This window comes from Homo sapiens, chromosome 13 (assembly GCF_000001405.40).
Source record: "Homo sapiens chromosome 13, GRCh38.p14 Primary Assembly".
Classification (NCBI taxonomy): domain Eukaryota; kingdom Metazoa; phylum Chordata; class Mammalia; order Primates; family Hominidae; genus Homo; species Homo sapiens.
Window position 1 is genome coordinate 82,822,454 of NC_000013.11, and position 288,358 is coordinate 83,110,811.

Below are 288,358 nucleotides of genomic sequence, written 5' to 3' on the forward strand. Positions count from 1 at the left end.
TGTTAGAAAAGTACTAAAAGTCATTCATCAAATCTTCAACAAAATAATTCCTTAGAAGTTAGTAAGATGGTGATAGACTATTTAGCTTCTTTATATGATAAGATTACCATAGGATTTACTGTCATTTTAGTTTACTCATTCAATTAGGGGCAACTTCTTTAAAGCAGCAATCAGGAAATAGCTATATATGACTATAGATCCACTAAGGTATATCCAGGAAATAAATACGTTAATTTTAAATTAAAAGTTAAATCACCATTCTTATAATACATGGTAATAATATTTAAGCCTTCTAGGCAGTACTTCTAAAACATTTATGAAACATTAAGTCTTTATTGTTGGATTGTGGGGAATCCTTGAAGAGACCACAGAAAAACAAATCAGCAAGCATTGTTCAACATTTACTACTAAGGTCCAGTCAGTAACACAGAAACATTAGATGTTTAAAAAGCGAGTATGTGGTATAAATAACAGGTTATACGGAAGATGGAAAAAGCAAAAAGAAAGGAAATAAGAGCGACCAAGAAATTACTGCAAGAAGCAATTATTATCCCTTGGGTTGATGGAATAGATTCAGAGGCCACACCCCCTCGCTGGCCCTGCTGCCTTCTGGCACAGGCTTCTCTGAGCCACCAACCCGCAGCTGCCCCGGCCACCAGCACCCCTGAGCAGCACCATGATAGATCAGGCCTTTGTGACATTGACCACAAACTATGCCTACACCAAAGGGGTGCCCCGGTCCGGGGCTCACCTCTAAAACAGCACAGGACCACCAGAAGCCTGGTCGTATTCACCACCCCGCAAGTCTCAAACTCCATGAGAAAAGTTTCAGCGACAGTCTTTGATGAAGTCATCATGGTAAATGTCTTGGACAGCAGCGATTCTGCTCATCTAACCGTAATGAAGGGGCCAGAGTTGGATGCCACGCTGGCAAAGCTCCACGCCTAGCCACTTACACAGTATTCAAAATGTGTATTCATGGATCACATTCATGATCAGATACTCTGATCCTAGCAAATATTGATGATCTTTTTGAGCGAGAAGAATTGTCAGCAGCACCAGACTAAGGGTGGCCTAACTGCTCCAATTCCGGAATCTTTGTTTATCAGCCTTCAGTTGAAACATATAATCAGCTGTTGCATCTTACTTCTGTGCAAGGTAGTTTTGACAGTGGAGACCAAGTCTTACTGAACACATTTTTTAAGCATCTGGGCAACAACAGATAATCAGAAAACACCTGCTGTTCATTTATAACCTAAGCAACATCACTATATACTCCTACCTCCCAGAATTTAAAGTGTTTGGTGCAAATGCCAAAGTTGTGCATTTCCTGGAAGGAGCCAAATCATGGAATTATAGTTATGATCCCAAAACAAAAAATGTCAAAAGCGAGTCCCATGATCCCAAAGTGACTTATCCAGCGTTTCTCATCCTGTGGTGGAGCATCTTTACCACCAATGTTTTACCTCTGCGTCAACAATTTGACCTTGTCAAAGACACCTGCTCATATGTAAATGTGGAAGATATCTCAGGAGGCATATCACATCTGTCCCTTGGGGAGATTCCAGCTATGGCACAGCCTTTTGTATCCTTGGAAGAACAGAAGAAGTGGTGGGAATAGGGCCAGGTTGATTATATGGGACCAGATTCCTTTGACATCAAGAGGACACGTGACACTTACCTCCAGTAGAAACACTGCCATTTCCTGTGGACATGTGTTCCTAATACTTAGTACCTAGAGCTCGGTTGAGAAAAGTCTGTTATGACTTTAAGAGGCTTTCACTAAAACTCATCAGAGGAGAGGTTTTCACAGGACAACAGGTGAGAACTGGGCAAAAGTTGTGAAGCAGCAATTCTGTTACATGGACAACGTTCCGCTTTTTAATCCTCTTTAGCGCATTTTAGAAATTCTCACTTTTACTGATTGTCAACATACACAATAAGGGAAACTCAATATTAAGCAGTTAAGGTGGCTATATCAGTTTTTAAAATCTGCAGACCCTGGTTCCAAATCAGTCACTACCTTCAGAAGAGGACATGGCATCTGTCCCTTCCTTGCTTGCTGGTTGTGTGTACCTTTCACTAGACCTGCATTTTAGAATTGCCCTGTGCTGCCAGAGTGAGTTGATTGTAATTCTGCTTTCAGGTAAAGAGAGCCTGTATTAACACTGCTGAGTGATCCATAAATGTATCAACAAATAGCATTAACCCACTTTATTTCCTGATCTTAGTGCCTGAAGATGTTCATCAGTTTTCTATATGCAATAAGGCAGCATGCTAAAATGCTGCAGTGGAACCCTGTATGAAAAACAAAGGCTTATTGCCATAAAAAGAGATTCAGAAATGGGTATTGAAAAGATCTGGAACATCTTAAGAAGAAAAACATGCAGAAAGAATTTAGGTTTTGAGAAGTAGGTGTGGCCCATCCACTGTGTGCACCTCAGAAAGTATATGAAGGCTGGTTTTAGGAGTAATGGAAGTAGCTGGAGGCGGGAACCACTGCTAGTGTGAAGTTCTGATGCTGAAGAGATGCTGACAGGATCTCTTCAATTTTGTACTTTGGCAAGTAATTTAATGTGTTTTTTAATTTAAACCAACATGTCAACATAACTTAGCAGAGGGAACAAATCTCCCTAAAATATTCAAATTAATATATGAACCCAAATACGTACTAAAAGATGTTGCCCCAATATCCTCAGTCATTTGAATTTATTGTTTGATCTAAACTTTTAAATAAATGATATTCTTGAAAATATTTTATTTATAGTGTGAAATAAATAGCTATTTCCAATTTTGAGGATGAAACATGTGGCTGAATGATTTAAGATAAATATATTTGTATCTCTAAAATAATATTAATATCTTGCGATTTTCATAAAATGAGATTTATTCTTCTCAGTTGTAGTTTATCTGCCCCAAACTTCCAAATCACCTGAAGGCTTTAAAAATATTTGAAACTATTAACTCATTATTATTTTTTTGAAATGCTCTTTATCATATTGATGACACTGTTCAGTACTGGTTCTCTTTTTGTCACTCTGGCACATTTGTTAGTCATTCTTTCCATCTCCTCTCATTCAATTAATTTTCTTAGCATCACAATGGTCAAGAAAAGCATAGGCTTTGGACTTCAATGTCCAAGTTGGAATTCATGCACGATCTCTTAGCCTGTCTCAACTCAGTTTCCTATTCATTAAAAAAATAATAATAACACTCACTTCATGTGATTATTGTAAGAGTACACAAGACCAAAATTGTAAAGCAATTAGAAACTGACTGGAACGTAGTAAATAACAATGCCAATACATGTTTGCTATCACTCTCAGCCTTTAAATGTTGGCGTATTACAGGACCATTCATAGACTTGTTTTTCTTCCATTTGTATGTACTACCAGAAATCCACCTCTAAGCACCTATGATTTCAATTGCTCTCTGTGTATTGAAAATTCCTCACATCTATATTTCCAATTTTATCTTGTCTTATGACTTCCAAAGTATTCCATTTCTTGCTCAAAATCTCTACATAAAACCAAGGATGTACATCACCAACTCACAATTTTTCCTTTAAATATACTCCTCTTCTGCTTTCTTTACATGGTATATCATTCACCAAGTTGGTTAAGCCAGACATATGTTGGCCATTTAGATTATTTTTTCTCCCTAACTCCTTATGGCTACTTAATCACACACCCTTCCCATTTTAAGTGCTAAAATTATGTTCTGTTTTATTTCTTGGTGCTCTGATTTTGTCCTAACTTATACAAGTTTTTCAAATAAGCAGCTGCAATACTCTGCATATTTAGACTTGCTCCCTTCTAACTAATCACACAAAGAGATCTTTGTAACATATTAATCTGCTGAAGTCATTTTCCTACATGAAACCCATCAACATCTTGCCAGACTCCTTCAAATAAAATTATGTTTCCATATATCTTGTAAATCACTGAATTTCCTCCCTCTTTCACACCATGCTTTAGTAATTACAAACATTTTAAAGTACTCAAGTGGACTATGGAAAATTGCATTTTCCAAAGAAGACAGTTACATATATGACTGGCTTTCCTGTGGCTGAGATGGACAGTTTCTGTTACATCTATCTGCATGTGAATGGGAGCCTGCACTTTCTCTAACCAGTAGAGCGCGGTAGAAATGATCCTAGATTTCTTCTAAGACTTAGTCATAAAAATAGAAGAGTTTCCACATCTCGCTCTCTGTCTCTCTATGTCTCTCCCTCTCTCTCTCTCCTGTCAGTCTTTCTGTCTCTCCCTCTCCCCATCACTATTTCCTCTATGTCTCTTTCTCCTCATCTCTAGCTCTAGCTCTAGCTCTATCAGAATGTTCACCTGTAGAAGGTAGAACCATGTTGTGAGGAAGCCCAAAAGAGTCCATGTAAAAAGAAAATAGAGTTTCCCACATAGAAAGGAACTGCAGTACAAAGTCACCAGCCAGCATCAACTGCCACACATGTAAGTCAAATATTTTTCTGACCCACACAATCTGAGTGTAGCAAATGGCGATTTATGCCATTAAATTTTGCTGTAATTTGTATGCAGGCATAATAACTGGAATAGGTGTCATTTCCTGTAGGAATTGGATCCCTGGAACATACTCCCCAGGAACATACTCCAATTTTTTAACCTCTCATATCATATCATTTTCTAACGTCATCAGTACCAGTATTTTTTATCAACATCTATTCATCTTCTTAATTTCAGTTTAAATAGTATCTGTTCCATACTTTTTCATCCCATAGATGAAAATAGTGTTTTTTTACTATTGCTTATTCCAATATACTCTGTTCTTCCTCTGTCAAAGTATGCTTCAAATTTAATATGATTCATTGTCTAACTTCATTAGAATTTAAGCTCAGCAATGGTAGAATATTCATCTGTCTTGCCATCATTATCCCTTCCTGTGCACAGTAGATATGCCAACTTGTGATAGGTGCTGAATCAGTATTTTCTGTATGAATACATGAATAATACATAGCAAAACTAATAATTATTATTATTAAACTTAAATAGCTTAATCAAATTGATAATTTCCACCAAGTCAATAGATTTGTAAATCTGGCAGACAATAAAAAAACTTTTGAAATATAAAATACTTGTAATTCCTGTAGTTTAATCTTTCAGTTGAAGATGGATTCTTAGATTTTGCTAAATTGAAAGAATATGTAGAGCTAAAATTGTGGACATAGAGAATATGTTCAATCATTTTGTATAAGAATTTGCCTGCAACAAGGTCTATGGTTTTAAAGAAAGTAAACAAGTAAATGCTAGAGAGGGTAGAGATATTAGAGAAGTATTGTAGGTATTAATGGCATTATTTTTAGCAATGGTTTTGTATAATTTGCAACATGCTTCCTGCCTTTATTTTTCTACAAATAAAGTTTCCAGTCCCCTTGGTCATTTGAACTAGATTTCTGTTTCCTGGCATTATTTGTATTATTGATTGATGTGATGCAATGATATTTGAGAAGAATTGCATAATATATGTAGATGGATATCAGAGTCACCTCCAAGATGCTTTGATAAACTTGGTTTAATATCTCTAATATATCTCAAGGTATTTTTGCATGTTGTTGGTAGGCTTATAAAATTATTACACAGGCTGATTTAAGCCATAAAACCAAGGAAAAAATGTATTTTTCACCATTTATGCTGTTTTCTAGATAAAATAATGCATGTTAAATATAATTGGTTATAAATCTACATGAAAGACAGGTAATATTAAAGTTACAGTCAATAATTAGAAAAATTATTTAGACTAGAAATAAACAAAACCTAGATATTATGTTTATGCCTACCTCTAAATACCTATATGTGCAGAGACTTGTTGAATAAATTATCTGGTCCTTAGATTGTATTAAGGAAGATGCACTAACACATATTTCAGGTTACTGTGACATAAAATGTAATTGAGATATTTATCTTTCCAAAAATTTTTTGGAGGACTGGTCTTAGGCAAATTTCTGACTTTCATCTATGCTGCCTTTTTACCCAGTTTTAATAGTTTAACTGCTCAGTTGTCAGTCATCTTTACTTATCTAGGAGCATTTGATTTGAACATTATATGTAATTATGGAATTCAAAGCATCAGCAAAACATTGGGAAACTTTGACATAAAGAGGAGAGGTAATTATCTCTTCCACCACTAGAATTACATATGTTCTAATTACCCTAACACAATGTCAGGGTGTCACCTGAACTAAAACTTAAATTCTCAACAATCAATCAAATAAACAAAAGCTGGATATTGTAGGTATGGATATAAATTTGGATGAAGATGGAGATGGAGATAGAGAGAGATATGAACTAGACCATGTATGTGATGCAGGATTTTTCTTTACCCCTTCACTGGACTCATGGCAGGGGTGTCCCCCCGACTTGGCCTGCCATGCTCAACTCCTTGTGGGGGGGAACACATGAGTGAGAGAGTGTGGTATCGAGCTGGCTGCTCTGGGCATCAACACAGGAGCAGACTCCACGTGGGGCCTTTGGGCAGACCAGATGTGTCACCTCCTGGGGAATGCAGCAGTGCCCAGGTGAGGGTGCCTGTGACCCCAAAGCCCCAGAGTGGGTGTTACAGTGCTCTTTTAGTTTCACCATCCATGGATGGTGGTGTGTTAGCAGCTCAGTTGGCCCCTTGCCTTGTAGCATGGGGTGGCTGCCCCCCACCAGTGAGGGCAAAGGGTTGGTGTGACAGACTTTCTGGGCACCTACAATCAGTGAGTCCCAAGCACTTGTCCGGCATTCAAAAATGAGGTCACATGGACAGCTGAAGACTGGTGAAGGCAGGGAATTTTATTGAGCAATGAAAACAGCTCTCAGCAGAGTGGGAAGCTGGAGAGGGGAGCTAGAGAGAGGACTGGAAGAGCAGTTTCTCTTTGCTGAAGTCAGGTTGTCTCTTCCCTGAAGTCAGGCTGTCTCTCTTCCCTGAAGTCAGGCCATCTCCTTCCCAAAGTCAGGACATCCCCTCTTCTACTGACTGAGTCTGGGGTCTTTATAGGCACAGGAAGGGGAGTGCATGCTGATTGGTTTGTGAGTATGCCAAAAAGGTTAAAGTGAAGACACCACTCAAAGGTGGGCGTGAAAGGGTAGAAAACCAAATAGTAAAGGGTAGGTATCTGTAAAATAGGTGAAGGGTGAGGAAGGCATGCCAAATAGGAAGACAAGTTCTCAGCCAAGTCTAAGAATTTAACTTGTAGCTTGGTTTGCAGGCTTTACACGGTCTTTGCCTTAGAGGTGGGATTTCACTGGGTACCCGCTGCTATCTTCCTAGGCATTTGTCTGCCTCCTGTTACTGTCATGTACATATGCAATTTTCCCTAAATTCTACTGCAAATAATCACTATAACATAAATTTAACATTTCTAAAGATAAATTTATTTTTTATTCTTTACAAGTCTTTTTCACCTCAAATCAATTTCTCAATCAATGGCATCACAGCATCATGAGAATCCTCTTGCCCAAGTACAAAATACGGAAATAACCTAATTTTACCTTTCTTACTTTTTCTTCGTTATCCATCAGTCAGAAAATACAGATAGCTGTAGGTGAGAATTATATGTCAAACCTGGCTATTTCATGCTATTCAAAAAGACACTATTATAGTTCCAATTCACTTAATTTTGTTTTCCATACTATTATAAAATGTTCTTACTGGAATCCTTGCATGCAGTCAGACCATCAATCTTCAGGCTTCCCTTGTTTTCTCTAGGAGGACTGATTACATTTCAAGATAACTCTTTGACCCATGGGAAATCACATATCATTACTAAGCTCTTTGTGTGCTGGGCTACCAAAGGTCCTCTCAGCCAAAATCCCCAAATCTAGCTTTCAGAATTCCTATGGTAGAAAGCAAGCATTCACACTCCATGTTTACCACTCCGAAATTCTTAGAGACAGTGCTTTGGACGTGCCCTCACATAAAATGCAAGTTTTTTTCTCTCTTGCAGTGATAGCAAACCTCTTCTTAATCACAGACCTGGTTTAAAGTTAATCAAATTGTACTGTATTAGAGACTTTTGTTAAATAAATTGATTTTTAGCTGCTCCTGTCAAACACACAAAAAAGTAACTATGTGAGATGATAGATATGTTAATCTGCTTCACTATAGTAATCTTTTTTTTTTTCTTTTAGAGAGACAGGATCTTGCTCTGTTGCCCAGGCTGGATTACAGTGGCAATCAGAGTTTACTGCAGCCTCAAACTCCTGGAATCAGATCTTTTCACTTCATTTTTTTTTTTCCATAGAGATGGGGTCTTGTTATGTTGCCCAGGCTGGTTGCAAATCCCTGGCCTCAGGTGATCCTCTCACCTTGGCCTCCCAAAGCACAGAGACTACAGGCATGAGCCACTGCACCTGGACACTGTAGTAATGATTTTACCACATATATGTACTCCATAACTTCATGTTGTAAATATCAAATATATACAAGAAAATTTATTTAAATAAGAAACCTGACCAAATTGCTCAGGAAGGGAAGGGTCATTTTATAACATTCCTTATTGTTCTGAACTGTGTATTATTTTTTCTTTGTCTAAGTAAACCTAGTTTGTATGGTGCCCCTCTCTGTGTGTCTGATATACAAGACTCTGAAAGATTTTTGCCTCCTTTTTGACAATTGAAGTACAGGTTTGAAGTACTGAAGTCAGGTTTGGAGCTCAAAATCATGAGATTATAGAAAATTGTAGGCACTATTATATAGATTATACTCAATATTGATATATTCTGTTGGTGCAAAAATAATTGCCGTTCTTGCCATTACTTTTAATGGTAAAATATCTAATGTTATATGAAATCAACAGTTATAGTTAAACTTTAATTAATATTTATGGATAGTCACAGATTTTGTAAAAGACTGTTATTTAAATGCATGTTCTCTTTTTATGAATTTCTATATAATGCCTTATAAATTGTGTAAATAAGCAATAAGTACATATGTGCATATTTTCCCAATTTTGTATTATCAGTACATATGATTAAAAAATTATCAACTTATTTTAAAATCAAACTTGATTTATTGTCTGTGGTTTAAATTTCCTACAAAATCACTTGAATTGTTTTTATGTCAATATGTTTGAATATATGTCCAAAGACACCTGGCCACTATAGTAGTAATTTTACCACATATAAATATTCCATAACTTCATGTCATAAACCTCAAATATACACAATAACATTTAAATAAGAAACCTGGCCAAATTGCTGAGGAGGGGAAGGGTAATTCTGCAACATTCCTGGTTGTTTTGAACCGTGTATCATTTTCCCTTTGTCTAAAGAAATAAAACCTAAACATAGAATACACACACAGAGGCATTCACAGCCACACATATGTGTTTGTCTGTATGTGCTTGTGCATATACTAATCTATGGGTATATAAAATGTTAAATGCATAACTGAGATTATTGGAAAGAAACTGGTGTGATCAATACGTTATGACTTTAGGTTATAAAGCAAGTAATCTATTCATCTCTGTTAAGTAACAGGAGATAAACATGAATCCCTCACCAGGTCAGGGCCTATATAAAAGATTTATGTGAAAACTAGCATCAAGTGATTTAATTTTAAAAAGTAAGTTTGTAGTTTTAACTTAATCACAACACTTAAAAATATATGAAGAAAAATGGACAAAATATAGAGGTGAAATATAATTATAGTTTGAGATATTTAAGCACTCTTTAGGGAACTGAAAGAAAAACAGACCCAAACTTAGTGAAAGCACTGAAACATTAGACAATACCATTAACAACTATGAGCTAATAGGCATGTGTAGAATCCCACTCCTACCACTGAATGATATACAGTCACTCCTCCATATCTGCAAGGGATTAGTTCACAGATATCTGCAAATATTGAAATATGCAATTGCTCAATTTCTACATATAAAATGGCATAGTACTTGCATACAATCTACAAAATCCTCCTGTATACTTTAAATCAACTCTTTATTTCTTATAATACCTAATATAATGTAAGTGATATTTAAATAATTGGTAGTTTTACTTGTGTTACATTTTATGGTTTTATAGTTTTTGTATTTTTTATTTTTTTCAAATATTTTCAATCTGCGGCTGGTTGAATCAGCAGATACAGAACGTCTATTGTACTTTCCTTTTAAGTATATAAAAAGGAGGTTACACTATACTAAGCCAGAAAACATATATCAACAACAAAAACAAAAGATTGAAATTTTTAAGGATGTGTTATTTGAACATATTTTAATTAAGCTAGATGTTGTCAGCAAACAAAATTTTCCTTATGTTTGGAAATTTGGTAGCATACTTCTAAGTAAACTATAGGTCAAAGTGAAAATAGAAACCAGCTAGATAAAGAATAGGAGAAAAAGGAAAGTAAAAGAACGAAATAAAAATAGAGAAAATGCAGAAAGAAAACAAATACAAAATTTGTGAAAAGACAAGACAGCATATTGTTAATAAATAAGTTGTAATCCCTGGGAAATTGCAGGATTCTTTGAGATAAAGTTGTATGGAAATAAGAGCTACGGATTGGGACTGGAAAAAAATAATTTAAAAAATTCTTACCATAACATGAAATTGTCTGATAAAGTATTCTTACCATGAGAGAAAGAATGAGTCTGTCAAATCTCATCCTGGATATTGATGCACAGATGCAGAAATCAAAGTGTGTATTGAGGAGGAAGAAAGGCTAACATGAGTGCTGAGAGGACACAAACAATCCAGAGTATTTGGCAAAGAAAGAATTTGTTAAAAGTTTTGGAAAAAGTAAGCAGATGTTCAGAGCAATACCTGCTGGGTGTAGGGGTAGAAGCAATGGCACTTCAAGAGTTGGATAAGTACTGATTATAAAGTCTAAATTTAACAAGCAGGCATAGCAATTTACATTTGGAGTATTAATGTGTCATGTGCAGATTACTTGAGAAATCAAGCTATTTATGCATATTTTCCCCACTGCCACCCTCATCTGTATATTAGATTATGGGCCCTCCATTTATCCTTGGGACATGTCTACAACCATATTTTTCTGTACTAAATTCAGATAATGTGCAATTCAGTGTGAGATAGTATAGCATGTTTTAAAATTGGTGAAAACTGGTAAGAGATCTGTAATAATGACCATTTGTCTAGCAGCTCCCTTCTACTCACACATGGAAAGTAAAACAGTTCTTTTAAGATAAAAGTGAGGAGTTTAAGTGAAAATGATTACGAGATAAGGAGCTAAAACTGTGAAGTTGCCCCTGACTTTTAAGCAAAGTCTTAAAGGAGAAAAGCTTGGGAAGCAGGGAATTCAGGAGATGGTCCTACATGAAGTTCTGGAATGTCTAAGAGACGGAGAGACTGTCTTATCACTTTCCAGCTGCAGCGTAACTGAGGCAATCCTCTAGATATATCTTATACCATTAGACTTGATGTACATTGGTAAATTCAGTCAAACAGTCTGAGACTTCAAAACCTAACTTGTGCAAAGAGCCAAGAGTGACATGGAAGTGAACTCAGCATGCGATAATGAAAACATACATAAGCCCAGCAAACTATGTATCAAAAAGAGGGGATATAAATTAAGAAGATGGCAGTCGGTGGAAACAAGCTATTTCTCAATGAATACAGCTATGAGAATGAGCTGTCTTGAGAATGATGTCACTTGTTAGAATCAGTGCCAAACATTTTTTTTTAAATGAAGCAAATGTTTGTGAAAGTGGATTATACAAACTGGGTCGGTCTTGTCATACTCAACTAAATCAGGTCAAGAGGCCAGGGAGAAAAGCACTCAGGGCACATAGCTCCAGCTGCAAGAATTAAATTTTCTACAAACCCCACTGCTGAAAAGGCCAGACATAATCCTAAGACCAATTTTACCTAGTAGTTGCTAAAATCACCTGACCTGACTGGTTTTACCTAAAGCTTCTCTACTGCCAATAAGCTTTTCTTTGAAACAATACTTAACATTTGTCTTTTTAAAAAAGCTCCCAATCTTCTTTGTTCTTCAGGCATCCTGAGTACCACCCTGTCTGTGTGTATGGCCCAAACTTCAATTCTTGCTTCCCAAACAAAACGTTTTGAAATCAGAGATTTGTCTATATTGTATTTGATTTTGGCATGTTCTAGAAAGAGGAAAAGCCATTCTAGCATTAAAATGGTTGGATTCTCATTAACAATATTTTCTCCAGTAGGCAATGGTACTCGAAGTTGCAAAGTATTAACTCATCAGAATAAGTAATAGAAGAAAGTCTAAAAGAATTTTGAATCTGACTGTAACTTATTTAATGAGTCTAAATCATTGAAAGCTTTTATTGGAATAGACAGAGGAAAAATGAGTGAATTAGATAAACTCGCCTGCACTAGAGAAGGGGCTCACAGTTAGAAGATAAATTGGTGAATTAAATTGCAGAACTAAAATGTCATTGCTTTTAACTCCAACAACTGAGCCTTAAACAACATAAAGAAAAACACCTGAGCCTTATACCGTATGTTTGTGTAATACAAATAAACACATTTTAATTACTTTTTCCCAAGAAAGATACTGCCTTCTAGTGATGGTGGATCACCTCCTGAGTTGTAGAATTCCTTAAAATTGGGAACAGAATTATTTTTCCACATTTATTGTTAAATTTATTGTTCAATTGAGAGCTCAAAAAAAATAGCCAAAAGAGAGTGAAATGGAATGGTTAGTTTTGAAAACGAGTGAGAGCTGGGGCAGTTGGGGGTTGTGGGAGAAGGAAGGGAGGTGGGAAGAGGAAGGAGTGGAATAGGAAGAAGAAATTTTAGCTGAATTAATAAAAAAAAATTTCAGCAGAAATAAAGACTTCAGTAAGCATAGTAAATTAAAAGCAATTCTAAAGTGATCTGGGAACTTAAATAAAGGAGTAAATGGAGACAGGATTTTGAAAATGCAAAGCACAAATGGAGCTTCACACCTAGGAAATTAGCCTATGTAATCATAGGCAGGCAAAATGTTTTCAATCTATTGACAAATAGGCTATAAAAATATTTCTTCTTCATAGGATTGGAGACGGAGAAATGGAGACAATGTCCTCACTCTCTTTGCCCCTGAAGAGTTATCCATAGGAACTGCTTCCCAGTTACTGTCCCTGAATTCAGGGGGCTTCCAAGTCAATGGTTAAAAAAACGGCCACTGGGCACAGTGGCTGTCAGTAGTCTTAGTGACTTAGGAGGCTGAGGCAGAAGGACTGCTTGAGGCCAGGAGTTCAAGCCCAGCCTGGACAATATAGCCAGACTCCATCTCTAAAAAAATAATTAGCCAGGCATAACAGCCCATGCCTGGAGTTCGAGGCTGCTGTGAGCTATGATTCTGCCACTGCCCTTCAGCCTGGGCAACAGACTGAAACCCTGTCTTTAAAAAAAAAAAAAAAAAAAAAAGAGGTAAATAATTCCAAAATTTCCAGTTGTTGCTAGAAAGAATTTTTATTGCTTCCTTGCAGCTTCCTCAATGAATCCAGAATAGTGGCATAAGTTTCAAATAATATGAGAAGCAAATGTAAAATGTTACAATTATGCTAAGGTAGGGTTTAGAGAAAATTCCAGAGAAAAGTTTCTCCAATCTAAATTCACAAGCATAGCAACATCATTATAGATCTATTTTGTTCATTACCTCTAGTTAGTATGGTTTTATTCTAAACAGATGGTAATTTATTAAAGTTTAATATCATATTTTTCAAAATATGCATATTGGGCTGTGAAATACAGACTTTGTGATATCTTTAAGATAATAACCTAAGAAATGCTTTAAAGTATCACTCCATAATTGACACCCAGATTTCAATAAAAATAGGAGTTTGAGGTTTTTCAGTATTTAGAAAAAAAGTTGTTTCTAAAATATATTGAATTGTGGTATTGGATCAATAGTCACTCTTTGGTACATAATCTGCACTGATATGAAAGATAATGAGTTTTTATGATAAGAGGAAGAAAGAGGACATAGTAAAATACCTGGCATATCGATTCAGTCAACACTTATTTAGAGAACTGGATATTTGCCAGGCATTGTGTTAGATATTACACATGAAATGGTGAATATGACAGAACTTTAAATATGATCAATGGGGGTTTAGTTAGATCCTGGTGCATATTTATTTAACGAGTGAATGAGTTCAAAGTATTCAATTTTGTTTCATGTCTGCAACACTAAAGTATTATGTTAGTTTTGCTAGCATCATCATTTATGTGAAGCTCAGTTGCTTCAGCTATGGATGAATAATATTTACCTCACACAGCAGACAAGAAGAGGATAGATAATGACATTGTATACGAAATGAAAGAGTATAAGTGTAATTAAGCACTCAGAAATGATTTTTCCATTGTTGTTTCTTGGAGTATTGGAAAATTGTTGCTAACTAATGGCCTTTTGTGAATCCATCCAACAGTACATCATTTGATGAAGTTTCACTCCAATTTTAATTTATTGTCATGCAAGCTACTCGATTGTTTTATTTATTAATGATCATGTAATCTATTATGTCTGAATATTGAGAGTTAGAATTGTGAAAAAATGGTAAAGTAGAAATTTGAATTATTCTACATTAATAGAATGTAATTTATATCTCTTAATGAAATGTATTACTTTATTTGCCAATACAGATAAGTTCAATGTAATGATAGTATCTATATTAAGTAATTTATGTGCAAATGTTGCCACAAATTCAGTGCAGAATATATAACATTATACTTAAAAATCATTAGTATATCAAGGCCAGATTTTCTTAAATGTTAAACAAATGCAGGATTATCTTTGTATTCTACCTATTTTCCAGTTTCTACATTATGCTTCACACAGCTACAACTCATTTAGTCCATTCTGTAGATTTATTTTCATCTTTGTCTCTAGAACACATTTTTATGCTGGCATGGCAAAACTTAAGGATATTTAATTTATTATTCTTTGTTACTTGCCACTATATAATTGTGTTAGTGCACTCATTTGGGTTTTGTGCCACAGTTTGGATAACTAATTTGCTGCTTACCCCCATGTGTATGAGACTTTGCCTTGGTAACTTGCCTCTTCTATTATTTTGACTAAGATAATGGCTCTACTTTGCTCCAGATAAACTCTTTTCTAGTATTTCGTTGAACTCCTTTCTAGTATTTTGTTGTCTGCTCTCAAACTTTAAGGTGGTAATAGCCTGATGATAACCATTTCCTCATCTGCTTTCCCATCTGAATTATTTCACAATGTTACCTTATGCAAAATATTCTGCAGCAGTTGCTCTCTTAGGTTTTCAGCAAACTTAAGTTCTTTGTGGTCTTTTTTGATCTACTATTGTATTAGTCCATTTTCACGCTGCTGATAAAGACATACCAGAGACTGGGCAATTTATAAAAGGAAGAGATTCAATTGGACTTACAATTCCAAATGGTTGGGGAAGCCTCACACTTATGGTGGAAGGCAAGCAGGAGCAAGTGATGTGTTACACGGATGGCAGCAGGCAAAGAGAGAGCTTGTGCAGGGAAACTCCCATTTTTCAAAACCATCAGATCTCTTGAGACTTATTCACTATCATGAGAACAGCACAGGAAAGACCTGTCCTATCTTTCAATTACCTCCCCACCGGGTCCCTCCCACAACATGTGGGAATTCAAGATGAGATTTGGGTGGGGACACAGTCAAATTATATAAACCATCATCTCATGTTCTGTAAGAAAACTAGACCCAATCACATACAATTGCTGATTTAAAATGCTGACAACAAACTGACCAGCTGATTTAAAATGCTGGCAACAAACTTGTTCCTGGTGTTTCCTCCCACACAAATTATGTTTCTAGCTTGACAGATAACTCTTTCTCTGATTCTCTGAAATTCTTCCTGTATATGCTTCTCTTCTCCTGTTATTTTTCTTCAGCCTTTCTAGACTTTGAATTTGATTGGTGTTAACTTGCCTGCCTCTTTGAGTAAGTACCTCAGGCAAAAATTCACAAATCCATTTAGGACTCTCAAAACACAACCCCTTAAAATTTACCTGTTGACTTGCTGCGTCCTGGTCAACACCAGAACCATTTAAGTTTGACAACTCAGACATCTACCAGAACTAATTTTTCTCAATTTTATCTGCTTTATTTTGCTTATTTAATTAGTCTAATTGGTTCAATTTATCTAAGTTACCAAATTTGTTGACATAAACTTTCTTGTAGTATTCTTTTTGTTATCCATTTAATGACCATGAAATTATTAGTCATGATATTTCTTTCATTTTTGATACTGGTAACGTTTTTCTCCATTTATTTATTGGTTATTCTAGACAGAGTTTTATTGAACTTTTCAGAGAACAAATTTTAGATTTCATTGATTTTCTCTATGGTTTTCTGATTTTAATTTCGTTGATTTTTGCTCTAATATTCATCTTTTCTTCTTCTTGCTTTAGACTCAAATTGTTCCTTTTCTTCTAGTTTCCTAAGGTAAAATCTTAGGTTATTGAATTTACAGATATCTTATTTTATGACATTTGCACTTAATGCAATAAATTTTCGTCTTGACAATGCTGCCATTGGATCTCACCAATTTGAATGTTTGTATTCATTGCATTTTTTTTTTTTTTTTTGAGATGGAGTCTTGCTCTGTTGCCCAGGCTGGAGTGCAGTGGCGCCATCTCAGCTCGCTGCAACCTCTGCCTCCCAGGTTCAAGTGATTCTTCTGCCTCACCCTTCCAAGTATCTGGTACTACAGGTACCCGCCACCATGCCCAGCTAATTTTTTTTTTTTTTTGTATTTTTAGTAGAGACGGGGTTTCACCATGTTGATCAGGCAGGTCTCAAACTCCTGACCTCAGCTGATCCACCTGCCTTGGTCTCCCAAAGTGCTGGGATTATAGGCATGAGCCACCATATCTGGCCCTTATATTAATTTTTATGTAGTTAAAATATTTTTAATTCTCACTGGTCTTCTTTTTTGACCAATGTGTTATTTAGAAGTCTATTAATTGTGAAATATTTGGTAATTTTCTGGCTACCTTTTTGGCATTTCTTTCTAGTTTAATTCCATTGTGATCTGTGAATATATTTGTTTTATCTCTATTCTCTTAAATTTATGTTGGATTTTACATCTTAGGATATGGTTTCATTTGGTGAATGTTCCATGTGACCTCAAGAAGAAGGTGCATTTTTCTGGCTGTTGGTTGCTGCATTTCTTATATGTCAAATAGCTCAAGTTCATTGACAGTGTTGTTCAGGTCAACTATATCTTTATTGATTTTCTGCCTGCTTGATTTGTCAATTACTGGAAGAGGAGTATTGAAGTCCCCTACTATCATAGTAGACTTGTCTGTTTCCTCCTTTTAGTTCGATCAGTCTTTAGTTTGACCTTATTGATGCTGTCTTGTTAGGTGCATACAAGTTGAGAATTTATTTTGAAAATTGATATATTTATCTTTATATAATATCTCTCTTTGTTCCTAATAATTTTCCTCCTTCTGAAGTCAGCTTTTTCTGAAATAAATTAGGTAATTTTGCTTTCTTTTGATGAGTATGAGCATGGTATACATTTCTTCATCCCTTTACAATTAATCTACTTGTGTCTTTATATTTAAAGTGTGTTTATAGTAGACAGTATAGTTAGGTTTATTATCATTATTCTTTCATACAACTTGTGTCTTTAATTTGGTATATTTACTTCATTCTCATTTAATACATTTACTTATGCAATTGGATTAATCTGTGTCACATTTATAGCTGTTTTCTATAGATTTATTTCCTCTATCTCCTGCCCCAACTCTTTTCTTGCCTTCTGTGGTTGTAGGTAAACATGTTTTTTATTCCTATCTCCTTTTTTTGTCAGTCAATTATGTTACCCTGAAAAAAATATTGATTGGTTTAGAGTTTCCAATACACAATTTAAAGTAGTCTATGACTCCCTTCAAATACACTATACTGCTTCAGGTGTAATGCAGGTACATTATAACAGAGTATTTAATGTCCCTCCCTTTCATCTCTATGACACTTTGGCCATTCAATTCAATTATACATGTATGACAATCACCTATAACATGTTTCTATTATTGATTTAAACAGTTGTATTTTAGACTAGTTAATAAGAAGAATAATAAAACATTTTGTTTTGCCTTCATTTATTCCTTTTATATCACTTTCCCTTGTTTACGTAAATGCATGTTTCTGACCTAAATCTCCTTCCACTGGCTGAAGAATTTCTTTTTTCTAGTGGACATCTGCATTCCTTGACTCATGAGCCCTTTCTTCTGTCTTCTTTGCCAGAAAAGGTGAATCTCTTTGACTCTCCTTCCATAGTCACATCTCATTCTCTGACTCTTACCTCAGCAGGGGAAGGTTCTCTGCTTTTAGGAACTCATGTATTTAAGTAGACCCACATAGATAGTTTCAATGCTTGTGGACATCTTTGAGTGTCTTTGCTATGATATTTTATACAGAAATGAAAATAGGAATCTAATGACATTGTAGTGATAACTTCTTGTTGCCTGAAAGTTTTATCACAGAAAAAAATGCAACATTTCTTAGAGGATATACAAAGAAGTGAAAAAAATATTTTCACAAAATATAAGATTATGTTTATCTAAGGTAACTTTAAGATCATTTGCCCATACATGTGAAATTTAAAAAGTGTTCTATAAATGATTTCTATACTATTTCAATTTCAGTATAGAAGACAAGGACTATAGCTAGATGGATGCCAGCTTAAGGAGGCAAGCGAGGCTTCCAGAAGTAATTTGGCTATTAAATACATACTTAAAAGTCAGATGATCTCATTTAGTGTGAGAAGTCAGACATACATAGTAGTTTGACAGTGGGCTGAGAGTGTTGGAAGGGTGAAAAAAAAAGAAAGATGTCTGTGGCAGAGGAAACAGAAAGTATGAATGGTTTGAGTTAGAAACAAAAACTTGGTAAATTATTAGAAAGAAGACCCATATGGCATGTGCAAGAGTGTCATAAGATAGGTCAGGATAATTCAACATTTAAGATTTTAAGATAAGGATAATGCAAAATCATTAAATATTTTTAAAAATGTTAAAACAGTTGTTAATTGAATGAGTCTTCACTGAAAAAAATAGGAGGATATAAAATAGCTTGTTATTTAAAAAATCATGTATAGAGTTGTATGGAGAATGGATTATAGAGATATAAAGAAAATGTTACTAAAAGAATTAGGAAGAAATTGCAATTGTCCAGATGAGAGATTATGTTAGAAAATAAAGATGTGGGACAAATGGAAATTTATATTGTGTTAAATATCTTAGAGTTATAATTAACAGAACTTGTTGCTTAGAGATGCTGAGAAAGGAAAAAGAGGTACCAATGTCTCTCGATTCTGACATAAGCAATTGTGTGATTTGTTATGCCAATTAATAATTTAAGGCTTGCATTACAATCATTTCTTTATTAACAAATATTTGTGGGCTGGGTGCAGTCACTCATGCCTATAATCTCAACACTTTGGGAGTCCGAGATGGGAGAATGATCACTTGAGGCCAGGACTTTGAGACAAGCCTGGGAAACATAGTGAGACCCTGTCTTTTAAAAAAAATACATAAATAAATTAAATAAAAAATATAGCTGAACGTAGTGGCACACTCCTGTAGTCTCAGCTACTCACAATGCTGAGGCAGGAAGATTGCCTGAGGCCCGGAGTTACAGTGAGCTATGCTAGCACTGCTGCACTCCAGCTTGGGCAACAGAGTGAGACACTCTCTTAAAAAATAAATCAATAAAAAGTAAAAACAAACAAACAAACAAACAAAAACCCACTTACAAATATTTACAGGCTGGGCACAGTGACTCCCGCCTGTAATCCAAGCACTTTGGGAGCCTGAAGTAAGAGGATTTCTTGAGGCCAAGAGTTTGAGACCAGCCTGGGCAACATAGTGAGACCTCATCTCTATGAAAATTGAAAATAGATAAAAAGTAAATTTAAAAAAATTATAAAGAGACTATTATGAGTGAAACATTGTGCTAATAATTAGTGTAACTTAGAGTTATCAGTGGGGTAGATAAATATCAATCAAGCAATCACAAAGCTTGCAAATGTGACAGGTTGCTTTGAAAACAGATAGTAAAAGACTTGGGTTGGGTTTAAAGAGTGAAAGAGTCTTCCAAGGGGAGGTAATATTTGGGTCAAGATGAGAGGATAAATTACAGTTAAATTGGGAAAGATTGTGCAGAAATAGCAGAAGTAAAACCATTTCAGTCATTGCAAGGGCCTGTGGGTACAAAAAACACATTCAAAGAAACTTGGCTGAGGGCAGGAGGAATAGAAAGCTGTAGGGCAGTGATAGAAGAGGTGATGCAAAGAGAGACAGAGGTCAAAAGATACAGGACCCTACATACTAGAGGTCAAAACTGGTCATAAGTCACAAAGAGACCATCATTTTTGACATAGGAATAGATTCATTCAGTTAGACGTTCATGAACTTGGAAATGTATCTATGACACTAATTATACAAGACTCTTATTTATAATGTCAAGCACTAGACAGATAATTTTCATAATTTGCTTAATTTCCTTTACTGTGACAAATTCATTTCTATGGATTTTTAAAACACAGATGTTATTGAAGTTATGCCTCAATGCAGAAAGAAAAATTGCCACTGGCAACATTTTGCATATTTAACTTAGGTATTTAGTTGATATGACATGTAGGTCAAAACTTTTGTTTCTTTGTTAGAAGCCTCCATTACAGGCTGATATGTATTATAAAATTTGCTATGTATGTAGGAGGGGTGCTCGGTAGAGCATTGTATTGCTTAACAAACTCTGGTTACCTTAAACAATAAATAATAGGAAAACTATTATCTATGCATTGTTTTGCTTAGCTTATATTGGAGTTAGGTTTTCTGGACTATTCCATATACTATTAAAGTGACTATTTAGGAAACTGAACATACTACATTCTAAGTTCATTGGGGTAAAACTCTATGCTGCATAGAAATATGAAAAGTTTAATTTCAAATTATAATTTATTTTTAGTACTTTGGGAGTTAACACATAAAAAGGAAAGTATTCCTTGCTTTAATTCTCACATATTAAAATATGTGTAAAGGTAATAATATTAAAGAAGAACGTTCCCAACATCATTTAAGCAAATTTTTATAGAATTCATAAAAAACCTTGCTATTATACTGTAGTACTGCTTTGTGAAAAGAAAAAATGTGGGAAAATTATATTCTTTGCGTTTGTATTTATGGGCTAACCTTATTTCAAGTTAATTTCATTTCAGCTATTATTAAAATATTGAAATACAAAACAACTAGACATTATATTCAAAATTTTTACAATGTTTATTTTGTGTTAATATATTACATAGAAAATGAGAGTCCAGTGATATCTAGAATTAAAAAGTAAAAGATAGAAAGGCAATATGATACAGTGAATATAAAAATATTCTTCTGTAAGACACATTTCTAAATCTACCTCTGCCATCACTTCTAACAATATGCTTTAACACCACACTTCCAGATCTGTCTCACTTACTGACTGTCCTTAAAAAATGTACCTCCTTGTACATTAAGATTTTTCCAGTTTTTAGTACAAAGAAATCCAATTATATTGATTGGAATTAATTTAAAAAGAAGAAATTTTTTAGTTTGCAGGATCAAAACATCCAGAAATATTACTAAACTTAGGCAAAGCTAAGTGAGTGGCTAAAAAAATAAAATTCTCACCAAGATCCTACTTTCTCAAAGCCTCAGTTTCCTGGTGGGTAAAAGAAACGGAGAACCATAACAGTAGAATCCACCTATACAATCATAATAAGGCTTACATAAATAATATGCTTCGGGAGTTGTCAAGAACATAAAAGTTCTGTATAATTACTTGCTATTTAGTAGTTACTTTAAATATATTACTTCATAATTTTACTTTATCTAAATAAATTTACCAAATGTTATCATTTGATATAGCATCAAAAACATGAAATACTTTGGAATACGTGTAATGAACTAGGAATTCATAATCAAAACTTTAATTTTTGACGGATTAAAATATTGAAAAACCCAATTAATGAAGCACCATGTTCATGAATTTGAAGACTAAGCATTTTTAAAATGTGTGTGCTCCTTAAATTTATTTTTAGATTTATTCAATCAAAATCCATCAGATTTATGTAAAAGAGAGTGAACTGAGTCTGACATCTGACCAACACAATTTTGTTAAGTAGATAAAATTGAATGTTTACACTAACTGATTTCCAGACATACTCTAAATCTACAAAATCAAACCAATGGGCTCTGGCATAAAGTATACATGCATAAACATGGAACAGAATAGACTGTACAGAAATTGATCCATCAGTTGATATATGGGAAACTGATTTTTGGCAAGCATATCATTCAAGTGTATGGGAAAGGATAGTCTTAAGAAAGCATACAGAAAAGAAAAATCATTACAACTGTTAGATTACACAACATGCAAATATATTAAAATGAATTACAGGTCTAAATCTAAAAACTAAAACAACATTTCCAGAAGAAAAAAAAAGAGAAAATATTCATTTCCTTAGGGTATTCTAAAGGCTTTTAGACAGAACACTGAAAAACCCACCAAAAAGGAGAAATAATAAATCTGATTTAAGTAACATTAAAACCTGGCCTTCAAAAGACTTTGTTAAGAAATAAGATAAATCACAGGGAGGGAAATATATGTATAATACAAATATATGACACATTTATAATATCCAGGCAATATTAAGAAATTTAAACTCAATCATAGGAAGACGACACAATTAGAAGAAGAAACTTCAAAAAAAGAGCAAACATGAATTCACAGTAAACTCATGGAAAGATTCTCAGATTCATTAGTAATAAAGGCTATGAAAAATGAAACTATAATTGTATACTACTGTACACCCATTAGAATGAGTAAAATATAAAAGACTGTTATTACCACGTTTTCATAATGTAGAGTCACTAGACTCTCAAACATTTCCTATGATATGCAAATCCACATGCAAATCCACAAAACCACTTATGAAAACAGATTGGCATTTTGTTACAAAATTAATTGCCTGCTTACCATATAAAATAACAAATCCTAGTATTTTACCTAATCTATTTCCTTATAAAGTCTAGAGACAAATAGTTACAGTGGCTTTATTCATAATTGCCAGAAACTGAAAAACAAACCAATAGCCCATATACATTTGAATAAACACTTTCATATAATTTCATAGCAAAATATTACTCAACAATAAAAAGAATGAAGCCCTTCTACCTTCTGCAAAATGAATGAATATTTTTTAAATGCCTAGTGGAAGAATCCAGACACAAAGAGTGCATACTATATTATTCAATTTATATGTAAGGTTTAGAGCAGACAAACCTACTTTATGGAGATATAAACCATATTAATGGTTGCCATGGTGATAGAGGAAAGCAGATTTATAAATAAATAAATGATGTCAAGGGAATTATCTGAGGTTATGCTTATGTACTACATCTTGAATATGGTGCTGGTTATACATGGTATATTTTATCAAAATTCAATGAACTATACACTAAAAGCATTTATATTTTATCATATAAAATTTATAGCGCAAAAGAGATGACTAAAATATTAAGTTCTAAGAAAACAAGTCAATTGAAAGTATCCATAATCTCATGCTCATTAACCATCAAATGTAACATGAAATAAGAAGGCTGACAATTCTATAAAAAGAAAATATATACAAAATAACAAGTTATTAAAAAAACACTCTTCAGAAAGAGAGCAACACATAATAATGGCCATAAAAATACACATAATAAAAAACGTAATAAGGTATCAGACTGGACATGGTGTCTCACACCTACAATCCCAGCTATGTGGGAGGCCGAGGCATAAGAATTGCTTGAACCCTGGGAGGCAGAGATCGTGCCAGTGCACTCCAGCCTGGGGTACAGGAGTGAAACCCTGTCTCAAAAAAAAAGAAAAAAAGAAAGAAAGAAAAAAAGAGAGAGAGAGAGAAGGAAGGAAAGAAGGAAGAAACAAAGGTAGGAAGGAAGGAAGGAAGGAAGGAAGGAAAAGAAGGGAAGGGAAAGGAAGGGAGGGAGGGAGGAAGGAAGGAAAGAAGGGAGAGAGGAAAGGAAGGAAGGGAGGGAGGAAGGGAGGGAGGGAGGGAGGGAAGGAAGTAAGAAAGGAAAGAAGGAAGAAAGGAAGGGAGAGAGGGAGGGAGGAAAGGAAAGGAAAGGAAGAGAGGGAGGCAGGAAGAAAGGGAGGGAGGAAGGAAGGGAGAGAGGAAAGGAAGGGAGGGAGGGAGGAAGGAAGGAATGAAGGAAGGAAGGAAGGGAGGAAAGGAAGGGAGGGAGGCGGGAAGGGAGGTAGGAAGGAAGGAAGGGAGGGGAGGAAAGGAAGGAAGGGAGAGAGGAAGGGAGGAGGAAGGGAGGGAGGCAGGAAGGAAGGGAGGGAGGGAGGAAGGAAGGAAGGAACGAAGGGGTGAGGAAAGGAAGGAAGAGAGGGAGGAAGGGAGGAAGAAAGGAAGGAAGGAAAGAAGGAAGGAATGAAGAGGGGAGGAAAGGAAGGAAGGGAGGGAGGAAGGGAGGAGGGAGGAAGGGAGGAGGGAGGAAGGGAGGAGGGAGGAAGGGAGGGAGGGAAGGAGGGAAGGAAGGAAGAAAGGAAGGAAGAAACAAAGGAAGGAAGGAAGGAAGGAAAGAAGGAAGGAAGGAAAGGAAAGGAAGGGAAAGGAAGGGAGGGAGGAGGGAGGAAGGGAGGGAGGGAAGGAAGGAAGGAGGGAAGGAAGGAAGGAAGGAATTGAGGAAATTATGTATATGTGTTTCAAGAATTATTTGTTTGCCTGTTAATGCTCAAGTAATCAATATAAATATTTGTTGTTGGTGTTTTTTAATAACTTGTACACATTTTAAAAGATGTTTGTTAATGTAGAAAGGATGATTTTATATATTCATCAATATGACAAAACTGTTTTATGTCATTTTAAGTATTTTAGCACTTCTTGCCCCTCTAGAAGTGCTGAGGCTTGTGCAGAGGTTGCAGTGAGCTGAGATCGTGCCAGTGCACTCCAGCCTGGGGTACAGGAGTGAAATTCTGTCTCAAAAAAAAAAAAAAAAAAAAAAAAAGAAAGAAACAAAGAAATAAAGAAAAAAGAGAGCATACGCTGCAAAACCTGAGCTCTGTCTCACCAAAATGATCTAGCTATAGCCACTGCTGCGTGCATTATTCCAGAAAAGACCAGTGCAGATAATTTATTAGAACACCATTTTGTGGGGGAGATTATCTAGTCACCTGGGGGAAGTTCTGTGGGGTGGTAGTAAATCATCCTTCCCAGAATGCACACTTATTTTGGACATGCATTTTTCTTCTTTCCCTTAAGTGCCTCGGGTGGAAAACAGCACCACCTGAAGGCTTACAAAATACCTGAACCATCGCCAAGTATTGTTCTTCAGACCATTTTATAGCAAAGGAGATACCAAAATAAACTGATAATGATGCATTTCATTGGTCATATACGGGTGTGTTTATCTAGAAGCAGGCAGTCTGATTGTGTTATAAAATGCTGTTAAACTGGCAAACATTCAGCTAAAATATGGAATGACATCTCTTAAATATGGGACATTGCCTCCAGGAATATGATGTGTAATGAAGCAAAAGCTGATATATGATGCTGTTTTCATTAGCTAAATACACAGGTCTGAGGATCAACACGTGAAAGTAGAAATCGGACTTTCCTCTTGCCATCAATAAAACATACCCCTTTTTGGACTAAACATCCCATATCTGCAAATCTAGACTTTGATACATTAGGGACCCACAGTGAAACACATTAAAGATCCCATTGTATTTAAGCCCTGAAAACGAGTTGGCCATTTTGGACAGTCATGAGAGTAAGCCAGCAAGCAATGAGAAAGTTACTATTTTGTGGCATTTGAGTTGTATTATACTGTGGTATTTGAACCTGATTATTGAAAAGATTTATATATGCTAGTAAACAGGTAGAGTATATGTGAACCTGGGGGATTAAATAGTGCTTAGTAGTCTGCACAAAATTACAGCTGTCAAAGAGAAATTCCATCAAACTAAGCCTAATGAGTGCAAAGCAACTAAAAATGCAGACCCTAAAGTTATGACAAAAGGACCAACATACCAGGCAAACAACCATGTTTACAGAAGGGCTGAATGAGAGTCAGGCAATTCTACCAGAGTTCATGAAAAAGTTAAGGATGTCATGTCTAGACTCCAAACCAACTGCATGAACTAAGAATGTGTCTTGATTCACAAAACTCTTGAAGACTTCTTAGGCCATTGTGACTGCATATAACTATGAAGAAGATTCTGTGACTATCTGGAGAACAATTAAGATAACTGATGTTCAATAATAGAGACCCAGTTTTGTAGTATTAGCAAGATACCTGATAGAAATATGCACAATTCTTTATGAAAAGATGTAAAATATTTGGCATAGATTTACACACCTTCCCAAATTTACTCAGCCTTGCTTGTTACCTAGTTTTTGCATGATTTCCAGTAAACAGCCCAGCCTGTCATTCCTGTCATCTAATTTCCCGGCACTGCCAGATAGCTTGACTTTCCTGATGCAACACATCTCTGATCTAACCAGACCCATGGACACTTTGGTTCAGCTACTGCTTCTGAACTTAGAGGTAGCTCTGTTCTGTTGGGTGTGGGATTTGGCTTCTGTAGTGGCTGCCCAGGTGCACAAGGTGCTAGAATGTGAAAGTGCTGGAATGTAAATTCCCTTTTCCTTTCTCACTCTGATGGACTGTGAGATTTCTTTATACATATATTCTGAATACTAGACTTATCAGCTACATGACTTGAAAATATTTTCCCTGTTCTGTAGGTTGTCTTTTTGCTTTTTGGATAACGTCTTTGATCGAAAAAGTATCTCATTGATGAACCCCAACTTTTCTATGCTTTGGTTGTTTTATTTGTGTTGTTGGTATCATATTTACAATTCATTGCCAAAAGCAATGGCATGCATATTTACTTCTATGTTTTCTCTAAGAATTTTCAGTTTTAGAACTTCCAGTACAACATTGAGTAGAGGTGGTGAAAGTGAGCATTCTTGTCTCATTTCTGACTGTTAGGGGAAAACTTTAAGTCTTTCACCATTAAATATGATATTAACTGTTGGCTTTTCAAAAATACTCTTTATCATTTGATAAATTGCCTTTATTCATAGTTTTCTGTTTTATCATGATAGTTTATTAGATGTTGTTAAGTACTTTTTCTGCATCAATTAAAAAAATCATGTGATCTTCTTTTTTCCGTCATTATACTAATGTGGTATTTTACATCGACTGTTTACTTATTTTTAACCACCCTTGCATTCTTGGTATCAATCTAACATAATCATGGTACACAACTATTTTTATATGTTGTTGGATTGAGATTCTAGTATTTCGTTCAAAAGTTTTGCATCTACAGTCACAGGGATATTAGTCTGTAGTTTCATTTTTCAATGAAATCTTTGTCTGGCTTGATAGCATGGTAAAACTGGCCACATGGCAAAAGTTAGAAAGTGCACCCTTCTGCTTGCCTGGGACCTGGATTTTCTTATCCATCAGAGCTCTCTATCCAGTTTCAACTACTTTTGGTGATTAAAAAATACACTTTTACTTTAACAACTTTATTTTACAATCTCTTTACTGAAGTGGTTTAAGCTCTGCTCTAAATAAATACAAGAATCATCAGTATATAATTACCATTTAAAATGCAACAGAATAAATCAATTAAGAACACAGTTTAGATGAAGAACAAAAGGAACAGAATAGGGCCTTAGGTTATTCCATGATTGGGAGTTAGAAGAAAATTAAAAGAGAAGTAATACATGCAATTTCCTGAGAGACAGAAAAAAGTTACAAAAATTGAGTGTTTTACTCTGTCAGTACTGATGGGAGATCAAGAAATGTAAGAACAGAAAAGTAAAAAATAAATTTGTCCAGAATGGTGGTTCTCAACAAAAGGCACCAGTCTCCCGGGACTATCTAAATATACAAGCAGTCTTTTGCACCTTTGTGGTGGTTGTACTCATTGTCATAATAGCTTGTGGTGTAAATGAAAATGGTGTTCACACTGAAATGTACTAAGTTAAATGTAGTTATTATCTCCTAATTTCTATTTAGAAATAGGAATGTCCCATGACTTTCCTGTTTAATAAAGTAGAAAAATATTATATCAATTTACATCAAAAATAAGATTTCATATAAGTGATTAACTGCTCTTTTCCATAGCCGTAGGGTGATCTGAAATCTATAGAAAAACTTTTATGAATTCAGCAGCATGGACTCATTAATTTTATACATTTTTGCTTATATACAATTCAAGAAAAGATATTGAATAAAAAAGTATCTATTAATTTTCATGTGGCCATATAAAATTAATTTAATTAGGAAATTATCCAAGAGACATTTGCTTCTATTATAACAATATTTAATTTGCTATGCTTTTAAAAAGTGACATCATCATCATCATCATCATAATCTTGACCACCATCTTGTGTAATCCATGGGCTTAATCATAAACAGTAGTTATAACAAAGGACAAAAGCAGGCTCTAGGTTGGGCACTATACTTAGCAATGGGTCTGGCCTCAATAAAGTCAATCATAAAATGTGAAGACTGTGACAAACTCAAGATCAATAGGGATAGCTGTAATACACTAAGAGATGCTATGTAATCATCCTAGAGATAGAAAGTGGTATAGCAGTTGTGATATAAATAGGGTTACTGCCATGGATTTTGGCCATTTTACTTACAACATGGCTTTTTATTAGTGGCATTTTATAGACCCCTCAATACACCACAGTTTATCTTCCTTATTTGTGAAGTAATGTTTGTGTATTCACTTACTCACTAAAATTTGTGAACCTCATATCTCTTTAAAAATATTTTAATAGATGGATAAAATTGTATGTTTTCTTCATGGACAACATGATATTTTGAAGTATGTATACATTGTGGAATGACTAACTCTAACATATGCATTACCCCACATAGTTATCATTTTTGGGGGAGAACATTTTGTATAATTGTCTTAGCATATTTTCTTTTTTAATTATTTTTTTTAAATTTTTTAGACAGTCTTTCTCTGTTGCCCAGACTGCAGTGCAATGGCATGATCTCAGCTCACTGCAACCTGCACCTCCCAGGGTCAAGTGATTCTCATGCCTCAGCCTCCCGAGTAGCTGGGATTACAGACATGCACCATCATGCCTGGATAATTTTTGTATTTTTAGTGGAGATGGAGTTTCACCATATTGGCCAGGCTGGTCTGGAACTCCTGACCTCAAGTGATCCACCTGCTTCAGCTCTCCAAAGTGCTGGGATTACAGACATGAGCCACCTCACCCATCCTGTCTTGGCATTTTTTTCAAGGCTTCAGTATGTTATTAACTATAGTCATCATATTGTGGAAAAGATTGCTTGAATTTATGTCTCTTATCTAACTGAAATTTTGTTCATTTCTCTTTTTTCAAATAGAGAAATTAGACTCTACAGGAAAGGGTTGTTTTTAGGACAAGGTTATAATCTATGTGAGTTATTTAAATATTTGTATGTATATATGTGTGTATATATTTCCTCTAGGAGCAAGAGTTTAGTATTTTTTATTTAAGTGTTTGTGGTAACTGTATAGAACATTATTATAGAACATTACTATTGTGAATAATGAGAATCAACTACCTTAGTTTCATGCATCTTTAGCAAATGAGTAACTGTTATATACAGGGGTGGCATATTTTGCAGAAGGATTCTGAGACTCAATAAAATTTGAAAAGATATTTAACATTAATGAATTAAGGTGTTATAGGGTAGAAAACAAATGGCCCTATGGAGACAATCAAATTAGAAAAAAATCAAACACAGTCGTAGCTTTTGGGAATAATGGATATGTGCTTCATTTTGATGGTGGAAATAATTTTATAGTTTTATACATATGCCAAAAACACAAAATTGTACACTTTAAATTATAGCTTAAGAAATCTGCTTTTACAATGTGTTCATAAATCAGGAATAAATGTAAAAGGACAAATGGCATGAATGGGGGCATTTTGGAAGCAATATAAAATTAATTTCAATTAGCTGGTTGAAAATATCAAGTAAAAATTATATCACTTATGATGATGAATCATTTTGCTTTGCTCTCATGTTTACATAAAGATCTATCTCTTTACTACTTAGGATGGAGCAATGCTCTGGTAGCATTTTTCGGTACCGCTCACCAATCTGCTCACCATAAAATCTTCACAAAAGACAAGTGATAAATACAGTTGGAGAAACTAATGAGAAAACAATATCAACTTGTCACATTTCTAAAAGGAGTATTTTTTTGAGATGGTCTACAATTTATAAATTGCTCTTCTCAACACCAAAGGCCACTGTTTCCTGCTGGATCATGAACGGTACTTGATGATGATGAAAACGAAGTGATTTTCCTATTCCTTTTTTGCCATCATGGAGTGGGGTAAGTTCAACAAGCCTCTCTTCTTCCTGAGGAAGACCCTTCAATTTTGAATCTTTTCAAGTATGAATTGCTAGGCAGTAAGTGTAATTTTGACCTCAATTCTAAATTTGCTAGGGATATGGAAGGCTATAACATTTTCTCCAATTTAGAACCCAACAAAGTAAAAATCCGTGAAGGCAATGAATATCACCCAGAGCCTCCAAGAACTGTGATCAGACAATGTTTCTTAGAATGTGAGAAGCAAGTAAGTGGGATAACTGCCAAGTTGGGTTAGACCATACAAGCCAAAATAGTGATCCTTTAAAAAACAGCAATAACAAACACATAGCTTATTTTTAATGACCCAATGAGGTTGCTTTTCTATTCTATCCCTTCATCCTGTCCTTGTTGATATAGCTATGATTTTTCATGAAAGTTCATTGTCAGTGGCTGTGTGCTGTAGAAGAAAGACCCTTTTTTAAGATCAAGATTGCAAAATAATTTGCTTAGGACAATGATGATTTTTCTGTTCCTTTGTTATTTTATTTTTCTCCCCACGTCAGTGACCCTTCTTGCTAAAAACCTGAAAGTATAATGGAAGAGTCCTAGAAAATTACTTATTTCTTTGCTGATAAAAAAGTAGAACTCACCAGGAATATCCTCTTCTCTTTCTTAGATATTTTCATATTTTCACATTTTCACTATGCCCAAAATATGCATGCTACCATATTAAAAACAGACTGGAAGGGCATTCTGAGGATTGCACAGCAAAGTGATAAAGAAAGAAGGTTGAAATGTTGCTGTTTTTCTAAGTTATCCAAACTTGGACTGACCCTATTTCCATAAAACTTGTTACTTGAATAAATGACTATCTTATTGGCAAGCTACTTTTTAGTTGTTTTTTAGTAAATTTTCAGCTTTACAGTCCTAACAGATATAATGATGTGTGGCTTAATATGCATAATGATGTACTGCTGTTTAAGTATCAGTAGCTGAACAATTGACATAATTATCATTAGCTGAAAAGTATTTGCTCTGCTTCTACACATGTATGGCAAATGCTGAGAAATAAAAAAGGGAATTAACTACATATGAGTGATGTGTAACTAAACCAGCATATAAGACATACAGACAAATGTGCAGAATTAGAAAATTTAAACATATCGGAAACTTCTTCAATAATACATTATCTGTAAAATATTATAGATTACTGGGTAACACGTCATAAGCCAGTTTCTTAAGGAATTATCCTAACCTGTGAAATATAATTGGATAAACAATAATTTGCATCCCCTTATTTGAAAAGACTTTAATATTTACAAAAATTATGCAAATTGTTTCATAAAGTTGCAGAAATATGGATGCTCCATATCTACAACTTTATACATCTAAAGCAAAATTTATTCATTATTTTATTTACTTTATATGTATAGCATTCCCAATGACTAATACATTCCTTTTGGGGGTATGAGAAATAACACTATGAGAACAACAAATGTGATTTTGCACGTATTTTTTCATTGACATTGGGAGGGCCTGGCAATTCTTGAACGTGCTGTGGGCATAGGGCAAAATCACAGAATATAAAGCTGTGATTTATATTCCAAAAAGGAAATTTATATTCTAAAAGAGAAAATTAAGGACAGGAAAGAAGGCCATCTTTCTGACTCAATAAGCTTATTTTTATATTAATTTTCTATTCATATTTGAATTAGGTACTGGCATTTATTCATTTCCTGGTATGTCCTAGCTGTTTATTTTTTAAACTCTCTGAATTTCTTGCAAATCAAATATTTGTTTCTATTTTAAAAGTAGGCAGACTTTTCTCCTACTTTTAAATTTTTATCATATTTGTATAAAAGTAATTAATATTTATAACCCAAATCACATACTTTTTATGAGGACCATTTTGATGATAACAACATTTGATACATTATATAATGTATTCTGCAGCGATATTTCTTAATTACTTAATTGGCTTTTGTGACCTCTAGTCTTAATCTGCATGCCTTTTGAATCTGACTCATAAATATTTTATGACACTCATTAACATTTAAGACTTTTTGCAATTATGGCTCTTAATAATTAATTTTCCTCTTTTTGTGTAGGGTTTTTTGTGAAGGGTTTTTTGTGATTTTTTTTGATCTGTTCATATAAGAGATGGGCTGCTAGTTGATATCCTTTTTAAAATTTAATTGAGAAAATTAAATTAGTACAACCTTGATTTTTATATTTTTCTAGTCCTATTACATTACTTATTAGAGCCAAAAAAGTTAGTAATTTGTCCAAACATGCAGAAAATTGCACACATCACACACATGCATGTACACACACACACATAAACTCTGCACCATTCTCTCCCAGGTAGTTCAAGACAACACTTCACCCCAGGCCATGTTCCCAGTTTCATAATTTGAACAGATTGGCATGCTTTTTCTTATAGAAGAAACATTATTCCCATTAAGCTTAATATTCATGTTTGTTTCCAACACCTTAAAAAGCTAGTCCTCCCATACCACCACGATGACAATGATTCCCATGCCCATATTACTGTGTTATTACTAATGTCATGGAATTCCCCCATCTTCACAGCTCTGTATAACATTACATTTACGGTTAGTAAAATTCCTCATGTCTTAAACCATTTCCATAATGTTCCTTTAAGTTTCTTCTTGTCTTTATCTAATGTTTAGATGAGATATTTAAAGTAAAATATAAAAGTGATATTTAAGAGATTAATCCTTGAGAAGATAAAAGATGACCAGGTTCCAGGATAAAGAAAGAATAGACTGTAATTTGATAAAGGTAGAAGCTTTAATAGAACAAAATATCCATTTAATAAATAAATATAAATGAATAAATATCAATTTAGTAGAAGGAAATTAGATAAAATATCCATGACAACACTGTAATAGAAATTTTTCAAGCAGAGAGTATTTTATCTCCCCCATTATCCATACCTTAGGTATGGTAGCCTAAAAGGAGAGCTCTCCTTTTCTCTATCCAGAACACTAGATTTCCTTCTCAATTTACAAGGTTGAGTTTCATCGAAGAGGACTCCATACTGTATGGCTATGGTATTACCATGCCTTCTCACTTTCAATTACTGAGTTTTCAATCACATCCCCTCACATTATGGAATTTACTATATGGATTAATGTCTTTACACACGTTAACTTGTGATATGTTTTACCATAGCATCTATTATCACCATTTTAGATGACTAATCAACAGATACATTTGCCAAATTCTTAACCCCAACTCATGAAAACATTTTCTTCCATTATTCTTCATTACCCCACATCACTGATTATTTCTTGAACATTTTATTACTGATTACAGAATTATATATGAAGTGCTGATTGAAACTACCACCCTTTTTGTGCCTAACATTTTCTATCTTTGCTTCTTACTCACTAATTTTTTTAATTATGTGGAAATTTCCAGTTCATTTTTTCTTTTTTTTAAATTATACTTTAAGTTATAGGGTACATGTGCACAACGTGCATGTTTGTTACATATGTATATATGTGCTGTGTTAGTTTGCTGCACCCATTAACTCATCATTTACATTAGATATACCTCCTAATGCTATCCCTCCGTGCTCCCCACACTCCGTGATAGGCCCCAGTGTGTGATGTTCCCTACCCTGTGTCCAAGTGTTCTCATTGTTCAATTCCCACCTATGAGTGAGAACATGCGGTATTTGGTTTTTTGTTCTTGTGATTTATATTCCTTTGGGTATATACCCAGTAATGGGATGGCTGGGTCAAATGGTATTTCTAGTTCTAGATCCTTGAGGAATCGCCACACTGTCTTCCACAATGGTTGAACTAGTTTACACTCCCACCATCAGTGTAAAAGTGTTCCTATTTCTCCACATCCTCTCCAGCACCTGTTGTTTCCTGACTTTTTAATGATCGCCATTCTAACTGCTGTGAGATGGTATCTCACTGTGGTTTTGATTTACATTTCTCTGATGGCCAGTGATGGTGAGCATTTTTTTCATGTGTCTGTTGGCTGCATAAATGTCTTCTTTTGAGAAGTGTCTGTTCATATTCTTCTCCCACTTTTTGATGGAGTTGTTTGATTTTTTTCTTGTAAATTTGTTTAAGTTCTTTGTAGATTCTGGATATTAGCCCTTTGTCAGATGGATAGATTGTAAAAATTTTCTCCCATTCTGTATGTTGCCTGTTCACTGTGATGGTAGTTTCTTTTGCTGTGCAGAAGCTCTTTAGTTTAATTAGATCGCATTTGTCAATTTTGGCTTTTGTTGCCATTGCTTTTGGTGTTTTAGTCATGAAGTCCTTGCCCATGCCTATGTTCTGAATGGTATTGCCTAGGTTTTCTACTAGGGTTTTTACGGTTTTAAGTCTAACAGTTAAGTCTTTAATCCATCTTGAATTAATTTTTGTATAAGGTGTAACGAAGGGATCCAGTTTCAGCTTTCTACACATGGCTAGCCAGTTTTCCCAGCACCATTTTTTAAATAGGGAATCCTTTCCCCATTTCTTGTTTTTGTCAGGTTTGTCAAATATCAGATGGTTGTAAATGTGTAGTATTATTTCCGAGGGCTCTGCTCTGTTCCATTGGTCTATATCTCTGTTTTGGTACCAGTACCATGCTGTTTTGGTTATTGTAGCCTTGTAGTATAGTTTTTTTCTATGCTAGAGCAAACCTTCTCTTTTTCAAATTAGATTCCACAGTTTGGCATAACAATGCCCTATGATCAATATAAAATAAATGCTCATCTATTTTATTCTAACATTCACTATCCATCTTGGAAAAAAGCCATAAAAGTTATAGCTAACCGGAAAAAAATAAAAAAAATCAAATAAAACAAAACAAGTTCATATTTTCACCTAAATAACTCAATATTGTGGTAGAAAAATCACCCAATATTAATTCATTTTTCCAAAGAACTGTGACCTCGAGCCTCAAATGTGCATCTGACACTGGCCAGCATTTCTACATTACCTCTCTTTAAGCACTCTGTCTCCATTTCCCTGACATTATACTCCCCTGTTTTTCTCTATTTCTCACTTGCTTCTTAATTTGCCTTATTTTTGTCTCCTCTTTTTCATTCTAGTTTCTAGAATTCTGGAGTAATTTGTAGTTATTTTCTGGGCCTCTGTTTTTTATATATATATATGTATATATATGTATATATATATAATATATATATATAATTTTAGTAACAATGAGTTAACATGTGAACCTAGAACTTTAACATCTGGATACACATACATACATGTGCCTGCACAAACCAAGCAAACACACACACACACATACACATACACACACACGTTTCCTAACATCCAAATTAACCTAATCAACTCTTTACTTGGCATCGACAGCTGTATTTCATGTGTTTGAGAATAAGCATTACTTTATACTGTAATTCTGCTAATTCTATTATCAGAAGATCTAGAGACATCTCAATAAATGTCAAGTTCCCAGAAACCCATTACATTTAAGGCCTGCTTAACTATCAGGTTCTTGACTACCTCTGGTTTTGGCTGCTGGTAATTTCCTTTATTTTATTCTGAATATATTAGTGTTCTTCACCTTGTTCATTATAGCAGAGCCACATTTTCTTCAGACACACCCAGCCTATCTTTTCTTTAGGTAGTTGCACCACCTATTTTGTTGTTGTTGTTGTTGTTGTTTTAGACTGAAAAGTTGTTCCCCAAGCACATCATAACCCACATACTTCAGCTGAGATAACTAAAGTTATTATTTCTCCATTCTGGTTATCTTCTACCTAACAATTTATTGCTATATTTATTTTAACTTTTCATTTATTTTTAAATGGTTTATTGCCTATTTCCATCCTTAGAACATATCTCTTGTGGATAGATTTGTAAACTAGAAAATATATCAACTTCACATGATTTTATTTTCTTTGTTAAACTACTATTTTAAAAATAAAATGGTACTTATATATAGATATATCTTCAGCTTCTGCATTTTAAAATTCAGCAGCTCCAAACTATTTCTCCTTAGGCTTACCCTGAGTTAGTCCCTGAGCTTCTGATAATCCTCAATGACTGAATAGAATCTCTACGTGCATTTTGGAAGGTATTCAGCAATGAGCGTGTTCAGATCATTACCAACTATATTACTACAAACTTTAAATATAATTTTCATCCATTGCCCTTGTTTCAGAATCAAATTAACATTTCACTTGGTAACCACTATTCTATTCTGTGTTTTTATGAGTTTGACTTTTTTCAGATTTCACAGATAAGTGAGATTATGTGGTATTTGTCTTTCTGTGCCTGGCTTATTTTACTTAACATAATATCCTCCAGGTTCATCTGTGCTGTCACAAATGATAGAAATTCCTTCTTCTTTAAGGCTGAATTATGGTTATCAGGAGTTGGGGGAGAGGAATGGGGACAGGTGGATCAAAGGAGACAACATTTTCGGTAAAAGAAATACATTAAGATCTATTTTATATGATAATTATTTTTAATAACAATGTATTAGATACCTGATACATTGCTTATAACAGGGCTTAATTATTCTCACCTTAAAAATGATAAGTACATGAGGTAATGGGGGTGTGAATTAGCCTGATTTAGTAATTCCACACTGTCTACATATAACAAAACATCAAGTTGTACACCACAAATATACATAATTTTTATTTATCAATTTAAAATAAATAAATTAAAATTATAGAAAAAATTTACTTTGACATCATTTAAAAAATTTTTCTGTTTCTCCTGAACCAACTAGGTACCATATTTTGCTGATATTAATGCCAAGATGTTTGCCATCTCTTTATTTCAGTTATTTCAGTGACTAAATATACTGTATCATCATTTGCTATCGTTCAACCATGCAATTATTAGGTTGGTGCAAAATAATTGAGATTTTTGCCACTACTTTTAATGGCCCAAACCGCAATTACTTTTGCACCAACCTAAATATAATAACTTTCTATTAATGATAGGTCAATTATATTCCCTTCACTTATTCACTTCTCCGTAAGTTATATACATTTTAATCAGAATTATTTGTATAATATAAAAATTTTATATGGTAATTTTTTATACTAACATTTTGTAACTTACTCATTCAGTTAAATGAAATAATCTCAGTAACTATACAATACTAAACAACCAATTCTTCCACACTCAATTTTCTTCCACCCAACACTGGGGATTATTATTTAGCAGATTTGATTTAGTGCCTGGGAATCATTATTCTAAATATTATCACAAGTGATTCCAATAATCTCACAGCTTTAGAAACAGCTGTTCTAGACAAGATCAATTCCTAAAACTCTTTAAATTGTCTCACTTTATTTCTGCACCAAGGCTACATTACAACAAGAATGGTTTTCTCATTTAAATCTGCATATTTTTCAAAACAATTCATATCATATTTTATTTAAAATGGCTTCTAAATAAAGCTCTCACTAAAAATCAGTCTCCATATTATCCATCTTTCCATTATCTGTTATGTATGTTTATGTCTTTGAGCTTATTATTTTATCAAACATTAGTTATAATTTATAGATATCCCATGTTTCTACATGAGGAATCATCTGCATGTTCGGAGCCACGTTTTCTCATTGCCATGAAAAAAGAAAAAGCTATGTTTTTATGCTGATTTTTTCATTACAACTTCTCCAATTTTATTTTACCCTTAACATTAGTTTAACATGTGATAACTATCCAATATATAACACCTGTCCTTGACATGGTTTCTTCTTTGTACCTCATGTACAGTATGCAATAAATACATTATGATTCGGTAATATCTTTCAGATTTGTCAAATAATATATTTCTGTAGAAGAATCACAATACTTTTATTGTTGCAATAATTAATTATACAATTGACCAACTAAAAGGTAAACATTATCGATTTGTATTTGAGATTAAAAGTCTAGAAAATTGGTTAGTCTGTTTCTCTAGAAGTGTCAAGAGTTTTGTTTCAAGAGGCAGAAAACAAAAAGAAATCTAATATTAGGGAAATGAATTCCCTTTTTTGTATTGAGTATATATATCTATATGAATTAATGCATATATTTTGCATTAACTTTGGTAGTAGTTATGAATTTCAAAATATTAACAGGATATGTAAATCAACAAAATGAATGCTTCAAAATAGCCCACATATTATTTAAAGGTAAATATAATTAATCATATTTAACTATTGGGTAGATATTAACTGATGCCATACTATATTAGTAAAATGAAATGATATTTTAACTATGTACATATTCACAAGCATGGTATAGAAAGTTAATTGAAATATTCCAGAAAACAATTTTACATAAATTAGAGCAGATATGATTATCTGCAAAAACATATATTGTCTTGTAGGCCAGAAAACAGCTAAAATTTTACTGTGTGCATTCCATTTGCCAGACATTAATCTACTAGAATCTTGTAACCAAAGCACCCAGATTTCTTTGCTTATCACATGCACTCTAGGGATCTATGTTATTGCACTCATTTACGTAGAAAGTTACATAGCAGTTATTTCACTATTTCTTAGTTAATTTTCATATTACTTCTAGGAATAGAATGAAGAGAGGTGAAAATATTATTATCTCAATTTCAAATGTTAAATATTATTTGTTATATAAAATGACAGTTTGTATGTAAAATAAAGCAAAATAATAAAAATTACTAAATAAAGTAAAACAACATAATTGCAATATTAACACCCTCAATGCTATACTATTTTGTAACTAGATATTGCTTTATACATTATGTATTTATAGGTATATTTTAGTATATACTAGAGATACAGCCATGAGTAACAACAAATATTTCCTAGCAATAAAATCCATCACGGTGTATTCTGAACACAATTTATTTTACCATCTTAGTGCCCAGGCAATGGACTCAAATTTCAGTCACCTTTATCCCTTCTTTATATTCCAATCCCTTTATTTTGCCCACATTCAGTAAGTGATCGAATACTACGAACTCTTCCCTCTTCTTTATTACATTTGTTTCATCTTCTACATATCCTCTTCCACTGTTTTATTACAAATCTTTACCACATTTCACTTGAATGATTTTATACAATCTTTTGTCCACAAGTCATGGGTTCTTAAGACTATGGATGTCATATGTTTAATATACTTGAGTTCTGATCATAGAAACGAGTTTCACTCATCAGTCGCTACCTCCTATTTATTATTATTATTATTATTATTTGAGACCTAGTCTTGCTCTGTTGCTCAGGCTGAAGTGCAGTGGCGTGATCTCGACTCACTGCACCCCCCATTTCCCAAGTTCAAGAGATTTTCCTGCCTCAGCCTCCGGAGTAGCTGGAATTACAAACGTGTGCCACCACACTCGACTAATTTTTATATTTTTAGTAGAGATGGGGATTCATCATGTTGGCACGGCTGGTCTCAAACTCCTGACGTCAAGTGATCTGCCTGTCTCCACCTCCCAAAGCCCAAGGTGCTGGGATTACAGGCGGGAGCCACCACACCCAGTCTCAACGTCACTAGCTCTTACTTGCTTGTTGAACACAGGCCAAGTGTTGGTCTGAAATGCAAGGCCTCTCCTGACTCTAAGCTACCTTTGCAGAAATATTGGTAATACTCTGATTTCCATTTTTTTGTTATTTGCCCCTTCCTCGTGTCTAATGCTTGAAATCCTAGACTCAATTCAAAGCTTAATTTGAATGTCTTTTCATGCTGTAAAATATTTCTGGTTGCCTTACACAAGACAGAATGTCATAAAATATTTGTAATCTCTCATTCACTGATCAGATTCTATGTTATTTTTCTGTGACCTGTTTTATATCTTCTACATAATTATACAAACACTGAAGGCTGAAACTGTTTCCAATTAGTTTTGTTGTTGTTTTTTGAGATGGAGCTTTTCTCTTGTTGCCCAGGTTGGAGTGCAATGGTGTTATCTCGGCTCACTGCAACCTCTGCCTCCTGGATTCAAGCGATTCTCCTGACTCAGCCTCCCTAGTAGCTGGAATTACAGGCACCTGCCACCATACCAGGAAAATTTTTGTATTTCTAGTAGAGACGGGGGTTTCACCATGTTGGCCAGGCTAGTCTCGAACTCCTGATCTTAGGTGATCTGTCTGCCTCGGCCTCCCAAAGTGCTGGAATTGCAAGCGTGAGCCACTGCGCCCGGCCACTTCCAATTAGTTTTTGCATTTGATAGAAAATGTGGTGCAATGCCTGATGTTAAGAAACGCAAAATAAGATATAGATAATCACTGTTCTGCAACCATCCAATAAGGCATTATGCTTCTCTCACCTATTTTTTTCTGGACAAAAGAATTTAGATTTCAAATGTTTTATTAACTTGGCTCCAATATCTCTCTTTGCCAAATACGTGATTTTTTTTTAATCCTTTGCGACCTTAGAAAAACAAAAGGGGTATTAAATGCTGTAATTTTCTCTCTCTCTCCTCTACTTGCAAACAATAATTTGGTTATGTAAATACATTTTCTTACAGCAAAATTAAATAATTAATAAAATAATATTTTTATGACTAAAATGAAGTTCTGTTATTGACTCCTATTCCCTTCTGTGACTGGTATTGGTAGGCCTTTAATTTCCCAATTATTGAGACTTTGTTAGCCAGTTTCTGCATACCAATTCAATGCCACTCTTGACATGTTACTGTTTATATAGTGTTTTCTGCTGTGTTGTCTGATTTTATACTTCATCTGCTTTAAGCTAGTGTGGTTATTCTTTGAAAAAGCAAAGTTTGTATGCTGAGTAGAGCAAGTTTTCGTCCTTTCTAATGACGCTTATTAAAGTTCAAGCTTTAAAGACCGAGTAAATCATCCTCTACTTCCCATACACTAGGTATGGTACATATGCCGTTATTATTGCACATGTTAATAGCTACATTTAAAAAGCTTCACAAACCATGACTTCTTAGAATTGTGTCTCAATTGGTTTACTTCAAAGAAATACCAAATGCCCCTTTTCTTATGAAGACCAGTATGTTATTTCTGTAGCTGTGAAGTAAAGTATTATATAAACCTTAATGGGTTTAGAGGTAAACAAAATGTTTTCTGATCATTGTTTCCTGGAAAACTCTGCCTCATTTCCCTAAAGCCCTACCTTGTAAAGCTGCTTGCTTTGTCTCACTTTCAAATGTCAACTCTCTAATGTACAGCTGAGGATTAAAAAAAAGTCACCTGTTTAAACACAGCATCAATTCCCTGGTGTATTTGACCGAGAAACAATTTCAGATAATCATATCAGTATCTAAATTCCACACAAATATTTTCAAATCTCAGTAGATTATGTGAAGTAAGAATACTTAAATACTTAAAGATCACTCTTAAGTGATCTTTAGTTCTTAACCAGTTATTACAAGGCGAAATAGAAGATTCAGGTCACTGAGATGACGGCAATCATTCTTGGTTGGTTACTGTTGTTAGTCACTTGGTGAATGTGTTACCAATTTGACACACCATCAATAATGAAGTCTACCTTCAAGGCAATCATTAAATTGCATCTACTTATTTTATTTAGAGTTCACTATTTAAAATAAAGTATTTGGTATTATACTATATCAAATGACGTAGTTTTCCTTTGGTAATTTATATATTCCTCTTATGGATATGACTTTCTTTTCTTATTGCAATCTTATGCACTGCTCTTAAATTTAATGTATTTAAACCTGTTTTTGTATCTTACAATATAACTAAAAGTCCCTATAATTTACTCAGACTTCCTCAAAGCACAATGATAATTCATTCCATATTATAACCCAACTCCCTTACATACAAATTTGTGAATAATCCAATTTACTACAAATTATTCATTTACTGTAAGAAATGTAGGATAATATTATTTGCACGGTACCATCAAGAAAGACTACTGCTAACTATTTAGCCTCAATTTAGCTGAATAGAAAACATAATAAATCAATCACATGCAATTTCATGTTTTACAAAAAACATCATAATGCATTTTTCAATAAAAAGGCAAAATGAAGAGCAGTCCAACCTCTTGAGAAGCAACTTTGTTTAATTTTGAAAGCAATTTGAAAAATCTCAGGTATGATCTATTTGGTTTGTATTAAACTTTTGTATTTATTTATTCAATGTTTAGGCAAACGTAGGAACTTATGGTTACAATAAAAATAATGAGCCTTATATACATATTTATTATAAAAATAATTTTTGAGAGGCTTCATTTGTACATTGATTTTAATAAGATTGCATAATGTTTCTTGATCAAGTTTTTTAAACATTTATTTCTTTGATTAGCATTGAAAACTTGAGATCTATTTATAATTTGTCTTTTATTTGCACTGATTTCAACATCCTAAACTTTATAAAGCTTGCTTAATATCAATATTCCAAATAAGACTCTTTCCCATTAGAATTTCATAGTACGTTGAAATTAAAAATAATAAAATTAATAATTATAGTAGCATCTTATACGTATCCTTCTACAGTTATCTAAAGGGACACAAGACATGAATTTTATATAGAAGTAATATTTAAACAACGTATCTGTCAAATTAGAGGGATAAAAATATAAGAAACGTCCAAAAGAACCTGTGGAATGAACAAAGGTATAAAAAAGTTCAGCCAGGCGCGGTGGCTCACGCCTGTAATCCCAGCACTTTGGGAGGCTGAGGGGGGCGAATCACAAGGTCAGGAGTTCGAGACCAGCCTGGCCAACATGGTGAAACCCCATCTCTATTGAAAATACAAAAATTAGCTGGGCATGGTGGCATACACCTGTAGTCCCAGCTACTCTGGAGGCTGAGGCAGGAGAATCGCTTGAACCCGGGAGGTGGAAGTTGCAGTGAGCCAAGATCTTGCCATTGCACTCCAGCCTGGGTGAAAGAGCAAGACCCTGTCTCAAAAAAAAAAAAAAAAAAAAGTTCATAGGAGATGGGAGGGGTTCTTTTTAAGTAATTCATGTGTCTGCAATGCAGAAATGAAAATAAGGATATATACATACCTATGCACATGCATAGGTATGTATGTATGTAAGTATATTTGTGTATGTATGTATTTATATTTTTCCACGAGTTAAAATGAAATAATGAGAGATAACAAGACATTTTCCCACTTGAATTTACAGTCTGCTCATAGGAGAATAGAATTTACACTGTAACAGCGGGCGCCTGTAGTCCCAGCTACTCGGGAGGCTGAGGCAGGAGAATGGCGTGAACCCGGGAGGCGGAGCTTGCAGTGAGCCGAGATCGCGCCACTGCACTCCAGCCTGGGCGACAGAGCGAGACTCCGTCTCAAAAAAAAAAAAAAAAAAAAAAAAAAAGAATTTACACTGTAACTAATGATAAGCCATTTGAGTTTTGTGCAGGGGAGCATTTTGATCAACTGAGTATTTAAAGAATAATCACGTTTTACATTGTAGAAAACGGCTTAAAGAAGGTTAAGTAGAGAAGGAAAGCAGAAAGACAGATATTGTTTGGGAAGTCTCAGTGAGAAAAAATGAGAGAATGTCCTGGTTCTGAAGAGAAGATTCAATTTTATTATAGACAGTAGACTCACAGAGTGTCAGACAATATTGTAGTGCAGTAAACTGACATATACACAGGAATTTGTTATGGAGAATTAACACTCAATCAACACCTCTTAGACAGCGAACTAAAGTTCCAGATAAAATCAATAATAATGTATTTTCCAAAAACCTTGGGAATAGGGATTTCTGTAATATATTAGCTTACAATAGTCAACAAATATTTATTATTCTTTAAAACTATTTTTCTAAAACTTTGGCTTCAATTAAATGTAGAAATTTAAATAAGTTAAATGGTACATTTAAATCTCAGTTCTGTTTTCTGCTTCATTTTCTTCTATTTATCTCAAGACTAGGTGCATATATTTAAAATTATATTTTTGATACATATAATTGTGCATTGAAACACATAGATGTATTAAAATTATTGCTAATCTAAAATTACTATTTGCTTAACAAAACAAAAATAGACTGTGTAAAAGAAAATATTTATTCCCTTTTCCACTCTCCTAATTACAGTTTGCTGTAATTACAGTTGCACACCTTTTCATATAATTCTCAGTGTTTTTACAAATAAAATCTTTCATACAATGAATTGATATTTACTTGGTGTATTTTCTATTGAATTGAAAAACATAAAATAGTTGAGAAAACAATCAAATTGTGTAAAACACTCATTCTCAATATTTCTGTTTACAATATATTATCACATATAAGCTATAATTCTTACTTTTCTTATGGTCTTCATATGATGCTCATTCTGTTTATAGCTGACAACTTCTTCCTTCTCACAAAAAGAAAGGCTTGATGTCATTTAAACATATCCATGCTGAAGTCGTCATGCCAGTTGAACTCAACTGAGCAGCCTCTAATCACGCTGGCCTCTCTGGTTCTCAAATGTTTTCAGGGACTTTATCCTTTCACAATGTCTTTTTTTTCTTAGTTTCTGAAACTCATTTTGACTTTCTTTTTTTTTTTTTTTTTTTTTTGCTCTTGTATGTTACTTAGCTCCTAGCTGGGTGCCAGATCATTATGGGTGCACACATGTATTTTTAATGCATGGCTGTAAATATCTATTAGTGTAGCTACATTAATACCTCGCATCTTCTAATGCTAGGCAAAATTGACTCTGGTGCTCAAGTCTCTTATGAAAATGGGTCTCATAGGAACTTGGTTTATTCTCTACAGGGAAGTTAAACAGTCCAGAAGAAACGATTATGTAATCAAAGCATTGCCTGTGGCTATTCTCTGTTCTTTTCATGCCTTTGATCTGCCAGTCATACACTGTGGTATATTTCTTTTCTTAAGCTAGACTTGAACTATTTTTTATTATTTCTTTTTTAAACATTTATTGTGCTCATCTTATTTTTTTTCAAACCAGGGTATATATGTACTAGAAGGGGTTAGTCAGATAACAAGTTTACGTGTTGTAAGCACAGAATGGCATTGGGAAAGTTCTCACCGCAATAGGTGAAAGATTGTTGAGTCTTTAAGGATGTAGCCACCATTTCTGTCTGAAAACTTGAAACATTGGGAAGGGGAAGTAAATAAAGATGTAGTCAATGCATACTAAGCTCTTCAACATAAGCTTTGCTTATACACACACACAGAGACACACGCAAATGTGTATAGATACATATTTACTTAATTATGCATTTGTATGTGGATGGGCATTCCTGTATGTACCCAAAACAAGTAGAAAGTGTATATCCTGTCTATGTTTATCATTTTAGAGTAATAATTTATTTGGCCTGGCATAATTTTGGTGTATCCAAATGAAGACAGCTTGGGACTACTCGTTTAAAGCTACAGCTGTGTATTTCTGGCTGCTTATTCAAAAAATTTTGTTCATCATGAAAGATGTATCTGCAGGGAAACACTTATCTTTTCAATTCCACACGTGTTTAAGCTCCTAAATTTTATTCTTTCCAGCAGAGATTTGCTGTCAAGCACATAACATGATGTTTGATCTTAACCTGTTAATTACTTACATCACACTTAGGGCACATTAGGCAAATAGCTCAATTTATGTAAATTTGGGGACTTGTGCTTTGAATGCATAGCAAAGAAATGGTGGTTCAGATCATTTTTAATGGCTATGTTAAAGGTGAAAGCAATAGTGAACTGGTATAGTTTAATATTAATAAACATGCATATTCACTGAAATTCATGTGGGAACAATTTTCCAGATTATTTATATATTCATTGATAGACATTTTAGAAAACCAAATTATTTCCCAAATCTTACAGGAGAGTATGTGTTATGAACATTTCTATTTTCCATTATTTTAATGTACATATAATAAAAAAGAGCTGCTACAGATACAATTGTTCTCTTTTTATAGTTAATTCTATCATAATATTTAAGCAAATGATTATTTCTGAAAAGTCTCAGTTGATATGCAGCTGATGTGAGTTATCTTCAACCGTAATGTTAAGAAGGCAAATAACATTACTTTCATGCTTGTGGTGAATTCATGTAATATTTGGGAAGGTGCAAAACAACCTTATTAGGTAAGATAAATTAGAATTTTTATTTATGCAGGCAAAGATCTACTTTGTGAAATATAGAAGATTATTTATTTTTATTTCAAGTCTTCTACCTTTTATTTGCTCTGTCTCCACTAATCCAACTGGTCAGTGTGCCAGTAGACTATCCAGTGGGAATAGTGTTAGCAAAGGTTTTTGACACAATATTAGCTTTAAATTAAAGATATCTGAAGTTTTACCATTTCACTTTCTGTGATATTTTGATAACATTAATAGCATTAACACACTTACCTTTCTTTCAAATTTGCTAAAAATAGGGGTTGATTGTATTCAAATTTTTTCTCCGAGACTATTCATCCTTCCAGACAAAGACTATTAAACATAACTTTCTCCTTAATCAAATTTTAGTAAGGCTCCTATAAGCTCTCTTCTCAAGTAGTCCTCAACCTTGCATTTCTTTTTCATCCTTGCAGAATTCACCTTTAGCAATAAGCCTGCTAAATCACTTTAGGGAGAATCCGTCCACTCTTAATATGAAGTCACTCTGGCCTGCCCTCAGCAAGAATCCCATTTGGTCAGTCTAGCAATAATTTCTCCTATCCTTGATGTCTCTTCTTAGTAATTTTCCATCCAACAACCAACCCCAATCTGCTCCTTGGCTATTAATCCCCACTTTCTCCAATTGTATTTAGAGTTGAGTCTAATCTCCCTCCCCTATAGTCATGGCACATATTGCAATATTTTTAAATAAAGCCTTTAGCATTTCAGCAAGTGTCAGAAATATTTTAACATTACTCATATTTTATTTAAGATTTCCGCATCTATATGTATATGTTGGACTAACATATACTAGATTTTTTTTTTCATTAAAAAACTCAGCATATTTGTTTTCATCTTTCTTAGAGAAGTTAATATGGTACTGGAATTTTTTCTTCTTTCCTAAGTTAAAGTAGCTAGCTTAATTCAAAAGAGAGTATGTATGTTTGTATATAACTGGTTTTGACAAATGCTCACATTTTTTAATGCTGTAGGTGAAATCATTTTTCTACATTTTATTTAAATGCCTGTCTTTAATGATTTTCTAAAACATTGTTAATTTTTTCTGTTTTTAAATATATTGGTGAGGATTATTTTGTCAGTTTTCTGTTGTTGTTGTCCTTTCCCTCTCAATGAATTCACTTTTTCTGTGCTTTCCACTTTATAAACTTCTTATTTGATGTTTATTATTTATTGTTATATTTGTTTTAGATATACTCTGTAGTTTTATTAGCAGCTTGATTGAATTTCTAGGCCTTCACTGTTCAATCTTTCTTATGTACATGGGAAAGCATTTAAAGCTAAACAATATTTATGTACTATTGATTTTCCATCTAAGTTTTGATAGTATGTTTGTTACCATTAATGTAATTTTAAGCATTTTATTATATTCATTGTGTTAACTTATTTTACTGATGAATAACTTTAAGTCACTTTTTATTATTTTCAAATGTTGGAGATAATTTAAATATGTATTTGCTACTTATTTCCAATTATATCTTGTGTCTTATGGACATACAAATACTAATGCGTGAAGTTATGGATGAATTCACTACCTTGATTTGATCCTTATACAACATGTACATATGTCAATATATCAAATTGCACCCTATAAATATATATAATTACAAAGTGTTCATTAAAAATATTAAAATTGGTTAGCATTCTGTACTAACTTTAAAGTAGTTACATAGAGTACTTTAAAAGTCAAGAGAAATTTTGGGTATAATTAACAGTATGAGCAAAATTATTGAGGTGAAAAAATTATGAACATAAAATACCAGAAATGATATAGACAAAAATGTCAAAAGTGAAAAAATAATAATCATTAATAGAATATTCATTTTCACTTTTTTTTCATTTTTTCCTTCTATCTTTTAAGTTCAGGAAATAACTTGTGCAGGTTTCTTACATGAGTACATTGCATGTGATAGGTGTTTGGTGTAGAAATCATTTTGTCACCCAGATAATAAGCATAGTACCTGATGGGTAGTTTTTCAGTCCTCACCCTCCTCCCATACTCCACCCTCAAGTAGGCCCAGGTGTCTATTGCTCCCTCCTCTGTCCATGTGTATTCAATATTCTGCTCCCACTTATAAGTGAGAATATGTGGCATTTGGTTATCTGTTCCTGTGTTAACTCACTAAGGATAATGGCCTCAAGTTCTATCCATGTTACTGCAAAGGACATTATCTCATTTTTTACAGTTGCATAGTATTCCACAGTGTGTGTGTATACACACATGCACACACAATCACACAACATTTTCTTTAACCAGTCTACCATTGATGGGCATTTCCATGTCTTTGTTACCATGAATAGTGCTATAATGAACATATGCATACATGTGTCTGCATGGTAGAAAAATTTATATTTTGGGAGGAATCTACCCAATAATAGCATTGCTGGGTTGAATAGTACTTCTGTTTTACATTCTTTGAGAAATCTCCAAACTGTTTTTTACAGTGGCTGAACTAATTTACACTCCCACCAGCAGTGTATAGGAATTCCCTTTTCTCCACATCCCTGCCGGCATCTATTATGCCTGACTTTTTAATATGGCCATTCTAACTGGTGTGAGATGGCATCTCACTGTGGTTTTCATTTGCTTTTCTCTAATGATTAGTGATGCTGAGTTTTTTTTCATATGCTTATTAGACGCATATGTCTTCTTTTAAAAGTGTCTGTTCATGTCCTTTGCCCACTTTTTAACGGGGCTGTTTGTTTTTTGCTTGTTCATTGTTTTAGTTCTTTATAGATTCTGGATATCAGACTTTTGTTGGATGAGTAGTTTGTAAATACTTTCTCCCATTTTGTAAATTGTCTGTTTACTTTGTTGATAGCTTATTTTATTGTGCAAAGCTCTTTAATTATGTCCCATTTGTGAATTTTTATTTTTACTGCAATTGCTTTTGGCATCTTTGTCACAAAATCTTTGCCAGAGCCTGTGTCTAGAATGGTATTTCCAATGTTTTCTTCTAGGGCTTTTATAGTTTTAGGTTTTTATGTTTAAGTCTTTAATCCATCATGAGTTGACTTTTTTATGTAATGTAAGGAAGGGGTCCAGTTTCAATCTTCCACATGTGGCTAGTTAGCCCAGAGTCATGTATTGAATAGAGAAATGATTGTAGGTGTGTCGCTCTATTTCTGGGCTCTCTATTCTTCTCAATTGGCTCTATTCTTCTCAATTGGTCTATATGCCTGTTTCTGTGCCAGTACCATGTTGTCTTGGTTATTGCAGCCTTGTAGTATAGTTTGAAGTCAGGTAATAAGATGCCTCCAGCTTTTTTTTTTTTTTTGGATCACTTTGGCTGCTAAGGCATGTTTTGGTTTCATATAAAATTTAGAATAGGTTTTTCTAATTCTGTGAAAAATGCCATTTGTGGTTTGATGGGAATAGCATTGGACATGTATGTTGCTTTGGGTAGTACGGTCATTTTAACAATATTGATTCTTTTTATTAATGAGCTTGGAATGTTTTTCCATTTGTTTGTATTATTTATGATTGCTTTCATTGGTGTTTTATAATTCTTATTGTAGATATCTTCCCCTCCCTAATTAGCTATATTCCTAAGTATTTGTGTGTATGTGTGTGTGTGTGTGTGTGAATTGTGAATGGGATTACATTCTTGATTGGGCTGCCAGGTTGGACTTTTTTTTCTAAGAGGGTCTTGCTTTGTTGAGTAGGTGGTAGTGAAGTGGCCCAATCTTGCCTCACTGGCAGCCTCAATTTCCCAGGCTCAAGCAATCAACCCACCTCAGCCCCAGAAGCAGCTAGGAACTACAGGTGCATGCCACTATGTTTGGCTAATTAAAAAAAAATAGAGGTGACGGTCTCAATATTGCCTAGACTAGTCTTGAGTTTCTGGCCTCAAGGGATCCTCCCTCCTTAGCCTCCCAAAGTGTTGGGATTACAGGTGTGAGCCACTGCACCCAGCCGAGATATTGTTGATGTGTAGAAATGCTACTAGTTTTTTTACAATAATTTTGTATGCTGACACTTTGCTGAAGGAGCCTTTGAGCAGAGACTATGGAGTATTCTAGGAATAAAATTATATCATCTGTGAAGAGAGATAGTTTGACTTCCTCTTTTCCTATTTGGGTGCCTTTATCTATTTCTGTTGCCTGATTGCTCTGACTAGGACTTCCAATGTTAGGCTGAATCGGAGTGTTGAGAGTAGGCATCCTTGTCTTGTTTCAGTTCTCAAGAGGAATGTTTCTACCTTTTGCCCATTCAGTATGATGTTGGCTATGAGTTTGTCATGGATGGTTCTTATTATTTTGAGGTATGTTTCTTTGATGCCTAGTGGGTTTAAGGTTTTTAATATGAGGAGATGTTGAATTTTGCCAAAAGTCTTATCTGTATCTATCGAAATAATCATGTCTTTTTGTTTATTAATTCTATTTATGTGATGAATCACATTTATTGATTTGCACATGTTGAACCAATAATGCATCCTAGGAATAAAACCTACTTGATCATGTCAAATTAACTTTTTTGATAGGCTGATGGATTGTTTGCTACTATTTTGTTGAGAAATTTTTTTCTATGTTCATCCGGAATATTGGCCTGAAGTTTTTTGTTGTTGTCGTGTCTCTGTCAGATTTTGCTATCAACCTTATAGCATCAGTTATGGAGTAGTTCCCTATTTTCAATTTTTGGAATAGTTTCAGCAGGATTGGTACCAGACTTTGTTATATGTCTTTTAAAATTCAAAATTTGGCTCTGAATCTGTCTGGTGCAGGGCTTCTTTTTTTATTATTATTACTGATTCAATTTTGGAACTTATTATTGGTTTGGTCAAGGTTTCCATTTCTTTATTGTTCAATCTTGGGAGGCTGGGTGTTTCTAGGAATTTATCCAGTTCTTCTAGGTTTTCTAGTTTTTGTGCATAGCAGTGTTTGTAATGGTTTCTGAGAGTTTTTATTTTTTTCCTGTGGAGTCAGTAGTAATGTTCCCTTTGTCATTTCTAATATTTTTTATTTGAATTTGGCCATTTTCCTGTGTTAGTCTAGCTAGTGTTCTATTAATCTCTTTTCTTCTTTCAAAAACCTAACTTTTTGTTTCATTACTCTTTTTCTATGTGTTTTTTTTTTTTGCACCTCAATTTTATTCAGTTCAGCTCTGATTCCTGTCATTTATTTTCTTCTGCTAGCTTTGGATTTGCTTTGCTTTTGTTTTTCTAGTTCCTCTAGGTGTAATATTTCATTATTAATTGGAGATCTTTCCTATTTTTTCATGAGGGAGTTTACTGCTATAAACTTTGCTCTTAACACTGCTTTAGCTGTGTACAAGAGATTCTGGTATGTTGTGTCTTTGTTGTTTTCATTAGTTTCAAATAATTTCTTGAATTTGCCTTAACTTCATTGCTTACCCAAAAGTCATTCAGTAGTAGTTGTTTAATTTCTATTTAACTGTATGGTTTTCAGAGATCTTCCTAGTATTGGTTTCTATTTTTTTGTGCTGTTATCCAAGACTGGTTGGTATGATTTTGGCTGTTTTGAGTTTGTTAATTGTTTTTATAGCTGAGCATGTGGTCTATTTTAAGGTATGTGCCACGTGCAGATGGCAAAAATGTATATTCTCTTGTTATTGGGTGGCATTTTCTGTGCATCTGCTAGGTCCATTTGCTCAAGTGTCAAGTTGAGATCCCTAATATCTTTGTTAGTTTTCTTTCCTCAATCATCTGTCTGATACTGTCAGTGGTATGTTAAATTCTCCCAGCATTATTGTGTGGTTATCTAAATCTCCTTATAGGTCCCTAAAAACATGTTTTATAAATCTGGGTTCTCCAGTGTTGGGTGCATGTTTACTTATGATAGTAAAGTCTTCTTGTTGAATTGAATCATTTATCATTATATAATTGCCTTCTTTGTCTTTTTTGATCTTTGTTGGTTTAAAGACTATTTTGTCTGAAACTAGAATGGCAACCTTGGCTCTGTTTAGTTTCCATTTGCTCAGTAAATTTTTATCCATTTGTTCGTTTTAAACCTATGTCATTACATGTACAGTAGATCTCTTGAAGACGAAATAGCATATAGTTGCATCTTTCTTCTTTATACAACTTTCTACTCTGTGCCTTCTAAGTGTAGTTTTTACTCTATTTACATTCAAGGTTAGTATTGATATGTGTGAATTTGATCCTATCATCATACTGATAAATGGTTTATATACAGACTTGATTGTGTAGTTGCTTATATTTCCAATGGTCTATGTAATTAATTGTGTTTTGTGGTGGCTGCTAGTAGTATTTTGTTTCCATGTTTAACATTCCTTTAAGGACACCTTGTAAAGTAGATCTGGTGGTAACAAATTCCGTTAGAATTTGCTTCTCTAAAAATGATCTTATTTCTCCTTTGCTTATGAAGCTTAATTTGGCTGGATATAAGATTCTTGACTGAAATTTCTTTTATTTAAGAATGCTGCATATACGCAGCCAATTTCTTCTGGCTTGTAGGGTTTCTGACAAAAGGTCTGCTGTTACCCTGATGGGGTTCCCCTTGTAGGTGGTCTGCCCCTTTTTTCCAGCTGCTTTTAATAGTTTTTCTTTTGTATTTACCTTGGAGAACATGATCACTATGTTTCTTGGAGATGGTTATTTTTTAGTTATACTTTTCTAGAAAATAGGTGCTTAACCAGAATGAGTATATATATATATAAATTCATATGTTTATATATATATATGGATTTATATTTTATGTTTATATATGTATGTGTATATATATATATATATATATATACGGATTCACTTATCACATTTAATAGTGAATATAGTAGCATTTTCTCAGTTACTAACTGGATAATGAATGAAACAGAAACTATGACATTTTACTCACTGAAATGGGACTCCATTCCACATAGAAAAAGTAGTTTTCATAAAGAATTAACCTAGATATTGAATGAAAACATTATTTACTAGAATGTAATTTAAAAATTTTCACACCCATGCATATAGGCTTGCCTTTTTTAAAGATTATCTGTGATTTGGAGTAGTGTAGCTTCATAAGCCAGAAAAAGCAATTATTGGTAGCAATTAGAATTGTAAGAAATCCTAAGCTCAAGCATTTTGCATTTGATTTTGTTGACAATGAGATAAAGGTAAATACACTGGCATTTTTTTTTTTCCGACACAGTAACACCTAGTAGTGGATTAACTCGTAAAACAAATCTTCAATAGTTAAATATTCCATTTGTAACATGTTCATCTAGCCAAGATTACTTTCTTAATTGCTGCTCATCATTAGAGTTGAGAAATTAATTTTCATCACAGGGAACATACAGAAGAAAAATTTACTATTTAGTTGGTAAGAAATTTTGCCAGTGCTATTTCATAGAAATAATTGTCTAAATAGAATACATTTAAAAGAAAAAGTGTCTGCATTCATAGATACACATCTATGCACACATACATGAAAGAGTTGCCAATAGAACTGTGCCATGTTCTATGTTTTGTGATTATAAAATGAAACTATACAAAAAGGCAGCTGGAATTTGCCAAATAGGCAGAGGCCACAGAGGTTCAATTGTGCATATACTGCTCCAGTTTTCCAGAATAGCATGACTATTCTTCTCTTTATCATAATCATGCACAACCAGAAAAATTACATTAATAAAAACAAATCATAATTGAAGATCTAAACTTCATTTCAGGATAATTTTGTTGAGATGTGTTACAGACAAAGGATGAGGCCATACTGGAAATAATTTAATTTTTTTAAAAATCCTATGTTTAAAAATATTATGGAATTACTGCAAGTGTTATCTTTTTCCCCTCTGTCTTTGGTCAACCCATTATAATTAATAAAGTATGAAAAGTATAGTTATGTTACTACAGATTTCTAAGAATTTTTTCTCTCCAGTTAACTTTAAAAGTTTGTTTTGGCTTAGAACAATTATAGGACCTACTGCTTAAAATGTTTTTTTTTTTTTGAAACGGAGTCTCGCTCTGTCACCCATGCTCGAGTGCAGTGGCGCCATCTCCACTCACTGCAAGCTCCGCTTCCTGGGTTCACGCCATTCTCCTGACTCAGCCTCCCGAGTAGCTGAGACTACAGGCGCCCACCACCACGCCCGGCTAATTTGTTTATATTTTTAGTAGAGACGGGGTTTTACCATGTTAGCCAGGTTGTTCTCAATCTCCTGACCTCGTGATCCACCCGCCTCGGCCTTCCAAAGTGCTGGGATTACAGGCATGAGCCACCGCGCCCGGCCGCTTAAAATGTTTTTAAAGTATAAAAAAGTGATGAATACAAAAGAAAGTTAAAAACTTTACTGGTAACCCTAGAGCTAGAATATATCCTCTAAATTTTAGTGTTTTGGAGGACATTTACATCCATGATCATAACTATTTAAAATAATATCTGTATTCCAGCTGTCGAGATTTGTTAATGCTAGCTGATATCCATTCTGAGACTACGCTTACATTTACTTCAGATAAATTATATTCTAAAAGTTAACATAGTTATGCCATTTGTATGCATACACATTGTGTTTTCTACTTAATTTTCTAGGCTAATTAACTTCTAATGTTAAATTTTAGATTGGTCCTATGTTTGAGGTTTGTGCCTGCCAACTAAGTTTATCTCAAGCTCACATAATGGGTTTCACTGGAATACATTATGCTATATTTATCATGAGGATAAATTATATTTTACCATCTCCCCCATATCGACAGGAGAGATTTCCATAGATTTCTAAAGACTAAAATCAGATAAAAATAAATATATTAATCATGATTCTACTCTGAAATTCAAAAGATCCTTGTGGGTCTGGAGTTTTTTAAGCACAACAAAGGACATTGATATATGATAAATTTATTTAGTAAGGAACAAGAAATAAGAATATATTTTACCCCAATTCTGTTTCAGGGAATACATAGTTTTTTGTTTTTTTCCCAATTTCTACTGTCTTAATAGAGTTAAAGCAATGTTTTGGACACACAATTGATTAGCTGAAATAATTAAAAATGCTAGAAAACAGTTTCTTCTCACTCTCAAAGGAATCGACTTAATTGATCCTTCTTAATTTGAAGGTTTTTCATGAGAAAAATATTCTAATTTATTTAGTGCTATTGAGAAAAAAAAATAGTGGCACAAATTTCTGCCTCAGGAGTTCATAGCCTATGTCCCAGTTAAAATAGATCATAATTTCTGATTTCTTTCTCAAGATGGATATAGAAAAAAATGAATTGGTGGTCAGTTGATTTTTTATTGATGCTATATCTGGTCAAACAAATTTATTACTCCTGGGAAGTTGAATTTATCTATTTGAACATGCAGAAAATGTCATATAGAAGGCTCACCTACTGGTAATACTTTAATTATAATCTACAGTGTCTTTCTTTAACTCCAGTTCCTATATATAAAACTGGATCTGCTTCAATTTTGTTTCTTTCCAAATAGTGACTAATCTCCTAAAACATTAGTTACACTGATATTAATGTATTAAAGTCATGATTCTAATTACTATTATCCCCAAATCTTCATCCTTCTTAGGGAAACAATATTTTGGAAGAATATTAGATAACATTTTGCAATTAGGTCAGCCATGACAATTAAACAAGCAATACGGTATGAGTTTTGGCTTTTATTTATAATGTATAAACAAACAGGTAGTTAGTTGTACATTAGTAATCTCCAAGTCTTATAATTAAAACAGAACTTTTGACAACCTAGCAGTGACACTGGTTAAGTTAGCAAATTCATAACAACCAGCAAATTTCACTCCAGTTCTTATCTCTCCATCTGAACTCCTAAAAGAACTGTATACTTAAAGTGCTTTTAAAATAGAACACATACACTTGTATTTCATAATGACTTTGGATTCTAGGAATTAATTCCTCCTCTAATATCAGGTTTTTCTTCTTTCCCCAATGTGCAGTCACCAAGTAAATAACAGTTTCTTTGGAGAATGGCTATGTAAATGATTTTCATGTACACTTGACTTAGCTGGCTCTCTTATTCACTTAATGAGTCTGGGCTGAGATCCAAAAACTGGGTGACTACCCTCAGCATCCTGTTAATTCATCTTTGCTTTTTTATTTATTTATTTATTTATTTTTTAGATGACACAACTTGAGCAGTACCCTTGCTGTGTGCCCTCCTATGCAACCTCCAGGGATACTATGTTCTGTTAAGTATCTCCATGACTCTCTGTGGGTCAAGGTCCCCAAACTCCCACCATTTGCTCTCTATGACCTTTTGATAATTGTATCTACCTATCTTCTGACAGTTAACTATTGCCATGATTTCTTCTTGAGGGAAGTCTTTTATGCCCTTTATTTTCAGTAGTAATAATTATGGAAATGCCTCTCCTAGGATCAGGCTTGTACTAGAGAGAAAAATTGATACTGAACATTTTAGTGCCTCTATCTGTGCCTCTATCACCAGCAAATATGGGTTGACCATGCAGAGGAAGGGTTTCTCATTGTTAAGAAAAGTAGGAGTGTATATTTATAACAGAAAGGATTGAGTCATTTCTATAGACTGAGAGCTTTTGGAAAAAAAATCTTCAGATTCAGGATTTTAAAGAACATCAACCCAAACATAATGTTGACCTTAGAATAGTAGATGTAGTTTTGTTGAGAATGTAACCGTCTTTGGAGCCCAGATATGAATATTGACTTCTTATCCTAGTACTCAGAATTCTCTATAATCATGCTGCAGGAGTTGAAGGCCAGTTTGGGTATGACCCAGGAAGCACTATGGTGTTCACACTTAACTTTCTTTTGCAAGTTGATACCCCTTAGCTTTTTGTTACCTTTATCTGGAATGTCTGGATGTTAGTAAGAGCCACACAATTCTATTACAATTATAATTTTGCCATATTTCTGTAATTACCCATATGTTATAATCTGTAATCCATTCCTGTTAACTATTAAAGCACTGCAAATCACCAGTGGTTACTGTTGTAGCAAATGGACCACCAGTATTTGCCAGCATAATTCTATTCTCCAGCTAACACTAGTAATTATGTTTTCATTGTCAGCCATGTAGAGGGGGATTCAGCAGTAAAACTTCATTTTATTATCGACTGCCTTTAACTACTTTTGTATTTATGCAGAAGAGAAGTTCTTCATGAAGAAATCTTTGAGATGGATATTCTAGCATGCATGTTTGTTAGGGACTATCCTCAAGATCAATGATTGTGGAAGAAAGGCAAGAAAGCAAAGCTGAAACGTAATGAAGGCCCAATTTTGGCCATAAATATCCCATAGGGAGCTCTCAAGCTAACATGTTCATTCAGAGGAAACACAAACAGAATAAAGAAGACCAGGTCTTTACACCCTACAGCAAGCAGCCATTGTATGCCAGCTACAAGGAGGAAAGATGTGTGATTTTTAAACAAGGCAGCATTCTGAAAGTAAGGCAATTCTGAAAAGGGCTAAAAGCCCTTAAGCATCTGGAACAATGGGTCCTCTATTGAAAGAGCAACAGGTCACTGCAACACAGTAATAAACTCTTATGTGCAATACTTGTAAACTAAGAATAATACAATATTGTGAAAAGTATTTAACAAGGATGTAAAGTGTTCAATGACATCTCAATGAAAATTGTAGTATAATTTTTTTGACAAGCTCCTTATGAAAAGTATACATTAATGCCAAGAACCAAGAATTGCCAATTCAATTTTAAAGAAGGAGAAGGAGGAGCACTAAATAAAAAGAAAATTTTAAAAATCTGGAAGATTTATACTGCTACAAAGGTAGATCTTTTGTAAAGCAATTATAATTAAGGTGGTATGAGATTGACAGGAACTCATGTATATTAGAAAACAGAACAGTACAGAGAATTCTGTAAGATAATAAAATGTTTATCAACTGCTTCTTAGCACAGATAACAGATGACACTGCAGTGCAGTAATGAAAAGGATACTCTTTTTTATAAATAATGATGTGTCAAATTGCCATTGAAGTAAGAACAATTATTATTTTTTAACTTCATATAATATAAAATTCAATTTCAGATGTACTCAAAGTCTACATGTAAAAAAAGGCAAAAGTAAAGCAATATTTTTTAAAAAGAAAACATAGTAAAATATTTTATCAATTTAAGTAGGAAAATACTTCAAAAGAATAGCAAAACCACTATCTTTAAGGAAAAAATAGATAAACTGAAGGATACTAAGGTGAAAAACATTTGTTCTTTTAATCAAAATAAGTGACCATGGTGAGTCTCATTATTTTAGAAGACTTATTTGCCAAGGTTGAGGACACACCTGGGAAAAAACATGGATCCACAGGAAAAATTGTGGTGCATGCTTTTTCCAAGAGGGCCTGGGGGCCTTGATATTAAAAGGTAAAAGGGTGGTGTATTAGCCTGTTCTTGCATTATTATAAAGAAATACAGAGACTGCATAATGTATAAAGAAAAGTGGTTTAATTGGCTCACACTTTTCAGGCTGTACAGGAAGCGTAGCAGCTTCTGCTTCTGGGGAGGCCTTAGGAGCTTCCAATCATGCCACAGGCAAAGAAGGAGTAGGAATAACATGCTTTTGCCCTGTTTCCCCACCCAAATCTCATTTCAAATTGTAGTCTTCACATATTGAGGGAAAGACCTTGTAGGAGGTGATTGATTCATGAGGGCAATTTTCCCCATGCTGTTCTCATGAAAATGAGGGATTTCTCATGAAATCTGACGGTTTAAAAGTGTTTGGCTCCCTCACTCTCTTTCCCCTGCTACCTTGTGAGGAAGGTGTTTGCTTCTCCTTTGCCTTCTGACATGATTGTTAAGTTTCCTGGGGCCTGCCCGCCCTGCAGAACCATGAGCCAATTAATGCTGTTTTCTTTATAAACTACCCAGTCGCTGGTATTTTTTAGTAATGCAAGAATGAGCTAATACATAAAATTGGTACCATGGATTGGGGCAATGCTATAAAGACATCTATAAATGTGGACGCAGCTTTGGGACTAGGTAACAGACAGAGTTTGGAAGAGTTTAGAGGGCTCAGAAGAAGACAGCAAGATGAGGGAAAGTTTGGAACTCCCTAGAGACTGGCTGAGTGGTTATGATCAAAATGCTGATAGTGATGTGGACAGCGAAGTCCAGGCTGAAGTTGTCTCAGATGAAGATGAGGAACTTATTGTGAAGTAGAATAAAGGTCACTTTTGTTGTGCTTTAGCAAAGAGAATGGTGGCATTTTTTGCCCCTGCCCTAGAGATCTGTGGAATCTTGAACTTGAGAGACATGATTTAGAGTATCTAGTGGAAGAAATTTCTAAGCAACAAAGCAGTCAAGAGGTAACTTGGTTTATTCCGAATGTGTTCAGTTATATGTGTTCTCAAAGAGATAGTTTGAAATTAGAACTTATGTTTAAAAGGGAAGCAGAGCATAAACGTTGGGTAAATTTGAGCCTGACCATGTGGTAGTAAAGAAAAACTCATTTTCTGTGGAAAAAGTTAAGCCAGCTGCAGAAATTTGCATAAGTAACAAGGAACCAAATGTTAATAGCCAAGACAATAGAGAAAATATCTTCGTGGCATTTCAGAGATCTTTCCAACAGCCCCTCCTATCATAGTCCCAGAGGCCTAGGAGGTAAAAATGGTTTTGTGGGCTGAAACCAGGGCCCCACTGCTATGTTCAGCCTCATGACTTAGGGCCCTGTGTCCCCGCTGCTCCAGCTGTGGCTAAAAGGGGCCAAAGTACAGCTTGGGCCATTGCTTTAGAGGCTGAAAGCCTCAAGCTTTGGTGGCTTCCACATGTTGTTGGGCATGTGGGTGTGCACAAGGCAAGAGTTGAGGTTTTGGAAACCTCTGCCTAAATTTCAGAGGATGTAGGGAAATACCTGGGTGTCAAGGAAGAAATCTGCTGCAGAGGTGGAGCCCTCATGCAGAACCTCTGTTAGGGCAGTGCAGAGGGAAATGTGAGATTGGAGACCCCACACAGAGTCTCCACTGGGGCACTGCCTAGTGGAACTGTGAGAAGAGGGCCACCATCCTCTAGAGCCAAGAAAAGTAGAGCCACCGACAGCTTGTACCATGTTCCTGGAAAAACCATAGGCACTCAACACTAGCCCATGAGAGCAGACAGAGGGGCTGTACCCTGCAGAGTCACAGAGATGCAGCTGCAAAAGGCCTTGGGAGCCTGCTCCTCCCCTTGCATCAGTGTGTTCTGGATGTGAGACATGGAGTCAAAGGAGATTATTTCATAGCTTTAAGATTTAATAACTGCCCCACCAGGTTTCAGACTTGGCCTTTGTTTTGGCCAATTTCTCCCATTTGAAAATGGGACTTTTTACCCAATGCCTGTGCACACACTGTGTCTTGGAACTAACTTGCTTTTGATTTTACAGGCTCATAGGTAAAAGGGCTTGTCTTGTCTCAGATGACACTTTGGAATTGGACTTTTGGGTTAATATTGGAATGAGTTAAGGCTTTAGGAGACTGTTGGGAAGGCGTGATTGGATTTGAAATGTGAATAGGTCATGAGATTTGGGAGGGGGCAGGGGCAGAATGATGATTTGGCTCTGTGTCCCCACCCAAATTTAATCTCAAATTGTAATCCCCGTGTGTTGAGGGAGGAACCTGGTGGGAGTTGATTGGATCATGGGGGTGGTTTTCACCTTGCTGTTCTCATGATAGTGAGGGATTTCTCACAAAATATGATGGTTTAAAAGTGTTCAGCTCATCCTCTTTGCTCTCTCTCTCTCTCCTGCCACCTGTGAAGAAGGTGCTTGCTTCTCCTTTGCCTTCTACCATGATAGTAAGTTTCCTGAGGCCTCCGCAGACATGTGGTGAGTCAATTAAACTTTTTTATATATAAATTACACAGTCACAGGTAATATCTTTATAGCAGTATGAAAACGGAATAATACAATGACTCTTCCATGGCAGGAGGAAGAAAAAGAGAAAGATGGGTGGGGGGGCACGGGCAACACAATTTTAGATGACCAGATTTTGTGAGAACTGACCCATTGTCATGAGGACAGTACCAAAAAAGATGGTAGTAAATCCTTCATAATAAACTCACCCCCATGACACCCCCCACCAGGCCATACCTCCAACATTGGGAATTACAATTTAACATGAGATTTGGGTAGGGACATATATCCAAACTATATAATTGCGCCCTTGGCCCCTCCCAAACCTTATATCCTTCTCACATTGCAAAATACAATAATGCCTTCTCAATAATTCCCAAAATCTTAACTTCTTCCAGCATTAATTCAAAAGTCCAAAGTCTGAAGTCTAATCTGAGACAAGGCTAGGCCCTTTCAACTCTGATCCTATAAAATCAAGTTAGTTATTTTCAAGACACAATGTAGGTATGTTATTGGGTAGATACTCCCATTTCAAAAGGGAAAAATCAGCCAAAACAAAGGGCTACAGGCCCCATGCAAGTTCAAAACCCAGGAGGACAGTCATTAAATTTTAAATCTCCAAAATTTTGAATTCAGTCCCACATCCAAGGCACACTGATATGGTAGGTGGTCTCCAAAGGTATTGGAAGGCTTCACCCCTGTGACTTTGCAAGGTTCATCCCTGTGGCTGATCTCATGGGCTGGTGTTAAGTACCCATAGCTTTTCTAGGTACAGGTTACAAGCTGTAAGTGGCTCCACCATTCTGGGGTCTGGTGGATGGTGGCCCCCTTCTCACAGCTGCCCTAGGCAGTGCTGCTGTGAGGATTCTGTATGAGGGCTCCAACCTCACATTTCCCCACTGCACTGCCTTAGTAGAGGTTCTCTGTGAGGGTTCTACCACTGAAACAGTTTTCTGGCTGGGAACCCAGGCTTTTTCAAACATTGTTTGAAATCTAGCTGGAGGCTCCCAAGCCTCAACTCTTACACTCTGGGCACCCACAAGTTTAACACCATGTGGAAGCCAGCAATGCTTATGGCTTGCAGCATCTGAAATGGCAGTCCAAGCTGTACTTGGGCCCCTTTGTGCCACAGCTGGAGCTGGGGTGGCTGCGATACAGGGAGCAGTGTCCCCAGGCTTTACAGGGTATTAGGTCCCTGCGCCTAATCTATGAAAACATTCAGTTGTCCTAGGCCTCTGGGTCTGTGATAGAAGGGACTGCTGCAAGGTCTTTGAAATGTCTTTGAGGCCTTTTCTCCATTGTTTTAGCTAGTAGCACTTGGTTCCTTTTTACTTATACAAATTTCTGAGTCTACTTGAATTCCTCCCCAGAAAATGGGCTTTTCCTTTCCACCACATGGCCAGGCACACTTTCCAAACTTTTACATTCGCTTCTTCTTTAAATATAAGTTCCAATTTTAATTCATTTATTTGCTTATGCAAACAATTAAGGGTTGTTAGAAACAGCCAGACTACATCTTAAATACTTTGCTGCTTAGACATTTCTTTCACCAGATACACTAAATCATCTCTCTCAAGTACAAAGTTCCCCACCTCAGGACAGGGGCACAATGCAGCCAAGTTCTTCATTAAAACATAAAAAAGCGACCTTTGCTTCAGTTCATAATAAGTTCCTCATTTCCATCTGAGACCTCCTCAGCCTGGCCTTCACTGGCCACATCACTATCAGCATTTTGGTCATAACCACTCAACCAGACTCTAGGAAGTTCCAAACTTTCCCTCATTTTTCTGTCTTCTTCTGATCCCTCTAAACTCTTCCAAACTCTGTTTGTTACCCTTTTCCAAAGCCACTTCCACATTTTTAGGTGTTTTTAGAGCAATGTCCCACTCCTTGGTAACAATTTTATGTATTAGTCTATTCTTGCATTTCTATAAAGAAATACCTGAGACTCGGTAATTTATAAAGAAAAGAGTTCTAATTGATTCATGGATCTGCAGGCTGTACAGGAAGCATAGTGGCTTTTGCTTTAGGGGAGGCCTCAGAAAGCTTCCAATCATGATGGAAGGCAAAGGGGGAGTAGAAATCTTGCATGACAGCAGCAGGAGGAAGGTGGAGAGAGGTGCTATACATTTAAATGACCAGATCTCACAAAAACTCATTCACTGTCGTGAAGACAGTACCAAGATGGTGTTGCTAAATCATTCATGAGAAACCCACCTCCATGATATAATTACCTCCCACCAGACCCTCCTTCCAACATTGGGAATTACAGTTTGACATGAGATTTGGGAGGGTATATATATTTAAACTATATCAGGTGGGTATTGGGAAAAAGGAAGAAATAAAAAATGAGTGTGGGTAGGTATGAGCAAGTGGTTCCATTCTTTTGAGTCTTTGATCAGTCTTTCACTGAATACACAATTTACATGTGAGACAGAGGTAGAGGAATAATCACTTATTCCTTCCTCTAGGTCAGTGAATCTGCATTTTTACATAGGGTAAAATAAACTTAGGACAGAGGAAACAATCAGATATGCGTTGGTCCTAAGTGAGCAGAGGAATTGCTTTCAGTTCCATCTTTCTTCCCATAACTGTGAGGATAAGCTTTCGATGTATATTGCCAGGGTGAAGTTCAATAGAACTGTTTTAGGGTAAAGATCTGGGAACCCACAAAAAATTTGTTTTAGGTAAATTGTAAGGTTTGTAACTGTTTATCTTTGTAGCTATCTTATTTAGAAACAAAACAGGAGGCAAGTTTGTGTGGCTTTTTCCTTTGGCTTAGTGAGTTTGGGGTCCCAAGATCTCTTTTCCATTCACAGTTCATAAATATGCACCATTAAGAAGATGAAATGTCACTCATAAGTCATAAAATAGAATAAATAAATTGATAGATGAGGACAACTACAAAACATATATTGATATACACATGTAAACACACCTGCAATGGAAAATATATGAAGAATATCTTATAATTAATAACAAACATCTACAATGATACATAAAAGAGGATCTAATGATGTTAAAAATTGTATTATTTTTTGAACTGGGTGCAGGTTACACTGGCATATTTTTGAATCAAGTAATTGAAATGAACACTTACAATTAGTACATTTTCTTATATGTATTCACTCATCAGTAAAAACAAATAACTGAACCAGTTTCTGTTTTCTTCAGCTTAACCCTGAATGAGAGTGATATCTGATATCAGAAGCAAAATAAATTGTGGAAGAATCTAAGTTATAAGTAGAAATAAAAAATCCACAAAATTAATAAAAATGGAAGGCATTATTTATAACACCTAGTGGATATAACATTTTAAGTATGTGAAGACCCTGGAAACTATGATACAGCATGATCAGCAGAGGAAGCCATAATCCTCCTGGAAACATAACTCTATTGACCTGGGAAGGACACCCCCAACCCCCGACAGCAGACACAGCAAGCCCTGCCCAACAAGAATCTGAGCTAAGACATACCTAACCCTACCCCACCTGATGGTCTTTCCCACCCACCCTAGTAGCTGAAGAGAAAAGTCACATTCTCTTGGGAGTCCTAGGGCCGCACCCACCACCAAATCCTCCCTATACTACTAGAGCTGATGCTCTCTTGAAAGCTCCACCTCCTGGCAGGAGGCCAACCAGCAGGAAACCATAATATCAACAATAATAATACAACTAAGGACCCTCACAGAGTCCGTTTCACTCCCGTGCCATCTCCACTGAAGCAGGTGTTGCTATCCATGGCCGAGAGACCAATAGATGGTTCACATCACAGGACTCCGTGCAGACATCCCCCCACTACACGCCTGGAACCCAGCAGTCCCGAAGGATGGCTAGATCCAGAAGAGAACTAACAATCACTACCATATGGCTCTCAGGAAGCCACATCCCTAGGCAAAGGGGGAGAGTATTACAAGGGAGCACCCCATGGGACAAAAGAAATTACTGAGAATTTAACCAAAGACATGAAAGCATATGTCAGTGCAAATGCTTGTACACTAAAATTATACAGGCCCTATTTGTAATATCCATAAAATTAAAAACAGGCTGGGCACAGTGGCTCATGCCTGCAATCCAGCATTTTGGGAAGCCAAGGTGGGCAGATCACCTAAGTAAGGTCAGGTATTCGAGACCAGCCTGGCCAACATGGCGAAACCCTATTTCTACTAAAAATAAAAAAATTCGCTGGATGTGGAGGTGCACGCCTATAATCCAGCTGCTCAGGAGGCTGAGGTATGAGAATTGTTTGAACCCGAGAGGCAGAGGTTGCGGTGAGCCAAGATCATGCCACTGCACCCCAGCCTGGGTGACAGAGTGAGACTCCGTCTCAAAAATATAAAATAAAATAAATAAATAATTGGAAACAGAGTGAAAGTTCATCAACAGGAAAATGGACATATTAATTGTAGTATATTCAGACTCTACAATTTAGAGAGAAATAAAATGTAGCTACTGATACATGAAACAACACAAAATAATCTCTATTTTCACTGAGTTAAAGAAGATCTCAAAAGTGTATAAGGAAATTGTTCAGTGTAATTGACGTACTAATTATATTTATTTTAATTTTACTTTCATGGTAATACAGATGTAAAAACTTGTTAAATTTTATATATGTGCAGTTTATTGAACATTATTTATACCTTAATTTTTTTAAAACTACTAGAGGCAAAAGTTTGTGTACGCAGCATTGCAAAAGTGAGACATCTACTTACCACCAACAGAAACCACATAACTCACACTTCAGTCATTTAGATAGAACTGATATTAAATAAGAAAATGACAAATTATCTCATAAAATTGAGCATGTTCTACTAATATGCAGCAGAAAAGGACATACGATTGGCTCAAAATACATAAAAATGTATTCACTTTTAAACATTGTAAGAAAAATGAAATTTATGAAAACTTTGTAATACTGTTTCACCTATCATTTTGTTATATTACGAAGTTTTATAACACTCTGTATTAATTGAGGGTTTAAGAAAATGGCCACTCTCCAACTAAAACAAACAATGTCAAAAGGACTTCCTATTCAATAAATGATTGAGATAACTGGCTAACCATATGGAGACGAGTGAGACTGGATCCTTATACTCACCATATACAAAAGCTGGTAAACTCCTCCTTATCCTCACCATATACAAAAATTAACTCGACATGAATTAAAGATTTAAATGTAAGATCTCAAACTACAAAAACCCTATACAAAAACCTAACAAATACCCTTCTCAACCTATTATTTGGCTGCCTCCACTGATGAAAACTCAATGACTGAGGAAGAGGGGTGGGATGAAATTTTTTACCCCTCTATCTTTCCAAGCATATAAATAAATTACTTATTAAAAATAATTTATGGTATATTTTATCTCAAACCAAAACAACAAAATATTTGCATTTCCTTTTTCTAGAATTAGAGCCACTGCACTCCAGCCTGGGCAACAAGAGCGAAACTCAGTCGCAAAAAAAAAAAAAAAAAAAAAAAGACACATCATGCACACATAAAAATGCATATATTTAAGCATCCAAAATTTTAGAACTTCTGTTATAATGTATTTGTGAAAGTAAAAGCATGAGCAACATTCTGGAGGAAAATATTTGTAATTCATACATTAGGTAACAAACTAGGACTCAAAATATATTTTAAAGTTCTACATATCAATTAAGAAATTAAAATTTTTTTATAAAAACTGAGCAGTTCACAAAGGAAAATTATGAGGTTAATAAAAATATGTGAGAAGTTCTTTATTTTTTAACTAAACAAATGTGAAATAATCAGAAATTAGAATAATTTTCATACACTGCTGGTTGATATGTAAAGTGTTATAATAGCTTGCAAACAAAGCCGATTAAAATCTAATGAAATTAAAATTTCAGACACCAGGAATCAATAACGACATGTGTTCATAGAGACATGGGTTATGAGAATATTCAACTCAGTACAGCTTTTTTGTTATATCAAAAAATGAAAACCATGGTAGTGTTCAATATAAAATAATTAATAATTAAAAATAAAGTAATAAAAAGAATTAAAAAGAGTATAATATGAACACCCTGTAGTATTCACAAATCTATGGTAGATAGAAAGATAAGCAGATAGACACATAAATAGATATAGATAGATAACAGATAGATAAGAGATAGATAATATACATATAGTATATAGATAGATATGACAGATGTCTATTTTCTAGACACAAATATAAATATACCAAAATTATATCTTACAAAACAATTTTGAATTTTTTAAAAGTTGGAATAATATCAATTTTATAATGTAAGGATGTGTTAAGGACAAAAGTGAAAAAAAAATCATGTCTCTATATATCAACAATTCAGAAGGATCCTTACCATAGTAATGGTTGCCACTGGGGAGGAAAAAGGAATAGTTAATTTTGTAATAATGTTTAAAAGGTTTTAAATTGTTTTTGTAAAAATACAAGAAACAAATGTAAAAAAAAAGTATGAAGAATGTATTTCCATTTAGTTTTGATTCGCTTTTTTAACATTACTAAAAATAAAAATGTGAGAAATCAAACATGAGCAAGCAACTCACCAGTGCAACCTTATTTTGGAGTAATGCAACACAGTACATCAGTTATTTGTACACACATCCTCCTACCTCCGTCTGTGTATTCCTTTGTAGCATTGATGATGATTGTGTATTCTCAACAACTGCCAAGTGTATGGTTCATGCAAATAATAATAGTTATTACTTATCAAACCTTTCCTTTGTACCAAGTGCTGTGCTAGTTCACATCTTGTATCTTACACAATTCCCACAACATTCCTGAAACCATTACCTTTATTTTTAGATCTAGAACTGACGTTAAGAAATCTGTTCTAACTTGATGAAAGCCATACAACTTGTAAATTAAAGGCTGGCATTTGTACTTAGATATTTTTGACACTCGGAACTTTGCATTATATTATTCAATAAATATTGGCTGAATAAACACAACATCTGAAATTACTCTGAAAAAAGAGGATGAATTTTTATTTAAGATATAGATCATTGAAATGGACAGTTACAAGTCTCATCTAGGTAGAGAACAAAGATAAATAATTTTCTACTCGACTTTACAGAGATAAATAATTTTCTACTTGACTTATAATGGTGGAGGAGGATTGCTCTATGGCTCCAATTACAAGATAAAAAATATTAGTCTATTATGCAGTAAAAATGGCAGATATTTCTGACTTTCATATTCACATCATCAAATGATGTTAAAGAACTATGAATAACATCGGAGATACATTATTTGCCTCTTGAAATTATGTGAAAAGCTAATTAATATAATACATCAATTTTATACACTTCTAAAAAATATCTTTTGGACAGGGGATTAATGCCCAAACTTGTAATCTTATAATAGACATATTCCCCTTTGAAAATGAATTTAAATCTTTTCCAGAAGTTAGATAAGATATAGTTAATATCTATGTGTTGTCATTTAATTCTAACATATATGTGATGGAAAAGAAATGGGGTAAGTAAGAAGAGAATTTTCTTCAGCCAATGTTATTGCTTAGTGTCTTTATGACCTCTGAGAGGTGGCTACAGTTATATGATTCACTGTAATATATACAAATCAGGGCATATAAAATGATTTTTAAAATTGGAAATAAGGACTAAGGACTGTTATAAATTACCTTGATATCTCCTATATTGACGAACATCTGGAAAAAAGACATATTTTTGTGACTAAAAGGTAAAAAAATTAGTGCATTGTGAAGTAGAAATGACAGTTATTTCTGACTTCCATCTTCATATCAACAAATTATATTACATTATATATATCAACAACTGAAACCACCCTATCTCTGGACACCAGCCAAAAACTAAACAGTTTGTCCACCATGGAAGCCGATATTGTGCAGAGCTGATGCAGCCAGCTAAACGTATTATTTTGTCATATAACTTTTTTCCTCAAGTTAGGCATTATTTGCTTGTATACAAAAGCAAGCATCTATTTAAGCATCGTTTGTATATATTTTACATGGATGTATTAATCTGACATTTCTGGGATTTTGACTTTATAATCAGTTGTGATTAGAGTAGCAGCTGATAGAAATACACTGTGTCTAACCAGGCAGGCTCCAGAGGATCCAAAGGCAGGAGGAGAACATGAGTGAGAAGAAGCTGGCATGTGAGTCACAAGTTAACAAAAGAAACATGAATATAAATATTTCATGTGTCATATAATCAATTTTTATCTTCTTCCCAAAATAAAAATGTGTTTAAACTACATTAAACAATACAAGAAAACAGAGTGCAAGCTTTTATTTTGTAGTATGTGTACAAGGCCACTTCATTTTAAAATGAGAAAAAGTCATTTTTTGCAGGAGTGTACACCTTCTTCAAAAGAGTTACCCACATTAATCTTTGGCAAATGGACTGATAATATCTTTAATTCCATGAATAATTACTTTATTAGCTTTTATGGCTCTAAAATGTACAGCATGTTTTTCAACTCATTTTATGTCTATCATCTTTTAACTATAAACTAAGATGTTGAGATATTTTACAAATACAATGTAGCCATAGTTTTAACGTCCAATTTTCTCATATGCTGCTTTAATTTATTTTTGTTGGAAACTTTAGCTAATAAATATCACAGCTTATTTACCTAAAGATGTTAGCAAGATAGCAATTAAAAGAAACTTTTTTCATCATTAGCCTACAGCAAAGTAATTATTACAAAACTTAAATGTAATATGGAGTTTGTCAGTACAATACTTGTATTTCAAAAATTTAGAGGATATTCGTCCAGTTTTAATTCCCCAGTATTCAAATAGCCAACTCATTTTGAGGAAGCCCACACTATAGTATCTTGATGGAATGCAATGTTGCAGGAGACACTATGAAAACTAACGAAAAGGCCGGAGCTGAGGCTTCGGGCCTGTAATCCCAGCACTTTGGGAGGCCAAAGAGGGCAGATTACCTGAGGTCAGGAGTTTGAGACCAGCCTGGCCAACATGGCAAAACCCCGTCTCTACTAAAAATACAAAAATTAGCTGGGCATGGTCCGTGGGCGCCTGTAATCCCAGCAGGAGAATCACTTCAACCCGGGGGTGGAGGTTGCAGTGAGCTGAGATCGCATCACTTCACTCCAGCCTGGGCGAAAGAGAAAGCTCGGTATCAAAAAAAAAAAAAAAAAAAAAAGTAAAGAAAAAATGAGTCTGTCTTTCTTCCTTGTCACTGGGAGCTTACATGTAAGCAACATGATATGGTCTAGTCATTCAGACAATCGTACCCAAGAAACCGAATCTTCAAGGTGCATTTAAAAATGCAGTAATAATTAGATGATGGTAATGACAATAAGGAGCATATGTCAGTGAATGAAAATGACTAGTGGATATAGCAATAGCAGAGGCAAACATATGATGCTGTTTCTGTGGACAATATCAATGGTGCTCCATGGTGCCTTGTATTAAATGCAAAGTAGCTGTACCAAATTAGTAAACTGTATGGCATTATCAGCAAGCCTCATAAGGGAATTAAATAATTTAATGGATACATATTTTTTTCTCACAAAATTAGTGGCTAGCAAACATGGTGATAGATTAGCAATTCATTTATATGCAGAAGAAGGTTTTTGGTTCATAGTCAAATTCCTGATGGGTCTTATCTAAGGAGATAATCAAATCTGGGGTGTGGTTTTTTTGTTTGTCTGTTTGTTTGTTGTGTGTGTGTGTAATATATGTATTTGAGAAAGGGTCTCCCTTCATTTCCCGGGCTAGAGTGCAGTGGTGTGATATCTCACTATGCCTCAAACTCTTTGGATCAAGCAATCCTCCTCCCTCAGCCTCCTGAGTAGCTAGGACTATAGGTGCATGCCAATGCACCAGCTTGCATTTGAATATATTAATAATTATTCTTGGTAATAATTTGGTAAGCAGTGTCTATCACTAACATTATATGATTTGTCCTACAGGAGACATTTTCAGAAAGCACAGTTCCATGAGTGATGCTTTTCTCAATTAACATAAAAACAGATTAGTGAGAAAGTGTAGAAGTTAGATGTGAAGATAGTAACAGTCTAGTTCAGTCCATTTCATTGTGAAATTTATTCTCCTCAAACCTGAAAATATTTAAAGGTTGTTTGTCGCAGTTTAGGCATATTCTCAATCTCAACAGTAACATCAATTAAATTATTCAGGTTTTAAATTAGTTGCTTAAGTTGTCTAGTAGCTTTTACAATTTTTTAAAAAAAATTAATTGACAATAATTGCATATATATATATTACAAAATGAGTCTTTTTAATAAAGATATTTCAACTGATATATTTATTCTTATTTATTAATTAGTTGCATTTATACAATTAAATTAAAAATAAAAAAACTACATATTAATTCTGTTTTCATGATTGCTTCACTCAAAAACAACTTTTTAATTACTTTTATAAGTACATTAAAAAAGTATTAAAGTATAAATTGCACGTAATCAAATGATGAGTTTCTCAAACGAATACACTCAGGTTTCAACTTCCTCAGTAAGTTTTATTTTTTCCCCAAGTTTATACCTATATCCCCAGTAGAAAACCACTGCTCTGAGCTCTGAATTCACCACCACAGCTTAGTTTTTAGTTTCCTGTAGTTTCCTCAGTTTTTGTTTCCTGTAGTTTTTAGTTTCCTGTATGTACGTAGTTTTGTACACTTTTACTAAACATAATTTATTTTGAGATTTTCTGATGTTGTGTATCAGTAGTTCCTGTTTTCTGAGGTATATTTACAATTGAAGAATAAACATAAAACAAGGTAATTAATTATACTCTTATTGATGAACATTTGGATTTTTTTCAGTTGCTTTTTCTTATGAAAAAAGATGATATAAATATTATTTTACTAGGATTTTTTGCTCTTATGTGTCTTAATAACTATTGGGGATACAATAAGCATGAAGTTTTTAGGTTATTGGGTAAATATAGAAGTTAGGCATATAAGAAAGTGCAAACCTATTTTCCAAAGTTTTAATAATTTATATTCTTATCTGCATATTTAAGAATAGAATTATATTACCTCCTTGCTAACGTGATATTTTTCATGTTTTAAATTGTACTCATTCTGGTGAGATTGACGTGATATAATATTTTGATTTTATTTTGCTTCTCCCTAATGATTAATGATGGTGAGTACCTTCTCCATCTCTTTTTTTAACAACATGCTCTGCCTTGCCATTTATTTAAATTTTTTTCGTATCTCTCAGTATTGTCTTTCATAATTGAAATTTAACAACTTTATTTTATTTAATATTTTCTAATTAACATATAATAGTTGTACATGTTTATGAGGTACACAGTGATGTTTCAATACATATAATATATAGTGATCAGATCAAGGTAATTCACATACCCGTCATTTCAAACATTTATCATTTTTTTGTGTGTGTCTTGGAAACAGTAACTACTCTTTTTTAGCTATTTGAAACTATACAATATACTGTTGTTAACTATATTCATCCTAACATGGCAAGTCAAAATCACGCTGAGGTATCATCTCACCCCTTTTAGGATGACTGTTATAAAAAAAAAAGCTGGTAAGGATGCAGAAAAAAGAGAATTCTTATACGCTGCTGATAGGGATGTAAACAAGTACAGCCACTGTGTGTAATAGAGTATGGATGTTCCAAATAAAAACAAAAACAAAAACCTACAAGTAAAATTAGCATTCAATTCAGTACCTTGATGAGCACCTTTTCTTCTGATTACTGGTAATTCATATATTTTAGCTATGTCTGATTACTGGTAATTCATATATTCATATATGTTTCAAGGGTATTGCTCAATTTTATTGTGTTGCCTTTTTAATATTGATTTGTAAAACTCTAAAAAATATTTTGCATAGAAGTTTTTTGTTAAATACATTGTGCAAATATTTTCCAGCCTGTGTCTTATCTTTTTCTTTTTCATTTTAATGTATAAGAGAACAAGGGTTTCATCTTGAAAACAATCCAGTTTTTATTTTTTTCCTAATCTCAGTGCTTTTTTGTTTTTATTAATTTATCTTTACTTACCCAAAATGAGTGAAAATATTCAATTTTTATTCCAGAATTTTTACAGTTTAGCTTAAAGTTTAGGTCTGTGATTTATCTCAAATTAATATTTTTTGTATGTCATGAGAAATGGGTCAAAGCTTTTTTTTTTCCCTTACAGATGTCCAGCTTTTCCAGGACCATTTGTTGAAAGGACTATTCTTTCCCCCCTGATTAACTTTGGTTTTTTAATGAAAATCAAATAACTATATATTTGTAAGTCATTTTTAGATGTTTTATGTATATACTTATACAAATGCCACACAATTTTGATTATTGTAAATTAACAGAAGGCCTGAAATCAGAGATATAAGTTTTATAACTTTTTTTAAGGAGCATTGTGGCTATTTTGTGACCTCCTTGTTTCCATATAATTTATAATAATGTCATAAGTTTCTCCACAGACATTTGAGAATTATGATTAAAATGGTATTCAATATTGAGGCTGATTTAGCAAGAATTGACATCTCAACAATGGTATGTCTACTCATTTACATCATCTGTCTTCAAGACTTCTCTGCAATTATTTCTACCAATAACATGAAAACATTTAAATATTGTTAATATGTATTCCTAACTAGTAATGTTATATTATATTTTGTATGTTAAATGTAAATTTCCAATTATTTATTTTTCGTATATAGAAATGCAATAGCATTTTGTATAGTTGACCTTTTATTTACTTTCATTGTTAAATTCCCTTAATAAAGTCTTGATTTTGGGAAGATTTCTTCAGGTATTTTACACACAAATTATGTCTTTAAAAAATGAAAACGCTGGTGTTTTATTGAGGATTTTTGCATAGATGTTCATCAGGGATATTGGCTTGAAGTTTTCCTTTTTTGTTGTGTCTCTTCCTGGTTTTGCTATAAGGCTGATGACGGGTCAATAGGTGCAGCAAACCCCCATGACACACGTATTCCTATGTAACAAACCTGCACGTACTGCACATGTATCCCATTTTTTTTTAGAAGAAATAAAGAAAAAATGAAAATGCCGTTTTAATTTTTACTTTGTGCTCCTTATGACATTTGTATTTTTTCTTGCCTTATTGTACTAACATATTAGGAGACACAGTAGAAATTCTAAACTTGTTCTTGCTTTTTAATTATCTTGTTTATTCAAATTTTAATATATATAGGGTTGTTCACATTTTCTATTCCTTTGCATTCATCTTTGTAAGTAGTGCCTTTCAATGGATTTGACCATCTCATCTAATTTGTAGGATGTATTGACATCACATTGTTTAGAGTACATTTGATGTCTTTTTAATGACTGTTAGATGTGTGTTTTATCTGCTTTTTCCAAATAAATGGGAATTTGCTTTATTATTACTAAAATATTATTATATTATTATTAAAATATTGGCTTTGATAATTTTCTCTATTTTTCTCCTTTTATTTTTATTGTATTCTCATTGTACATTTTTTCTCTATTTTGTGTTAAATTTGCTTCCCTTCTTATTGCTTAAACTGAAAGCCTAAACCATTGATTTTTAAACCTTTCTTATTTTTTAATGAAAGCAAATCAAGCTATACATTTTTTATAAGTAATACTGTAGTAATTGTTACATGTTGTGTTTTATTATTATTCTTTTTGGTATATTTTCTAATTTCTATCGCAATTCTTTTTAGCTCCTGATGTATATGAATGCATAATTTTATTTCATTATTTAGGAAATTTTTTGGCAAATTTATTCTGATTGGTTTATAGTTTAGTTAACTTTTAGTCAAAGAATATACTCAATATTTCAGTATAATTTATTTCTTTTAAGACTTGCTTTATGTCTCAGAATATTATCTATTTTCATCAATATTCTATATGAACTGGAAAATAACATGTATTCTACAGAAGTTTAATAAAGGATTCTAGAAATATGAATAAGATCAAGTTGGTTGGTAGAATTGTGCAAATGTTCTATGTCTTTACTTATTTTTGTGTTTTTAAAAAATATTTATTGTTTTTTATCGATTACTAAGAGAAGGGTATTCATTCCCTACTTATGATTGTGGACTTTATCTAAAAACTTTAGTTCTGCAAATTTTTGTTTTATGTGGCTTTAAGCTCTAATTTGGGGCGTGAATGTCTGTTATGCTGTTTTGATAAAATCCCCTTTAAATTTAAGAATATTCCCTTTTCCTATGATTTAATACTTTGTATTCTAAGTTTTGCATTGTCTGTTTTAGTATTTCTGTATTAGTTTTCTTTTGTTTAGAGTTAGCATATCTGTTTTTCCATTCTTTAACTTACAAAGTGTTTTACGTTTACAGGGCATCTATTATAAACAAACTATAGCTGTTCTCCAAGAGTAGACTGGGGAGAGCTCTCATGTAAACGTGAGTCTTAACCAGTGCTTTTTTTTTCTAATGTTATGCACTCTCCAGTTAGCAGAAGCTGTGGGTTAATCTCCAATGCCTTCAAACATGATTTCCCCTGTAGAGTTTATAACTTTTATATGCAAGATTGTTATGTCTAATGTAAGTTACTTTGCCATCAGCAGATCAGAAACTTTTTAGGTTTCTGATTTTGGGTATTGATATACTTCACTTGGTGTGTTAGTTGTCACTTTTTCCAAAGGAACACACGTAGAATACAAAGAATGAGGTGTGTGGTGAGTATATATGCAAACTTTCCACTTTTAATTATACTTTTTTCAAATAATTAATTATTTGCATTTAATTATTAAAATTACCAAGTAGCATTAATTATAAAAATTCTAGCAAGTAGCATGATATTTTCAGATCAAGTTCTCCATACATACCTAATATCTTACAAATGCATCTGCTAGTCCTAAAAAACTGGATTTAATATTTTCTCAAATAATAATGTTATATAAAATTTTCTCAAGAACTTGTGCAAAAATTTATATTTGCAAATAATATTAGATCAATATTATAGCTCAGATAAATGTTGCTGTAGCTCAGAAAAATATTATACTATTAACTATACTAATACATTGTAGCAGGACAAGCCTCAGACAAAACCCTTCAGACACTGGATTAAAGAAGGAAGAGGCTTTATTCAGCCAGGAGCGTTGGCAGACTAGCATCTCAAGAACCCAGCTCTCTGAAGAAAGAGTTCCTGGACCTTTTAAGGACTTACAACTCTAAGGGGTCCACGTGAAAGGGTCATGATAGATTGAGCATGCATGGGGTAGGTGACTAGACAGGGGTAGTGAGCAAGGCAAGTATTTCTCCATAGCATTGTCTGTGATCTATAGATAGCACAAGCAGTTAGGGTGGGGGTTAATCTTTAACCTACAGGCCTGGCCAGTGGCACCGATCAGTCTGTTATTTTTCAGTTTTTACTTCCTCCATTTCTATGGAGACAGGGGACAGCAGGAGAAATGGACTCTCTCCTCAATATAAAAGTCAATTACAGCCAACTTTAGAAAACAGTTTGGTAGTTCCTCAAAAAGGTAAAAGCAAAACTAATATATGACCCAAGTATAATTATGTATCAAAGAGAAATGAAAACTCATAAGTATGTATCTAAGAGAAATGAAAACATGTCCACACAGGGACATACATGTTCATAGCAGCTTTATTCATAATAGCCAAAAACTAGAATTGATCTAAATGCCCATCAACTGGTCGATGGATGGACACAGCATGGATGCTGATAGAAAGGCATACTATTTAACAATAAAAAGGAACAAACTGCTGCACATGCTACTTCATGGATAAATGTCATAAACATGTTAAATTAAAGAAGCCAGATGCCTAGACAAAGTACTGTATGGTTCATTTACATAAGACATTCAAAAGAGGAAAATTTATAGAAACAGAAAATAGATTAGTAGGTTACTAGGGCTGGGGGTGAGATTGGGGATTTATTGGTATGTGAGATCTTAATGGGGGAATAAGATTGCTTAAAAATCAGTTTATGTTAACGGTCCCACCACTCATTGTAGTTACTAAAATTCACTTGAAATGAGTTCATTGAAATGGGTGAATTTTATCATATGTGAAATATTTCTGAATAAAACTTTAATGAAAAAGTAAGTGGAATATAAAATAATGAAATAGCTATAGTAATCAAAATTAATTGGTTAATCAAAGATCTTAATAGAATATTGAAGGTTGAAAACTTTTGAAAAGGAAAATTTTGTACTTTGAAGTATAGCAGGACAAGCCTCAGACAAAACCCCTCAGACACCAAGTTAAAGAAGGAAGGGCTTTATTCGGCCAAGAGCTTTGGCAAGACTCACGTCTCCAACAACCAAGCTCTCCAAGTGAGCAATTCCTGTCCCTTTTAAGGGCTCACAACTCTAAGGGGATCCATGTGAGAGGGTCGTGATAGATTGAGCAAGCAGGGGGTATGTGACTGGGGGCTGCATGCACCGGTAATCAGAACAGAACAGAACAGAATAGGACAGGGATCTTCACAGTGCTTTTCTTATGCAAATAACCGATTAGGTAAGGGGTCGATCTTTAACTACTAGGCCCAGGGTGTGGTGGCAGACTGTCTGCTTGTGGATTTCATTTCTGCCTTTTAGTTTTTACTTCTTCTTTCTTTGGAGGCAGAAATTGGGCATAAGACAATAAGAGGGGTGGTCTCCTCCCTTAGAAGTAGGTCCGTTTGGACTTACCTATGTCTATTTTCTGATGAGCAAAATGTGTAATGCTAGAAAGTATGTGACCTTCTGAATGAGTATCGGAGTTAATCTAAAGTACATCCTACTCACCTGAAGGAATATATAAGAATTGCTAAGCCTATTGGGAAATTAAATAGCCTCATATAGTTTTCATCTTTTTTTTGTTCTCTTTTCATGCCAAATCTCTAATGGCAGTGCTAAAGAGCAATGAAATGGCCAAAGGCAGGAAGCCAGAGAGAAAAGGGAGAGAATGAAGAGCCAAATAAGCAACCTTTAAATAACTAAGAGTTGATTGATTGATTCCACCCATTTAGAAAATTATCTTAATGCCTCTGTTTGCTAAAATTTCCTGGTGGTCTTGCCAGATACTCTAAAATAGCTGTGATTTAAAACAATATGAGTTGTGTGTAAGTGCAGAAGATAGGGAGTCAGATAATTCTGATTTAAATGAAGCTGCATGAGTTCTGATCTTTGCCACCTTTCCCTGCTTTAGGTCCAATTCATATGTAAATATAGACTTAATGAACTCACACTTGTAACACACACAGTACCCAGTGCATTCTATTTTCTCAGTAAACAATAGTAGAATAAAGATAATTTTATATATAGTGGCAGTCCTCATTAATATTTAAGAAGACCATTTACAAGGATGTAGGAGTATGCCACATATACTGAAGGTCGATATTATGATAGAAAAGCAATTAATATCATTCATTCAAGAAACTATTCAATTTGGTGGCAGGCTCAGCAATTTGATTGGCCAATATGACTGATCTTTGCAGCCGGCATAATTGAATATGTTATTCTGTAAGACCAGGTATTTCATAATTTTCTTCTGTATAAATAATAAGATATATGAAAGAACACAGAATTAATAAATTAATGAATACAGCTAATAATAAAACAATAAACCCCTTCAGTAGAGAAAAGAAAGTCTAAATATACCTTTAGAATTGATTCTTCCTGTCTTACTAATCAAAGTTATTCATTAAGCAACTGTTTATCTTTCAAAGAGTCATTAGGCATCAGGCATAAGGTATACAAATGGATATGTAAATGAATTGGTAGAAAATACGATGTTTTCTTTGAAAAAGAAGTGTATAGGAAGCAAGGTGGGAGTAGAGGGGGAGTACAAAGTAACCTTAAGTGGATAAGCCAAACCTCCCTCCATGATGGGGGTCGTCAAGTCTTTTTTTCTGATAAAGGCCAGTTAGGAAATAATTCAAGCTTTACAGGCTGGAGAATATCTGTCAGAACTACTCAACTTTGCTTTTGTAGCTGTAGGGTAAGAAAGATGTATTTTCCTTACCCACTCTAGGCTTATGGCTGAGGCCCCTATAACAAGGAACAGCTTAACAAAGTAAAGACACACAAATGTACTTAATATAAGTTGTATGTGACATGGAAGCCTTCATAAGGAAAAGAAGACCCAAAGAAATAGTTAAACCTATGTGTTTTTTATGGTAGGTTTGATGAAGACTGGATAGATGTGGAGAAATATGATAGGCCCTTTGGCCTGTCATATTTCTGATAATAAATTGGAAAACTTAGTGAGGTCTGTTCAGATTCTTTTCTGTGACCTTTTGTCTTTGGGCATAAGGATATAAGGACGCTCCTTTTATCTTGCAATTGGGAAGGTACTTTTCATGTAAGGGTCTCCTGACCTGCTTTTGGGAATGTCAGAACACTCTTCAATTGTTCTACGGCCTGATACAGGGCATAGGTAGAGAAGAAAGGTGAGAGTTATCTTTCTGCCTCCGTGATTTTGCTGAAATTTCATCAGCATAAAATATTAAATATGCCACAGTGCTACATTTTGGGGTAACATGTTCTGAACTCCATTATAGAGATAACATAACCATAGGCAGAATGCTTTTTAAAAAAAAATATAAGAGCATTCTAATAATACAGTGTTATTTAAAAAAAAAAAAGTCTGATTTGTCCTAAGTGCCATATTTGTTCAGACCCTGCTCTAGGGAAAGCTACTTTAAGGGTAAACTAAATGTGTGATAGATAATTACAGTTAAAAAAATGATATGCTAAATAGTTTAAACTTGGCTCACATGTAAATATGTTCAAAGTTAATGAAGACATTTAAATTTAAGTACAAAAGAAAATATTTAGATTGAATTTCAGAAAGGCCACTCTTAATTTGGTGTCAGTTATCTATTGAAAATGTCAGTAAAAATATAGTTCAACAGAATTATAAAAGTCTGTGCATTTATGTTTAGAAACTCATAACTTTTACATTTAGCTTTCCTAATATTGTCAGTTGCTTCAATCCAATGAATAAATAATTTTGACTTTTACCTAGTAAAATCTTACAGTTTTTTTTGCTGTTATTTTTATTAGCCTTTTTCTCCAGGCTCAGTGAGCTGCAAATCTTCCCATCACACAGGTATTATCAGAGGTTTACCATGAAATTAATAATTATTGAAAGTACAAAAATTCTGATTCAGAATTTTAGAGGTTGAGTTGCACATAGTAATCTATGGTATTCAAAATTCTCTTGGACATTCCAAGTTTAAAAATACCTGAAGTTCAAGTATGGTGATTGTTTTTATTAAAATAAAAATTTCTGGATTTTTAAAAAGATTCTAGTTTTTAGAAGTTTCTAGATTTTTTTTAAACTAGTTTTCAAGGCAATTATTGACCCATGCACCTAATTAAACTCACTGTTGTAGTTAGGCAATATCTAATAAAGATTTAATCAGTATGTCTCAATTTATAAACAAAATACCATAATGTTCAATGAACATGTCATGATGAATCAAATAAATTTTTATACCAGATAACAGCCTTTTAACAGATAAAACTAAAACGAATTATGTGTCTCAATTTCTGTTTCCATCTAGGCCAGAACGAAGAACACCTTTACTCCATTCTGTAGTGGAAAGATGATAGCCTTGTCTTACTTTAGGTGATAATAAAGTACTCTAATTCAATATTACATGCTAATTATTCTGGAGTGATAATGAGCCACACCTTGCAAATTAGACATCATTGTAAGAGGGAAATTCCCCAGAGGAAGATTAAGTACTCAGAATAGTGTTTTCCTCCAAAAATATAATGAAAGCCACAAAAGTAAGCTTAAGTTTTCTGGAAGCCACATTTAAAAATTAGTAGGAAAAACAGAATATAATCAATATAAAATTAATAATGGGATATCCTCTTTCTTCTCATTCTAAATCCACCCTGGATTTAGAAGAGTTGGCATGAAAAAGTAGTAAAATATCTCATTAATCATATATTGATTATATGTTGAAATAACATTTTGAATGTATTGGGGCAAATAAAATACATTATTAAAATGTATATTCTTTTAACCATTAATACTTGTACTAGCTATATTGCATGTGTTAAATATTCACATGTGGTTACTGACTATTACATTGAACAACACAGGGTTAAAGCCCTACTGCACATCTATGAGGTAAATTAACTTGAGCAACTTGCACATCTATGTGTATGTCAAAGACTCATGTTCTTTTCTCTAAACTTGGCATAAAGATAGTAACTACTTCACTTAGTGTATATAAAGATAAATTATAATCTATATAAAATGTTTGCACTAAAAATGTTAGCTAATATTATAATTATTCTTGCTGATAAGGTCCAATTTACATACTATGATTCATACACAGAAGAAATAAAACTTTCATGACATTTTATGTGACCTTTACTTGATGTAATAGTTAATTCATGTGTCAACTCACCTGGGCTATGGTGCCCAATTGGTGATCAAATACCAGTTTAGATGTTGCCATGAAGGTGTTTTTTAGGTGTGATTAACCTTTAAATCAGTAGGCTTTGAGGAAAGCAGAATACCCTCTATAAATGGGTGGGTCTCATTCAATCAGTTGAAGGCCTTAATTAGGAGAAAAGCTTGAGGTTGCCTAAAATATAACTAATTCTGCTTCCAGAGTGAGTTCAGATTCAAGACCGCAACATTAATTCTTGCTGGAGTTTTCACAACACACACACACACACATTTCTATTAGTTCCATTTCTCTGGAGAACCTTGGCTAATACACTTTCCTTAATTCCCTTATCCCCAAAGTAATAACAGAGTATGCACTCAGGAGAGCATGCCATTATTAAATCAGGTTAACATGCTGTTTTCATTTAAACGGTCACTTTTTGTTGTATAATCATATACTTTATTTTCCAAACTGAGATATTTTTGAGATGAAAGTGTGCAATATTTACAATTACAATAAATTATATATAAACAGAGGCTAGCCCAAGAAACCCAAGAGTAACTGTTACTTTACCTTTAAGTAAGCTTAGCATTTTAAGTAGATATTTAGTCTTTCAATTTTGTTCTTATTTCCATTTTTTTCCCATCCCTTCATTCTCTCCAAGTTTGCAGGGATAGCTATCACTCTATGCCACGGTGATGGGTTTCTGGAAAATGTGCTGCCCTCATGTTGAGATGTTTCATTTACTCAACTCAGAACTTTCACCACTATTCTTGATGACTGCAATGCTGTGGGGGCTACAGGTGGTAAAATTGATGACCACTGCACTGAGCATGAACAATGCATGACAAAGGTTCTTGTGTGGGATGTCCATCCCCTGCTTATGGGATTAGTTCTACTATGTCAGCTCAATTTGTGGTATAAAAGCAAAAATTATACCTGAAAAAATTAAACAGGAAAGGAAGATTTATTCAAGCCTATTGTAGCATGGACAAAAGACTGTAACTCATTCTGAACTCAGCTCCACTGAAACAAAGGCAAAAAAGTTTATTAGTACTGGGGTGAGGTACTGGAAAAGTACTAGAGGATGTTGGGGGAAGGTTGATCCACAGGATATGTCAAGTACATTGATATGGCTTGGTTCTGTGTTCCCTCCCAAATCTCACCTCTAATTGTAATAATTCCCATGTGTTTGGGAGGGACTGGTGGGAGGTAATTAAATCCTGGAAGTGCGTTCTTATGATAGTGAGTAAATCTCATGAGATCTGATGGTTTTATAAAGGGGAGTTCCCCTGCACACGCCCTCTTGCTTGCCACCATATAAGATGTGACTTTTCTCCTCATTCACCTTCCACCATAATTGTTAGGCCTTTGCCCAGACATGTGGAACTGTGAGTCAATTAAAAGTCTTGTTTATAAATTACCCAATCTCTGGTATATCTTTATTGGCAGCATGAGAACAGACTAATACACACATTGAGTGATTCCTGAATTTGCAAATATGATTAGGTCATTTCATTTTCTAATTGGCACCCATCAAGTTGGGCTACTAACTTCCCACAGAGACTGGGAAATAGAGGCATTATTATATTCCTTGATAATTACCCTTGAAAAGGATGTCCCTGGTCTTTGAGAAAAACATCTTTTGGATTGTAAGACTGGCAGGAGAATTTTTATAAAGATTTACAACTCTAAGCGACAGAGAATTTGCAATTATACAGTTTCTAAATAGTGCTATAAGAACAGGGAGTTCAGAGGCTGATAATATGGATAAAATCTGTCTAATGTTTCATCAAGTTGAAAGTAAAACTTTGCAAGGAAGCCAATAATCCAAACACATCTAGCTGCAAACAGAGAGACACAGTACATTTCAGCACAATCCAAATATTGTTATCTTGGCACAATGTGGGAGAAACAACACTTTATACTAGTCACTAATTCAGAACATATTTTGCCTCCTGGAGATCCCAACACTACAAGGTGCCACTTAGTCTGCAGTGTAATTTACCATTTAAAAGACCATTTTAATATTCTATCAGGGTAGCTATTTCAGAATGATAGGGCATATGGTTCAACTGCAAAATCCATAAGAATAAGCCAAATTCCACTCTTCATTAATTTAAAATTATTTTCCTGGTCAGAAGAAGTGTTATGTGGTAGAACATGATGGTGAATACACTTAAGGTCACAGGTGGTGATATTAGAAGTATTTCATGCAGGAAATGTAAGCAGATGCAGATTAAGCATCCATTCCAGACAGAATAAGGCATGGCTCTATTGATAATGGAAGTTTTCAAATATATTTAATCTGTTTCTATATAACAGGCTCTGTGCTATTGATGTACAGTGCTATATCAAGGGCTCTTTGACTTTACTATAGGCAGGCTGGGGAAAAAGCAACAGCTAAAATCACCCTGTATGTTTCAGCCTAGATGTTTCTGATAGTTAGACTAACTTTTATAGCCATATCCTTGTTTCCATAGCCACACTTTTACTGAGAAAAACAGGGATTATTGGAGAGAGAGGCTGGCTGATATCCACACAAAGGATTATCTTGCCCAACTGATTATTAAAATATTTTTCTTCTGAAGATGCTCTTTAGTAAGCATTTTCAGGGTAAACAAGTATGTAACTCTTTGAGGCCATTCAAAGATGTTAATCCACACAATTCTTTCCACAGCCTCCTTGCCAGCACTTTTCTAATCAAATTTTTCTAAGGTCTTGGCCAACCATCCAAATCATTAGCCATTGTCTCTAAATCAGTGTAGATCCATATCTCAGTCTTCTGTTTTTCAGGCCAAATAACAGGCAGGTCTTCAGCCACTGAGGTGATTTCCACTCACTCCTGTACATAAGGTTTCCCATGAGTGGGGGATGAAATGTAACAGCTGTCCATTTTCTGTTGTTCGTAAATTATGTAGAACTATATTTATATTTAAAACAGCATCGAATTATTTTATTCCTCTGGTTGTCATAATCTCCTCAAGAGGTTACCAGTGTGGAGTGAGAAGCAGGAAACATGCATTCTTAACCACTTGTTTATGCAAATTACTTATCCCTTCAGAACATTTGTAAGCCATATTTAGTATGTGTGTATCATTTTCACTTGTTGATAGACTAGTGCTCTATATATCCAACCTGAAGGTGTAGAATATTAGAAAAACTCCTAGGACATATTGTGGCCCATGGTCTCATATTATGTTTCTATTATGGCTCAAAAGATGTTTTTGAAAGAGCTATCTTGTATTGGCTAAGGATGGCATATGTTTACTTCAAAACCCGAAAGGTCTATACTGGATTCACCCACAGTGACCTGCTAAAGGCTCCATATATAAAACTTATCTGACTCTTACATCTCAAGCACTATTGTGTCTCCTCAGTCATCTGGTCCAATTGTCAGAAAAGCGTATATGACATCACAGACATAATGCATATTGTTCTCTTGCTCTCGCATTCCACTCAAAACTGGAAGCCTTTCAGTGAGGTACGTATGGACCTTCAAAAACAAAAGTGTTTACTGGATAGTTTTCCTCTGTCTTAGTGGTGGGTAGTGCCAGACACAGCAGTGTGAATTTGTCCTCTTCTGATGCAATGTTTTAATATGCCACAGACTCCTCATACATGGAATTTGCATGGGGGTAGGAAGCTCCTACATTTTTTGAGATTTATTTTCCACTTTATGACACGTATGTGTCTTACTGTTACTGATGAGAGGTTCTTGTCTCTCAATGTAACAAAAGTTAACTTGAAATAAGGCAAAATTTTCCAGAGAGGTTTATTAAGACTTATACCCAGAAAGGCTGAACATTAAAGAGATAGCACAGGAAAACAAACAAACAAACAAAAACAAGACAACAACAACCAAAAAAACATTCTGCAGCTTATGCACTCCAGAGGGGAGTGTATTGCAGTGTCCTAAGGAGGGCAACATACATAATTCATGAAGCAGATGAGCATTATTATATGTGCTGAGTGGAGTGCAGAGTGCACAGGTAGAGAAATCATGCTAGCACTTACACTGCATGGTCAGAAAATGGCAGATAAGCCCCTCTCTGGGAAAGATTTTACTCTCATAATGAGGCTGGGATTAAAGATAAGCCATTCTTCTGGATTTGTGCAAACAGGGGCAAAAGGGTTAACTCCTCTGAGTTATATTTATGTTGGGATGTTGCTTATTTTAGTTTCCAAGGTCCTGAAATCAGTGGGTATGGCACTTTGAGTAAGATTCATGGTGCAAGGTCTGGATGGTCTGGCTGGGGTCTTTGCTGGCCACAGGTCCACCTCCACCCACCAGCTTGTAGTAAAGCTCTCCAGTGGGGAATAGAGGCCTAGTCCCATCCCTATTCTGTCTCATTACAAATAAGCAGAATAGCTTTCTACTTCTTGTACACCCACTCCAGTTAGCATAAGATGAATTTCATGGACTAGCACCATGCTCTGTGTGATTGAGAGGATATCAAACTCCTACAGAATATTCTATGAATGAGGACTAGACAGTAAATATAAGCCTGAAATAGGACAGTGAGATTTATACTTGGCCCTGCCAGTTAAACTGCTTTCAGTGGTCTTTGCTAACAAGTTCAATTTAGTAGCTACATATCATGCACCATTTTTGTTTGTTTGTTTGTTTGTTTTAATTTGTTTCAGTAAATCTGGAGCAACAGATTGGTTCCCTTACTTTACTAAATGTATGAAAATACATTTTGATCATCCACTTTCCATCTATTATTGGCTCTTTCTCACTGAAAGCATTTGAGCAGGTAAAGGTTTCTGAATGAATTAGGTGTGACTGGCTCATAGTTTATTTCTTCATTATGCTGGCTCAGTGCAGACAATTAGGAAGATCAAGACCCCTTAATCATTTGGGGATGAAAGCCAATATACTAGGAGAACTTTATATAGTTTTGGTCTATAGTTTACATAAGACTCGTTAATGCACTTAGGTACCCTCCTCCTCATGATCATCATCATTGTCACTTGGCATCAGATTATAAAGTGACTTCCTTCACATTCCAGTTCTGTGAAATGAATTTAGGTGTCACAACTTGTTATGGAGATAGAGGTTTTACAAGAATCATTAAGTAAAAAGCTCCAAACAGGGTCACATTCTGAGGTATTGGAAGTTAGGACTTCAACATATACATTTTGAGAGGGAAACAAGGCTACCCATAACAAACTGTGACACCTAAATTCATTTCACAGAACTGGACTGTGAAGGAAGGCACTGCTATGTTACAGACAAGAAAGTGCCTATCAAATATAGACACCTCTATTCTGGTTGTGGGCTCAGGAATCAGTTGCCATTGGGCTAACGCAATAGAAAATTCAAATCTCCTGTTTTGTGCTTGATTTGCAGAACTCAACTATACCTACAACTTTGGGGCTAAGGAGTCTCATACATATAGTGTTTTGCTTCTCAGTACTGGTGAAAAGAAAAGCATACCAGAAAGATACTAAAAAGAATACTGAGCAAGCCAAACCACAGAACTTGCTACAAAATGGTGTAGTGATTTGTGCATTTCCTGTTTAGTAAATGAAGAAGTCAGGACTAAAATGTTTAAAAAAAAAAAAAGAGTAAGGTAAATCTGCAAATTCTCTGATTTTGTGATTTTATATTTACATATTCTATTGCATAATACAAAATTGAGTGATTAATAAAAGGAAATATTCACAGGAAAATGATGAACAGATTAATGAAAATATTTTTTAAACCTAGAGTTTCACAGAGAAAACACCACACTTTAATAATTAACTAGAAGGCTGTGATTTTAATTATTGCATGTATTGATGCCTTGCTCGTCACCATTGTTTGGTATAATGGCAAGAAAATCTATCTGAAAAATAGACACTTCCGAGAGCCATAGTTACTTGTGCCAAACCCATCTCCACTTTCTCCATACTAATTTGCATTGTGAGAAGTTGAATAACTTCTTAGACCTTAAGACTTTCATATATAAAAGAAAAACTTATAGAAATTAAAAACTAAAAACTAGACAACTTTTAAAATTTCCCTACTTTGAATGAGCGTCAAAAATAATATTAGTACAAACTATAATATTGAAATTAATTTAAGCACTATAACTCCCTGGAAAAAAATCAATAATCCTAATAAAACTAGAATTTCTTAATATGCAATTTTTTTAATTTAATGCAGGATATGCTGTCTTTACTAATAAGAGGGTATTTGTATTTGATTTTAAAATTCACTTTCTTAACTAGGCAGTTAATACATACTGACAATATGTTATAAAGCTGTTGAAACACATCTCAATTTCTATGCAATTTGTATGGCATAAAATCATAGAAAAAGATATTTTATTTCCCAATAGAGGTTTCTGGTTTTTCACACTGAAATATAACTTTAAATGTAGAGAAACTTATTAGGCTGAGATAATTTGATGAAATTTCATATTTTTACACACATCTACGTATTATAATCTGACTCTATATTAATAAATTGTACTCAGGCTGTATATTTACTTATCAGTCATGCATATGCCAGAGGGGAGCACTTTGTGCATTTGCCAGCTCCCAGATGTTGCATTAGATACATATTCTACTCTCAGCTGACAAACTAGACTTAATACATGTATTTGGTGTCACTGAGTTTTAGTAATGCAAGTAAAATTTTGTTTCAGCTGATTTAGTTGCAAATAGCTAAATAGGTTAACCATCTGGATATCACAGACTCTAAATCAAGCCAGTGTTGACCCCTCAAAATATACCTATCTTGAGACTTCTTCTATTAAGCCATTCTGCAAAATTATCCTATTATCCTTTCAATTATCTTATTGTAATGTTTCTTTAATCGTCAATTAAAAGGGCAGGAAATATAAAATTAAATGAAACAACTCAATTCTAATGGGTTTTAAATATTTAAAGAGCTGTAGTAACTTGATTTATTTAAGTTATTGTTCTTTTGTTTGTGGATTTGTGAGTTATTAAGACATGCTTTAGCTCATTTAAATGACTTTTTGGCTGTGGGAATTTTAATTTAAGAAAACTTTTCATGTAAGTAGCAGTAATGCTTCTGAGTAAACTCAATGGATTTCAGATCATTTGTATGGTTTTAGAATCATGTTATTTTTAACAATAAAAAAATGATATGACAATATGTATTCTAATCTAACAAGAATGATAAAGTTTAATTTTATAGAAAATATCATTCTATAATATCTACAAAATTGGTAGTGGTGTGTGTATCTTTAAATCATTGATAGTATGCTCCTCCTTAATACAAACTAATGTAACATGTATACCTTAGCTATTAGGAAAATTACTTTCTCTTTTGTTGTAATATATATGGAATAATGGTAATTAAACACGCACAAATAAAGACATATTTTTATTTATGAGAAACAGCTCAAATTTTTCTGGCTCCATTTTCCGAAATGTTTCCTAAAATATTATGGCTGATCTTTTTAACTATTTATTTACATCAAGCTTAATACTTAAAAGTAAAATTCTAACCATTCCAATGTAAAGTCTTGACAAAAACTTTAAAATGTAGACTCAATTAATTGAGCATAAACCCTTTGTTTATGCTATTGAATATCATCATTCCAATGTGCTATATTATTTACCTAAGTAGAAATTTATATCAGTTCAGGATAGTGGTATTTTCTTACTGAGTGTCTCTTCATTTACTGTGAAGAATACCTGTGAGCTGTGCAGTACTCTACTACTATTGATAAAGCAATGAACAAAATAGATGACTTACTTGGTTTTACAGAGTAAAAGTAAGAGAATTCTATACCACAGATTGTGCAATGTAAATTTGCAGACATTTTTAACCTGTTTATTCACAAATTTAAGGATACCTTGAAGTAGCAATAGAATCACTAAACAGTAGTAAAAATAGAATATGCATGAGAACTTCAATTCTTTTCTGAAATAGATTTATGATAATAAGGGAAACAACTAGAGACTTTAAGCTGAGCAATTCTTTAACCTTGAATCTTGTTCTAGCTTATATTGTAGCATGCTATTATCATATTACAGTTTATCAACAAATGCAGCTGGATGGGTAAATAATATAAGAAGTTATTGAATAATGGAGAAATACATGGGTAGAGCAGTCTTGGTGCCTCTTCTAACTGATCATGCTGAAATGACAAGTATGTTTTTATATGTTTACAACCCACATACTATGCGCAAGTTTCATGACACTATCCTCAGAGTCTTTATACCGGGTTGTGTTGTATGGACGTGGCTAAGACTGGTGTCTCATGTTAAGTTTCCTGAAAATAGACATTGAGATGAGAATTTGAAGTCACGATATCAATTGGACAGTTTTCTTAGAATACCTCAACAATATTTCAACCATACCTCAATAAAAGTGAGAGGCATGAATATGCAATAGAAAAGGCTGAACTTTAATGCAGATACAAGAGAGTGGTCCGAGGATCCCGTACGGTGTTCTAAAGCGGAAATCTCCCTTCAAAGATGTTGCAAATAAAAACAAGGGGTTTATAAGAAGACAAAACCAAATACTGCACATTCTCACTCATAAGTGGGAGCTGAACAATGAGAACACATGGACACAGGGAGGGGAACATCACACACTGGGGCCTGTCACAGGGTTGGGGGGCAAGGGGAAAGAGAGCATTAGGAGAAATACCTAATGCATGCAGGGCTTAAAACCTAGATGATGGGTTGATAGGTGCAGCAAACCACCATGGCACATGCACATGTATGTAACAAACCTGCACGTTCTGCATATGAATCCTGGAACTTAAAATATAATTAAAAAAAGAAAAAAAGGGGGGTCAGGCCTTTCTACTCAAACATCCACAACATTCATCACAGAGTGTAGCTGAAGTTTGGATGGTATAACACCTTTATTCTGGAGACGATTTGAGGGGAGACAATCAGCATTGCACCATCAGCAGTTTTCCATCTGAGGTGGCTCAGTCTTGAAGAGGAAAATCAGTGAAGCAAACTATAATCTGTACTATACTATACTCCTCATCCTGCTCAGATACACTAATTTAATGTAAATGTATATGAAAGTTTACTTATTTCATAAGTTTATAACTTACGAAAATTTTCTCCAGCATTCTGGCAGGTCTCCCTTCTTAGGAAATACTAAAATATATTAGTAAGAGAAGATACAATCCCTGCCTCAGAATTTGGCTATGGGGTCAAAACTAAGCTCAAGTTTTCATCCTTATACTATAAGGTCTAGATTACCTCTTTTAATAAGTAGCACTTTTATAGGCTTTGGCAGCTTATCAGGTGGGGTGACTCTGCCACTAATCACTGATTTGTCTGTTTCTCTGGTCACCATGCACTTCATAGGACATAAATCACACATTTATATTTTTTCCATCAAAATTAGGCAAGATTATTTCAAGAGATGTACTAAAGGATTGCCAACATGACAAATATATTCTTAACTCCCCCAGGTTTGAAATAAACAACAAGCCGGGCGCGGTGGCTCACGCCTGTAATCTCAGCACTTTGGGAGGCCTAGGCGGGCAGATCACGAGGTCAGGAGATCAAGACCACGGTGAAACCCCATCTCTACTAAAAATACAAAAAATTAGCTGGGTGCGGTGGCGGGTGCCTGTAGTTCCAGCTACTCGGGAGGCTGAGGCAGGAGAATGGCGTGAACCTGGAAGGCGGAGCTTTCAGTGAGCCGAGATAGCACCACTGCACTCCAGCCTGGGCGACAGAGCGAGACTCCGTCTCAAATAATAATAATAATAAATAAATAAACAACAACAAAAAAGCTACAAACTTCCTAATGTGAAGTATGTAAAACTCCTGGCAGGTTGGTGACTAATTTTCTTGCCTCCAAAAAAAAAACAAAAACAAAAAAAAAACCACTCCCTATTACCAAGAGCGATTCATCCCAGGGATGCAATGATGGTATAACACATGGAAATTAGTAAATATAACATAGCAAATTCACAGAAAGGACAAAAACTATATGATTGTCTCTGCAATGCAGAAAAAGCATTTGACAAACTTCAAATATTCTTTCACGACAAAAACTCTGAAGAAATTAAACATGAAATGTGCATACCTCAACACAACAAAAGCCATATAAGACATTTCAACAGTTAACATGATACCAAATGAAAAAAAATTGAAATCTTTTCTCTAAAATCAGAAACAAGACAAGGATGCTACTTTCACCAATTCTATCCTTCACAGTACTGGATGTCAGTCTCAGCCAGAGTAATCATGCAAGAGAAAGAAATAAAAGGCACCTAAATACGAAAGGGGGAAGTCAAATTGTCCCTGTTTGCAGATGAAATAATTTTGTATTTAGAAAACCCTAAAGACTACCAAAAAACTATTAGAAATAATAAATGAATTTAATAAAGTGGCAGAATAAAACATTAACATATGAAAGTCAATAGGTTTTCTATATGCTAATAGTAAACTGTCTGAAAAAGAAATCAATAAAACCATCCCATTTAGAATAGCTCCAAAAAAAAATAGGATACCTGGAAATAAATATAACCCAGTAGGTAAAAGTTCTCTGCACTGAAACTGTAAAACACTGATGAAAAAAAAATTGAGGAGAGCACAAATAAGTGGAAAGATATCTCATGTTCATTACCTGGAAGAATTAATGTTACTAAAATGGGTAAACTACTCAAAGTGATCTACAGATTCAATGCAATCCCTATCAAAACAGTAATAACATTCTTTACAGAAAGAGAAAAAAATCCAAAAATTTATATGAAACCACAAATGACCCAAATAACCAACACAATCTTAAAAAAAAAAGCTGGAACCATTACACTACCTGACTTCAAAATACATGACAAAGCTGTAGTAACGAAATGGCATGATATTATCATAAAAACAGACACATGGACCAATTAAACAGAATAGAAAGTCAAGAAATAAATTCACCCACTTACAGCCCACGGATTTTTGACCAAGGTTCAGGAAACACACATTGAGAAAAGGACAGTCTCTTTAGTAAATGGTGTTGGGAAAATTGGATATTGAAATGCAAAATAATGAAACTAGACCCTTATCTTTCACCATATACAAAGATCAACTCAGAATGGATTAAAGACTTAAATGTAAGACCTGAAATTATAAAACTTCTAGAAGAAAACATAGGGTAAATGATTCACAACATTGGACTAGGCAAAGATTTTTTTGGATAAGACCTCAAAAGCATAGGCAACAAAAGCAAAAATAGACAAATGAGATTACCTCAAACTAAAAATCTTCTGCACAGCAAAAGAAATATCAACATAGTGAAGAGACAACCTATAGAATGAGAGAAAATATTTGCAAACAATACACCTGACAAAGTGTTAACATCCAGAAGCGAAAACAACTCAATACAAAAAAAAAATCTAAATTAGAATGGTCAAAAGGCCTTAATAAGCATTTTTCAAAAGGAGACATACAAATGACCAAGAGCTATATGAAAAAAATGCTCAACATCACCAATCATCAAGGAATTGCAAATCAAAACCACGATGAGATATCACTTCATTCCAGTTAGAATTGCTATTATCAAAAAGACCAAAAAAAATGTTGGTTAGGGTGTGGGAAAACTTGAACTTTTACACACTATTGGTGGGAATGTAAATTAGAACAGCCATTATGGAGAATAGTACGGAGGTTCCTCAAAAAACTTTTGAAAATTACCATATATAATGGCAATCCCTCTATAGTATATATCCAGGTGAAATGAAATTCGTATGTCAAAGAGATATCTGTACTCCTATGTTTACTGCAACACTATTCACAATAGCCAAGATATGGAATCATCCTAAGTGTCCAACAACAGATGAATGGACAAAGAAAATGTGGGATATATACACAATGGAATATTATTTTAAAAAATCATATTCTATTATTTGCAACAACATGGATAAACCTACAGAACATTATGTTAAGTGAAATAAGTCAGACACAGAAAGAAAAATATCAAATATTCTCACTCATATGCAGAATCTAAAAAAGTTGATCTTGTGGAAGTAGTGAATGAAACAATGGTTATCAGAGATTAAGGAGTGCAGGGAGAAGTGGGGCCTGGGGACAGAATGGTCAACAGTTACAAAGTTAGAAAGAAAGAATAAGTTCTGTTGTCTCATTGAACAATAAGGTGACTGTAGTCAACAATAAGGTAGTGTACATCTCAAAATAGGCAGCAGAGAGAATTTTGTATTTTCTTGCCACAAGGAAATGATGAATGTTGGAGGTGATCAATATGCTGATTACCCTGATTTGATTATACACAAAGTGCACATGTATCAAAATAATACATAGTACTCCATAAATATGTGAGATTATTACTTGTCAGTTGAAAACATAAAGAAAAAAAGGTTGAATGAGAGTCTTGCTATGCCTTCTAGCAGGAGCTTTCTACCACTAGATCTGTTGCAATTAGAGGTGAGTGGACAGATTAGTCCTTGGGAAAGATGCTAAACTGGGATATTTTTATTTCCACCCTTTATTTTTTGGACTTGCATTTTGTTGATAATGGAAATATGTACCACTACATAATGCATCGGTAAATGGTAGCTCACCCTTGAAGGTTTTCATCATCAAGTTGTTACCACACCTGTGCTTTAAAAAGTCTCCATGCGTTTCTAACATGAAACTACCAAAACTTTACTGATGCGGTGTTGTGTGATTATTCTGTGGACAATGGACTCCTACCCTAAATTTAGTTTAGACATCTGACCATATTGATGATGCCATATATACACATAATCTGAGATACAAAAAAGTTTAATATTTACATTATGTGACTTTCCAAGGAAAGCAGGGTGGCTCCTAGGCAGGTCTGAAGATCTTGAGAATCCAAGGAGACTTGCTTAAAGATTTTATGGTGATTACAGAGTAAGGTTCCAGTGACAATCCCCTGAACGTGGTTTTAATACTCACTGGCACCGAAGGAGAGAGCATTAAGGTTTTCTTATCAACTTGTTCAGATATGCAGCATAGGGAAGGGAAAGGTATGAAAATTAAAATCTATCAGCAGCCAAACATTAACAAATGGAGACAGACTCTTCATTACAGGTGGTGAGCTCCTGAATCTTCACAGATTCATATTTATCTCCCAGGCTCTGAAGAACACACATTTTAACAAGCTCTCCAATGTATTTGCCAATTATTGCTCATCTAATCAAGTTAACAAAATGTCATTCATGTTAAGATGATACTTTATGGAATATACATATTATGGGTATATGTCCCTTCAAACTGCAGTCATGCACTGCAAAATAGTTTTCCAATCAATGCAACACATATACTACATTGATCCCATAATATTATAATGCAGCTGATAAATTTTTATCACGAGGTGACATCAGAGCTATTGTAACACTGTAGTGCAATGCATTATTCATGTATCTGTGGAAATGCTGGTGTAAATAAACCTACTGTGCTTCCAGTCATATAAAAGTACAGCACATACATTTATGTACAGCAAATAATATTTGATAATGATAATAAACAACTATGGTACTGGTTTATATATTTATTTTACCATACTTTTAAATTACTATTTTCAACTTACACAAAAAAGTTAATTCTGATACGGTTGTAGGCAGGTCCTTCAGGAGGTACTCCAGAAGAAAGCTTTGTTAGCATAGGTGATGACAGCTCCATGTATGTTATTTCCCCTGAAGACCTTCCAGTAGGACACAACGTAAAGATGGAAGATAGTGATATTGACGATACTGCCCTATGTTGACCTAGGCTAATGTGTGTGTGCACTTGTGTCTTAGGTTTTAACAAAATATTTTAAAAGTTAATAAAAAGAAAAAACATATAAAACAAGAATACAAAGAAGGAAAATATTTTTGTACAGCTGTACAATGTGTTTGTGCTTTAAGATGTGTTTTTTTAAAGAGTCAAGAAGTTAAAAAATGACTTAGTTTATAAGGTTAAAAGTTATAGTAATCTAAAGTTAATGTATTGGTAAAGCAAATTTTTTTCATCAACTTAATTTAGCCTAAGTGTACGCGTTTTGAAAGTCTACAGTAGGGTTCAGTAATGTCCTAAGCCTTCACATTCACTCACCATTCAGTTGCTCAGTGATTTACCCAGAGAATATTCCAGTACTGCAAGCTCCATTCATGGTAAGTGCCCTATACAGGTGTAGCATTTTTCGTCTTTTACATAATATTTTTACTTTACCTTTTCTATGTGTAGATATACAAATATTTATTGTTGTGTTACAGTAGCCTATAGTATTTAGTACAGTAACATATTGCACAGGTCTGTAGCCTAGGAGCAATAGGCTATACCATATAGCCTAGGTGTATAGTAGGCAATACCATCTAGGTTAGCCTAAGTACACTCTATGAATATTGCACAATGATGGTAATGCTTAGAAACACATTTCTTAGAACTATCCCGCAATTAAGTGAAGCATGACTGTGTATTATGACTGAAGGCAGGACATTTAACATAGGTAGCCCTACAGTAGAACTGTAAATGTAAACTGTTAGCTGTCCCACTTAATGTTTAAATTGTCTTATCTTTATTCCTGATAGGGATGGAAAATAAGGCATTTGACAGATTACAAACAGCACACATTGTACCAGAGATCCTGTTAATGTGCTTTCTCAAATATAGCTTGCTGCACAACATTTGCACTTAAAGCTTCCCTTTGCTTGAGTCTGTGGTACTCTACTTTCATCATCTAGACAATGTATCAATTTTGGAAAAGTTACAGTGATGAATTACATGGAGAAATTAGGGTACTACTAACTGTTGATATTTTAGGTCATTAAAGTAGGTAATAATGTCTGTCATCTCTCTTGGATGTAATATTTTTATTTTACAATTTTATCGTATAACATTCATGATGGGGGAATCAGTTCAGAGCCTTCCAGTTGACTTTTCCCACTATTATAGACTTAACTCACTCTCCAAGGAAACAGTGCATGTTGTGTATGTGTGTGTGTCTCTGTGTGTGTGTGTTTGTGCGTGCAGAGCTGGGGACATGTTCTGTCAACTACCAAGAATGTAATTCTAATCATAGATTTCTCAGTTGGGAATAATAAGATCTGGTCTAGGAATTTATTTATTATCTGTTCTCATGATAGTCATACTTCTACAGTGATCATAATTAAATTTGGGGTGCAACAGGTCTCAAAATGTCTGGATATTCACCAATTACCAAAGTCAATGACTCTAGGTCACTTTGAGATTGATGCATGTTTCAGGTTTGTTCCTTTTGGAGTCTTAACTTTTCCTTTAATCAATAGATCCCTGGAAATAATGTAGACTGAAGTCCAGAATCTGGCGAAGATTGTCAGATTCAGCTTTGATTGTTCTTGATTCCCATGGATTGAGCATTCTTGATAGCTTCCAGTCTTCCTTGACCCTAAGAACATCATCTTTGATTAACGATCCCATAACTCTCTGAGGTTCAAGTCAAATTTGCTGCCACTCTGACTTTTGTCACGGATTTTATAATTGTATCCACCTTATTTAAGATGGTTAAGCATTGCTCCCTGTCCTCCATTACTGCAGAATCTTATTAGATACTTTGATGTAAAGAATCTTTTGTCTGTAATAGCATCTCCTACCACAAGCTCTAGTCTACAGAAGACAGTCACCATATGACACTTTAAATGGCATCAAGGTCACCCTCATCATATTTTTTATTGCCTTGATAAAAAGTGACTTTCAAGCCCTACCACAGAACATAGTGGACGGGTGTTTTTTGTTTGTTTGATTGATTTTAGTCCTTATATAGTACACCTACTCTAGCACATTCAATTTTCTGAGCTTTTTTTTTTCTCCTTTCACCACCTACTTAGTCATTCTAGATTTCTAATTTCCTAGTGTAGCCCATCACATTATCCAAAGTTCTAAAAGCTATTCTAACAGCAATTAACACCTTTCCTTGGGTTGCTTGTCAAGGTGCTAACTCTTGTACTGTGGGAGTATGCTCACATATGGATGAACGCTTTGTTATCAAACCTTCTGTTTTACTCCTCTTGATCAGTATGTCAAGATCCAGGCCCGTAATTCTCTTGTAGCATCTTCCGGGTATAGTTCCTTTCTTCTTTTAATAGGCATAATACTTTTCTTGGTAGGATGTTTTGTGACTAATCTTATTTATGGCTCAGGTTAGAAGAAAGGAAGGTGAGTATAGATAATGGATTTGGTGCCATCTTGCAAGGTCTTTGAATCATATTTAAGAAAGAGGGAATGCTACACTTTAACAGAGAAGCTTGGGATACTTTTATGGGCCCCGCAGATGCAGGAAAATCCGGAAATTAAAGCTTTTTGTGTGTGTGAATCACTCAGGAGTACCTGATCCCCAAGTCTCTGTGTATTACTCCTTCCAAATGAAGACTGGTCTTGAAAAAGCAGATTTGCCAGGTTGAAAATTCCACCATCTAACTAGTCCTGTTACCATTATAATTTAATTCTGTCTCCAATTTTCAACTTTTGCCATCCTCCAGAACAGGGATTTAGAGTTTTTATATATGTTCCCAAAATATACAGACTTTCACATGTAGCTTTATATTTCAGATGGATCTGCAGAATCTCCATTAAGTATGCAGTTCACATAAGTGTGGTTTTTTTCCTAAAGGAGATGAACCAAATTAATTAGATAGAATAGTTAAAAGTAGAATAAATTAGGGCCAAAGGCATATAATTTTTCCCCAACAATGGCAAAAATGTATGCAAACTAAATTTCAGAATATCATTAAATAAACAGACAACTTACAAAGAATACATACATATTATCTGCACTATATCATGTTTCTCAATAAGAGGTTGCATGTTAAAAAAAGTGAACCCAATCTTTTTAGAGTAGCATAGGAATCAAATCACACTGATCTCCAGAGAAAGCAAGTAATTTGAGAACATTTTATGGCTTTACAGTAAAAATACACAGATTTACATTTAAATAAATATTTTATAATTATTTTTAGTTATTACTATAAGTTTGTAGGCAAATTGTGAATAAAATTGATACTATTACTAATGTTACTAAGCTGAAATTAAATATTACCCGCTCAAAAATGTCAAATTATAATTAAATCTGACAGAATTTGAGAGAGGAAATGAAGATAAATAAATGGAGAGAGGGATAGAATAGCTAATGTGTTTGTTCTATGTATTGGGAATCCATGAAGCACAGTTTAAAATGAACAATCAGAAATTAATATTCAGAAGAATTTAAATTATTATTTGAATTTATTATTATTTAAACTATTATTAAAATTAAAATAACAGGCAGGGTGTGGTGGCTCACGCCTATAATCTCAGCACTTTGGGAGGACGAGGCGGGCGTATCACCTGAGGTCAGGAGTTTGAGACCAGCCTGGTCAACCTGGAGAAACCCCGTCTCTCCTAAAAATACAAAAATTAGCCAGGCATAGTGGTGCATGCCTATAATCCCAGCTACTTGGAGGCTGAGGCAGGAAGAATCGCTTGAACCTGGGAGGTGGAGGATGCAGTGAGCCGAGAATGCACCACTGCACTCCAGCCTAGGTGACAGAGAAAGGCTCCATTTCAAAGCATAAAAAAATAAATACATAAATAATGAAATTCAAATAACAAAAATCAGAAAAATAATTTACTATTAAAGGGATAGAAAGGAATTGTGTCAATTAAAAATCATCTTTGATAGTAAGCAATTCATCTTTTAAATAAAACAGTAAATTCCAACTGAACAATTAGCTGTAAAAACATATTTATTAGTTAAATAGGGCCGGGAGCAGTGGTTCATGCCTGTAATCCCAGCACTTTGGGAGGCCAACGTGGGAGAATCACGAGGTTAGGAGATTGAGACCATCCTAGCTAATACAGTGAAACCCCGTCTCTACTAAAAATTAGCCAGGCATGGTGGTACGTGCCTATAGTCCCAGCTACCCAGGAGGCTGAGGCAGGAGAATCTCTTGAACCTGGAAGGTGGCGGTTGCAGTGAGCCGAGATGGCACCGCTACACTCCAGCCTGGGTGATAGAGTGAGGCTCTGTCTCAAAACTTAATAATAATAATAATTAGTTAAATAGAGGAAACAACCATATTTAAAACACAATGTTAAAAAATTATTGTCCCTTAGAAGTAATACTGGAGATCTGCAATGCTTTTTTTATAATAACATATCTGTAGTAATTTTTATTATGTGGACACATTATTAAATAAAAGATAAAGGATTGCAATACCTATCAAAATTATAAAACTTGTCACAAATTTTAATACACAATAGAGAATTTGCCTTAAGGAAATTATTCAGTATAATACAAAAGGTCTATTGCATAAGAATTTTTACTGTAGAGTATGCACAATATTGAAATGTGGTAGAACTCAATAATGAAGAGATAATATGCACAACTATTAATATAACCAATTTTAAAGACAGAAGGAATCAATATCTATGGCTAAAGCTTATTATAAAAAATTATAATTGCATGTATCCTATTTCAATTATGTGCTTAGAAATAATTAGTCTAAGAAGAAAACGTGTTTTGTTGTTGTTCTTCTGTTTGTTTTGTGGGGTTTTTTGTGTTCCAAAACTTTCTATGAGTAACGGTTTTAAAGGAAAGAGACTTTTGACAGAATGATGTTGGGAAATATAATGAGGATGAGAATTTAAAAATTAAGCAGTGGAACCATGCTTGGGGCAATCTAATTTAGTTCAGAATTACATGGGAACAAGCAGAAAGGTGGAAAGACATGGTCCATGTTGCAGAATTTGGTCATAATGAAGAGCAGTCAAGCCACTAAGCTTCCTCAATGTTGTGTCAATCACCAAGTAAAGAAAGAATAAATACCCTCAGCTCTGAGACAAGCAGTGATTTCCTTAAGACCTTTCATGGTAAACTCGTGCTACAAATTCCTAAAAGCAACAGTGACTTCTACTTCTAGCTGATAATTAGGTGGCATTGATTCAGGATCTCTGGGGACCTGGTAAAGCATATGTTGAGCTAACCTACCTATGATTGCTGTCAACAGTTCCAACATCACTAGCAAGGGAAATTCACCAGTCCGTGGTGATCCTATGGTTATGTACTTGCAGTTGATCATGACTTGTGATATACCCTTTATTTTCTTATTGTTGCAATATAACAGAAAAATAACATTAAAAAGTGCAATAAAATGATAATCACAAAACTCACAGTAGAATACAAACATGAGAGCAGCAATGAGAGATATCAGATTATCACAAAAGAGGGACAATGGCTGGTGGTGAAACGCAATGAACCAAATTACCAACTTGCCTCCTCTACTTAATTTAGTTCATCTACTTTAGGGGAAAAAAAAAAAAAAGCACTTATGTGTCCCGCATACTTCATGGAGATTCTGCAGAGCTATCTGAAATACAAAGCCAAATGTGAGTCAGTTAGTATTTGGAGCATATATAAAGACTCTAATTCCCTACCCTGGAGGACAGCAAGAGTTGAAAATTAGAGCCAGAATTAAATTATAATGGTAATAGAGCTACTCAGATGGTGGAATTTTCAACCCTAGAAAATCTACTTTTTCAAGATCAGAATTTTCATTTGGAAGGAGTGAAGCACAGAGACTTGGGGATCAGGTACTCTTGAATGATCCATATACACAAAGAACTTTAATTTCCAGATTTCCCTGTATCTCTGGGGCCCATAAAAGTGTCCCAAGCTTCCCAGTTAAAGGGTACCATTCCCTCTTTTTTGAATATGATTCAAAGATCTTGAAAGAGCTTGTTGAGCTAACCCACCTACGATTGCTGTCAAAGGGTCCAATATCACTACTAGCAAGGGAAATTCACCAGACCATGGTGATTATATAGTTATGTACTTGCAGTTGATCATGAGCATCAGCTGAAAGTTGAAGTAAAGGCAGAAACATGGTCTCATTCTCTCACAGAAAGCAAAAGGGGATATTTGCCAGTATATACCTAAGTGCCGAAGCCAGTCTTTCCCCCACCCTTGCTACTATACAGAATCAAAGCAATTCCATTCCCACTCACCTCCAAAAAAAATCACCTCCAAGAAAACAGTTTCAAATATTTCACTTAGTTACCTTTTTCATAATTTTTAATATGTGTGACAGGGTAAAGACTGCCTTAGCATGCTTATCTTTAAAAGTATTGCTAACATTTATTTGTATTTTATTAAATTTAACTCCCTCTAACATCCCAGGATTTGATCAAACTGAAATGGTTTGCCTAAGTTTGAAGAAAAGACAAAATTGATAGGTTTTATCTGAAAACAGGAATGCATTTTATTAAGTGCAAAGGTGATAATTGTAACATCAATGAACAACACATTAACACAGAAACAAATAACCTTAAGGCTGAATAGAAAGGCATAGTATTTTCAATTCTTATAAAGTTTCTGTTTCAGAGATAGCCATAGGGATGCTTTAATATTCTTCCCAAACATGTACCTTTACCTCTGGGGGGTTCCTGCCTGGTTGGTGATAAAGGTGGCTTGATTCAAGAAGACTTGCAGTACTAATGGTTTTTATAAAATGCATCAACTGTTTAGAAGTCAAAACATAAAAGAGTAGCTTTACCTGTTCTTTGTAAAATAAGAAAAAACTAAAAGTTTATAGTCTATAAAGCAAATTTTCAAACAAAGAAACTTTTATGGCCCATAACGAATATCACTGTCAGTTTAAACCCTTTACTTTTCTTTCTCTAAATATTACTTTCATTAATTATCACCTAGAAACTACTCCAGGCATTTTTCACAGATCCTGTCTCTCCATCTGCTTTGGTTTTATCATCTGTCTGCTGGACACATGATAGATGAATAACACCCTACTACAATACTCTACCAATTATCAAATTATCAAAATTCTTAATTCTCTCATACAGTGAGGGATCTTTTTCTATATAATCTATTATCATGATATTCTCCTCCAAATACAAGACTTTCTCCTCCAAATACAGGTTCAACTTTTTTTCTCCCTTTTCATACCAAAATGCAATTTAAATGAGAAGTCTTTCACAAATCTGTGCTTTTACCTTGCTTTGTATGATAAACAACCTAAAACCAAGTGAAATTAAGAAACTATTTATTCTTCAAAATATGAATGAAATAAAATGTTGACGTCAAGACTGAAACACATTTATTTACAAAAAGCAACAACTCTGAAAATGATTATTTCAAGATGCTAGAGGTAGGAAGTCATGGCCACTATTTTTAAGATTAGGAAGTAAAAGTATAGCTTCACAAAAGATGGCCTCATAAGCATGATTCTGTAAGCTTATCAGCATCTTTCTATTTAGAAATACGCAGTGAATTATTTACCACAAATTGCCTGAAACATGTTACTTGACCATATTTAGCCAGAATTTAAAAGAAGAAACACTGTCAAAATAACCTATCCTTTCCCTAAGACAGAATGACAGATATGAGCGATCAAAGCAATACAATACACATAATCTATATCAACTTTAGAAAGGCTCCTGATGTTGTCCTGCCAACCATAACGTTAAACACCCTGGAAATATATGACCTTGACTCCAAAATTATTGAGAAGGCTGAACAACTGGTTGTTGGTTTTTAATGGATTATGTCAACTGAAGAGGAGAAATGAAAGATGTCTTTAGTGATTCCTTCTCGACTCAGTGATATTTATTGCTGCCATCCATAACCTAGATTGATACTTTCTTTTAGAAAAAAAAAAAAAGCGTCCTTGTTACTCACTTGGGAATCTGGGGACAGTTATTGTCCAATCTGCCATTTACCATTTATCTTTGTCTCTCATACCTCATTCAAACCACACATCTGTCATTCTTTTTCCTTTTATGGCCGTTCTCATTTCCTTATTTACCCTCTTTTAAAACTTAAGCAAAGCACACGAGGAAATATTGTTATTCAGTAACAATCTTTGAAGCACTACAATGTCACATTGTACAGCTTGCAAAATAATAGAAAAGCTAAATAAATAAAAGAATAAAAGAAAAGAAAAGCAATTAATTTTCAAAAATGTCTGTTCTTAAGAACTATATGGGTTCAGGGCCGGGCGCTGTGGCTCACGCCTGTAATCCCAACACTTTGGGAGGCCGAGGTGGGTGGATCACGAGGTCAGGAGACTGAGACCATCCTGGCTAACACAGTAAAACCCCGTCTCTACTAAAAATACAAAAAAAAATTAGCTGGGCGTGGTGGCGGGCGCCTGTAGTCCCAGCTACTCGGGAGGCTGAGGCAGGAGAATGGCGTGAACCCGGGAGGCGGAGCTTGCGGTGAGTCGAGATCGAGCCACCGCACTCCAGCCTGGGTGACACAGCGAGACTCCGTCTAAAAAAAAAAAAAAAACCCGTATGGATTCGTATTTACAACTCAGTTTTTTCAGACTCCTCCCCGGGAGATACTGATTCAATGCTTCTAAGTTGCGACCCGGGATTCCATGCTTCCCACTAGTACTCTGCAACTAGGCATGTTTGGGAAACACTGATTTAAGTAATGTACTCTAAAATGCCCATCAAGTTTCTAAATCAGGATGCAAGTAGAGATAGAATATATGATTAGCATTTGATTCATTACTGGTTTCTTTCACTGAAGTAGTTAAAATTCTATTTACAACATAATCTCCATCTGAGGTATGATGAGTAAAACAGATCTTTTACAGAATGATTACATATGAGCATCATCAAAACTCTTAATATATCATTCAAAGGATCAGAGTTGGTCAGATTTTGGTATAAAATAAAAGTTCAGTCCTAGATGTTATCTATCATAGATTTTTTTTTTTTTTTTTTTTGAAACGGAGTCTCACTCTGTCGTCCAGGCTGGAGTACAGTGGCGCGATCTCAGCTCACTGCAAGCTCCTGGGTTCACGCCATTCTCCTGCCTCAGCCTCCTGAGTAGCTGGGACTACAGGCGCCCGCCACCATGCCCGGCTAATTTTTTTGTATTTTTAGTAGAGACGGGGTTTCACCATGTTAGCCAGGATGGTCTCGATCTCCTGACCTCGTGATCCACCCCTCTCGGCCTCCCAAAGTGCTGGGATTACAGGCATGAGCCGCCGCTCCCGGCCTATCATAGATATTTTTGGCAAGTGAGAAAGGCTATTTCAATGTTACTAATAAAGTGTACACAGAGAAACTCTCAGTTCTGGGTAGAGTACTTCCAGTTAGCATCTTTATCTCTAGAGAATCTTCAACCCCATGTTAGACAATTCATTAATTTGGTTCTTTCACTTTTAATCTGAAAATGTAGTTCCTATTTAGCTTAAGAAGTAGAGGAAAGATAGATAACACGTTGTGCACACACATGAGGTATGAACCAGTAACAGAAAATGACACCTTGAGCTGAACACATGGTGTGAGATGGTGTCCAAATTTCTGCTCTAGCAAGAGTCTAATACTTAGGGGGATATGGGATACATAAACCTTATCCTCGTCTTCAAGTTGCACTTAGCTGGAATTATTCTCACCACTAGTGGACCATTCCTCCTTTCTACTTCTCTTACTTTTTTTTCTTTTCTTCCTCCACCAACTTTTGCTAGTAAGAATTGAATGTGAAAAACCTAATTATGTCTCTTATCTCCCCAAAATCTTCAGTGGAGAATGCAAATGGATAATACAAGTTACGGAGAAATTTATATACTATCTAATGTTACCATTTTATGTATTGTATAATTATCAGCTTGGCCACCAGATTTGTAAAAATGTATAAAAAACAATGTCTAAATTCATGTAGCTGATTTTTTCATTCCCTGCTAGGTATGGGTATGAGAAGTCTTCAGAGCTCAGGATGTCAAAAGAGAGCCTTTCATCTCCAATTGAGTATTTCTGCGTATACATTACTAGTAAGTTTGACATTTATTTTCTTGTCATTTGCTAATCAACTCTGTGATAGATCACATTCATATTGGAAGATCTCATTAAACAATGAAATCTGATGCTGATCAAATTATTAACGATTCCTTAAGATACTATGTTCATTCTTTGTTTCCTTTCTATAAATCTGTTTCTGTAGATATGATGTTAGCATAATCTCTAGAATTTCTGTCCACTTATCTTCATTAGATAAGTTACATGCCTAAGGAGGGTCCTTTTGAAAAGGTCTGAAATAGAACAAAGGTCTGATATTTTACCTTATTTTATTGTTATTACCTAATGGTTTCCAGAGGTCCTAAAGAAGTTAAGATTTTAGGAAAGTTGGGAGAATGTTCCCCATCAGCATCTTATTTTAGAGGTGCTGGCAAAATACAAAAGACTTCCTGGGCAGAGACATAGAATTATGTTACTCACAGCAAAGCAGCAGCATGGCCTCTATTACCTTTATTAGGGAAATAGGAATGAAAATTAAGAAGTAATACCAACATTTTACTTTAAGTATAAAAATTCTGTTTCAGCGTAAGTTATTTTCCTTTTTAATAATTAAGTGATGCTTTATCAATATTAAAGTACTGTTGTATCTTCTTATACTGGAGTACATGTTGACACATAAATTTAAAAAGTTGGTATACCTCAACTTTAATTGTGCTTGTTATGGGAAAGAGTCCTTTGGTGACGTTCAGGATGCTGAAGATCATAAGTTGCCAAACACCCTATAGAAGAAAGTTCCTCAAAATCATTGAAAACATACTTCACTTATACTGAAGTTATCAGAATTCCCTTTCATTTCAGGATAGCTGCTTCAGAGTGTAGAGGGCATTTTAATTTGGGATGCAATATTCTATTACTGACCGAAAACATTGGATGTATTGTGACCTAGATGAGAAATGTTTGAAATCTATTTGGGGAATTCATCACTGGCCACATTTTGGGCCAACAAAATCTTACAAATTTCCTCGTGCTTCTCTGGTTTGTCTATTACGTCCAGTGACAGAGACACTGAATGTTTTTACCTTCTCAAGATAAGTAATGCATTACTCTTTATATGATTTCATACAATTTTCTTAATAATTCCATGAGAAAAGTTACTGTTATCTTCATTGTTCATAAAAAGGCATCCCTTAGGAGAAATACATACTACAATATAGAGAGAATTACTATTATAACCCTATTATTTGTATGAGAATGGGAAATACGGGCTGATATCATGTAGACAAATCTTTCAAGCTAGGTATGTAGGTCACCGCTTTTCCCACTTTAAGAGCAATTGTGTAATGCTACTGCAAGAATTCTAAATACCATCCTAAAGTAGTTAAAGATATAAGAAGAAATATGTAGTTTTAACTTTAAGTACTAAACATCATAAAGGTACAGAAAATTGTAAAGACAGGAGAAAAAAATTATATGTTATATTTAAATGATATATTTATGTGTTACCTAAATCATTAATCAAATGTAATAGAATGACTAAGTATTTCTAATATTGAGACTTTACAGCATTTTATTTTGATGACAATTGATAACTCACGAAGTTGCAAAATGTATAACAAAAGATACATGTGACAGGAAGTAAAAACGCCTGGTTTCTATATGTAAATATTTCATGAACTTTCTGGATGCTAGTTTCTTCATCTGTTAAATAAAGAGATTGGATCAAATCATGCATAAGATATTTTTTGGATGAACACATTATGATTCTGTGTTTGATACATATGAAAACACTCTGAACCAAAATATTTATTTGAACAAATATTTTGAAATACTTGCTGCGCGCGGTGGCTCACGCCTGTAATCCAAGCACTTTGGGATGCCAAGACGGGCGGATCACAAGGTCAGGAGATCAAGAACATCCTGGCTAACACGGTGAAACCCCGTCTCTACTAAAAATACAAAAAATTAGCCCGGCATGGTGGCGGGCGCCTGTAGTCCCAGCTACTCGGGAGGCTGAGGCAGGAGATTAGCGTGAACCTGGGAGGCGGAGCTTGCAGTGAGCCTAGATCACGCCACTGCACTACAGCCTGGGCAACAGAGCAAGACTCCGTCTCAAAAAAAAAAAAAAGAAATGCTTGATGAAGATAAGGTCAGTAAGCTTACATGTAAATTGTCATCAATATTTTAAAAGATATTTTATATTTAGAAATTTTATTAATGTTAACTAATTAAAATACGTCTAGTGGTGGTATAATTTCTTTGTAAAACAGAACATTTCTTTGATGTATAATTAAATATTTAGCCCTGAATAGGTCTAATTTAAGCAAATGTTTTATAAAACTTTTGTACTCTAGTTCTAAAAGGCTATTAACATTTTACACATATAAAATGAAAACAATTACTAAATAGCTAATTTTGATTAGTTTCAGAGTTTAGTTAATGCTTATTTTAAAAATTTGTTACTTGCAAAATTAAGAAGTTCTAATTAAATGGAAAATTAAGATTACATTACTATGTACATTACATTCACAGAGAATGTCAATGTCATTTTAAGAACTATGTAGTTATTTAAATAAAAAACTGCTTACAACTTTATCATAATATGTTACTTCTTATTCACAGTGTATTAAAGCTATTATAAAACGTGACAAAGTGTATATGCCTTCTTTCTCACAATTTAAGCTTGTACCAAAGAGATGTAAAGAATTTTTAAAATATTGTACATATGAATTTAGTAATTTTGTTGCCTGAGCCTCATACCAAAGTTTCACTGATATTTCTCATTCTTTTGAACTCTGAATGTAATAAATTAAAGGTTAAAATACTGTAAATTTTTTTACCAATGAATCAACAATACTATTTTCATTACCTTGCCTATGTTGTCAACAGAAGTAACAAAGATGTGCATGTTTAAACATCGTAAATATATTTTAAACTAACATTACATTTAATTGAAAGGAAAAACACTACTATTATCAATTGTTATATTTAATAATTCTATGAAATATAATTAATATTAGATATGTTTATTCAAAGCAAATACTTTTCTCTTAGTTATTATTCTTTCCTTGTATCTAGCAAAATTCCTAAACAGTGGATGCTCAAAATATTTCTTGAGAAAATAACTGGATTAATCATTATTATTTTATCCTCATGATATAAAAGAGACCACTGTACCCATTAAAAAGGCACTTTGAGTGTTTCCATCAGTCTATGTTCCAAAATTAAAGACAACATTTATTAATCATTTATTAATCTTGATTCCTTAGCTTAATTCTTGGTCAATAGTTTTGTAGTCTTAGGGCAAAGGGTTATAGTTCAAAAAGTGAGTTACAAAATAACCAAATCATTGGCTATTTATACAAGCAAATTGCCACTCTTATAAAACCATGCTATTATTCTTCAAGGGAGGTTCTGAAAACATTGGAAAAAGCTTAGTGTGGAAACCTGACAGTCACTTAAATAAATATGACATGAAGGACCTGTGGATTTGTTTTTTCTGTTGAGATAATGTATGTAAAGTTTCTTTTCTTTTTTTTTTTTTTTTTGAGATGGAGTCTCGCACTGTCACCCAGGCTGGAGTGCAGTGGCTCCATCTCGGCTCACTGCAACCTCCGCCTCCCTGGTTCAAGTGATTCACCTGTCTCAGCCTCCCGAATAGCTGGAATTACAGGTGCCTCCCACCATGCCCAAATAATTTTTTTGTATTTTTAGTATAAATGGGGTTTCACTATTTTGGCCAGGCTGGTCTTGAACTCCTGACCTTGTGATCCACCCGCCTCGGCCTCCCACAATGCTGGGATTACAGGCGTGAGCCACCATGCCCAACCTAATGTATCTAAATTTTCTATCAAAGAACATACAATAAAAAGCAATATTAACCTGCAAGACCCTTAACAAAATGTGAAAGGAATCATTATTATGGAATTATTTAAAAATTATCAGAAAAATTGATGAAGAAAAAATCAATTAATTAAAAACATAGTCACAAATTAAATTACCTTGTTTTTTACTTCCTTTTTAGTTGGATGTGAATAAATCAAAGATACGTCTGGAAACTAATGAGAGTGACTTTGAAATTTGGTGGTATTCCAGGGAGGAATACTTTATTTGAATTTCATATAACAAGGCATTATTGAAAATAGTTGTGTTCAAACAAAACATAGTAATTTATAAATGTGACCAACAGATTCACTCTTCTTGGAATCACACTGATTAGAGGGTTACACATACACACACATACATGCAAAAATTATTTATTCCTTGGGAGCACCATTGTCCTTGTCTCTAAATTTCAGGTCCCACATTTTTGACATCAGTTACTGCAGCCAACTACCGACATAATCAATGTTTACACTTCTCAAAAGAGGTGCCAGATTTTATACTGTATAATTACTTTGATTATAAGATAGCCTACAGTTATCAAGCACATATATGTGCTTGATATGTTCTATGTTCTGACAATAAAGGTAATATATACTAGTGATCTTTAATGAAAAGTGCTTTCTTCTTTTTATTATATATTTTTTGAGTTATCGAGATAGTTCCCAATGTTTCCTCTTCACTGAAAAATGTGCTACTATCCACAGATACCCATGCCAATCATAATTATATGTCATATCCTAATTCATCTAGGCATAGTGAATCAGAACAGATGGACATATGACCACATCTGAAGCTGTAGGTCACTTGTAACTTGAATAAAAACTGAGATGGAGCAAACTCTTATCTCTAATGTTATCTTGCATGGCGAAAGCAAAGATTCTTAAGCTATGTATCATTCCTTTCAGCTAACCATGTGTATCGACAAGCAGATATGATGTGATGCATGACAGAAATTGTGTTTTCAAATTTTATAGATGATATGGTTTGGCTCTGTGTCCCCACCCAAATCTCATCTTGTAAAGCCCATAATTCTCATGTGTTGTGGGAGGGACCTGGCAGGAGATATTGAATCTGGGGGCGGTTCCTTCCCATGCTGTTCTCCTGTTGGTGAATGGGCCTCATGAGATCTGATGCCTTTACAAACTGGAGTTTCTCTGCATAAACTCTCTTTGCCTGCTGCCATCCACATGAGATGTGACTTGCTCATCCTTGCCTTCTGCCATGATTGTGAGGCCTCCCCAGCCATGTGGAACTGAGACCAATTAAACCTCTTTCTTTTGTAAATTGCCCAGTGCCTCTAGTATGTCTTTATCAGCAGCGTGAAAATGGACTAATAGAATAGATTAAAATCTATTTTGAAGATTTCAAATAATCTGTTTGTCATAGGTAGTTTTAGAAATTCAGAGAACTACTGGATTTTTGTTGGACCAGTATACAGTGGGGGAGTGATTTTTAAAAGTCAACTCACTTGGGTGAATTAGGAAAGTTATTAGAATTGAAAATATATAATGTATGTGGTCCATCATGTCTCAAATCACAAACTCTTATGCATTCAAGAACAAAGATTATTTTTTAATCCATACTTCCACCAAGATTCTTTCCCTTGTTCTCCTACCAACACCCACACCCTCTCATACTAACTCAGCCCGTAAAAGAGGGGCTACATAGATACAAATGGATTCATAGCTTTTCGTTATATATAATTGCCAGTATTATTGGAGGTGGTCTATGAATTAGAGGGTATAATGTGGCTTTATCCCTGAGTCTGTGAGAACAGAAAAGGTAAACTATTAGTTCATGCTCATAAATTAAGCAATTCTGGCAATAAGAATCAAATAGCAGGAATCAGTATTCTTGGATTTATCTGTGACAGGTAATAATAATAGCAATGAAACAACCCTGGGATCCTAACAGTAAATAAGGAAGACAACATTTAGAAGACGCTAAGTATCTTTAGAGGTAAACTTAATCTAAATGAAACATTTGGAGTTGCTTTAGTTTGAGAAAAAGTCTATCAAAGTTGACGAAACCAAAAATTATTGCTTATAATATCCTCTCAAGCTACTTTTCTAGACAGGGGGCAAAATAGTTGAGTTAGATGAGTTGCTTATCTATGGAAGTGATCATTTTAGTCAGAAATTTAAAGTCAATTTTTTAGTCAACACAGATGATGTATCTTTAAACATGAAAGCAAGGAATACACCCATGAAATTATAGTCACTTTTACACCCTCTGGTTCTGAAATATGTTATGTAGATAGTGCATTTATATACTCCTCAATTGTATTATTCAGCTAATATCTTCCATTAAAAGCAGAAAATCTAATGTAAACAGGAAAATACACATTTGTTAGGTGAAGGTTGATCTGCTAATATACAGGTGAAGACTGCATTTAAAACATATGCTTATGTCAAGTCGCTTTTTAGCAATTCGTATGGTTCCTGCTCAAATTGGCAATGTCCGTAACATGACCTAATTGGTACTTTAAATTTATATCCAACTTAATCCAACACGGGCATCTGTGCTAGCTTAAGCAGTATTATAAAATTATTTCTGGATTATATTTTCCCATGCCTGGTTTAAATCTAAGAACCATTATACCAGTGTTCTCTATACAACAGTAATTCTGATAAACTCTCAGCACCTAATAAATCCCACACAGTTATAGGATAAAATGGATCTTGCAAAAAAGATTCAAATAACAACAGCTGCAGACAAGCTGTGCATCTGGCACATTCTGGCTCTTGTTATAACCACACAGGGCAAGTGACAATTGCTTTCCTTAATCCTGTGATTGTGTTCTGTACAACTTGAATTATTTTTCATAAGTCATGGACCTCCTACAGGCATCTAAGTCACAAATTTTATCTTTCATTGCATTACATCATCGTATTGTAGCAGCATTCTATAGCAGTATAAACTTATATTTTATATTCACGTAATACTGATATGCACTTAATACCGATAGAAACTACTTGTAGCAGTAATAGGTTAAGGCAGGCAAATATGAATTATTTGAGGCATAACAGCCACTTTCAATTTTATAAGTGACAATTTTTTTTTGTTAGCATCAATTCAGCAAATATTCATCATGGCCTACCTACACTGTGTAAAAAAGAAACGTGTAATCCCAGTATTCACGGAGACAAAAATTATACACAAAATACTTGACTATGATTCAAACAGAAGTGTTAAAATATTTAGTGCAGATTTTAAGTTTTATAGGTCTTCTAAAATGACATGACTAAGGGTGTTTATAAGGTCAATTCACCCGCCTTATGGTGACATTCTCTTAGCCAGTAGCAATTATGGAGCTCTTACACTTTACCAGACACCAGACACTACAAATTAGCTCATTTAATTCTCCAAAAAAATTCTGTGAGTCATTTATTATTATTAAGCATCAGATCACAAGTGAAAACATATCTTGAGGAGCTTTAGTATGTCTCATATCATTTATTGCACTAAATGGCAGAGATAATTCAAACAGAGAAGAATTCCATGACTTCAGAGTTCATTTTCTTAAGCCTTTCACCATCCTTATTAACAAAGTGCTAATGTGCAGGGTATTATTATTTTTAAATTTCCTAATGTTAATAGACAAAATATCCTACATTCTAAGAATCTGAGTTAAAGTTTTCCATATTCAGTATGCAAAAAAATAACTTTTCTCAACTTTCAAATTCAGGGCAGTGAAACAAAACACCTATTTCAATTCCACCTACTTCTAAATGGAACTAAATATTTATTATCAGAGAGGAAATCTCTAGCTGTATGTAAATTGTGCCTTGAGATTCTCTTCTTAAAAATGTCTTATAAATCTCAACAAATGACATGAATTTTTAATCCTTTTTTGAGACTTTTTGGCAGGGTATACATATCTTGGCACTATAACGATTTTCAGTGTCTCTTTCTCCATCTCTTTTCTGTGGTGTCTCTCTTACTAAACTTAACACCACATCCATGTAGGAGTGAGTAGGCAGAATGGGAGGGATTAGAAAATAAATACAAAGGTAAACACAATTAGTTATTGACAGAATTATTCGTCTAAATTAGTCTAAAATATTGCCTAAATATTATATTTAAGGCAGCATTTTGGAGAGAAAAAATAGTAATTCTATGGGGACTGAGGAGTATAGGGAAAGAAAGAGACGGAGAATGGGGAGAGAGAGACACACATAGAAAGACAGAGATAGAGAGATTGAAAGAGAACAAGAGAGAATAGCAATATGTTGATTTCTGATGTAAATCTCTATAGCCTAAATCTTGGCATCTTTATAAGAAATGAGTTCTAGGAGTCTGGAGAGGCACATCTCTTAGGGAACAGATCAGAACCTTCACCCCTTGAAGAAGGGACTAATTCAAATGACACAGATCCTTTTGAAACTACTATTATACAAGTGGTTGCCATCTTCACCTTTAGTGGCCTAAGTAATCCACTATCACTACTACTAATATCTGCTTGTCATGTCATCCAGGTGGTTATATGGAAAACTTCTTTTAGCATTTCTGTGCCTCCATCAAGCAATATGGTCTCAATGAGGTGAAATCTTAATTAACAAAAAAACTCATTTACTTATTTTTATTTTTTATCTAATTAGTGCTCAATATGAGCTTGAATGTGCTCTCTTTCCCCCAGCTGAATACACAGGTTACTTGTTTTTTCACAAAGAGAAACTAGTCAAAGTTGGATATTTAAAAGAGCCCTTATTTGAAGGGCCAGGCTGCTTTTTCTTCCTGAAAAAAATTAACTTACTGAACTTTGATATTAGACAAATTATTAAGCGAATTCTACCTATACTTCTTCCCATTAACTGCACAAGGCATATCTAGGCAGAAAACAAATGCATGAGACTGAAAGGCAGCAAGTCTGTTGGAAGATTTTCTTTTTCTTTGTATTTTATCTGAGTTAACTGAGTGAGTCCAATAAAATTTTTCAGGCAATCATTTCTGAATTATTATCTGCTACTAACCGTACCCCAGGGACACATACACCAACAGAAATACAGGTGGCTGTGGAGCACTTCACTTAATTGGACAAATGTTATGTGCTAACATTAAGCTTTAGTATGACAAAGATTGTTTTGGCAATTCAGACAATATAAGACTTTTCACTAACAGGTAAGTAAATAACTGTCTGAATTACATTCCTCATGTTCTTTAGGATGGTTCCAGGCAAAGATGTGAATTAAAAGTCTGTCTTAGCAGTTTTCACCTCACCACCTATGAAATTCTTCTTGGGAGAAAAGACATGAAATGATTGTTAACAAATGAGCATGATTGGAAATCAGTGTGTTACTTCTTCAAATATATTGTTAACCTTGCTTGCAGTTATAAAATAAACGGCTGTGTTCATTTAAAATCTTTGTGCTTCAGAATCAGGTGCTTAAACATTTAGCTGGCATGGATGCCTTTCATCCGTTCTCTATGCCTCCAGCTTCTGCCTCTGCCTTGGCCATTCCACAGAATAACTGCTCAGCACATAAGGCAAAGGTGGGAAAGTGAGGGAATGCTGCAGAGATGTTAGAGAAAAGAGATAGGGAAGAAAGAAAAGGGTTAACTGGGCATTGCAGAACTCCTCCTGGGAAGGTAGATAACCTTAGCTATAGCCCTCCTGCATTCATCTTTCATTTGGGGAATATCACTGATGTTTAGATTTATGTTGTGTTCCTTGATTGACATATTGACCCTACTTTATTTCAGAGCATGTATAGTATGTTACTGCAATATGTAGTTCTTATTTTATACTTTTCTTTCTGAATTACAAATTATCATAACATTTACAAAGGCAGAATTTTTATGAAAAGATAAATAATATACACATTTTACTTTTCTGAAATCATAGGAGTATATAAATGTTTAATAAGTTTTATATCATCATGAGTAATTTATTGCAATATAAAATACAAACTGAAAAGTGTCAATTGAAACTAGATTTGAAAAACAAATATCAAAGGATCTAAGGTTGATCTATGGCCCATCTCTGACTAAAGGAGGAAAAAACCCTCTTACAATGCACCAGAGGTTTATATTTCACAAACTTTTTTAAAAGCTGAGATAACAAATAAAGTTCAACCAGAAAATGCAAAAATAATTAATTAATTTTGTTTTTTATAAGGAATCTAGGCCACTTTCACCACTCCTCCCCAACCCATCCCCAGACTAAATTTCTCATCCTGCACTGAATCACCTCCAAACATCACAGTGCTGAATAGCCCTTTTTATATTCATTAAATTGATAGGTTTTGGTGTCAGTCGTTTTTACTAGTTCCTTAGCCCCTGATAGAAAGAAAAAGTCGTGTTCAATATTTTATGACGATTGATGAGGATATCACTTCAACCTTAGTAATGATAGCAGCAGGAGGCAGACAAATTCCTAGGCAGAAAGGGGTGGGTTCCCAGTGAAACCTTCAAGCCAAAGGCAGTTTTAAACCCTGAAAACCATGGCCGAGTGCGGTGGCTCACGCCTGTAATACCAGCACTTTGGGAGGCTGAGGCAGGTGGATCACGAGGTCAGGAGATTGAGACCATCCTGGCTAACATGGTGAAACCCCGTCTCTACTAAAAATACAAAAAATTAGCCGGGCGTGGTGGCGGGGGCCTGCAGTTCCAGCTACTCAGGAGGCTGAGGCAGGAGAATGGCGTGAACCCAGGAGGCAGAGCTTGCAGTGAGCCGAGATCACGCCACTGCACTCCAGGCTGGGCGACAGAGCAAGACTCCGTCTCAAAAAAAAAAAAAAAAAAAAAAAAAAACCTGAAAACAAAATAGCCTGTTCACATACTTCCTTCATGCCTTTTAGCCAATCAAATGATGCTTTTTCCAGGCCTGCCAATGGACCAATCAGCATGCACGTTCCCGTTCTGAGCACGTAAAAACCTTGGACTCAGCCACAACTGGGGACTACCCGCCTTCTGGTAGGGGCTACCCACCTCAGATCCCCTCTCCACTGAGAGCTTTTCTATCACTCAATAAAACTCCTCTCCACCTTGCTACCTCTCTGGTTGTCTGCCTAACCTCATTCTTCTTGGATGCAAAACAAGAACATGGAACCTGAACAGTGGGTGTGAAAGGAGTTGTAATACTGCAGCCCTCTTGTCTTCCACCCACACTGGGTGGCCTCCTCACATAATGGGAGATGACAGTGGGGCCAGGCTAGCCCAGGAGCCACAGGCCAGAGCGAGGCAACAGGAACAAACAAGCTGGAACATACTCCCTTTCTCCAAAGTGTGTGGACAGGAGGGAATAAATGAGCTGTAACACAAATGAACCATAACACTTCCTGGGGGCCCAGACCTTGGGGGTCCCCGAGCCAGAGCTGTAGCATCCCCTTTGGGACTCCATGGTTTCTGGCATCTCTGAATTTTCAAGTGCTGTGGTGTTCCCCTTGTCCATATGCCATCGCCCACGGCGGAATCCGCTTAAGGTATGCATGGTCCAGCCACTGCCTTACATGGAGCTTGTGTCTGTGCTGGCACCTGGAATTTCCCTACCTACCCTCTGAGAAGCCAGCATGCCTGGCTGTGTGCTGTGGCTGAACCTCATGTGTGCTCACTCACACACCCCTTAATGCTCCATGCCCAGCTCGCATGTGATAGGCCTGAGATCTGGGCTGGTAGTGCAAGCTGAGCACAGCCTTCCAGGCCAAGTATGTAGAGCCAGCCCAGTGGTCTTAGAGCAAAAGTTGAGCAGAGACCCTGCTGGTAAAGTGGCACTGAAAGGATCCTGTCAGTAGGTATTAGTTAATCTACATTAAATAGCAGATAATATATTTTCTGAGTCTGATGAACAGTTAGTCAATGGAATCCGTGAATGAGAGCTACAGTAACTAGCAACAGCTTCGGCTGCGCTTTCTAGAAATAATACTACCACTGTGTTGATGACCTCCAGCTAGACTACTGGGTATGTACCAGTAGTCAGTAGACACAGTTGGATTTTTGTCATCTCAGAGAAGGATATCTCTCATGTGAGACATGAGTTAGGTGATTAGGCTTGTGTTAGGTGATTTTACAGAAGGTTCAGGGAGTAGAGCTTTGTTCTGGATGTGTTGCTGTCAAGAAACAGCTAATTCCTCCGTTAGTGTCTATATGAATCTTATCTAGAAGAAAGGCTTAATCTATAATTGATAAGAAAGCACGAGTTGTGCATATTAGTCAACGACAAATGAATAGTTGATCATTTGTATGGTGTACGTATAGACCTTGTCCTTTCTTCTCAAACAAGATTAAAGACTGAAATTTTTAAAAAATCTTGCCTTGGTATCAATTTATCTGATGTTGTTCTATGAGATTAATTATGTTCAATAAGAGAAACTCTTAGGCTAGATTTCGGTGCAAGGCCAGTTCCTTAGAACACTGAAGCTGAGCTGTGTTTCCCAGAATTTAGAATATGCTAATCTCTTCTTTAATAAATATTCTTATGAATTCCGTAAAATATTTTAAAGAAAATAAAATAATGAACCCCTTTGTGTTTGAATTATAAAGCAGAGTTTGAATTAACTTGGGCAAATTTTGTAGTTAGTAAGTGGCAGATCTTAAATTTTAAGCCTTATATTCTTACTCAAGAGCCACATAAATGTGTTTTTATCTGTCAATTGAAGCTGTTTAATACAATAGAGTGACAAGCCACATGGAACTATATGAATTTAAAATTGAATTAATTAAAATTAAAAACAATTTTGCTTAGAAGCAACAACACCTCAGTGACAATGAGCATACCTATTTTCTGTATTTTAAGCCTTAACACTGTTCTCCAATAAGAGAAACCAGAGCTTCTTGAATAAATAGCTGAGGCTAAGGCTGGTACAGGAAGTGTAGAAAGAAAACGACTGGGCTATGTCAAAGGGACACGTAATTCAACTGAAAGTTCCCCCAAGTCTGAAATTAGAAAAACGTTAGCAACAAAATAAACTAAACATTTTTGGATTATAACCCACAGTATAAAATAAATAACCATAGGTCTATACTGATACAAATAAACAATTAAATAAATGAATGGGGGATAATACACAAATCTACCATGCAGAAAAATTACAGATAATTTGTTTAGCTACTTCCCCCTCAAGGAAGTTGAGTGCAAATCCATATTTCTTAAGTGAGTGTTGTACATAGTGACAGTCTTCCAAAGAGTACTGTATCTAAATACAGGAAAAAAGAGTAATTTTCCATTGGTGAAATCTAACAAACACTGCCTCAGCCAGCTCATAATGTTTAACATGAACAATGCTAAGTCATGTTGATAGTAGGTACCCTTAATGTGTTGTGATGAGAATGGTATATTACCTCAGGGGTCTTTCTTTTCACAGTTCATAACCTCATTCAAATTTGTGTAAGCATCAGAAAAATCCTAATAGAGGAACATGCTATGAAATACCAGATTACCAGTACTCCTCAAACTGTTCAGGTAATCAGTCAAAAACAAGAAAAGTCTGAGAAACTGTCACAGCCAAGTGGAACGTAAGGAAACACAACAGTATAATGTGGTATCTTGTATAGAATTCTTGAACTAGCAAAAGACATTAGGTAAACAATTAGGAAACATGAATAAATTGTGAACTTAAGTTAATAATAATATAGTAGTATAACCTCATTAAATATAATAAATTTACCCTACCAAAGTGAGATGTTATTACTAAGGAAAACTGAGTGTAAGGTATATGAGAACTCTGAACTATCCTTACTTTTTCTTTCTGAAAGTCTACAACCATTTTAAAATAAAGTTTATTAAAAATTAAAATATTATTAGAACTCAGTTTCCCAATTATACTAGCCACAGTTCATGTGCTCAGAATCTACACAGAGCTTGAGACTACTCTATGGACTGCCCAGATATAAAACATGTGCTTTGTTACATAAAGCCCTGAGGGCAGATTATTTTTCAGTTTACTTCTTTCCTCCTTTCACTAATTTGACTTCTATATCAAAATTTATAATTCTAGATCTAGGGATAAAAATAGTAGAAGATATATACCTGATCTTCCTTTGTTCTTTCTACATTTCAGGCATTCACATTTATAAAATTCATTTAGAATTTTGAATATCTGCTCTTTTGCAGTCATTGTCTCAACAGTTTTAAAAAAGACATTTTATGTAAAACAAATATTATAAATAGACAACCCCCAAATCTGAATAAGTATCTTCCCATTGGTCTGTTAGGAATTTGGTAAGATACTATATTTTTCGAAAGGTTATGTAGCTAGCCTCTGGGAATTTTTATCACAGAACAGCAAATCTTCATCTAAAAATCTTCATTCTGACTACAATGGTGCTAATTATGTTTTTTATAGAAACATGTTTTCTATTTAAACTTAAAATATTGAATTATTTGTAACACAAACACAAATAGACATAATTATTTTTAATGTATACAATTTGGATGTCATGTACCTACTACAATTGAAACCCAGGGCTCACATTGTTTCTGAAAATATATATTTTTTGGAGGAAAAATTTTTTTCATCCTTAAGCTAGTAATAAAAACAAAGAAATAAAAAACGCAGAAGTTTATAGGTTTAATTTGTGTATTTATAAATCAGTATAAATCAGAAGAAATTTTTAGTTCATAATTAATTTAGTGAAAAACAAACAAAAATATTCATTCAATCTGTAGAAAACACAGCATCCTTGATTAAGGTATTATAGGTAAAAATAAGCTACTCTTTAAGACTATGACTCATTTCACACATGAAATTTTCCTTAGGAATAATTGTAACATTTATTTTGTTTCACAGAAGTTCACACAGTTACATGACAGCTTCCTAATAATTGAGAGTGTACACATGTGATGATATTCATGAAATTAGAGCAATGGATTCAAAAATTAAAGTAACTATTATTTTCTTATATTAAAAAAGACTTCTGAGTAAAATACTGGCTTGTAACTTATAAAGAGTATTATATCACCAAAATTTTACATGCAGGTATTTTATGTTGACTCTGGGGCTCCCATTTGCTGAAAAACATAAGATATTTATGGATTTTTTTAATACAAGATTGAGCTTAATTGGGTCTTTATTATGACACATACTAATATATGCCTGTCTGGTGAAATTTTGCAGCTTGCCTCATAATACCATGTATGAGATTTACTGACAAGGTTCCTAGGACAAAGCTTATATTAAAGCAAAAATTAAGCACATATAATTTAATCCAGTGACAATGCCATAGCCCTCACAGAAGAAACATTTTCACACAAAGTGACACATGCCACTCAAAAATATTCCAGCCTACCTCCCTAAACTAGTGAACAGATCCCAAAGAAGGGACTATAAATAAAATTAGAAAAAGCTGTTTTACTTCAGCTCTCTAAGATGCTGGTAGGATGAGGACTAGTTTTGATATTTCTCCAAGTAGATAATACATCACAAAAACTCAGGAAAATATATTATTTTTGGATTTCAAGATTCCAGTTCACTGCTAGTGGTATTCAGGGTTGCTGATGAAAAGTAGCAGTGTGTATGAGAGTTAAGGATGGCAAAAGATGGGGGAGAACCAATAGTGGCACCTGGTAGGCCTAGTGATGTAGGTGGTAATATGTTGTGGGGGCTTATATAAAACACACCCTGGGAAAATCTGAAAATATTTGAAGGAGTCTTTGAAATGGTAGAAAGCCCATAAATCAAATAAATATTACTCAATGTATTATTTTGTGTTCCTTCAAGGTGGTAAGATAAGCAAAAACTAGTATTACATAAACATAAGATAACATAGGATGGTTGTATTTTGAACCCAAATTTACTGAAGACATCTTATCACTTAGAATGCAATAGAGCTGATTTTATGGGCTTTTAACTTATAAACAGTTAATTTGTGATTAAACATGTATTTTTATTTTCACTACTTAACAATTTCCAAAAGGACAGAAGGATACAGTGTTCTGTAACTCTCAATACACTTTATGTTCTCCCCAGGAGGTTTGTTTTGCTACTCTTTGTATACACACTGAGGTAAAGATCAGTTACTTTGTTGTCAGTTCAATGAAATAAATATGAAATCAGCAGCAGGATCTAATGTTCTAAGTGGCCCCATTGTGCCTTTAGTTCAAAATGTTCTAATGAGATAAAATATATTCCACCTTTTCTTTTTGTTTAGTAAAAATATATGCCTTCCCTGTCAGAGCCTTGCAGAGGAAATGAAATCATTGACATAATGTACTGTGGCTCAACCTGACACCACAGTACTTAAAATTGTGTTTTTAGTTTTCTCTCTTACTTTGTATGACTTGAAAATTTTCATTCTCAATTTCCTGCACACATTGGGAGTGTGGAAAATAAAGATTGCTATAACACTGTGCTCATTTTCATTATCACAAGAGACAGTCAACTGTGTTTAAACGTCCCTTTCTACATTACATCCTTTACTGTCGAGGATCCCTACCATGCTTCAGGGTAACTTTTTCAGTGAGGGTAATCAAATAAAGCAGCAACTACTCTGCGGATGGAAATATGAGTATATAATCAAAAGATCAACAGTAGAATGATACAGACCTATTTTAGCAGGTGATTTATACATAGCAAATTGTTGTAGGTCTTTAAGAAGCAGATCTAAAAATTAATGTGGTTTTGTTTCCAATGGAGGGTGTCCAGATTCTTAGCGTTTTGAACAAAGTATTGGACAAGACACAAAGCAATGAAAGAAAAGCACAGATTTGTTGAAATGAAAGTTCACTCCACAGAGTCGTAGCACACTCAAGCAAGATGCTCAAGAGCACTGATTACAGAGTTTTCTGGGGTTTAAATATTCTGCAGAGGTTTCCCGTTGGTTACTTGTTTTAACTCTATATAAATGAAGGAGTGGCCAACAACCAGTCTGATTGGTTGCAGAAGATGACCAATCTGAGGCTGACGTGAAGTAACAGAGTTCCATCCTATGCAAACATCTGATTGGTTTTAAAAGGGGTCAAATCAGAGGCTAAAGTGAAGTTACAAAGTTACACATGAAGACTTGGCCCACGACCAGTCTGATTGGTTGTGGGAGGCGACCAAACAGAGGTACTTTCCATTTTTCCTCTGGCATGTAGTGCAGAGAGAGTAGCCTCTGATCCTTTTCTTACTTGGGTGTGAAGAGGTGGGGTTTTCCTTTTGATTCAGTTCTAGGAAGTCAGCACAAGTCAGTCTTAGGTTCCCTGCCTCCACACACTATTCTCATGCCTCAATTTCAGTAGCTGCCCCATAAACCCAAGATTTAAAAAAAAATTAACAAAAAAGTTAGCATTGATACTCAAGATATTTCCATGTGTGTCACTTGCTAAAATGTCCAAAGAACATGTGTTAAACATTTTTTTTTTTAAATTTAGAACCCTACTGAACTTCTTGTATTAAAAATTTTGCTACAGAAATTTCAAAATACAATTGGAAGCCTTAACAATAGACTAGACCAAGCAGAAGGAATAATCTCAGAGCTCAAAGACTAGTTCTTTAAATCAATTAAATCAGACAAAAAATAAAGAGAAAAAAGAATTTTTAAAAAATGAGCAAAAGCTCTATGAAATGTGGGATTACATAAAGTGAACAAACCTACAACTCATTGGCATTCCAGAGAGAGAAGGGAAAAGACATAGCAATTTCAAAAACATATTTGTGGATATAGTCCACAAAAAATTGTCCAATCTCAATAGAGAGGTCAAGATTCAAGAAATTTACAGAACCCCTGTGAGATACTCTACAAATGACCACCTCCAAGACACAAAGTTACCATAGTTACCACTCTTTCCAAGACCAATACAAAAGAAAAAAAAATCTTAAAGACAGGTAGAGAAAAAGGCCAGGACACACATGAAGAAAATCCCATCAGGCTACCATCAGAATTTTCAGCAGTAACCTTCCTTACAAGCCAGAAGGGATTGAAGGCCTATTTTCAGCATTCTTAAAGAAAAGTAGTTCCAACCAAGAATGTCAGATTCTGCCAAACTACATTTCATGAACAAAGAAGAAATAAAATCTTTTCCAGATGATAAAATGAGAGGAGAATTTGTTACCATTAGACCAGCCTTACAAAAGGTTTTTAGGAGAGTGCTAAACATGGAAATGAAAGAATGATTTCCACTACAAAAAAAGAAACACACTTAAATACATATTCTACAGACCCTATAAAGCAACTACACAATAGAGTCTACAAAACAACCAGCTAACAACATGATGACAGGATCAAAACTTAATATATTATTGTCAACCCCGAATATAATACCAACCTTAAATATAAATAGTCTAAACACCCTATTAAAAAGTCATAGAGTGACGAGTTGGATAGAAAAAGCAAGACTCAACTATCTGCTGTCTTTGAGACCAATCTCATATGTAACAACACCCCCAAGCATGAAGTAAAGGGATCCAGAAAGATCTGGTTTCCATTTCCATGCAAATGGAAAACAAAAAAGAGCAGAAGTCACTAATCTTATATCAGATAAAACAGACTTTAAATTAACAACAGTAAAAGAGGATCCAGTAAGCCATTATATAATAAAGAGTTTATAGTTCAACAAGAAGACTTAAATATCCGAAATATATGTATGCATCCAACATTGGAATGCTCGAATTCATAGAACAAGTACTTCTAGACCTACAAAAAGACATATAGCTCCACAATAACAGTGTGGGAATTCAATATCCCACTGAAAGCATTAGTTTATCAAGGCAAAAAACTAGCAGAGAAATTCTGGACCTAAACTCAATACTTTATTGGACCAAATGGACAGCTACAGAATACTCCACCCACAACCACAGAATATACATTTTTTTCAACTGCACATGGAAGATACACTAAGATCAACCACTTGCTCAGTCATAAAGAAAGTCTTAATAAATTAATAAAAGCAAAACCATATCAAGCCATACTATCAAAGACAGTAAAATGAAAGTAAAGATGAATACCAAGAAGGTCTGTCAAAACCACACTAGCACATGGAAAGTAAACAATTTACTCTTGAGTGACTTTTGAGTAAACAATAAAATTAAGGTAGAAATAAAAAAGTATTTGAAATTAATAAAAATACAGACACAATATACCAAAAATATCTGAGATGAGGCAAAAACTTTGAAATTTGGGGACATAATTCAGCTGAGATCTACTTAGCTAGAGCAAAAGCAGTTGGAACCAAAGACTGGTAAGACCATTAACTGATAATGTTGATGAATTGCTGGAAGCTTAGTGTGGACTAACATGATAGTGAGAAACTCTTGAAGGCTAAAGTACTGGGGGAGGGTAGGACATAATTTAATGGGCTTTATCTCTTGCAATTCACATTAATGAACTGAGAAAGATTCATGTATAGCTCTTGTCAACGAAGAGTCAAACTCTGTAAAATATTTGAAGAGATTCATTCTGAGCCAAAAATGAGTGACCATGGCTCATGACACAGCCCACAGGAGATCCTGAGAACATGTGCCCAAGGTAGTCAGGGTGCAGATTGGTTTTATATGTTTTTGAGAGACATGAGACATCAATCAAATACATTTAAGAAATACATTGGTTTGGGTCAAAAAGGCAGGACAGCTCAAAGCAGGGGCTTCCAAGCTAGAGGTAAATTTAAACATATTCTGGTTGACTATTAATTGAGTTTATCTGAAGACCAATAAACAAATACAAGCATGTTAAAGAGACATAGGAGCTAACCAGAGAAGCTCCCAGTGGTGTAAATTGGAATGATTTGAATTTAAAGATTATTAGATTATAACCCTAAATATAATGTAAAAATTCATGTGTCTGTGCTAATGTAAACAAATGATGGTATAAATAAGTAAATGGAGGGGTATAGACAAATATCCCAGGCAGAAGAAAGAATTCCAAACAATTTATGAGGTTACTTTGTCATTAATGACCTCGACATAAATCCTCATTCCTTGAGGTTTTTCAGTGTAGGAAAGAATGAGGAAGTAAAAAGACAAAACAAAATAAAAAAAGAGTAACTTATAGTAGAAAAATCTGATAAACACTACTTCAAGCCAGATATTTAAGGTTAACATTACCAGTGATGTTGATGTTACGTTCCCTTAACAACATGTAATGAGAATGGGAATTTATCTCTGCTGTCTTTTTTTTCAAAAACACATTACCCAAAGGCATTATGCTAAGTGTAATAAACTAGTCACAGAGAGACAAACACTGCATGATTCTGCTTACATAAAGTGTCTATTATAGTCAAACTCATAGAAGCAAACAACACAATAGCAGTTTCCAGGGGCTGGGAGATGGTAGAAATGGGGAGTTGTTGTCCAATGGGTATGAAGTTTCAGTTACGCTAGATGAATGTTAGTGCTAAATATCTGTTGTACAGCATAGTGGCTATAATTAACTGTGCAGTATTGTGCATTTCAAAATTTGTTAAGAGGGTAGATCTCATGTTAAGTTTTCCTATCACACACACAAAAAAGCAAACACACAAAGGGACTCAAGAAAACTTTAAGAGGTATGGAATGTATCTATTACCTTGATTATGATGATGATATCATGATCTTGTAATGTCCAAATGAATCATAATGTAAACATCAAATATGTGTGGTTCTTAATATATCAATTTTACCTCAATAAACTGTAAAGAAAGTAAACACACACACACACAATCTCAGTCTAACCATGAGAAAAAAAATAGACAAATGACAATTAAGGAACATTCTACAAAATGCCTTATCCATAATCTTCAAAATTCCCAAGGTCATCAAAAACAATAAGAAATGTAAGGGGATATGGCTACTAAATGTAACATGGAATCGAGGAAGAAAACTTTAAAAACATTTGTAAAAAGCATATTAGGGGAAAACAGGAAATTTTAATAAATCATGGGCTTTTGGTAATAACATATGATTGCTTCATTAATTGTAGCAATGTACCATCTTAATGTAAGATATAAATAATTGGGGAAAATGAATATGAGATATAAGAGAATTCTATGCTAAACTTGCATTTTTGTAACATTAGACCTGAAATTAAAAGTTTATTAAAATTAATAATCACACACAATATTAGAATTTTGAAAATTTTATACTTATGTGCAAACTTGGGGTTCATACTCTCTGTTACTTTAAATTCATACTCTCTGTTACTTTAAAAGGTCTTCTAGCCAAGCTAGGTTTATATTTCAATAAGTACAAAATCCACTGATGCTTAACACCCTAATCATTTGCATTATTACCTTTGCAATGTTTTCATTATGTCTACTGCACATGCCTCCTCACCCTGAAGAGCATGGTTTACTCATGGTAGATGACAGAAGCTCAAGAAGGCAACTATGCAAACACAGTAAAGCCTCTGCTTGTGTCATATTCTCCAATATTCCATTAGCCAAAGTAACTCACATTTGCAATCCCCAAGTCATTGTCAAAAAAAATACATTACCTATTCTAACAGGAGTCACTAAGTATGCTGAAGTATGACTTTTACAAAGACAGAGTGAGAACTTGGGACAAATAATCCAGTATATTATGGGTTCAAAAATGCAAGCTTATCTTATGCAGATAGTTTTTATTTAGTTCATCTAAAAAAATGGGTTCTGTGCATCATCTTTCCTAGTATCCTGAAAAGCAAACTATCCCTAGAGTAAAATATCTGGTTTGCCTAATAATTTGCTCAGTGATCTTGGGAAAGAACTCAACTTTCTGAGTATAAGCTTAGCATCTGAATCTAATTAATCAAAAAGGTCTCTCTTAAATCTATTTTTTAATTAGTAATTATTTCTCTGCCACAAGTAAATTGAATGTTTTTTGGTGTTCCATAAGAGTGTGTAAAAGCAAACACAAAAATGAGAAATGTGTGGACATAGTCTAATTTCTCAAAAAAACAGAGAAGATATGCAGGGCTATTTTATTTTTTGTTTTGTTTCTATTTTTTATTTTTGCATTTTGATAGCCTACTGTGTATTGTAATATTCATCTACAAGTAACAAAGCCTAATATATTTAAACATATTCTAATTACAGAATGTTAAACATATTTTATAGAATATTAAACTTATTCTATAATTCAAACCTTTTGCTAAGTCATATATGCCTGATATATCAAATTTATATTAAACAGTCACCTATTATTTTATTTTCTATTTATTAATTAGGGAGAAGTTTCTTTATTTTGGTGTAACCTAAATAGTGCACACAGATAGAAATATGGCTAAAGATTTTGTGTTAGTGTTCAATGATTTTCTATTATTTTCCCAAAAATAAAATTTTATGTAGCCTAAGACATAGATATTAATGTTAGTATGATTTTGTTTAATGTAATTGTATGCTGCAGAAGTGAAATAGACTATATGAGAAAAAAGTTTAAATTTGAAATGCCATGATATGACCCTGGGCAATTTTTACAGACTATGACTTAAAACAAACTTATTATCGGCATCATTTGTCGTTTCCTGTTTGAATTCTTCATTTTGATTGAACAAAGTTACTATCCGGTTTGGCAAGTTGGTAATACTTTTATCTCTACAGACTTTATTTTTGAATTTGAAAAAAAAATTCTTATTCCAGGGAAAAAAATAAGTTTTCTACTCAGAATTTTTGAAAAAGAAATGAAAATTGTATGCATTCCCAGTCAATATATTTTCCCAGTAACTTGCTTTAGGTGGGAGGCATGATTCAGTATTTCAGTTAGGTTCAAAGACAAATATGTCCATCTTACAATTGCATAATTTATTTGGATAATGTAGAGACATTTAATCAGATTAATTTATAGTGAAAGAATGATTGAATGACCTAACAAACTATAAGTTTACAAAACTTATAACACTGATTAAATGACAGACATAATTTTACTCTCCATTGTTCCCTGGTGTTTACTCATAAATATTTTAGACACATTGACGACACCAGCAAGACTGGTTGTTTTATCAGTTTTGAATGAACTAAAATCCCAAGTTTAGTAAAATATCTGCTTAGAAAACCAAGGCACTTAAAAATTATTTTACTTAATGTTTGTAACTTTCCTTCCTGCTTCCTGGTATTAATATTTAATCTGAGCTAAACTTTTATATAATCAAGTTTTATCTTTAACATTTCTTGCATACAGCAAGTGAGAAGATTGAAGATGCAGCCTCTTCTACAGCTTATCTTGTATCCCCACTAGTTTTGGTCTTTCCAAATGTTCACAAACACTCTTTTTTGGGGGGTTGGAGGGCCTCTATTTAGCTCTAATGTTGCTTTACTGTGATATAACCATATTTCTATATGAAGTTTGAGTGTACACTAACCATGAGCTTCCAAAAGGTTGAAAAATGAATTAAAAAACTAGTGCAGAAAGATTTATCTTCCTAAGAATGACTCCTTTGATCCCACCTTCACCATCTTCCACCACAATCAAATCTTCATTTCCTCTTACGTTGTTTGCTACATTACATTACAGATTATGTACAACTTCCATTTGTTTAATTTCAACATATGTATAATATGTAAAATAGTTTTTGTTTTTCAATTAATGTGTTTCTTTTGTGAAAATGGCGTATTTGGGGAAGGAATAAAATATAATTTTCCCATTATAATTAATATAATTATTATTTCTTAAGTTACTTACCAGATGTTCACTTAGCAGCAGGGTTTTTCAGGGGAAAAAAATATTCAAACTAAAGGCTAATGGCTATTTTTTTTTAAGTAGAAAATTTGACCAGTAATTGGAAAAGAGATTAAAAGCTTAAATTCTCAAATATTGAAAACCAGATAGTAAAATATTTTTGGATATTTTAACATATCTAATTCAAAAGGAATAACTTTTCGCTCTATCTACTGACTTGGAGAATTAAGAATCTGGAATAACACATAAATTCAATGAAATATTCATTTCATGAAATTATGAAGGGGCTAAAACATTGAACATCCTCTTCTAAAAAACTATTGAGATCAAAGACACTTCTAACATCTCCTCTGTTCTTAAACTCCTCAGAGCAAAAAACTGCAAACATTTTTAATAATATGCATCTGCAGTAAATTAATTGGAAAATATAACTTCAATACTTATTTATTGATTGATACATTTTATTTGTGTTCTACTACATTAGTATAATATTAACAAATTACAACAATTACCACTAAGATAAATCACAAAATGCTGTTTACAATTTGCATGTTGTTTTAACCCTTGTAATGAAATGAATTGAGTTGTATACCCCTGGCATTCTCTAAAGCCACCTTGGAAACTATTTCTTCAGGAGACACTGTTACCTGTAAAATTATGTGACTCATTTGTGCTTAAAGATGAAAAAAGTTTCTTGCAATCTTCTACTACATTATCTGTTTTCTTCTGAAACATTGCATTTATAAGTGCTGTGCTTTCTTTTTAACAATAAAAAGAATGTAGTTATTTGTAAGTTTGTCTATTAAAAATGAGAAACTATACTGCTTGCTTTTTATTCTAATGTCCTTTAAAAGGAAAAATGATGAGTTTTTAAGCAGGATGTTCAGTTAAATAATATTCTCAATATAAAGGAATATGGCAAATTAAACAAATATAATTATATAAATTTTTGAACTACAATAAATACTCTATTGAAACTTGAAATTTGATTATTCTGTGAACTAAATTAATTTATTATTCATTCATTATCATTAATTTACTGACTTCTAAAATTCTATATTTTAATGTTTTCAGTAAAAATATAGTACGCAGAATTTTATTTGAAATAAGAAAAATTCATTATGTTGTTGATAGAGAAAGAAAATTGTTTTATTCCCTAAAGTCCTATACCATTATATTTTCAATATATATTACACAGTTTTCAGAGCCTTGGGAAAAATTAATGCATTCCTAATTGTTTATTTGTCATATTGCATATTACAATAGTACCAAAAACAATTGATTTGAGTATTTAGGATCAAATATGTGTATTTTCATAAACTGTTTCAAATGTTTATATCTATATGAGTATTGCACTGTGTTTATTAAGAATGGTTGAGTTTGATGGAGGGGCCAAGATGGCCAAATAGAAACAGCTCTGGTCTGCAGCTTCCGGCAAGACCAACACAGAAGGTGAGTGATTTCTGCATTTCCAACTGAGGTACCCAGTTCATCTCACTGGGACTGGTTAGACAGTGGGTGCGACCCATGGAGACAGAGTAGAAGCAGGGTGGGGCATTGCTTCACCCAGGAAGTGCAAGGAGCCGGGAGGCCTCCCTCCCCCAGGCAACGGAAGTGGTAAGGGACTGTGCTACCCACTCCAGGGTACTGTGTTTTTCCCACGGATTTTTGCAATCTGCAGATCAGGAGATCTCCTCGTGAGCCTACACCACCAGGGCCCTGGGTTTCAAGCACAAAACTGGGTGGCTGTTTGGGCAGGCACTGAGATAGCTGCAGTTTTTTCATACCCCAGTGGCACCTGGAACCCCAACAAGCCAAGAGAAGCATCCACTCCCCTGGAAAGGGGCCTGAAGCCATGGATCCAAGTGGTCTCATTCAGCGGGTCCCACTCCCACGGAGCTCAGCAAACTAAGAACGTCCGGCTTGAAATTCTCACCACCAGCACAGCAGTCTGGAGTCAAGCTGGGATGATCGAGCATGGTGAAGTGAGGGGCATCCACCATTATTACTGAGGCTTTAGTAGGCGGTTTTCCCCTGACAATGCTAAAGAGACTGGGAGGTTTGGACTGGACGGAATTCACAAGAGTGTGACAAAGTGGCTATGGCCAGACTCCTTCTCTAGATTCCTTCTCACTGGGAAGGGCGTCTCTGAAGGAAATGCAGCAACCCCAGTCAGGGGCTAACAGATAAAATTCTCATCTCGTTGGGACAGAGCACTTGTTGGGGAGAAGTGGATGTGTCACAGCTTCAGCAGACTTAATCTTTCCTGCCTACTGGCTCTGAAGAGAGAAGCTGATCTGAAAAGGAGGATTCTTCCAGCATAGCACACCAGCTTTGCTAAGAGACAGACTACCTCCTCAAGTGGGTCCCTGAACCCCGTGCCTCCTGACTGGGAGGCACCTCCCAACAGGGGTCAACAGACACCTCATGCAGGAGAGCTCCAGCTAGCACTAGGCCAGTGCCCCTCTGGGATGCAGCTTCCAGAGGAAGGAACAGGCACCAATCTTTACTGTTCTGCAGCCTTTACTGGTGATACCCAGGCAAACAGGGTCTGGAGTGGACTTCTAGCAACTGCAGAAAACCTGCAAAAGAGAGACCTGACCATTAGAAGAAAAACTAACAAAGAGAAAGCAACAACAACATCACACAAAAAAAGACCCTCATACAAAAACCCCATGCGAAGGTCATCAGCCTCAAAGATCAAAGGTAGATAAATCCAGGAAGATGAGGGAAAACTAGTGCAAAAGTGCTGAAAATTCCAAAAGCCAGAATGTCTCTTCTCCTCGAAATGATAGCAACACCTCTCCAACACGGTTGCAAAACTGGATGGAGAATGAGATTGATGAATTTACAGAAGCAGGTTTATAAAATGGGATTATATCCTGGATAATATCCTGAAGGTGGGTAATAACAAACTCCTCTCAGCTAAAGGAGCATTTCCTAACCCAATGCAAGGAAGCTAAGAACCTTGATAAAAGGTTACAGGAACTGTTAAATAGAATAACCAGTTTACACAGGAACATAAATGACCTGATGAAGCTGAAAAACACAGCACAAGAACTTTGTGAAGCATACACAAGTATCAATAGCCAAATCGATCAAGTGGAAGAAAGGATATCAGAGATTGAAAATCACCTCAATGAAATAAGGTGTAAAGACAATATTAGAGAAATAAGAATAAAAAGGGATGAACAAAGCATCCAAGAAACATGGGACTATGTGAAAAAAAAAAAATCTAAGATTGATTGGTATACCTGAAAGTGACAGGGAGAATGGAACCAAGTTGGAAAACACACTTCAGGATATTATCCAGGAGAATTTCCTCAACCTAGCAAGACAGGCCAACATTCAAATTCAGGAAATACAGAGAACACCACTAAGTTACTCCATGAGAATATCAACCCCAAGACACATAATCATCAGATTCTCCCAGGTTGAAATGAAGGAAAAAATGTTAAGGGCAGCCAAAGAGAAAGGTCAGGTTGCCTACAAAGGGAAGCCAATGAGACTAACAGTGGATCTCTCTGCAGAAACCCTACAAGTCAAAGGGGCAGTGTGGGGGCGACAATAGTAAACATTCTTAAAGAAAATAATTTTCAACCCAGAATTTAATATCAAGGCAAACGAAGTTTCATAAGTGAAGAGAAATGAAATCCTTTCCAGACAAGAAAATGCTGAGAGATTTTGTCACCACCAGGCCTGTCTTGCAAGAGCTCCTGAAGGAAGCACTAAATATAGAAAGGAAAAATTGGTACCAGCCACTGCAAAATCACACCAAAATATAAAGACCAATGAAACTATAAAGAAACTGCATCAACTAATGTGAAAAATAATCAGCTAGCATCATAATGACAGGATCAAATTCACACATAACAATATTAACCTTACATGTAAATGGGCTAAATGCCCATTAAAAGACAGAGACTGGCAAACTGGATAAAGATCCAAGACCCATCAGTGTGCTGTATTCAGGAGACCCATCTCATGTGCAAAAACACACGTAGGCTCATAATAAAGGGATGGATGAATATTTACCAAGCAAATGGAAAGCAAAAATAAATCAGGGGTTGCAATCTTAGTCTCTGATTAAACAGACTTTAAAACAACAAAGATGAAGAAGGGCATTACATAATGGTAAAGGGAAAAATTCAACAAGTAGAGCTAACTATCCTAAATATATATGGACGCAATATAGGAGCTCCCAGATTCATAAAACAAGTTCTTAGAGACCTACAAAGAGACTTAGACTTCCACACAGTAATATTGGCAGACTTTAATACCCCACTGTCAATATTAGACAGATCAATGAGACAGAAAATTAACAAGAATATTCAGGACTTGAACTCAGCCCTGGATCAATTGGACCAAATAGATATCTACAGAACTCTTCACCCCAAATCAACAGAATATACATTCTTCTCAGTGCCACATGGCACTTATTCTAAAATTGACCACATAATTGAAGTAAAACCCTCCTCAGCAAACGCAAAGAACAGAAACCATAACAAACAGTCTGACAGACCACAGTGCAATGAAATTAGAACTCAGAATTAAGAAACTCACTCAAAACCACACAACTACATGAGAATCGAACAACCTGCTCCTGAATGACCCCTAGGTAAATAACAAAATTGAGGCAGAAATAACGAAGTTCTTTGAAACCAATGAGAACAAAGAGACAGTGTTCCAGAATCTCTGGGACACAGCTAAAGTAGTGTTAAGAGGGAAATTTAGAGCACTAAATGGCCACATGAGAAAGCTGGAAAGATCTCAAATTGACACCCTAACATCACAATTAAAAGAACTAGAGAAGCAAGAGCAAACAAATTCAAAAGGAGAAGAGAAGAAATAACAAAGATCAGAGCAGAACTGAAGGAGATAGAGACATGAACAACCCTTCAAAAAATAAATGAATACAGGAGCTGTTTTTTTTTAAATTGACAAAATAGACAGACTACTAACTAGACTAATAAAGAAGAAAAGAGAGAAGAATCAAATAGACAATAAAAAATGATAAATGGGATATGACCACTGATCCCACAGAAATACAAACTGCCATCAGAGAATATTATAAACACCTCTATGCAAATAAACTAGAAAATTTAGAAGAAATGGATAAATTCCTAGACACATACACCCTCCAAAGACTAAACCAGGAAGAAGTCAAATCCCTGAATAGACCAATAACAATTTATGAAATTGAGGCAGTAATTAATAGCCTACCAACCAAAAAAGCTGAGGACCAGATGGATTCTCAGCCGAATTCTACCAGATGTACTAAGAGGAGGTGGATTATTCCTTCTGAAATGATTCCAAACAACAGAAAAGGAAGGTCTCCTCTCTAACTCATTTTATGAGGCCAGCATCATCCTGACACCAAAACCTGGCAGAGACACAACAACAACAGAAAAACTTCAGGCCAATATCCCTGATGAACATCAGTGTGAAAATCCTCAATAAAATACTGGCAAACCAAATCCAGCAGTCGTCAAAAAGCTTATCCACCACAATCAAGCTGGCTTCATTCCTGGGATGCAAGGCTGGTTCAACATACACAAATCAATAAATGTAATACATCACATAAACAGAACCAATGACAAAAACCACATGATTATCTCAATAGATGCAGAAAAGGCCTTCGATAAAATTCAACATCCCTTCATACTAAAAATTTTCAATAAACTAGACATTGATGAAACATATCTCAAAATAATAAGAGCCATTTATGACAAACCCATAGCTAATGTCATATTTAATGGGCAAAGGCTGGAGGCATTCCCTTTGAAAACCAGCACAAGACAAGGATGACCTCTCTCACCACTCCTATTCAACATAGTATTGGACGTTCTGGCCAGGGAAATCAGGTAAAAGAAAGAAAGAAATAGTATTCAAATAGGAAGAGAGGAAGTCAAACTGTCTCTGTCTGCAGATGACATAATTCTATATTTAGAAAACCCCATTATCTCAGCCCAAAAACTCCTTAAGCTGATAAGCAACTTCAGCAATGTCTCAAGATACAAAATCAATGTGCAAAAATTACAAGCATTCCTATACACCAACAATAGACAAGCAGAGAGCCACATCATGAATGAACTCCCATTCACAATTTCTACTAAGAGAATTAAATACCTAGGAACACAGCTTACAAGGGATGTGAAGGAACTCTTCAATGAGAACTACAAACCACTGCTCAAGGAAATAAGAAAGGACACAAACAAAAGGAAAAGCATTTCATGCTCATGGATTGCCAAGACCAGCTCAGTCAGGGAGACCGTAACCCAGCGGTGCTAGAGGAATTAAAGACACACACACAGAAATATAGAGGTGTAGAGTGGGAAATCAGGGGTCTCACAGCCTTCAGAGCTGAAAGCCTCAAACAGAGATTTACCCACGTATTTATTAACAGCAAGCCAGTGATAAGCATTGTTTCTATAGATTATAGATTAACTGAAAGTATTCCTTACGGGAAACAAAGTGATAGGCCGAAATAAAGGGATGGGTCTGGCTAGTTATCTGCAGCAGGAGCATGTCCTTAAGGCACATGTCACTCGCGCTATTGTTTGTGGTTTAAGTATGCCTTTAAGCGGTTTTCCACCCTGGGTGGGCCAAGTGTTCCTTGCCCTTATTCTGGAAAACCCACAACCTTCCAGCATGGACATCATGGCCATCATGAACATGTCACAGTGCTGCAGAGATTTTGTTTATTGCCAGTTTTGGGGCAAATTTATAGCCAGATTTTGGGGGCCTATTCCCAACAATGGATAGGAAGAATCTATATTGTGAAAATGGCCATACTGCCCAAAGTAATTTATAGATTTAATGCTATTCCAATCAAGCTACCATTGACTTTCTTTGTAGAATTAGAAAAAACTACTTTAAATTTCATATAGAACCAAAAAAAAATATTGTATACCCAAGACAATCCTAAGCAAAAAGAACAAAGCTGGAAGCATCATACTACCTGACTTCAAACTGTACTACAAGCCTACAGTAACCAAAACAGCATGGTAGTCATACTGAAACAGATATATAGACCAATGGAACAGAACCCAGAGCTCCAAAATGACACCACACATCTGCAACCATCTGATCTTTGACAAACCTGACAAAAACAAGCAATGGAGAAAGGATTCCCAATGTAATAAATTGTTCTGGGAAAACTGGCTACCCGTATGCAGAAAACTGAACCTGGACCCCTTTCTTACACCTTATACAAAAATTAACTCAAGATGGATTAGAGATTCAAATGTAAAACCCAAAACCATAAAACTTCTAGAAGAAAACCTAGGCAATACTATTCAGGATGTAGGCATGGGCAAAGACTTCATGACTAAAACACCAAAAAGAATTGCAATAGAAGCCAAAATTGACAAATGGTATCTAACTAAAGTAAAGATCACAGCAAAGGAAATTAGCATCAGAGTGAACACGCAACCTACAGAATGGGAGAAAATTTTTGCAATTTACCCATCTGACAAAGGTCTAATATCCAGAATCTACAAGCAACTTAAACAAATTTACAAGAACAAAACAAACAACCCCATCAAAAAGTGGGCAAAGGATATGAACAGACACTTTTCAAAAAAGGAAATTTATGAGGCCAACAAATATATAAAAAAAGCCATCATCACTGATCATTAGAGAATTGCAAATCAAAACCACAATGAGATACCATCTCATAGCAGTTAGAATGCCAATTATGAAAAAGTCAGGAAACAATAAATGCTGATGAGGCAGTGGAGAAATAGGAACGCTTTTACACTGTTGGTGGGAGTGTAAATTAGTTCAACCATTGTGGAAGACAGTGTGGCAATTCCTCAAAGATCTATAACCAGAAATTCCATTTGATCCAGGAATCCCATTACTGGATATATACCCAAAGGATCATAAATCATTCTACTATAAAGACACATGAACACATATGTTTATTGCAGTACTATTTACAATAGCAAAGACTTGGAACCAACCCAATGTCCATCAATGATAGACTAGATAAATAAAATGTGGCACATATACACCATGGAGTACTATGAAGCCATAAAAAAGAATGAAATCATGTCCTTTGCAGGGACATGGATGAGGCTGAAAGCCACCATTCTCAGCAAGCTAACACAGGAACAGAAAACCAAACACTGCACTTCTCACTCATAAATGGGAGTTGAACAATGAGAACGCATGGACACAGGGAGGGGAACACCACACACTGGGGCCTGTCAGGGGCTGGGGGGCAAGGGGACGGAGAGCATTAGGACAAATACCTAATGCATGTGGGGCTTAAAACCTAGATAATGGGTTGATAGGTACAGCAAACCACCATGGCACATGTATACCTATGTAACAAACATGCACGTTCTGTACATGTATCCCAGAACTGAAGTAAAATTTAAAAAAATAGTGATTGAGTTTGACTATGTTTGAAATTATTTGACAGTTCAATTGTATCTATAACAATTGAAATATCTTTTATTCCTGTTTGAGCCAGTATTGACTTAACCTCTATTAAATATCTCTTCATATTGCTTCCATCCATTAAGGAATTTCAAAATGCCATTTTCTCTTCTGCTTTTTTTTTTTTGTATATTTTTCTTTTTCTTTTTTTTAATTATTATTATACTTTAAGTTTTAGGGTACATGTGCACAATGTGCAGGTTAGTTAAATGGTTAGTACATTTAACTAACCATTCAACCTGCATTTGGTGCAGGTTAGTACAACCAAAGTGATAGTTTAGAGTATCATATTCAGTATTCTTCTTCATTACATCTTCAGATGAAGACATTCTTTCTTATTTTAAAATTTTGAGATTCTGCTTTCAGATAGGTTGAGAAATAGTCTTATGAATTACAGTCCATGAACTCCAGAAGCAAAATATTTTCAAATAATTTATGGACTCATTAGTCTTAGCAACAACAATATCAATATCAACAACACACATGGGAAGGGAAGATGCTGGGTAGGGACAACTGAGCAAATTCCAGCAGTCAGCTCAGTATTGGGAGTCCAGTCTCCATTAATCCATTGATTTTTTTCTGTGTATCTGCTGTTTGCTTACTCTGGAGCTGATTAAGATAAAACAGTTGCCTTTTTAATGTTTGTGTTGGGTCACCAGAACTCGATTCATTAAGATATATCTGATGACACATTTGTTATGTTGTAATCAATTAAACAAGGGAAAAAACAAGGTCCAGACATGAGAATATGTTGGTATCTCTGAAGAGTCAGATCAAACTATTGCATGATAATGATACATTGATGTATACATAAAGAATAGTGGGACTCCTTGGAGCATGTGAAAATGTGAGAATTACCTAGAGCTTTTACGAATTAAGTTAGGCATTAATATTTTTTGGAAGACTATACAAGTTAGGACACACTATACTATTTGACCCTGTGTTACATATGAAAAAGAATTTTTAAGTAATCTAGTTTATAGTTTCTTAAATGTTGGCATTTAAAATATTTTAACAGTATCAAATAAAAATATTTTGAAGAACAAATATTTTATGTGCAAGCTTCTTTAAACAAATAATAAAATCTGTCCCAAATAAACAGAATTTATTATGAACAATATATAAGAAAGCAGAAAGGCATGAACTATCAACCTAATTGTAAAGTCAGAGCTGAACTTTCTTCAGGTATATATCCAATTTTTAACTTTTGAAAGTGATTGCATCTTGATTTGTCATAATAAGTACAGACTTTCTATTTTTGACTGGAATTATAGTAATTAAGCTATAATTAACTTGTGAAGATAATAGTGGCTAGAGTCATTTATTTATGAATAAAACATGAAAATTGGCTTCAAGATAAGGCAACATATTCTTCACACACAAGTTTTATTTAAACTCATTTATGTTTTTATTTGCAAATCAGCCCACCATAAATGGGGCCCCTACAACAAAAGGCTGTGGAATCTGGCTCAGTTGCAATATAGCATGCATCCTATTTGTGCTCTTTGCCTCTTCTTGCAAGCCTTCTTCGTTGCAGAGGCTTTAGCAATCTACTCTCATGTCTTCTGGAGTATCTGGATACCCCATGATGGCCATAAGGTGTCCACGGATTTTGATGCAAGAAAGTGCCCTGCTCAGCCTCATACTATATTACATTAGAGTGGTAATTACAGCTTTAGAGCTCAATATTCTTGTAGATTATCACTCCCCCCGTGCAAAATGTCTGAGCTGCTGTTCTGGAAGTGGGGGATAATAGAGGGGCCTACTTCTTTTGGAAGTGTCTCTTTTATTACATACGAGACACTAGATGGGATTGATAGACTGTTGTCTTCTTGGTTTTCCTCCTTTGAAATGGAACGTTTGCCCACTGAGTAAGGTGCTATGATAGCCTCCAGTGCCACAATATCCTTAGCCTGCCATACTTATGGTAGAACCTTAGCTTTACAAGTGGGAGCTGGGTAGAAGATGGGATACTACACCTCTTGGCTATACTCACCTATAATTGAGCCTCTGAAACACATAGCTGGGTGGGATGAGAAGTGCTAGCTGCCTGAGCCTCCCTTGGAGATACCATATCTTTCAATTGCAAGCTGGAAGAATCTCTGTGTTCCTGACTCTACCCACCCACAGTGGAATTTCAATCATGCTGTGTGAAGAGGCCAGAGAGAAGGAACAGATTTGGTTTAATGCCACTGTTTTATTTTACTGGCTTTAGAAGATATTTATAAAATAAAACCTTCTTTAGTTTCAGCATACCCTTAGATCAATTTCCAGAAATTTATTTGTTATCACATTTTAAAATATAATTTTCACGAATTATGTTTGTTTCTTCGGGGAGTAGTTCCCTGTAGCTCTTCACAAAGCATTTTAAAAGTGAAACTCTCCCATGTAAAGCTTTCATGATGATAAAATTATAATAAATACAACCATATGTGTTTCCGATAAAAAAATACACATGCAAAATTATGTACTTTAAAAGTATTTGGCACATATTAGTTGGTATAAAACCTACCTTTTTAATTATTATTTTATTTGGAAATTAAAATACTAATTTATTTCATAGTCCATTTAAATCCTTATTATTTGGTTATTTAACATATATTCAATTTTATATTCCTGATAAGTAACTGAAACACAGCAAAGTTAGAAAACATCCCTACATTCACAAATTATGTGAGTGGTGAAGGCAGGGGTGGTTGAAATTGCTTGTTCTCAGTTACTATGCTCCAATGAGTATCTAAATCATGCTAATGTAACTAAGACATAACCAAATAAATCAAATGTGTTTTTGCTCATCTCTAATAAACACCATTCTATTGTCTCAACCAGTTTGAGAGTACATCACTTGTGACAGGATTCACTTGAACCCACTAATGTGACGTGAAGATTATTTTAAGATGAAAACTTCTGAATAAACATCAGCTCTGAGGAAAAAAAAAACCCAGAAAACTCAAAATAACTAAGTTTAACTTCTTTTGCTGACTTAAGTAAATTTTCCCCAAATTAAAGCTACCATAAATGCCCTCTTTGGGAGGTTTACAGTCAGAAAGGAGAGAGAACATTTATACTTGGATGAGAAATTACACAGGCAAAGCCCTATGAAAACCTTTTGTAACTTCCTCTTGTTTCCCTGAACTTGTTTCTCATTAGTTTCCCACCATTTGTTTTCCCTTGAAGTCTCCCCTTCTTATAAGGATGATATATAAACCACTAACTCTAGCTGTTCAGTGAGCTGCTTGTTGGTGCACCTCCCACGTGCATGAGTAAACTTTGTCATTTCTTCTGTTTATCTATCTTTTGTCAGGTCATTTGCAGCCCCAACCACTAAATCTGATTTGGTAAAAGAAAATGTTTTTTTCCCTCCTATTTCCTGTTTTGAAAACGACATAGCTGCATCGCAGTGATCATTTTTCAATTTGGACTACCCAGCTAACATTTGATTAAAGTCTACTGGAAAACAATAGTTCAGGTGCTGAAACTAAGAGAAAAGTGACTTTAAGCAGAAACTGAACATTAGTCACAGATAGAATAGTATCCTGATTCTGCAAGTGCACTTAGAGATGGCTCAGGATGTGTGTGTGTTTCTTTTTAATACTAAGCATAAATATAAATCCAAGTGCTTAGACTAAAGAAAGGGCTAATGACACAAAGGGATGCAACACAGTGAAATAATGTTAAAAAATGTTGTTTGAATTAAAAAAAATCTAATTGATATGTAACCCAAGATATGACGTAGTATTTTAAAGTGTGGTAAGAGCATCTGAAACCTCATTGGAAAATTTGGGGAATATTGAAGCCTTCCCCATATTTCTGTGAATTTATAGGATCTGGCAGATTATGCGCTCTTAAACTAAATTCGTTGTTTTCTGATTTTCATGACATTTGTTTTATGTTGTCTATGATGTATACTCTGACAAAGTACTACTGATCTCTTTGTCTATTTTTCAAAACAGTCACAAAAATAACAATCAAGAGAGAACTCATTCCTGTAGCATAAATAAGGCTTTGGAATGACAGAAACATATATTGCAACATTACAAATAGCTTTAAAATGTATTAATATATGTATGCCTGTACAAAATATTTCTTGGAATGCTACTTGAGTGCAAAGTTGAGAACATTGTTACTGTGATGAATGGATGTGTTGACTACACTGTTCTGTATGTCAAAAAACTGTTTAAAGATATACATATAAGATATTAATAAGAGTGCTATTCGTACACAAAGTTGACATCAATGTTATTTTAAGAACGCATTCACCACACTATCATGATGAAAAACGTGTTTTTAAAGACACATGTGTAATTTAAAAAAACATTGTGCTGACGTTATCTAAAGAACCCCATTATCTCACATTTTTCAAAAGCCGTATCACTCTATCACCATATTACTCATCATTCTTTCATGAACTTGCTTTGTTTTCTTTTCCTTTCTATTTTTTTTATTTTTCAGTTTTATTAAGGTATAATTGACAAACTGGCTTTATTTTCTTCTTCCCGTTTCCATAGCAACAACCCCTACCCAATGAAAATAATACATGACTATCTTTAAATTATGCAAAGGATTTCAATGCCTTTATCATTATGCCTTCCTTTATTTAGCCCTTATGGTACATTAAGGTATTTTCCTAAACCAAAGCATAAAAATTTAGATGCTGTGTGTGTGTGTGTTTAGACTTTTAGGGTATATTTACATATGGCTAAAATAGTTCAGTGTTAAAGTAACTCTATGTATACAAATATTAAAGAATTGTTATGACCAATTCCTAGCTTATTGTATTATATCCAAGTTTATCTATGCATTCTACTTTTTCTCCTTTAGCATTTTAACAATTTCATAAAAAATAGAGTATAGCCCTAAGGTAAGTTACCATAGATCATTCTGTTTCTTGAGCTATAATGTCTTCTCAATTCTGTCTTTTCAAAACCAATCCCATCTTCCATATCATGTCAAAATACACATACTTATAAGTGAATTTTGCTTTGTGCAATAAAACCTTTTTTTTTTAACACCATTTAAGTCAAAAGAAAATATCTATGATGAAGAATCTTTACAGAGAATACTTTCTCTGGATCTAAAGATAGGATGATATTTTCTAAATCACCTTGCTTTGAACTGACAAGGAAATAGAAATCAAAAGCTTTGACACTCTAATCAATCAAATTGATTAATCTCTAATCAATTAATTGAAGATAGGTCTATAAGACTAATTTTTTTTTACTACATTCTTGATCTATATCACAAGTGGTGGACTATTCTTTTGTTACTCCCATTTGATTAAAAAAGGGTGGGCCTGGTGGTGGCTCATGCCTGTAATCTCAGCACTTTTGGAGGCCAAGGGAGGAGGATTACTTGAGGTCAGGAGTTCCAGACCAGCCTGGCGAATGTGATGAAACCCCCCATATACTAAAAATACAAAAATTAGTCAGGCATGGTGGCGGGCACCTGTAATCCCAGCTACTTGGGAGGCTGAGGCAGAAGGAGGTTGAGGGAGGTGGAGGTTGCAGTGAGTGGAGGGCACACCATTGCACTCCAGTCTGTGTGATAGAGTGAGATTCTGTGCCCCCCTGCCCCCCAAAAATAGGTGCTTAAAATATGAAATCATTTTTGCTAGGGTTGTCCTTAAGCTCCTGCAACAAAACTTGCAAAATTTAGATTTCAGAGTATGTTGGATTTATTAGCTTTGCTGTTTCCCTTCTTTTTACACAAGAAATAATTCTAGTTTTTCATGTTTGCATTCTTCACTTAAGTTAAAAATATTACACACACACACACAAAGACACATCTTACTTCTTAAAACCCCATATGTACTCTAAGAATATTTTGAGAAAGGAGAAATCAGTTCCACTTAATTTCATTCAATAACCAATGGTTAGTTATCAAATAGATAGAATAAGGGGGAAACTCTGTTTTCTTTGTGATTAAAACACAACATAAACTTAACCTCTTTATAAAATTGTATTAAAGTGAAATACTTTTCTACATTTAGTCATCTGAATTAAAACAAATTTTCTTGATAACAATGTTCTTCCGGTCAGCTATTGTCCCTTATTATGTGTCATATTCGTCATAAATGTAATGCAATGGCTCTTTAATTATATAAATTTAAAAGTCAAGACTGGAGCTGAAAGGGAAATCTAAAAATAAATTCCAAAAATTTAAGTGGTTTAATTTTGTGAGTTTTCTCTTAGTAAAGAGACTATCCCAAATATTAATAAAGATCTAACAAGTATAGTTTTAGATTTGTGTGTAATAGGGCTATCGTAAATTATTTGATAACTAACAGTACAGTTCCTTCTGAAATTCTGATAGCTTACAAATAGTTACCTATACATTTGACATAGTATAATGTGTTTTATTAACATTCTTCACAAGTAAAAGCTTAAATAATATTTTCATAAAAATGATATATTCTTTTATATTTTATACTTGAAAGGAATCATTATTTTCGACACCATTTTACTCTGCTAAGTGACCTACACAACATTTATGAAAACTAAAAATTATATGCTTTGATATCACTGTAACATAAGTGACTAAACTTTGTAGCTTGTATTTTTTGGGTAACACTTCAGGCAATATTTAAAAAATCTAATATTCTAAGGAAAATTCTGTGAGAATTCACACATTGGATTTATGGTGTGAGATCCACAGTTTTTATGAAATAATATAAGTAATATTTTCATTTAATCATAATATGCTAGAACAATGGCCTTTTCCATTTACTTTGAAAGCAATCAGATATAGTTATACAAACCAAGAACACGATAAAATAAAATCTGTGCTGTCTCCAACACTTCTCCAAAGACAAAATTTGCCCTTTAATTACTATTTCACAAATACTGAGACAGTACCACTTCAGTGTAATTAATAAGAAAAAATTCCTTTCTGAATAGCTGAATATTTTGAATGTTATGAGATGATAAATCATACTGATCAAAACACAGTTACATCTATATACACTAGGCTGTCATCGTTAAGAAACATAAGTTATGATAATAAGCATATATTTACATCTTCATCTTTTGAAACAAAGAGTGGAAAAGACTTTAAGTCCTCCTGTTGATTCTCTAAAATATTTAAACAGCAAAATGTTTTTTAATTGCTAGATATCTATCCTCTGATAGTCTACTTTGTTTATTTATTTTTATTTTTATTTTTTGAGACAGAGTCTCACTCTATGGTTCAGGCTGGAGTGCAGTGGCACAATCTCAGCTCACTGCAAACTCCTCCTGCCGGATTGAAGCTATTCTCCTGCCTCAGCCTCCCAAGTAACTGGGAGTACAGGTGTGGCCACCAGATCCTGCTAATTTTTGTATTTTTAGTAGAAGTGGGGTTTCACCATGTTGGCTAGGCTGGTCTCAAACTCCTGACCTCATGATCCACCCACTTCGGCCTCCCAAAGTGTTGGGATTACAGGCATGAGCCATAGTGCCCAGCCAATAGTCTACTATTTTATTTCCTTAACTTCATTATTTAAGCAGGTTAATTTAGGCTGAACTTGTATTTCTCATTGGTAGACCCACATACAGGTTTATTTCATTTGCTTTCATATATCTTCAATGTATTTACTTCCCATGGCCCCATCTTAAAAATAGAATATCTGAGGTATCATCTTAGGCCTATTGAATATAATTTGTACAGAAATGCTCTGATAATCTGAATTTTCAATGTGTATTCATCTTCTCTTTGTGCAGTGAATTAAAGCCAAGTTCAAAACTTCATCTGGAAAAAGAGAAAGAAGAAAGGAAGAAAAGGAGGAAGGAAGGAAGGAAAGAAGAAAGGGGAAGGAGAGGGAGGCATGGGATACAAAGGGAAGGAGGAACATGAGGGAAGATGGAAAAATAGAAGAGTAGATAAATCTAATAAGCCAACATTGAGAGGCAACTATTTATGAATCTCTCTGGTTTCTTGTCATTTTGCAGAAACATTGACTGCTTTTGTTCTAGACTGTCTTTTTAACGAAGTTTGTTTAGTAGTTAGGAAGACAAAGTGTCTAACCATGGAGTAGGCTGACTTACTACCCATTATAAAATATTAGTTTCCTAAATGAATGATTTCTTTCATATAATGTGTAAACAGTTACATTTACAGGCATCCATCTGGGTTCAGCTGGGTTGCTCTCAAGAGACTTAGTGGCAAAGGGGACTGAGGAAATACACGGATGCTCATGCTGCTTGCATTATCATAAAGCAATAAAATTCCATGTCTCTGAACCATGAGTCTCATGTGTGTTCTGCCAGCATCTATAAAACCGTAGCCACCTAAACTGTTAGCTTGCAAGTCGAATAAAATCACAAATCTTTCCCAGATCTTGACAATTTTAGCTATGAAGATGGAATACTGACATAGATAAACATTTATGAAAAAGGAAGAATATTGGCTCTTTGGGGGCTGATTAATGGGACTTGATGAAATTCCTTGGGAATTGGTCATGAACATGTCTAAAATGTTATGATCTACTGGGCAAGAAATTATCTTCTTTATTTCCTGTTAGTATGGACAACTCTGGAATGAGATTGTAGGATGTGTACTAGACAATCTTCTTTATTACATATTAATATGGGAGAATTTGGGCTGAGATTGCAGGATGTACACTGGACAACAATAGGTTCAAATACTGGTGGCAAAATTTTGTCCTAGTTGTTACTAACTCTTCCTGGTTTAGATCTTGTTAATGTGATAGTCAGCTTCAGGTCCACCCCTTTGTAACAACTAGTATTAATTTTCATCCTAGCTAGGCAGGCAGAAGGTTCCAACCCATTCCAGACAAGATTTATGTGTGTGTGTGTGTGTTTGTGTGTGTGTGTATGTGTGTGTGTATATGTGTGTGTGTATATGTGTGTGTGTGTATATATATATGTATATCCACATCATTGGATCACTGAGTGATAACTATGGGAATGTGTGTGGGAAGATATCCAGTGATATCTGTGGGTGTTTTTCATGAAAGATGCAGAAGCTAGGGCCAACTCCTACTGTTTTTAATAGAAGTACTATTAAAGTTATGGAAAGTAACTATCAAATCATGGTACAAACTGTCTGATGGGGATGACAAATCCTACAGCTAGTTAAATTGAAAGCCATTGCAAAACTTTTTGAAAACAATGAAATGGCATTTTGTTTTAAAGGAAGGCTAAAGTAGGAATGCCTGGCTAAGATATCATCAATGCCTTCCCTCCCCTGTACGTACTGGGGCTGGGGGTATTTCCTCAGTTCTTCCCCCTTCACTGCAACAAAATCAGCAGTCTATTTAAAAACTAAACAAATAAATAAAACCTTTATATCCAAATTATTTTTAAATGCAGTTGTTCGGAATTGAATAAGTCCTCCCAGAATTCATACATTGAAATGCTAACTTCTAATGCAATGGTTTTAGGAGGTGGAGTCTTTGGGGGCAATCATGAGGGTGGAGACCTTATGAATAAGATAGTGCCTTTGTAAAAGGGACCCCAATGGGCTCTCTTGCTCTCTCTCTGCTACATAAGGAGGATGCAAGAAATCTGCAGGCTGGTACCCAAGATAGGGCCATCACCAGAACCCAACCATGCTGGCATCCTGGTATCAAACTTCCAGCCTCCAAAACTTTGAGAAATAAATTTCTGTTTAAGCCACGAGTCTATAGTAGTTTGTTATAACAGTTCAAGTTGAATAAGACAGCAATTGAAAATGTTTATACTGTAGGTTCAAATGAAAAAAGACACAATCACTTGTAGAGAATATGCAGAGCATGAGCTCAAATACATTTAAATGCATTTGACCCAAAAATGGAAGAAAAATGTATTTTTAACTTTAATGTTTTTGTTTAGCTCTGAATTGTGAGATAATACCTGAAACATTTTCTTTTATTATTATTATTATTTTTTTTTTGAGACAGAGTCTCGCTCTGTCACCCAGGCTGGAGTGCAGTGGCATGATCTCGGCTCACTGCAACCTCTGCCTCCCGGATTCAAGCCATTTCCAGCTAATTTTTGTATTTTTAGTAGAGACGGGGTTTCACCATGTTGGCCAGGCTGGTCGCAAACTTCTGACCTAAAGTGATCCGTCTGCCTCGGCCCCACAAAGTGCTAGGATAACAGGCGTGAGCCACTGCACCCAGTCCTATTTTGTATAATTTTTAAAGTTATTCATTTAGTTCATTTTCTCAGAAAAAATTTTAATATTTAAGTTTATCATTTAGGTATGTTAAAGCTATTAATATTTTAAGTTGATTCATATATTCTGGCAAAATATTATCTTAATTTCCCTGAGGTTAGCTATTATGACTTGATAATTGTTTATTTTTCTTATCACATAACTTCACTTGTGTTTCATACACTATTTCAGGCCTATTATTTCCCTGGTTTGTCAGTACTGATGTATTTTCAAACTATTCTACAGCTGGATTGAGTTACAGAACCATGTTTTCTTTTCATATTTTTATGTTCTCTAAAAGAAAAATGAAATTAGATGGTCTAAGAAAATTTTATTGAATATGAAAAGATTATTAGAAAAAATTTTATTATTGTTGTATTAGGGATCTCTAGAGTGACAGAACTAATAGGAGATATATATATATATAATATATATGTGTTTATACATAGATAATACACATACATATATGTGTATAACTCCCAAATAATGTGTGTGTGTATATATATATATATAAACTCCCAAATATCTATATATACACACACATTATTTGGGATTTATACACATATATATTTGTATTATCTATATACACACACACACACACACACACACACACACACATATATATCTCCTATTAGTTCTGTCACTCTAGAGATCCCTAGAGTGTGTGTGTGTGTATATATATATCTGTGTGTGTGTGTATATATATGTGTGTGTATATATAGATAATACACATATATATGTGTATTTTTATATATATATATATATATGTATATATACACACACACACACACACACACACATAAATTTGGGAGTTTAAGTGTTAACTTACATGATCATAAGGTCCTAGGCTGACTACAAGCTGAGGAGCAAAGAGAGCCAGTCCCAGTCCCAAAACTGAAGAAGTTGAAGTCAAGTTTCAAGGGCAGGAAACATCCAGCATGGGAGAAAGATGAAGCCTGGGAGGCTAGACCAGTCTCTCCTTTTCATGTTTTTTCTGCCTGCTTTATATTTGCTGGCAGCTGATTAGATTGTGCCCACCAGATTAAGGGTGGATCTGCCTTCCCCAGCCCACTGACTCAAATGTTAATCTCTTTTGGCAACACCCTCACAGACACACCCAGGATCAATACTTTGTATCCTTCAATCCAATCACGTTGACACTCAGTGTTAACTATCACAAGTCTACCTCTTGTCAACCTGAACCCATATACGTCTCCTGAGATCATATATAATATTGAAATAAAGATAATAATAAAGTCATAATTATGCCCAACATAATATAACTGAATACAAGTGTACAACTGGAAACACACCAATCCCCAACTCAGATACTATTACATAAAGTTAATAATACATAAATGCTGAGGCAAAGTCAATAAATCTTATGTCACATGATAAGGGTAAAGGAAATAAAATTAAGACATTTTCTTATTACAGTTTATACATGCACGAATATGTTTTTAACAAAAGAAGGAGAAAACACTCATGACAGTTATAGTCCTGGTTTCTGCAACTGGTCACGTGGTTGTAGCTGGTATTGATGACTCCCCTTTTCTACTGCTCATTCTGTATTCCCTTTGCCTTCAGTAAGCACCTCAGCAGGTCATGTTTTCTTTCCTGGTGGAGTGACCCAAAACTTAATTCCTGAGGGGTCTGGGCCATTTGTAGTCTTGCCTGGATTGGGCTGTTGTAGTTTCCCTTTGACGTTAATCACAGGGCATGGTAATACTAAGAGACACCCCAATGGATCTCCTGTATTCTATGCATACTCTTCCTTACCTCCATTATGGAGTAGTAGACTGATTTCATCTTGATGGTGCAGGTTAATCACCCCAGCCAACACTGTAACTCCCTTCTTAGCCTGCTTACTTAAAGATAGGAGGAGCCCAAAGGGTCCAGGTGGCAATCTTAACTTCCAGTTTAATGGAATTGTTGTTGTGTCTCTTGATGGCATTCATCTGTCTGGAACTAAGACCTCTAGGCCAGCAGAACATAATGTCGGAGAAATAGGAAGCAAAAATTTTGCTACTGGATCACTAGGGGTGATGGTGAGTGGTGTCACTTCCACTTCCACCCTTTGATTCCTGGACCCATAAATCCTGGCTATGGGAGAAACAGTATCATATATTGGATGCTAATTCACAGCATATATGTCCTTCTGCAGAGCTTTGCCCCAGCCCTGCAAAGTATTGTTACAGAGTTGGCATAATTGTGACTTCAAAAGGCCATTCCACCATTCTATCAATCCACCTGCTTCAGGATCTTAGGGAACATGGTAAGACCAGTGAATTCCATGAGCACGAGCCCACTGCCACACTTCTTTAGCCATAAAATGAGTGCCTTGGTCAGAGGCAATGCTGTGTGGAATACCACGACCGTGGATAAGGCATTCTGTGAATCCACTGATGGTAGTCTTGGCAGAAGCATTTTGTGCAGGATACGCAAACCCATATTCGGAGTGTCTATTCCAGTGAGGACAAACCTCAGCCCTTTCCATAATGGAAGAGGTCCAATACAATCAATCTGCCACCAGGTAGCTGGCTGATCACCCCAAGGAATGCTGCCATATCAAGGGCTCAGTGTTCATCTCTGCTGCTAGCAAATTGGGCGCTCAGCAGTGGCCATAGCCAGGTCAGCCTTGGTGAGTGGAAGTCCATGTTGCTGAGCCCATGTGTAACCTCCATCCCTGCCACCATGGTCACTTTGTTCATGGGACCATTGGGCGATTACAGGGGTGGCTGGGGAAAGAGGCTGAGTGGTATCCACAGAACGGGTCATCCTATCCACTTGATTATTACAATCCTCCTCTGCTGAGGGTACCCACTGGTGAGCATTCACATGGGATACAAATATCTTCACAGTTTTTGACCACCAGAGATGTCCATCCACATACCCCTTCCCCAAATTTCTTTGTCACCAATTTTGCAATCATGTTTCTTCCAAGGCCCTGACCATCCAGCCAAAACATTGACTACAGCCTATGAATCAGTATATAATCACAAACCTAGCCATTTCTCCTTCCATGCAAAGTGCACAACCAGGTTCACTGCTTAAAGTTCTGCCCACTGAGAAGATTTCCCTTCCCCCCTGTTCTTCAGGGATTTTCCTTGAAAGGGGCTATAGTGCTGCAGCTGTCCACTTTCAGGTGGTGCCTGCATATCGTGGAGAACCGTCTGTGAACCAGGCCCTAGTCCTCTCTTTCTCTGTCAATTGATCATACAGAACTCCCCATGAGGCCATCGGTGCAGGCTGGGGAAGAGAAGGCAGGTGGCAGAAGTAGGGACCATGGGCATTTAAGCCACTTCATCAAGTAACTTACTTGTGTCTTCAGGAACTGCTCGAGCCTGCTCATATATATATACCACTTCCATATGATGATGGAATGCTACTGTGCACAACCCACTTTATGGCTAGATAGGTAAGAAAGCACCCAATTAATGACAGGAAGTTCAGGTTGCATGGTGACTTGATGACCCATAGTCAAATGTTCAGTTTCCACGAAAGCCCAGTAACAGGCCAAGAGCTGTCTCTCAAACTGGGGGTAGTTAATCTGAAGAAGATGGCAGGATCTTGCTCCAAAATCCTAGAGGTCTCCACTGTGATTCACCTGCGGAGGCCTGCCAAAAGCTCCAAACAGTAGACTGGACCTGTTGCAGAGCCTTCTCCTGTTCTGGACCCCACTCAAAACTCCCAGCCTTTCATGTTACTTGATAAATGGGCCAGAGTAACAAACATATCCAAATGAGGAATGTCTTGCCTCCAAAATCCAAACAGGCTCACTAGGCATTGTGCCTCTTTCTTGATTGTAGGAGGGGCCAAATGCAGCAATTTATCCTTCACCTTAGAAGGAATATTTCAACATGCCCCACACCACTAACACCCTAGAAATTTTACTGAGGTAGAAGGTCCCTGAATTTTAGTCAGATTAATTTCCTGTCCTCTGGCATGCAAATGTTTCACTGATAAGTCCAGTGTGTTTGCCACTTCCTGCTCACTGGATCCAATCAGCATAATGTCTTCAATGTAATGGACCAGTGTGATATCCTGTGGAAGCAAAAAGTGATCAAGTTCTCTCCGAATAAAACTATGACACAAAGCCGGAGAGTTGATATACCTCTGAGGTAGGACAGTAAAGGTATATTGCTGGCCTCGTCAGCTGAAGGCAAATTGCTTCTGGTGGGCCTTATGGACAGGAATGGAGAAAAAGGCATTTGCCAAGTCAATGGCTGCACACCAGACACCAGGGAACGTGTTAATTTGCTCAAACAATGAAACCACATCTGGTACAGCAGCTGCAATTGGAGTCACCATTTGGTTAAGCTTATGATAATACACTGTCATTCTCCAAGATCCATGTGTCTTCTGCACAGGCCAAATGGGAAAGTTGAACGGGGGTGTGGTGGGAATCACTACCCCTGTGTCTTTCAAGTCCTTGATGGTGGCACTAATCTCTACAATCTCTCCAAGGCTGTGACATTGTTTTTGATTTACTATTCTTCTATGTAGAGGCAGCTCTAATAGCTTCCATTTGGCCTTTCCCACCATAATAGCCCTCACCCTACCAGTCAGGGGGCCAATGTGGTGGTTCTGCCAGCTGCTAAGTATGCCTGTGCCAATTATGCATTCTGGCACTGGGGAAATGACTAAAGGATGAGTCCAGGGACCCACTGGACACACCGTAAGTCAAACCAGAGCTAAAATTCCGTAATTATCTGACTTCTGTAAGCTCCTACTTTAACTGGAGGATCACAGTGATGTTTTGGGTCCCCAGCAATCAATGTCATCTCACAGCCAGTGTCCAGTAGTTCCCGAAATGTCTGATCATTTCCCTTTCCGCAGTGCACAGTTACCCTGGTAACAGTTTGGAGGTCTCCTCGGGGAAGGATGGGAGAAAGATTCAATGCATAAATTGTTGGTAATGTAGTGGGGTCCTTCCTTAAGGGGACCCAACCTCCCCTTCATTCATAAATTTTTTTTTTTTTGAGTTGGAGTCTCTCTCTGTCACCCAGGCTGCAATGCTCATGCCTGTAATCCCAACACTTTAGGAGGTCAAGGCAGGTAGATCACCTGAGGTCAGGAGTTCAAGACCAGCGTGGTCAACATGGTGAAACCCCACCTCTACTAAAAAATGCAAAAATTATCTGGGTGTTGTGGCGCCCCTGTAATCCCAGCTACTCGGGAGGTTGACGTAGGAGAATTGCTTGAACCTGGGAAGTGGAGGCTTCAGTGAGCTGAGATCGCACCACTGCATTCATTGCTATTTATGATCCCATTATAGTTAATGGAATTCCTAGCAGCCTGATAGAGACTAGCTCATTCAACGTTCACCCCTCTCCCATTATTTATGAGTTCCCAAAGGGCTACTTTACCTGTGCCCACAAAATGGTCCATTAGCAGCAGTCTCCATGCAAGATCACTGCCCTTTCTCTGTACCTGCTGACCATCTGCCAAACTGGTGTCAAACATTTCAGTCACTTTCCACATCATGAAGATGCTAATGTTTACCTAATTACCAACAAACAACACTTTGAATCTGTATACTCTTATCTCGTGGATAGTACATTGCTGGGTTGATTTTGTAGGTGAAGTTTTTTTTTAACACATGAACTGTGAATTAGTAATACCTGCAATCACAAATCCATGTCTCAAAAAACCTTCTCACGTGGATTGCAGAAGATTCTGAGCCCTCGCTCATCTATTAATTTGGGAAATGAACTAAGTTAAGACCTGATGCTGATATTAATAGATCCCATACTATATGTGCCCCTTTTCTCTATTGTCCTCAAATCCTCTGTTTTGTGACTTAAAACACCCTGTTATCAGTATGAAATTACATTTTGCATGGATAACAATTGATACCAACTTAGGTGAAAATATAACATGAATAAAAGAGGTGGATTACCTGTTAATCTACTTCAAGTAATACGCTCAGCCTCCCATATTTTAGTAAAGAGCTTAAAGAGAATCTCGAAGTAGAACTCTACCGTGTTGATACTTTAACCTTACATTAAGAAATACTGGTTGAGGAAAAAATGAAAAAGAAAAAATAACTGGATGATCATTGTGGTTTGTAATTTTTGCTGTCATTGGAGTCAGAACCAGTGTTTCTTGAAAACAGGTGAGGAGAGATATGTACCTATATTTGTTTGTTTTCATTAGCCAAGTTATTCTCTTTTACCTTTTGTACAGAGCCATGTCTAACTTCAATATATAAAGACATATTCTATTTATAATGGTGTATAAAGGTAACTTAATTAGTTCATGTGGTTCTCAATCCAAAACCAATGATCTATTTCAAAAATAAAAACTGCCTGGTCCAAAATACTTTACGGATGATTTGAATGCAATTATTTTTCTCATGGTTCGCAACACAAGTATTCAGTATAAGTGAGAAATATTCAGTATAAGTGACTTTTCACAAGTATTCAGTATAAGTTAGTAGTAATTTTGCATTTCACTGCATTAAATGACAACTCAACTGTGTAAAAACCAGACGAGGGTGGAATTGCTCAACTGTAGGATTTCTCTTTCTCTCCATGGTAGCCAGTGAGGCTCTTTGAGGCCAGTTGTGAATATCAGCGCTGATTTTTGTAGTCATCAGTGCAGACGAATGCTTCTCACAATTTAATGTGCCCACATATCACTTGGGGATCTTGGTAAAATGCACATCAGATCACGTAGGTTTGTGTTGGTCCTAAGATTCTTCATTCATAATGAGCTCCCTAGTGACTAATATAGTGACTGATGTGGATCACACTTTGGTAAACAAGGGTCTACATTATTCAAATCAAATTTTCTTCATTTTATACAAATATATATTTTGAGCCAGTACCCATGCAGGCCACTGCATTACAATAGACTTTGTTTTATTTACCTTTGTAATATACCTGTCATTCCTCAAGAACGTAAGAACTGAGTATTAGGGTGAGACAGCTTGACATGAATTGTGCTAGCAACCATGAAAGAACACTCTTCATAATAGAAATCACCCTAGATAATTTCTGTAAGGAAGATTAATAATGGACTACAAAGAATATACTCTAATAATTATACACATTGATGATGTTCTGTGGGAATAACATAAGCACATATTTGTATTGATAATTTTCAAACAGAGAAAAATAATACATTAAATCAATATTAAATAATTCTTATTAATTTATGAATGTAGGAGATATGGTAGTGACACCTCTTGGTAATAAGTGGAGTAGCAAGATAAGTGCCTTTACCTTTGCATTTTATATATATATATATATGTGTATATATATATATACAACTATATATTAGGTTATATATTATACTACTAATACTAACACTACTGGTACTAATACTAATAATACTAACACTAGCATTAGTATTAGTAGTATAATATATAATCTAATATATATATGTACATATATAAAAGGCTAAGGTAACACTGGTATTAGTAGTATAATATATAATGTGTTTTACATATATATAAAATGCAAAGGAAATACTGTTATTAGTAATAGTATAATATATAGTATAATACTAGTATTAGTATTACTAGTATAATACATAATCTAATATGTATGTACTAATACTACTTATATATATTAAATATATATATACTATTATATATTAGTAGTATATATTCATTGCTTTTTAAATTAATAGTTAATAGCATCAGATTACTTATGTAGGCTCAGGTACATCAAGTATTTAAACTCATTTGTACTTATTTTCCTCTCATTAATAGATTATGGTAAACAGTTTCTTAGTATAAAATAACTAACTTGTTCCTTTTTATTTTTGTGTCACTAACACAACAAGTAATGGAAATTTATATATTGAGTAAAAAAAAGTAGTAATAGTAGTATTTTCATTGGGGTAAATTATGATTATTTTTTAAAAATTTCCTTAATTGAGTTATTTCTGCATAGCAACGGAAGGAAGAAACAGAATACCCATGTTGTTCTTAAAAGAAGACAATATTATAATACTTGGTAATATCTAGGGGCTTAATGCATCTTGCAATATGATATGTATATAGTTTCATATGCTGATTTATCACTTTAGTTAGGCAAAACTATACAAAAATTCATTAAAAATATTTTAGCATTTTTTAGAACATGAGTTGCAATTTTGCTTGGTATCAACATAGAAAAGGCAAGCTAATAGCAATATGGGAATGGTTAATGCCTGTACTTAATACATATTTGTTGAAATAGTGAATGACAAATAGTATGGCAAAATCATACCTTTGATATAAAATGATATGGGCAAATATAGGGTGGAATTGCTATACTTAATTAAAATATATATATAGCCAGCTGATTTTTTATGTAATAGCTTCTGTTTTGTAAACAAGTATCTTATTCTTCTTTTTAAAACTGTAGGAAACTGGTCTGCCACCTATGGTATAGAATTACAGAATCTTAAGGATTCTTTTTATGGTTTATAGCTCCCTTCTAACAATTTTGTAAGTGAATATTCTAAATGAATTTAATTTGACAACAGTGTCAAAGTTCCTGGTATATTATAAAACTGTCACATTAATCTTGCATTACCCCTTTGAAATAGTGAAAATGAAGTATTTTTGACATAAAACTTGACTTTTAGATACAGGAGATAATTGAAAGTATATTTTCCAAATAACAAAGAAGGTAGTGATATAAAAGTAATTATACTTTGTGTTGCTTAATTTTATGTGGCAACCTGACTGGGTCACTGGGTGCCCATATATTTGGTCTAACATTATTCTGGGTGTTTTTATGGGAGTGGTTTTGGATGAGCATAACAATTAAATAGGTAGACTGAGTAAAGCACATTGCTCTCCATAGTTGGCCTCATCCAATCAGTTGAAGGTCACAATACAACAAAAGACTGAAACTCCCCTAAGTTAGTCATGCACACTGCATAAAATAGCAAATGAACCTGAATTGTGAATAACCTGGGAAAAGTGGTTAAGATGTAAGGCAGAGAAGACAAGATGAAGAAAAAAATTATTAAAGAAGAGAAAGAGATGCCTTTATGAAAAGAAAGTGCTGGAAGGGTAATAATACATGAAAACGCTAGAATGCCCCTGAAGATAAGCAGACACAGACTGGGAGAAATGATGGGTTGTTTGGAAGTTGTTAACACATATCAATCCTACTCTTAATGTTCATAGAGTTAACACAATGAGGAATTGGCCATTGTATATCTCAGGGTATGATATAGTAATAAGCAATCTTAACATCTCATGACTTAGCACTACATAAGTTTATTTCCCATTCACACTATGAACCTGTCATATGAGCAGCATATTTAGATCATTATAGTTATTCTCAGATTCCAGCTGATAGTAGCTTTATTTTAGCATTTGCTTCCAAGATCACCTTAGCAGAAGGAAAAGATGTGATCATTTATTCTCAGGCTTTGTAAAACTACAGTGGAATTGATTCATGCCGCTTCAAACATTTCATTGAACAAAGCTGCTACTGTACTCTATTTTATACTCTATGCTATTCAAATCATTTGATAAATATGAGGAGAGCTAGCATTGGCCAGGATTGGTAACAAATTGGATGAGGCATAAAAGAAAAAGTAAGGAATCTTAGATGACTCCAAATTCTCTAGTTCAAATTGGATAGGTTGTTAAACTACAAGTGCAAAGAATTAGAGAAAAAGAGAACTAAAATACACAGACTTCAGCTTGTGTGAGAGAATCTATCAGGAATTATGTGTGTGTGTGTGTGTGTGTGTGTGTGGGTACACGTGTGTTGGGTATGTAGCAGCTTTTGTATCACAGAGTAAATGCTTGACTGACATTTAACTTACCACTCCTAATATTAATGTGCTTACAACATCACATGCCAGATTTGCATGTAGGAAATTATTCCCTCATAGATGAAACCCACCTGTCTTTTACTGCTTTGTGATACTGGAAATGGACCTTGTAAACATTTCTCTTTTGCCAGCTGACATAATATCAAGCTGGGTCAGTAAAGAGTGCTGGTCTGATTGGTTTCTCTGTCTTCTTTGCTCCTGCAGTGTGTGAAGACCAGTTCCTGGGAGATATCCAGTGAAGCTGACCTTCCAGATGGCTCTTCAGTGACCTAGCCCCAGACAATTACCTGGCATTTTGTTAGAACTACAACTGGCCTTCCTACAAGTTTTGCAAGCATCTTAGCAGGTAGTTTCTCAGCATGTTTCAGTTATACTTCCATGGGTGGCTTCCCAGGGAGTCCCACCAGCATGTCAGAAGGTGGCTTCATAATTAGTTTCAACAGCACCACAAAGGTGGCTTTTCAGTGGGTTCAATTGGAGACCAGCCAGAATCAGTGCATTCCTTCGGCATCCCAGTGGGAAGTTTTCTGCTTTTCAGTCCCTGTCTATTGTATGAATTATTTGTGATTTTCTGTAATTTATGATGCTTTGACATCTCAGGGTCTGGCTAACGCTAGAAATACTGTTCCTCTCGTGGTTAGCTAGTTCCTAGAGACAGTAATCAACTTGTCTGCCAGCACATCTTTTACATGCAAACCAAGAAATCCAAAGTCCATACCCCCAACCACCTCCTTTATTTAACTCTCACACACCAAATCAATATTGTGCCTGCTCTAAATTATTCCAGGGATAAGTATTAGACAACTGGGGATACCTATATAGCCGAGAGCTTACTGATATTGTTCAAGCCTACCAATTCTAAGGATTTACCATGCCTAGCCCATTCTTGAACTTGATTCTAAGGGTTTCAGACAAAGGACATTGGGATACAAACACTAAATTGGACTGAATTCATTAATACAGGCATAGTTACTACAGATTCTGGATATAATGTGGTAGGTAGATTGTGGACCTGGAGCTACATTTAACCATGGATTTTTTATTTAAGAAAAACTTGGAAAAAACAGTGTTTCATGAGAATTTATATGTTAGAGCTTCCCTGGTACGATGTGGAAGAGGGAATCCTGGGGCTTTAGTAGATAGGTATGTTGAAGTAGAATGAGCATGTGCAACATGTAGTCCCAATTTGTATGTTTAAGAGAAAGTCTAGCAGTCACCCCCTTTATTAAGGTAGTGAGAAATGTACTCATGAGGGAAACACCTGAATCCATGAAAAGCCCCGTGATTGCTTTCCTTTGTAGGTTATTTGTGACTATGGGAGATACTGCAACTGATTTGTTCTTTCTGATTTCAATATGGAAGATTGGATCCAGAGGTACCAGAGGCCAAGTCGTAGCACTTAACTGCCAAGACAAGGTTGATGTATTAATCATAAGGGGCAGCTCAAGGATGTACTGGTATGCATAAAGACTTACCCAGTAAGGAACTTTGGTCCTGCTTAATTAATTGATTATGGTATTCCTAAGATAGAAATAGATGGATGTCTTACTGGAATACAGCTTGATTAACATTAGAAAATAACAAAAACAATAGTTTCAATCTGGTAATAAAAACCCTGTTGCCACAGTAGAGAGTCACCATATCTTCTCTATTTCTAGATCTAAGATAATTCAAAGATCCAAAGTCTCTTGAATGAAAGCCTTCAAATCAGTTGACATAAATGACACAACAATTTGAGTACATAACCTTTGATGTAAAGAATTATTAATGAGGGATTGATGACACAAAATTTGGTAAGACTTAAAGAAAACTAAAAAGAGAGATAGATAGTACTATATTAGGTTGAAAGCTTGTTCCCTCCAAAACTGACATTGAAATTTCATTGCTATGTTAGTAGTTTTGAAGGGTGGGACCTTTAAGAGGTGACTAGGTTATGGGGGTTCTGCCTTCATGAATAGACTGATGCCACTATGAAAATGAACTAATGGGAGTGGTGGGTTCTGCCATGTGAGAAACAGTGTTTCTCCCTCCCAGAGGATGCAGCATTCAAGGTGTCATTTGTGGAACTAGAGACCAGGCCCTCACCAGACACCCAACCCTGCCTGCACTTTGATCTTGGACTTCTCAGCCTCCAGAACTGTGAGAAATACATTTGTTCTTTATAAATTGCCCAGTCACAGAAATTCTGTTATAGCAGCACAAAATTAACTAAGACAGATATAGGGAGATTAGATAGATAGATAGATAGATAGATAGATAGATGATAGATAGATGATAGATAGATAGATAGATAGATAGATAGATAGATAGATAGATAGATAGATAGATTTAAAAAAAGAAGATGTAAGAGGCAGCCATTAACAATAGAACTGTAACAGGTTGCTTAAAGAAGTGCTCCCCCTCCCTGCCACACCAACCAAAGGCTGAAGGGAGGTATTTCTGTGGCTTGCTGGATGTTGAAAATGTTAGGGATGTCTCTGAAAATATATTATCTCTGGTAACGGGGGAAGCCATTCACAGGGGTGATTGTCACCTTAGAATGCATTACAATGCCACCTATAAAAGAGCCAAAAGGGAACATTTGCAGGGAGGAAGGGGCCTCACTGGTGACATGCTACTGTGAAGCCATTGTAGGATGTCCTAAGGATACTACTAAAACTAAGTGCTTCAGAAACCAGGAACCAGAGAACTTACCCACTGCAGGAGCTGGAATTGGATGAAGCCATACCCTAAAGTAGTGTATCACTGACAAAACATCACCCAGAAAGGAGGCTAGCATGGGATTAATTGTGCTATGAAGGGCACTAGCACTGAAGAAAGCTTTGACCTAAAGGAGACTAGAGATTGAGGCACAATGGGTAGAAGAGGAAGAAACCCCTTTTTTACCTCCTCAAAAGCAGATGTGTAGTTCTAACAATTTTAGGAAAGAAGAAGATAAATATTTATTGTTTACCTTTGCTTCCTTCCTTGCTACCCTCTTCCTTCATGTATATAAAAGAGATACACACACACAAACACACACACAGACACACACACACACACACACACACACACACAGAGTGCAGCGGGGGAGAGAAGAGAAAATATGCACGGCTATTATGGTTATTATCTCTCTAATTGGTCACAATGTAGTAGCTGATATCTACAGCTTTCTTCTTCCACTATGCATTCTGTATATTCCCTGCATGTAGCCGGTACCTCAGCTGAAAGTTTTTGTCTTGTTTAGTAATGTAAAACTTGCGACGTAAAACTCTTATTGAGGGTCTAAGTTTACAACCATCTTTTTATTTATTTTAATTTAGTCATTATTTTGATTGTCACAGTTTTTCATTAACCTGTACTACTGTGTGCAGAAGTATTAAAAAGCACTTGGAGATTTTAGATTCAGTCCTCCTTGCCTTCACAGTGTAGCAGCAACAAAATATCTCCTTGGTAATTGGAATTAATAACTTCAGCTGGCAGAGTAACCCTTCTTTTCTGCCTGTTTGTTCAATGGCAAAAGGATTCCCAAATTGCCTAAAGGCAGTCTCATTCTACAATTGAATGAGTGTTGCATCTCCTAGTTGAAGCATCCATGCCTTAGGAACTAACACCTCTAAAAACAGGCAAAGCCCAAGGTTTCCAAGAGAGAATGCAAATATTCAGAGAAGATATTTAGAAATAAGAGTGAGCATAGTCTCCCTTACTTCCACTACTTGACTTCTGAACTCATGCATAGTGACTTCTGGGAAGACAAACAACTATAATGTCTTCTGATTAAAATAATTCGAGTCACATATTATATCCCTTTAGAATGTTATCTCCCAGTGGGTACCATTACTAAATCTTCAATAAACCATTTTATTTTTAAATTAACTCAGCCAATACTCATCCAAAAGTGTGCTGGGCTACATGTTATAAGAAGTTAATTTCATGAGCATGAACCAATCTCTGCTCTTCCTTTGCTGAGAAATGGGTTTCTTCATCAATGTTCTCATGAGGAATATCGTAAATGTGGGTAAGGTATTCTGGAGGATCATGAATGATGATGCTATGATCTGAATGTTTTTGTCCCTTTCCTCCAACCCCCAATTCATACTTTGAAATTCTAATCCACAATGTGACAATATTAGGCAGTGGAGCTTAGGAGAGGTACTTAGGTCACAAGAGCAGAGCGCTCATGAATGGACGTAGTGCCCTTTTAAAACAGACTCAAAGGAGTTAATTTACCATTTCTGCCATGTAAGGACACAGTAAGAAGGTGCTATATACAAACCAGGAAATGGGCCCTTATCAAGCATCACATCTGCCAGCAACTTGATTCTGAATTTCCCAGCCTCCGTAACTGTGAGAAATAAATTTCTGTTGTTTGTGAGCTACCTAGTCTATAGTACTTTGTAATAGCAGCCTGAACCAACTAAAAACAGGTGGTGTTGGTGAAGTATTATGTGGGAAGAAGGCAATTCATATCCCAAATATACCTATTTAAATAAGAGCAAATCTCTGCCCTTCCATGATGGAAGAGGTCCAATCTAATCAACAGCTATGAGGATATTTAGCCTACCAAGGCAATGATGTTAAATCTAGTCCTGACTGTTAGCCTTCATAATAAGGTATTAGGCACTCAGAATTATTGTTAGTCAAGTCAGCTTTACTAACAGAAATTTCAGTTGTTGAGTTAATGTGTAGCCTCTATTTTTACCACAATGATCATTTTGTTCATGGGCCTATTGAGATAGCATTGGATGGGCTTGGAAAAGAAGCCAACTAATATCCATAGAGCATTTTATTTTACCCACCTGATACTTTAGAATCTTATCTCCTGGGAATGTCCTTTGGTGGATACTCACACTGGAGCAAATATATTCACAGTTTGTGCCAATTCTAAAATGTCCATCCATATACTTTTACAGATTTCTATGTCACCAATCTTCCAATCCCATTTTTTCCAAAGTCCTGAACATTCAATCAAATCATTATCAACTTTTCATAAATAATGTAGATCTGTACTGTTGGCCTCTGTCATTCTAGACGTATTGGACAACTAAATGCACTGCTTCAAGTTCTGCCCACTGGGATAATTTTGTCTTTCCGTTATTCTTTAGGGACATTCTTGTGTGAGGCTGTAGTGCCACTGTTGTCCACTTTTGGGTGGTAACAGCATATCAGGTTAACATATATGTAAAGCAGCCATTTTGAGTGGGTTTCTTTTAGCCAATTAGTCATAAGGAACACCCCAGGGAACTGTAGCCATAAATTGTGGGAAAGGATCTAATACGATAGCAATCAGTGTTGAAAGCATCTGAGCCACTTGAACATGAAACTTACAGTAAGTTCTGGACCTGCCTAAGCTTGGTTATAATTATTTTTTGTTGTAATATATATTTTTATTTATATATGCTAACCAAGTTGTAGCAGATTCTACTTGGACAGCTTCCAAGTGAGTTTTGCAGTTGTTCTAGAATGAGGATATCCAGCAAGTTTCTATAGTACCCCCAGCGGAAGTTTCTCAGTGAGTTCCTCCTCTCACCTCAGTCAGCTTATCAGCAAGTGTTTTAACATCTACATAGACATTTGTTCTTTGCCAATCCTGACTTGCGACGTCATACACGATTTCTCTGCCATGCAGTAGAAGACAATCTCGTATACTATTGTCAGATCTAAATTTCAACCTTGGATTGGGGATCTTCCAAATTTGTTCTTTCCTTTGTACTCTGCCTCAGCAATAAAGGCAGTAATTTTTCTCAATATACACTACACTTGTTTTATGACTTCATTTTCCCTAATATTTAATCTGCTATTAACTAGTAAATAAATTTTAGATTAAAAATTTAATGTTCTAATCATTATGTGTTTTTTATTGTATGACTGGACCATGAATAATACATCATCTTCTCCCTTAAGGTTTTTTTCTCTAGAATCTCTTGGGACGTACCAATTTGTTATTAAATACAAAATATGTGGCAAGGACTGTTCCTAGTGTTTTGAGGAAATCTGTAATAATGCAAAATTATGCAGTTTCACTCCTTATTTAGCTTTAGGTATAGTGGAGGAGGAGAAGAAGAAAGAGGAGAAGAGAAAAATGAAGAGGAGGAAGAGAAACAACAACAAGGAGAAGGAGCAGAAGAAAAAAGAACAAGAACATTTAGAACACTAAGTAATAAGGGGAACTCCACTACCCTTTATAATAAAGAAATAATTCCCTAAGGTATTAACATTAATATTGAAGATATAATGCTTGCAAAACAAGTTAAAAGGAAGAGGAGAGTGATCTTAGCTGAGAAAATATTATTTGCCAAGATAATCAACATAAGCCAGAGAGAGAAGAAATGAATGAAAATAGTAGCAGATAGGTATGGAGAGAGAAAGCATGCTTGCAGGAGAGAGGAGTCTGTATAATGCACACAACTATTTGGATCACTGATAGATCATTTTAAATGTTGTATGGAGAATGAATTGAGTAAATGTGAATATGGGATTATAGATGTAACATTTTAAAAGAAAATATAAGGGTAATATTGTGGTACACGAGGCAAAGATGTGGGCCGGATATAGGGTGGAGCAGAGGAAATAAAGCATATTGGACAAATTCAAAATATAGCTTAGAATCAATTTGGAATTTAAGTTTTATTGAATATGAGAAGTGGCAAGAGATATATAAAAATGACTAAAATGATAAATATTCTGCAAAGGGTTTAATATTTAAAATTAAAAACAAACACACACAAAAGAGATATCCCAAAAGAAAAAGCATCTTATTAAGATAAAAGCTCTCTATCACCAAAAGAATTCAATCACTGTGTAAATAATTCAATCACAAACCAAATAACAATCAGCACAGATGAAGCAGAGAGTACTCAACTCTATAATGAATGGTTGTCAAATCTGAGTGATCATTGCAATCATCTTAAGGCACATTTAAAAAGGGGGATTCAGTCTTTACCCTCAACTACTGTCACAAACTCCAGGAGCTAGGAAGTTTGTGCTTTTATTTGTTCCAGGTGACTCCAATGATCAATGAAGTGTGACAAACACTAGATGATATTTAAGGTCCTATAGCAATCTGAAATTTTATGATCAAAGCAAACTAGTAAATTGTCTGCCATTAGAGTTTGTGTTAGAAAAAAAGCAGAATCCCTTAATAGGAAAGATAATGGAAAGCAAACATAATAATCATCTTATATCCTAATCATTTTAGAGGAGGTCTTTATAGCACACAAGAACATTTTGTGAGAAATTTTTCATATCTATTTAGTGGTAAATGTTGTCAGGTTTGTGTTTTTCTTGCTAGATATGCATGTACATGAAAGTATGCATATATATTAATGACAATAATACATTTTATTTATTTATTTATTCTCTATAAGCACTTGAATAAATGATGCTGTTTCTCAGAAAAAAAAAACTCCTTAACATCTGATCTAAGTAGTAAAAGATATATATTGTGTGATCTTTTGACTAGATTTTTGTTTCAGCTTGCCCCTATGAATTAATTTCTGTACTGTATCCAGAGTGGTAAGGTCATATAACTGCTCTATTAAAAGTCATTTTATAACTTTTTAGCTCATTGCAATTAAAAGCTGAATTCCTTATGATGACCTATAACATCTTTTATGATTGCCTCTAATCATGGCTCTGATCTTAACTTTTACCATATTCTCTTCATTATAGTGATAGTGTCATATTTGTTCTTCCTTGAACACACCAAGCAACTCAATCCTCAGATAATTTACACTTTTTTTTTTTTAATGCTGGGAACATTTGCTTTCTGGCAGCCACATGGCTCACTTCTCAATTTCTTCAACTTTCTTGTTAGCTTATTATTTTTTATTTAATGAAGGTCATCCATTACCATTTCTAACCATTCTATATAGGATATCAACCTCTATCATATTTATTACTGCCTATCTAACTCACCTTGTCTCTTTTTCTCTGTGATAGTTGGTGTGGTGGTAAGGTGTGTACGGAAGAGTGATACTCTGCAATCCTGTGATTAGGTCTCTGATTTAGTGAGCCTCTGGCTGTGATTTTCAAATGTCCTTCTCAGCTTTTCATTTTGTTTTCCATCTTTATGTGAAAATGAAGACTAGAAGGATCTGGAGTTGAGTTATTTTCCTTCCTCTACTCAATTAGGTTCTGATAAAACACATATTGACTAGATTTTGATAAAATTGTTTCTTCTGAGGGAAGCCCTTTGTTAAAGAGAAAAAATATACTGAGCAATTTCAAAATACCCGAAGCATGAGATTTTTCTCTGGTGTTCATCTTAGAAACCTGATGGGGTTCCTGGAACTAAAACTAGTGAGCCCTTGTGACTGGGTCACTGAGTATTTAATTCCCAAGCTAGTTCACAATGAGCCTTCAGCAATTTGCCCTCTCAGTTGAAGTATTCCTACAGCACTGATGCCATTGGCTGGTTTCTGCTTCTGGACATCTACTCTCAGTAAGCTGTGATTCTTCGTACTGGCCTTTCTCTTCAGTTTTCATGGCAATGGTTTGCCTGGTGACTCCAATTATTTCACAAACCTAAGAAGAGTTGTTGAATTTCAGTTTGTTCAGATTTTTTTCCAGTAGTGAATATAGGAGTATGGCTTCCCAACTCTTTACATATTGGACTGAAAATCAGAAAAAATCTCCTTTAAAAAAATAGTTTGCTTTCTGCCTTTTCCAACTACAGTTAAGCTCATGGGTGTTACAGATCTTTGTCTTCACTTTTTGCTGTTTTATTTCAAAACTGTGGCATAGCAGACACTTGACAAATATTTATTGAATGTATGCTGGCATGATTTTCTGGATCTTTCAAGAGGGAGGACCCTCGTCCTAGTGGTCATAGATATCATGAGTGGGCAGAATATACTAAAACTGAGACTAGTTCTCAGAGGGCTTCAGAAGCCACATAAACAATGCTATAATCAGGGTTTACCAGTCTCTCAAACACTGAGTTTACAGACTTCATCCCTTTATGTGATGCCTTGCCAGAGGCATGTCTAGAAAGCTAGTAAAATGCCAGACAAGGAAACTGTATTACTGTATTGGTATCTGAAATAAAAGCTATTATAAATTATTTCCTACTCAAAGAAAAGGAAAATCCTGTGAGTACAATGTTTTTCTAAGTCTGAAATTAGAGGATACCTGCCTAAATGAATGAGCTGTGTAAGTAAGATTCAAGGGTGTTGCTTAATTTTGTTATTATAATAGCGTCGCAGCAGCTGCATATCCTACTGTAGATCATTCTTGTCCAAGAGGTCATTGTTGTTGATTTGTCAATTTGGAGAAACTATGATGCACAAAAAATGCTTTTGTGTGCCTTATAGAAAATATGCATTTTACTTCCACACCTTTCCTAGATTTCAGAGTTCACTATCACCCAGCAACTTATGTGGAAAATTTCGATAAGAACTAGTGAATACTCTCTTTCATATTATAGAATAATATAACGTATGCACTGACTGGGGTCAAATACAAGGAGAGTTATCTGAGTGAAAGTTATTATTTGATTATCTTTCTAATGCATGTTCTTCAATAAATTCAGAAAACCATTCATAATATCTTTGCATGGAAACTAGTAATATGATTTTGACAGTCATCCATTTCCCTACCTAATGTAACTCTTCATACAATCTGGATACAGTGCTTATAATTCAAAATACATGACCTCAGCACATAAGTGAATAATGGAATTGGTTGCAGTATCTACTACCAGGTAGTCTACTGCCAGGGTACAAAATCACTTTCAGGCCACACAGTAACGGTGTTTAACCAATTTAAATTCCCTAGGATATATTTTAATGCATTTATTTTTTTTTGAGACAGAGTCTCACTCTGTTGCCCAGGCTGGAGTGCAGTGGTGCTATCTCAGCTCACTGGAAGCTCCTCCTCCCAGGTTTACGCCATTCTTCTGCCTCAGCCTCCCCAGTAGCTGGGACTACAGGTGCCTGCCACCACACCCGGTTAATTTTTTGTATTTTTAGTAGAGACGGGGTTTCATTGTGTTAGCCAGGATGGTCTCGATCTCCTGACCTCGTGATCCGCCTGCCTTGGCCTCCCCAAATGCTGGGATTGCAGGCGTCAGCTACCGCGCCTGGCCTTTAATGCATTTTTAAAAGATATTGTGTTACAAATTTCTGGCTCTCCAATATTTGACTCCATGCATTCAACTTTGCATGCCTTCTTTATTTTTTTGATTTGTGAAGCAGTTATTTCTTTTGGAATCCACTGTAAGGCAGATGTAATATTAGCTGTTGGGGAACAATAATTGAATACCTTCAAAGGCTCAGTTTGGTGGCAAAATATACAGACAAAGAGAGGATAGCCTCAAAAATAAATTCATTTCAAGGAAAACAAAAGGGAATTCAAACAAGAAGAAAACAGAGTAGGGCTTGTTTCATATAGAATTGGAGAAGACATCAGCCAAGTAAAAATTGAGAGCAACTATGTTCACTTAGAAAGAGCAGGATCTGTGGTCATGTAGCTGAAAACAATAGTAAGTTTAAATCATAGTGGTAGGGGAGAAGACTGGCTCTTGGTGGAGTTACAGGGTTGATCAGGGACAATGGATGCCAATGAAGATTCTTATAGGGATTTCTGTCTGATAACTCTGTTCTGAGCCATCTTTATTGACATAACATATTTAAACTAGACTATCCACTATAGTGTGAAATTTTGCAAGTTCCATTAATTAGGGTGAACTACAGTTCTACAAAATTTGTAGGTATAAATTTAATCCACATAAAAGTTTTGCAGTAATCCTCATTTACAATTTGGGCTGCAATCCAGATTTTTTTTTTTTTGATTCTGAAGTCTATGATCATTTTTCTACATTTCACTTTATGAAACAAGAATTACAAATAAAGTAGTGGATATGAATTATGAAAACATCCATAACTACATTTATCTAATAAGAATTGAGAAAGGAGAGAGTAGATACAAATAAACTTGGAAATAGAGGACAAATGTACTTAGAGAGGCTCTGTTTTCTGTACTCATAGCCTATAACCAATCCTTGGAAGGCCAAGATTAAGTCAGATAGAATCAGAGTGTACACGATTCACTAACCACATGACTTAGAGAATGCTACTTAACTTCTTTAAACAAAATTACTGGCCGGGAACAGTGCCACAAGCCTGTAATCCCAGCACTTTGGGAGGCCGAGGTGGGCAGATCACCTGAGGTCAGGAGTTCGAGACCAGCCTAATCAACATGGAAACCCCGACTCTACTAAAAATACCAAAATTAGCCGGGTGTCGTGGTGGGCACCTGTAATCCCAGCTGTTAGGGAGGCTGAGGCATGAGAGTCACTTGAACCCAGTAGGCAGAGGTTGCAGTGAGCCAAGATCATGCCACTGCACTCCAGCCTGGGCAACAGAGCAAGACCCTGTCTCAACAACAACAACAGCACAAATATAAACAAGATGAAGATAACAACAATAACTACTCGATAGGACAGTTGAGAGAATTATATCATTATTTTCTAACTTTTCACTTTCCTGCACACAGAGAACAGGATGGTATATTTATGTCCCAATAGGTTAAACACATGAGGCACTCTGGCTGCCTCAGGTTCCTGCCAGCCATCTCAAAGACTGAAATAATACTAATACAAAATATCTAGATATTTCTATGTCATTTGAATTGAGGAAACATTATTTAGATAAAGAATGCGTAAAGTACATTGCTAGAAACACAATAGATTGCCACTGAAATAGCTATCACAAAGGACTTATCTTTACGATGAAGTGGGTCAAAATTTTCTGCTCCAAGTTTGTATTTGGGATACCATAAAAGATATAGAGTAAAATGAAGAATTTCTCTCCCCTTTGAAAGATCACATCAAATCTCATATTTATTGAATTTAAGTTAGGGCAAACATGAACCTTTGATACATTTTATTTTCAGTGACAATCTAAGTCCCAATAATCCAGGCACGACCATGATACCTGCATTCATATTTGGGATGTGTGATCCTAAAACAACATTTTTTCTACAAGTGCTTGCATCTTATTTGTTCATTTGTCTCAAGTAATGATTTTTGTGATGAAACACACAGATCAGTAATATCTGCCTTTTCTCTTTTTCTCAAGCTTTTTAACATTTTTCTTCATATTTCTTTAAAAAAATTCTGTAGAATTTCAGAATTTCTCTGTATTTTCAAAGTTCCCATTTGCAATATAATTCGACACCCTCCATGCTTCCATCTGAAACCGTGTGTGTATATTTTCTTCAGTTTCTTTTTCTTTATAGAATGCTGAATGCTTTAAGCAGATTCCATGGTAACATATTTTTCTGAAACTTCTTGTTCTTCCTATTTAAGGAGTTATACCTTCCTTAGTAATTCGTGTCAATGCCTTTAAGTTAAATATTTATTCTCATGTGATATTAAATACGATTCTATGTTTCTCCCATATAAGATGTGAGTTGATTACGAGAGATACAATTGATATGAAAGATAAGGAAACTGGAGATCATGCAATCCGCTTTCCCTTAGATGACTAAATAATTACTGTTACACATAGCATTCATTCTTGAATAGATAACCTCTGAATTCGCACATGGCTTTCCAAATAAATTGGTCCACTGAACACAAGTTAGTGTCAATACTGTATTGTACGTATGCAATTCTCACAATAACCTTATATTGTTTGGGTTTATCTTAAATGTTACTTGTTTATTTATTTAGTATCATAAATTTAATATTATGTTTTCTGCAAAAAGACAAAGTATGCCGTTTTAAGATAGCATTACACAATTTATTATACCATTTATAAGTTACACATAATTTATCTTCAACTATAATAACTCATGTGCTCATGAATATCCTTTTTTTCTCATTAAGAATAAGAAATTCTTAATTCTTGACATTGTTATATCCTTATTTACCAATGGTGGCACAGTCTCTCATAGGCATTTGATAAAATGCTTTCATGAAATTCAAAAGCTTTTGTGGTATTAGCAATTTTATAGACACTTCATAATGTCAAGATTTTAAAAGAAAGTCCCCAATAGTCTATCTATTTATTTTTAAAAGAAGAAAAATTAAAATACAGTACATTTAAAATTTATTGCAAGGTAAACTTTCATTTTGGAGAAAATAGCTGAGCAAATAATCATATTTGTTTTAAAAATAAAGAAAAAGAAGACAAATGGAAAGTTAGTATGTGAGAACAGACATGTGCAAGAAAAGCTATTTTCTTTTTTAAAATCTAATTTGTTTGTCTTGAAGGTATTAGAAAACAGAAAACTCTACAAGTTAGAATTAGTGACTAAATGCCACTAGCTCTCTTACCCAGAAAATACCAAATATAAACATATTTCCTCTTTGTGATGCTATCATATCTGAATAATTTATGTAAGAAAATCTCTCTATAAAATGATTGTGCATGTGTTTTTCAAATTTTGTTTAACCTGAATGTTTACATATTTTCTTCACAAAGTGTACTTGCCTTAATGAAATAAAATAATTTGAAGTTTATAAAGATCCAGAAGCACTGAGTTTCTCTTTACAATTGTAATACAATCTTAAAATAAAAATATCAAATTTATTTGTTAATTTGACTATGTAGATATTGGCTATTTAGAATCCTGAAAGAATGGACTTTAGGAAGCATTTGTAAATGCTTTCTGAGTAGTTGATGTGCACATTTAGTTTTGCAGATATTCTTTGTTGACTGGACCATAGGTGACTACATCCTAACATCACTTAACATTGCTCTTTTCCTAGGTGATTTTTTTCACAGACCGTGTCACTTTACTAATAGATGCTTCAGAAGAAGTAAGTAAATGAAGAAAAACTGATGGACATTTTAAAGTAAGAATGTTTAGGAGTCATCATTACTTTATGTAAAAACTAACTTTTATTAACTATTAACAAATTTATTTACTAGAATATATATTCAAAAGGAGTTTAATATGAAAAACTAAAAATAATTTAAATATTTTTCTGTTATTTAAATAATGTAAATAATTTTTTGCACACATTTTCATGACATTGATCCATAAAAATTATTCTTACATTTTCAGAGCAAACAGTTACAAATATTTCAAAACATTAAAATACAAAATGAAGGAAAACTGTAACAATAAATGTTAACTATACAGAGAATAAATATTCATCAAGGGCCAATACGTTACTATTTTGGTAGTAACTATTCAGGAATGACTGCTATGAACTGAACAGTACTCTTCCCAAATTCGTAAGTTGAAGCCTTAACCTCCAGTGTGACTGTATTGGAGACAGAGGTTACAAAAGACTATGGCCTTATAAGAACAAAAAGATCTCTCTTTCTTTCTCTCCCTCTCCACACCAGGTGAGGACACAGTAAGAAGGCAGCCATCTGCAAGCCAGTGAGAGAGCCCTCACCACCCTGAACATGTGGAAACACCGATCTCAGGCTTTCAGCCTCCTGACTGTGAGAAAACAAATTTCTATTGTTTAAGCCATCCAGTCTGTAGTATTTTGTTTTGGAAACCTGAGCTGACTAATACAATGACCAATACATTATGTAAAGCAACATAATCTTTATAGAGAGCATAAATTAAAATTGTATGTAATATAAATATTACTTCCTTTAGATTGAATTTTTGTCATATGCTATAACATAGAAAAAGAAAAAAATCACATTTTTAGTAATTCCTGCATATTATATTTCAAATTTTATTTCAGTGATGGTAATTCTGAAACATATATGGAGATATATAAATATGTTTCTTGTTAGTATATAAAAAAAAGTTGCTATTTAGAATACTAATGATTTTGTCCTGAAAAATGAGGAAGCCCCTAGAGAGGAAACTGAATTTCTCTAAATAAGAAACCAGAAAATGTTAACCCCCAAGAAGGAAATTAAACAAGAAATCATTATGAAACTAACTTGAGAAGCCAAAAGAGAGATCAAGTAGTATTAGCAAAATGAATAGTGGATGTCTATGTGCTCTATAATGTGGCCAAGGAATTAGCTAAGCTTCTTTTTTGATTTAAAAATAGTGAGACTATAATATTAAGACAAGAAGAACCAGTCACAGAACTTGCTAATGTGGGTGCCATGGAGGACATGAGAAATTAGTGAAAAATAATGAAAAAGACTTGACTTTCAAAGTAGTTGGAATTTTGGATTTTATCTAAAATTATATTCATCTCCAAAATGCAGGAAATCCAAAATACCTCATAGGACATATGTAGATTATCCATTAAATATTCAAAATATATGTATTATTTGCATCCTATATAAAGACTGCCTTTGTTGCTGAGTATATAAAGCACACATGCTCACTCTCATGCACACAATCCTAAGGTTCTGACTGTAAAGAGAACCTATTTTGTCTCCCCATTTTGCCTTGATTAATTTATTTAACTTAAGAAGATGAGATAAATCACCTAAATGAATAAATGATATGGTTCTTTTCTATATTGATGAAAGGAATGGGAGAAGATTAATATGGAAGTGTGTTAGCTCATGTCTATCAGTAAGCAGAAAACTCTCATCTACATACCACCTTAATTGTTTCTCTATTGGAAAAGTTTGTGAAGCAAACACTAGTAAAAAAATCATATGAATATGAGCTAGGAGGCTAAGATTCAACTGGGGAGTAATGAATTCAATAACTAAATCATTAATATGTTCCACAAGTCATAAATTAACTAGTCAAAATTTCATAATCATAATGCCTTAAAGCTAACATTATAACAAAATTCTTAAGAATTCAGAGTATTTGTTTCAAAATAAAATCAATACAAAAAAATATAGATTTTACATTTACATAATGAGAATCCCATTTTAAAATCCAAGAAAACATCCATCAAGCACTAATTATAACTGCCTTTGATTGAAAAACTGCACATTTGTTAAACGCATTTAAGCTGACATCATACCACAATAGCAAAAAGCGTTGTGGTTGCGTGAACGATTCTCTTCCTATAGATAGCAATTAGAAAATATTAATACAACATACAACATAAAAATAATTATTTAAATACACTGTAAAGTGTATAAATAAGGCATAATCAGGATCTTCTGGCAAAATTGTTAAATCCACATAGTGGAATACTTTAAGATACACCTCACATTAATGTACAGAACAACCAGACAAAAAACATAATATAGAAGATATGAATGACAGTGTCAACCATCATAACCATAGCATTTGTAGAATGCTATAGATAACAACTGCAGGACAAACATTATTTCAATCATATATGGAATGTTCACCAAGACTGACCACATATTGATCCATAGAACGAGTTCCAATAAAATAAAATAAAAAATCTCTTTAAAATTATGTTCCCTGATTACAGAATAATTAAATGAGAAATAAAAAAATACAAGTAGTAATGCTCCAAATATTAAACAACTCATTTTTAAACAGCCACTATGTCAACACAAAAATCAAAAGGGAATTATAAAATACGTTAATGAAATGATAATAAAAATAGTATACCAAAATGTATGTGAAGCTGCTAAAGATGTGTATAAAAGAGCATTTTCTATGTTAAATGCAAATATAAGACAAAAAGAAATGTCTGAAATCAATGATGTAAGCCTTCAAACACAAGAAACTAGAAAAAAAAACAGCAAATAAAAAATAGAGTGTGTGGAAGGAAGGGTGTAATAAAAATAAAGAGAACAAGTCAACAGAAGTCTGAATTTCAGATTAACTGTTTTTTTGTCTAAGTATGTCATAAATATTCTATAGGACATAATTACACATGTAAAAAAAATTGAAATTTTGAGTTTCATCTAAAATTGTATTTATCTTCAAAAATAAGAAATCCCAAATATCATAAAGGACACATGTATGCATTAAACGTTCAAACTATATGTATATTCTTTATCTGAATTAAACTTTAAACAGGTTTCTGTATTTTTCCTTTGCTAAATCTGATGACCGTTTAAGATAAAAATGAATAACACTAAAAGTTTGTTACTTGAAAAGTCCATAAAATTGATAAAACTTATTTTTAATTGATCAAGAAAAAAGGAGGCAAGGGACAAATCATTTTATTAGCAATTATAGAAAAGGCACCACTTAAGATTTTTTAGACACTATAATGATAGAAAGGTAACATTATAAACAACTTAATGCCAATTACATAAAATACAGGAATAACATAGAAATTGTAAGTTGCTGAAACTGACAAAAGAAAATATAGGCAATCTGACACAAAATAATATTTACTGTATGATTTCATTCATATAAAGTTCTAGAAAATACAAACAAAATTACATAGTGATAAAGCATATTCATATGGCTAAGGGTTTGGAAATTGACTGCAAATGCGCATGAGCAAATTTTTTCTGGAAGATCAAAATATTTCTCATTGTGATCATGGTGCAATTTTCATGAGACATCTTTGAAAACTCACCAAATGGGTCAAGTTTACTACATATAAGTTATGCTTTAATAATTTTATTAGAAATTTAATGAATAAAAAATGATTGTGGATTGGCTTGAGTGTTTATTCAGAGCTTTAGGCAGTTTAATCATTTGTTAAAAACAACTAAGTAACGAACTATTTAATTCTACAAATTTACATATGAAAAAGCAGATTGAAATAAATTAAAATTCAAGAGAAAAAAGAAGGAATTATTAAAGAAAATATTAAATAATGTGGTTGATAATGCAATTTGCACAATTTGATTGTCCAACTGTAAACAGAACACAGAAAATACGGTAATACAAAAATCTAAGAAAATTATCTGAGGAATTATCACCAGAAAATGAAAATGTCTATAACACTGTAAAATGTAGAACTCCCAATTTTTGAGCATTATATGATTCATAAAGGAAGGAAACTTCTCGATTCATCTGATGAATTTATGTCAATTCCCAAATCTGATGAAACACAAGAGACAACCAAATATCTTTGTATTCAAATAAATAGTGCATGAATTGCCATTTTCTTGGAAATTCACATTTGTGACCCGGTATCTCACAATTTAATGTAATAATTTTAAATATATATGTTTAATTTAATATCCATTGAAACTGATGTACCCTTATATATCTAAATATTTAAAACATTATAATTTAAATCAAATCAATCTTATAGATGTAATGCTGCTAAATAATTTCCATTCCATAAAATTTAGCAACCTATAAAATAATCATATACCATAATTATTTTTTCTAAAATCTATTCCATCACATTGAAAACTAAAAGAAGAAATCTTGTGATCATCCCAATGTATGATATAAATAAATTACCTAATCAATTTAAAATATATATTCTTGGAAAAGTAGAATTATAAAAACAAATTACTAAGAAGATAAAATAAATATGAAATAAAATGCCTACATTATATTTAATAATACAATTAAGATAATTTTACTAGACAGAAACACAGAATGAGAGATGAAGTATCAATAATACTATGTAGATTTGTTATACATGCCTTTTGCAACATGTAAAAATATAATAAATAAAATATCTCCAATTGCAATAGCATAGACACACATTTTTGATTAATATAAATAAGTGCCATGGAAACCAATAAAACCATCAAAATACATTTTAAGAGTTTATTATGATTACCAAATACAAATTCTATCAGTAGTTGCTCTTACATATAATATCAATTTCTCATTAGAATTGCAATAAAAATTGTCCAAAATTCACTAAAACATAAAATATAAAATGTCTAGGTTTAAAATTTGCATAAAATGTGGTTTCTTATAAAAGAAATTATGAAATATTATAATATTAAAGAACTAAAAATATAGACCTGATAATTATATACACAATGTTCCTAGATCAGAACACTCAATAATGTAAAGTTAATATTCTAGTAATTAACTATGTTTTATTAACATTTAATTTCCCTGCCAAAAAGCTATGTTGACATACTAACTTCAATTCTCTTAGATAAGGTTGTACTAGAGTAGGGTAAGACCTTGCTCTAATATGACTGGGTAGCCTTAAAAAAAGATGGCCATATGAGACAGACATGCAGAGGGAATACTCTGTGACTAGGAAGCAGAGATTGGAGTTATGCAGCTACAAATCAAGAATGCAAAGATTGGCAGCAAACCATCAGAAGTTAGGAAGAAGCAAAGAAGTATTTCTCTAAAGGTTTGAGAGGAGTATGGACCTGCAGACATCTTCATTTCAGACTTCTAGCGTCCAGAACTGTGAGACAATATATTTCTATTAGCTTTAGCATTCCGGCTTGTGATACTTTGTTGTGGCCACCCTAGAAAACTAATACAGTATTTGTGGCTGTGTTATATATAATGGCAAAATATTTGAAACTACTTACATATCAAAGAATAAGAAATATTGTAAATATTTATCTTTATGTATATCATAGAAACTTGACTTTAAAATTTTAGTATCAAGAATATGTAATAAATTTCAATTACTTGTAAGTGAAACAATTGCATGACAACAATTCTAATATTTTTTCAACATATTCAGTTTTACATTTGTAGGGATTTGTTTGTTTCAACTACATTAGTAATAAATTATCAAGCTTTTTTTCTCTGACCCCTGATTTCAGCTTTGCCATTTTTCCTCTGTCACTTAAGGTATCTATAATTGTTTTCATATTTTTTGTGATATCAAAACTCAAAGCTTTCCATTTCTATCATGATTGTCCAAACTTGTGGCTTTAGGGACTTGGAGTTTGGAGAGCAAAATAATCCATTCCTTTTCTCCTTGTCTGTCCCTATGTTTAAAAGTAAATTTTCTCAGTAGCAAATTGAAAACAGTAACTGGAAAAAGGGTAGCCCTCTCCCACATCACTCTTCTGGGTGGCAATTTCTCTGTTAATGGCTGCTTAGCCAGGCACTGCTGTTTTAGGGGGTATAAGTGTGAGTACTTAACAGAGTCCTCGGTGGCCTTGGTGCTGCCTGGTTCCATGAAGTGAAAATTCCATCACTTTGAACCTCTGACTCAAATTATTCATTAACTGCTAAGGTTTACTGAAAATGTCGGTAGCCTCTTTGATAGAGTAACTGTAGAACTTCTCAGGTCTTGTATATGGATATGTGTATACATGTATATGTATATAGATGTGTGTATATATGTGTATGTATATATGTATATTGTATGTATATGCATAAGCATATATGTATATAAATAAGCTTTATTTATTTTAATTTTTGCTGCTCAGATAGCCAGGGGACTATTTTATTCATTCACTGTCATTCTTTCAAGACTGAAAATGATCCCTTTTCACCTTGTAGACATTCTCAAGCTTACTGAGATTTCTGTGGAGCATTTCTCTTTAGTTGGTTATGTTGTGTGGGTTGGAAGGAGCATGCTGTATATACCATTCCCTTCTCTATGGCATATAGAGGGAACAATTTCATACCACAGCTACTAATCTTCTTCCAGGTAGAAAATTCTGATGTTTCTGTGACCTGCTTCCTAAGTTAAAAGTGGGGTCAAGAGGTGGTAATTCATCCTCTTCTGGCAATCCAAGTGCTCTTACAACTTACATAATACATGTACATACCTGTACATCCTTATGTGACTATAGTAAACAACACTTAATATGCATAAGGTCATGGAGTCATAAGTCTTTGAACAACTGAGTAGTGCATTGTGGTTGTATTAGTCCATTTTCATACTCCTATGAAGAAATGCCTGAGATTGGGTAATTTATAAAGAAAGAGAGGTTTAATGTAGTCACAGTTTCACGTTTCTGGGGAGGCCTCACAATCACGGTGGAAGGTGAGGAAGGAGCAAATGCATGTCTTACATGGCAGAAAGCAAGAGAGTGTGTGCAGGGGAACTGCTTTAATAAAACCATTAGATCTCAAGACATATTCACTATCACAAGAACAGAACAAGAAAAACCCACCTCCATAATTCAATTACCTCCCACCATGTCCCTCCCAAGACACATGAGGATTATGGGAGCTACAGTTAAAGATGAGATTTGGGTGGGGACACAGCCAAACCATATCAGCGGTGTTATTGTTTTGCTTATATTTTTTAATATTTCCTTTCACACTCTGAATTTTGAAAATTCCATATAAGTTTTATGCAATATGTTTAGAATCAGAAAAATATCTATTATTAAATATATAAATTCTTAACATATTATTCTCCAATATAATAGTTATTTTATTTTTAAAATTTCATACAAATACATATAATATTTTGGTGTCTTATGCCCACTAGTTTCACCAAAAGACATATAGATTCAGTGGTTTAATGCACAAGGTATAATTTACTTTGCAGATAAAAATTAAGGTATACAAAGGAAAGTTTATAATTCAGTGATAGATTAAAGCTTAGTGAAATGTTTTGTATCCACATCATATTAAACTATTTTCTACTCCATGACTGAAAAGTAAAAATGTGTTTTGTAAACAAACATAGTAATTTCAGTTGCTTAAGGTATCAAAGATTTTCAGAAACTGTATAATATACTTAAATTCAAATTAAAAAAAAAAAGAGAATGCTAGAAGATTAGCCACAGTGGCAGAATATGATATTATCCCAAGATCTAATTTCAGATTATGCATCAACATTGTATCAAATTCTATATTACTTGTTCTCTTACTATGAATAATTAAACATACAGCACTGATGAAAACAGTATCCAACCATTATAATGTCACAACTCACGGCACGGATTATTCAGATTTACTATTCAAGACATTGACATTGACTTTCCTTCTTCTTTATTTATTTATTTATGTATGTATGTATTTATTTATTTATTTATTTATTTTGAGCCAGGGTCTTGCCTTGCTCTGTCACCCAGGCGGGAGTGCAGTGGTGTGGTCTTGATTCACGGCAACCTCCGCCTCCTGGATTCAAGCAATTCTCCTGCCTCAGCCTCATGAGTAGCTGGGATTACAGGCGCACATCACCACGTCCAGGTAATTTTTTTGTATTTTTAGTAGAGACTGGGTTTCACCATGTTGGCCGGGCTGGTCTCGAACTCCTGACCTCAGGTGATCTGCCCACCTCGACCTCCCAAAGTGCTGGGATTACAGGCATGGGCCACCATGCCCGACCCTTTTTTAGTAATTTTTTTTCCCCTACCAATTTCTTCTGCTGCGTTATTTCCCTCAGCTGAATTTCAAAGTATTCCCTTCCTTTCTCGTGTTTTTAAAATGTCACCTACACTTATAATAAGTAGAATGTGAGCAATAATGTTAGTTGAATTCTGAGAACCAATGAAAAGATGGACATAAATCTGAAAATCCAGTAGAATATATCATGTTTAATAGTCAATAGTTTTCTTTTTGTCTTAACAACATAGGCTTTATGTCAAACTTAAATACATTGTGGGCTTCGTGAAAATAATTTCAACTTTGTTCCACTGGTAACCTCAATATTTAAAAATGTTTAAATAAAAGAATCCCTTCTTTATATGCATATGTATAAAGTTCTCACTTGTTTGTAATTATGATTGTTATTTCTTTTGGAAGAAATAATATCTGTAAAATGTATAAGGAAATAAATAGTGAATATTAATAAATAAAACATACAGATATCGGATCATAAGAATATATTAAGGGAACTAGCATCATAAAATATGAAAAAAATTGCCAAGTTCGTCTTTAATACAAAATTGTAAATGTCATTGATTTCTTCTTTTTCAAAAGTGGATAATGGTATCCAAGTATATAATTCTATTACTAGGGAAAATACATTGAGAAAAATATTGAGAAGCTTATTTTTCATAAAGCTAATTTAAGAAGGATAAGCCTGATTATCATAAACAAATAAGAGGAGGTAAATTTCTCCACATAATCATATAAAATGAAACATGAATTCCTGGAGCATCTATGAAGAAAGGAAATGAAGCGCCCACAAATGTTTGGAAGGGAAAAAAGGGGGAATTTAGGCAGAAGTCAAGATATTTAAAAGTAGAAGGAAATACCGACGTCATCTTTGTTACAGACTCAAACATTAAATGACTATAAGTAAGTAGCAAAGTATACAGGCAGTAAAACAGAAGAATAATAATACTGAAATTTCAATGCATGCATTCCGAGAAAAAATTTAATATATGTAAAAAAGAAAACAGAATAAAAACTATAAATATTTATGCATATATGTATATAGACACATGCACACACACACACACACATATCTTTCAATCTCTTAGTACAGTACAATGTTCCAGAAACATTCGTTTGATAATAGCCTGTTTCGCTCGGAAAATGTTAATTTGGCTGTTATTCAGATTGCCCTTCTCAAGGACAATTGGTTCGTGTATATTTAATTTGAAAGAGTACCATTGAGATTCACGACTAAAGCTTCTCTTTCTGAAATACCATTAAAGTATTTTCAATATTTCTAATCAATATTAGCCAAGAGAGAACTGGACACCATCCATCATTTAGCAAATGCAGCAGGACAATTTGGATTGCTGCTTAAGTACCCGTTGTCCAGATTACACAGACAACAATGTTACTACACTGAGAAATAACGCTTCCAAAATTACAGTTCAGAATTGGTTATATTTCAAGATTACTTCTTCAATATTAAATTGAGAGAAGTTATGTTAAAAGTCAGTTTTATTCAGAGTCATTTGCTCCTTTGTCATTTTCCATAATATGCTAAACATAACGTCATATTGGCCTTACCCAGTGTCTAACAAGGCACTCTCCCAGATGCGTATTTGAATAGCCTTTCCTGCTTGCAGTTTGAGTATTAAGTGTTACTTGTTATGGTTTAGAAAGCTTTTCTCACTCGCAAATACCCTTTCCTTTCCTCAGTGGATAATATGTTATTATTTTCCTTCAATCAGATATTAAATGTTAGTGTGAAGCCAAAAAATTGAGTGATTAACTTTCATCATAAATTAAGGTAACTTTTAACATTAAATTGTACATATCAACTGAAAAACAGATCCAATAAATTCTAATAACAACGCTGTCCCCACAAGTCTGCCTTAGATAATTTGTTCTCAGAAGTGGCTCTGGAAATTATATTTGTTTGCCTAAGCTTTTCTAGCTCTATTGTAAATTGTCTTTTCTATTTTATTATTTATATTGGAAATACTTTTGATTTAGTTCATAATCTTCCTGCAGAAGATACAATGTATATTTGTGCTTCTTCATACATTATACATGACAATAAGCAAAATTTACAGCAGTGTAAGCAAAAGAATAGTTAGCTTTACTGCAAAGTACAAAATTCAGCCAATTCAGCAAAAGCTTTGAAAGTCTAGTGGAAATATTTTCACAGTCTGCATATGTGTTAAAACAAGCCCTTCAAATATGTATGTGTATGTGTGTGTATATATATATTTATATGTGTATATATACATTTGTATATATGTGTATATATATACATTTTTTTCTTCAGAGAAAACTGAATCTTTTAATAAATTGAAAGTGGCAAGTACAAACACAAGGTGCCCTCTGTTTACAGTAACCATATTTAGTATGGTAGCTCCAAGTCTAAGTTCTTCCATGGGATTTGTTTAAAAGAAGACAATACTAATTTTAAATTTCCACATAAGGGTTGAAGCTATTTCAGTTGGGTATATAGCTTTCATACAGAGAAGGTGTTGAAAAACAGGAGTCTGACCAAGACGTTCTGTAGTTCCCCTCAGCTCAACTAAACTTTAGATAGCTTTTTCCCTGACTATAGACCTCTGACCTCTTGGCTTAGTCCATTTGAGCTGCTGTAACAAAATATATTAAACTGGGTAACTTATAAACAACAAACATTGCACACAGCTCTGGAACCAGAAAGTCCAAAATCAAAGTATTGGCAGACTCATTGTTTGGCGAGGGCTTGCTCGCTGCTTCAAAGATGGTGCCTTCTTGCTGTGTCCTCACATGGCAGAAAGAGAGGAAGAAACTACGATGCTTTCCTCAAATGTTTTTATATGGTTGACCCTATTCATGAGGGTGTAACCCTCACAAATTAATCATTTCCCAAAAGTCTCCACCTCTAAATACTATCACATTGGTTATTAGGTTTTAATATGTGAATTTGGCAGGGACACATACATTTAGATCACAGCACCTCCCTTCTCATAGATTACTTCAGAAAGTTGCAATTATATCATTGTCTCTCCTCTTTTGAGAAGTAAATCTTCTCTCAGCTTCTTTCCAGTTGTGTAAACCGACGGATGTCTTTCTCAAGGACCTGGGACTCATCACTTTGAAATGTTATCATAAAGAAATAGTAGCATTCCAACTTGTCAATCTTGATTGAAGTGTCAGAACCTAACTTAGATAAGCACCAGCTAGCAAACATAGATGGACTAAGCACAATAACGAACCTTCCTTTCCCCTAACATGCCCTAATACTTTCCCACTAATCCACCAGCATTTAAAATTCCTTCTGTCTTTTGTTCAGGGGAGTTGAATTCAATTTCTCTACCCTACTTCTACAATCTTTTACTCCTTTGCAATAATCTTAGACAAATGTCATCTTTGCCTGTTTAACTTCATTCAGTGTAATTTTCTTTACCAAGTCTTTGTCTAAAACCACTATATAGAATAATCTCTGGAGAGTCTGTTTCTACAAAACCTTAACTTCATAGTCTGACTATATTTGAGCGTGGTAATTTGGGGCTTTTCAAATTGCCTGAGAACTTGCTAATAGTTAGAAGTTTATTTATTTTTATGTATGTATTTTATTTTCAGGAGCTGTAGCCAGTCATCCCTTAGTTTTTATTCTCTAGCCAAAAAAAAAAAAAAAAAAATAGACATCTGCAGAAGAAAGTCACCACTTGTATTCTGATACATCAGTCTACATGTGACAATTGTCCTAGGTTTCTTCCTTGACTAGTATATGACAATTTTCCTGGGTTTCTCCCTTGACAAGTATATGACAAGGGCTAGAGTTTGGATCTTCTTCATGTGGGCCCATCAGATGTCTTTGGTCCTCCCTGTACTTAAAAAGAGAAGGTTTCTCTAACAAAATGTAACTTTTAATACAGTTTCAGATCTTACACTTGATTTTTTTCATCGTTTTGTTTGAAAATTCTCGTCATTTTTTTTCAGCTTTATTGAAGTTTAACAAAAATCGTACATGTTTAAGATGTACAATATGATGAGTTGATATGCATACACATTATGAAATTATTATAATAATCAAGCTAATTAACACACCCATGAACTCACATGATTACCATTTGTGTGCATGTGTGTATGTGTGTGTATGCATGGTAAGAATAACTAAAAGCTACCATCTTAGCAAATTTCCAGTGTAAAATTTCCATGGTGTACATTATATCTTCAAGACTTTTTCATCTTACAACTGAAAGTGTGTGTCCTCATTCGCACTTGTTAGGGGTAATGTATCCCAATGAGCACTTTCTGTACATTTCTGAAATTATTCTCTGAAAAATGTACCCATACATAGATACTTGAATGTCTATTTAAATTTCAGATGGTTGATGAAACTCTTTGCTGTGAGGTGCATATTATTTAATACCATTCTACTCCCAACAGCAACTTCTCTCCATCTTGAATTAATAAAAGAGTACAGCTCCTCTCTGCCCCAATATTAGTCCCTGTTTTCTTCTAATGTTACTGCTTAATATTCTCAAATACATGAGTAACTGAAGGTAATAGTTTCATACTAATCTGGTTCTACCTCTTATAATTCCTCCCATAAGTTCAGAGACACTTTTTCTATAATATTGTATTTCCAAAGACAATGACACTTTTCAGAAAAAGTGAGTGAAATTCTACTTGAAATTGTAACTTCTTCACTGTTGCAGATCACTTCAATAAGATTTTCTATTAAAACTGTTGTTCTACAAAATCTTAACCAGGCTATTATATCTGCTTTAGCTAAGTTTATTCTTAAACGGTCATTAAATATTTTCAATTTTTTAATGATTATCTTCTTGAGTGTTACATTTTTACTCATACTCACAACCTTAGAAAGAACTTACCTAGAGTTGCATTATTTATATAAGTAGAATCCAGTTATTCCATCAAAAATCTGCTCTTTTATTAACCTCCTTCTGGTAAATGACTATGACCGAAATATGCCAACCAAAATTCCACAAATTTCATGACCCAAGGCAAAGTTTATTTTCTCATATTATCCAAACTGCCAGAGAGTTTACAAAGTCCAGAGCTAAGTGTTATTTTTCTAACTAGTTAATCTTGGATCAAGTGGTCATAGTTTTTTTTTTAAATAATAACCTTTAGGATGGATTTGGGTAAATGACTATGACCGAAATATGCCAACCAAAATTCCACAAATTTCATGACCCAAGGCAAAGTTTATTTTCTCATATTATCCAAACTGCCAGAGAGTTTACAAAGTCCAGAGCTAAGTGTTATTTTTCTAACTAGTTAATCTTGGATCAAGTGGTCATAGTTTTTTTTTTTTTAAATAATAACCTTTAGGATGGATTTGGGCCAGTACTCCAGAGAATTGACAGACAGACTTATTATCAGCGCTGTGACAATGATTTACCTTATTTCTGCACTCAGAAACGAGAACATATGTTCAATGACTCTACTGGCTCAGAATGGACATCCATCTTTGCTCCTTTGCTCTTGTTTTATAGCAGTGCATGTCTTTGTCTCTCATCATTTCCAGGAAAAAATAATTTTAAATTCCATGCCTCAATTGATATAAGTAGGCAAATTTATTCCTCTCCTTGTTTGCATTGTACTAAAAATGAACGTATTTTATTATAAAATAGAAATTTACGTAACATTTTATTTGTGCATTTTATACTTTTATATTTTAGTCTCTTTTATAATCCAGAAAGTAATTAGAACAACATGAAATCAATGTGAAATGTGAACAGTAATCAGCATGCTATTTACGTATTTTGTAATATTTGTAGTCTTAATCACAAATCTCCAATCAAGATAGCATTTTTCTACTATCTTCTTGATAGAGGTACAGAAAAGACACAGAAATTCAAGTCCAAAATCGTACTTTTATTTCCTCTGGTATGGAAGATGGAGAATAGACTTTTAGGTGACCTCATGATTCCTGGTTTCTGGTCTTTACATTCTTGGATAATCCCTCCCTTGGTTGTGTAAAGACATATGATTTACTGCTAATGAATGAAACATGACAAAGGTGATTAGAAATATGTGATTGTATTGACATGATTACAGAAGATTGATAAGATTGTAAAACCTATTTGGCAAGCATCTTTCTCTCTTCCTCTTTCATACAGGCATGCTCTTTCTCACTGGGTTCTTCTCCTTTTCTCTTTACATTGCTGGTTTTGAGGAAGCAAGTTATCACATGTCCTATAGCTACAAGGCAATAAATGCTGACAACAACCTGAGAGAGCACAGAAGTCAATTATTTCCCAGGCAAGCCTTAAGATGAGAGTGCAGCCTAAATAATGCCTTGACATCAGCCTTGGGAGTCCTGAAACAGCCCAGCTAAGTCTTGCTTGGACTCTTGAATTGTAGAAGTGGTGAAATAGTAAAGGTGTGTTGTCTAAGCCACTACATTTATTGTAAGTTATCATACAACAATAGAAATCCAAGATATCTACAAATACTACTTTTACTTTTGGATTTTGGTTTTTCTACTTTACTTACTAATAACATACATTCACTATGTAGGCTTAAAACATAAGTCATCCTAAATTTTTCTTTTTTCACCATTATGAACAACAGCTATTCTTTTAATAAATTCTATTAATTTCATTTTAGTAAGATTACTCCACATGACCACCTCTATCAAATAATGGAAGCTTTCCATAACCCAGAAATTTTTGTCATGTAGATTTCTATTTATGTATCCCCACTCGCTATCCTAGAAAACCAGTAATGTGATTTCAATCATCATAGATTAACTTTACCTGTTCTAAAAGTTTTTAAAAAATGGAATTATACATTTTATACTCCATTGTAGTCCCAGCATAATAATTTTGAGATTTACTCATATTTGTGCATTCTTTCCCCATTCACCCTTTGATGAACTTTTGTTGATTACAATTTGAAATTAAGATCTGATATGATTAACCTTCTTTGAACATTTATGCATTTGTCTTTTTGTTGACTTTTTTATTACTCTTGGCAACTTATCTAGGGATGAAATGCAACCTATGTCTGAGTCATAGGCTAAGGGTCCGTTTAACATTATAAAACTCTGACAAATAATTTTTGAAAAATGGTGTGATGTTTTACACATCAACCAGAAATGGATAAGGTTTTAGTTACAACTGATTATCGTCAGAACTTGGTATTGTTATTTGATGTAACTCTAGCCATACTGGTGTGATGCACTGCCTCACTAAATATAAGTTGTATTGTGATAGTCATATATAAATGTTTAGGAAATATTTATTGCACAATGTTCTAGGTTTTCATTTTATTAATCAAATAAACTCATTCATACTCCAACCACACATTCTACACACAATTATAACATTTTGTTTCATTGGTATATGTGATTGACTTATTTTCTTTCTATATTAGTCTCTACTTTCTCATCTTCCTGTCAAATTCTAACAATTTATCAAACAGTAAGTTCACATCCCTTGGGAATTATTCCTTTCACAGCTAAGTCAAAATAAATATCTCCCTCTGTCATCATTTTAAGCAATAATTTTTAAAGTGTCATTCCACAACCAGCAGCATAAGCATAATATGAGAATTGGTTAGAAATTCAAATTATCTGGGTCGTACATTATACCTACCAAATCATAACTTCTGGGGGTGGAATCAATCAATCTATGTTTTAATAATTCCTCCTGGTAATTCTGATGCCTGCTTAAGTTTGAGGGCATTGCTCTTTTTTAGGATATCACTACTTAATATTTTGTATGCCAGTTTATGAATCTGTATTATTCTATTGACTATGAGCTCATTGTAACTAGGGATTACAGGTTATTCATTTTTCTACCTCATATAATACCAAGGACCAAACTTTGCACAGAAGAAAAAAATCAATGATTCCTTGATGAATTAAACTATATTGAAAGTAAAACAATTTGTATCTTTTCTCTGTATCGAGTATTGAATAAATGATATTTGTCTTAAAATGTATATCATTTGCTGCAGTTTTACTCTTAGCTATTTCCTCAAAATAAACACAATCAGAAATATCAAAAGACATATGTTGAATTTTAGTGTTTAATAGAAACATTTTATGTGCAGAAATACTAGAACTTTTTTCTCATTTCTTTCCTTTACATGTTAAGTCTGTCTTGGAAGCGGAGACTTCTATACACAGGGATAGTAGAGATAACAAAAGAAAAACTTACTTTCTCAAAAGCAATTGAATATACTTTTCTTTTAGAGGTCATTGCTATCTATCTCTTCTCATTGGACATAATTCTTATGGTGAATAATTAACAAGGTTTTGTTGTTTCGTTGTCATCCTCTTCAATTTTGTCAATTAGTTGATTGGTTTGCATAAGGAAGCCTAATCTATCTGATTATTTACAGAGATGAGATAACCATATACTAGGTCTCAACTGAATTCTCAAGTGTACACTTTCACAACTCTCTTTTTTTGTATTAGTATTTGAAGACCACCTTTGGAGGTATGTGATCTTTCCAGAGTGCTAAATTATTATAGTTATAATATGATTGATACCTTCCACATTTAGGAATATCTCACACATAGAGTAAGAATGCCCTTTTTAAAAAAATATTTTGATACATAATAATTGTATATATTTATGGGGAACATGTAATATTTTAATACAGGCATACAATGTACAGTGGCTGACTCAGGGTAATGTGGGTATTCATCACCTCAGGCCTTTATCATTTATGTTAGAAACATTCCAATTCCACTCTTACAGTTATATTAAAATATAAAATATATTATTGTTTACTCTAGTCATCTCGTTCTCTCAAATACATCATCTTGTTCATTCTAATTGTATTTTTGTACCTATTAACCATCCCCACTTTATCCCTCCCCTCCCTACTACCCTTCACAGCTTCTGGCTACCATCATTCCACTTTCTATGTCATGAGCTTTTTGTTGTCGTTGTTCCACATATTAATAATAAACCAGGGTACTTGCCTCTATGTGCCTGGCTTATTTCACTTAATATAATGTTCTCCAGTTCCACTCATGTTGCATGACAGGACTATTTTTAACACACTGCTCTGGACAAACAGTAGTCAATACAGCTTTTAAGTTACTTATTTTTTTCTCATCACATTCTGTTTTAGTTTTGATGATGTAACAAGAGTAAACATATAGTCACTATTTAAGATTTTCTGTATACAAAAATCATACAACGTAAGTTTATTGACTATGGATTCTTTGAGATAAGGTTAATTTTTTAAAATAAAAATTGGATAAATGTATAGTAATAGATTGTTTCTGTGCACAAGTGGGATAGAGAATCTAATTCACTTCCACGGAATTGTTTCTTATTTAGAAAAGTCTGCCTAAGTGATTTTTTTTTTTCATTTTCTATTTTGGACAGAAAAAAAAAAGCTGAGACTAAACTCAGCATCTCAATAGAAATTTAAATAAACCATCTATGGTTAATAATATCATAATTGAGTACCACTAAAATTCCATACTCAGGGCTACAAGATCACCAGAGACTTACTGTGTCAATATTTATCCAGATAATTATCCTACAAACAATTTCTTAATAATAAAATCAATATGTACTGTATTTTTAAAAATTCTAGAATCCAAATCATGTCATCAGTCAACAAAGTATCTGTTTCCACTGTACGTGGCACTGTTGTATTCAAAACATTTATGATGCAGGAGAATTACAGTGATGAAATAGTTACTTTAACTGTGTCATCGTCTTTATATTCACATTATTTCTACATACACACACGTATGCATACCCACACATATATCCAAATATATATATGAACCTGTTGAAGAACCTTTAACTTAAAGTGAATATGCCACTGGTTAAAAATATCTCAAACAAGTTTCTTTGTAACCATCACCCATCAAATTTGATAAGTAGTATTTTAATAATAGCATCTTAAGTCAATCATTCCATAGTTTATAAATCAATACAAAAGTTGACCATGTCATTACTTTGTTGTTAAGGTATTACCCCATAACCTCTTCCTATGGCTGTTGTGGGTGATACTAAGAAAGCATTATGTGTTGTCCTAGATCATGTTTTTCCATTTTCATTTGGAGGTTCTAATAAACCGAAAGGACGTGATGGAAGTGTATCTTCACCTGCCTTGATTCAGAATTGAATATGTGTCTAGAATACGTATGTTGGGCTTAGCTTCTAGTCTTCAATAAGACCTTGAACATATTTTAAATATCTTAATAAAATATGTATTTTACTTTAGAAAGAACTTGAAAAGTTTTACTTAAAAAAAAAAAGTACATGTTTTAAGCTATTGCTTGCCCATCTTTGACCAGAAAGCACATACGATGTGAATGATATTTTGGCATGTCCCCAGTTCATGTTTTCTATCGTGGTCTTTGTTTTTTTATTTTAATTTTAATATTTATTTATTTATTATTTTTTATTTACTTATTTGTTTTTGAGACAGAGTCTCGTTCTGTCGCCAGGCTGGAGTGCAGTGGTGCGATCTTGGCTCACTGCAACCTCCGATTCTCTGGTTCAAGCGATTCTTCTGCCTCAGCCTCCAGAGTAGCTGGGACTACAGGTGTGCATCACCATGCTCAGCAAATTTTTGTATTTTTAGTAGAGACAGGGTTTCACCATGTTGGCCAGGATGGTCTCGATCTCCTGACCTTCTGATCCACCCACCTCAGCCTCCCAAAGTGTTGGGATTACAGGCGTGAGCCACCGCACCCGGCCATTTATTTATGTTTGAGAAGAAGTCTCGCTCTGTCGCCCAAGCTGGAGTGCAGTGGTGCAGTCTTGGCTCACTGCCACCTCTGCCTCTTCCTGCCTCAGCCTCCTGAGTAGCTGGGATTACAGGCACACGCCACCACGCCTGGCTAATTTTTATATTTTCAGTAGAGACAGGGTTTCACCATGTTCGCCAGGCTGGTCCCAAACTCCTGACCTCAGGTGATCCACCTGCCTCAGCCTCCGAAAGTGCTAGGATTATAGGTGTGAGCCATTGCACCTGGCCCTATGGTGGTCTTTAGAAGACATAAGTAATATTATAGCCAGTTACATTGTTTACAGTACTTGGCCAACATAAGAGAACCAATAGTTCTCAAACCTGTAGCTTCATTTAATCCCTTTATTTATTAAACACAGACATACAGAAATAAATAAAAACCACTTTCCTTTGTCTACACCCTTGGTTCTACCCAGGTTAGTACCCAGCAACCCTTCAATCCCAGTGCTCTGAATCCCTCCATTATCAGGTCATTTGAAGGTGGTAAACTTCGTGTTATTTTTTATTATATCTTAATAAAGAAAGTTGGTGTTAGGCAATATTTCTGTTTTCTCTGTTGGTGAACATTTGATTGATTCTGTTGTTATTTTCTTTTGTTATTGTTGCTTGTTTTGTCTGTTACCAGATCCCCTTTAAAAAAATAGACATAATTGTTCCTAAATCCCTCTTATAGTTTTTTGAAACATTATACTTTATTATCTTAAAGATGTAATTATTGAAGCTTCAAAAAGTTGTTAGAACTCTGAAGAAGACAGATATCTGAAACTATGCTAACAATATGATTAAAATTGTATAAAAGAAAAAAATAACAACTACTTAAATCTACCCATTTACATATAGAAACCAATATTTTCCTCTAATGAAAGTTTGTAAACAGCTGACCTCTGCAAGCTTTTGCCAATGACACTACATGTATAGTTGCCAATGTTATGTTTGTGAAGTAGCTACTGAAGTTTTTTTTTAATAATTTACTTTAATTTCTGAAATATGTTATTCTCTACAACTCAAAGAATTCACATACATTAATTACATAGTTCAGGTATGTAATTTGTGAATGTGAATATTTATGTAGTATTTTTAGTATGCCATGCTTAGTTTGAAAACATTACAATAAACAATTTTCAGAAGCTACTATGAATTATGTCTACTGTAGAATAGTATTATCTTATATGCATAACTTGCAACTTCATTTTTACTTGTTTAAATATACATGTACTGAATAGATACATGTGTCAAGATCCATTTTATTTAATTAATTAATTAATTAATTAATTTTTATTTATTTATTTATTTTGAGATGGAGTCTCGCTCTGTCGCCCAGGCTGGAGTGCAGTGGCACAATCTCGGCTCACTGCAAGCTCCGCCTCCTGGGTTCACGCCATTCTCCTGCCTCAGCCTCCCGAGTAGCTGGGACTACAGGCGCCCACCACCACACCTGGCTAATTTTTTGTATTTTTAGTAGAGACACGGTTTCACCGTGTTAGCCAAGTTGGTCTCGATCTCCTGACCTCATGATCCACCCGCCTCAGCCTCCCAAAGTGCTGGGATTACAGGAGTGAGCCACCGCGCCCAGCTTATTTTATTTTATTTTATTTGAGACAGGGTCTTGTTCTGTTACCCAGGCTGGAGTGCAATGGCATGATCATGGCTCACTGCAGCCTCAGACTCCCAGGCTCAAGTGATCCTCCCAATTCAGCCTCCCAAATAGCTAGGACCACAGGTGCACACCATCACATCCAGCTAATTTTTGTTGTTGTTGTTTTGTTTTGTTTTCGTTTTTTGTATAGAGGGGTTTCTCTATGATTCTCAGGTCAATCTTGAATTTCTGGGTTCAAGTAATCTACCCACCTCAGCCTCCCAAAATGCTGGATTACAAATGTGAGCCACTGTGCCTGGCAGATCTATTTCATTTGTCAGTGATTCAGTTGGACAGATGAAATCTTCCTCTCATGAATTTTAAATTTGGATATTGCAGTTTTGTGGGAGAGATACAGACAGCAAATTTATATTAAATGTGCTTTTATTTATGATAGTCATAGCTTTTTAGAAATATAGCTGGAAGAAGTGACAAAAAAAGTGGAGGAAATATCTATCTAATTTAGATTTGATTCTAAGACATGGACAGCAGAAAGTAGTCAGTTATAGAAAGAACTTGGATTATGCAATTTTAAAACCTCTAGTCAAGGGAGAGCTTGATGTGTTCAGAAAATTGAACATGGACCAATGAATAAAGAACTCAGAGAATGAAAAGTAGTACCAGATAAAGTTGGTCAAATTTTCTTTTAAGTGCATTGCAAACCCATTTGAGGGCTTAAGAAAGAGAATGATATTATTTGTTTTGCACTGCAAAAATATAATTTTGAGTCATCATAGCATTGTAGGTTGAAAACAAATATGACCACTCTCTATTTTAGTAGCCTAGATAGAAGGTGATAGTGGTTTACACTGGGACATTGGCACTGAAGACTACAGCAATTCAATAGATAAGGCAATAATTTAGGAAAGAAAATCAGGAATATAAGCTTGATATGGTATGGAAAATAATGCAGAAAAAAGAAAAATTTTTTTTTTTTTAGGATTTTAGGAAGATAACTGGGTTCATGTTGGCCCTGTCGACTGAGATAAAAAAGATAGAAGATGGCAACATATTCTACTTAAGTAGTAGAAGGCATCATTGTTCCTGTTTTACTGTGGCAATTTTGAGAGGTCTATCACATGTCTTACTGGAGCTCAGTGGAAAAATCAGAGGTACAGCGGGTCATATTACAGTTATCTGGACAGGCCATTATATAAGATTACCTAGAGGGAAGATACTAATGGGAAGGAGTGCGTTGAATTATAAAGATTCTACAAGGAAGAACATTTCAAAATGTAGTTGTCTTATAGTGTGAATACTACCAGCAAAATAGGGTGGATTAGAGCAAAAAGTATAGCATGCTGAAAACAGGCTATTTGATTTACTTGAAGATAAGTGAGATTGCCTGTAGTTCCAGCATTATGACAGTCATCAGCTATAGACAGGGTATATCTGTAGTTTGTTATATTTACATATTTTCCCACTTAACCTAAAGACTTTTGAGTAAATAGATAGCTACAGAAAGTACAAGTACTAATACCCAAGAAATATTGAGATTTTTTTAAAAGCCAGAAAAAGGATTCGATGCCAGTCCTAGCAGTAAGTACTATGGCTATATAATGGCTTAAACATAAGTATTGCTTTATCATTAGACTGAATGGAGAAGCATTCTGGCAAAGGAGGTATTTGATATGGACCCTGAAGTGTACACAACATTTGAATAGGCACTGAACCATGGGAGGAGATTTCAAATGGCAGAAATGATGACAGTAATGTACACAAGCACAAGGTTTGTTTAGAGGATAGTGCATCTGCAACTTTAAGAGGAAAAGCCCTACGAATAAAGCTTATAGTAAGAGATAAAAGAAAATCAATGTCATAAATATTGATGAGCAGATAACGTAGAGTCTGAACATTCCCATTAATGATAATGCTTTCCACTGCAGTTTTAGGGGTGTTTGCTCCTTTTTAAATTGCTTTTTCTCTGAAGAAATATTATATGTATTTACATCATCATATCAAAGAGGGTCCCCTAGAGAAAAGTAACCACGAATAGGGTATACTGAAAGAAGAGAAAGAGAGTTTAAAAGAATTAGATCAGATCTTACATGATTGTTGGGTCTGTCAAGTTGATTATCCGTAGGGAGGTCAGAAACAGGCTGAAAAATCAGGCAGAAGTTGAGGCTGCAGTCAGGGGAGCAGAATTTTTTTTATTTTGTAGAAAATCTTACATTTTTCTCTCTCTCTTTTTTTTTTTTTTTTTTTTTTTTTTTGAGACTGAGTCTCAATCTGTCGCCCAGGCTGGAGTGCAGTGGCATGATCTCAGCTCATTGCAAGCTCCATCTCTCGGGTTCACACCATTCTCCTGCCTCAGCCTCCCGAGTAGCTGGGACTAGAGGCACCTGCCATCATGCCCTGCTAATTTTTTGTATTTTTAGTAGAGACAGGGTTTTACCGTGTTAGCTAGGATGGTCTCGATCTCCTAACCTCATGATCCACTGGCCTCGGTCTCCCAAAGTGTTGGGATTACAGGCATGAGCAGCTGTGCCCAGACTTTTTGTTCTTTTTTTTGAGATAGAGTCTCGGTCTGGTGAGGCAGGAGTACAATGGTGCACTCATGGCTCACCGCAGCCTCCAACTCCTGGAATGGGATGATCCTCCTGTCTAGGCCTTCTAAAATGCTGAAACTACAGGTGTGAGCCAATAAACCCAGCCTAAGGCCTTTTAATAATTAGATGAGGGTCACACACATTATGCAGGATAATATCCTTTAAAGTCAATTGATTTTAGATGTTAACCAATGTACAAAATATCTTCACAGTGAAACCTATATTAATGTTTCACTGAATAACTGTGTATAATTGCCTACTCAGGTTGGCATGAAATTTGTCATTATAGTCCTCCCTTTGTCAACTTAACATCTATATCCATCTACTTAAACCATACTAAATATCCAAATGAAGACAGAAACGAAGTCATATATTTACCTAACATGACACAATAATTCTGCATACAATAGAAAACACATTAACCTTTTTCCCAAAAGAGGATGTGAAGTCCTTGGGTGATGGTTACCCTTCTCCTTAATATCCTGTAAATTAAATACTGTGATGTAAAGTTAATTATTATTAATATGTTTTATGTTATGTAATAAAAAAACAAGTGGGGGGAGAAACATATTACTTATAACAAAATAAGAAATAAATCTCATAACAATTAGCTGCCCTCATTTATGTGACTGGTCACGTGCTCATGGCTGCTACCACATTCCACTACTTAGTCCACATTCTTCCTGCCCTCAGCAAGCACCTTGGCCATTTAATTTACCTGGTGGGGTGACCAAATGTTTATTCTTGAATAGTCTGGGCCACTACTAGTCTTGCTACCTGAACTGGGTGGTTGTAATTTACCAATGACTTTAATCACGGGGCATGGGAATGCTAAGACATGCCCTACAGGATCTTCTGTAATCCAGACATATTGTTCCTTATCTCTATTGTGTTGCAGCTGTCCGATTTTTTCTTAATAATCAGGATCAATCACTTGAGCCAGGATAGTCACTTTCTTTTTTCCAGTTGATTCAGAGGCATAAAGAGCCCACCGTTCCTGGTAGCAGTTTTAACTTCCAGGTCAGTGAAATGAATGTTGTACCTCCTTGTGGAAGGCTTTTGAAACTAAGACCTCTCAGATGACTAACGCAGGTTAATGCGGTGGGAACAGAAAGCAAAAGTTTTTCTAGCACATTGCTAGGAGAAATAGTGAGTGGAGCCACTTCCAAACCCATCCCTTGATTTCTGAACTCATGAATTCTGATTACAGGGTAAACGTTACCATACACGACATGCTGATTTAAAGCACATAGAAACTTTGCTGAATATTGTCCCATATCTACAAGGTATTGTCACCGAGCTGGTGCTGTGGTGAGTCTTCAAAAATCATTCCATTGTTCTTCCAAGCCAACTGCTTCAGGAAGATAAGTGAAGTGGTAAAACCATTGAAATCCATGAGCGTGGGCTCATAGCCATATTTTCTTTGCCATGCAGTGAGTTACTTCAAAGAAGCAAGCTAGAACTGTACAGCTGTACAGCTGTACAGAACACAATGGTAGTGAATAAGTCATTCTGTAAGTACATGCATGGAAGTTTTTGCTAATTGCATATAAGGAAGGTAAATCCATATCCAGAGTGAGTGTCTATTCTAGTAAGAACAAAATGCTGCCACTTCCAGGATGGAAGCCATTCAATGCAATCAAACTGCCACCAAGATAATCTAATCACTCTGGAGAATGGTGCCATATCGGAGAATCAGTTTTAATTTCTGCTGTTGGCAGATCATGTCCTCAGTCATGTCATAGAAGCCCATGTTTCTTAGCCCATGCCTTACCTCCATCCTTTCAACAATGACCACGTTGTTCATGAACCCATTGAGCAATGCGAGACATATCTGGGGAAAGAGACTGACTGGCATCCAGAGAGAGGGTCATTATAACTCACTTTATTGCTGGAATCCTCCTTGCTCAGGAAACCCTTTGGTGATCATTTACATAGAACACACATATTATTTTCACATTTTGCCCATTTGAAGTGATCTATATACATTTCTCTTTTCCAGACATCCTTGTCTCCAATATTCCAATCATGTTACTTCCAAGTCCCTGACAAGTCAGACAAATCAATGGCAACAGTTCATGAATCTGTATACAATTGTCCATTTGATTATTTCTCATTCCAAGAAAAATAAACAACCAAGTGCACTGCTCAAAATTTTGTCCATTGAAAGGATTTCCTTTCACCACTGTCCTTCAGAGTTATCTCAGAGTGTGATTGCAGTACTGTAGCAGTTTACATTCACGTAGTTTATGCATGTCATGGAGAATCAACTGTAAACAAGGCCCCAATTTTTTCTTCCTGAGTCAGCTGATTATAGGGAATATGCATAATACTGTTGGTGTGAATTGGAACTGAAAAGGTAATGTAACAGAAGTGGAAACCATGAACATTTATACCAATTTTTCATGTAAATGGCTTTTGCCTTAAGGACCTGCTCAAGAATAATTCCATATATACCACTTCTTTTTGATTATGGAGTGCTGATGCACATGTCTGATTCAATGGACTGAGGGTTGAGGAAACTTTCACTTCATGATAACCAGATTAGGTTGTATGGTAAGTTCATGACCAGTGATTAAACATTCATTATCTACTAAGGCCCTGTGGCAAGTCCAAATCTGCTTCTCAAAACAAAAGTTCTTGTCTGCAGAAGATGGCAGCAATTTCCTTTAAAATCCTAGGGGCTTCTGCTATATTAGCCTGTAAAAGGCTTAGAACACCATCTCTATCTGCCACTGACACATCAAGAACCATTGGATAGATTGGCTAATATGACCCAAAAGGCAGAGTAGCTTGCACTGCACCCTGAACTTTATGCAAAACTTTGTTTTATTGTGGGGCCAACAAAAATCTTTTTGTGTCACTTGGTAAATGGGGCAGAATAGCACACCAAAATGAGAAACATGTTGCCTTCAAAAATCAAAGACACACTGAGATCTGTGCCTCTATTTTGATTGTAGAAGAGGCCAGATTCTAAAGTATAATTAAAAAAATAAAAATAAAAATAAAAAAATAAAACACTTGATACTGTTATTTCATATCAGAAATGGGTAGAGACATTCATACCATCCAGGTGTGAAGAAATTGAGAGAAAGTTATATGGATCAGGCATAAAGATATTGCTGTGAACCCTGTGATTCAGGTGAAATAGAAAATATTTATATTTCAGAAGTTTTACCAAGATTCGAAGGAAAAATAAAATTAATAAAAATGAAAAAAAAAGAAGAGGCCAGATTTAACAACTTATCCTTCACATAGATGGTATCTTTCCATCTGCCACAAAACGCTGTATCCCTAGAAATTTCACTAAGGTAGAAGCCTCCTGCATCTTTCTGAGATTTATTTCCTGTATTCTGACACACAATTGTCTTACTAATAAGTCTAAGGTGGTTGTTATTTCTTGCTCACTAGGTCCTAACAGCATAATGTCATCAATGAAATGAACTAGAGTAATGTCTTGTGAACAGAAGAGGCAAAGTATTAAGTTGATGCAAAAGAGTAAGTTACTCATAATAGCAAAAACCGTAAGTACTTTTGCACCAACATAATAGATCCCTGCACACTAAATTATAGCATAGGTCTACATAACACTTAAGTAGGAGAGGGAAGGTATACTGCTGTCTTATTGGCTGAAATAAAACTGCTTTTGTTGACTTTTACTAATAGACACTCGCTAGGTGAATAGCCACATACCAGGTACCAGGAGGTATGTTAATTTGTTCAAGAAGTGAAAACTCATTTGAACACCAGCAGCAACTGGAGTCACTACCTGGTTAAATTTAAGATAATCCATTATTATTTTTTAAGATCCCTCTGTGTTGTGCACAGACCAAATAGGTGACTGAATGCGGAGACAATGGTAATACCACCTTTGTAGCTTTCATTTCCATGAGATGGTACTAATGTCTACAATTCTTCTAGAAATGTGTTACCACTTTTAGCTTACTATGTTTGTGTAAGTGGAAGCAGTTCTAGCGTCCCAATTTGAACTTTCAACCACAACGGCTCTCATTCTGCAAATCAGAGAACCAGTCTGGGGACTCTGCCAGTTGTTGCATATGTCTATTCCAATTATGCACTCCAGAACTGGGGAAATAACCACAAGATGGGCTTAGAAAGCCATTGGATCTATCGTGAGATGGACTTGAACTAAGACTCTTCTGATCACCTGAGCCCCATAAACCTCAACTCTGACTGATGGACAACAGTGACACTTTGGGTCTCCTGAAATTCATGTCAGTTCAGAGCCAGTGTCTGATAACCTTCCCCAAATCTAACTATTTGTTTTTCCTCAATGCAGAGTGACCGTGGTAAATCCTAAGTCTTTTTTGAGAAAACTGGGAAAAGATAACAAGTACAGATTTTGAGCCTTGTGTGGTCTTTCTTCTAGGGGACCTAGTTTTTTCACTCAAGGGGTTCTGAGTCTATAAGTCTTATAATCTTATAGACTTTATGACTTTATTGCTCAAGTCTTAAAATTAAATCTGAGGTTGTGGCTCTATGTTCTAATGATCAAGGAACACGATTGTTAACTTAAACTAGAGTTCTTCCACTTATACAGATCAAGAAAAAATTTAATCAATTTCTCACCTATTTCTCTTCTATGGACACCATAATAAACAACTTAATACTGTAGGTCTCTGTAAGTGTGTTCATTATGGTAATCACTCCGTGTATTCATTACGGTAATTACTTCAATGTTATCTTCAGTAATTAAGTTAGCTCCTATTATCCCAGGATCAAATTATCATTGCTGTATTTAAATATCCCAGTTCAGTGACAACAGTTTCTGTTATAATTTCTGGCCTGCAAAGAACAGAAACCCCAGAGCTCTTCAAGGACTCTGGGAATCCTTAATAAATATATTTCCCACAATTGTGGCAAAGAATGTATCCTTTGGATCCTCCTAGGTTGGGTGAGCAGGCCTTACACGATAAATTCACTCTAACATTCCAATCTCCCTTAAATTTTTAATACCTTGTGTTATGAAAAAAAACTTGAGACTGTAATATCCCCCTAAAACTGAGAAGAAACCATGAAACCAAAGAATGACTCAGGCAAGTCCAATTTGATGGGTAGATGAGTTTATTAGGACTTATATACAAGGCACTCCTGGATGGCGGCAGTAGCGGTCTAGATATCTGCACCACCTCCCATCTCTAACCTGCTTTTAAGCTAATTTTATGGCTTGAGCAATGATACTTTTTTTTTTTTGGTAGGTTCTCCGATACTCTCTAGTATGTGTGGGTTCTCAGGGACACCTGCTCCTTCGTTCGGCGCCATGGTTTTGACTCACTGCCCAGCCTTCAGGGTTTAGGTATCAGACATGCACACCTATTAGCCTCTTGGAAGACCTGTGACACTACACATTCCTCTACAGTACACCAAGGCACTCCTGGCATTACAATTAAATATAGTATAGGGTAATGTCTTTCTGTGTCCAAGATAACCAGCCAAATAAACTGCTATAGTCATTTCTAACCAAATTAGCTATATCATTGAATCTAGAATCTCCATTTGGCTCACATGAATAAACTTGGTCTGATCCAATGCTGTATTCATTCAACCACTATCCCAAATGTTTAATTCTGTTAATATTCATTGCTGTTAGTATGAAGAAGAAAAAATCATTCAGTTCTTTTGGATTGTGTGCATTCTCTTATGGGTCATTCTTTAAATTTCATCATTTGGTTACCTGATACTTGAGGTAACTACCTTAGGAGAGGTCATTACAGCTTCTTCAGGCAATTGAGGGTTAACAAATTCAGAAAGGGATAGAAGCGCTGCATCTACTGACAAGAACTCAGTAGAATTTAGGGGTTCAATATTCCTAGATTGATCAGGATCCTTCCCAGGTCCCCCATTCCAATTTCCGGGATACCCTTCCTACTCAATCAATGCTGTAACTTTAAAAGAGTATACCTTTTATGGATGGGAATTCAGTTTGGATCATAATTTACCCATTTGTAAGATTTGCTAATTACAGCATTTGTAAGATTTGGATTGAGTTATCAGAAACCTCTGCTCTGGCTATAGGAGATAAAGGTTTATTTCAGGCCAGATACGGAAATTCTCAGGTTGTGTAAGTTCAGCTGGAACTAGAAATTTAAATACATTCTTTAATTTTTCTCCACATTTCCCAGGATAATTATTAGCAATTATCCAATCTTATTATAACTATTATTTTGACAAATGTGTTGTAAGGTGTCAAGTGTATGGTCACCCAAAACTTACCTTTTGATTAGGAGCATTTAATGATAATATTTTGCTTATCTCTACTGCCACAGCACAATACTGCCATCAGTGCCATTTTTACCAGTGGAAACAGTCCATCTGTACCACTGGAAACAGTTACTAATGAATTTAAATCTAATCACATTAAAGAATCAATTCTAGAAACCCTGGAAGCAATTCAGAAAACATAATTTATAACAACTCTCAATATCAAAGTCTATGTCATTCAGGATTTTTTTCAGGGAGAGAAACATAACCAATACGTTGTATGTGTGTGTGTAAAACATAATACATATCCATAGGGGTGTGTGTGTGTGTGTGTGTATATAAATGTATATATGTATGTGTATTATATATATATATATATGTAGTCTTATACTGCGTAACAATGCTTCAGTCAATGATGGACAACATATACAATGGTGGTACCATAGGATTATAATGGAGCTAAAAAGTTTCTTTCACTAATGATGTTAGAGCTGTCATAATGTGGTGGTGCAACTCTTTATTCATGAATTTGTGGTGATGCTCATGTAGGCAAAGACACTGCACTGCCTGTAGTATAAAAGTATATCACATATAATCGTGTACAATGTATAATACTTGATAATGAAATAAACAACAATGTTAATTATTCATTTACTATACTATATTTTTAGGTTGTATTTTTTTAGATTGTAATCCTTCTGCTTTTCTTAAAAAAGTTAACCGTAAAATAGCTTCAGGCAAGTTCTTCAAGAAGTATTTCAGGATAATATATTCTTATCATAGGAGATGACAGCTCCATACATATGATTGTTCTTAAAGAACTTCAAGTGGGACAAGATGTGAAGGTGGAAGACAGTGATGTTGATGATCCTGATCCTGTGTAGGCCTAGTCTAATGTGTGTGTGTGCGTGTGTGTGTCTTAGTTTTTAACAAAAACGTTTAAAAAGTAAAAAAAGGTCCAGGCACGGTGGCTGACGCCTGTAATCCCAGCACTTTGGGAGGCCAAGGTGGGTGGATCATGAGGTCAGGAGTTCAAGATCAGCCTGGCCAAGATGTTGAAACCCCGTCTCTACTAAAAATGCAAAAAAATTTAGCTGGGCATTGTGGCACATGCCTGTAATCCCAGCTACTCAGGAGGCTGAGGCAGATAATTACTTAAACACGGGAGGCGGAGGTTGCAGTGAGCTGAGATTGCGCCACTGCACTCCAGCCTGGGCGACAGAGTGAGACTCCATCTCAAAACAAAACAAAAGTAAAAAAAAAGTTTACATAGAAAAATGCTTATTGAATACAAATAAAGAAGATTTGTACAGCTGCACAATGTGTTTGTGTTTTTAGTTAAGTGTTATTATAAAATAGTCATTTTTTTAAATTAAAAGTATATAAGGTAAAATAAATTGCAGTAGGCTACTGTGAACTAATTGAAGTAAAGAGATCACTTTATAAACTTAGTGTAGCACAGGTGTACAGTGTTTAGAAAGTCTACAGTACTGTATAGTAATGTCCTAGGCCTTCACAGTCATTCACCATTAACTCCCTGACTTACCCAGAACAACCTCCAGTCCTGCAAGCTCCATTTATGGCAAATGCATTATGTAAGTATAAAAACTTTTGTCTTTTATATCATAATTTCAATGTTCCTTTTCTATATTTAAATATGTTTTGATACATAAATCCTTAATATTTTGTTACAATTGCATACAGTATCGAGTACAGTAACATGCTGTACAGTTTTGTAGCCTAAGAGCAATAGACTACACAATTTATCCTAGGTGTATAGTAGGCTGCACCACCTACGTTTGTGTAAGTACACTCTGTGATGTTCACACACCAATGAAATTGCCAAAAGACACAGGCCACATAAGGTATCCATGTCATTAAATGAATATATTTACGCATGTTGTGTGTGTTGATAGATGAATGTATGCTTTTATTTTCATTTTTGACAAAATATATTGTTAGCTTTTTTACATAGACACTGTGTACCAAGAACAGGAAAAATTTAGGCAAGGACTCTGCTGTCTAAGTGACTGCATAACAGTTGAAAAAAATAGTCAACCAAACAGACTGTTATAAAAAGTGTATCAGTTTACATGATTGGGAAAGTATATTTTTTAAGAGCTCAGAGGAGGATTATATAATAGAGACCAAAAATGTCAAGATAGTGGGATCCCTGCTTTTCCTAAGGGCAGATTTATTCTGGCTATTCTCATGTCTTGGAAACTGCTTCTCCTAAATAATTGTATGGTTTATCCCCTCAGTTCATGCAGATATCTATTTAGAAATCCATCTCACTAGAGCCATTTGCCTTATCACTTTATCTCTTCATGATATTTATTCACCTTACTCTAATTCATTTTTTTCATCACAGTGCCTGATATCACTTAGTTTTTTGTATGCATTTGTGTGAGACCAAGGAAAGCATAAATTTTACTTGTATTATTTATCAATGTATTTTTTCTTAGTATCTACAGTAAATTTTAACACATTGTAGGCATTCAAAACAATTTTGTTGAGAGAGATAGAGTAAGATAACAGAATAGGTCTGTCCGGTGATAATAATCTGCCACACAAATACCAGTTTGAACAACTACCCATGTGCAAAAATATCTTTACAAGAGTTAAAGAAATAAGTTGAAAAGTGACCTTTTTGTAGCACAATTAAAAAAAAAAGATGTTTTGAAGAAGGTTGGAAGGACAGTTTTACAGTATTGAGTCACCCATTCCCCAAGCACATTCAGCACAATAAACAGAGAGATAACATTTGCTCCAGGGAGAAATGAGGAATTGAGCACAGGACTTGGCCTTGGACCTCAACAGGGAGTCCTGCACAATAAAACCCAGCACCAGGAAAACACCTAGAGCTCCCTATTCTAGGAATATAACTGTAGACTAAGCATCTAAGCCCATCCCAGAACCAGGTGGGATTACAAAGCCCCAGGCTTTAGGCTTGCGTGGCAGACTCTGTCTCCAGCCTGCACCACCACTGGGCCAACTGTAGTGGCCCCAAACTCCTGACAGACAACAGTGACAAGCAGGCTTCAGTGGCCCCAGGATCCAGGCACTACTCAGTGCTGTAAAAGCTGTGTAAATCCCTGGACTCCTGGTGTGCTCCAGTGCCACCCTGGCCACAGTTTCCCCAGGCTTTTGGTCTGCTCAAGAGCCATAATAACCACAGAGACCTTAGGCTTTGAGACCACACCAAATGGCTTGTCCATAATCTCTGGACAGGCTGACAATTGATAAGCTTTCTCAGATAAAGACAGTCTATATAGAAGATAGAGTAAAAAGCTACTTATTTGAATGTGCAGACATCAGCACATGACTACAAGGATCAAGAACAACCAGGAAAACAGGATATCAACAAAAGGGGGGTAAAATAAAGTATCAGTAACCAACTCTAAAGAAATAAATATTTATGAACTACCTGAGAGAAAATTCAAAGTAACTTTTTTTGAGGAAGCTCAGCCACCTCCAAGAAAATAAAGAGGATCAATTCAACAACATCAGAATACAATAAGTGATCAAAATGAGCAATTTAATATGGAGATTGAGACAAAAAATTAAACCAAATTTTGGAGCTGTAAAATACAATAAATAATATTTTAAAATGCAATAGAGAGCATAAACAGCAGAATTGATTTAGCAGAAGAAAGAATCTGTTCACTCAAAGACAGATTACTTGACAATATATCAAAGGAGAAAAAATAGAAAAGAATAAAAAAACTGAAGAATGCTTATGAGATTTATAGGAAAGCTTAAAAAGAGCAAATGTATGAGTAATAGGAGTTAATAAGGAGAGGAGAAAAATAAAGGAGTAAAATGCTTTTCTAAAAAAAATAGTAGCAATAAACTTTCCGAGCCTAATGAAAGAAGTACTCATCCAGGTAAAATGTAGTCAAAGGTCTACATTCAGATTCAATTCACAAAAGACTACCCTAAAATATATTAGAATCAAGATGTCAAAAATTAGAGACAAAGAGGATACTGAAAGCTGCAACAGCATATAAGAAAATAACATAAAAAAGAGTTTCAATATAGCTAGCAGCGGACTGCTCTATAGGAACTTTTGAAGCCAGGAAAGAGTAGAATAATATAAACATTGTGCTGAGAAAAATACAAAAAACTAAAAATTAAAAACTGTCAATCAAAAATATTTTACACATCAATGATATTCTTGAGCCTGAAGGAGAAATAAAGACATTCCCAGACAAAGAAAAACTGAGGGAATTCATCACTATGATGTCTGTCTTGCAAGAAACGCTAAAGGGAGGTTTTTAAGCTGAAATTTAAAAAATGCTAATAACATGAAAAAAAGGAAAGTGTAAAACACACTGGTAAAAGCAAGTGCATAGAATAATACTTTAAGGGTGGTGTGTAAATTACTTATACTTTTTTGTATAAATGTTAAAGGACAAAGCTATTAAAATCATAACCACTATAATTTATTAAGAAAAATACAAAAAAGATGTAAATTATGATATTAGACCCTCAAAATATGTGTGGGGATAGTGGAGTATTACTGCACAAGTGATTTTTAAATTTTCTAATCAAAGTTAAGTTGTTATCAGATATCTTAAACAGCAGGTTTAAGACAACCTGCTGTAATTATAAGATTTCCTTTTCAGCCTAATGGTATCCACAAAACAAAAACCAATACCAGAGGTACAAAAAGACAAGGGAATCAAAACATTCCATTAAAGAAAATCACTTAGCCATATATGAAACAGCAAGAGAGGAAAAGAGAACAAAGAATCTACAAAACAACCAGAAAAAGCAGACATTACAACCGACACTACAGAAATACAAAGAATCAGAAGAGGCTACTATGAAAAATTATATAACAACAAAATTGTAAACTTAGAATACATTGATATATTCCTTGACACAAACAACCTGTAAACACTGAATTATGAAGAAATAGAAAGCCAAAATAGGACATTAACAAGAAATAGGATTAAATCTGCACTAAAAATATTTTATCAAAGAAAAGCCCAAGAGCTAATGACATCTCTGATACATTTTATTAAACAATCATAGAAAAAGTAATACCATTTATTCTAAAACTCTTAAAAAAAACTGAGAAAGAAGAACTACTTCCAAACTTATTTTAAAGACCGGGATTGGCCTGATACAAAGGCCATATAAGAAAACTGTAAAAAAAGAAAACTACAGGATAATATTCCATATGAAAATAGATGCAAAAATTCTCAACAAAATATTATTAAACCAAATCAAACAGTTCATTAAAAGACCATTCACCATTATCAACACCATTCCCATTTCACAGGGAAATACTGAAAGCTTTTTTGGAACAACAAAAATCTGGAACAAGACAAGAATGCACACTCCTGACACTTTTATTCAACATTGTACTAGAAGTCATAGCCAGAGCAATTACGCAAAAGAAAGAAATAAAAGGCAACAAAATAGGAAAGAAAAAGCTAAAATCATTTTTGTTTGCAGATGATGTGAACTTATATATAGAAAACACTAAAGATTCCAGCAAAAAACTCTTAGAACTAATAAAAAATGCAGTAAAGTTTCAAGATACAAAATTGACATACAAAAAGTACTAGTGCTTCTATATACACTAACAGCAAACTATCTAAATGAAATCAAGGAAAACAATTTCAATTGCCTAAAATAAAAATAAACTATGCAGAAATAAGATTACTAAACAAATGAAAGCCCTAATACTGAAAACTATAAAACAGTGATGAAAGAAATTGAAAAAGACAAAAATAAATATACAAATATCTTGTGTTTATGGATTGGAAAAATTAATATTATTAAAATATGTACACCAAAGCAATCTACTGATGCAATTGATTTACTATCAATATATGAATGACAATGCAATTACTATGAAAATATCAATAATGTTCTTCACAGAAATAGAAAAATCTGTAACATGTATGATACCACAAAAGATCTTCAATAGACAAAGCAATTTTGAACATAAAGAACAAAGCTGGAATCATCAAACTTCTGGCCTGACTTTAAAAAATATGACAAAACTATAGTAACTAAAACATCATGGCACTGGCATAAAAACAGACACTTAGACTAATAAAATAGAGTTGAGATCCCAGAAATAAATCCATGCACTTGCAGTCAACTGATTTTTGGCAAATTTCCATAGCCCAAAATGGGAAAGAACAGTCCCTTCAACACATGGGACAGTTGGATAGCCATATATGGAAGAATAAAACTAGACCCTTATCTCACAGCATATATGAAAATCAACTAAAAATGAATTAAAGACTTAAAGGTAAATCTGAAACTAAAAAGCTACTAGAAGAAAACAAAGGTGTAAATCTCTGTAACTTTGGTTTAGGAAATTTTTTTTTGTATATGACCACAAAAGGTACAAGCAATAAATGCAAAAATAGACAAATAGAATGATATCAAACAAACAAGTTGTTTTCACAGCAAAGAAAACATTCAACCAAGTAAAGAGACAAACTACAAAAGAGAAGACTGTATTTGCAAACAAAATATCTAAAATGGGTTTAATAGCCAGGATATATAAAGTAAAACTTAATACCTAGAAAACAATCTACAGAATGGGAAAAATATTTGCAAACTATGTATTTGATATGGAATTAATTTCCAAAATATAAAAGCAATCCAAGCAAGTGAATAGCACGAAAACAAATAACATAATTTAAAAGTGGACAAAGATCTGAATAGACATTTCTCAAAAGAAGACATACAAATGGTGAACAGATACATGGAAAAATGCACAATGTCATATGTCATCAGGGAAATGAAAATTAAAATCAAATATCACCTAAACCGGCTGGAATGGCTATTGTCAAAAGACAAATGATATCAACTATTGGGAAGGATGGGGAGAAAACAAAAACCTCAGATACTGTTGGTATAAATATATATTAGTATTCTCCTTTAGAAAATATTATGGAGGTTCCTCAAGAAGTGAAAAATAGAAATATCATAAGATCCAAAAATTCCACTACTGTATATGTATCTAAAAGAAATAAAATCAGCACATTGAAGAGATCTCTGCACTCCGATGTTATTGCAGCACTATTCACAATAGACAAGATTTGGAATCAACCAGTATACATCAACAGATAAATAGATAAGGAAAAAGAGGTATATACACACAATGGAGTACTATTCAGCTATTAACAAGAAAGTGGGCCAAATATAGTGGCTCACACCTATAATCCCAGCCTTTGGGAGGCCAGGGTAGGTGGATCACTTGAGCTCAGATCACCAGTCTGGGGAACATGACAAAACCCTTTCTCTACAAAAAATACAAAAATTAGTCAGGCATGGGGGCACACACCTGTAGTCCTGCTACCTGGGGAGCTGAGGTGAGCAGATCACTTGAGCCCAGGAGGCTGAGGCTGCAGTGAGCCGAGATGGTGCCACTGCACTCCAGCATGGGCTATGGGAGACCCTGTCTTAAAAAACAAAAAGGTAATTCTGTCTTTCAACAACATAAATAACCTGGAGGACATTATTTTAATTGAAATAAGCCAGGCACCGAAAGACACATACTGCATGATCTCAGTTATATGTTAGATCTAAAAAACTTGAACTCATAGAAGTGGACAGTAGTATGGTGTTTGCCAAGGACTAGGGTGGTTGGGAGTGAAGTGGCAAGATGTTGGTCAAATGATACAATATTTCAGTTAGATAGGAAGAATAAGTTCAAGAGATCTATTTTACAACATGGTAACTATAGTTAAAAACATATAGTATTCTTTAAAAATGTTAAGATAGCTATGTATTCTCACAACAAAATGACACGTATGTTAGGCAATGCATAGGTTATTTGCTACATTTAGTTGTTCCAAAAGTTACATTTCAAAGCATCACATTGTACTTGATAAATATATGCAATTTTATCTGTCAGTATAAACAGAGCAATAAAAAACAATGGATAAAGCTGGAGGCCATTATCCTTAGCAAACTAATACAGGAGCAGAAAACTAAATACCACATATTATTCTTACTTATAAGTGGGAGTTAAATGATGGGAACACATGGACACATAGAGGGAAACAACACACATTGGGGTCTTTCAGAGAGTAGATGGTGGCAGAAAGGAGAGGATTGGGAAAAATAATTAATGGGTACCAGGCTTGATACCTGGGTGATGAAATGGCCTGTACATCATGACACAAATTTACCTACGTAACAAAACTGCACTTGTACCCCTGAACTTAAAATACAAGTTAAAAAAAAAAACTGAGGTTAAAAATGAATAACTCTAAAAAACCCCCACAAACAATGGCATTGAAGAGATGTATAACAAAGAATAATTTGAATGTGAAGTCAGGAATTGGTGTTACAGGGGCAAGATAAGAGGCTGAAATTTAACTTTATTATTAAATCAAGCATCACCTGATTAAAAATTAATTCAGGCAAAATAGACTGGAAGAGAAAAGAGTGAGTCACATAGGTCAGTTGGGAGAATCTGGTGGTATTCCTAATGAGAGATTACGGTAGTATGCTCAGAGAGACATGGTGGGTTGGAAATTGCACAGATAACAAGAGTCTTTTAAAAATAAAAGTACATGCTTTTCAATGAATTCTATATGGGAGTAAGGAAAAGAACCAAATCAAGAATAAAATCTAAGGTTTTTATTAGGAAAACTTTATTTTCCACAGAAGAGAAAAAAAGGGCAAGTGTATGGATTTGGAGTAATGACTGACATATTACACCTTTTGAGTTTCAGCTGCCTAAGGAACATATAATTGGACATGTCTATTGATGTTTAATATAGACTCCTTATTATTGAAATTATGTGACTGAGCACAGATATACTTTTATTATTTGCATCTTGATTTGGCTTCTCCCAGAACAAGATCCAGAGAGAAGAAAATAAATGAAAATCATTTATTTGGCAGAAAACATCAATATGAGCATGGAGAAGTTAGTAAGGAGAGAAATTAAAGTTAATAATGGATGCACTATCTATCCAGTTACTATTATAAATGTCTGGAATTTAAATTAAAAGGTAAGTTCTCAAAAATGGTGGAAAGCACATGCCTTTAAATTATTCTTTCTGAAAAGAGCTGGCATATATATATATATATATATATACACATATATATATATATATATATATATATATATAAACTATTACCAGTCACTAGAGAAGATGGTCTCAGAGATGTCAAATAATTACTTATTATAATAAAAAATAAAAGTTTTTTGCTAAAATAGATCTAATAGACCATTACAGGAACACAATTAAAATGTAAATATATGGAAGCATTTTCCAACAGTAGTATTAGTTTGCAGTGCAAGTAGGCAGAGAACTTGAGGCTTTGGAAAATGCCTACAGGCCAAGAGATGCTGACGTGTAAAGGCACAAGCAAGTAGTGAGAGCTAAACTATTTGGAGAGAGCACTGAATATAACATCAACAGAGTGTTTTAAATTGTCCCAGTATTTCTCTATTCATAAGTAAAAATTCCTATTAACATTTTAAAAATATTTTTGTATAATTAATTCAATTCTTTCAAAATTAATTTCAGATTCAGTTTTGTAATAAAGCAGAATTCTATGGCTTTCTTATTGTCTTCAAGCATCCAGGAGTGACTGTACATTATATTAAAAAACTAGATTTTTTAATCATCTATCCAAAATATCCTTCAGAATGTCTTATTGACGTTTAAAATACAGTTTCAATATTAGTAAAATAATTTTAATGCCAAATGTTAGGGTAATTAGTCTAAAAAATCATTATTTTACAGCCATAACCACATTAAGTGACTTCTCTGAGTTCATTTATATCTAAATTTTCTTATGCTTGAAATTGTTTCGACTGTTTCAAAATGACTAAAATGAAATATCATTTAGAATAAAATTACTGTTTTCATAGTTGCTTTAATTTCAGTTTGCTCCATTATCTTTCTTCTCTATCTCTAATATTTTCTATGGATATGATTTATCACAGATACAGTTACTGAAGTTATTTTCAACTAATTATTTGCACATTTGAATTATGCTTCTGTAATGGTCTGTTAAATGTATTTTAGCCTAAATTTTTATTATTTATTATAATATTTAGTTGATATTTCCAATAAAGCATCCCATATTGTTTGTTTTGCTTATTTTTCTTATATATTATTTGATCAAACTTATATATGATATAAAATAAATGTTGGATAAGATATCAAACATGTCTTCAAAATAGAAATTTGATGACAACCAGTTTATGTATGATATATATGAAAGTAAAAATTTTGCGTTTTAAACCCTTTACAGTACATTTCTATTTTGGAAGTATGCAGTGTGACATGAACCTAAATACCTCCTAAAATATGAAATTATTTGTATATTTATCATTTCACCTAGTATAAGATAACATTTTATGAAGATATTTATTAAAATGACTACCAAATGTTTAAATTATTTAACTACCAATTTTAATGATAATTGTCTTTAAATTATTTATCCTGGGAATCTTTACCAGTACGTGAATCAGATATAAAAGAGTAGTAATTTAAATTTATATTTTGCTGCATATGACCAAAACTTTGCCAAGAAATAATATCTTTTTTATCTTCAACAACTTTACTGAGGTACATTTGGTATATAAAAAAATGTACTGCATATATATAATGCATACAATTTGATGAGTTTGGACACAGACATACACCCATAAGACCAACTATACAATCAAGGGAATAAATATACCCAGGACCCCCAACAGTTTCCTCTTGCCCTTTCATTTCTTGTTTTTGCCCCTGTTTTTGTTTTTTGGCAAGAAGACTTATTATGAAATTTACACTCAAGATTTTTAAATGATAAATATGATATTGTTAGTTACAGGTATTGTATTGTACTATGGATATCTAAAATGTATTAATCTAGCATAACTGAAACTTTATGACCACTAAACAAATCTCTGCAACAACATTCTACTCTCTGATTCTACTAGACTATTTAAGATATCTCACATAAGTGGAATAATGTAATATTTATCCTTCTGGGCCTGGTTTATTTCACTTAGCATAATTTTCCCCAGGTTCATCTATGTTGTTAAATATGGAGAAGTTTTTTTCCTACTAAAATAGTAAATAGTATTTCATTATATGTACATACCATATTTTATTTATCCATTCATCTATAGATGAGTAAAAAATTTAGGCTGTTTCCACCAGGCACGGTGGCTCACGCCTGTAATCCCAGCACTTTGGGAGGCCGAGGAGGGTGGATCACGAGGTCAGGAGATCGAGACCATCCTGGCTAACACGGTGAAACCCCGTCTCTACTAAAAATACAAAAAATTAGCCGGGCATGGTGGCGGGCGCCTGTAGTCCCAGCTACTCGGGAGGCTGAGGCAGGAGAATGGCGTGAACCCAGGAGGCGGAGCTTACAGTGAGCAGAGATAGCGCCACCGCACTCCAGCCTGGATGACAGAGCTAGATTCTGTCTCAAAAAAATAAACAAATAAAATAGAAAAATGTAAAAAAAAAATTTAGGCTGTTTCCATAGCTTGATTAATGTGAATAATGTTGTGATGAACATGGGACTGTAAATATCTCTTTGAGGTCTTGATTTAAACTTTTTTTGATGTATACTGGAAATTAGGACTGCTGAATCATATGGTAGTTCTATTCTTAATTTGTTTTGGAACCTCCATATTCTTTTCTATAGTGGCTGGACTATTTACATTTCCACCAACAGTGTGCAAAGCTTCCAGTTTCTCCATATCCTCAACATATATTATTTATTTATTTGTTTTATTTATTTATTTATTGTTTAGAAATAGCCATAGTAATAGGTGTGAAGTGATATCTCACTGTGGTTTTGATTTGTATTTCCCTGATTAGTGATATTGAGCATATTTTCATATACCTGTTGGCCATATTAATGTCTTTTTTGGAGAAATATCTATTCAAGTCTTTTTACTATTTTTTATTTGGCTTTTTTTTTGCTCTTAACTGGTAGAAACTCCCTACTTACTTTGAAAATTAACCCCTTTTCATATACATGTTTTGCAAATGTTTTCTTCCATTCCGTAGGTTGCCTTTTCATTCTGGTTTTTTGTTGTTGTTGTTGTTGTTGTTCTGTAGAAGCTTTTCAGTTTGATGTAGTCCCACTTGTCTAATTTTGTTTTTATAATCTGTACTTCTGCTGTCACAGCCAAGATATCATTGCTCAAACCAGTGTCAAGAAGCTTTTCCTCTGTTATCTTCTAGAAATTGTAGAGTTTCGAGTCTTATGTTTAAATCTTTTGTTTGAGTTGATTTTTTCGTATGGTGTAAGATAAATTTTCAATATTTTTTTCTGCATATGGATATCCAATTTTTCCAACGTCTTCTGTTGAAGGGACTATTTCTTCCCCATTGGGTATTGTTTGCCCCCTTGTCAGAGGACAGTTGTATATATATGCACAGAATATTTTTGAACCTTTTAATCTGTTTCATTAGTCTATATGTCTGTCTTTATTATAATACTGTACTTTTATAATTGTAGCTTTTCTATTTCCTTAAAAATGTCATTGGAGATTTTGATAGGAATAACATTTAATTAGTAGACAATTTTGTGTAATATGGATATTTATACAAGTTTAAATCTTCCAATTCATGGACACGGAATGTTTTTCTATTTATTTGTGACTTTAATTTTTTTCATCAATGTTTTGCAGTTTTCAGTATATTAGTATTTCACTTTCTTGGTTAATCTTATTCCTAAGTACTTTATACTTTTATGAAGCTATTGTAAACTTGATTCTGAACAAATGAATAATATGTAAAGAGACTGAATTAGTAATCCAAACCTCTCAACAAAGAAAAACCAGGAACAAATGGCTTCACTGGAAATTCTACCAAACACTTAACAGAAGCATTAACACCAATTCTAATTGAAGAGGTAATAACAATTCCAAATTCATCTTATGAGGTCATCATTACCGTGGTATGAAAGCCACACAAAGACTACAAGAGAAGAAACCTATAAGTCAGTATCCATGATAAATATGAATGCAAACATCTTTCTCAAAATACTAACAACCTAAATTCAACAACACATTAAAAGGATCATATACCATGACTAAGTGGAATTTATCCCTAGGATGCAAGTATAGTTCAACAAACACAAATTGAGTGATATGCTGTATTAACAAAATAAATGATAAAAATTACTTGATCATTTCAATAGATGTAGAAAAGCAATTTGACAAAAATTGACACACTTTTATGATTAAAAACCGAATAAACTAGATATAGAAGGAATGTACTGGCTACCTATCAGGCACTACGTTCACTACCTTGGTGACAGGATCATGTATACACCAAATCTCAATGACACACAATTTACCCATGCAACAACTTGCACATGTACCCCAAACCTAAAATAAAAGTAGGCAAAAAAGAAGTTTACCTCAACATAATAAAGGCCATATATCACAAGCCCACAGCTAACATCACACTCAATGTTGAAAAAGAGAAATCTTTTCTTCTAAAGTTAGGAAGAAGGCAAAGGATGCAGATGTGCCATTTCTGTTCGAAATAGTACTGCAAGACCTAGCTAGAACAACTAGGCAAGACAAAGAAGTAAAATGCATCTAAATTGGACATGAAGGAGTAAAATTATTTTTGTTTGAGAGTGGCATGATTTTATATATAGAAAACACTGAAGACACCACAAAAAGCTGTTAGCACTAATAAATTAAAATTACAAGACACACAATCACTGTACACAAACCAGTTTGTTTCTGTGCATTAACAATGAAGTACTTAAAAAGAAATTTAAAATTCTGGTCACATTGATACCATGAAGTCAATCACCTATTGAACTGTTAAACTGAATTGTTTTTAATATACTTAAGGATGGATTAATAAATTAATGCTAAGCTAGATCAATTTTTTCTATGATTACATGATGCTATAGCAAAGTCCTATTGCCTTCTGGCCAGAAATTCACAATTAAGGAATGAGTCATAGAACTGAGTCAATCAAATAAGTAATATTATTTAATTAGACATTCTTCTTGTAGTTAGTTGCTAGTTTTCCAATTCAACCTGAGTTCTGTAGCCTGTGGTTCCATTGTAGAGTTCTTAAACATAACATTGACCATCTTGGAAACGGCTTCTGATTTATATTTCTTTGGATTTAATTTACTAGTGTTAGCTGTGCAAGTTTGGGTTGGAACAGAAACATAGCCATATGTGAAAAGCTTTCATAATATATTAAATATGTGTATATATTAATAAGAAAAATAATTTAAAATAGCAAATGTATTGAAACTATTCAGCTGGATAAAAGATAGAAAAGGAGTTGTTCTATAGTAATAATTAGAAATATATCTTTATCCATTCATCCTTTAGTGGACATTTAGGTTGATTCCATATATTGGCTATTGTGAATAGTGCTGCAATAAACATGAAAGAGCAGGCATCTCTTTGATATACTGATTTCATACCCATATTTTAAAATTCTCATTTTATGTCTCTACTTCATACCTCTTATATACCACAATGTCAATATAAACAAAATTAAACTGCTATTTTCCCCCGAAGTTTGCCTGCATGTGATGAAACCTTAATCAAACTAGTTTCCTTTGATAGTATTTCAGATTTAGAAGTCATTCTTAATCTCTCCTTCTTTCTCATGAACTCACCTTCTCATTTTAAAAATATATAAAGTTTATTTTATTTTAATTTTAAATATTTCTGTAATCCTTTATTAACTACTGTTTATACCTATGTTTAAAATGCTGTCAATTTTCAAATGAATTGCTATGCCATCTGCATAAGGAGTATCCATTTTTGACATGGCAATGAAAAATGATATTTTAAAAATAAACATCTGTTCACATTTTGAAAAGACTTTCAAAATCTCTCTAATTACTTTCAGATAACAGTCAAATATTTAACATGAATTTGAATGATCTATAGAAATGCTTGTGTTAGCATCCCTATATCAGTTCTTGTCTGTTTCTTTTAGACATGTGCTCATTGAAAACAGATGCATTTTTCTATACTATCTCTTTCTTGACCCTCAGGCCTACTTCAGTTTTTTTTTTCAAAATATTAATGACATAAATTTAAAAATAATAATTAAATGAAGTATTTCAAACTACAGCTTTTTAAATATTACAAATACATTAAGAAATACTCTAATTTGTTAAACATATGGGCTTGTAAAGACAGATACATGGATTTCAGTTCCAATCTTGCTATTAATTTTTTTCTTTGATATTCAGCATAATATTCCACAGAAAATCACACTGGCTCATTCCAGTGACAATTTCAGTATAATTGAGCCTGGTAAGAGGATAAACATTTTAGTTTCCTTAAGAAGACACAGGAATGTAAGAGGGTAGAAAGACTCATAAATGAAAAAAGTATTACCAAAAGGGGTTTAGAATCAAAAAAAGGATAAATTAAGAAGTTCTAAAATACGTTGGCATTGAGACTTTGGTAATATCTGACCATCTCAGGAAACTGGCTACAGGTCAATCTCTGTAATGCAATGTAATGGCTGATAGTCTCTCCTTGGGAGCATATGTATCAGAGGCAAAACTTTGCTTTATAAGCTGAATGTTATGTGGCCACCACTGCTCAGAGAAGATCCTGGGATCTCAAAATTCCACTAATGTTTGCAAATGTTATTGCTTGTCAGAGGAAAAAAGTCAATATCACTTGATTATCTTTCCTCTGTTTTGCCAAATCCAGGAAGAGAATGGATTCTGCCACTGTCTCTTTCAGTGACTTTTATGATACATTGCACCATCAAAAAGGAAGTGCGGAGATAGTCAGATCTTTATGCATCCTTTCAATATCTTACTGTATGAATCCCACTGGAAGAAATTTTGAGGATCTCCGGAATATTAATAGGGGAAAAATACTTTACCCTCCACCCTTATCTTCCATTTCAGTGGAAATAATGGCACAGTGTATCTAAACGGAGATTAATTTGTTCCCGTACTATATTTAGATTTCCACTTTTTCTACTAACCTATAAGTATCATCAAAGTACCCTGGCAAATATAAAGAATAATATGAAAATCATGAATATAGATTATACTAGCTTATTTGAACCCTTGCCTTCAAAATATGAAAAGAAATATATACATCGTGCAATATCAATTCCTCAGTTTAAATTTGGCAATATTTCCTTTACCTGTATGAATTTTCCACCATCACCTATTACATTTCTTTTTAAATTATTAAAATTTTTTTAAATAACCAGAATTTCATGCTATACAAGTCTTAGATATACAGAAAGCTAAAATAAGAGAAATGCACAGACGGATACTGCAAGTATAGCCATTCTCCTAGGCTTATTTCATGATCACCATGGGATTCACTTGTAAATAGGATGGTGTCAAGAAGGGTGAAGGCTCTAACATTTACCCTACTTTCAAGCTAACAAGTTATCCTCCTATAGTTTAATGGTTTGCTTAGAGAGCGTGTGAGGCACTCCATATCAGAGACAAAGGATTTTTTTAAATTTCTGAATAGCAAGATGGACAAACTTCATAATTACATCAATTCTTCCACTCCTGCATCTCTACTACAACCCAGATCCTCAGCATATGATGCACGTATGTTGAGGTGTACTCAGCACACACAGTGGGTTTGTGTCACAGATGGTATACCTCAATATTAGAAAATCCAGTCTTTTGTAATGAACTGCAAATAAACCTTTCCCATCTGTTTCCTAGATGGACAACTTATCTTTATTAAATTGAGTAGTAAATAATCCTGCCCTCTGCCCTGGAAGAAGACACTGTCTTTATCTTCCAATGCTGTTCATTATATAACATCCTTGAAAAGTAATGAAGAGAGAGGGGGTAAAAAGGCTGTTTGTGTTTTTTTTTGTAGGAGTTACTGAAATGTTAAAGACACCATGGATACTTACTTCCCAACAGTGGAAAAGACAATTGATTGTATGGTATGAATGAATGGTGGGTGTATTAGTCCGTTCTTGCACTGCTAAAAGATACTAGCTGAGACTGCATAATATGTAAAGGAAAGAGGTTTAATTGACTTACAGTTCCACATGGCTGGGGAAGCCTTAGGAAACTTACAATCATGGTGGAAGGCAAAGCGGAAGCAAGGACGTTCTTCAAATGGTGGCAGGAGAGACAAGTGCATGAAGGAGGAGCAAACACTTACAAAACCATCTGATCTCAGGAGAACTCACTCACCATCTCAAGCATGGGGGAAACCACCCCCATAATCCAATCACCTCCCATGAGGTACCTCCCTTAGACATGGAAATTATGGGATTACAATTCAAGATAAAAGTTGGGTGGGGAAAAACCATGTCAAACCATATCAGTGGGGATCTTGGAGGTGAGAATGGAACTTGGACAAAAATCTATCTGTATTTCCAATTGCTTATCCTGGAAATACTACTTTAAATTAATTAATTATTAAGCATTTACTGACCACTCATCATACATAATTGCATTAAATTAATTCATTTTTAAAGAATGCATATTTTGTTTAAAATGAACACAATTCAGCCAACTGGTGCCTTACATAAATACATTAACATTCTTCAGTCATCATTTTATCTGCCAATGTGGACCTAAACTGAAAACAAATTTTAAAAATGGGGACAATAAAAAGAAAGTCTGACACAGGAAATTTCTCAGAGGATCCAGGCATGTCCAGAGAGTGGTGAGTACTCAAAAATGATTGTGACAATCATGTGGGAAGGTGTGTTGTATGAAGTCATGATAAGAGCACTGGAAAAGAAGGTTGAAAAATGTTCCAAGCAAGCTTCTCTTAATTTGTAATTGCCTTTTGGTTTGCCCTCATTACTTAAGCTGGTCACTTTTTTAAGAAAATCACTATTATAAGGCTAATAATTCAACTTAATTGCATTTTAGTTGAATGTACATTTACTGTAATTTTACATATGTAATTGAGTAAATCATCCAAGAAGAGTAGTCTCACTTTATAAATTATGCAAATAGTCTTTCCAAGCAATAGTATTAATGTACTTACTGTATAATAATTCAGACACGTCACTAGAATTAGTCTCAGATTGAACCCACTACCACTTACTAGCTCTATGACATTAGACAAGTTTCTTAATTTCTGAGTCTCCTCTTGTAAAATATCAATGGACTTTGCACTTACACTAACATTTCTTGTGAGTATACAACACATTTATGCATGTGAAGTGCATAGTACTATACTGGAGTAATTGTATCCACTTTATTTATAGGAGGAACTACCATATTAGCATTATTATTATTTCAGAGAACAGAGTAATCTTCTTGGGGTAGCTACCTCTGAAGAAAATGGAACAAAGATTACAAAGTAAAAATGATACTTACAGACGCTAGGCAGAAATTTGAAAGTATAAGATAATATAGTGCAAAGATAATTCCATAAATTATGTGGTAAGTACAGTAAACTTTCTGCGATTATGGAAGATAGGATCTTGTTTCAGCTACCTAATTGAAATCTATTGCATCAAAAGGAGCCACAAAATAGTATAACAGAAAACTGGAAATAATTAATTCAGGGCAATGGAGTTTCTGAAAAATGTAGGTGAGGATTCTAAAGAGAAAGCAAAACATAAAAAAGTAAGAGATTGGATGTCATGCCATCCAAGATAAAAATATAGTGTCCTTTACTGTTACTTATGAGGTCATAGTTGACCTTTAGACAGTTCCAATGTCCACGCTATTTCAGGTTTGTTCTAAATCTATAGGATTTGGAGTAGAATTGGCCACTGCAAAATATTAGACTTTCTTTCCCTCTAAATCTCTAAATTTCAGGCATACTTTTAGGAACAAACTTGTTATGATTAAATGGTGAAAGATGGCTTAATGTGTAATATCAACAGCATTAAAACTTTTTATTATACTGCTAAATGTGGCCTTAAAGAGAAACAGCATTCTTCATTTTACATATTGAGCAAACTAAACTTAGAAATCATAAAGGCTGCATGTGAAAACTCTAGACACAACAGGACTCTGTTTTTATACTGTAGCATCTCCATTACTCCATAATCGCCCCTCATAAGAATACTTACCATGGCATAGTCAAGTATACCAATTTTGGGAGAGGTTTTGAAAGAATCAACATACAACAAATAAAAGCGAAGTACTGCAGATGAAATTGGAGGACCTAATTACAATCACTTTGACAATCAGCTGTATGTGCTCTTTATTTGCCAGTGTACCTCCACACGTACTGTCACAGGGCTTTGCCTATCCAGCTGTTCAACAAAATGCCCACAGAATTGATTTGCTGTGTTTGAAATTTCCATTAATTTGTCAACACTGCTTATACTTCTTTATCCCAGAACCTGCAGAGGTTCTCAGAATGAAATAACATTAAGCTTAGAACTGGTGGGAAGAAATGGTATTTGCCTCGGTTTAAATTATTTGCCCTAATATCAGTGCATCTGTGTCTTATGAAATCAACAAAAGAGCTCTGTTTTCCCTGTTGCTAGTGTTTAACATAAGCGTTCTCAGAAAAGTAAGTAGAATTGAGTGAAAAGACAATTTTTAAACAGTAGCCATTACAATTGTGGGAGTGCTAGAGGAACTCTATATACATTCCCATTTTGTCAAATTTTATTTGATTTATTTTCTCACTTGTATTCCTTACTAATAAAGGACTGACTGATGGACTCATTTATTCCACAAACATTATGAGTATTTTCCCATTACAAGGTGGTCAACTTGGGTGCTGGAATTAAGTGTAACAAGACAGATTTTGTCCTTGGCTTGAAGACGTTGGGAATCTCGTAAGAGAGGCATATTTTTAAAAATGTATGCAAACAATTCATGTTAAAATACATGTCATTAGATTGTACATATAACGAGGTGACCTACACTAGTATGGAGTTTAAGAATGACTTCTTGTGAAGGGATTTTTAAAGAGTAAAGGTAAAGAAAAATTAGTCCATGGAGAGAAGAGAAAAAGCATGCTTGGCAGAGGAGGATTTGAAATTCTGGAAATACGAAGCCTGTATATGTTAGGAAATGAAGGCCTTTTAAAACAGAATGAAGTGGATTTGAAGATAATTTGTAGCCATTTAATACAAGGTTTTGTAATGAAAAGAGGATGCCATTGTAAAGTTTACAGCAAGACCATACTCTTACCTAAATCATAGTTGTAAAGATTGTTCCGATATTCAGTGATGAATCAAACGAAAAGTTACAAGAAAGGACAGGGAAGATAGGTTTACAGCATATTACACAGGTTTAAGTGAGAGGATAGTGGCTCAAACTAGTATCATGTCACTCTATATGAAAAACAGACAAATTTGAAAAATAATTCATGGATGGAATAAAGAAATAAAAGGTGATTGTGTGGAGAAAGAGAGATAGCAGTCACTCCCAAATATTTGTTATGAGTTTCCGACAGAAGACTACTCTTTGTTGAGATTTCAACTAAGTTTTCCAGGTATGTGTATCAATGACAGAAGATCAGCAGATTAAATTAATGGGTGTCCCATGAATTAATTTAAATATTTTGTTTTTGTATTTCCATTGAGGCCCAAGAGTCTGATAGTAAGCAAATAATTGCATATATAAGAATAGAATTTATTAATAGAAAAGAGAAAGGATAGGAGATCTAAAATTAAGTATTGTTGAAGCAAATAAGTGAATGCAAGTTCTAGATGATAGAGAAATTTAAAGCAGAATTTTTTATTTAATAATTTTTGGTCCTAAATAGTAAGCCTGTTAAACTGCTCAAATTTTCAAATTTTCTTTGACAAATTAATCAAGAAATATTTACTTAAACCATACAATAAGTGCGAAGCACTTCAGAAAACAGAATGAAGTAAGATTCATTCTGTTCAAAGATGAAAAAGGTTATTCTCTCTGGTCTCCTTAATTGGCACCATTCCACTATGTACATATGCATGTATGTGTATGTTTGTATATGATGTCTATATATCTATTATTATACATCTATACGTAATTATCCATATTGTCTACCTATGCATCTATCTGTCTAACCATCTAGTTATTGATACATCCTAGTGTGCAGAAAATCTGATAAATTCAATGATTTCACGGGTAATGTGTAGAATTTAAATGACACAAAAAATGAGTGGGCTGATTTCAGCTGCAAAGACTTAATGTGTTCTGTGATATGGTTTATTTCTGTGGAATTGGTTATTTAAAAAGTGTTCACATTGTTTTTACAAAGCCATTTTTTTTCTGTATGCTCTTTTGACAAAAAAGGCAAAGAAAGTAATTTAAAACCTTTAAAATGATGCATCTATTGCAATATAATTGGTGGCATCATACTGTTAAGAGCAACATCAAATCTCATTTCAGGTCACCTTTTCATTTAGTTCAAAATGACCTTACAGAATGGCTACCATACTGTGCAGAGTCACATACAGTAATATAGCTTTTAAAATGCTGTTTATGTACTATGTTTTATTTTTATTTGATGGAATGTCAATTGGATAGCATTGAGTTTACAAAAAAATGTGATTGCTACCAAAAATATTCATCAGAATTCATCTTTACATATTCATGAGAAAAAGAGTATGTTATAACTTGTGTTTTGGGTAATTTACCATTCAATATATTTCTTGTGTCTCATCATCTACTTTAAAAAACAATGTATTTATAAATGTCATGCCATTTCTTCTTTCCAAACATGACTCTTTTAAGAAAATGGTATACAGTTATTTAAATCCAGCAACCTTTTAGAGTCGTACTTAGTTTAATCATTGTATCTTCTCAGGGAATAAAAATAATGCAATGTCAGAGGGAAAAACTGTTACATGTAAGTATCCTTCACAGTAGTGACTTTTCTTTTATTTTGAGTACAATATATTATCTCAGACAGAGTTCCAGGTCTGATCTCTTCTGTGTGTTTGCTTTAATATCAGTAACCAGGACAACAAGATTTTTAAATGCTTTATGTAGTATAAGTAAAGGGAAAATGGAAAAATGGAGAGTATACAATCTTAAAAGAAGGTATCAGTACTCCTACTGCCACTGTGTGTCACACAAATAATTTTTAAAGTTTTGTTGTTGATTATGCAGGTAATGTATCTTGTATGTCACAAAGAAGTTTAGTTCTACTTTTAGGTTTATTTGAAATGAATTTCTTTGCAGTTATCTACATTTCTTTACTGGTCTTTATGTCTCGCATTACATTTCTGTGTGATGGCTAGCATTAGTTAAATACATCAGTTTTCATGTCTGGAATGGTGCTATGGGGAGTTCTGTGGAACCACAGCCCAGTAGAACACCATAATTGGAAAAAAATTATATTTAAAACAAGTCACTGCAGATTATACTAACAGCATATAGCAAATGAAGAAACATTTATTCAAGAAAATCTACGAAGGCTTTGTAAGAATAAGTAGGGAATGTAGACTTGAGCCATGACTTGCTGTCTTCCTCCCATTGACTCTCCTCAACATGAGGAAAGACTCACTCTGAGCAGCTATGGCCAAAAAGAGAGGTTTTTCTGTCCATTTACTTCCCAGGTAAAGGCTATAGTTCTCTCTAGAAGGTGGAAACCATCAACATATCTCATAATCTTCAATTTCTTCTTGCTGAAGCCAAACTCCAGGAAAAGCAGCTGAGAGAAAGGGGGCTATCTTCCTCCACCCTCGCTGGATGCAAACACCTGAGGTTCTACCCCACGCCAGGGAGACTGAGAATACTTCTCCAATCGCCTTCACCATAGCTCACTTATATCGATAGGGCCAAGCAGAGAAGACAAGAGGCTACCCTCTCTTTCTAGCACCCTACTCATACCCCAGATGTGTTATTATAAGAGAAGTGAACAAGGATCCCCAAACCTAGTTCCAAAGCAGTAACTCAGAAGTTTTGCCCAGTGTAAAATTTAGACCACCAGAACAGCGAGCGCCAAATTTTTCACCAAGGGAATTGACTCATTTTGAATAGAGTGCATGAAAGCGTAAGCCTAAAGATTCTCTCAAAAACAAGAGAGAATTTAATAGTAAGCAATTAGAAAGAGTAGCAGCTTCATGAGAGTGCCCTAATCTTTACACTGAGACAGACAGGTAAGCTGATTGGTTTCCTGTTTTAATACGGTTTGGAGGAAAAAAAAAATATTACTCAAGTTCTAGCTTACCTAACTTGCACCTTGCATCCAATCAGTAACAAAAGACCCAAGAGGCTATTAATTGCATTTCTACTTCAGGGGGTTAGGGACAATCCTGGCCGCCCCTCCACCGCCTCCCCCAACCCCACCACCACATTCAGTTTGACTTAAACTCCAATGTATAGTTACCCCTTTCTTATTTTAATGGTAAAAGTCATGCCCAGTGGTTGAGATTTTAGATGCTCCTTACAATGATGAAGAAGCATGTTGAACCACTGTTTCATTGCTAGAGAAACCTATGCCCTGAGGTAAACCTTCCCTATAGAAAGATCGTGTAAAACTAACTTACACACGATCTGAGAAAGGAAAGAGGAACTTTTTGTCTGAGAATTGCAAGCCCCCTTTAAATGATCTAGCCTAGAGAATAATTGAAATGAGACTGTAGTCATGTCCTACCACACCCCTTTGAGCTAAGTAATCATCTTAAAGCTGCCCACCATACAAATCCTAGACTAAATGTTGCTACAAATAGCTATCAATTTACCTAACAATGCCATACAATGTATACCATAACTTATATCCTGTCGTTCAATGGTGTGTAGTCAATCACTAATGAATGCTATTTTTGTACATCAATGAGAATTTCTGACAAACAACTTTTGTAATCACCTCCTCTCCTGATTTGTCTTTTTTTCCTTAAAAACATGAGCTTCTCCTTTGTTCTCTGGGGCACTTTTCCATGTTTCCCAGGCTGCAGTCCTCAAATTTGGCCCAAATAAACTCTATCTATATTAATTTTGCCTCGGTTTCTTTCTTTAAGAAAACACAGCTAGGAAATCCCTCGTGTGGTCAGAAAATAAACATTCAAAGGTTGGCCTCCATGTCCATTCATGTGTGGCAAATGGCAAGATCTCCTTTCATTTTAAGTCTATATAATATTTCATTGTTTAACTATACCACTTTTTCCTTATTTAGTCAACTGTCAATGGGCGTTTGGGTGGTTTCTGTATCTTGACTATTATTTATAATGGTGAAATGAACATATAAGTGCAGATATCTATAGTAACCATTTTACTATCTGTCTGCATTCCATAACAGTGTGTTATAAATCCCAAACATACGTGGTAAAGTTTATTAAAAAAAAAATACAGGCCGGGCACAGTGAGTCACGCCTGTAATCCCAGCACTTTAGGAGGCCGAGGCAGGCGGATCACTTGAGGTCAGGAGTTCAAGACCAGCCTGGTCCATACGGTGAAACACTGTCTCTACTAAAAATACACACACACACACACAAAATAGCGGGGCATGGTTGCGCACATATGTAATCTCAGCTACTCGGGAGGCTGAACCAGGAAAATTGCTTGAACCCTGAACCAGAAGGCAGAGGGTGCAGTGAGCCCAGATCACACCACTGTACTCCAGCCAGACTCTGTCTTAAAAAAAAAAAAGAAAAAAAAGTGAGACCCTGTCTCAAAATAAATAAATAAACAAATAATAAAAAAGTGGAAAAGAAAGACTGGGCTCAAAAACTACCTTTGCAAATGAGCCCAAGTGGAGTTCGATCAGGGCATTGTCAAAAACAGTAAAGCAATCAGCCAGCAATTAGCGGTATCTAACAGCTAGGTGTGTTGCTAACAGAGGCATACAGCTTAACAGAGATCAGGTAAAGAGACTGTGAAATACAGCTTATCTAAAACCATTGCCAACACAGGGGACTCTATAGATGTTTAATACTATTCACTGAGGAGCAACATGGTAAGGGTATAAGCCTTTCCATGGCAAGGGGAACAGATTTCGTAGAGATAGTCCAGCAAAGTCACAGAACAAAGAAAAAAGTAGACAAGAGAAAAATTAATAAACCCCAAATGCACCTTAAAAGAAATACTAAAGGAAAAGTTTGAGGCTGAAAGCAACAAAACCAGAGAAAAATTTAAATCCACATCAAACAATAAGCACCAGTAAAGGTAATTATGTAATTCAAAATGCAGTGTAATTACATAAGTTTTCTTCTTTCTTCTTTTAGCTGATTTGAAAGACAATTTGAATTTAGGACATGGGTTTCAAAATCTGGAAATGAATTCAAATGATCTCAATAATTAGTCACATAATTTTAGTATGTCATTACATTTTTCCAGACCTTCCTGGTCTATCAGAGGAAAGGTTGTATCAGATGGTCTAAATAGTTTTTAGTCTATATGGCTTCATTATAACATGTTAAATGAATCAATCTAAGTAAAGTAGATTCTTTTTTGCAAGCATTAAACTGCAAAACTTGTAGAAAGCACATTGTCAAGACATGTAAATATATATATATATATATATATATATATATATATATATATATATACACATACATGTTATGGTTTAAATGTGTGTTCTTTTCAAAATTCATGTTGAAACTTAATCCCCATTGTGGTGGTATTAAGATGTAGGGTCTTCGGGAAGTCACTAACTCATGAGAGCTCCACCCTCCTGAATGAATTAATGCTTTTATAAAAGAAGCTTCAGAGATAATTTGCTTCTCTAGCTCTTCCTATCTTCTGCCATGTAAGGACAAAGTGTTGCGTTCCTCCAGAGGATGCAACAAGGTGCCATCTTGGAAACAGAAACAGCAGCTGTCATAGACAATGACCCTCCTGGTGCCTTGATCATTGACTTCCTAGCCTTCAAAACTGTGATAAATAAATTTCTACTATTTATAAATTATCCAGTCTGTGGTATTTTGTTGTAACAGCACAAATGGCCTAACATTAAATAGATAAATATATCTCTATAGATAGATACATACATATAGATATATAGACACGTACATACATACATACTAAATTTTTTATTTCTAAATTTTTTTGTTCTCATTTAATTCTGCAATATGTTTTTACTTTGACTGAATATACTCTCAAAGAGCAAATAGAAATTAAATAATTAACATCAGTAAACATGTTTTGAATATTTACTTTGCTCAAGGCACCAACATATTTTGGAACCAAAAAAGACAGCAAAGTGTTCCATGAATTGAATTCAGTGTGTCCCAATAAAGCCATGCGTTTATTTAGAAATAAAATGTTTGGGAAGAATTGCATGTCTACATCAAGAATGTTATTTTAGCATTAGCTATCAAAGAACATATGAATTTAAATTGTCACTTCTTTTCAGCAGTTAGAAATAAATACCCAATTCCAAAAAATCAGTGTTGCATACCACACAAAAAGACTAATGAGAAAAATATGCATTGTCAGTTTTGGATGAGACAGAGGTACACAATGACTATTGCAAAAATGCACTCAGCTGTGAAATAGAATTGTTTGTTATTTCTTATTCTAGCATTAAATAAATTCTTTTGATGGATGCCAGAATCAAGTTAGAAGAAAATATGAGACTTCTTTTAGAGGATGAGATATAATTAAACAAAATGAATTTAATGGTTTTATAAACTGTGTTTAAGTTCTTTTTAATGTAGATTTATTACTATATTTATGCAGGAAATATTTTAAAATATATAAAGTAAGATGCTAAGTTTCAGATTAGTAAAAAACAATAAATTCTAAACTAGCCAACTTCAGATTTAAACTTTAAATAAAATTTTCTGAAGCTGTATTTGACCAGCTTATCAGAGGGATTATTTTTAAGTTTACGCTTTAATTTTAAAAAATGCACATTGAATAATTTTACCTGGATAACTTGTACTTTACCAGGGAACATAATTCTAACAATATTTTGGCTGATTAACGTTCTTTCTTTATTAGAATTTTATGTATTGATTGATGTCTTATGTCTCCCTAAAATGTATAAAACCAAGCTGTAGCCTGACCACCTTGTACATGTTCTCAGGACCTCCTGAGGAGTTTTCATGGGCATGTCCTTAACTTTGACCAAATCAACTAAATTGACTGAGACTTGTCTCAGATACCTTTTGGTTTACAAAGTCAATGAAGCTCCAACTGAAATCTCATCAGATTTCTTTTTGTAGAAATATGCAAACTAATTTTAAAGAGTGTATAAAACTTAAAAGGACTTTGAATAGTCAACACAATTTTTAAATCAAAGAAAACAGTTAGAACGTGTGCTCTATGTGATTTAAAACTTATAGTAAAGCTACAGTAATTAAGACATGTCACATGGTTTGTGGATATACACATAGATCAACAGGATAGAAAGTCCACAGGTGAACTCTACATGTACAATGATATTCAATCATGTTGTCATGATAATTTAATGAGGAGAATGGCTAATCTTTACAACTATGCTGATGGACCAACTCGATATCCACATGGGAGAAAACAAAACAAAAACTGTTGGACCTCATATCACAAACAAAAAAAAATGAGAATATTTTATAGACCTAAAAATAAAAGCTGAATCTATAAAACTTCCGGAATATAACATGGAAAAAATATGATCTGGGATAGGAAAAACACATGAAAATCTGAAAAAAATAAAATTGGCTTTCATCAATACTAAGAATCTTTTTTTAAATAAAAAAATGAAAAGGAAAGCAGCCACTGAAAGAAAATGTTTGTTTGCAATATTAATATCTGATAATATATGACTTGCATTTGGAAAATATAAAAAACTCTTACAAATATAGAGAAGACAAATCACCCAACTTCAAATGGGCAGAGATTTTGTACATTTTGTTCAATGAAGAACATAGGCTAATTGCAAGTAAGAATCGAAAAACTGACCACCATAATTAGTCATGAGGGAAATGCAAATTAAATCCAAGGTTGGATGTCACTATATTGTGCTAGAATAGCTAAAATTTAAGACTGAGAAAACCAAGTGTTATCAAGCATGTAGATTAACTATAACTCAGATATTGCTACTTTAAATCCAAAATAGTATGATCGCTCTACTAAATATTTGGCAATTACTTATAAAATTAAATACATGCTTACCTTAAGTCCAATAAATCTACTCTTGGACATTTATTTTGGATAAATTAAAATACATATTATTAAAAATACCTGTACAAAAATTTTATTGCAGCTTTCTTTGAATAATAGCCAAAAGTTAGAAACAACAAAAATATCTATCAACAGACGAATGGCTGAATATATTTTGATCTATCCATATATTACAAAAATATTGATAGCAATAATAATATACTGATGTATGAAATAACATGGAAAATTCTCAAAATCTTTATTCTAAGTGACAGAAGCCAAATACAAGAAGGTACATACTAGATCTTTCATTTATATGGAAAATTTAAAAAGGCAAATCTTGTTTAAAGTGACACAAAGCTAGTTTTGTCATGGGTGACATAGAAGAGATAATCATCAGGATAACAGATGTGATCTGTATCTTACTTGTCATTATATTTACTTGTGTGCATGATATATGTGCATGTGAGAAATATGTAATTAAATGAGTTAAAAATCATTCGCTTGTACCCTTAAAATGGGTGCGTTTAATTGTGTTGTAATTTGTAGTAATATTTACTTCAATAAAAACAGACAATGAGAAAGAAAAGCTAGTAAGTATCTAAGTCTGCTTTTTTTCTGAACTCCATTAGTAGTGATTTCTTGAGATAATCACTGGGTTATTGTTAGATTATGTAAAGAGTATGCTTTGCCAAATTCCAAAATTTCCATTATATGGTTGCCAACAGAGTAGGCAAAATATACTGCATTTTGCCTTACTTTTGTTCCATATCTCTGTCTTTAGTAAAGCTTCTTTGTTTTTCACAGAAACCATAGACAGCCAAATTAACAAGGAAACAAAACAAAATCAATGACATTTAAAAGAAAAACAAGGACTTCAAGACACCATGGCTTAATATGATGAATTGTTAAAGGAAACCATACAACCGATGAGGAATACACCTTTGCTTTAAACCCACCCTCTGAGCCACTTTTCTCTTTGACAGTCGATGGAATTCATAAATCATTCCACTCTTTTAAGTAACAGAATGGCTTCCAAGAATTTCAGCCTCAATCGCAAGTTCATTTAAACTATTATAATGTCTACTCTCATGCAATAATCATATCCAACGGAAAGCTTTTCCCATCAGCTCAAACTGAAAAGCATGCATTGAAGTCTGGTAGGAGAAAATAAACTGTTTGAGGATGAAAGATTTTACTCTGTTTCTCCACGACTTTATATGCTTCTCATTTTTCTTCATGAGGCTCTGAACTCTCTAGAAATGGAGAAAAAGGGAGAAGAGAGAGGCAAGTGTTGAAAATGTCTTTGTGCACTTGTGATGATTTCTTTGGGGTTGCAATCGCAATAATTCTTTATTCTGTAGAAGACTTCTGTGTGTTTCTCAAATGTCTCTTACTGTGGTCTCCCAAATCCACCTTGATATGGAATGCCTCTCCTCCAGCTGGGAGCTTGTGTTTGCTCATTCAACTTCTCGACATTCAGTAGTTCACCTTCTGTTGGGGTTACAAACCTATTCTTGTCTTATATTTTAAAAGATCCAAGAAAATCTTGATTACATTCCTTTATGGGGACCTCATTTTTGCTCAGACAAAGGTAAAAGTTCAGTTTCAATCTTGCCTACTGACATGTCACAGCCATTTCAGTCTCTTGTCTATAGACTTTTAATGCAACACCTGCTAAAACGTCATGATTCACGTAAGCTACCCAGAGTTCCCCCTGTAAGTACTCTCATTTGGTTGACAGTAAGAAGAAGGCATCCTTCTACCTTTCCCACTGAAGTGGGGAAAGAAGTGATATAGAGGATAGAGACAATCTTTAAGAATGATTTGGTGAAATATTTTGTAACCACACTCTATAGTCTCAATAAGGATCATACAACTGATTTCCATATCCTTCTTTGCAAGGTCTGAATGGTCATCTACCAAAGCACAACACCTTGGAAATAAAGGTATATTTTGTCTTCTCTACAAACATTGATGTCTCAATGAAATAAAGAAAAATACCCATTTTAGCAGCTCAGGTTATCAGAGAGACAGCTTCATGAAGAGTTGTTCCTACCATCATTCTAGTTATCCTGAATAAGAGACCTATTGGTATTGGACTAGCCAGGAGGCATATAGTGACACAGCTGTGTTATCATTTTACCTTGGTGAATGTGTCCTGAACAGCTAAGCTTATAATTTGAGGCATATGAAGTAAAGAAATAATTAATAATCCTGGAGCAGTTGACATGAGTATAATACAAATTATGCAAAAATAAGTATCAAACCAAAGGAATTATGTTTATTGTTATTCCTCTTAAAAATATGTTAAATATTTTAATCATTATCAAATAATTTCTATTTGAATAAAATACTTTCCTGCTGTTTAGTACAAGTAATATAATGAAATGTCCTTTGGGGAGAGTTAGGGTACTTTGCAGATGCATAAATAATCTCAAAGATGATAAAAGTCTGTCTCAAGCTACAAAGCCAGTAAGAGGAAAAAGTAGGCCCAGTTAACTCTAAAGGCTATTAGCCCAACATCCTCTTCCCTACATCACAGACCATAATGTTTTACTAGCACAATTTCTTAAAACATGAAATTTTAATAGGAAAAAATAATTTACCAGCAAATATTAAATACAGATTTTTAAGAGGGCATCAAATTTTTCAGATACTGAAGATAGAATTAAACCTGCAACATTATATTCTAATCGATGTTATATGACCTGAAAGGAATTGACACTAACTACATACTAAGAAACAAAAGGTACTTGATTTCTAAGAAGGACACACATTTTATTAAATGTGCCTCAGTTTCAAATATAAAAGCTTTTTAAGTTTTGAGTTTAAAAGCTGAAATTACTTTGTCTAATATGTTTTCTTTTACTAATATGTTGAGATATTTTCTCTCTAGGGTGGTACTTCAGGTTTTATTTAAAAATTGCATATATTGTATAATCTTTTAAACCCCAATTTAAAAGAGTTTATTACTTCTCCATTTAGCACTTTTATAAAAGAAGTTGCATTCATTTCTCTATACTACACCATGATCCTAAATAAGAAGAAACTTTGCATTAAGAAAGCTTTGTAGCAGTCTTAATGCAAAATTAGAAAATGTTTGTTGTGACATTTAAAAATGGCATGAAGTGGTATTAATTAAGCAAAATAAAATTTGTTACATTTCAATTATAGAAATAATAGCCATTCCTGTTCACAGAAGTCAAATTGAGTTGAAGATATTTTGTTTTGATGGCTGTATTATGTTGCCTGGGCTACCATACGAATACAACAATTTGTGTGGTTTAAGTGACATGAATTTATTTTCTCACAGTTCTGGAGGCTGAAAGTCTAGGATCAAGGTGTTAGCAGGTATGATTTCTCACAAAGACTTGCTTGAAGACGACCATCTTCTTATGTCCTCACTTGGTCTTTACTCTGTGCAGAAGCTTCCCTGGTGTTTCTCTCTTCTTAGGAGGATACCCGTAATAACCAGTAATATTGGATTAAGGTCTCACTCTATAACCTCATTTAAACTTAATTGCCTCCTTAAAAATCTTATCTCCAAATACAGTCACATGCCTAGCTGCTAGGGCTTAGGGCTTCAACATATGCATTTTGCTGGGCACAAAATTCAGTCCATAACCACAATGAACTTTTTCTTCTTTCTTTTTTTTTCGCTGTCTTTACTTTAGATTGTGATATATTAAATTAATGAGTGATTTAATTTTTTATTATAATCCTAACATCGATCTTAAAAGGTGTTGGTTATCAAATTAATTAATTCAGCTTTTAAAAATCATTAATCAAGCTCTTATTCAGCATGTATTATATGTCTAACTCAGTATTGTTAATTATCATATCAATGTAAATGCACCTCAGTCACAGAATTTCTTAAATGGGAAAAAATATACAAATTGCTAAGAATTATATGAGACAAGATATGATGAGTAGAATATTGATGATACTGTTTTACTGCCTATAAAACTCAAAGAAGATAAAGATGAGCATAGTCAAGGGCCATTCAGAAAAGTATAACGTGGCAGATAAAATCATCAAATGATATTTCAAATCACCTGTAGTGTTTGGCTTGATGAATAAAATCTCATGATAAAAAAGATTCTCCGCCTTCTGCTATGTAAGGATGCTAAAAAGTGCATGTAAGTGTAGATGGCATTTATCTTATTGAATAAATGAAAAATTAAATTATTGGAAATTTTGAGGAATATAAAAGATTAAGGAAGGTTAAATTACACCTAGTTAATTATTTAAAATGTATTGAGGTTCAAATTTAGAACCCATCATACTGGAAAGATGGACATATCTATTCGGCTACTTGATGGTAGCTTTAGGATTGATTAAAATTAATGTTGAATTTTGTGGAGGAGAATACCCGCATAGAATATCATCTCATGCAGACATATATGGTTGTATGCTTTCTCCTAACAAGGATTTACCATAAATAAGAGTACTATTTTAAGAGACCTAAGTTTATATATTTGTTCAAAATTTGTAGGGAAATTTTTTACATTTGTAATACATAATTTTCAGTCAGGGGACACTTTTAATGCTAGTAGGTACATAGATATTTAAGGTGAAAATATTTAAATTTAAACTAATCATTATCCTTAAAGAATATTAGAAAAGTGGGTGCAACCTTAAAAAATAATCAGCATCTTATTCTTAAAATATTTGGATGCAAGCGGATAATTCTATAGTGTCTAAGATACCACTGTATACTTAAATGTATGCGATAAATATCTCTTTAATGAGTAAGTGGCTGATGAATAAAAAGTAAAATTGAGATAATTCAATGTAGTTGTTTTGGTCAGTAATCACAGTGAATATAATTTCATCAATGCAGATTCTAAAGAAAAATTTAAAACAGTTTGTTCATCACAGTATTAAAGAGTTATTTTTGAAATAATATGTAATATTCAGCTAATCCAGTTTTCAGGTTTTTGCCAGTTTTGGCACTATAACATATGAAACATAGATCTCATAACTATATCACTTAATCTGTAGGAAAGATATGATGTATACTGATGTAAAATTGACAGAATTACTTAAAAAATACATGTACTTATAAAATCTTTTTTTCATTTTACATTTTTGTTGAAGGTTATATTTTTAGAGGGGCAGTATAAAAAATGAAAAGATATCTTTTAATCTTTGAAACACACTATGTGGGCATAGTTTCTTTCCATTACATATGCCATGGACTTTTCTACTTATTAAACTTGGACTTGTGACAGTTGTGCAAATTTATAGGACTTTTATATATTCTAAAAAATGTTAATATGTAATGGTGTAAGGTGCAAAAATAGCAGAAACAGAGACAGACAACTGCTTTAACACAAATAGACATACATTTGTATTATCGTAAATATTAACTAATTCAAATATATTCAATATTGGTGTGATGTAAAAAAGAAGGTATCATAATAAATATATCAATAGTTACTTAATATCCATAATTTATTTTATAGTATTAAAGTGGTTTGATAAATTACATTATTTTGATTTTTATCTTACTATAATTTATTATTGTATATACAAAGAGAAGTATATTATTAGAATTCAGTAATAAACTACATAGAGAAACAAAATCCAGGATTCTTTAATTTTATGTGTCTTTAAGTTGATGATGGCATGAATAAAGATATGTGTGTGTATATATATATATATATATATATATATATATTTTTTTTTTTTTTTGAGATGGAGTCTCGCTCTGTCGCCCAGGCTGGAGTGCAGTGGCGTGGTCTAGGCTCACTGCAAGCTCCGCCTCCCGGGTTCACGCCATTCTCCTGCCTCAGCCTCCAAAGTAGCTGGGACTACAGGCGCCCACCACCACGCCCGGCTAATTTTTTGTATTTTTAGTAGAGACGGGGTTTCACCATGTTAGCCAGAATGGTCTCGATCTCTTGACCTCGTGATCCGCCCGCCTTGGCCTCCCAAAATGCTGGGATTACGATTACAGGCATGAGCCACCCCGCCCGGCCATGATGAATACTTTTTAAATTAAAAGTAGTAAATAAAATCTAAAGTTGTTTTTGAAAATTGTGTCATATTATTTGCACCCTGATGGGTTAAACCTATAGAGTTTAAAGAAAACAATACAAATAAGCTACAGACAATTTTGTTATGGCAGTAAAAAAAAAAAAAAAACAAATATACCACCGCAAAACCCATAGAAAAATGTGCTGATCTTACATAAACATTAGCAGTATCAGGCACAAAGCATGATGCCATAGCAAAATAAAATCAATAAAAGAAAAGAATGCTAGATGAATTTTAGTAGAAAATGACTCATATCAAAATTTAGTATCACTGCCGTGTTAAGGGTAATGATAAGGTACATTTCAATTCCCTCTACGGAACTTGGTGATTTTTAAAATTTATCATTAATGTACCCTCAAACAGTTTTAATGGTATATCAGCACGCCATTTAAAAAGTTTTATTATTTTAAAAAAATTATAGTGATTATTTTAAAAATAAATTATGCTAAACATATTTAGTTTTTTTATGTATGCTCATAACTAAACTGATTTTCTAAAGCAGAATATTCTTCTGGAGTTTCTTAAGCTTAATATTTTAATATGTATTTACATACAAATTGTGTTTTTATTTGTTTCAATTACAGGCATTTTTGAGTCAAAGCACATCATACGACATATTATATATTGAGTTAAAAAGCAGCCCATATTTCTAGCTGATGTTCTGTTACTCACTGTACACAAATAGTTAAGTGATACACTGTATAATCAAAGACATTGCTCAATAAAATTCTGTTAAGACAGAAATAATTGAACCAGTATTAAACTTTTGTAGATAGACCTTTACAAATACTATTATCAGTGAGCGAACTTATATTTTATAACTACCTTTTTAATGTAATTAGATATTACATAATGCTCAAAACAATCTACAATAGGATTTTGTTGTTGTTGTTTTAACAAATGAAGAAAATGAGACTAAAAGAGTCACAGCATGTTGTGTAGCCAAGTTTAAGCCTCAGCTTTTTATCTTCCTAAGTCTATATCAATAACTAGACTGCAATGACTCAGAGAAGCAGATGGTAACTGATGACAGATAACTATCAGTATTTCCATTTTGGAACATTTTAGATGGGAGGAAATGAGTATGGCATTAAAAAGCCTTCTTGCTTTTAACTGCACATTATTTCTTGAAGAAAAATTTGAAAATAATAAGTATATCAAGAGGAAATAGAATAAAGCTTTCTAGGCCAATTAGAGGCTATGCGTAAGAGAAAGACAATACGGAAATAAAGCACAGCAACACCTGTGAATCAGGCAATGAGGAGCTGAGAACTCAAAGGCTGACTGGCCTTCTACTACCCCAACGTGTGTGACATGCTCTATGTGATCCCTGATGGACTGCAATAATTGATGCTTGAGACTAAGTCAAAGAGAATGAGGAATTACAAAATGATGAATAGGATTAAAAAGCATTGTCTAAACTAAGCTGAGAGAAAGTCTGTCTTAAATCTTAAAAACCTCATTATGGATTAAAACTCAGGAATGTTACGTATGTTGGAAAGACTACATATCTTAATGCCGATGAAAATGGAACTGCAATGGCTAAAATATCATTTCTGAGCTAGAGGTTTGATTGTCAGAAAGAATGACTTGTGAATTCAGATTTTGCTCCAAGTGATGAAGAGCTAGTGATAAAGTACATAATAAATACTAGTATGGAGTCACTAATCCATAAATTAATTTTTGTTGGATTTATCCTGAAAACATTATTTATTCAGACATATCCATATATACATTCAAATATATTTGTGTGTGTATATATAAATGATATATGCAATATATATTTAAATATAGAATATATTTCCTTAGAAAACTAAATCAAATCTGAAAATTAATGTCTAAAATATCTAAATGTGCTCACATTACAGTATAACAAATTCACTTCTAGTATATCTACATATGATTTAAAATGAAATTTATTTTATCCTATTCCAATAGAAATGTATTCTCAAGTTAAGTTTAACTTCCTCTACCTTTTTCTTACTTAGCAATGACAGCAAGTAGCTTATCTAGTATTTAACAACAAAATAATATAGAAAACACTCTAATCAGTGTGCAAATAATTGCTCCAGTGTTTACTATGTTATATGTTAAAATTCTGTCAAAACATCATTTTCTTTTTCTTAAGAAGAGGAAATACAGTGAGAGAGATGTCCATACAACATCATTCGAGGCATAACAAAAGTCTACGCAGTAAATTTGACATAAAGTATTTGATTTAGAAAATAGGAAAAAATAAGGGAAATTTTTATATACATTTGAACCTACTAGGGATCCAATTTCCAGTATATAATGTTTACCAAGTATCGTTTGTCTGACTTTATTATGTTAACATTTTAAAGACTTAACTGTTTTCCTGAACTGGGTAGGGGAGGAGTTAAGACAGAGAGACAGAGAGAAACAAGGAGAAAGATAGAGATAGAGATATTTAATTGGGATTTGCCTAAATAGTTGAAATAAGACAAGGGTCAATGTTTTTCAGATTACTATTAATTTGGGTTCCTTTGTTTGCAAATTCCAAAATATTTTGCAATTGGGTAAAATTGATAATGAGACTTACCACGGTATACAAGAATTTTTGTTTTATTTTAGAAATTTTCCAAAGGAAATTTTCTTATGAAAAAATATAATTTATATTTTAAAATAATACTCTATTTAAAAAAAATCTATTTGCAAAGAATCTACTTGAAAAAATAATATATTTTCAAAAATCTATTTAAATAATATTTGATCCATTTAAGATTTTGTAATTTACTGATATTTGATGAAACATTTAAGATTTAGTGCATTTTGTATTGAGTTACAAATAGAATTGTTTAGTTTTTATTTATTTCATTGATATGCCTTTTTCTATATTATTTCTTATTTGAAAGAATGAATTATTTTTATGTTTTTTTAACTTTTGGAGTTAAAGACTGCCATCACAGTTTGGAAATTTCTTTGTTTCTGAAAAATGTCCTCCAACTGAAAATTTTCCCTTTAGCTGTTTCTGACATGTTACAGTAATTCAGTTCTAAGTAAGCCATAATTTCTTCAAAGTTTTTTTCTTTTGCTTGTGGGATGTTTACTATAGTTTTCCAAAACAAGTTATTTTTAATACCCCATTTTTTAGTGAGCTCTAATTTCATTTTATTCCATATAGGTAATTTATTATAAGTTATGTTGTTTAATATTTTAAGGTTCTTTGATGGTCCAGTGTATGTTTATTTTGATTATTTCATATCAAAATAATAAATTATTTCCCTTCAAATCCTGCTAAATATTAACCCATGATTTTATTTTAACTAGTGTTGCTCTTAAGATCAATTCTTAATTTTTAATAAATAGCTTTGTATTTCCAGAAGCCTTCAGAAATACGTCTTAATGCTTTAAAATTTACTTTTCTAAGTAGCTATTTGGATTTGCTTCTCATATAGTTTATTTAATACTCTATGTACCCTTTCAAGCTGATATTTTATACATTTTAAAAATTGGATTTGGTGAATCCAATTTTTGGATTTTTTGAATTTTTGAATTTTTGGTGAATTTTTATCAAATTTTGCCAGAATATAAATCATTTGTGGAGTAACATAAATATACTTTTAGATTTGCAGGGATGTGCATGAGTACCCTCCCCTAATTCTTCTGGGACAAACTCCTTAAGGCTCCATTATTTTTGTTTATTTGTTTTAAATCAAATAAATGAAATACATGACTTCCAGGAAACAGATGAGAAAACTCAGGAGGGCAAGGGAATAAAATCTGAGAGTGCAAATTCAGCTTCAGGCTTAGAAAGCAAAGGAACAAATCAAAACAGGGACCCAGAGAATATAGAGTACAAGAATCATGTGTCCAAGAAGGAAATGCACTTGTGCAACTGCTAACATGATATTTAAAAGTGTTAGATTATTTCAGATATTACTTTCATTGCTATACTTATTGTATATAAGTGTGTGTGTGTTTACCATGTAACAGCCCATTTAGAACAAACAGAAATCCAGGTATCTGTTTATCCCAGTGTTTCGAAAATGAAACTAGCAAAACATAATGAATTGAGTACCACCTCTCCCTTCGAACCAACAAAATTCCTTGTTTTCAAGATTTTAATTAAAACACTTTAACATCTAACACACATATTAAATGTTGAAATATTTAAATGGTTAATTTGGAAAATTATTTATGCCAATGATTGTCCTGACTTCAATGTAGATCATCGACACTCAATACTGTGTATATTTTATGTTTACAGTAGATCTAAATGCATAATTGTTGCTTTCTTTGTAGGTCACAGACTTCAATAGATGATATTGCCTCAAAATTTTTTCATATTGAAAAAATGAATATGAATAAGTGGATAAACATTGCATGCTACTACTTGGAGAAATATATGCAACAATATCTTGCATTAAGCTTTTATTTTAGAAAGTCACAATTTCTGTAGTCTCAACTTTTTGATAGGTCAATAAAAAGTCATGATTGTAGAATATTGAGTTTTAAAGCTAATGCTCTCTCTAATGTATATAATTGAAAGCAAGTCTTTTGGAAATGGACCAGCTCCTTTTTATTTTCAGTTCTGTGCTTGAAATTTTTTATACTTTATTCTTAAGGCCATAATTGGGGTGAAAAGTTAGGATCTGAAAAAATTTCTGATGGTGTCTTTTTTATTTCTGACATTTTGTAGTTAAATGATAAATGATGAAAAATTCAGAAGAAGAGATTTTTGTCATGGGTCCAAGGCTTTGGAACACTCTGTTCCTCCTCCAGTTCTGACAAAGGCTTAATATAAGAACATTTAGAAAAAATTCAAAAGATAGCTCTTCATTGGTATTCTGTCTTTACCAAACTAATTCTTATTTTGACTTAGGCTTTGCCTCTATAAAGACATAGAATCTAAAAACCTAATTTATATGAAAATTAAATGTAGAGTCATTTACAATGATATATGCATAATGTATATATTATATGCATATATTTATATAATAAAATAAGATATGCCTAAATACTTATGTGATTCTACTATACTTCTCATTTCCCTGGAGTTGATTGATTCTAGATTTTTAAAATAGAAGGTGTTTATTCTTTACTTCGATATTGTTATGAATACCAACTGATTTATTTATGGATCACACTTATTAACAAGCAAACCACACAGCTGGGAAGATGATCATTAAAACTGTTTTTCACTTTTTTTTCGAATTTGGATCAAACTATATGTTTTACATATATTCTTTTGTTTTGGACAAAAGACAGTTGAAAAATATGGTCCAATGTTATATATGCACAGTACTCATTTCTTTTTGCTTAAATGACAATGATCTCAATGAAGAAACAACACAAACAAAAAGCAAACTGTTTATCGTGCTATAAGAGACAGTGTAGAATAATACAATGGTTGTAGGTTCTTGAAACAGATGTCTAAGTACAAATCTCAGCTGCATCACTTACTAGGGGTGACTTTGAGTCATGCAGCTAACTTTTCTATGCCTCAATGACCTCCAAAGTAAAGCAAAGATAATAGTATCCACCTCAAAAGAATGAAGTTAAGAGTAAACATGTTCATTTCTGCGAAGTTAGTTGCAAAAGTTTTATATAAACTGAACACACAATAAATGTTAACTTTTATTACCTTATTAATATTAAGCAGACTTCTTATTCACTCATTTCTACAGTCCACAAATATAAATTAAACTTCAATAATATTAAGCATATTTTTGGTGCTGAATACATAAATTCGTTTCAGTCAAGGTTCTTTTTTTCTAGGTGAAATTTACTCTAGCTAAATAAATTAGAAAAATACATGTATTGAATATATAGAAAGTGGATCAAAGTATTTGAAGACTAATGAAATGGCAAGTATTTTAGAGGTATCTGAAACAACAGTAAAGGTTTGAGGAGTAGTAGATGGAAACACTGCTGCTGAGGTTATAGCTACAAATTTCTACTGATGCTACTACTCTGGATGCCAGTGCTGTGGAAATGCCAGTCTTTTTGGTAGGATTGTAACAACATCAACAACAAGAACAAAACTCTAACACTTTATGTTAATTACACATCAAATTTCACAGTTTCAGGATGGGACATTTCATTTGATGAGATAATAAACCTAAGATTAACAACCAAGTTATTGGGAGAATACCACTCTTTTCCTCAAGAGCTTATGGTTTGATTGGAAAAGAAAGAGAAATAAAACTATAATTTGTAAGAATGTGGTAAAGATATAACTATAGAAGTCAGAATTCATTTGTGGGCATCAAGAATAAATAAAATAGTTCTGAGACAAAGAAGAGTTTCATATGAAGCAAATTTGGAGCAGATTACCTCTTATAGTATTTGGAGGAAATGTGCTCAAAAGTATTATATGCCAAAGAGAAAGAGTGATCCAAGAAAGAGGTAGATGAAAATAATGCTGTGTATACATAAAATCAAATATAATAATTTTCGCTGGATCCCAATGTGGAGAGTTTGTGTGTGTGTGTGTGTGTGTTTGTTAAGGACAGGTGTGTGTGTATGATGACAATTGAGCTTGAGGTGTTAGTGTTCAAGTCCAGAAATTTATCAGTTTTATGTGTAAAAACAAGACATTTAGACCTTATCCTAGAGTATAGTGCAAGTATTATGTTGTTGAAGATTTTACAGATGAAACACATGAACTTTTATAGGAACATTAAGTTAATAATTAAAAAACCCATAAAAGCAATGGGAGTTAGATTAATATTCTAGTCAAGAAATGACATATGTCCATGAAAAGACAGTAAGTGTGACACCTTTAAGAAAATATTTAGTAAAAATACATTGAGATATTATAAATACTGTACAAATACTGTATTAACAGCTTTATGCTAGTAGTCAGAGAAATGCATTCATAGCTTTGAAATTTAGAATTGTATAGAATGGTAGTGTGACTTACCAAGAGATAACCAGGCTGAAATGCATGTTTGGAAGGAATTTCGGCTTGGAATATTTTGACTTGAAGTATTTGTTTGGAATGTCAAGTTGCACATATAAACCTGAAAAAGAGAAAAAACCTTTTCCTTAGAAATATATAATGCATGGAAAAATAGTATTTAAAATATCATTAAAACCCCCAATTTGGTGAAACCAACGAGAAGTCCACTGGTAAGTGAGTCCAAGGAATGCTGTCGTCATGGGTCAACCTCCCTCCTGTCTCAGCTGCTGCTGACTTAGTGCAGGATAAAGAAATGTTGAAAATGGTTTAGGGTTGAGGGCAGGAATAAAATGAACTTGCCCAGCAAAGTATTTAACTAACTTCTATGACATCCAGGTGAATTACTGTCTATAAAACCCCAATAACCTAGTATCCAAGGGTAAAATTTCAGAGTAATCTAAGATTCTCATTTTATTTATTGTCTACCATATCTGTGTACATATTATTTTACTCCATGTTCAGAACATATCTATAAGCAGACACTTTTTGACATCTTTATTGTAAACACTGATTTTGAGGAATCATAGTTTTTTTTTCTGTGTTGGTAATTGAACATTCTGATGGTTTTGCTAGCCACCACTCTTGCCAGTAGAACATCATGGTTGCTCCCTCTTCCACCCCCAGGGCAATTCGGAGCACATCTTTTACATTTTTAAAATCCTTCAGTGGCTTTCAATCACATCTAAAGTAAAAGCCAATTTCTTTATCAAGTCTCATTATTTGTTTATTTATTTACTTATGGTGTTCTCCTTGCTGTCTACTTCTACAACATTACCCTTTACCATTCTCCTCCTGTTAACTCTAGTCCAGTCACACTCTGCTTCTTTTAGTTTTTCAAGGATGCCGATTTCTTTTTGTCTTAAGTTCTCTAAACATGCTGAGTTCTTAATTCCATGAATTAATTCCCCATATTTTCACATAGGTCACTCCTCAATCAGCTGGTCCCTGTTCAAAAGTCTCTTTCTCTAGAATGCTCTCTAAACCCTCTACAAAAACGTTCCCATCCCATTCCATTTACTCCCTTTTTTTTGACCCTGATTATTATCTACATAGGCGATCACTACATGAAATATCAGGTATGTATATGTTTACTTGTTTAATATTTGTGTACTGTTTTCATAGTTCACTGCTGTTTCACCAACACTTGCAACAGTGTTTGGGATATATTAGCTACTCTTTAAATAATTAATAACCTGAGTGTACAAAAACTATCACAGACGCTTTACTGGCACATGGGTAGAAGCTAATCCAGTGATATTATCTGAAAATTAAACATACATAGACATATCTTTATTTAAGTATTTGTGTGACATATTTTAAATATGAATTAGAAAGTAACTGTAGCAGAACATGTGCTTGCTCTGATCTTACTCTCTTGTAGGACTGATCACATAATTAGTTTTGGGCTTGCTAAACATTTTGCCATTCTTTCTGCTTACATTGTGAATTCCTTAAGCTATGGACTAGGGAAGATATACTTATACACTCACATACACACATATGTATTTATATCTGTGGGGCATATATGTTATAATCAAATACATTAATATTGTAATCAAATATTAACTGTAGAACACTGGGGTTCTGAGACATAAACTTTTCAATTCAAAAAATAAATAAAATACCCAGGATTTTATCTCACATCTTTCTGGTAAAAAACTGGTAATAATTTCCATTAAGATATGTTAATGATGACCTATTCTTTCTCCATGGAGTGTTTATAATTTAATAGTTTATGTAATTCTCAAGAAGTATATATATTATAAGAATATAAAGTGATAATTTTATACACTGGCCATTAAGTTAGTCTGATCTTGGCAGAGCAGTATTTAAACACCCTAAGATTGTTCTGTCATAAGCACCTTGCGCACAATTGCACATTTAATGCATCTCATTTGTCTTAAACTGCAGTTAGACAGCATCCTGACCTTCTGTTCACAGGGTGGATAATTGACTAAGTGAGTTGAGAAAACCATTTGTTTGACCTCTGTGGGAGGGAGTTCCATCAGTCTTCTGGCACCAGAAGGAAGAAAGTTATGATTAAATAACCACAAACTCCAACAGCTCTGAACACATTCCTCTCACTCACGTGCTGTAGTTTTGTGCCAATGAGTCTGCTCCTGGCCAGGCACATTCTGTTCCCCTCTCCAGCCATAACTCAATCTTGTAACGGGTGCCACCATCCTCATAACTGACTCTGGCTCAGAATCCAGTGTCTGCTTTCCTTCTGGCACAGAAACCTCCTTCTCATTCCAACCTCATTCCCTTTCTATGCCTAGCCTCTGCTTTTATGTTGGTACCCTTCCAAATGTCAATTCCAATCCTTTTTCCTATTCTGAGTTACATTTTCCTCATTGATCTTCTGATTCCAAGGCTCTGATTATTTCTTCTTCTTTTCTTTCCTCTCTTCTTTCTCATTAGTCTAATTAGTATCTATTTTATGTTTGTTTATATTATTTGCCTATATCCAAAAATTTAATGTTTCTAAATACTAAAATCCACTACAACCTTTATTGATAAAATACTTGCAGGTCATATAAAAAAGAGTCACTTTTTTGGTATTTCTATATGATATATACTAGCAGATTACCTCAAGCATCTCAGTATAGAACCTAAAAAAGATATGATAGCACATTATGTTAAGTAAATTTTTCTGTGTAAGTTTAACATAAGAAGGGCATTTAACTCAAGTTACATCTTGAGTCAAAGTTTTCAAAATATATAGCAGTTTAAGGGAAGCTGAGGAGTCTCATTTTTGCCTCCAATTAATGTAGATTAATTAGAAGTATATACCAATTTAATAAAAATATTTTAGGAAAGACTGCATTAATGCTGGAATTTCTGATCTGAATTTTCCAACTGTAAGTATACACTCTTACACTAGACATTTACAATCACATTCTTACACAGAAACACACACACACACAACTTCAAAACTATTTAATCTGATTTTTTCACTCTATGACCTTTAATCATCATTAGTCCACTTGGGGCTGAGGCCTACTTATTTAACAAATGTTTATTACCTGGTCACTTTTTCACTCCTGGAGGGGACCGCCTTCCTTGGAAATTACATATTTTAGTTCTTCTATCCCCAAAATCCATTCTTCAAATGGCTCTGATTTAGTTTTTTTCTGTTTATATTGTTCCATTTTGTATTTTCTATTTATACTGTTTAATGTCTTGCTCTCAGAAGTCTAGGATATTTTCTTGGTCTTGATATATTTTTCATATAAATATAGGTAAGAATTTCAAGTTATATTATTATATTTCAGATATAGTATAGTGCATACACCCCTAAATATGTAAACATATGTCAATATAGAAGGATTGACATTGTTGTGCAGTGAAGAGAACAGCAATGAGAAAATAAGAATAAAAATTAAGTGGAAGGAAAAAATGGAAATGGAGATTACAAGAAAAATACAGTTTGTTTATGGTGGGAGAAAATAGTAGTTATATGATAATGCTATGTTCCAAAATGGTAATCTAAAAGAGATATGTAGAGACAGTTTGTATTTTGGAGAGAGGCACAGAGAAAGAACAAAATTTAACATAATGCTAAAATTAGGGTATTCGATTGCTGGTCCTTAACTCAATTTTTTAAATGTAATATTCTCAATTACAATACACTTTCACAGTATTTATGCAATTAAAACTGTAATAGTAATATGGTTTAATCTCCGCTACCTTTGTGGCTTCATTACCCCTCAATCTGCTTTAAGACAAGCACTCTTTAAAAGCTCTTATCTTCAAAGCAGTAATTAAAGCAAAGTGGAGAATGGAGAAGCATTTATTTTGTAAAATACAGAAATATTTTCACGTTATAAATATTTTACTAGACAAAGAAGTTCAAGTAACTGACAATCTGTCACAAATTAATATGTTTGGTTATTTTTGGATAACAGCATCTAAAATATGTATATCAAAAATCAAAGTGGCCTACGTTTTCCAGGTATCTTTAAAGCTGTTATGTTTGCACAGTGACAAAACATGTATTAAGACAGTACTTTCTTGGTATATGGTGATATAGATAGATAGATGATAGACAGATAGATAGATAGATAGATAGATAGATAGATAGATAGATAGAAATGTATTAGGTAAATTCATTTAACCATGTATTTACCATACATGGTTACATGGCAAAATAATAGATGAAGAAAATTAAAATCTAAGCAGATTGACAATTGAAATTGAAAGCTGTATTCTTTGTAAAAAGAATAAATGTCATTGCTTCTTTTTATGTAATGTGATACTAAGTACAAAATTAGTCATATGCAGCAACTAAACATCTTATTAGCCTCTAATACATATTACATAAACAAATACTGTTTAATCAGGCTTCGCAAGTGACAAATCTGACTGCTATGTTATCTAACAACAAACATTCTGCTATTCACACAGATAGTAGGTTTCAAATATTATTAAAACATGACAGTCCTTTGTTTTTGTTAATTTAATTCTTCCTAAACACAATACATAAAATATATAAAAGCAGTATTTTTCTGCCTGGTCAAGAAAATGAAGGAGAAAAGAGGAAGTGGGAAGTTTAACAAACATATGTTATTACAAAAAACACATTTCATTAAACACCTCCCTAAAATTTCAGGTGGTATTTTTTGCTTTTATTTTTTCCCTCGACCCCCACTTAACATAAAATAGGGTGAAATTGTTCTCAATCATCTGAAAACCCTGCATGACTTAACCAGTAAATCAACACAAATAAAGAAAAAAAACAGGTCACAGAATCAAAAATTGTGTATGATATCTCATTAATAAACTATAAGAAATAAGCAAAATTTCCTTTGGCCATTCAGATTAATAATATCTCCCTTGTCTTATAATGATTTGAGATCGTATGAATATTCGGAAAGACTGTTGAAGGATGGATAACTTTGACAAGCTATATAATACCATTAAGTTAAATAATCTCACCTGTTAAGTTAAAATGCAGAGTCCTAAGTATTATATAACAACTCAAGAAATAAAATAAAGACAGAGGACATTCAGTTAAAAATCTTACTGCCTTTGGCTAAAAGGCAAAATGCATGTTGATAATTAATATTACCCTACCCTTTTCAAAGTTACTGTACAGCTATACCTATACACTAATTAGTAATTGGTAAGAATGAGCTGCCTCAAGCTGACTATAAACTTCAGTAATTTGTGCTCAGAAAAGGTAGATACAATTAAAAAACAATGCAAATGAAGACTCCCATGAATTTTGCAGATGAGGGAAATACTTGCCTAATACCTCTTAACGTTTGGGGGAAGAGATATACTTGAGACTTCAATACAGTATATTTAAGACTGAGTAAAATAAAATGTACATGATAGACAGTAAGCTGATATCCATATTGTAAATAATAAGTTATTTTAGGCAGAAATTTTAAACAAATTCATCATGATTTGAATGATGGTATGCGTGACAGCCATCATCACAGGATGGCCTTGAGTTGTATGTAGTTGTTTAAATTATTTCAGAGAAAAACAACAACAACAACAACATGTGTTTCCTATTACAACCTATGGAGTTGCAGTTAGAGACAAGCTCAAAAGCTGAACTGGTTGGTCCATTTTGAAATTTCCTCATTATTGTCATATTTCATGAAAATTGCCTCATACATATAAATAGAAGTAAGTCTAATTTCCTATTTTCTGGCTAGGGGAACTCGATGTCTTTCGAAAATATAGACGCTAGCCCTCCTTGAGACATTATAATTCAGTTATTCATGTACAGTTGGCTAAAAACACATACCAATCTTTTTGCTTAAGAACCACACAAGGGAAAAAATGTGGAAATTTAGTAAAACTCAATTTTAAGTGTCCATGAATGACAGAGCACATTCACACTCATTCATTTACATATTTTCTATGCCTGTTTTTTATGCTAAATCTGTAGAGTTTAGTAATGGCAAAAGATACCGTATGGTCCACAAGGCCTAAAATAGCTACTATCTGTACCTTACAGAAAAAAAAAAAGAGCTGACTCTTTTTCTGACCTCTGGTCTAAGTCAAGTCTGTCCCACAAGACACAAGGTACAATGCTTTTTCCACATGAGGTCAGGAAGAATCTCAAAACTACAGAGTCAGGCCTCACATTATCAATAGGACCATCCTAGCCTTCTGCAAGCTTTCAGGCTTTAGTCAAAGCTGGCACATTTTCAGTGAATCCTTAGTCCACTGGTGGTCTGCAAGAGCCAGAGCTCTCATGTAGACCCCAGCACCACATGAATCCCAGGAATTACCAATTTCTGAAATAGAGAAAAGGGAAAAGGGAAAGGCATTGGGTTTGGGCCAAATTCTTAGTATATTCCACTTTTTCCGGTATGAGAAATGTGTATCCTAGTCTCCATTATCTTTAGGAATATCGCCATTACTGTGAACACAATGTGATACCTGAATTTCTCTAATAATTCAATTACTTTATCTGATTCTGGACCCTAACCCTATACTCTGTATTCAATGTTTTACCCTGTCCCCAAGAAGATATTTGCTAGCAGTAACTAAGAAGAGCTAATGTATTTTGAAAGATTACAATGTGATACACACTTTTCTAAGTTCTTTATATAGTACCTCAATTAATCTTCACAAAGGCATTTTAAGGTAGTTTTATTATTATTCCAGAAGATAATATAAACTTAAATGCTTTAAGTAAATTCAAGCAGTACAGTTGTGGCAGTACTTGCTTTAAACTTAAAATTGTATAACCTTGGAATTATTTTCTTTTGAGTTATTACTCAACTTTCATGTAGTAGACAATATTTTTCTGTATTTGCAATGGGTATTATACTGACTAATAAGCATGAGATTGCAAACTATGCATACTATAATACTATCATCCTACATATTACTATATTTTCCAAAAGTATTCAAATATGTCTCCAAATTATAATTTATAACTATTCAAATTTACAAGTTAAAATAATAATTGTTAAATATTGAAGGTAATAATATTAAAGACCTTTAAAATATAAATAAAATGTTACTTTAGATAAACTATTTTTTCTTAACATTTATTTTAGGTTCTGGGGTACATGTGCAGGTTTGTATTACAGGTAAACTCATGTCATGGGAGTTTGTTGTACAGATTATTTCATCACCCAGGTATTGAACCTAGTACCCAATGGCTGTTTTTTTCTGCTCCTCTCCTTCCTCCCATCCTCCACCCTCAAGTAGGCCCTGCTGTTTATTGTTCCCTTCTTTGTGTTCATGAGTTCTTATCATTTAGTTTCCATGTTTTCTTAACATATCTGGCATATTCTTAAATATTAAGGATTTTTTTTCCCTTTACTTTCTCTATTATTAATGTTCTTTGTCAAAGTAAGAAAGTCAAACTTTTATATTTCTTTTAAATTCACCTTCAGTTTATTCTAGGAAAAATCTTACTGGATTCTCTTACAGTCCTCTGAGGTTTTTTAAATGCTTCAATTATTTACATAATTGAACTAACTATGGCTGAACTAATTTACATTCCCACCAATGATGTGTAAGCATTACTTTTTCTCTGCAGCCTCACCAAAATCTGTTATTTTTTTTTATTTTTATAATAGTCATTCTGATTGGTGTAAAATGGTATATCCTTGTGGTTATGATTTCCATTTCTCTGATGATTAGTGATGTTGAGGATTTTTTCATATGTTTGTTGGCTACTTGTATGCCTTTGTTTGAGGAGTATTTGTTCATGTCCTTTGCCCATTTCTTAATAAGATTATTTGTTTCTTCTTTGTTGAATCATTTAAGTTCGCTGTAAATTTTGAATATTAGATCTTTTCAGATGAATAATTGGTAAATATTTTCTCACATTCTATAAATTGTTTGTTTACTCTGTTCACAGTTTCTTTTACTGTGTAGAAACTTAAGTTTAATTAGGTCCTACTTGTCCCTTTTCGTTTTTGTTACAGTTGCTTTCGGGCACTTAGCCAAAAATTATTTGACAAGGTCAATGTTATAAAGGGTATTTCCTGTACCCTTCTAGGGTATAGGATTTGTATTGTTTGAGGTCTTACATTTAAATCTTTAATTCATCTTGAGTTAATTTTTGTAAATGGTAAAAGATAGGAGTCATTTTATTCTTTTGCATATGGTTATCCAGCTTTCCCAGCACTATTTATTGAATAGGGAGTTCTTTTCCTGTTGCTTGTGCTTGCCAACTTTTTCAAAGATCAGGTGGTTGTAAGTGTATGGCTTTATTTCTGTTGCTTTTTTTTTTTCCATTCGTCTATGTATCTGTTTTTGTACCAGTACTATGCTATTTGGGTTACTGTAGCCTTATAGTATAGTTTGAACTTTGGTAGTGTGACGTATCCAGCTTTGTTATTTTTGCTTAGGACGGCCTTGGCGATTTGGGCTCTTTTTTGGGTGCATATAAATTTTTGAATAGCTTTTCCTAATTCTGTAAAAAATGATACATGTAGCTTGATAAGAATAGCACTGAGTCCACAGATTGCTTTGGGCACTATAGCATTTTAACAATATTTGCCCAGAGTCACCCCACAGCCCCACTGGGACATAAGCCATGCACCCTCTACCACCACCCTATAAGAATTCTTTCACCCATGGTTCCAAGGCCTATGTGCTGGTATGCTTTTGCTGGCAGCCCCTGATAAAGTGCTGTTGCCAGCAGACTGGGGGTACCTTGGATCTGACTAGCACAGCTGGTGCTCAACCTTAAGGGGTCAGAGAACAAAGCAGCATGCCTGGTCTCAGTTCCCCAAGGTTACAGCATGTAGCCTAGGAATGCTGGGCTGAGTCTTAGCACTCTGAAAGTATCCAGAAATGAAGCCAATTGACTGAACCCAACTTATACCACAGTCAAACCCTCAAGGGCATGAAAGAACATTAAAACTAAAAAACTAAAAGCCCCATCCAAAGAACAGCAACTTCAAAGGTTAATGAAATTCTTGCCAGCACAAATGTTCTGGCAACTCTAAAATCCAGAGTGCCCCCTTACCTGCCAACAAGCCTGCTAAATCCCTCCATAGCGAGGGGTGACACTTGCTATGTTTTAGCAAAGAAACTGGAGGCATTTTGACCCAGCCCTAGAGATCTGTGAAACTTTGAATTTGAGAGAGATAATTTAGGTTATCTGGCAGAAGAAATTTCTAAGCAGCCAAGCGTTCAAGAGGAAGTAGAGCACAAAACTTTGGAAAATTGGATGAGGAGAAAAGCAAGCCTGCTGCAAAAAATTGCATAAGTAACAAGGAGCCAAATGTTAATCACCAAGACAATGGGGAAAATGTCTCCAAGGCATGTCAGAGATCTTCCTGGAGGCCCCTCCCATCACAAGCCCAGAGACATAAGAGGAAAAAATGGTTTCCAGGCCTGGGCTCAGGAATCACCTGCTCTGTGCAGCCTCAAGATGCGGTGCCCTTCATCCCAGCTGTCTCAGCTGCAGCCATGGCTAAGAGGGGGCCAACGTACAGCTCAGGCCATTGCTTCAGAGGGTGCCAGTCCCAAGCCTTAGTGGCTTTCACGTGTTGTTGGGCCTACAGATAAACGGAAGTCAATAATTGAGGTGTGGAAACCTATGACTAGATTACAGAGGATGTATGGAAATGTCTGTATGTCCAGGCAGAAGTTTGCTGCAGGGATAGAGCCGTTATAGAGACTCTACTAGGGCAGTGCAGAAGAGAAAGGTGGGGTTGGAGCCCCCAGAGTCCCCACTGGGGCACTGCCTACTAGATCTGTGAGAAGAGGGCCACCTTCCTCCAGACCCAGGATGGTAGATCCACTGACAGCTTACACGATGCACCTGGAAAAACCACACACATTCAATGCCAGCCCATGAAAGCAGCCAGGAGAAGGGCTGTATCCTGCAAAGCAACAGGGAGAAAGCTGCCCAAGGCCATGCGAGCACACCTCTTGCATCAGTGTGACCTGGATGTGAGACATGGAGTCAAAGGAGGTCATTTTAGAACTTGAAAGCTCATAGGCAGGAGAAACTTGCCTGTCTCAAATGAGATTTTGGACTTGGACTTTTGAATTAATGCTGGAATTAACTAAGACTTTGGGGAACTGTTGGGAAGGCATGATTGTTTTGAAATTTTAGGACATGAAATTTGGGAGGGGCCAGGGATGAAATGATGTGGTTTGGCTGTTCCCCAATCCAGATCTCATCTTGAATTGTAGTTCTCATAATCCCCACATGTTGTGGGAGGCCCGGTGGGAGGTAATTGAATCATGAAGTTGGTTATTTCCATGTTGTTCTCATGATAGTGAGTGAATTCTCATGAGATCTGATGGTTTTATAAGGGGCTTTTCCTCCCCTTCTATCTGCACTTCTCCTTGCTGCTGCCATGTGAAGAAGGACATGTTTGTGTCATTTTCTGCCATGATTGTAAGTTTCCTGAGGCCTCCCCAGCCATGCTGGACTGTGAGTCAATTAAACTTCTTCCTTTAAATATTACTCAGTCTTGGGTATGTCCTTATAATAGAATGAGAACAGGCTAATACAGGCATCAAGAACATAAATTGAGGAAAGGACCAGTTATTTAATAAATGGTGCTGGGGCAACTGGATATCAATAAGCAGAAGGAAAAAACTACACCCTGTCTCTTGTGAGGGACCTCATGAGAGGGACCTTGTGAGAGGTGATAGATCACTGGGGCAGTTCCCCCATGCTGTTCTCATGATAGTGAGTTAGTTCTCATGTGATATGATGGTTTTATAAGGGGCTTTTCCCTCTTTTGCTTTGCAGTTCTCCTTACTGCTGCCATGTGAAGAAGGATGTGATTGCTTTCCTTTCTGCCATGATTATAATTTTCCTGAGGCCTCCCCAGCCATGCAGAACTGTGAGTCAATTAAACCTCATTTCTTTATAAATTACCCAGTCTTGGGTATTTCTTCATACCAGCATGAGAATGGACTAATACACAAGGAATCTAAGGAATCCAATAAAGCAATCCAAGAGCTAAAGGATAAAATAGACATTTTAAGAAAGAACCTACTGAGCTTCAGGAATGAAAAATTTACTACAAGAATTTTATAATTTAGTTGGAAGCCATCATAGCAGAATAGACCAGCTGAAGAAAGAATCTCAGATCTAAAAAACTGGGTCATTGAATCTACTCAGTCTGACAACAATAAGAAAAAAAAATTTTTAAAATGAAGAAATCCTCTGAGAAATATGAGATTAAGTTAGGAGATTAAATTTATGATTTATTGACATTCCTGAGAGAGAAAGAATGAGAACACGAGATTTGGAAAACATATTTGAGGATCTGGTCCAAAAAAAGGTCCCCAATCTTGCCAGAAATTGTCAATCTTGACATGCAAATTCAAGAAAAAATGGAGAACCCTTGTGAGACAGTATCCAACATGGCCATCCCAACATCACACAGTTATCATATTAAACAAGGACAGCATGAAATAAAAAATCTTAGAGACAACTAGAGAGAAGGGGCAGGTCACATAAAAAGGGAACCAAATCAGGCTAGATGCAAACCTCTCAGCAGAAATCTTACAAGCCAGAAGAGACTGGGGCTTATTTGCAGCATCCTTAAAGAAAAGACATTCCAATGTAGAATTTCATATCCCATCAAACTAAACTTCATACATGACTGGGAGTAAAATCTTTCTGAGATAAGCAAAGGCTAAAGGAATTTGATATAACTAGATCAGCTTTACCAGAGGTCTTTGAGGGAGTGCTAAACAGGGAAATGAAAAAATGACACATGCTACCACAAAAATACACTTAATTGTAGAGCCCACAGACACTATAAAGCAACTACACAATCAAGACTACAAAACTACTAGATAACAACATGATGACAAATCAAAATCTCACATGTTATTTTCAAGCTTGAATATAAGTGGTCTAAATGTCCCACTTAAAGGCATAGAGTGACAAGCTGGATTAAAAGACATGACCTAAATATTTGTTGTCTTCAAGAGACCCATGTCATATGTAATGATACCCACAGGCTCAAAGGAAAGGGATGGAGAAAGACCTGCCATACAAAGGGAAAACAAAATGGAGCAGGGTTTGCTACTTTTATATCAGATAAAACAGAATTTAAACTAACAACTTTAGGAAGTACAAAGAAGAGCATTATATAGGAATAAAGGGTTCAATTTTAAAAGAAAGGTTAACTATTCTATATATATATATATATATATATATATATATATATATATATATATATATTTGCATTCAACATTGCAGCAACAGGATTCATAAACCAAGTTCTTCTTGACCTACAAAAAGATATAGACAGCCACACAACAATAGGGGGAGATTTAAACACCTCACTGACAATGTTAGACAGATCACTGAGGCAGAAAACTAACGAAAAATTTCTGGACTTAATCTCAACCCTTGATCAACTGGATCTAATAGACTTCTATGGAATACTGCATGAAACTTGCACAGAATATAAATCATTCTCACCTGCACATGGAACATATTATATGTTCAACCATTGAACATAAGCAATTCTCAATAAATATAAAAAATTGAAGTTATCCAAATCAAAGTCTGAGACCACAAGGCATTCAAAATAGAAATCAATATCAGGAAGCTCTCTCAAAACTACACAAATACAAGAAAATTAAACAACTTGCTCCTGAATAATTTAAATGAACAACAAAATTAAAGCAAAAATTTAAAAAAATTAAAATTAATGAAATCAAAGGCACAACTTACCAGAATATTTGGGATGCAGTACAAGAAGTGTTAAGAGGAAAGTTTACAAAGTTAAATGCCTTCATCAAGAAGTTAAAAAAATCTCAAGTTAACTATCTACTACTGCATTTAAAGGAACTAGAAAAAGAAAGAGAAAACTTTGTCCAGGCCTGATGGCTCATGGCTCATGCCTATATTCCCAACACTTTGGAGTACCAAAGCTGGAGGATCACTTGAGCCCATGAGTTCGAGACCAACCTGGGAAGCATATAAAGACCCTATCTCAACAAAAAATATATAAATTAGCTGGGTGTGGTGGTTTACACCTATAGTCCCAGCTACTTGGGAGGCTGAGGTAGGAAGATCACTTGAGTCTGGGAAGGTCAAGATTGGTCAAGGTCACTGAAGTGAGCTATGATCATGTCACTTACTACAGCCTGACTGACAGAGACCCTGTCAAAAAAGAAAACAAACAAACAAACAAACGAAAAACAAAAACGCCCCCAACCCTCACCCCGCCAAAAGAACCCAGTCCAAACACCAGCAGCATAAAATAAATAGCTAAAATTAGATAAGAACTGAATGAAATTTAAACACAAAAATCCATAAGGTAGATCAAAGAAATCAAGGGTTTCTTCTTCAAAAGAGTAAATAAGATTGATAGACTGCTAGCTACACTAACAAAGAAAAAGAGAAGATCCAAATAAATATAAATGACAAAGGTGACATTACACCTGATCCAACAGAAATACAAGAGATCCTCAGAGATAATTATGAACAAATAAAAATGTATACTATTAATACAAACTAGAAAATTTAGAAGAAATGAATACATTCCTGAAAACACACAACCTCCTAAGACTGAACTAGGAAGAAAGTAACGACTGAATAGACCAATAACAAACTCTGAAATTCAATCAAAGAAAATTTACCAGCTTTAAAAAGTCCAGGACCAGACGGATTCACAGGCAAATTCTACCACATACACAAAGAAGACTGGTACCAATTCTAGTGAAACTTTCAAAACAATGTAATAGGAGGAGTTCCTGCCTTACTCATTCTATGAAGCTAGCTTAAGCTAAATACCCAAGTCTGGCAGAGATATGACCCAAAAAAGACAACTTCAGAACAATATTCCTGATGAACATAAGCGCCAAAATCCTCAATAAAACACCAGCAAACGGAAACCAGCATTACATCAAAAAGTTAATTCATCATAATCAAGTAGGATTTATTCCTGGGATACAAGGTTGGTTCAACATGTTGACATTAATAAGTGTGATTCACCACATAAACAGAATTCAATACAAAAGCCATATGATCATTTCAATAGATGCAGAAAAAGCTTTCAATAAAATATGACATCCCTTCATGATAAAAACCCTTTACAGACTAGGCACCAAAAGAGCATACCTCAAAATACCAAGAGCCATCTATGACAAACCCACAACCAACATCATACTGAATGGGCAAAAGCTGGAGGCATTCCCCTTGAGAACTTGAAAAAGACAAGGATACCCACTCTCACTACTTTTATTCAACATAGTATTGGAAGTCCTAGCCAGGGAAATTAGGCAGGAGAAACAAATAAAATGCATTCAGATAGGAAAAGAAGAAGTCAAACTATCTCTCTTAGCAGATGATATGTCATTCTATACCTAGAAAACCCTAAAAACTCAGCCAAAATGGGCCTGGAACTGCTAAACAACTTCAGTAGAGTTTCAGAATACAAAATCAATGCACAACAACCAGTAGCATTTCTATACACGAATAATGTTCAAGCTGACAGTCAAATCAAGAATACAATCTCATTTACAATAGTCAGCAAAAAATGAAATACCTAGGAATACAGCTAACCAAGGAGGTGAAAGATTTCTACAAAGAGAAATATAAAACATTGCTGAAAGAAATCGGGGATAACACAAACAAATGAAAAACATTCCATGCTCATGGATTGGAAGAATCAATATTGCATGACTTTTATGTAGTAAGTATAACAGGTTCATTTTGTATATTTAAATGCAATACTTTATATTTATATGTCATAATAAAATAATTTGCATAGATTCAGGGGATTTATTTCAATTGGTAAAATTTTCATACCTTACAAGATTCAGTACTTGCTATTTCCACCACTAAACATCTGAGAGTGCTTTCCAATGTCCTTGGTATTGTATTAAGTATTGTATAAATTAACATTATAAATGCTTCAAAGTTATTGAAGCATTTCGTAGACAGTTGTCCACGAAAATAATGCAGTTATAGTTAAAGCTTTTTGTTTAACCTTATACAACAATTTAGAAAGTTAATCCTATGATGTGGAAACTTACCAGTCTATTTCTATACTTAACTTGGCCACCCTTAGGTAAATACAATTTTCATTGTCTCTTTCCTCCTACCAGATAAACTAAGAATCTTTGAAAGCCTTAACTCTATTCACACCCTTGTGTTTTACTATCTACTCTTTACAGTTTTTAAAATCTACTTTTACTTAAAATTTTATGACTCTCATTGTAGGCATTTCAGTTGTGCTTCAATTTACCTGCATAATTGACAATATCTTTTCTAACTGTTACTGTTAGCAGTTTATTCTTTTAAATTTAATTTCTTTCTATCTGAAGTATGAACTTTATAATCTGTTTTGTAAGGGCATGCTTTTTTAAAATTATCTCTTTCATTATTTTACCTAAAAATGTTTTTTCCCCAATATGCAGTCCTACTTAAGTGAATAAAAACAGTTTGTGTTGCAGATTTTTCTTCCAACATTTTAAAGATATTATGCTGTATGAATTGTTTATTTGAAGCATCTGCTCTCAGTATACTAATTACTTTTCTTCACAACTTACTTTAACACATTCAATTTGTCATTGGAGTTATGTTTCCTTATTACTTTAGGAATTTGTTGGAATTCTTAAATCTAAGTTCATTTCTTTACTAAATTTTGCAAAAATTCTTGGTCATTATGACTTCATTATTTCCCCCATTCTTTACTTTTCTTGCCTTCTAGGAGTCCTATGATCTATCATTTTGTCATATTCTGTATGTCTCTTATTCTCCTTTATATTTTTATATCATTCCGACATATATATATATGTATATATATATATATATATATCTCAGAGGAATTATATATAATTTTAAGGATATACTTCAGTACACAAATTCTATTAGCAGCTGTGTTAATTTGTTTTATACCCATCATTGAGCTTAGGTTTTAATTAAATTAGTGTTCATTCTAATTGCTAGAATTTCCATTTTTCCAGTTTTGCCTTTCTTAAACACATCTGATAAGACTTTGTTCATTTGAGATTATACCATTGTAACTTAATCAAGGTAAACATGCTTATATTCTTTTATCCTGTATTTTAAATAATTAAACTTTCTGTAAGCCTACCTTTGCCACTTACTCTCTCTGCTGATTTTCATGATAGATTATTTCCTTTTGAGGATTATAATTTATAATTAACAGTTTATATTCAGTATGGCTTTATCTGTGGAAATCTTTGTGCCTGATACAAGGGTGTGTCCCTCCAAAGACATTTTTGTCTCAGTTTCTGTTTGATTACCTAGGTGTTATCAACAAAAATTGGCGTTAGTATATATTTTGTTGCTTGGAATTAACCGAACCATTCATCTTTAAAATGAAAACCTCAAAACTACCTCTATTAGTCTGTTCTCATGTTGCTGCTAAAGACATACCCAAGACTTGGTAATTTATAAAGGAAAAAGTTTTAATTGACTCACAGTTCTACATGGCCGGGGAGGCCCAGCAATCATGGCAGAAGGTGAAGAAAGAGCAAAGTCACATCTTACATGGTGACAGGCAATAGAGTGTGTGCAGGGGAACTGCCTTTATAAAACCATCAGATCTCATGAGATTTATTCACTGTCATGATAACAGCATGGGAAAAACCTGCCCCCATGATTCAATTACCTCTCACAGGGTCCCTCCCATGACACTTGGGGATTATGGGAACTACGATTCAAGATGAGATTTTAGTGAGGGTACAGCCAAACTATTTCACCCCCTAAAGTGTGAATAGGATATATTAATTCTCATATAAATTTGTTTTAGTCACCCAGACAAGCATTCATGTTTTCCTCATTGAAAGTGGGTATGTTTTGTGTAATTCCCATTTTTATAAATGATATAATTTTGTGTCTTTCTACATATTTTAGTTAAGTTGCAGATTTTTTTGTGACAAATATCGGCAAATATAGAGCAAATATATACAGGCATACTTCAGAGGTATTGTGAGTTCAATTTTAACCCATTGCAATAAAGTGAATATAGCAATAAAAGGAGGAAAATGATTTTTTTTGGTTTCACAATGTATATAAAAGTTACATTTACACTATACTATAGTCTATTAAATGTGCAATAGCATTAAAGTAAAGAAAAAAGCAATGCCCATACCTCAGTTAAAAAATACTAAAATGAAGCTAAAAATACTGATGATTATCTGAGCCTTAGTCCTATACTTTCTGCTGGTGAATGGTCTTGGTCTTGCCTTGATGTTCAGGAGATGGTTGCTGAAGGTTAGAGTAGTTGTGGCAATTTCTTAAGACAAGACAACAATAAAGTTTGCTCTATCAATTGACTCTTCTATTCACAAAAGATTACCCTGTGGCATGCTATGCTACTTGATAGCATTTTCTCCACAGTAAAACCTCTTTCTAAATTGGAGTTGATCCTCTCAAACTCTGCCACTGCTTCATTTACTAAGTTTATGTAATATTCTAAATTATTTGTTGTAATTTCAACAATATTCATGGAATTTTCACCAGGTGTAGATTCCATCTAAAGACAGCACTTTATTTGCTCATTCATAATAAGCAACTCCTCATTCATTCATGAAGTTTTATTAGATTGAAGCAATTCACTCTCATCTTCAGGCTCCACTTTTAATTCTAGTTCTCTTGCTATGTTCACCTCATCTGTCATTATTTCTTTCACTGAAGTCTTGAATCCCTCAAAGTCATCCATGAGGCTGGTAATCAACTTCTTCAAAACACCTGTTAATATTGTCATTTTGACCTCCTCCCATGAATTATGAATGTTCTTAATGGCATTTGAAATAATGAATTCTTTCCAGAACGTTTTCAATTTATTTTGCCGATATCTGTCAAAGGAATCACTGTACATGGTATCTACAGCCTTACAAAATGTGCTATTTAAATAATAAAACTTGGAAGTTGAAATTACTTCTTGATCCACGGGCAACAGAATGAATATCGTGAAGGCAGGCAGGAAAGTAATGTTAACATTTTGTACATTTCCATCAGAGTTTTTGAGTGACAAGTGCATTGATAATAGCAGTAATATTATGAAATAAATATTTTTTTCTGAGCAGTAGATCACAACAGTGGGCTTAAAATATTGAGTAAACTACATTGTAAGCAGGTATTATGTCATCCAGGCCTTGTTCCATTTATAGAGCACAGGCAGAGTAGATTTAGCATCATTTATAAGAAACACAGTATTTCAAAATGGTAAATGAGCATTGGCTTTAACTTAAGGTCACTAGTTGCATTAGCCGCTGTGTACCCAGAAAGTCTGAGATAGGTCTCAGTTAATTTAGAAAGTTTATTTTGCCAAGGTTGAGGACATGCACCTGTGACACAGGCTTAGGAAGCCCTAATGACATGTGCCCAAGGTGGTCAGGGCACAGCTTGGTTTTATACATCTTAGGCAGACATGAGACATCAATCAATATATGTAAGGAATATATTGGTTCAATCTAGAAAGGCAGAACAACTTGAAACAATGGCAGAAAGACTTGACATGGGAAGGGAGCTGTCAGATCACAGATAGGTGAGAGATGATCACTTGCATTCTTTTGAATTTTCTCATTAGCCTTTCCAAAGGAGGCAATCAGATATGCATTTATCTCAATGAGCAGAGGAATAATTTTGAATAGAATGGTAGGCAGGTTTGCCCTAAGCAGTTCTCACCTTGAATTTTCCCTTGCCTTAGTGATTTTCGGGTCTCAAGAAATTTCCTTTCATACCTCCAACAAGAATCAGATTATCCTTTGAAGCTTTGAAGTTTTGAAGCCAGGCATTAACTTCCTCTATGTTGCTAGGAAAGTCCTAGATTTCATCTTCTTTCAATATAAAACTTTTTCATCTACACTAATATCTGTTTAGTGTAGCCTTTATTAATTATTTAAGCTAGATCTTCTAAATAACTTGCTGCAGCTTTTACATTGACACTTGCTGCTTAACTTTGCACTTTCATGTTATAGAGACAGCTTTTTTCCTTAAGCCTTATGAACCAACCTGTGCTTTCTGCAAACTTTTCTTCTGTTACTCGTTACCTCTTTCCACCTTGATAGAACTGAAGAGAATTAGGGCGTTGTTCTATATTAGCCTTTGGGTTAGGGGAATACCATGGCTGGATTGTTCTTCCATTCAAATCAAGAACATGTTTTCCATATTAGCAACAAATCTCTTTCATTTTCTCGTTGTTTGTGTACCCAATGTAATTGCACTTCTAATTTCCTTCAAGAATTTTTCCTCTACATCTACAACAATGATAACTTTTTAGCATAGAAGCTTAGTTTTCAGACTACTCCAGCTTTCAATATGCCTTCCTCACTAAGTTTAGCCATTTTTAATATTTGATATAAAGACATGAGAGACATGAGATTCTTCACTTGAACACCTAGAGGCCATTTTAGGGTTATAAATTGGCCTAATTTTAATATTTTTGGGTCTAGGAGAATATGGCTGCCTGTGGTGAGGTTGAGAGACACAAGAATAGCTGGTGGGTGCATTAGTCAGAACACACACTTATTGATTCTATTCGTCTGTACTACATGGGTGTGGTTTGTGGTGCCACAACCCACAATTAGAATTGTAACATGAAAGATCACTGATTTCAGATCACTAAAAGAAGTAACAATATTAAAAAAGTTTAAGACATTACAATAGTTGATAAAATGGCATTTAGAATGGTGAATTCTTTCCATAAAGTTTTCAATTTACTTTGCTCATGTCTATCAGAGGAATCACTATACATGACAGCTATAGCCTTATTAAATGTATTTCTTAAATAATAAAATTTGAAAGTTGAAATTGGTTTTTGATCTATGGGCTATGGAATGAATGTTCTGTGTCTCCATACTGAGACATGAAGTATGCTCTCCCATGTTGTTGAAAAAACAATGTTGATAGACTTGCTCAACACAGGGTTGCCACAAATCTTCAATATGTAAAAAATGCAATATCTATGAAGTGCAATAAAGCAAAGATCAATATAATAAGGTCTGCCTGTATATTTTTCTGTTTTTCAGGTATCTTTTAAAATTTGGACATTTGGTATTTCCCTGAAATTATTGTGATTTTAGCTTTTTATTTAAGAATTTATCTTTTTTATTAAAATGTGTTTCAAGTGAGGCTTTTCAGAAAAGTTAGTCTATAAAATTCTTAAAAAGGGGTTTATTTAACTTTAGTAAACTTGATAACCATTCAGTCATTAGCAAACTTGCATTCATCACTTCTGTATACAGCACTGTGAAAAATTTTGAAAATATAATATGTAAGTTAAAAGTGGGTAACCAAAAACTATACCATTGAACAACTCACAATATCTAATACAATGGTTGGTATAAACTATATTATTTATCTCTATATATACTTAGATTGATATTGACAGGGCAGGAGCATCGCAATCTTGGACAAGCACTGCCATTCTAAAGTTCACCTGGATCAAAAACTGCCTAAATCCAAAGGGCATCAGCCTAATGTCTAAGGTCAGCATGCCCATAAACCACAAATGAAATCTCAGACCAGAAAGATTCCAAACTCCTCCCCGACGACAGACATGCCAGCCCTGAGACATCTCCCCTCTGGCTGTAGAGATGTCAGCCCCAAAATAACTTCCCCTCCTACCAGAGATATTCCAACCCAGCCATAAACTTCTCCCCCATATGGAAACATTCCAAGCTCTCTTGTCAATAAATACTCTGTAAGAGACAGCACTCCTGACCAAAATCGGCCAGGACCCCCTCTCAGGTTTATTCTCCAAAATAAAACTGTCTGACTGTTAAGCTGCTTTTCATGTTTCATTCCTCTTTCTTTAACTCTTACAGATATAAATGTATATTTGTGTATTTTGAATATTTATGTTTATTTACATATTAAAATTTATGTTTCATGCATACAAAAACACATAAACACAAAGAGAGAGGATAATCCAAAGATGATATTCTCTCGAATACGAGATTTAAATGTGATGGGACGTCTTACACATTGTCATTTATTTTAGCTATTCTTGCTTTCTTCTTATCAAAAATATAACTGTTGCCTAATATTAATTTTGTTTTACATTGTTTAATATTTTTACTCACGAATTTTACTTACTTTAAGATAGACCTTAAATTCAGACTATAATCTGAAGTTTAAACTTTGAGAATAGAAAATATGTATATTCTGAGTAATAGTAACAAAAATTTATACTGATATTATTCATAATTATATTAAATAAATAACAATACTATGATAAGTTAACCTTCTAATACAGTAATAATTACAACTTTTTCAGGGAATATGTGACTTTTGTTTCTGTTATTTGACAACCAGTATTGTTTGTTAAAATAAAACCATCAAGCATCAGGAATCATCTCTGGGTGAAGGATTAACTAAAGTTAATCAATCAGAGTGACAGTGAAACCTGGCTATATGTGGATTTTACCTGATTGATGATTGGATAATAACTTATTTTCCATCCTAAGGAAAAAAAATGCTGCTATGCTGTCAATAACCTGCAGTTAATTCCAGTTAATTCCTACTACTGCCATATCAGAATGTATTCAACCAATTTAGACTTCATGCTTGTTAGCTGGATTGTATTCACATAATAAGATGAACAGCATCAGAAAGTGATACCTTGATAAGAGGACTCTGGCCTTACTACTCTTACTATGTCTGTTATTTGCAGAAATGCACAAATATACTTATATATGCAGTTGCATCGTTTTTTCTATAATACTGTAGAGCACAGCACTGTGCTTGGTTTCAAATATCAGGAAAGGACTCCAACTACATAGAAGATAGCAACATCATTGTTATCCCAACCACCAGAAAGAGCAGTCCAAACACTTCTGCTTACTGTACTGTGGTATTGGAGTTACCAAGAAAAACAAAACAATCACCATGTGAAACAATGCTTTTCTCACATAGAGAAGAAACAGCACAAAATTAGTTGCAATAGCATCAGTACCCCAGGGCTAGCAGGTAAACTCCCACTTCTCACTCTTACACGTACCCCCCTCATTCTGCAATAGAAGTACTCTGCCCATTCCCCTGTGGAGTCTAAAACAATAAAAACTAGGGGTACGCCTCAAGGCCATTGATGACATGCTTAAGGCAACAAAGGCACACACTGTATCTGAAACAGGGAAAGATATTCTCACGCAAGTGGATAAGGCATGTACAGGCTGTGTGCATGCTTTCATTCTTGTTAAGGAAGTGTTCCAGGCCTAAGGTCTATTCTTACATCATTAAGCACAGTTGAAACACTGCTGTATGAAGCTGCCTTTCCCAACAAATACACTTAATAAGTAGCAGGAACACAATCTGAAATACAACACAAGAGTTGTTAAACTCAAGGGTGAGAGATCAGGATACTTACTAGAAAGACCAGCAGAAAAAAATCAATATGGGTCCCAAAATGACTTTAGCAAAATAATAAAACAAAATAATTTACATAGAGAAATAGTAGTCTCTAGTAAAAAGAATTATAATTTTCTCTAACTTGAGCAAATAAATTGAGAGTTATAAGCATGCTTTACCAATGAGTCAAGCACAAACTTATGTTGAAATAGTGAATCCCAAAAAGGCAGAAGCAAGTTAGCATAAGCTGTAGCATTATGTGGCATTTAGGAAGGAAGAGATTATCAAAGCATTGTAATGTAAATGATGGATACACACAAATCTAGAAATATGTAATTAGTAAGTAGAATGTTTACCAGTTTTAGATACATGATGACAAATTCTGGTAAAAACAAAGCAAATAATATAAAAATTTCTGTGCATAAATCAGATTATCCAGATAATCTCAGCAGGATTATAAAAGGCAAATTATTTAAACCTAGCCTGATACCAAGAATCAAATTATATGATGAAATTAATCTAAATATTAAATGACACAGAGGATGGTTATTATTGTTGATATATTAAATTTTAGAGGTATAAGACATATTTGCCATGTTATTCAATTTCTCCACAGTGATCAAGAATAAAGTGAATTACAGAAACTAAAAATGACAGAGCTTATTTGTAAAACAATGAGGAACAAAGTATAGGATGCTGCACACATTTTCATCAGGTAGTTTTACTATCACCTATTATTCATTGAATGAGTTGCAGTGCTCTCACTTGTGTTCACTTGGGAGATAAAAATGTTTATATAACCCTAAATAGTTTCTATGTGTTTATTAGTCTTTGGAAGAGCTTAATCAAAAACATGACTCAGAAGATAACAGAAACAGCCTTATGTTCAATTCATTACAAGTGGGAAAAAATTACCAGCTCCATTTCAGCAATCATAAAGATATATTAATAATATTTTGAGTCAACCTTCATTAAACTTCTGCAAACCCAGTCACCAATTCCAATTTCTAACCATCAGGAAATGAATATTAAAGTAGATAGTTTGTGCAGTGAAGTCTAAAAACAAAAGAGAGGCAGAACAAATACTTCTGTGCCTTCAAGGAATTTTAATCCATTAAGAGAGCTAAAATATACTCCAATTTAATTGCTAGAGAAAACAAGTTGAAATGTAGAATTTATGTTTTAACTGAGTACAGAGAACTGTTGAGTGGACATTAAGGTAATCCAAGGAACAAATTATAGTGGACTCCTCTATGACATGAATTTACACCTGTATATTAAAGAAAAGAGGGACCCAAATGATCTGATTGAGAAATAAAAATATTTCAATACTGAGAATTTTATATGTTAAGACTCAAAGTGAAATACACAATTTCATAAAGTTGGTAAAAGGAAGGTAACCCCCTAATTTGACATTACAGGGGAGAATGGGAAACAGAAAATATTGAATTTTAAAAATAAAGTTGATGGATTTATGTTCATACTTACATATCATAAATCTTAGTCATCTTATACAAATACAGGCATAACTTATAAGTTATGCCTGTATTTGTATTTGCATTTACAGTATTCCCCTTTTATGGTCAATCAAGATCTAAAAGTATTCAATGGAAAATTCCAGAAATAAACAATTCATGATTTTACATTGTGCAACATTGTAAGTAGAGTGAGGAAATCTTGCAGTCCTGCTCTATCCCATTTGGGATGTGAATCATTCCTTCATCCAGGTAGTCCACACTGTATAAAATACCCCTTAGACATTGATGTATTTACTCCTGACATGCAGCCATATGCATCTTCATGGCTTGATAATTTAGAAGCAAACGATCCCCTATACTTGCCTAATGCTAAATCACAACGCCTACCATCATTCACCTCACTTCATCTCATCACATTGTCACCTTATTCTCACATCATCACAAGAAGTAGAAAGATGATTACAGTAAAATATGTCAAGAGAGGAGAGAAATATCATATTACATAACTTTTTATGGTATATATTTATAATTGTTCTATGTCCTATTTTATTATTAGTTGTTAATCTCATGTTGTCTAATTTATAAATTAAACTTTATCATAGGTATGTACGTATAGGAAAAAATATATATATAGGGTTCTGAACTATCTGAAGTATTAGAGAGACTGCTGGTTTGGAAACCTATTGCTCCCCATACCCCCTCAGATAAGGATGAACTACTGTAGACTTACCTGGATTTCAGCTTTATGAGCACTAGAATTTTGATTTTAATACTTAGTATCTAAATTTTTCAGCTAACTATGAATTTTGTTGCTTTTAAAAATAATTTCAACTTTCATTTTAGATATGGGGGTATGCAGGTACATTTGTTACATTGGAATATTGTGTGGGGTTCAGACCCTGTCATACAGTTGGTGAGCATAGCACTCAATAGGTAGTTTTATTAACCCACTTCCTTTCCCTCCACATGCAGTGCCTATTGTTCCCATGTTTATGTCCATGTGTATTCAATGTTGATATGGTTTGGCTCTGTGTCCTCACCCAAATCTCAAGTTGAATTATGATATTTAGTATTGGAAAAGGGGCCTGGTGGGTGGTGATTGGATTATGAGGGTGATATCCCCCTTGCTGTTTTGATAGTGAGTGAGTTCTCATGAGACCTGATGGTTTAAAAGTGTCTGGCACTTCCCCCATTGCTTTCTTTCCTTCCTGTCACCATGTAAAGGTGTACTTGCTTCCCCTTCACTTCCCACCATGGTTGTAAGTTTCTTAAGGCCTCCCCAAACAATCCTCCCGTACAGCCTGTGGAAATGTGAGTCAACTAAACCTCTTTTCTTTATAAACTACACAGTCTCAGTCAGTTCTTTATAGCAATGTGAGAACAGACGAATACAGAAAATTGTTACCAGGAGGTGGGTACTGCCATAAAGATACCTGGCAATGTGGAAGCGACTTTGTAACTGGATAATAGGCAGAGGTTGGAACAGTTTGGAGGGCTCAGAAGAAGACAGGAAGATGAGGGAAAGTTTGGAACTTCCTAGAGATGTGTTAAATAGTTGTGACCAAAATGCTGATAGTGCTATGGATAGTGAAGTCCCATCTGAGAAGGTCTCAGATGAAGATGAGGAAGTTATTGGGAACCAGAGCTAAGTTCACTCTTGCTATGCTTTAGCAAAGAGACTGGTGGTGCCCCTGTTCTAGAGATCTGTAGAACTTTAAACTTGAGAGAGCTGATTTAGGATATCTAATTGGAAAAGTTTCTAAGCAGCAAAGCATTCCAGATGTAGCCTGGCTGATTCTAAAAGCCTACACTCATTTGCATAAACAAAGAAATGACCCAAAACTAAATCATATTTAAAAGGAAAGCAGAGCATAAACGTTAAAAAAAATTTGCAGCCTGACCAGGCGGTAAACAAACAAACAAAAACATTTTCTGGGGAGGACTTCAAGCCTGCTGCAGAAATTTGCATAAGTAAAGAGGAGCTAAATGTAAATACTCAAGCCAATGGGAAAAAGGCCTCCAAGACATTTCAGAGACCTACTCAGTAACCCCTCCCATCACAGGCCTGGAGGTCTAGGAGGAAGAAACAATTATATGGGCCAGGCACAGGGCTCCATTGCTCTGTGCATCCTTGAGACATGATTCCCCACATCCCAGTCACTCCAGCTTTAGCTGTGGCTAAATGAGGCCAAGATACAGCTGAGGTCATTGCTTCAGAGGGTGCAAGCCCAAAGCCTTGGTGGCTTCCATATAGTCTTGGGCCTGAAGGTTCACAGAAGGCAAGAGTTGAGGTTTGGGAACCTCCACCTAGATTTCAGAAGATGTACTGAAATGCCTGGATGATCTGGGAAAAGTTGGCTACAGGGGTAGAGCCCTTATGGAGAACCTCTACTAGGGCAGTGCAGAGACAATATGTGGGATTGAAGCCTCCACATAGAGTCCTCGCTTAGGCACTGCCTAGTGGAGCTTTGAGAAGAGGGCCACCATCCTCTAGACCCCAGATTGGTAGATCCACCAACAGCTTGCACCATGCACCTGGAAAAGCCACAGGCATTCAATGCCAGCCCACGAAAGAAGCTGCAGGTGCTGTACTCTGGAGAGTCATGGGGATGGATCTGCTCAAGGCCTTGGGAGCCCATCTCTTGCATCGGTGTGCCCTGAATGTGAGACATGAAGTCAAGGAAGGTTATATCAGAGATTTAAGATTTAATGACTGCCCTGCTAGGTTTTGGACTTGCATGCAGCCTGTAGTTTCTTTATTTTGGCCAATTTCTCTCATTTGGGTATAGGAACATTTATCCAATGTATGTACTCCCATTGTATCTTGGAACTAACTTTTTTTTTTAATTTTTTTTTTTTTTTTTCATTTTACAGGCTCATAGGCAGAAGAGACTTGCCTTGTCTTAGATGAGACTTTGGACATGGATGTTCAAATTAATGCTAAAATGAGTTAAGACTTTGAGAAACTTTTGGGAGGGCATGATTCTGTTCTGAAATGTGAGAACATGAGATTTGGGAGGGGTCAAGGATGGAATGATATGGTTTGGTCCTGTATTCCCACCCAAATTGTATGTTGAATTATGATCTTAAGTGTTAGAAGAGGGGCTTGGTGGAAGGTGACTGGGTCATGGGGACAGATTTTCCCTTGATCTTCTCATGATAGTGAGTGAGCTCTCATGAGATCTGATGATTGAAAAGTGTGTGACACTTCTACCTTCACTCTCTGTCTCTCCTTTCACATGTGAAGATGTGCTTGCTTCCCCTTTGCCTTTTGTCATTTTTTTAAGTTTCGTCAAGCCTCCCCAGCGATGCCCTCTGCACAGCCTGCAGAACATGAGTCAAATAAACCTATTTTCTTTGTAAACTACACCTTCTCAGGTAGTTTTCTTTGCAGCAATGTGAAAGTGAACTAGTATAAATGTTCAGCTCCCACTTATAAATGAGAACATGCAGTATTTAGTTTTGTTTCTGAATTAATTTGTTTAGGATTATGGCCTCTGGCCCCATCTGTGTTGCTGCACAAAAACATGATTTTATTCTTTTTCATGACAGTGTAGTATTCCGTGATGTATCTGTGCCACATTTTCTTTATCCAATTTATGATTGATGGACAACTGATTTGATTCCATGTATTTGCTATTTTGAATAGCACAGTAATGAACATACAAGTGTATGTGTGTCTTTATGGTAGAACAATTTATTTTACTTTGGGTATATGCTCAGTAATGGGGTTTCTGGGTCTAATGGTAGCTCTGTTTAAGTTATCTGGAAAATCTCCAGACTGCTTTCCACATTCACACCAACAGTGCTTAAGGATTCCCTTTTCTCCACAGCTTCACTAGCGTCTGTTGTTTTTTGACTTCTTAATAATGACCACTCTGACTGCTATGTAATGTTATCTGATTGTGGGTTTGATTTGTATTTCTCCAATAATTAGTGATGCTGAACATTTTGTAGAATTTTTTTTTTTGGCCACTTGTATATCTTCTTTTGAGAATTGTCTGTTTTTGTCTTTTGCCCATTTTTCGATGGGGTTAGTTGTTTTTTGTTTGTTGATTTGCTAAGTTCCCATATAAATTCTGTATAATAGGTCTTTATCGAGTGCACAACTTGCAAATATCTTCCTCCATTCTGTATGTTGCCTGATTACTCTACTGGTAGTTTATTTTGCTCTGCAGAAGCTCTTCAGTTTATTTGGGTCCCGCTTGTGTATTTTTTATTTTGTTATAATTGCTTTTGGAAACTTAGCCAAAATCTTTTGCCAAGGCTGATGTTGAGAAGTATATTTCCTAGGTTATTTTCTGGGATTTTTATGTATGAGGTCTTAACATTTAAATCTTTAATCCATTTTGAGTTTATTGTTGTATGTGACAAAAAACAGAGGTCTAGCTTCAATCATCTGCATATGGCTAGCCAGTTATTCCAGCACCATTTATTGAATCGGAAGTCCTTCCCACATTGCCTTTTTCTGTTGGCCTTGTCAAAGATCAGATTGTTATACGTGTATGGCTTTACACGGAGAACTACGCAACGCTGCTGAAAAAATAAGAGCGGACACAAATGAATGCAAAAATATTCCATACTCATGGATTGGAAGAATCAAAATATAAATGACCATACAGCCCAAAGCAATTTACAGATTTGATGCTACTCCTATCAAACTACCAATTTCATTCTTCACAGATCTAGAAAAAACTATTCCAAAATTTGTATGGAAGCAAAAAAAGCCCAAATAGCCAAGCAAAAAGAACAAAGCCAGAGGCATCATGCTACTCGACTGCATACTGTACTATAACACCACAGACACAAAAACAGCATGGTACTGGTACAGAAACAAACACATAGATCAATGACACAGAATAGAAAAGTCAGAAATATAGCTGCATAAACATTTTGCATTTGTTTAAGGAGAAATGTGTGGCAACAAAAAGGATTTGGTTAATAATTGTGTCAGTCACATTTTGTATTGATAGTCAGTTTTAAATGATCTTACCCTACATTATTTTATTTCATTCCACATGAAATTTTTTTTGAGAAATTGGTGCTAATCATATCATATTGTGTACATTTTATGACCCAGTAGTTAACAAAATAGACAAAAGTTGCAGACCTTGAGAAGCTTATGCCTTAGTGGAAAGAGACAAAGAGTAAACTTACCAGAGTAAGTGAGTAAATAATGGTGACAGGGCTATGTAAAAGAAAGTGGGAGATCATGATTGAGTCCCAAGGTCTTTCAATTATAACCAGGGTTTTCAGGGTTGGCTCTGATCTACTTCTTCTGCCTTTGCTCAGATGTTTGAAGAGAAATTATAATTGCCTTCATTGCTGCAAAATGCCTTATTTTCTTCTAGTATATTTTACAAAATATTACCTTTTTTGCTGAACTAGATCTGAAAATAGTGCATGTTGCTAAAGTTCTTTAGCAAATTGTTCTCTTCACTATGCTCAATAAGCAGTTTACAGAAAAATTACATAATTTTCTCAAATAATACATTTTTCTAACTACAATTACCCATTTATTCTTAAATGTCTGACATTCATTCTTCTATTGCCTGGATAACAAACTATTGTAATATTTTAATTACATTATATTTGTTTTTATGTTCCATTTAAACTTAGTTATTAATGGCATGCCTCTTTTTATAGAAACAGAAATGTATGCAGCATCACACATTTATTATTAATATTATATGTTAATGATATTGAGCCTACACAAACTTAAATGTATTATACCACAATGATTCTTTTTAAAACATCTAGTGTTTGCTGTGTTTTTCTATCTGTACTTATGGTTTTTTAAGTTATTTTTCTGTGTGGGGTTTGGGGCTGCCTGTCTGTGATCTGAAGAATTTACTGAGAATGTATTCTCAAAGCCAAAGCCAGCAGAAAATCATCTGCTGTACTCTCTGACCTTTGCTTCATTCTCTTCTCTCTCCCTTTGACCCTTTGTTTTGAGTCTGTGAGCTGCATTTATAAGGGCCTTGTGAATAAATTGAACACACTTGGGTAATCAGTTTAACGTCAGCTGACTAGCAAACTTAAATTCTTTCTTCAGAGCCAGCAATGACAGGTGAAGTCTTTCTCAAATCCCCTCACTTTTTCTCCATTTCATCTTCACATCTTGTTCTTTGATTCTCTGTTTTTCTGCCATCCTCTTCCACGTTTCAGGACTTCATTATTATATTGGCCCCACCTTGGAATTCCAGGTTAATTTCTCTACTTTAAGATTAGCTGATTAATAATCTTAATTATAACTTCAACCTTAATACCTCTTTACTATGCCACCCAACATGTTCACATGTTCTGAGAATTAAAATATGAACACTTTTGGGAGGCATTATTCTGATTACCACATGGTTACAACAAAAGTATGGAATCTTATAAATAGTTGTTAAGCACAGTATTTTTCAGAATTGTAAAGAAATATTATTTTAAAATTTTCCATATGGTTTTCTTCTTAATGCATGAGTGATTCTACAGCATTCTTGACATATGGTTTTCCTGAGAGGAACATTTTGCAAATATTCTTATCCATCTCGTTAACACTATTTTGATAAAATTAAAATCTGTATTTTAAATTTCATAAAATATCTCTTTCACCTCTCCTTTTAGTTTGTATAAATTCCTTGTGATTTATTCCCTCTGCCACCATTTCTTGTTTTTTCAAATTATTTCAGCAGAATATTTATTTATTTGAGAAATATTTATTCATTTGAGTAGATCTATATAATAATCCATTAAAAATCCAGTGTAATTTTCTTATTGTCAAACTTTCTTCTGTGAAATATTTTTCTATTAGAAGTCTTATAGTTTTCCACGTTCAAAGATATCTGACTGGCAAGAAGCCAGGGATGGTCCCATTCAGATAGATCTCTAGGCCTCATCACATATGATCCTGCCAAGTAGGCCCAGGTTGATTAGATTAGAGATGTGGACTCCCAATGTTATCAATCTATAATCTGCTTATTGTCACTTATGAGAAAAAGAATTCTGCTCAAAGACTTTGCCTATACACTATATGGTAGTGATTACCTACCCAAATCAATCCTGTCTCCTGGGCACTTGTAATTAGAAACACAGATAGAGATGGAGACTATGTTGATTAAAGAGATGGAGCCAACAAAAAGAAGTGTTAATAAAGAAAAACTGAATCAAGGGTGACAGAATTCACAGTATACAGCTAAATTGACATTACAATAACATCTTGTCTACACAGCCTGAAAATGAACCACCCTTAACTGTTAAAACTCAGTATTTTTCTCCTTACCAACAAAATGAGTTAAATTTACTTATATTTACAGGAAGATAAAAGTTAAAGTGTTCACAAAATGGGACAGGGGTTATATAGTCCAAAAATAGATAAATGGATAAAGAAGATGTGGTACATATACACAATGGAACATTATTCAACCATAAACAATAATGAAACTTTGTCATTTGCAACAACGTAGATGGAACTGAAACACATTATGTTAAGTGAAATAAGTCAGGCACAGAAAGACAAATTTTGCATGTTCTGATTATGTGGGAGATAAAAATTTAAAAAAAAACTCAATGATATAGAGACTAGAATGATGATTAGCAGAGGTTGGGAAGGTAGTGAGGAAAGAGGGGTAAAGTGAGAATGATTAATGCGTATAAAAATAAAATTGGACAGATCTAGTACTTAGTAGTGCAGTGGGGTGGCTATAGTTAACAATACTTTATTATGTATTTTTAAATAACTAAAAAACTGGAATTGGAATGTTTCTAACACAAAGAAGTGATCAATGCTTGAGGTGATACATACTCTAATTTCCCTGAATTGGTTATAACACATTGTATTTCTACATCAGAACATCACATGTAGCAGATAATTATATACAACCATGGGATACCTATAATAATTTAAAACTAAGAAATTTGGAGCAATGGCTTGAAAAATTTTTAAAACCAAAGAATATCTAACTCAGTAAAATTGAATGAATATTTATAGTGTGTTAATTCATCTTCTGCAAGTGTTCATATACATCAAACTACATCAAACTTTATTCCTACAAAAACCTTTGAGATAGGCTATAAGAATATATTTCAGTTTCTCAGTTTTAGGCAATATAATACATACTTTAGAGTTATACAGAGGCAGAATTTGAAAATAACCTCTTCATTTCTAATTCCATGTTCTTCATATATTTGAAATGTTATACATATTTCTTCAATTAGAAAAAATAAGAACAACAAAATTTTAGATGAAAAACAAGAGACTCTTTCTAACTTTCTAACATGATCACCAACTAAGCATATGCAAAATAAAAGAGAAGGCTATAGAGGAAAACTATCTGTAAGTGCTCTAACAATTATTATCTTTTTAATTGAGTATCTTTTTTATTCAGTATCAGGAAAGAAATAAATCATGTAGTAGTTTGCATTGGAGAGCTGTCATGGTTACTTTTATGTGTAAAAGTGACTGGGCTATGGGGTGCCCAGGTATTTGGTTAAATATGCTGTGTGTGTCTGTGAGAATGTTTCTAGATGAGATTAATACTTGATTTGGTAGAGTGAGTAAAGAAAAATTGCCCTCCCTAATGTGGGTGGGCCTCATCAAATTCATTGAAGGATTGAATAGAACAAAAAAGCTGAGTTAGGAAGATTGCCTCTCTCTCTCTCTCTCTATGTGACTGTCTTTTAGTAGGACCTCAGTCTTCTCCTGTCTTTAGTTTGAGACTCAGACTGGGCCTTATACACATACACAATCAGCTTTCCTGCTTCAGACTCAGGTTGAAACTATACCATACGTTTCCCTGTGTCTGAAAACCGTGTTAACTGCAAATCATGGGGCTTCTCAACTTCCATAATCACATGATCCACACAATCTTATTCCTTATAATTTCTCTCTCTCTTTCTTTCTCTCTCTCTCTCTCAACCCTTCATTTCATTTCTCTGAAGAAGCCAGACTAATACAGGGAATTAGTTAGAAAATATCCAATATCTGTCCAGACACTGTGGCTCATACCTTAATCCCAACACTTTCCTAGGCAAAAGCAAGAGGATCACTTGAAGCCAGGAGTGGAAGACTAGCCTGAACAACAGAGTGAGTCTCTGACTCTACAAATAAAAAAAATTAAACAGTCATGGGGCATGTGCCTGTAGTCCCAACTACTTGAAAGGCTGAGTTGGGAGGATTGCTTGAGGCCAAGAAGTAAAGGCTGCAGTAATCTATGATGGCATCACTACACTACAATCTGGGCAACAGAGCAAGATAGAAAGAAAAAAGAAAAGAGAGAAAGAAGGGAGAGAAAGGAAGGAAGAAGGGAGGGAAGGAAGGAGGGAGGGAGAGAAGGAAGGAAGGAAAGAAGGAAGGAGAGAGAGAGAGAAAGAAAGAAAGAAAGAAAGAAAGAAAGAAAGAAAGAAAGAAAGAAAGAAAGAAAGAAAGAAAGAAGGAAGGAAGGAAGGAAGGAAGGAAAGAAAGAAAGAAAGAAAGAAGGAAAGAAAGAAAGAAAGAAAGAAGGAAAGAAAGGAAGGAAGGAAGGAGAGAGAGAAAAGAAGGAAGGAAGGAGAGAGAGAAAGAGGAAAGAAAGAAAGAGAGGAAAGAAAGAAAGAAAGAGTGAGAGAGAGAGAGGGAGGGAGAGAGGAAGGAAGGAAAAAAGAAAGAAAAGAGAAAATATTCATTATCCGAGAAATCCAAAGAAATATCCAATAAATGGGTTCTCTTCAATTAAAAGCAGTTTAATTCTAAAGCTTGTAGCAAGAGATTAACGTGAATTTTTTATTCAAAGAATAACAGAAAATTTTTCAATTGTTTATGACTTGAAAAGACCTCTGTTTCACTGGCCAGACTTCATATACTGAAGTACTTACCTTGGGGCAGCTAATTATAGATCAAATTCCCATTACCTCATTAATTAATCTACCCAAATCAATCTCATTAATATTTAGAAATATGTTCTCTGAACTCCATCTCTACTAGTTCAGGTATTTATCATTTGTTTCCTAGGTTACTACAAAAATTTCCCATATTTTCTTTATTCTATTTCCACCCTGTACAAATCCATCATCTACATTATCATCAGAAAGAGAAACCAAAAATCTGAATCAAAACATTTAATTGACAAATTTAACAACTTTCAATGAGTGCTGTAAATACAGGATAAAATTCAATATCTTTTCATGGCATTCATAATCTTCTATGCTTTTTATTTTTATCCTCATTTCTGGATAATTTTATTTCATAGTTTACTCTTTAACAGGTTTTTTTATATATTGAAAGAACAATTCTTTTCCATATTCAACGCTCTGTTATCTGTATTTAAACATATTCCTATTAATACTTAATTTAAATTTTTTGTTTTCATATCTCTCACTATAGACTTTCAACTCACCTAAAAGCATAACCCATGTCTTATATACCTTTCCTCTTTTGTCCTGTACCTAAAACAATGCCTGGCATGTAGTTGGTGAACAACGTTTACTAGAATAACAGACTTGTGCACCCCCAAAATGTTTTCAAATAAATGCACATATCTTAGTTGTCATGTTAGAGTTCTTCAGAGAAACAGAACAAATATGACAAATATATGCATATTATATATATATATACATCATATTTTCTGTATTAATTCATCATTAGATGGGCATTGAGTTTGATTCCATATCTTTGCTATTGTGAATAGCACTGTAATAAACATGGAAGTGCAGGTGTCTCGTTTAACATACTGGTTTCATTTCCTTTGGACATATATACACATATTCAGCAACGTGGTTGAATGTTATAAAAGCTTAAGTATAAAAGCTAAATGTTACATATTGTCTTAAGTAAGTTAGCCTTTGTAAGATTTTTTTTTTTTTTTGCTTTATCTAGTATCTGATGATATTTGATCTTCCTCATAAATTTTTCACAAATTCTAGCTCTTGGTGCTTTCTAATGACCTTAAATAAATACTACATACAATAAATGATTTACACATTTTCAAGTGCTGTACTTCTTTTTTAATGTAATTAAACAATTTATAGTTGACATGTAATAATTGCATCTATTTCTGTGGGATACAATATGTTTCAATACATGTCTACATAGTATAATAACAAAATTTGGGTAATTAATATATCCACCACTTTAAACATTATCATTTCTTTGTGGTGACAACATCCAAAATCTTATTTTCTAGCTATCTTGAAAAGTACAATACATTGCTATTTGCTATAGTGACTGTACTATGTAATAGAACACCAAAATTTATTCTTCCTGTCTAACTGTAATTTTACACCCATTGACCAACATCTCCATTGTAGAAAACAGTATGGAGGTTTCTCAAAACATTTAAATGAAACTATCATATAATCCAACAATCCCATTACTGGATATGGAAAGTTACACTTATTCCTACTCAAAGTAGAGTAAAACAACTTTTTAGAAATGTTGAGTAAACCATCATTAAATTTTGCTGAGAAGTTGACAGTATTCACTTAACATGCCACTAAATATTTAATAAACATTTGACATATTTTGACTCGTTTTAGAGAATTTAGATATTTGTCAATTTTGGAAATGTTTTCACATCAATATCACTTGATATATCACAAATAGAAGAAGGATTTGTTATCACAAAATATCCATAAGGACATGGCTGTGTCCTTAGATAGTCATGAAGCTTTTTGTTGCCATTCCCTTTTTGCTGTTCTATAATTTTGTCACAAAACAGGAAAACTGAGGTCAAGAGGAACCTTTTGGCAGACAATGAATCTGGTGTTTTGCATAATACAGATGTCATTCCATTCTAACAAAATGGTTTAGCTGCTCAATTTCTCTATGTATATTTACTATGTGTTCAACTACATAGAAATGCCATTACAATTGCTTATCTCTATGTGCATATTTCTCTTTGTCATAAATTACCTTGTGGGAACATTTTTCTAAACAAAATGTACATGGCTATTTCTGTATATACCAAATGTGTGAATTCCAATAGTCTTTAATGAATGCTAGCTAATTATAGGTTCTAGCTAACTATGGTTTATAGTAATAGTTACTTTTCTGCTTCAAATATTGTTTGTTGCCTCAATTCATTTCAAGGTCCTATGATTTGGGAATTTCTGTACAAACTTGTATCCTGGGAATAAAATAAAATTATAGTTTTATTTATTTATATGATGTTTTATTTTAACTGAACTTAAAATTTCTTCCAGAAATATACATTATGACATGGTCAGTTGTGGTGATTCATGCCTGTAATCCCAGCACTTTGGGATGCCAAGGCTGGAGGATCACTTGAGGTCAGTTTAAGATCAGCCTGGCCAACAAGGTGAAACCCCATCTCTACTAAAAAAACACAACAATTACCTGGGTTTGGTGGTGGAATCCTGTAATATCAGCCACTCTGGAGATTGAGGCAGGAGAATGGTTTGAACCCGGGAGACAGAGGTTGCAGAGAGCGTGCCACTGCACTGCAGACTGGGTGACAGAGCAAGATGCCATATAAAACAAATATATACATATATATAACATATATTAAATATATACATATATAATGTAATACACATTTTTGTCATAATGTGTGTATATACATATAATATATGTATATAATATATTTTATATATATACACATATACATACATAATGTGTGTGTATATACATATAATATATGTATATATATACACATATACATTATATATGTATATATATTATATATATTATGTATATATACACACATTATTACAAAAATAAACTAAAATAAAATGTCATAGGTCAGGAAATGAAGATGAAAGTATAATAAAAATTTGAAATTAGATAAAGTCAGCAATGAAATTAGCATTCCAAATGTACTCTCTGTGATTTTTCTAGAGCTGGTGGACCATTTAGGCTTTTTCAGAAGCCTCATGTAGAAGCAGCATGTTTCACACAGTGCTCAACATCTAAGTGTAATCAACATTCAGTAATTGTTTTTAATGTTTCTCTATTGATTTGCATACATGCTGATGCAGGTTGAGCTTTATAAGGAAGAAGAAGAACAGAGGCAAGGATAAAATTAAACTGTTTTAGAATAACTTGTCATTATACAATTAGAATGACTTCTCCCAAACATAATTATTTAGATAATGTCAACGTTCCTATTTCATAATGTACTAAAAATAATCCTTACAAAATAATTAAAAGGGATGTATATAAACATATAAAGGTGATACAATCCTAACCGATTCCTGATTTGTTAGTAATAAAAGCAAATATATAAATATTTCTTTTGTCAGTTTATATTTTGCATAAATCATACATTCTTCTTAGAATCAATAAAAAAAGTGAGTAGTGGTCATTTGACCCTTAAGAACTTAAATTCATTTGTCTTTTATTCACCCCATGAGTTCCCTTTTGGAGAATAAATAATCAAAAATATCAGAGTGTGACAAGACTGACCAATACCAAATGGAATGTTTTGGGATGAGTTTAAGGCATGAGGCTGGCATCGTGGCATAAGATCACTGTGGAGACTGAGGATATGACTTAGGTCTCCTCCTACAGTAACTAATTGTAAAGCCTCATACATATGACAAGTTATCATGGGCATATACTACCTATAATCTTTTCCTCAATTGAAACAAGATTCTTTTAGATACATTTTTGAGTCAACTACATCTTCTTAACAGCCTCAATTAAAATCAACAAACAAAAATATCTCTGTATATCTTTGATAACATGAATATTTTTGTGCAAAGGTAATTGTGGTTTTTCTCATTACTTTTAATGGAAAAAAACGCACTTACTTTGGCACTAACCTAATATCTTTTAGAATAATTAGACCATAACCCTGAACATTCTTAAGTCTTTTACTACATTCTGAGAAATTAACTCTGAACTGATAAGAGAGAAAAAAATGCTATACATTTTAAGACTAATTAACAATATATTTAATAGGTACATAAAATGAAACCGCTATCAAGTTCTCTGTGAAACAATGCTCAAAGTTATTTCTGACCTTATTAAAATGTATGCATTAAAAATGAACTTATCCTTAAATATGTCAAATAGGAAATTCACATTTGGATCAATGTGAACCGAGGCTGGATTTACTTTGCTCTATGTAAAATACACATGCCAAATTCACATTTGGATAAAGGTGAATTTATTTATTTATTATTTATTTATTCTACATAGGGCAAAGTAAATCCAGCCTAGATTCACATTCATCCAAATGTGAATTCTCTACTTGACATATTTAAGGATAAGTTTATTTTAAATGCATGTAATTTAAATTCATGTGAATTTGGAGAAATGTGAACGTGGGCATGTGTGTTCTACATAGGGCAAAATAAATCCAGCCTAGGTTCGATTGATCAAGCCACATGTTTCCCTTTGCCAGGAAGAAAGAATAATTTTAATGCAACAAAAATATCTTATGCACGATGATTTGTCCCACTAGATTTATAACACTCAAGGGAGGGCCCTTTGTAACTCACCACCTTAGAGGTGATATTTTTCTCTAATCTGCACAAAGACAAAAGTTAGCTTTGACCTGGGCTTAAATATAAGTAGCCTCATATACCTAGAAAAATGTGTATATTTCTCTCACACATTCTTTATGAGACTTTGTGAAACCGTCCTAGTTCTTATGAGAAAAATCTTTAAGCTCCATTATATACAAGGAGGGGATTCATCCTGTCTGTATACTTTTTTCCCAAAGGATAAGAAGATTCCTTTTTAAGGGAATAAATCTATATGATCTCAATTTTTCTAAAGTCTAATGAGAGCACATGGACACAGGAAGGGGAACGTCACACTCTGGGGACTGTTGTGGGGTGGGGGGAGGGGGGAGGGATAGCATTGGGAGATATACCTAATGCTAGATGACGAGTTAGTGGGTGCAGCGCACCAGCATGGCACATGTATACATATGTAACTAACCTGCACATTGTGCACATGTACCCTAAAACTCAAAGTATAATAATAATAAAATAAAAAGAAAAGAAAAAAAGAAAGACTTGGCAAACAGCCTGAGAACTGCCATAAAACAAAACATTCCAGGGACTAACTTACTAGTCTATAGATCACCTTAAACTGCTCTGGAACTTTCAAGATTAAAGCAGGTCCTTAGAATGGCACCTATAAAAGTTTGTAACCTTCAGGCTGAGCCTGGAAGAGACCTACTACTAGTAAAAGTCTAGGCATAAAGGCAGGGTTACATTGGTGCACTTACCGATCTTAGATGTTTCACTCTGAATTTCAAATCTGGTTTATTGCTTTCTATCATTTTCGTCATCAGTGGGGAATTAAGAAGAGTTAAAGACACAGGAGATTGAGATCATCCTGGCCAACACAGTGAAACCCCGTCTCTACTAAAAATTACAAAAAATTAGCGGGGCGTAGCGGCGGCTGCCTGTAGTCCCAGCTACTCGGGAGGCTGAGGCAGACGCTGAGGCAGACGCTGAGGCAGGAGAATGGCGTGAACCCGGGAGGCGGAGCTTGCAGTGAGGCGATATCGCGCCACTGCACTCCAGCCTGGGCTACAGAGCGAGACTCCATCTCAAACACACACACACACACACACACACACACACAGTTGGCTTCAGACATACAATATTTTTAGAATCCCATTTACAAAATTTATTGAAAAATAGCATTAACAAAATCGTAGCTGTGGTTACTGATAAAAACTACTAAAAGTGGCTAAAAACAATGGATATTCCCTTTCCTTTTGTGAGTTTGGTTGGTTATTTAAATATGAGCAGATTGTGAAAAACAATGAAACACATAAATAATTTTCAGAAAACTATATAACCTCTGAATGTATACATGCATTGAAATATCACATTGTATTTCATAAATATGTGCAATTATATAATAATTATAAATTTAAAAAATAAATGAAAATATGTAGCCTCTGAATAAAGAAAATTATGTAATTACAAGGTCAGCCCTCCGCATTTGTTGATTGAGCATCCTAGGAGTCAACCAATCAGGATTGAAAATAGAGTATTTAGGGAATTCACAGACCTGCAGATGTGGAGAGTGGACTTTTGGTATTCACGGGTTCTGAATTTGAGGGTTGAGCATCTGCAGATTTTGGTGGGTGCACAGGGAAGTGACCTGGAACCAGTACCTCACAGATGGCAAGGGATGACTGTGTATTTATTATATAACAACATATAAGTATTATAATTGACTATCATCTATTAAATTAATAGTTAAATTTCAAACTAGATTATTACCAGCAGATATTTACTTGGGTCCTAACAAACCGATGTGAGCTCATGAAATTTGCAAAAATGAAACAGCAAATACATCAGTAGAAAATGTGATTTTATTAAAAGTACAATGTACACATTTACTTTGAATTCTCTGTTATGATAATATAGATCTATTGCTTAATTAAAATCACCTCTTTATTTCATATGTTGAACATCTAACTAAATGTATAAATTTCAAAAATCATGAAAGGTTTTAAAAGGTGAAATAACATTCCTTTTACTTACTTCCTAGGCAGTAACACTTTAAATTACATCGTTTTATTTCTTGTAGAAGTCTCACATGCATATTGATATAAATTTAACAAAATAGATATTTCCAAGCCCTGATATATTTTGTCATAAGTATTTAGAATAGTAAATATTTTTAAAACCAGGACATTGCTGCTAAAAGTACCGACTGTGATTTACTGAGAAGCAATTCAGCAAAATTATCTCCTAGAACAATTGCTATGAAGTAAACTTGATCAAATAAATAAGTCATAAGCACATATTAATTAAAGTAGAAGAAACAAAATAGAATTTTGGACATGGAAATAAAGTATAGAAAGGAGAAAATTAAGGTTCACATTAAAAAAGATCAAGTAATAATCATCTGTTTAACAAGTAGGCTATTTTTTAGCATGATACCCATCAGCATGGTTTTTTATGCAAAACATCAAAGTTTTCAATGACTAAATATTACTTAAGGGTGAAATTCTCAAATACTTTTAATTACCTCTTTTAAAATAATAACCTCAATTAATCTTGTCAGTATATGCGTTTCTTTCACATAGTACTTATACGTCAAAATATTGTTAAAGCTTGATGTACATAGTTTATAGGGCTCTGTCAAGAATGAATCCAGCTTGATTATATAAGATATTTTATGTAAACAGAACATGAAAAATTGCTTATTGTTAACCTTGTACTTCAGATAAAGGGTTGACTAAAATTTTCATTGCAATGGATAGAAATGCAAAGAAATGAGGGACGAGATAACAAGTTCAAGCATCTTTAATCTTTGATCACTGTCTTCCAATATCCACCCTTATCTTAAGTGTAAAAGAGCATTAGAAAGGAAAAGAAGGAGGAGGAGGAAAAAAGGTAGAAGCGATGGCAAAAAAAGAGATTTAAAAAAAACAGAATGTAAATTCCAACCTCAATGAGATCCCCTATATAATGTCAGCTAGATGACATGATCAGGACTATTTTTCCCTTGTCAATAGGCTGTGGAGTTGGAGGCAGACAGACAGTATCTTACATATTTTCCTCTAAAACCAAACCAACATCTTCCATCTTGCCATTCAATTGATGTGGAAAGTCTAGCCTAGTGAGAAACTAGCAAAATAAGACATAAGCTAGTGACTGAGAGCTTGCTCCAGCCACAGAAAAAAGCAGGCCTAGCACCAATTCCCAAATGAAAGCAGTCTCCAGACTAAACATGGATGAACTAAAAGAGTGACCAATGAAACTTCTCGGCCAAGCTTCATGTCCCAGCATCCAAAAAGTCACATTGCTCAGACCCAGATTCATCTATGCTGCTTGGCTGAGTCTTCAATCTCAACTGTAACAGTGTTTTGAATTTCACTAATCTGTAACAGTGTTTTGAATTTCATTAACCTAGAGCAGTGTTTTGGTGGCCTTGGAGTAGAAAAATAATGAGATAGAAATATTTACCAGTATCAAGATTGCTTTCCCTAGAATTCATTGCAGTAAGGGAGAATATTATCCTGGCAGTTTTAGCAGTGTCTCAAAAAAGGGAAATCAGAGGGAGGTTTTTATTGGATTTGGAGATTTAGGTTTAAATGGTTTAATTTGGATCTTTCAGTGTAGGGTTAGCCAGTTTTGACATTAGTTTGGCATGGTGGATTAGAGTAGTGATGGTCTTGAAATAAATGTTGGTAAGTAAATTATTGTGTGAATAAGTGAACTCCTTGTCTAGCCCAGCAGACTACTCTGCATGAGATGCCTGAAACAAAAAATAAAGTTAGGTGTAGGTTTATAAAGTATTATCTTTTCTGGACAAAGGGCATAGGAAACAAACTAAATCATGTTGATAAAAGTGGTCTCTGTTCTTAGTCTTAATAAGTACGATGTTCTGGTGTAGTTTTTCACAGTTTTCAGATGAAATCAATGTTCTGGTTTTGGATTATAAGATTGATAACGGACAATTCTCAAACCAAATGATTTTCATTGTAGAAAAAAATTGTAATTAAAAATACTGAACTTGCTCCTGATAATGTTTTAAATCCTAGCGTGATATCTTAAATGTGATTTTGTGAACTCCTGAAATTATATCACAGCAGGAAAACTGCTTAACCCACTGAAATATGATGCATAAATTGTTCTCCCTTATTACAAATTTCTTATCATTATATAATGTTTTAATAAATGTAATGCTTGTCAGAAGTATTTTAATTTATTAGAGTATGTGCAACTTTTAAAAGTCATTTAAAAGTTAATAATTAAAATACAGTACATGTGACGATTTAAATTATGGTTAGAGATATTGTTAGCAGAGAAGGAGATTTATTGCATTCTATAAAAAGTCAATAGCAGAACTGAGATAGACCACAATCTACTTAAGGAGCACATATATACAATATACATGCATAAATAGATGATAAATTGTTTTTAGCAAGTAAGTAATGTATCTTCTAGTAAAAGCTTAACAATTCTTTTCTCTCTTCCTTCAGGAACTAGAGTTCACTAGGAAGTAGATAAGACATTATAGTGTTTCTGCATATTGAATAGTTTTAATTATCCATTATTAGTAAAGCCCTTAGTTAAGTACTTCTACTTTGTTGACATGGTTTGACTTTGTCCCCACCCAAATCTCAACTTGAATTTTATCTCCCAGAATTCCCATGTGTTATGGGAGGGACTTAGAAGGAGGTAATTGAATCACGGAGGCAAGTCTTTCCTGTGCTATTTCCATGATAGTGAATAAGTATCACGAGATCTAACGGATTTATCAGGGGTTTCCACTTTTGCATATTCTTCATTTTCTCTTGCCACCACCATGTAAGAAGTGCCTTTCATCTCCTGCCATGAATCTGAGGTCTCCCCAGCCATGTGGAACTGTGAGTCCAATTAAACTTCTTTTTCTTCCCAGTCTCAGGTATGTCTTTATCAGCAGCATGAAAACTAATAGTAAATTGGAACTAGTAGAGTGGGGGCACTGCTGAAAAGATATCTGAAATGTGCAAGTGACTTTGGGACTGGGTAGGAGCAGAGGTTGGAACAGTTTGGAGGGCTCAGGAGAAGACAGGAAAATGTGGGAAAGTTTGGAACTTCCTAGAGACTTGTTGAATGGCTTTGCTCATAATGCTAATAGTGATATTGACAGTAAGGTCCAGGTTGAGCTAATCTCAGATGGAGATGAGGAATTTGTTGGGAACAGGAGCAAAGGTGACTCTTGTTAGGTTTTAGCAAACAGACTGGCAGCATTTTGCCCCTGCCCTAGAGATTTTTAGAACTTTGAACTTGAGAGAGATGATTTAGGGTATCTAGTGGAAGAAATTTCTAAGCAGCAAAGCATTCAATAGGTGACTTGGGTGCTATTAAAGGCATTCAGTTTTATAAGGGAAATAGAACAGGAAAGTTCAGAAAATGTGCAGTCTGGCAATGCAGTAGAAAAGAAAAGCCCTTTTTTTTTGAGGATAAATTCATAAATTCAAGCCAGCTGCTGAAATTTGCTTAAGTAACAAGGAGTCTAATGTTAATCCACAAGACCATGGGGAAATGTCTCTAGGCCATGTCAGACCTTCAAGGCAGCCCCTCCCATTACAGGCCTGGGAGCCCAGGAGGAAAAAGTGGTTTTGTGGGCCAGGCCCAGGGTCTTTGTGCTCTATGCATCCTCAGGACTTGGTGCCCTGTGTCCCAGCCACTCCAGCCATGGCTGAAAGGGGCCAAGGTAGAGTTCAGGCTATGGCTTCAGAGGGTGAAAGCCCCAAGCCTTGGCAGCTTCCATGTGGTATTGAGACTGCAGGTGCACAGAAGTCAAGAATAGAGGTTTGGGGACCTCCGCTTAGATTTCAGAAGATGTATGGAAATACCTGGATGCCTAGAAAAAAGTTTGCTGCAGGGGCAGGGCCCTCATGGAGAATCTCTATTAGGGCAGTGCAGAAGGGAAATGTGGGGTCGGAGCTCCCACAGAGTCCCTAATGGGGCACTGCCTAGTGGAGCTGTGAGAAGAAGGCCACCATTCTCCAGATCCCAGAAAGGTAGATCCACTGGCAGCTTGCATTGTGTGCCTGGAAAAGCCACAGACACTCAACACCAGCCTGTGAAAGCAGTGAGGAGGGAGGCTGTTTCCTGCAAAGCCAAAGGGGAGGAGCTGCCCAAGACCATGGGAACTCACCTTTTTCATCAGCATGACCTGCATGTGAGACCTGAAGTCAAAGAAGATCATTTTGGAGCTTTAAAATTTGACCACCCCACTGGATTTCAGACTTGTATGGGTCCCGTACCCCCTTTGTTTTGGCCAGTTTCTCCCATTTGCAATGGCTGTTTTACCCAATTTCTGTACCCCCATTGTATCTAGGAAGTAACTAACTTGCTTTTGATTTGACAGGCTCATAGGCTGAAGGGACTTGCCTTGTCTCAGATGAGACTTTGGACTGTGGACTTTTGGGTTAATGCTGAAATGAGTTAAGAGTTTGGGGGACTATTAGGAAGGCATGATTGGTTTTGAAATGTGAGAATGTGAAATTTGAAGGGGCCAGGGATCAATGATATGGTTTGGCTTTGTCTGCACCCAAATCTCAACTTGAATTGTATCTCCCAGAATTCCCACATATTGTGCGAGGGCCCCGGGGGAGGCAATTGAATCATGGGGGCTGGTCTTTCCCATGCTATTCTCGTGGTAATGAATAAGTGTCACAAGATCTGATAGTTTCATCAGGGGTTTCTGCTTTTGCATTTTCCTCATTTTCTCTTGCCACTGCCATTTAAGAAGTGTTCTTTGCCTCCTGCCATGATTCTGAGGCCTCCCCAGCTATGTGGAACTGTAAGTCCAGTTAAACCTCTTTTTATTCCCAGTCTCAGGTATGTCTTTATCAGCAGCATGAAACTGGACTAAGACATTTGTTAAGTATGAATTGAATGCATCATTGAGGAAAACTTCTTATTCAGGTGTTTATTCAAGTGTTTATAACTTCTTATTCAAGTTTATTCAAGTGTTTATAACAAATCTTGACTTGATAAATGTATACTGAGCGCCTGCTACATATGGATCAAGCAATATTCCAGGCACTATGAGCAATCAAAAACAAACTAAAAAATAGAAAAACCTATGTTCTCATAGAGTTTACCATTAAACAAGAAGACGTATAAAATAAACAAATAAATAAGTTCTATGGAATTTCAGATGATGGTACACACAAAACAGAAAAATAGAACAGTGAAGGGTAATACTCTGAATATACCAGGAATTCTGAACAAAGCAGTATCAAACCAAAGGGCAAAAGTTGGTTCTTGGAGGCCAGAAATATCACATAACACAATATTTTGTGGTTCTCCAAAACTCAAAAACATCTGAAAAAAATCTTATTCTAGTATTTAATTTATCTCATTAGTTTTATTTTTATCTTTCTTTATAGGACATAATGGAAAACAAAATTGTTTAAAGACATTAAGATATACCATTTCATATTGAGGTTACTTACTAAATTCAAACAAATATTTATGTATGGCGAGGAATCACATTTTTGGACCATTGTAAAGCCTCTACTATGTTAAAAATTTTTCAAATAGAAGATAGTAACTCATATTTTTCAGATATTTTCATGAACAAATGAGTTTTATTTGACAATTAGTACCTCACATTGTAAATCTGCTTGAAAAGGCAAATGTCTAAAATTAAAATTAAATGAAAAAAGTTTTTTTATTCAACATGCATAAATATAAGCTTAGAAAATGACTTATCATTTCATAAAGTAGAAAACCATCTAAATTGTGCTTTCCAATCATATTTTTGTCTATATCAAACTGTAACAAAGTATATGTGAAAAATATTGTTTTCAAGAGAATAAAATGTTAAGAAAACACCGAAAGACCTAATTTTCTGTAACCTTCAGATTAAATTTACTCATGGATAGATATGTTCATAAACTTTTATAAATTTTATTTTGAATATGAATTTCCAGCTCCTTTGTTTGCAAGTGTGTGAACGAGTTTACCAGTACAAAAATCAAACATAAAATGTGCTTCCTTATATATATGTGAATGTGTTTTTCTTTTCCTGATGTTAACAAATCAATTGCAGCAATTATTTAGGATGATATAAAATGAAGGCCCAGTTTCAAATATTGGATTAGTTGAAGAAACTTCATCTTTCTTTTTGGTGTACCTTATAAGAAGTGATTATTCCAAAATTGTATTCAAAACATATATGTTCCAGTAAAATGTGTTTCACTGGTTTTGATATTTAAGCATTTAGGTATTTAAGTAGAAACTTGCTGCTTTCAAAAAGCAAACAGAACATAACCAAGCTGCAACAAAAATAACAAACTTAAATGAATAACACTATTCAAAGAATAATAACCAAACAAACAGAAAGTAAGGAAATGACACAGCAATTCATTATTTCTTTAAGACGAAAGAAAAATGCAAGACCTAGAGAATAAAGAAAGAATAACGAAACATTTAAAATACATGAAAATCCTTTGATTTTTTTTGAATAAAATGCTTTCAAGAACACTTGTGGTTTTGTTTTCTGTTCATATGCTTTGGTTTTCTGATTCCTAAGTTCTGCAAATGACATTTATTGTTAGTAATAACTTAATAAGAATTTAGGCATATATTGTTTTATTTCTATGTTAGTAAGCATGCCTTCTATTAAAGCAGTATTTTTATATTTTTGTATGTAATCTATAATTAAAATTTAGGTTTAGTCAAGGACAACATTTTTTAAAAAAGTAAATTTTAGAAGATTATATATAAGAGGATGGACAACTCTCTTATAAAGGCTATTTTATATAATTTAAAAGAGTTTTAAAATAAACATATAAACAGTTTTAAAATAAATGTAAATAATACAATCTTCATTTTATGTTGAGATGAGTTATGATGGTACTGGTTAATTATTTAAAGGTTTTGATGAATGTATATGTAAATGCATTATATCTAGTATTGTATACAGGGCAACTATAGCCATTCCTCTGAAAGCTAAAGTATAAAATTAATTCCCTGACCTCGGTCTCTTTTAGAGTGGTGATCAAGTAAGAATAGTGCACCATTACAGTGAAAGACAAACACAAAATGCATTCTCTTTCAAATTTTTTAACACTCTACAGTTGCTGGAAAGTGAATTGTCCTCATGAGAAAAAGCATTTACTACCAAACCGTTATGTTGAAATGAATTCTAAAATGTATTTTTTGCTTATTAATGATTACATTAGAATGGATTCACAAACTTTTGAAAACCAGATACCTGCTGCGTTTTCAAAAAATAATATGGTTTGAAATCCACTTAAAAGGTGTACCACTAGCTAATAAATCTAGAATTAAAAAAATTTGATCATTTACTTTTACATCAAATTCTATAAGCATAAATTATACACTCCCACCTTACTGAGTATAATTGAAAATGAGACAGAATTCAGAAAAAAAAGTTATTTTAGATTTGTTTTTAACTATGCA

At 34.3% G+C, this 288,358-nt stretch overlaps 1 pseudogene, besides 2 other annotated features; it reads left to right on the forward strand.

The window, feature by feature from the left end:
* On the forward strand, nt 586-2,324 carry GYG1P2 (glycogenin 1 pseudogene 2; annotated as a pseudogene).
* Nucleotides 77,200-77,845: an enhancer, noted in NCBI's record as "OCT4-NANOG hESC enhancer chr13:83473788-83474433 (GRCh37/hg19 assembly coordinates)". NCBI's record gives its function as "activates a minimal SCP1, AML or CMV promoter by ChIP-STARR-seq in naive H9 embryonic stem cells {active_cell/tissue: H9 hESC(naive)}" and the evidence as "EXISTENCE:reporter gene assay evidence [ECO:0000049][PMID:30033119]".
* Nucleotides 77,846-78,490: an enhancer, noted in NCBI's record as "OCT4-NANOG hESC enhancer chr13:83474434-83475078 (GRCh37/hg19 assembly coordinates)". NCBI's record gives its function as "activates a minimal SCP1, AML or CMV promoter by ChIP-STARR-seq in primed H9 embryonic stem cells {active_cell/tissue: H9 hESC(primed)}" and the evidence as "EXISTENCE:reporter gene assay evidence [ECO:0000049][PMID:30033119]".